The sequence below is a fragment of the Schistocerca nitens genome, chromosome 1 (assembly GCF_023898315.1).
Source record: "Schistocerca nitens isolate TAMUIC-IGC-003100 chromosome 1, iqSchNite1.1, whole genome shotgun sequence".
Taxonomy (NCBI): Eukaryota; Metazoa; Arthropoda; class Insecta; order Orthoptera; family Acrididae; genus Schistocerca; species Schistocerca nitens.
In genome coordinates, this window is record NC_064614.1 from 771,083,324 (window position 1) to 771,371,681 (window position 288,358).

The following is a 288,358-nucleotide window of genomic DNA, read 5'->3' on the forward strand; positions in this document are numbered from 1 at the left end:
CTGTCAAACTCTTCACACAGTATCATATCTTCCATTTCATCTTCATCTACATCCTCTTCCATTTCTATCATATGTTATCTATACACTATGGTATAACAATTGTTCCATTAGTATCATATTATATTTTCCACAAATATAATACTCTATTCAGTTTATTTTTTCTAGATATCACTTTTTTCTGTGATTCTCTTAAGTTGTTCCCTGTTTTGTAGTCATATCTGGTTTTCTAAACAATAAGATTACAGGATGTTCTAGATTTTAAATATTGAGAATTTTTCCTCTTGGGGAGACTTTCAAAAGAAATTTAACAAGAAGTACTGGTCTGCTAGTGTTCAAGAAAAGTTAATATCAGATCTATGGGACCCAAAATATTATAATAATACTTGGGGTACTATAAGGAAATATTTTGATTGGCATTTAACACCAGAAAAGTATTTAGATAAGCCAATGGAAGAAGAAGGATTAGTACGTTTTAATTAGACAGTTACCAATCTATGTGAGAAAAGACATCTTGTGTAGTGGTTGGAAAACAATAGAAGAGTTGTAGTCTTTTTTTGATACACTTGATGCAATAAATAAGGACTGCAATGAAACTTTACACCAAAGTGAAAGTTCAAACTATAAAAGAAATAGTGGAAATAATTTTAAAAAGCATGAGGCAAACTTAGTAAAAGTACACCAGTACAGTAAGAAAAGTTGTAATGACAATTATCAAAAGAAGCATCCACCTTCAAATTTAGATCCAGTAGCTTCTCCAGAATTTGTACCGAGTAACCATAAAACACAGAATGGGAATGTAATATCTTGTTTCGGTAACCAACCCATAATTAGTAGTAATGAGGAAAACATTGTTCGATCTGGATCCAGGACCGGGGCCCAGGTCGTGGAGGTACATCAGAAGGTCTTATTCCATCTCAGTATGTTAACTTTACACACAAAATACCCACAAATGAATGGTTGCTGCTTGAAGAACCAAGCTTAGCTACTAATAACCCATAACCTATAATAGCAGTGATAGTGGAAACTTCCGAGGTTAATATATTTATAGATTCTGGAAGTGAGGTATCACTCATCACAAACGCATTTTTTAACTCGATACAGGATAAACAGAAACTTGCCATTATTGCCAGTGGCTGGAGTATACATAACTGGGATAAAGGTAACAAAAAATAAACTTGTAAAATATGAAACTCAAGTGAACTGTAGTATTGGACATATGTTATTTCATCAAACGCTATCAATAGTAGAGAATATCAATGTGCTGTTTGGTCTAGATTGGTTGTTAGAGTTTAAAGTCATCTTAAACTTTGACAAAAATCTTCTTTGTTATGGTAGAGGGGACAGTAGATGCTGGACACCATTTGTAACAAATAGCCACATTGAGGAACAAACAACTGAATGTCAGTGTCTACGATTAACAGCTACAGCACAGTTATCGCCAAAAATCGATAATGTGGATCAAGTAACAAATCAAACTGATACACAAGACAAAGTTAATGAATCCCTAATATTAACCAGTCAACAAAGATGAGATTTGTATAAAATTTTAGTGGAGTATGAAGTGGTGTTTTCTGATTGTCCAGGTAACATCAGTGACTACATCTCTACATTCAAAATCAAAGATGACACTCCATTTCTTTTGCAAACCCTATCCAATACCAGTGAGTTTGAAGGAAGCAGTTCGGGATGAGATTAACAAAATGATTGATAATAATATTATAGAATGAAGATCCATTGTAATGAATAATCCTCTGGTTGTGGTGAAGAAAGCTACAGGCGGGGCAGAGTACGATTAATCTTAGATGCTTGTACATTAAATCGACATATAGAAATGAAAAGAGATCGAGCAATTAATATCAATGAATTGTTATCCAAGTTTGAAAAGGCGAGATCCTTTAGTACAACAGACTTGACCATGGGATATTGGCAGATAAAATTACCTCCAGAATCCAAAAAATATACAGCCTTTCTGTTTGATGGGAAATCTTATCATTTCAATGTATTGCCATTCGGACTTAATATCTCTGTGTCTGTATTTATATGTGCGTTAGATGAAGCAATAGGGAGAGACTTATTGAAGGATTTGATAATATGTGTAGATGATATCTTAATAATATCAGCTACTTGGGAGGACCATTGTCTAACTTTGTGCAGTACTCTGAAAATATTTAAAGAAAAAGGTATTATGGTGAAGCTGTCTGAATCCTTTTTTGTGTGCCAAGAACTTAAGTTCTTAGGTCATATTATAGGATTTATAGATATGGCCAGATACTATCGATGGTACGTACAAGGGCAAGAGTAAAATGACCCAAGAATTTTAAGTTTTTTAAGAAAGGAAGTACCATGGACTTGGGATCAAGGTGCAAATGATGCATTTGAAAATGTTAAAAGAGCGCTTGTTGAGTCACCCATATTACATCATCCAGTTATGGGCAAACCGTTTAAATCTTCAACAGATTCATCTGATTACAGTGTTGCTGCCGAACTTTTCCAAGGAGAATGGGATCCCAAGTAACGTAGAACACAGAACCATACCTTTTGTTAGCTGTAGCCTAAATAAGCATGAACTAAATTACACAGCTACTGAAAAGGAACTATTGGCAATTGTGTGGAGTATTCTGAAGTTTCAAACACTAGTATGGGGATCAGAAATCAACATTTATACAGATCATCAAGCTTTATTCTTTCTGATGAGTAGTCAATTACTACACAGTAGGTTGATGTGATGGATGCTGTTCCTACAGGAATACAATATTAAGATACGATATGTAAAAGGTTCCAAAAATATTGTACCTGATGCTTTATCGAGGCTACCCATAGGAATAGAAGAATTGAAATGTACGGAATGGCCCAGCAGTATTTTTGCCAGTAATTTTATGTCAGCAGAATATCCAAACATCACTGTAAAGGAAATGGCTCAAAGAATAACAGGGATAATCCATCATGATCCTTATTTCACAGAAATTTTTTCTATGTGTATCTAGAACTCGTTACCTTATAATCAATTAAGAAAATGGAAAATTATAGATCATGTTTTGGAGAGACAGCATAACATCACAGCATTGGCATGTATGTATTCCGAAGGTAATGGAAGATGAACTTGTGTCGTATGTTCACACAGGATATGGACACTTCAGAATCAAAAAATGTATATCCCATATGAATAAGTTCTATTGTTTCAAGGAACTAGGTCATAAAATAACATCTGTGATTAGAACCTGTGAAACTTGCCAGAAAGTAAAAGAAAATAATACTCACATGAAATACAAAATGTATCCTATTACTCCTAAGTCATTACACAAGCTCACAGCGGCGGATTTTTTTGGACCAATTCCACAAGGAACAAGAGGATGATACATTTTTGTTATCATAGAATGCTAGCCAAATATGTTAAACTATGTCCCATTAAAAGAGCAAATACACAGACGGTTATACACTGTTTACAACAATACTTTCCAGAAGTAGGTAAACCAAAATGATTTCTTACAAATAACGGACCACAATTTGTGAGTAATGAATTTAAAGAATTCCTAAAATGGGAAAGTATTCGACAAGTGTTAATATGTTTTAATTGGCCTGAACAACTTAGTGTCAATTACGAAGTAAATCAGGAAATAGTTTCTAAGAATTTTATTGACAAGGCACTACAAAGAGTAAGTAAGCATAACAAAAATGCTGTGGAACTTCAGTACCAAGTTGATGACCTGGTTCTTATAAAACATCTTCACAGCTTGACTCTGAAGAAAGAGACTCATAAGTTTTTCCAAAAATATGAGGGACCGTACCGGGTACAAACAGTGATGCATCCTAAGATGCTATTTTTAGTAGATCCCACAACTGGATTAGAGAAGGCGAAATACAATATAAAGGATGTAAAATTGTATATCCCCCAGGGATGTTAACATTCTGAGTTGATTGATGGAGTAACGATCATCAGATCCCGAGTTTTCTTTGGTGTTTCTTCCAAAATAGTTTTCAGGCACCAAATTCCTTTCTGAGGCTTCCCCTAGAAGGTACCCCAAAGCAAATTCGATCTTCTTGGAATCTTCCCAATTTTTTGGTAAAACTAACTAACTAACTCCGTCTGCAGGCCGCAAGCGACCCATCGGGACCATCCGACCGCCGTATCATCCTCAGGTGAGGATGCGGATAGGAGGGGCATGGGGTCAGCACACCGCTCTCCCGGTCGTTATGACGGTTTTCTTTGACCGGAGCCGCTACTATTCGGTCGAGTAGCTCCTCAATTGGCATCACGAGGCTGAGTGCACCCCGAAAAATGGCAACAGCACGTGGCGGCGGGATGGTGACCCATCCAAGCGCCGGCCACGCCCGACAGCGCTTAACTTCGGTGATCTCACGGGAACCGGTGTATCCACTGTGGCAAGGCCGTTGCCTAATTTTTTGGTAAAGCGTGGTTAAATCTTTTTAAGAAATGGGTCAGATGTACACTCCGTCCAGCTTAAATTTAGGGAATTGTCTAGATAACCCTGAATTAGCTCCCCATCACAAATCAGTCACTGCTCCACCACTCTGCTCCAGCATTAGTTGAAGTTACCCTTTTTTCTACTTTATCTTGGATAAGCTTAAATTCTCTCCACAGGTCATGCATAACCTTCCTGATATCACTAAGTTCGAAAGAAGGAATAGGTGATATGTTTCTGGATGTTATTCTCTCGGTAACCTTTCGATCTATAATTTCTCCAAATTGTTCCTCCAAACTAATTAAATGTATAATATGAGAGTAAGCTATTTTCTCTTTGAAATTTCTTTCTACATTATCTACCCGTGTATTCACATCTGTAATTTGCAATTGAATGACTGGCATTAATTCATTGAGCTTATCTACAATCTCTTTCAAATGATTCAACCCCTGCCTTACATCATTATACTTAATATTGTACACATTTTCAAGAGATCCTAACTTTTCAGTAAGTTCAGATTCTACATTATTACATTTGATCTCAATGTGAACCTTTTTGATAAATCTTGAAAAGTGTTACTCTGTTTCTGACTAAGGTCAGTAAACATATGATTTATATGAGTGGTCAAAGAATTTGTCAACTCGTTCTTTAAATCTACTTTTAAATTCTCTATTTTATTACTTATTGCCATGAATATAATAAAGGGAAACATTCCACGTGGGAAAATATATATAAAAAACAAATATGCTGTCAACTTACCAAACGAGAAAGTGATGGTATGTTGATAGAAACAATAAAAAACACACAAACACACACAAATTTCAAGCTTTCACAACCCAAGGTTGCTTCATCAGGAAAGAGGGAAAGATGAAAAGATGTGGGTTTTAAGAGAGAGGGTAAGGAATCATTCCAATCCCAGGAGTGGAAAGAGTTACCTTAGGGGGAAAAAAGAACAGGTATACACTCACACACACACACACACACACACACACACACACACACACACACACACACACATATCCATCCGCACATATACAAACACAGGCAGACAAATCTAAATGCAAATTGCGTCGAACTCAGTCTTCAAAGCACCCATGCCTTCGCATAGATTATAAATTCTTTGCTTTGAGAGTCAACTTTGGCATTTAACAAACCTGAATTTGTCATTTGGGTATTTGGAGTTTCACTCTGAGCATTTGAAGTTTCACTCCGTGTATTTAATTGAGAATTTAGTAAGCCTAGTTCTTTACTTAGAGTCGTACTCTGAGCATTTAATTGAGAATTTAATGAGTTAAACTTAAGACTCTGAGCTTTGATTAAATTTATCAACTTAGCCCAGTCAGGTACTTCTTTGCTAATTTTCATTGCCAATGCTGGGTCTTGAATTTCCCCAACCTGTTGTATATTTTCCATAATTTTATATGCCTTAGCTCTTGTAAGCATTTAAAAATAACTTTAATTGTGATAATTACACAATAAAAGTTCACTCAACAGCATCTTCTACAACTTTGTAGTAAAGTAATCAAGTTTTGTATCACGCTCACCTGGCGTAGAATTCGTGTTGCCTAGGTGAGCAGATGTGGAGGCAGGTTGGCACCGGCGAACAGCTGGTGCCAGTGGCATCAGATGTATGTTGGTTTCCGCATCTGCGTGCTCTTGATGAGTGTGAGAGCTGAATAATTCCCACACTGGATCTTCTTGGTCGGAGCATTCTGTGTGTACTTCTTCTTAGGCAAATATGTTGAAATCTTCTTTGCTGTTTTTATCATTGTGAATTTTTAATTTATTCACCGTTTTTCCATTTACATTTTGCTCCATTGGATACTTGAATATATTCCAATTTCTCAGAGTATTTCCATTGTCTTATTATGTTTCGTTGCTATGGCAACACATAGCAGCTTCTTTTCTCATTTTTGACTTAAAATTTCTGTTTTCTTGGTCCTTTCACACCAGTCGCCATGTTCTAACATTTATGACTTAAAGTGTGAGTGTGAATTTGGGTTATTTCGGTTTATTCCCCCAAACTACCTTCCACTTCTTTACGAGGTGACTTACTTGAAATTTGCAGCTACTCTTCTTTAATGGATAGCTGGCTGCTGGAAACCCTTGTGACTTCTTCTCCATGAATAATGCTAGGTACAGGAATTTATAGACCCTTTTATTTATGGAATAAGTAGACATACAAACTTTGCTTTTCGTCAACTAACGATATATTTGACTTTCATATACAATAAAACCTCACTTTCTACATAAATATATAACTTCCAGTAAGTCCTTCATACAGTCGAATGTCAGAAACGAATTGAATTGCAGTTAAAAGAAAATTGGCTTTGATACCATAACTTTTCTTAACGTGAATCAGAAAATAAGTCTTGCCTATCGCAAGGTTATGTCAAGAGTTTTCAAGAGTTCTTTTTCAACTGTCTTTATTTTAATAACAATAGTCAATGACCCAATAAGCACAGAGCTGCATGTAAACTCCATGGTTCTTCCTTACACACTCACTAAAACATCTGTGGATTGCCCGACAGGTAGTTGTCAGTGCTGTTCATCCACCACATCTACTTTTTTCCCATGATTGATTTTAAACCTGCAAACACAAACATGTGATGTGCAGTAGGTAGGATTCTACCGTCCCACACTCATATCCAGAATAATGTGTGTTCAAGATGGTAGAAGGCTGAGTAGTTCCAGAATTTACACAGCTTCTTTACACAGCTTCATGTTCTTAGGGTGGAGTATCTGTTACACAGAGCCCTTTAAATTACAGCGAGTGCCGCAAGATCAGACCTCTTTTTGTGAACTAAATGCAAACCACTGTGGTGCCATGCATGTGACCATTAAAGACTGAAATAAGCAACATGTTATATTAGCCTCACGTAGAGTTCCTCAGGTTCATTTTTGTATTTGTATTTGCATTAGTCACTGCGCAAGATTAGTTTTACCCTTGGTACCTCATGTTTGTTTATTTGTATGTTGTATTTGCTTTGATCACTGGTTAGGTTGGATACACTTACGGTACCTCCAAGTTCCTTGATTCATAGTTGCATATTTCCTTGATCACTGTGTTAGATTAGCCTCATTTACAATACTTCAATAATGTTAATGACATTTGTCATGTTGTCTTAAAAAACTGTGTAAACTGATTCCCCACAAACTAACGATGGGCACACCTCATGTGTTCTCATAATGCCTTCATGAGTGATGATGATTATCGGAGCTTTTGTTCATAGACATTTTTGTGGCAACTTTCCTTTATAAATGCATTCCGCAGTTAATTGTGCCTCTAAACATTCTAATTAAATGAGTTGGTTAGTCTTTTGATGTCTTTTCTTAGATTGTGCCATGCTTTACCCATCTGTTTTATCCTGCTTGCCTAGCAAACCTGAGGATTACCACATAATACACTGTGTACAGCTTTGGGGCAGCTCCGTTGGGGCCAAAATAATTTTTATGTGGCAGAAAAAGGCAATCAGATGTGTAATAGTTGCTTTCAAAACAATGTTTCCCGTAGGCCACTTTCCAAGAAGTTGGGTCTCTTTGACAGATTCTTATTGTTTGTACATAGTTCCCTAGTCTGCACACTAGTCTACACAAAAGAAAACCAGGAGAGCTGCAAATTAAGACAATCATTTGATTATCATAATACATGCCACAATGAAATTACTGACCAGCTTTTTACTAGAGTAAACAAGATGCATAATAGTTATATATACCTCGGAGTCAGACCGTTTGATATGCAATGCCACACTATCTCATCAGAAACCTTGAAAAATTTTAAAGAAGGCTTTTAAGCCATAGAGGAATACTTTGATTGTGTAACAGAAGATCTTAATTTTTAACTTATACTCATTGTACATTTGTATGTAAATCTGCATGATGTAACTGTTGTCATTGTTACTGTCTTATATTATTATATGTAATATTTAATTTGTATAAACTATTAACATCAACAGTATGCAAAATGCTTCAAGAAGAAATAAATAAGCAGAAAAATAGAAAAAGTGCAGTAGTATCACTCAATGAAAATTGTAAACCGTTCACTTAGCACATTCTTACACCCACAGATGCTGTAAATTCAAGCCATTTAATATGTAATTTATGGCCTTGCAAATAAACAATAACTATTCCATAAAAAATAAATCATTATGATCTTCATGAAGTTGCCAGTTGTTGTGTCCCTCCAAAATTAAATCAGAAAAAATCGACCTTGACAACATAATCTGTTGTAGACAGCGTCTTGCAGCTGAATTAAACATCAAAAAGGAAACATTTCCTCTCATCAAACATGGAAGCACTGTTCCCACTGCAGTATTACATCCAATAATATCCCTGTCTAATGACCACTGGCAGGGTCATACTGCCCTTCACTGACCCATATATGAATTGCTTCTCAAGTCAATAGATTATTCATCATGTCATGTATTGAGATAGCAAATGCAACATTTTGCAAATTCAGTTTGCTATTTGATCCCAAAGAGAATTTTTGCCTCTTGAGATTAGTAGTAATGTGGGAGACCCCCTACTTACCATTTTACAGGTAGTCACAGAACTGAAATTATGTTTGCGAGTGAGAGAACTTGTCCTTTACACTATTTATGAAACTGCTTCACCAATGCAGTGAGTGCTACCATTGTCTGTAGTCCACTCAGGAGTTCCCTTTACTATGTTATTACCACTATATACAGTCCCATGGTACCACAATTTTAGACCATACTTTTACCTATTATTTAATTCATTTTCTCTGAACTGCTATTTTCTCATGACAGAAGTGTATACTCTCTGTGCATGTGTGTAATGTCAGTAGCTGTTTATGTTTATACAAATTTTTGTATTGTTCAGCACATTGGTAAAATGTGTATGGTATTATTTAGAAAGCATAAAGTGAAATTATACATTATTCTTAGAAAGATTTCTTAATTTAAATCAAAATTAGTTTTTTTAGTTACTGTTAACTGCAAGTCTACATTTAAAAAGATAATTTCTGTATGTACTTACTCTGCAGGTTAAATATCCTGGAGGAATCCCAACAACCTTAGAGCAAACGGGACAGCAATGGGATTTTCCTAATGCATGGCCCCCACATCAAGACCTTGTCATCTCTGCCCTTGAAGCTACAAATGACCCAAGAGCACTGAGAATGGCTCGGGAATGGGCTCTCCGCTGGGTTTATAATAACTACCGTGCCTGGGTTGACACAAAAGTAAGTATCTAGATAATAATTTTCCAGAAGTGGGTTACTTTATTGGTGTTTGCACAGGGAAAATGCTGTCTAAAGACTGATTTGTTATAGCTGTCCTTGCTAGTCTATTATGTGCAAGCCTATTATTCATTTCTGCATAACTTGTTTCAACCAAGACACATTTTAATCTGCTTACTTCCGCCAAGCCTTGGCACCCCTTTACAACTTTTACCACATGCACTTCTCTCCATTATCAAACTGACTGTTCCTTGATGCTCCAGTATGTGCCTTATTGATTAGTTGCATCTTTTAGTCAACTTGTGCTATAAATTTTCTTTTTGTCTTGGTTTATTTCACACTTCCTCATTAGTTATCTGATCTACTCTTACGATGTTCAGCATTCTCTTGCAACACCACATTTCAAAATTTTCTATTTTCTTCTTATCTGAACTGTTTATCATCCACATTTCACTTCCATATAAGGATACATTCCAAACAAATACTTTTTGAAAAGACTTGTGAACATTTAACTTTATAATCAGTGTTAGCAAAATTTCTCTTTCTCAGAAATATTTTTCTTGCTACTGTCAGTCTACATTTTATATCTTCAGTACATTGGCTATTGTCATTTATTTTGCTGCCTAAATAACAAAACTCATCTACTATATTTAGCATGTCTTTTCCTAATCTAATTCTCTCAGCATCACACGATTTAATTCAACTACATTCCATTACTGTTGCTCTACTTTTGTTGATGTACATCTAATAATCTCTTTTGAAGACACTATCCATTCTGTACAGACCATTCTTCCATGTCCTTTGCCATCTCTGAGAGAAATACAACCTCAAAGTTTTTGTTTGTTCTTCCTGAACTTTAATTTACTTTGCTCCATGTTCAATGTATAGGTTAAACTTTGGCTCTTGTAACTGATTCTGGTCTCTGTACAAGTTGTAGATAACCATTTGCTTGTTATATTTTATCCCTGCCAGCTATAGAATTTCAAAGAGTATATTCCAATCAAAACTGTCAAAAGCCTTCTCTGAATCTACAAATACTATAAGCATAGGTTTGTCTTTCTTTACTCGGTCTTAGTTGTATGAAGATGAGACATTTGGTCAATATTGTCTTGTGGGTACCTACATTTGTGCAGAACCCAAACTGGTCTTCTCAAGACCAGCCTCTATGTTTTTTCCATTCTTCTGTAAATAATTCATGTCAGTGTCTTGCTACCATGACTTATTAAACAGATTGTTTAGTAATGTTCGCAACAGTCAGTACCTGACTTCTTTGGAACTGGAATTATCACATTCTTCTTGAAGTTGGAGAGTATATCATCTGCTTCATGTATTTTGTATACCAGATGGAATAGTTTTGTCATGGTATGTCCTCCCAGTGATCTCAATAATTATCAGGGAATGTCATCTACTCCAGTAGCCTTGTTTCAACTTGGATCTTTTAGCGCTCTGTCAGATTCTTCTTGCTATATTGTATCTTCTTCTACTTCCTATTCCCTATATGTAATACTGTCTTCTAGTTCATTTCCCTCGTACAGCCATTCTAATAATTCCTTCCACCTTTCAGCATTGTCTTCTTTGCTTAATATTGGCTTGCCATCTGAGCTCTTAATAATGATACAGGTGTTTCTCTTTTTTCTAAAGATCTATCTAATTTTCCTACAGGTGGCATCTATCTTTCTAGTAGTCAAATGATTCAAATGGCTCTGAGCACTATGGGACTTAACTTCTGAGGTCATCAGTCCCCTAGAACTTAGAACTACTTAAACCTAACTAACCTAAGGACATCACACACATCCAAGCCCGAGGCAGGATTCGAACCTGCGACCGTAGCGGTCACGCGGTTCCAGACTGTAGTGCCTAGAACTGCTCGGCCACCCAGGCCAGCTCTTTCCAGTAGTCATGCATGCTTCTACGCCTTTGTATTTACTCTCTATATGTTCCTGTTTTTGCCAATTTACACTTTCTGTCAGCCTCAGTTATTAGGTGTCTGTGTTTCCTTTTTGTGGAATCCTGCCCACTTGTCTCTTATAGGGTGCCTAGGAAGCTGTTTTCTCGGATAGTTGGACAACATACAAGCAAATCATATTAATGGAGTTTATTTCAGCTATTGAACTGACAATACCTAACTTTATATTTACAATGAGTTGTCGCAAGCAAGTGGCAACATTCAAATAATCAATGTCCTTCAAGATACGCAATGTCCATTCAAGTAACTGATATGAATCACATGTCACAGCACTTCTAGGCTGTCACTGACATCAGTGCACAATTATCCAAAAATCAATTTCTTTGTGGTGACTTTAATGAACATTAAATGTTATGGAGACCAGTACCTCAGTACAGCTGTTGAATTGTCCTCCACTGCCTATCTCTTGATTTGCTCTTCTGTCATCACATAGACTACTTAGTGGGATGTAGTCAGTGATTTGCACAGCAGTGACTACTTACTGGACAGGATACATCTAACAGATAATGCCATGTCTGACAGGAAGCTGCTGAAGTGGATGCTTAGTAAGGCTAACTAGATGCTCTACAGCCACCTGGATGTTCGGACATCACTATAGTGTTCAAGAATGAGTAGGTCCTATTATGAACATGGTCTATCATGCTGTTGATTCATGCATTTTGAAGTATTTAGGACATCTATGAAGACCACCTTCTCCCTGTTAGACTGAGGAATGTTTCTCTAAAATCTGAGGCATGCAACTCCATACAAATTCAAATGTTGATCGTCTACACAGAACCTCTTTTAGAACCTCACAGTTTCACTTGGGAAGGCTGAAATGCCTCTCATGTACAGTGGTAGTCTCCTGATCAATAAGAGAGAAATTTCTCTTCAGGGCTAAATACATCACAGATGTAAATACCATTGCTAACAGGATTTAATCTTTTACCATTTCAGAGACATCACCCAAAAGCTACACTGCTAACAACAATGAACTTTACAACTGCCCCTTCTACATGTCATGACAACTGGACGCATTAAAATGAGATGCACCCACTGAATAAGTTCAAGGCTATAGAAAGGATAAATTGCCTCACCATACAGAAGAGATGTTTAGTCACAGACAGACAAAACAAAAAAAGACTGCTGAAATATTTACTCATAAGCATTTAGTTGAGAGAAGATCCTGTGTTGCCTGAGGAAGCATGCAGGGAAGTGATAGGGACAGCATACTACATACATTATCGGAAGGCTGTGCTAGGGGAGAGGAGGGAGGGGGAGAAGAAATAGAGAAAGGGATAGAGTAGTAGATGTGTTGGTGGGATACTGGATAGAAGGTATGTACAATGCTGGAGTGGGAGGAGAGAAAGGGGTAGATAGGTGAAGAACAGGGACTACTGGAGATTGAGGCCAGTGGGGTTATAGGAATATAGGATATATTGCAGGGAGAGATCCCACCTGCACAATTCAGAACTCATAGGAAGGATCCAGTTGGTACATGTTGAGAAGTACTCATTGAAGTGAAGCATGTTGTGATAGGCAGTATGTTCATTAACTGGGTGGCCCAGCTGTCTCTTGTCCACAATTTTGTAGTGGACAGGCAGCTTTTAGTTCAGTTAGTAAAAACAGTCAGTATTGCAGAATATCTCATTTCTTAAAACGATCATTTTTGCATATTTAATCAGCGATCTTCAGATTATGAGCACCATTTGACTGAAGCTGGCAACATGGTAAACAGCTGTGTGTGATCACAATGGTAACTGCAGCAGTCACTGTTGCATCCACAAACAGGTTTCACTATTCACTAGCTCCAGCAAAATAATGCTCATATTATGAAGATGGCCGATTAAACATACAAAAGCTGGTCATTTTACTAAATGAGATTTTCTGTGATCTTGACTGTTTTTACTAATTGATCATCAAGAACAGATGCTTGTTAGTTTGTCATGCCCATGTACAAAGCAGCACAGTGGTTGCAGCTTAGCTGGTAATCACAGGGCTGTTTTCACAGGTAGTTCTGCCTTTGATGGGATAGGCAATGTCTGTGACTGGAAGGTGGTAGTAGGAGGATGTGCATCTAGGCCTATTGCAGGGATATAAGTTTTGAGGCAAGAGGTGGGGAGCAGGGGTGAAGTATGGATGGACGAGAATATTGCATAGTTTGGTTGGATCGCAGAATATCACACAGTTGGAGGGGTGAGGTGAATAGTAGGGAGGATATTCCTCATTTCAGGACATAGCAAGAGGTAGTTGAAAACCTTGTGAAGAATATGATTTAGTTTCATGGGTGTTATTGAGTCAAGAGAGGTGTGCTCCTTTGTGGGCATGTGGTGGGTATGTGTGAGGTGGTAGGTGATTTGAGAGACAAGGCATGAGAGACCTGTTTCCAAACAAGGTCTCAGCATTATCCCCCAGGCAGCACAGAATCTTCCCCCAACCCCTACATTTCTATCCTTCCCCCTTCCTACTCCTTGCCTCCTCCTTGCCCACATCACCCACCCCAGCAGATTACTGGTCACCTCAGAATCAGGCAAAATCAGGCCCCCATGCCTGGAGACAGTGGCCATATGAGTATGAGTTGTGCTTACATGAATGTGCTTGTATTCTGCTTCAGAAGAAAAATTTTGTTTGAAAGCTTATGAGTAAGTATTTCAGCAGTCTTCTTCATTCTACCTGTCGGCAACTGGGTACCTCCTTTTTGTGTAGAGTAACAATCTATACTTTCCATAATATTGTTGTCATTCCATCTTGGACTTTCATTACTGAGTAAGTTCAGTGTTTATGATGTGGGAGTACATGCTATCTTGAGGGTTATGGGACAGATGAGGTTACTAAATTCCTCATCTCAAGCACTCAGGAAAGAGGGGTATTCAGTTGGTTACCAGTGCATATATAAATTTGGAACAATGAAATTATGAATGTGGCAGCCAAGGGGGGCTTGCATACTGCTTCTTGTTGTACAATGCAAAGTCCTACTACATGTAGTAACCTTGCTGCTGAGAGACAAGACTAAGTGTCACTGGAAGGATCACTGGCAGAATGTGAATGTCAACAACCTGTGGTTCGTAAAATCTACTACTCAGCCAAAGTGTACTTTTTTCCAGCAAGTAAGGTGAAATGAAGATGTTGTCTCTTACCTCTGAATAAAATGCTGCTCTTTAACATACGGATTTATGCTTCAGTGAGAGCATCCCCTAGTGTGTGATACTTGGGGGTTTTTGAATGTCGTAGCATCACTTTCTTGGAGCAGTGATCCCAATGATCAAATGAGAGCAGAACACAGTTTGGATGTGACTTGCTCTCTATTTTAGGTGATGATGACCTTCAGAGTGTATGTAATATGGATAGTAAACTTTTGCTTGTCAACTGAGTTACAACAAAGAGTTGTAAAGATACATAGCTCTACCATGAAGGTGCTTTCAACCAGCCACCCACACATATTTGAGAGATCTTTAGAATTTACTACAATGTTTTGTGTATGTATCTATTTAGAATGTTATCTAAAATTGTTTACTTTATTAGATTATTTTGCAATGATGTACTCTGTGTTGCATATATATTTCTGTAACAGTTCATTGACAATTAAGCATTAACAACTATGACATCATGCACCCAACTCGAATAACAGCAACAATCTTATAAGAAATACAACACATATATTTAGGCCAAATTATAGAACACAAAATTAATATTTTATGAACAACACATCTAGATCATGATTTATTTACTGTTATTACCAGTTTCAGCTGAGTTAGATCAAATTCAGATATAACTTAACCAGGCATCAGCTTGCATGTAACTTTATGAAACACATTAGCTGATGCTGGAAATAGTAACATCCTGATTTTAGTGTTCTATCTGAAGAAGGCCAATTCAGCTGAAGCTTGGATCAACAGTTAATAAATTATGATATAAATTGTGTTTTTCTTGAAATAATTAAACAAAATCACTGACTGCTCCTGTGACAAATATTGGCCTTTCTGCGAAATTGATAACTTCTGTCTTTAGAGAGAAAAGTTAGATGTTGCTTGGACTGAACAGCCAGCAGGAAGGTCTATAGTACTCATGGATGAGGACATAAAAACTTCAATAGTAATTCCTCAATATTTAATAATAGATCTATTTCAGTCCCAATAATTATTTTTTATGTTTGAATACTTATGTGAAATAATTTATGCTGTTTGATGCAGTTTTCTCATTATTTACAAGTGATTGTCATAAAAACTTTAGGGTCACTCAATCACTTTTTAGTCAACATGCTTTTTATTTTCATCCTGATTAGATTTCAGATAAAGACATTACAGTTGCAAATAAATGTTTCACTGAAATTTAGAGTCACTTCACAAATGCTCCTATTATGGGCATTGCATGTATTGGCCACAGGGTTCAGGTAAACAGATTAAAAGACATAGCTAAAAGTATAGCCTACATTATAACAAAAAAAGATGCATCAGTAAGCGACTCACTAGCTGAAAACCAGTTATTAAGTGTGAGAAAAATAAATTAACACCATCCAAAAATAGTAGAAGAGTAACAGATGGCTCCTTCAGATTATGGGCTCACTGTAGACAGTTGATGATTGTGGAAAGATAAAAAAATAAACAGGAAATTAGGTACTTGTTGTTCTCTCAAATGGATTAGCCACAGATGTGATACAAATAGTGTGTGTTTCACACTTTAATGTCATAATGAGCAAAGATATAGAAATTTGAAGACAGATGATGCAAATAAAATCTTCGATCTGCAAATATCAGCCATCAGAATAATAATTTATTGATAATGTAAGAAGGACTGACGGTTGTAAGTCACTGATAGAAAATTAAAATATCAGCTTTCTATAGTTTGTACACATATGAAATACCACTTTTTGCTTGGTAATAAAAAAACAAGTTCAGCACATGCATATGAAGAAAAATATCTCCATGCTACTCAAAAATGTATAAAGTTATGAGTAACTGATAATAACACAGTACAACTTGAAAGAAGTGTGTGCATATGGAAATAAAATTGTACAACAGTTTCCCAACTCCCATTGCTGATTACATTGTGAAAGATATTTAAATAAAAACTGTTTCTTGTGAAGCTTTGTGTCCCATCAATGAAAATGTTTCACTTGCAAACAACTAGAAGTAAACAACAACATGTAATAGATTTTAAATATGTACATGCAGTCTATGTATCAGATTGTACTTGTGTATGATGTATCAGATGTGTACTTGTGTACAGTAACGTGTCACAGAAATGTTGGTTTTTGCAAATATGTGTATGACATTGTGCTTACAAAACTGAAATAGTAAATATGTAGTGATCCATAAATGTATGTCTCCAGCTGCTAAATAAATAAAATATGTAAATTTCTAAAAGCCAGTACCATGGGTAAGGGACCTTGACAAAGATGTAAACATTTCTTTGTCTTCACTGAACATTCACAACCCTGTGCTGTTTCTGGTTTTAATTACGATGCTGTAGCATATTCCTTTAACTCTTTGATTGCTGCTTATGTTTTAAGGCACAGTACCAAGGTACTGTGGGCATCATACTGCACAATGACATGCCTTCCTCACAGTGTTGTGGACATTATATTGTGCACTAGCCTGCCTGCCTTTCCCATAGTGCTGTAGATGTGTCTGTTAGTGCTACCTAACTGGTCTGAATGTTGTGGACATACAGTAGCTGTTCAAGTTTCAGGTTGATTTGTTGGAATATTCGTTGAATGTTTTCTTTTGGATTCTCCTATAGATGTTACTGACCTCTCCTTATTTTTCTACCTATTCTTCAGTATTCACAATAATGTATTGCTTTCTGTGTCATCCTGTTATACACAGCCAAGTACATTTCAGTTTTGCTGAAAAAACAGCGTTTCACCTGGCTTACATAGAGAAAAAAAAATCTTAGAGATAGTAAAGTAAAGGGGAGAAAGAAGTTTGCTGATGTGTGGGTGCAATTCTTTGCCAAAGATAGGATGGAAAAGCACAGCACCAGGAGAAAGTCCTGGTGAAGATACAATAACTTCTTTATTACTCCACTATGTAACTGGTCCAAATGACTTGTGAACAGGCACGAGGATGAACACAACAAGTATTTAATTAATTTCATTAAAGTGAACTCTAATCTGCACATAACATTCTGGTGTTGTAGAGGCACCTGAGATAGAACAGTGTACACTGGATATGCACTGTCCGGGAGACAATGTCCTGAGCTGTCATCTCCATTATGCTGGCATTGTGCTATTAATGATGGACAATCACTGTTCATGGCTTTCTGAGGTGGACAAGGGTGATGAGGCCAACCAGCATAGCAGAAGGATGTGGTGTCCCAGCTACATGGCGATGGCGTTCCCCGGAGTTGAAACTTGGACTGACACTGTAGAGCAGGGGCAGGCAGCAGGCACTGGCTGTTTGTGGCCCAGCAGTGGCAAAGTTATGGCAAGTGCTCTGACTACTACAGACTGGACATCATATAATTGCCCAGCTGACCAATGATGATGGAATGATCCTGGGGGTTTAAATCCTGCTGGACAGCACTGACTACTGCAGAGGAGCCATGTTTTGCAGTTGTGTCAAAGCATCTGGAGTGGGGCAATGACCAAGGCACGACGTAATTGGCAGTAGAATTTTTGAAAAGGATAGTTATTATTCACTATATAACGGAGGTGCTAAGTCTCAGATAGGCAGAACAAAAAGACTGTCACACAATAAGCTTTCTGCCAACTGCAGTGCATGATGGGAGAGGCAACTGGGTGGGAGCAAGGAAGAGGTTGAGGTGGGGAGGTGGAGGATAGTGGTGTACGGGTGGGGCATGGTAAAGTGCTGCTGTGGGAGCAAGCAGGAACGAGGTGGAGAGAGGGTAGGGCAGCTAGGTACAATTGGGAGAGCAGAACAGGGAGAGAGAAAGGGGGGAGGGTGGGCGGATAGCGGATGCGTTGGTGAAATAGAGGGCTGTGTAGTGCTCGAATGGGAACAGGGAAGCAGCTAGCTGGGTGAGGACAATGACTAATAAAGGTTGAGGCCAAGAGGTTTATTGAAACGTAGGGGGTACATCTGGAGGTATGGTCTGTGGTGCAATTTCATATGACAGCAAGCGCACTGTCATGGTTATCCCATGCAGCCTGACTGCAAATTTGTATGTCAATCTGGTGATTCGACCTGTTGTGCCTGCCATTCATGAACAACATTCCAGGGGGTGTTTTCCAACACAATAATGCTCACCCATATACTGCTGTTGTAACCAAACATTCTCTGCAGAGTGTCAAAATGTTTATGTATGTCTGCAGGTGGGTTTATTCAGCCACCAAATAATTGTTAAAAATCGAAATGTTGCCTTGGCCTTGTTGATCATTAGACCTGTCTCCAATCAAGCACATATGGGACATCATCCAATGACAACTCCAGTGTCATCCACAAACAGCATTTACCATACTTTTATTGACCAACAAAGTGCAACAGGCATGGAACTCAGTCCAAAAATAGACATCCAGCATCTGTACAACACAATAGATGCACATAGGCATGCTTGCATTCAACAGTCTGGTGGTTACACTGGTTATTAATGCATCAGCATTTCCCATTTCCTATGGCTTATCTCATGCTTGCATTAACCTGTGACCTTGCAGTGTTAATCATTAAATATGTTACCTACACAAATGTATTCCCAAAATTTTGTTACTCTACATTAATTATTTTTTGGTGTTGTGACTTTTTCTGTCAGTGTATATCCTAACACACAACTATTTCCCCTTTGAAGAGAGGATATACAAACAAATCTACAGCACAGCCACGGGTGCCCTTCTCTCCCATCCACTTCACTTGATCCTCCTCAAACCAGCATGACACCTTTCTGGACATCGAGCTCCTCCCATCTAATAAGTCCATCCCAACATCTCTCTATATTATACCCACCAACCACCAGTAGTGCCTGAATTTTGACACCAGTCATCCCTTTCCACACCAAAAAATCCTTTCCGTACAGCCTGGCCACTCATTGACTGTGTATCTACAGTGATGGGAGCTCTTTTGCTCAGTATGTTGAAGGTACTATTTCTCAGACCTAGTGCACAAACACATACTGCATCTGTCAGTCCAGTCTCCTGACACCTTGTCCCAACATGCTCCACCAGGTAGCACAGATTCCTCTTCCCCCACCATACACTGCTATTCTCGTCCTTCCCTGACCCACTGTTGATACTGTTCAAAGTGTTTCTTTAACTTCTCATGGTTGGGATTCACAGTCATATAATATTTCTTAAAAGACATCATAGTCGCCGTTGAGTATATAAAATATTTATTGTTACTATTGCAATTTCGGTCTTATGGCCATTTTCAAGTAACATTGCAAAGTTACATTCTGTCACAATATAAAACTATCTGACATGAGTACATGTCGTCGTCAAAATGCAGCCTTTGCAATAGTAACAATAAATATTTTATACAGTCAATGGCAGCTATGATGTCTTTTAAGAAACACTTTGTTTCTGTTCTGTTCTGATTGGAGTGGCCAGGGATAGCAATTTGTTTGCACACTCGCATGTGTGTGTGTGTGTGTGTGTGTGTGTGTGTGTGTGTGTGTGTGTGTGTGTGTGCGTGTGGACGTGCACACGTACTTGCTTGTGTGAACATGCATGTTTTTCTTTTCTGAAGAAGGCTTTGGGCAAAAGGTTACATTAACTGTCTTTTTTTCATGCTGTAACTCGACCTGTCTTCCTTGGTCATCACATTTTCCAGATCACATCTCATAATTTTCATCACTTAGCCATGAGTTTTAACTCCTACACTATGCCTGTGTTTAATTACTGATACATGTTTTATTCCTATTGTCCTTTCTCACCCTAAAAAATTTAATCTGTACATTTCCTATTTCCTATTTACAATAAAAACCTTATGCCTATTCTGGTTCATCCAAAGCGGTTGTGCACAAACATGAGAACAAACACAAGCCATTAATTAGTCGAGCCAAATCATACAGTCATTCAAGAGTGTTTCCATTTTCACATAACATTCTGGCATTGCAGCAGCAGGCAACGTAGCACAGCTTACATTGGAAAAGTGCTCTCTGTAGACAGTGTGCTGAACTCTAATCTCTGGTCTGCCAGAGTTGTGCTGGCGGTGGTGGGCAAGCACCGCTCATGGCCTCCTGCAGGGGATGAGACTGACTAGTTCCACTGTTGTTGTAGTGGCTAGCACAGTTTTGGCTGCTAGGGCTGGGCAGACAGGTAGAGGTACCTCATTTGCAGTGTGGCAGCTAAGTTACAGTGTCAACTGTGGCTGACACAGATTGTGTGTCAAATATGTAACTGCCCTGCTGGTTGAATGATGAACTGGTATGGGCTGGGGGGGGAGTCAGGGGGGTTTAATCGTGCTGATTGGTGCTGACTACTGTAAAAGAGTCATGTTTCCGAGTCGAAGCTACTGTGGCTACTTGTCCTTGCCTGTCAACTCATGGAAGTGTCAGTTGCAGAAGTGGTGCCTCTGCTGACTTTGCTGTGTTAGGCAGGGGTGTTGGCCAGACACCTGTGCCTTGATTTTGTTAGGATGGTGCACTGTTCGTTCTAAGTCATGTTTATAACTTTACCCTTTACCAAGTCTGCCGAATTTTTAATTTTTCCTCATGGAATTTCTTACATCCTTTGCTGTGACCTTTACAAACTTTTCTCATAATGTTGGGATTAGGTACCACTGTAGCATCATTAAGAGACCAAGGGCTGAACCATTTACTCCAGTAATCTACAATCGGTGCAATTTACCTGGGCATTTCTGCCCAATACGCTGAGTCACATCCCATAGGATGTTGGGTTTGCCATAAAAGAGGGCATTACAGTAGCCACCACAGGGAGTGTGTCTGGCTGAGGTGTAGAAAATCTTGGGTACTCTGAAAACTTTAATAATTTTGTGAGGATAAGCCAGAAGAGACATGAGATTTTTTGGTGTAAACAGGAATTATGTAATGTAAACGTTTTATGATAACTAAGAAGGATATGAGTAACATAATATTAGTAATTTCAGGTAGGTGTAATTTAGAATTTAAGGTCATAGCTAAGCCAGGAATACTAGTGATATTGTTTGGTAAGGTTTTACTGGCTTCACATAATGTGACATTGTCTCATAGTGGTATTGTTTGGTTAGGTTTTACTGTCTTCACATCATGTGGCATTGTCTCAAAACAGCCAAAGTGCTGAGATCCCACAAGGATGAGAGATGTGTCATTGGCCGTGATGTTTTCACTTAAACTTACCCAGTTTGCTTGAGAAGCAGTGTTCATGATAGCAGTAAATCCACCAGCAATAGTTGACCATACAGAAGAATTGACATTGTGGGAAAGTCTATCAGGTATGTGGAGGTAAAGGAATTAGAGGGATGTTTTTTAATTATATGACATTGGTGGGGCTGATATTGTGCCTGCAGTCAGGGGAAAATTAAGGGGAAGAAACAGATACTTTACATGACAGCTGGGACTGATATAGCATCTGTAGTTAGGAAATTATAGGATTAATGTACAGCACAGGTGAGGCCTGTAGCTGGGAGAATGTTAGGATTATTGTATAGCATAGGCGGGGCTGATACAGCACCTGTAGCTAAGGAATTATAGGATTATTGTACAGCACAGATAGGGCTGATATAGAACCTATCTCAATGGTATTGGAGAGCTCTTGAAGCAGGGCCACTGAATAAATCTTTCAGAGCGAGAGGAATTATTCAGGAATGAATAAAGAGTGAGGAGAGTAATAGTTAATGTGAGTTAGATTCACCAGGCACTATATCTTGAAGCCGCAATCAAACAAAGTTAACATGGATCTTCTACTGTTGTAAATAAACTTTTCTGTATTGCTAAGGCATGAGAACATGGAGCAATAAGGCATGAGAATATGGAGAAAAAAGACAGTGTGCAAACCACAGAGTTCATGGAGACCAGTATTGTCAAATGATAGGGTAACAAACGTTAGGGTAATGCACAAACAGCTCTGTTTGCAGATGTCCATTCTGTTCCACCTAGGTTAAGGTAGTATGTAATAACAGTGTGTGTTCCCTCACTGACAGTTAATAACAGTAAGCTGTAAGATATTAATGTAAACTTGCAGATAGTTATCACTGCTTGGTAGGTCATGCAAATACATATATGGTGCAATTAAGCAAAGTTACTGAGGTACCCATGTCTAACTGAAAGTTCATACAACAGCCAACAATTTGTATTGAGACAAATAGTTTGTTAGAACACTGTTGCACAGCACTAGGGTGAGAAAGAGGCAAAACTTTAATCTTATTTTTGTCAGAACCTGTTGTAAATTTAGAAAACACAGCATTCACTGAATATGCACAAATCTGTATTTATCTGGGAGGGGACAAAATTGGCATTTTTGTGCCATTGCAAACAAACTGCTTGTATATGACCTTTTCTTAAATGTGTAACATGTTTTGTTACATGTGGCCAATCCTGTCTTTTATGGCAAGGAACACATCAAGAGCAAGACTTCACTAAGTTCACAACTTATGTTCCTGCAATTTAATGACACCAAAGAGGAATGGCTCGAATACTTGACACAGTTCCAAGTAAGTAAGTTGTTTACATGTCTATGTCGCTGTCCACATGGCTGTGTACACGCTTGTTGTTGTGGCTGCTTGGGAACTTGGCTGCAAGGGGACTTGCCCCAACAAATTGGTGTCTGATCAAACTTAACGGTCGCTGTGGCATCAAAATCATATTGCTCTAAGATCTGCAATACTTGAGGAAGTGATGGATCTTAGTATTTCAAGATCTGTTCCCATATTCTACTACCTGGGATATTGAATATTATAGCATCCTTAATCATTAAATCACTGTGAAAGTTGCCATAACTACACTTAAATTTACACTTCCTAGTCATACCTGTTAATTCTGTGTACCACTGACGTTACATCTGTTCCAGCTTTTTCTGCAAGCAAATGAACTGATATCTGGCTACAGCTACTTGGACTTGCAGTTCATAATATTGAGTTAATGCAGCGATTATGTCATCATAGTTGTTCATTGGGAGCAACTGTTCGAAATAGTTTTTATATTAACCTGAACACTGGGGACCGGACAGTTGAAAGAAAATATTGCAGCTGCACAGTACCTTGTACTCGAAGAACTTCACAAAGTGCTTGGAACTGTGTCAGGTATTCGAGCCATTCCTCTTTGGTGTCATTAAATTGCAGGAACATAAGTATGCTGGTCAGCGGCACTTGTTGGGCTAGTCGGTCAGTTAGTTGTTGTTGTGTGGCCGATGAGGCTTGTGCAACCAGAAGTTGTTGTACTGTCATCAGCAAAGCAGAAATTTGTTGGTTCTGAAACTATAAAGGTTGTGTTAGATCTGTCATGTTGGCCATCTACAGCTGTGGCATATGGACAGGGGGTGGAGTGTGTGGGGTAGCCATGGTTTACACAAATATGTTATAGCAAAAAGCAAGCAAAGCCTCTGAAAAGAGAAATTTGATTAGTTCTGCGGCACCCCTCCTGGAATACATGCAAGAACACAACAAAAAATTAGCAAACACTCAAATATGATCATCCCTTCAATCTGAAACACAAGAGATGCAAGCAAAATCTGCACCAAATTATTTTTACTCATTGCCAGTTTTTTTGTCATCTCATTGTCACTGTAGGCTAGTACCATTGGAAGCAAGGAGAGGATGTTGCTTGGTGGCCAGTATCCTCTTTCTATAACAACTGCACACATGTATTAATAGGGTTCTTTAGTAACATAAACAGAGATCTACTTAACTTAAGCACCCATGTGTTGTGGTACAAGCTCTTCCATAATACTCCACGTTAGCCTCATTGCTGGTGAAGTGCAAGTGCACTATGTACACTACTCTGGCCACTATGAGATACCTGAGACTAAGATTCTTTTGTGACTGCAAGTGACTGGGCTGTGACCTGGTGACTCACTGGATGATGGACTGGGCAGTGATAGACTGGGGCCTCTGATCCGTGATGGTGATCTAAATACTGGCAGTAGGGAGTACGGTGGTGGCGCATTGCCTCCAAGTCTGTTTTTTGCCTCTATCCTGATAGGCGTGTTGCTTGTGCCTACTATCAATCTTCTCACAGTCTCTTTGCCTCCTGATGTGCTGATGACAGCTTATGTCAGCACAGAAATCTCTTTCTTCAAGTAGCAGTAGGTATGACAAAGTATGTAGGTATGTCTACAAGATGATCATGGATGAGCACCACGTGTTTGTTTTGTAGACACCTGTTTATTACGAGTTGAGTATTCTGGCTATTGCTTCACATATATTTATTTCCTCATGAAGTTTGCTGTAAATAATCCACTTAAAGAAATATTGATTTATATAATTATAATACCTGAAGAAAAAATAACATTCATTATTTCAAATTACTGTTATCAGTAGCACAAAAAGGGGTGTACAAATGCCGCAACAAAAACTTTTGATCCCTTACCCAGTGATGTAATATGTCTGATGGACAGCAAAGTAAAATTTAAAAGGGAACACAGAAAATTTCTCCTTCTCTTCTACAGAAGAACTTTTATTAGGGTAATGTGTAAAAAATGGTGGTTAGGAATTAACAACACAGATCTGTATGTCTTTTTTCTTGGTGTAACAAGCCACTCTGTTCATTCTGCAACAGGTGTAGTTGATAGTTCTTGAGAATCAGAAAACTTGAAAGAGATGTGGAACTCTTGGGAAAGAGGATGTTTTATTGAGAAAAAGTTGTTTTCATCAATTTATGAATGCATTATATGATTGATTTCTACATACAAGTACTGCACAGGAATGGTTATTTTTTGTGGTCCATCTAATACAAATTCTGATGATATTTATAGTCAACAAAATCAGTTAATTTTATTCATGCACTATGATTAATATAGAAGAATCAATGAATTCTCATTTTCCAGAGCAGTAAGACATGGGATTGCACAAACTTTATTGTCTTGTCGATATTTGCTTTCATCTAACACAGGTGAAGACAATTATTGGTCCAGGTATATATCTGTTTTCTAAAGGTATTTCTGCAGATGTCCTAGGCATAAGAGAAAACCAGTTTTGAATTCACAGGAATTCAACAAATGCACCTAGATGCACACAAATTAGTATCACACTACTGCATGCCCCTGTATTTATGCTCTAGAAACAGTGTTTTGTAAAGAGAAAAGAGTAACTTTGATCTGTTTGAAACATATAGAGAACTCCACAACTATCCCACATGAACATAGGCAAACATTTATCTAGTGAGCCAAAGACTGAGCAGAAGTCAAGCAGGGATGAGAAATATGGGCAGTCTTCACTTTAACAAACTGCCGCTATTGTTTACAAGCAAAAGCAATACCTTCAGGACAGAAGTAAAGGAAATACTAATGCAGCATACTTTTCAGTATGTTGACAAGTATCTGAAGGTAAACTTGTATTAATAATATGATCTCTTTCTGTCACATACTTAGTTTCAGTCTTAAGGAAACTTTGTCCCAAATATTCTATGTATACAGTGATCTTCAGTACATTACACTGAATGCCCAGAACATTGTGACCACCAGCCTACTATCAATATAAACCCTTCCAAGTGATAGCAACATCACATGGCAAGGAATGACTGCTAGTCAGACACGTGCATGTAGTATCAATGAGTGTGCTGTCCATGTGTAAAATGAGGAAGGCGTGCGATCTTAGTTTGACCGAGGGCAGATTGTGATGCTCTGGAGGCTCGGCATGAGCATTTTAAAAACAGTGCCACTTGTCGGGTGTTCAGGGGAGTTGGAATGCCCTATCTCGCCAATGTTAAATTTGCTAACTTTGTGTACCTTTTTCTTTGGAACTATTATCTTCAGAACTTTGAAATTCTGGCAGAGGTTTTCAGCATATATTGTGAGCCCACTGAACTAGAACCAATGTTTTCTTTTTGTTGGTATAGTATTTATGAATTTTTTACCATTAAGCCATTTTTTATTGGAAAAAGTATAACATAAACTTCCCTAGTTCAGAGAATAAGCCAGTTCTTGTCATGATTCTAGTTCAGTGGCCTCTTTGAACTGTTTTGCAGCATTTCTGAAAATTTGAATGTTGTTGGTTGAGTGGTTTATGAGATAAAGGTACATGTAACACTAAAAATGTCAAATGCCAGAAAATGCGATTAAAGTAATTTATTATGAAAATTCACAAATACCTTTTATTCTATTATCAAAAGTGTCCAGCAGAGTAATCAGGGTCATCTTCTAGTTCTTCTTCTTCACCTAGAAGCTTTCTTCTCCTTGCTGCCCTTGCTTTTTTTGTATTAAATTCAGCTGCATACTGAGCCTTCCTTACTCGCACGCTGTCCAGAAGCTGAAGACCTCTGATGGTGTTGATACCAGGAGCAATGCCGAGCCTTGCCATGACCTTTAGCCTACCCATATGACCATCATTGAATGAAATAACAGCATCACTGACTCCCCATTTCAATGTTTTTATCCCAACAAATACATTCTTAGGTACACGAGTCCAAATGAGGTTGTTGAACGACTCGTTTTGATTCTGGGTACAACCATGAAGACATTTTCGCAGAAGATCAGGATGCCCCAAGTCTCTATATATTGGTTTAATTACTTCCATAACAGCCAATGGAATATAATTTTTATGGTGATAAGGATCCCCAGTAGCTTGAGATTTTCTATAATTGCACCATGACTGAGGACCATCTGGACAAGCAAAATGTTGAGGATTATCATCAGTTGATGATCGATGTAAATATGTGGCCCATACAGCTTGTCTCATTTCCTGCAAATTATTTGCATTATTTCTTATTGCCATACCATAGTATTGTTGTAATTCATTTATAATTTTATCTGACAGGCGACCTCTAATGGTTTTACCATCTGACAAAATTTTGTCCTTCAGATTCTGTTTCAGTTTCCTTAGACGAGTGCCCATTCGTTTCTGAACATGACCGACACATTCTAGTTTAGTTATTGTCTTATTGACATATGGCATGGATTCTGTAACACTTTTGTATGCCTTGGAGTCCCCATCTCCAAGGAATTTTGTGTAAAATACTCCCCGTTCTTTTTCTGATCTGCTAAACATTTTCACAGCAGCGGCAGCCTCCATGCCTCCACTCGTACCTTCATAATTCTTGCTACATATGTGAGCTGCTTCTTTCTTACCAGATGCACAATGGTAACAATGTTTAGTGAGCACTTCATAGTCCAAAACTTTACCGCTGTCCACACTAGTAACAGTAGCAACAGCATTTTTGGATGTGTGACCCCTTTTCTGCCAGGTTCCATCAAAAGCAACAGGGATATCTGGGTTTCCTTCATTTATATATTTTGCTTCACTGGCAGCAGCTTTCATTGATAAATCTGCTACAGACTGAACAGCATCTCCTATCACTTCAGTGTAATTGTCAATTTTAGCAGGTGGAGGTGGAAGATTCATTATGGCACAAAATGTTTGAGCAGCAGTATGTCCTTTACCAATTGCTCTCATTGCATACATTAGCCTGATATTACTCTCAAACAAATTGCTACTGCATGTTTTAGAGCTCCAAAAACAGGTCTCATTTTCACAACTGGCACAAACTATAGCAATTTTGCAGGAAAGTCCTATAGAGTTTGTTATGTTCATATCAAAAGAACCTCCACAAAGATTACAACACAAACATTTCTTCATAAACTCAGTAAAAACAGGAAAGTCGACTAAAACATATTGTTCATTAGAAGCTTCATCTGTAATTTCACTTGCACAGTTTGATAACTTCTTTTTTGATGCACTGGTGGGCGTGTCTCCTTCACACATCTCAGCTGTACAAACGTCAGAACTTTCACCAGCATCAACAGGTGCTGAAGCAGAATCACTTGAACAAACGTTATTTGTAAATCTATTACCGCGAAACTTTCGCTTTTTAAATAATGATGCACTCCTAGGCATCGTAGAAACTACGCACTCACCACTGAAAGTCAAAACAAGACAGATAACAAACTCCAAATGAGCGACAAACTAAACTCGAGGCTCAAAACAAACACTCACAGATCAAAAACTGAACAATAAACACAGCTAGTCGTAAAAACAATGGTACCTATGGAAGGATCAAAGATTCTACAACTGAAGAGTGAAATCCACAGCCTTCTATATGTAATGTTTTCGGAAATGCGAAGATTTAAATGTGTACAAATCACAAGATGGGTAACTTTGCTGGGCGCACATGTAATTTTGAAAAATTAAATAAAAATACTTCCAATTGGAATTTCTTAACAAATTTTGCACCATTTTAAGCAGAAAATTTCAAATTAAGTTATAAGGTTAAAAACTGAAAATGTGAATTTTTTCCATTTTCCGGCATTCCAACTCCCCTTCAAGGAATGCTACAATGAGTGTCACATGGCAAAACCAATGTGAAACCATGTCCAGACATTGTGGGGTGCGTGGCCACTCCTCATTACAGAGTTTAGACAATGTAGGCTGGGCAGACTGGTAAAATAGGGCAGGTGGTGAACTGTGATGAACTAACATCAGACTTTAGTGTTGGGCAGAATACAAGTTTGTTGAACACACAGTGCACTGAACACTCCTAACAATGGGCAACCACAGTTGACAACATATGCATGTGCTATTGTTAACACCATGATATCGGGAACTGCGACTGAAATGAGGACATAACCATTGGCACTGGACATTGACACAGTGGAAGAATGTTGGATTGTCTGAAGGATCCCGATACCTTCTTCATCATGCCAGTGGGAGGGCGCAAATCCGTCATCTTCCAGGGGAACAGTTCCTTGACACCTGCACTGCGGGACAGAGACAAGCTGGCGGCAGCTTCATTATGCTTTGAGGAACATCCAGGTGGGCATCCATGGGTCCAGCAGAGCTCATGCAAGGCACCATGGTGGCTAAGGAGTATCATACACAGGTTGCAGACAACTTACAACCTTCATGACGATCATGTATCCTGATGACAGTGGCATTTTTCAACAAGATAATGCACCACTTTGCAAGGCCAGAAGTGTGATGGAGTGGTTCACAGAACATAGTGTTGAGTTGCAGTTGGTGTGCTGGCCCCCCATCTTGCGAGATCTGAACACATGTGGGATGTGATTGAACTTAGCATCAGAACTCATCCCCCCCCCCCCCCCCATCCCTGGAATTTACGTGAATTAGGTGATGTGTGCTTGCAGACATGGTGCTAACTCTCTCCAGTCACCTACCATGGCCTCATTGCTTTCATGACATGACACATCACCACTGTTATCCATGCCAGAGATGGACATATCAGCTGTTGGGTAGGTGGTCATTATGTTCTGGCTGATCAGTGTAATTGCTTTTTATATTTTAAGCTTGTTCCAAGCATAATATTGTAATTGTCCTCTACTTTACACTGCTCTTTCACTATGAGTGGCATTTCACTATAAGTGGTATAGAGCAAATAAGGAAATTTTATGTATGTATTCACGTGTATGATAACATGTGAATATTAGCATGTATTGTTTATATTTTTGTATATTAACAGAGCCATCATGTTTTTTGTCATTTCTGTACCTCATAGCTGCTATCATTTTTGGCACAACGTATGTGCAGAATTTTGATGTTTATTTTTTTATTAGCTTTTCAAGGTAAATGGTACTTTATTGTTGCAAATATTACACATTTTTATTGTACTGCTTTATCTTCATGAAAAAAATTACTATGTATTTAACATTTTACCATCACCAGTGCCATATCTTTGCACAGACACTATATAAGATTTATGACATTCAGTAAATAATAATAATGTAAGGAAAGTGGGAGTGAGTGCACAGCAAACTGACTGTTGAGATGTAGAGTATGTGACAGATGTCAATTTTAATTTAATATATTTGTAGATTAATTTCTGTAAATATTTAGCACCTGTTTCCTCAAAAAAAAAAAAAAAAAAAAAAAAAAAAAAAAAAAAAAAAAAAACAATATGACATAAGAAGCTTTGGGTTATAAAAGATTTCAGAATATCGTGCAAAGAAAAGGAAATCATACTTCATGGTTAGAACGAACAGAGAAGTGGAGAAGATTTTATATTACAAAAAATGCTGTGGTTTATTGAGGAGGGAGATTAAAATTTTAAAAAATCTCTATGTTGTCTGAACTTGATAATTAAGATAGTACAATGAAATTTATATGTACAATGTTTAGGAGATAAACTGGGAAACCAGTTAAGTAATGTGATGACTTTGTTGCTATAGAAAACTGCCAGATAACCGACATATTTAATAATCACTTTGTGGAAGCAGCTTAGAAGATAGCTTGAATGTTCAAGGAGTAAAGCAGTTGAATACACACAAGAAGCAGTATCAATTCCACATACATTTACTCCTTATGTGCTGCCTGAGAAACTGAGAACGTGATTAACTAGGTAAGAACTAAAACTCTCACATAGTTGATAGAAATTCAGATACATTACCAAAGTCCTGTACATCACATATAAGCAAAGTACTGAAATACACATTCAGTACATCACTGTCATAAGCCATATTTCCAGAAAACCTGGAATAAAAGGTCTGTTTAAAAAATCCTGGAAATTTGTCCTCAAAATTTTACTTGGCTTACCTTTTACTTACTGTACATTGTCTCCTTTGAAATATTCTCCTCCACAATTTATACAATGCTCCCAATGCCATTTCCAGTTCTGGACGCAGTCTTGAATTGCATCTTGTTTGATCACATGAATTTTCTTTTATCTCGTCTATTGTTGCAAATCGTCATCCTTCCAGTGGGGGTTTCAACTTCAGAAATAATAAAAAAAATCTTCAGGGGCCAGGTATGGAGAGTATGGAATATGACGCAGAACAGTGATATTGTTTTCTGTGCAATAGTCGCACACTCACAATGATAAATGGGTGGGTGTGAAATTGTCATGCAAGAGTCATGAATTGCCTCACCACATTTCAAGCCGTTTTCTTCTCACATTCTCTGGCAGGTATCGTAACACATCCTGATAGTACCATTGATTAATAGTTTTTCTCTGTGACATGACTTCATTATGAACTAATCCTTCAAAGTCAAAGGAAACCTGTCGGCATGGCTTTGACATTTGACCTGACCTGACGAGCTTTTTCTGGTCTCGGAGAACCTTCCCCCACCCCTGTGAAGGCTGAACCTTGGTCTCAACATCATAGCCATAGACCCATGTATCGTCATGATTCTCTTAAGGGATATCTCATTCTCATTTGCACCATCCAAAAGCTCTTCATTGACTGAGTGGTGAAAGTATTTCTGGTCTTGACTCATCAGCTGTGGGATGAACTTGATGGCAGCTCAATGCATTCCAAGATGCTGTGTCAGGATTTCATGACAAGATCCAAATGAAATGTTACATTCTTCTGCAATCTTTTGGACAGTCTTATTGGCATGCACAATTTCACTGATGTTCCTGTCATGAGCGTAGTTAGTAAATGTTGAAGGACGTCCTGGTCGAGGGTTTTCTTTGACTTCCATCCAGCCATTTTTAAACCATAAGAACCATTCATAACACCGAGTATGGCTTAAGCACCCATCACTGTAGGCTTCCTGCATCATTTGCTGTGTCTCTGTAAATATTTTCTTGAGTTTCATGCAAAATTTAATGCAGACACATTGCTCTTCTAACTCTGCCATCTCAGAATTTGCAAACTATGGACACAACATTCTCCTCATTACAGCACTGAACATGAACAATAACTAACAGGTGTAGAACAATTAATCTTCCAGCAGATAGACATTACACACAGACATGTGCAGGGATGCGAACCACATTTTGCTCCAACATACCATTGGTGCAAAATTACGAATGTTCTCGAATTTTTTGAGCAGACCTCGTATGCTATTGGCAGAGGCCTTCACAAGATAGGTACTGAGACAGATTACTAAGTACTGACCAATCCTACTGTCCACTTCCTTCTGAAATGTAATGAAAAGATTATGTGCACTACAATAGTACAGTAGCTATCCCAAAAATACTTAGTCTCCATTTGGATCCTCAGAATGCTCCATGTTTCAAATCATGACAAATTTCATATAAAATTTATATGATACAATTAAGCCAATTGGTATTTTCTGTGATTCATCAAAAACATTTGCTTGTATACTTCTCAGTATTCTCCTAGGAAAGACAATATACTTTGGTATTAGGGATCTTGCTGGTAATTGGTTTTCATCCTTCCTAACCAAAAAGATGTAGCGTATCACATTAAGAAGCTAAGGGAATGGACACAACAAAACAGAGTCTTCAGAACAAGAAATAATCATAGCAGGGGTACCATTGGGATCAATATTTTGTCAACCTTGTTTTTGTTGTAAATAAATGATATGCACAATATATCCAAGAAGAAGAAATAATATTCTTTGCTGACAATGTAAGTATTATAATAAAACTAAATGGGTAAACTGTAACACTTGAAAATGTAAATAAAATTTTCTTGAAAATTAATAAGTGGTGCTCTTGAAATGGACTAACACCCAACTTAGATAGAACACAGTACTTACAATTCTGTAGTGTAAAAGACCTGACCCTTCCAACAATAGAAATAAGGCATGAGAATAAATCAGTAAATGAAACAAGATATTCCAAATTCTTAAGTGTTAATACTGGTAAGAACTTGAAAGTCACAAGTTACAGATCTTCTTCAACATATGAGCTCTGCAACTTTTGTGTTATGGATAATATTAGAGTTTGGAGATGAAATTATCAAAACGTTGGCTAAGTTTTTGTATTTTCATTCACTAATGTCTTCATCGGTGAGGAAGAAAGTGCCTGTTGCATAGTAGTACCTAATAAAGATGATACATGGTGTGTCGTCTATAACCTGTAGAAGAAAATTCTATAAAACTGGGCATACTGACAACAGCCTTGCAGTACAATTACTTCCTTATTAAGACTGTTGTCAGCAATTAATCACAAGTCAAAAACAACAGGAACATTCATAGAAGGAGAAATACCTTACATTATCCCTCACTCCATCCTTCATGTGGCACAGAAAGGGAGGTATTCTTCCATTAAAACCTTTGACCACATACTCATTGCTGCAAAGAATTTAACAGACAGTAAAGTTCAAACACAAGCTGAAACAATATCTGCTTGACAACACCTTGTACTCCACAGAAAATTGAATGTGTAATAATATTTTGTGTGAGGTAATGTAAGAAAGAGATTGAAAATACCTAAGGTATAAATCACTATGTGTGAGATGGAAAGCAAAAATAGATCTCTTGTCAGAAATTTTGGATTTGTGCTAGTGTAATCTTTATGTTCAGCATTAATTTATGAATACTTTGTAAAATAAACTATAGATATCTATGTCTACATTTTAATGACAAATTTGAATATTGGTGATGGAAAGTAGGTGTTTAGAGATAATGTGTTTTAGAGTTTCACTTTATTACCTGTGTTTAATTTGACATGTTTAATAAACACACTCTGCATATATATTACCTTTAAACTGTCCTTTGTCAAATGGTACAGGCTTTTTTTAACTCGACTTTACACAATAAGTGGCTAACACCTTCAGACCAATAGGACATTAAAATGTACAAAAATTTAAAACCAAATAAATTGGCCCAAAATTGAGAAAAATTAGCTTACCATCTGTAAAATCTTTTTTTTTTTTTTTGGCAAAGACTGGTATTTTTACTCTTTGTTGTCACATCTTTTAGACCAAACTTTGATTCTGAAGCCATTAATAGGCCAAAACCATCTAAAATTTTGAATTCGTAAACTTCACAAAAATATATTACTGAGATCCCATATTTTATAGTGACCAAAGAATTTGGTGTTCTGCTTCAGAAATACTTTTGTCTGGAGTAGTTTGAGATTGTTCACAAACAGCATTTTTGCCTATTCTTCTTTGGTTCTAGAATATCTCGCTTCTCAGGTTCCATCTCAGGATCCTCATTGTCACTGATTTGAGGATCTGGTTCACATTCTGGTTCTACTTCACGATGCAGAATGCCTTTTTATTGCTCTTGGCAGCATGTCCTGATGTTTTTAAAAAGATAATCTTTTTGTTGAACAATGGAAGCCTCAGGTTGGAATATCAACAATGTAGGCAAAGACAGATTGCCATCTGCTGACGAGAAGACAAATCAAGTTGCAGACAGGTACAACTGAAAGACACATAAAGCTTTTGGCCACAGCCTTCATCAGTAAAAAAGAGAGACACACACACCATTCATACAAACAAGCTCTAACATTTTTCAGACGACACGAGACAGTGTGGTACTGAGGTGCAAGACTCACATGTCTCTTGCAGTTGACTTACGTATTGTGTGCAGCTGATTCTCTTCTCTGGGTAGTCAGCTATGTTGATCTCCCAAAAGCTTCTTCTCCAAAGACTACAGCAGATTACAGAAATTCATTAAGCTAATTCTCTATTTTTGAAATAATTTGTGTACTCGTGGAACACTTGCAGTTCATTCTTGGTATCTTTTCATCTCTCAACACAAAGCAACATTTACTCTTTTTCAGATAAGTAATTAAACTCTGGCAAGCCAACTGGTGTCTTTAAACATCAGACTCGATAAAACACAAGTTCAATATCATAGTAACACTCCAATAATTTATGGACATCACATGCGTCCTGCCTAATGCAGAGTTAAGACGTGAAGTAAGATAAAAGTCTCTAGCCTCAAGCGAGTCCAATACATGAATGTGCATAGAAATCTATATTCAATTGCTCATTAGTCTTTTTTACATTCAACACAGACACTGACACACCAAAGAATACTACATAATTATTCCTTGGATTTTCATCACGTCATCTGTGGCATTGGCGGAAAAGCATTTGTCGTTGTCAGTGACTCAGCCCTCTTACAGTCTTCTAATAACAAACTTCTGACCTGCACATAGAAACAGGTGGATCGGTAGATACATTCTCACTCTCCTGCACTCGTACCTAAAATATTGGGTGTTCAAGATGGTAGAAGGCCAAGTGTTTCTGGAATTTACTCCAAAATTCTTGAGGCACTACATATCCCTCCCCTTAGCTTGAACACATGATATTTTATACATATTCATTATGTACAATAACCTCACACAAGATAATTCTTTAGCTTTTAACAGTACATCTTTTTCTACTAATAACCATGCATATTTTACCGCAATTATAAAGCGTGAACCTTTCAGTCCATGTTGGAGTTAACTCTTTTCAATCTCCAAAAATTCTTGAGTACCAAATTTTTGTTTTCTATTCCTCTTCCAATCATACATTCCAGGTGTACATAACTCATGGATATTCTATTGCTCTATTCTTACTTCCTGTACTACTTTTCCTAAGTATGTACTTATTCATTATGTATTGAAATCTGGAGGAACTCTGGGTAGAATAAAAGTGTTCCCTTCTTCTGACACTTGTAAATCTAAAATGTAATAAGGCTATTGATGCATAGAATTCAAACTTACCAGACTATTTCCTTTAAACATGTGACTTCTGTCATGATACTGCCCTTTTTCCGACTAGGAACAGTACCTATATCTTACATGGGTTGCTCCTAGGAGTACCCTTTCTTCTTCTGTTTTGGTAGGTATGCCCCTTTCTTCTTCCTATCCTCCTATGGTACAGGTCAATCCCCTTCTTGGTGCCCCTGTCCGTGCAGTATAGGCCAGCCTGTCATAGGTCTGCCTATCCACCCTTTTTCTCATCCAATAAATATCGAGTGTGCCCTCCGTATCCTTCTTGAGTAGGTCTCCTGGTTCAGTGCCCTAGCATACATTCTTATGTATACTATTCTTAAATATTCTCTGGTAAAATTACAAATCTCCGTTACACCTTAATTCCACTTTCCAATACTCCCTCTAATACCCTGGAGTCCTCTTTCACTCCTCTCTCCTACTATATAGACAGATATCATACCCGCACATAGTAGATGCTATGTCTACCTGTATTTACCAACTTCCAGTAGATACTATGCCTTTTCTCAAATGACTAGCATGGCACATGCGTTGATTGTTACTCTCTTGTCTTTATATACATGTAAATATATGTGTGAGAGTGACAAAAAAAAAAAATAATAATAATGCAAAACTGTCACATATCAACAATGTAATATGTGCATCTACTCAGATGTACATATATCTTTATTCCCCTACATCCCTTGATGGTTCTGACATCACTTCAGGTGTCTAATTCGTAATTCTCCTGTTTGTGTTTCAGTGTATCTTCGTGTGTATGTAGGTGTGTGTTTGTGTATCCTGATTCTTCAGCCTACTTATATGAAATAAGTTGAAGGTTATTGGAAACCATGGAAAATAAGAAGGACTTCAGTGATAGAAGTATGTGCATATGAAAAGAGGGAAAGATAGACTGGTACTCAAATGAGAAGTAAGAAAGGAAAAAGTAGAAATGGATGCTAAGATCGAAGAAGAGAAAGAAGATAGCCCCAAAGACAGGAAAACCCTTCCCACCCCCATTCCCCAGGATCCATACTTGACCGGTACTTGAGTGAGAAGCCGGAGGAGGTATGATGTTAAACGTCCCTTCCTGAACGGACATTCTCACCTTCACCTTTGAAGCCCCCGAAGAAAAATCCTAGCAACACCTTTGGAATGGCAAATGGTGAAGAATCAGTTACACTTGTCTGCGAGGGTTGTCTGAAAGGTGGGGTGTGTGAATAATTTATTTATTTATTCTCCACAGACAAATACAAGGCTTTGATTTGGATAGTTTACATATTGATCATTTCCCCTTATAACATTGTGGGAAACAATTATATACAATATGTCTAACAGATAAAAAATTATGTTGCTTTTTTTTGTACATGTAAATACTATTTATACAAGTGAAAGTATTCTACTCTTCTGAGAGGAATTCCTTAGTACTACAAAAACACTTATTGCTGAGGAACTCCAAGGCAATTTCAAGGCAGCTTCCACTTAAGCTTTTTAATTTTTTTGGAAGTTTGTTATAAAATTTGATCCCCATGTAATAGGGGCTCTTGTCCACACTTTTGGTATTATTTCCATCCAGGTGATAATCATCATCCCCCCTAGTATTGTACATGTGCACTTCTCTGTTTAGATGATTGTACAGCTTGTATTTTAGCATCAGCTGAACAGTTTTATAAATATATAGTGATGGAAGTGTTAGTAGTTTCTTAATTTTAAAATTTGCTTTGCAAGACTCATTATATCTAAGCTTACACATGATCCTAACTGCCTTTGGTTTTCTGCTGATTCTCTCATTTACACAGTTCCATACTGATTTGCTTATGTTAGTTGAGGTAGCAATTTTTTGCTGTGTAGTTTCCTTTGTGTATACATTCAGTGCTTGTTTATAGGCTTTTCGACATGTTTGGTAGTCATCTCTAGTTGATGTGTCCTGGAACTCTTTATATATTTTCCAAGTAATGAACATTTTCTTCTTCAGCTGTTTTACTTCTGAAGGAAGTCTTATACGATTTTGAGTATATTTCTTTTTGAAAGAAATACTGAAATACTGAAATGGGCAAAGAAAGTGTTATAAAAGTTATTCCATTTGTCTGAAACATTTTCTGCACAATGTATGTCATTCCATGTCTCAGACTGCAGTGCAGACCTCAACTTCTCTAAACATTTTTCATTTGTACATCTTATTTCAATCGTCTCATATGTACTCTGTGAATTGTACATATTCAGTGTTTCCATTGTCTGGCAAAGATGATCAGAGAGGTGAAGGTTTATTATGTCAACTCTGCAGTTATCTAAGTTGGTGTAAAAGTGATCTATACAGCTAGAGGAGTCTTTATTTAGTGTGGTTGGCCCATTAACCCTGTCTGACAAATTATAGCTACACAGAACATCATTTACTTTTTCATAATCTTTAGTATACTTTAAGGAATCTGTATTAAAATCACCAGCTATAACAATACCTATGTACTTATACTTATTACATATGATTTCTAACATTTTTTCCATGTTTTGTAAGAAATTGTCCACAATACTACTAGGAGATCTGAACAGACCTATAACAATGAGGGGCATTTTGTTTATCAACAGCTTTATTGCTGAAATTTCAAATGTCATTTCCACACTAATTTCTGTGATAAAATCCAGTTTTGTGACATGTAGATGGTCTTTATGACATATGGCAACTCCCCAACTTTTATGTTCTGTTCAACAGAAATTACTTGTCGGAGTAGCGGTATAGTTGTCGAATTTAGTCATTGTAATTAAAGTATTAGACAATCCATGTTCTGTAAGAAAAACTACAACTGCATTTTCATCACTTTGTGCTTGCTGTAACTGTGTGCACTTTTTGCTTAGCTACTGAATGTTTTGATGTAACACTTTGACACCTATTTTGTTTTTTGTTTCTTCAGGACGTTCCTCCCAAAAAACTGCCTTTTCGCAACTTTGTGATGTCTTAGGTGCAGAAATGTGGACATTTTTCTGTTTAAATAGTTTACTACCCCCATCAGGATATATTAGTTTCCCTTGTTTATGATTTTGCAAACATCCATATACATTTTACTTAAAGCTGCAGAGCCTAGTGTGTTCAAATGAAAACCATCCCTCCCTAGACATTTATCATTTAAAAATTTATTAGGATCGATGAATATTGCTCCAAGTCTGTTGCACTGCTCTCTCACACCACTGTTTATTTTGACCTCCTATTTACAATACCACTAATTATTATTTTTGAGGATAGATAAGCACTTTTCACCAAACGAATCAGGTTTCTGGCTTCGTTGATAATTTCTTCTTCACTGCTATTTCGAATAGAATTCGTCCCAACATGGATGAAAACACTTTGTGATGCCTGGCTTCTGCTGCATTGGTTCCCACATTCTGTTTCGCTGTTGAAATGTTTGTAATATGTTTACTGAGTTGGTAAGTTCTAATTCCAGGGCGAACATCAATTTTGCACTCTGGTACTACTATATTTTTTAACAGCAAGTCGCCTATTATCAGATATTTTTTTAGGTTGTATGTTTTCATCACATGTTTTCATCGCTTCGTATCAACCTTGTTTTACTATAATTTACTGTCTTCTATTTGTATTTTGAGACTGATTTCCCAACTAGTGCTTCATTTCTCGTCTTCTCGTCGGATACACAGCCTACTATTTGTTTATTGTCACAGTCACAAGGGTTTGGTTCTTGTTTTTTGCAGACACACGACTTTGATTCAGTTACTAGATTGGCATTTAATTTCCTTTAGAGCTGACACTTCTTTATTATATGTTTCTATGTCACTCTCCAATAGTTTTATAATTTCATCTTTTGAATTCACAGCACTTCGTAATTCTGCCATTTCTCTGTGTAAACAGTCATGGCATGCCCAAGGACAGTCGTCCTTTATGAATTTTAGAGTCACTTCCGCACATTTTTCATGTAACCAGAAATTGCAGTTTACTCACAAGACACGTTTTTTGCACTTCTTACACAATGAACTGTTAAACTTTTGACTTTCTGAAACAAGCACTGTGTCACTACACTGTTTCCTTGATGCCATCTTGTGTATGTCATGCTTGTACTTACACTACCCACCCCTTCCAAAAGTGATACAAACCCTCACATTTACATTATATTTCATAAAAGGTATAAAGTAGCCTGTATTAAGTATAAAATTCTTCTATACTATAGCATAATAGCTGTTTAATTAACCACATTACTGTCTTTTGCACACATACATTACTCCACTCAGTTTATGTCATCTCATTATCACTCTGCTTAATTAGTACCCTCATATTATACTTTCCACTAATATAATATTCTATTTGTTTCATTTCATTTCTAGAGATCACTGTTTATCTGTGATCTTCTTTAATCAGTCTTTATCTTGTAGTCATATTCCAGTTCCATATACACCAAACTTATAGGATAGGTTAAGAGCCGGCCGGAGTGGCCGTGCGGTTCTAGGCGCTACAGTCTGGAACCGAGCGACCGCCATGGTCGCAGGTTCGAATCCTGCCTCGGGCATGGATGTGTGTGATGTCCTTAGGTTAGTTAGGTTTAATTAGTTCCAAGTTCTAGGCGACTGATGACCTCAGAAGTTAAGTCCCATAGTGCTCAGAGCTATTTGAACCATAGTTTAAGAATTTAAGAATAGATTACAGAATAGTTTAAGATGTGAAGGGAATTCAGTGCAGGAAAAATAGTACAGAAGAAACACTGAAAACAACTAGGGATCCAACAGTCATCACTCTGTGTGTTAACACAGAATGTTAACGTCCCTGAGAGACAGATGTGACTCCACCCAGAGCCCATGGATCTGACATTAACCTCACTCGATCACTTACAGACCAATACTTCTCGTTAAATTTTGTGTGAAAACCTCCCCACAACAAAACAATAACCACTTTACTAGGTAACACAACATTAGATAAAATTATTTTATGTTCTAATCTGTCCTGGACAAGTTTGAATTCTTTCCACGAGTCATCTATAACCCTGTTAGTATCATTAGGTTTGATCCTAATAAATTTTTAAATGATAAATGTCTAGGGAGGGATGGTTTTCATTTGAACACACTAGGCTCTGCAGCTTTAAGTAAAATGTATATGGATGTTTGCAAAATCATAAACAAGGGAATAGTTTAAGATGTGAAGGGAATTCAGTGCAGGAAAAATAGTACAGAAGAAACACTGAAAACAACTAGGGATCTGACAGTCATCACTCTGTGTGTTAACACAGAATGTTAACGTCCCTGAGAGACAGATGTGACTCCACCCAGAGCCCATGGATCTGACATTAACCTCACTCGATCACTTACAGGGGCAGGGGTAAAATACAGGGAGCGAAAGGCTATTTACAATTTGTACAGAAACCAGATGGCAGTTATAAGAGTCGAGGGACATGAAAGGGAAGCAGCAATTGGGAAGGGAATAAGACAGGGTTGTAGCCTCTCCCCGATGTTATTCAATCTGTATATCGAGCAAGCAGTAAAAGAAACAAAAGAAAAATTCGGAGTAGGTATTAAAATCCATGGAGAAGAAATAAAAACTTTGAGGTTCGCCGATGACATTGTAATTCTGTCAGAGACAGCAAAGGACTTGGAAGAGCAGTTGAACGGAATGGATGGTGTCTTGAAGGGAGGATATAAGATGAACATCAACAAAAGCAAAACGAGGATAATGGAATGTAGTCGAATTAAGTCGGGTGATGTTGAGGGTATTAGATTAGGAAATGAGACACTTAAAGTAGTAAAGGAGTTTTGCTATTTGGGGAGCAAAATAACCGATGATGGTCGAAGTAGAGAGGATATAAAATGTAGACTGGCAATGGCAAGGAAAGCGTTTCTGAAGAAGAGAAATTTGTTAACATCGAGTATAGATTTAAGTGTCAGGAAGTCATTTTTGAAAGTATTTGTATGGAGTGTAGCCATGTATGGAAGTGAAACATGGATGGTAAATAGTTTGGACAAGAAGAGAATAGAAGCTTTCGAAATGTGGTGCTACAGAAGAATGCTGAAGATTAGATGGGTAGATCACATAACTAATGAGGAGGTACTGAATAGGATTGGGGAGAAGAGGAGTTTGTGGCACAACTTGACCAGAAGAAGGGATCGGTTGGTAGGACATGTTCTGAGGTATCAAGGGATCACCAATTTAGTATTGGAAGGCATCATGGAGGGTAAAAATCGTAGGGGGAGACCAAGAGATGAATACACTAAGCAGATTCAGAAGGATGTAGGTTGCAGTAGGTACTGGGAGATGAAGAAGCTTGCACAGGATAGAGTAGCATGGAGAGCTGCATCAAACCAGTCTCAGGACTGAAGACCACAACAACAACAACATACTCTCGGTCATTTCTCGATCTATAATTAGTACAAATGGTTCTGCCAGACTACTTACATTTATAATGTCAAAGTTGACTATTTTTTCTTTGAAATTTTGTTCTGTATTATTTACTCACGAACTGACAACTTGTGTAGTAACAGCTTGTTTATTAACACCTGTAATTTTAATTGAATAATCGATATTAATTCCTTAGGCTGGCCTGTGCTCTCTTCCAAAGTATTCATTTCCTGAAACTTCCTGGCAGATTAAAACTGTGTGCCCGACCGAGACTCGAACTCGGGACCTTTGCCTTTCGCAGGCAAGGCAAAGGTCCCGAGTTCGAGTCTCGGTCAGGCACACAGTTTTAATCTGCCAGGATGTTTCATATCAGCGCACACTCCGCTGCAGAGTGAATATCTCATTCTATTCATTTCCTGTCTTACAGAATTAAATTTAATATTACATACACTTTCACAAGATCCTAATTTTCCATTAAATTCAGATTCTGCATTATTATAGTCATAATCTTCAATATCGAATTCTAGTTTTTTAGCTAAATTCTGAAATTGCTCATCCTGCTTTTGGTTAAGGTCAGTAAATAGTTGATTAACATGAGTATTCAAAGGACTAGTGAGTTCACTTTTTAAATGTTATTTCAAATTTTCTACCTGATTATTTAAAGAGTCAAATTCAGTCTTTAATAAATCTATATTTGCTGCTTGACTGATCAAGGTTTCACTTTGAGCATCTAATTTTTCACTTATTGTGGCTGAATCAGCCTTCTGGTCATCCAGCTTAGCACTTTGGTCATCTAATCTAGCATTTAACTGAGTATTTACTGAGTCTAACTTTAGACTTAGTCCTTTGATTAAATTTGCCACGTCAAGTCAAGTCTGGTGTGTCCCTATTCACTGTAATGGCCATGGCTGGTCCTGAAGTTTGTTGCTGTTCTTGATCCATAATTTGATTGGTCTTAGACCTAGTAACCATCTAAAATAAAATTCACCACTGAGTAAAATAGCTATAATAACAGTTTATCATTCAACCGTCTCCTCAACTTTTACCAAATAATTATTGGTTTTCACTAAACCAGCATAGAGTTCTACCTGCATTGGTGAGCGAATGTGTAATCAATGCTGGTGGACAGCACTGGCGCAGCATCAAATGTTGGTTTCAGCATCGTCGGCAGCGAGCAGACGTGGGTCAGCACCAGTGAGCAGCAGCTGGTGCAGTCGGCACCGGTCACTGGTTACTCCATCGGCGTCTGCGCGATGTACGTGTGTGAAGACTGCTTCCTCTCCACACCCAATCTTCTTAGTCAAAAAGTTGATGTCTCTGATATTACTTTCTCATGTCTTTTACTGCGTTGCACTCGCAACTTTCTTCCATTGGTTCACTGGACTCAAAACGATTACTGGAAACAGTTCTTGTATCTTGTTAGGCCTGGTTGATATCATAACACATAATATCTTCTTTCTGCTTCTGTCTTTAAATTCCCATTTTCTTCGGGTCCTGTCATTTAGGTTGTCATGTTCTAACATTTTTTGCAACAGAAAATAATATCTTCTTATTTCTGTAATCTATTGATCACATATATATGAACTTTAGTGTCAATGTACTTGTTGATTAATGATGTACTAGAACTGATATGCAGAAAAAAACTATCTTCTTAGACATATAAATATCTTTGCCGTCTCGCTCATATCTCGAGCTTTAGAAATAATTAAGTACATTGAGACATAATTGTTGGTTTAAAAACCATATGAAAATACACTCCTGGAAATTGAAATAAGAACACCGTGAATTCATTGTCCCAGGAAGGGGAAACTTTATTGACACATTCCTGGGGTCAGATACATCACATGATCACACCGACAGAACCACAGTCACATAGACACAGGCAACAGAGCATGCACAATGTCGGCACTAGTACAGTGTATATCCACCTTTCGCAGCAATGCAGGCTGCTATTCTCCCATGGAGACGATCATAGAGATGCTGAATGTAGTCCTGTGGAACGGCTTGCCATGCCATTTCCACCTGGTGCCTCAGTTGGACCAGCGTTCGTGCTGGACGTGCAGACCGCGTGAGACGACGCTTCATCCAGTCCCAAACATGCTCAATGGGGGACAGATCCGGAGATCTTGCTGGCCAGGGTAGTTGACTTACACCTTCTAGAGCACGTTGGGTGGCACGGGATACATGCGGACGTGCATTGTCCTGTTGGAACAGCAAGTTCCCTTGCCGGTCTAGGAATGGTAGAACGATGGGTTCGATGACGGTTTGGATGTCCCGTGCACTATTCAGTGTCCCCTCGACGATCACCAGTGGTGTACGGCCAGTGTAGGAGATCGCTCCCCACACCATGATGCCGGGTGTTGGCCCTGTGTGCCTCGGTCGTATGCAGTCCTGATTGTGGCGCTCACCTGCACGGCGCCAAACACGCATACGACCATCATTGGCACCAAGGCAGAAGCGACTCTCATCGCTGAAGACGACACGTCTCCATTCGTCCCTCCATTCACGCCTGTCGCGACACCACTGGAGGCGGGCTGCACGATGTTGGGGCGTGAGCGGAAGACGGCCTAACGGTGTGCGGGACCGTAGCCCAGCTTCATGGAGACGGTTGCGAATGGTCCTCGCCGATACCCCAGGAGCAACAGTGTCCCTAATTTGCTGGGAAGTGGCGGTGCGGTCCCCTACGGCACTGCGTAGGATCCTACGGTCTTGGCGTGCATCCCGTGCGTCGCTGTGGTCCGGTCCCAGGTCGACGGGCACGTGCACCTTCCGCCGACCACTGGCGACAACATCGATGTACTGTGGAGATCTCACGCCCCACGTGTTGAGCAATTCGGCGGTACGTCCACCCGGCCTCCCGCATGCCCACTATACGCCCTCGCTCAAAGTCCATCAACTGCACATACGGTTCACGTCCAAGCTGTCGCGGCATGCTACCAGTGTTAAAGACTGCGATGGAGCTCCGTATGCCACGGCAAACTGGCTGACACTGACGGCGGCGGTGCACAAATGCTGCGCAGCTAGCGCCATTCGACGGCCAACACCACGGTTCCTGGTGTGTCCGCTGTGCCGTGCGTGTGATCATTGCTTGTACAGCCCTCTCGCAGTGTCCGGAGCAAGTATGGTGGGTCTGACACACCAGTGTCAATGTGTTCTTTTTTCCATTTCCAGGAGTGTATGAACATGCATCTTGACTTCTCTAAGTCCAAGACATGAAGTGCATAGAAATCTATATTCAATTGTTCATTAGTATTTTTTGCAATCAACACAGACACTAACACACCAAAGAATAGTACATAATTATTCCTTTGATTTTCATCATGTCTTCTGTGGTGCTGGCGGCAAACACTTGTCGTCGTCAGTGACTCGCCCCTCTTACAGTCATCTAATAACAACCTTCCGACCTGCACATAGAACCAGGTGGATCGGTAGAAACATTCTCACTCTCCCGCACTCATACCTAAAGTATAGGGTGTTCGAGACGGTGGAAGGCCGAGTGTTTCTAGAATTTACACCAAAATTGTTGAGGCACTACAAAGCAAGCACACCTCACCCACACATGACTGCCATCTCCACCATCTTCACTGTAGTGTCTTGACTGTTGTGCCAGTTTGCTATCACAATATCTGAATTTCAGAGAAATGCAGGCTTTTTACAGCTTCTTACATGTGTGTTTTTTTACATGCTATGTACAAAAAGACCTAAGGAAGGGGTAAATCCACAGTCTTTTGTGGGAATCAAGAAAATATTGACCAAAGTCTCATATAATTCTCAATCTGAACACCAGCCTTATGTATTATAGAATATGAACATGAAGCAGAGCAGCTAGATTTTCATGAATATTGAAGTTCATTTATGATGTGAGCCCCATTTTTTCTATGAGAGCACAAATCAATTATGGCTCTGATTTCATTTACAACATCTGTGACAGTTAAATGGACTTAAAAGTCAAGCTTCAGTTTGTGATAATTAAGTGCAGATATACATCAATAATTTGACCACAATTGTCATTGTAAAACGGTAATTTATAATTTAAACTCTTAAAAGAATAAAGCGCTGTAAACTGGCAGCAGTGTCAGAGTCTACTGTTTCTGTATGCAGGCTCTGTAAGTATGAATAAACGCTTTTATATTACATTGTTTTCTCAGTAAAAGAGAAACCCTACACAATTCTCAAAGGAGAGTGAAAAGAGAGAAGATGGGAATGTGAAAGTCATTTTGGTTTATATTTTATTGATTATTTCTAACCATATAATGTCAAGGTAAATTATGCCACATAATGAAAAATGTCATTTACAAATTGTTTTATTTATTCACTGTTTTCTTGTTTGAAGCTATTTTTTTAAATTTCTGGATGTACCAGAAAGATTACTAAAGTAAAAACTGTACTTTTACATAGTCCACAAAAAGATATCTATCAATATTTAACTTACTTGCCAAAAACCAGGAATAAAAAGTGTGATAAGAGTTTTGTGTTTTGCTTGTGTGTGTGTGTGTGTGTTTGGGGGGGGGGGGGGTTATTTTGAGGGACTTTTGCCATATTTATAACTTGCTCAAAAGTAGTACAGTTTTATTTATTTCCATTTTTCATACATCTTTCCTGTTGTATTTCTATGTAAAGCTCTATAAATGTGAGCAGAGTTCAACCACATACACACATGTAAACAAATCTGTTAATTACACAAAAGTATACAAATTAGATCTTTGCATATGGAACATCAGAAATGACTAACATTATGATATGAAGCATGAGTTTTATTTATTCAGGTAGAGAAACACTGCCCTTATTTCTGTTCCCAATGGGTACACTAACTGGTATTCTGATGCACAGGTAATGCACGAGAAATATGATGTGACTGTATTTGGAGCTCCTGGTTCAGGTGGAGAATATGAAAGCCAAATGGGATTTGGGTGGACTAATGGCCTTGTAATTGATCTTATGGACCGTTATTCGGATCAGCTCGTTGGTGATGAAGAACCTGATGACAAAATGGCAACCCGCGTAGAACTGTGTAACACATGCAAGGTTTTGGTTGCTATATTTTCTTTATGGTGTTTCTACAAAACTCTCTAATTTTAAATAAAGCTGAATATGAAAAGAAACTGAAAAGTAATAAAAATGACACTTAGTTGCCGTTTATTAAAAAAGAATAGTATCATTCATCTAACAATTGGGAAGGGTTCGTGTTTCATTTTTGTACTTTCATAGATCTTATAGTGTAGTAGAACCTTCAATGATGTTGAATGAGTCAAGGCATGAAGTAATAGAAAGGAAGGACTATTAAATGATACTTCTGTAGGTGATATTAACATTAAGTTACACGCGCTTAACTTTATTTGTGCATAGAAAAGTTATACAGAAAAAAAACAGAATTTTGAAAAAAGTATCTGCTCTCCAAAATGAAACTGAGTATCTGTTGCATATTTACTGTTACTTTCTTAATATTATATGACATCAATGATAATCATTAATACATGGTGTATGAATGAGGCCTAAACAAATTTTTAAAAAATGAGGACATACAGCCTAATTTGCCTTTGGCTGATTGATGGGTCTGTGGCCACACTGAGACCTGTCTGACAGCTATGGGGAGGGGAGGGGGAATGGAAGAGTATTGTGGCAACTGGGAGAGAGGGGGAGCCATGGCAAAAGATGTATTTGGAGGAAGAGTCAGATGACTCTCAATAGCAGTTTGAAAATGAGGAATGACTATGACAAAAATCTGTTTCTACATTCATACTCCGCAAACATCTGTGAACTGCGTGACAGAGGGTGCATCCCACTGCACCTGCTATTAAGGTTTCTTCCCATTCCATTGACACATGGAGTGTGGGAAGAATGACTGCTTAAAATGCCTCTGTGTGCACTGTAATTAACCTAATTTGTCCTCACGATCACTATGGGTGTAGTACGTAAGACATTCCTAGATTCATCATTCAGAGCCAGTTCTTGAAACTTTGATATTGACTGATAGTTTACATCTACCTCCAAGAGTCTGTCAGTTGAGTTCTTCCAACATCTGTGACAAAATTGTGACTATTCTTGCTGCCTTTCTCTGTATATGTTCAAAATCTACTGTTAGTCCTATTTGGTATAGGTACCGCACACTCGAGCAATTTAGCAACGGTTGTCCATAGAACAGTAGCGACTGACAATATATTAAAAAAATTGCTGTATTTGTCCACATAATGAGAGAGTTTTAATTGCACAATTTGCATGAGATAGCATCTGTCAGCTTTTCATCCATTTGCTAATAGCATTAATACCTTCTTATGGTTTTTCTGAGGTATATTTATTTATCTGAAATACCAGTTTGATCTGATTTGATTTTGGCAGGGAAGCTAAAACAGCTTTGATCTAAACCACCACTGTCTGCACCGAAACCGATTTCATTGTGCGGTATCACTCCCTGAATGTCTAGTAAAGCCAACCAATGCCCTTAAATAGTGCAAGGAGACCCTGTACCAGTTCTTTGTTAGACACAATTTCTTCAGGTCTAGTTGTCCCGAAAATTCTGTGTCTCTTGCTCTCCAATGCTGTGCATTCAAAGATTAGGTATGATGCAGTTTCTTCACTCTCATCACAGATCCCACATTTAGGGTCTTCTTCCATTATACCCATTGTATGTGGGTGTTTTTTGAAATTCCCATGGCCAGTCATTAGTCCAGCCAAGAGTTTAATAACTTTCCTGTTCAAGCCCAGGATTACAGAGCTTCTTTTAAAACATGGCTTTGGCATCATTACCTTTCCATTTTTGCGTTTATAGACCTTGGTCCAGTGTTCTAGGTGCTGTCTTCTAAGCCAGTTCTGTAGTTCTAGTTTGATCACAGCCTTGGTGATTGTCAGGACAGGTTCCAGTCCAATGAATGGAGTCTTTGCACTCATCCTGGCCAATTTGTCGGCTTGTTCATTGCCACTGATCCCTGAGTGGCCAGGGACCCACACTAGGTTTACCCTATTGCTTCCCCCTAGCTTCACCAGAGCCCTGTGACATGAGGAGCTGTTGCAGAAGCTGCCAATTAATCCAGGGCTGCCTGGCTGTCTGAACAGATGTAGATGCTATGGTCCTTGTAGCACCTACACATATTTTCCTCCACACACACACCCTGATTGCAGTAATTTCAGCTTGGAATATCGAGGCCAGTTTTCCTAGAGAGATGATACCCTCCAGTATTGGCTGAATCCCGTACACCCAGGCCCCAGTGCCTTGGTCTGATTTCGACCCATCAGTGAACCAGACAATGTGTCCCCCGTATGGTGTTGAACTGTTTTTCCCACTGCTCCCTGCTTCCAATTATTATATTGTAAGGCTTGTTGAAGCAGTTGGGAGTTGTTATATAGTCAGCCAGCATTTTCCCAGCCATTCCTATATTTACCTCACTCGCTATTTTAGTGTGTGATTCTGGATATCCCAATGAGATCCAGTTTTTACCAGTTTTGAGTCTGTATGCACCAGCTGCTGCCTTCATCTTGACCCAAAAGTGTAGCGGAGGCATGTCCAGCATGGCTTCCATCTGAGAGGTTGGTATGCTGCTAATTCCACTTGTTATGGCTAAGCAGGCCAGTCTCCACACCTCAGCAAGCTTCTTAGCTGCAACCTGCTGTTCTACCTTCTTCCACCACACTGCGGCCCTGTAGGAGATCCTAGGTCTAACCATGGTGTTTTATATCCAGTGCATACCTCTGGGGCTTAGGTCCCAGTTTTTGCCACAAGTGCTTCAGGTACTCACTAGAGTACCTTTCGTCTTGGAGCAGATGCTCATAATGTGAGGGGTCCATGTTAGTTTCTCATCTAAGGTTACCCCTAGATATGATACTATCCCCTCACAGGTAGAGTTTCATCAAAAAGCTTTAGATTCCAACTTGAGTGTTGGATATGCTTCTTTGTGAATGGTACCACAACAGTCTTCTTAGGATTAACTCTTAGATCCTGTTTAATGCACCAGTTTTGTACAATGTCCAGTGCACCTTGTGCTATATTCCTATCTGTCAGTAAATTTGCCAAGTATTACTATGACAAGGTCATCTGCGTATCCTTGGCAAAAACATTGTCTGGAATTTAGTTCTTCTTAGGATTAACTCTTAGATCCTGTTTAATGCACCAGTTTTGCACAATGTCCAGTGCACCTTGTGCTATATTCCTATCTGTCAGTAAATTTGCCAAGTATTACTATGACAAGGTCATCTGCGTATCCTTGGCAAAAACATTGTCTGGAATTTAGTTCCTCAATGAGTTTGTTCACCACTACATTCCACATTAAAGGGGACTAAACTCCTCCTTGTGGACAACCTCTAGTGGTGTTAATTACCATCTTTTCATTCATCATGGTAGCCTCTACCTTCCTTCCACTAAGCATGGCCCTAGTCCACCTACATATAGTGGTCCCTAGGTCATGCACCTCTGCTGCCCTAACCATGAAATCAAAGGTTGTGTTACAAAAAGCCCCCTTGATGTCCAGGAAGATGCAGAGGGCTATTTCGTGAAAGTGAAGTGCTTTCTCCATCCTCCCAGTGAGTTGATAGAGAGCTGTCTCACATGATTTACCTGGTTGATATGCATGTTGGTTTGAATGTAGAGGAGCCCTAGTTAGCCTTCTCTTCCCAACATGTACATTAACCAGTTTTTCCAATGTTTTTAGAATGAAGGAAGACAGACTGGTTGGTTCATCCTTGGCCTTGGTATGATCAATTCTCCCTGGCTTTGAACTAAAGACAACCTTCACTGTCCTCTAGGCATTGAGAATGAGTCCTACTGCTAGGTTAACCCAGAATAATCTGCATAGGACTCTTTTAAGATTCTCTCCTGCTTTTTGCAAGAGATCTGGAAAGATTCCATCTGGGCCAGGTGACTTGAATGGTTGGAATGTTCCCATTGCTCATTGGATTTTACTGAAGTTGATACACACCTTGGCTGATTCCCAGTCCTCTCATCAATTGTCTGAGACCCATTGTCTCTCAGGGATCACATTCTGGTCTCTGTTATCTGCCAGAGCATATTGAGGAAAGTGAGTTTTGAGGAGCAGTTCCAGTGTCTCATGTGCTGTTTTTGTATATTCCCCATCCTCCTTCCTTGATGTACATTCTGTATTAGTTGGTAGGAGTTTGTGAAGTCTCACTTGAGCAACCATGCCCTTCACTTCCTCACAGAATGCCTCCTTTGCTTATCTAATTGCAAGGTTGTAGTTGACAAGGGCCTCACGATATTTTGCCCATTGTCCTTTACATCTCGCAAGGTTAAACAGTCTTTGTACGTGTTTTCTTTGCCTTTCCAAGTTATTGTACCACCAAGGCACACTCCTATTTGTGGACTTCTTGGTGATTGAGTAGTTGTCCTCGTATGTGGTCAATATGGCAGATGTTACAGCCTCTGCTACTTCCTCAAACTCTACTGGATTCCTTATCTAGGTTTTAATTTCCGATAAGCTTAAGTCGAGGTCCCTCCTATATGTCTCCCAGTCTGTTTTCCTGGGATTCCTTTAGGCCGCGGTCTGTCTGATTCCCACCTGAACCTTGAATTTAATACACCTGTGGTACAATGAGGATGGCTTTAATGTCACATGCCATTGTTCAACATAGCTGCCCATCATCGTGGAACCAAAGGTTATGTCTATTACTTCTTCCCTTCTGCTATTGCTGATTGTAGCCTTGTCACCCTTATTCAGGGCCTCCAAGTTGTTAGACAAGAGAAATTCGAGAAGGTACTCACCTCTACTGTTGGTGTCCTTGCTGCCCCACACTAGGTTGTAGGCATTGGCATCACATCCAACCAACAGTTGGCCGCATTGCCGATGGCAAGTTTCTGTCAGTCTCCTCACCTCCAGAGGAGGAGGAGAGCTGTCTTCGGAGGGTAGGTATGCTGAGGCCAAACCAATTTCCCTCATGATACCTTCCTCACACAGCTGCTTCCTGATGGTCACCGGGTCCCTGGAACAGAAATCCATCATTGACATGAAAGAAAGACCGGTAATATAGTTTTAATTTATGTAAAAATCAGTAATTCCACTTTTTATTGTGAACTAATTTTGATCAGTTTAGCTAGCATCTGGGTTGGGTCTGATATGCTTGATTTTTTGTCCATGATTAATGTTATTGTGTTACTGGAAAATATAACTGCTATGAAAGTTATTTAAAGTCACTGAGGAATCACTTAGAGAATTATTTAGAGTCGTGCAGTGGCATAACTAGAGTATGGCAGTTGGGGCATGTGCCCTGTACACTGTTATTGTGGGAGCAGATTTTTGTAACAAGTGAAAAAATATGTGGAAGGGCAAATGAAAAGGGGAAGTGGGGGGGGGGGGAGCACATTAGGTTGGGGAGACAGAAAAAAAGAAGGGCAGGGTTTGGGGGGCACTAAAATGGGAAATAATGATCTCATGAGGAGATTTGTATTTTACTGCGTAGTTCTACTGTGTTGAGCAATGGTTCCATAAAACATACCTCTCCCTGGTACAGAGACACTTGTGTCTTATTTTCAGCTACTTGATAGAGCCACTTTCATGATACCAAGTGAGCCAGTGCAATGGAAGTATAAAATTTATATTTCGTGTTTTTTTTTTGTTTGTTGCAGCTTAGCATTAAGCAGCAATGAAACACTGAAGAGGGAATTATGGTACTGTTGCAAGCAATGCAACTTGGACTGTAGATTTTTTACATTTTGAATTTGTATCACCATCACCACTGAACAGTTTCCCTTGTACAGTTGATCCAGTGTCTCTTGTATGGTCGATGAGTCTCTGACCTGTCATGGAGACCGTCACCCATAGTCCTTCCTCTGACAGTGAGGATATCCTTGATCCTATCCATTCAATGAGATCTGGGATTCTTTCAGGACACTTAATTTCCACTTCTCTTTCCATATTTATTCAACCTGTTCTTGTAGGCTCCAACCTCATTACATGTCTATACCACTATATTCTGGAAGTGCTGATTCAGTCTGAACGAGCTGTCTTGATCCTGCCTTTCACCTTCAACTCCTCATTCCTTAACTTATCCATCTTGGTTTTCTGGATAATGGATCTAATAAATTTTATTTACAATGTCTGGAGTCCTGATGACTCACTCTTTGTGAGGGTGCATGATTCGATACCCTTGGCCAATGTTGGCATAAAGTAATGGTTGAACATCACTGATTTTGTTTTTTTTTGTGAATCACACTGTTCCCATAGAAGAGTCCTCACTTGTTGGTGAGATTCAGAACCATTTTGTCCACTGTTGGTAATCTCCTGTGTAATTAAATCAGCTTCAAAGGTTCTACACAAAGTATGGAAAACTGTTCACGTGTTCTAGCTGGTTGTCTCCTATTTCCACTCTTGCATGATGTCCATCTCTGTTGACGCCAACATCTGACTTATATTAACAACATTGCACAACCCATTAACTCCCATATCGTAAGCTATGCAGATAACACGTCAATCTTATTCTATGGGAGTGAATGGCACTTTGATAAAAGTATTTCATGCACAGCAAATTTTGAAGTATTTCTAAGGGATTTTCTAAGTGTTTTCAATGAAATGTTTCCACAAAAAATTTATTTTAATAAAATGACAAAATTAAAATGGATCACTAAAGGTATAAAAATCTCCAGAGCTGAGAAAAGGCAGCTACATAAGGAACTAAGACATAATAAAAAATTGAATTTATTGAATATGTTAATGATACAAAAGTACATTTAAGAAAGTTGTCAAAGCAGCATAGCTAATGACAAATAATAAATTAATCTTAAAACATGAGAATAAATCAAAGGCAGTGTGGTTAGTTGTAAAACACGAATTAGGTATCAAAGCCTGTAGACATGGAATTAGTACAATTAAGCTTGAAGATGAGATCATTGTAAATCCGGCTCAAATATCAGAATGCTTCAATGAGTTCTTCATTAATGTAGTGAAATCAGAGGTTAATTTTGCAGATTGTGAGAACAATATATGTCCCTTTGGACTAAATCATAATTCTGAATGCCTCACAAAATTCAAAACAATTTCAACAATAGATGTAGAAAATATTATATTAAACCTAAAAAACAAAAATTCTGCAGGTTGAGATGGAATACCAGCAAAAGTCCTTAAATTTGTGTGCAAAATAATAGGCTACCCACTATGTAAAATAATAAACCAATCCTTTGAACAAGGAAGCTTCCCAGAGGTGCTGAAGTATGCAGAAGTAAAATCGTTGCTCGAAAAAGGGTCAAGAGAGGATATGGGGAATTATCGTCCCATCTCCCTCCTTCCAGTCCTATCAAAAATTTTTGAAAATGCTGCTGCTATTCAGATTCGAAATTTTATGGAGAAATATGATATTATTATGGAAAACCAATTTGATTTCCAGTGTGGCAAAAGCACTACTGATGCCATTAACAAGTTTATCGACAAGATCAGCACATCATTAGACAACCATAATAAAGTTGCAGGAATCTTTTGTGATCTCACAAAAGCCTTTGACTCTGTAAATCATGCACTGCTCATCTATAAGCTTGACAAGTATGGGATCAAGGGTAATGTTCTAAATTGGCTTACTTCACACTTATCAAATAGAAAACAAAGAGTGATTGTCTCATCAAATGCAGCAAATTACTATTCAAAATGGAAAACAGTAGCCCAAGGTGTCCCTCAAGGCTCGATTAAAGGACCTATTTTGTTTTTGTTCTATGTTAATGATTTACCGAACAATATAAATGCTCCATTGATTTTATTTGCAGATGACACATCTGTATTAATTGAAAACCAGGAGCCAGAAAACATCCCTCTCTACATAATAGACACAATGAACAAACTAGAAACATGGTTCCAACTGAATGGATTAAGATTGGACATCCCCAAAACCCACATGGTCCAGTTCAGAACAAAACAGTCAAAGCCCCAAGAAATTAAAATAACTCATAAAAATCAGGATATAGAAGAAGTGGATTCTGTGAAGTTTTTATGGTTAAACCTAGATAAAAATTTAAATTGGAATAAACATGTTGACTATCTGTTAAACAAATTATGTAGCTTTGCATTTGCTATGCAAATATTAGCTGGTGCAACAGACATAAATACAAGGAAAATTGCATACCACAACTACTTTCAATCAGTTGTAAGGTATGGTATTATTTTTTGGGGAAATTCAAGCAATATATTGCACATATTTAAGTTACAGAAAAGAATAATAAGGAACATGTGTACTGCCCATCCAAGGACATCATGTCACCCACTATTTGCAAAACAACAGTTATTAACAGTTCCCTCCTTATACATCTATGATATAATCATCTTTCTACATAGCAATTTAGAGTTATTTGAAAAAAACTGTTTCAATCACGCATATAACATGAGAAATAAAGACAATTTTATGCTTCCCACTCATTGCTTAAACCTATATGTGCAGTCTCCTCAGTATATGGCAATGAAAATTCATAACAAGCTAAAAGGAAAGAATGTTCTGAGTATGAACCTAGAGTCACTGAAAACAAAGCTATATGATATACTTGTAAAATGCTGCTACTACACTGTTGAGGAGTTCATGAAGGATGAACTGAACATTTGAGCAGGATAAATTTACATATAGTCTTGAGTGTAAATGTAGCTGTCCTTCACAAAAGGGAGGAAAGAAAAATAAAAGTTTTTATTAATGTTAAAATTCTTTGTACCAATTAGGCCTAAGTTGTGTTATCCATTTTTTTGACATGTCTCCTGTACACTAATCATATGATTAGAAATTGTGTTATGAGACGAATAATACACTATTCACTACTATTCACTATTCACCAATGACATGTTCAAGAATGAGTTACTGAATGCTATACAAAAGTTAAAGAAATTTCTGGACGGTACTATGAAGCAGAACGTGATTGTTAATAGCATTCCATATAGACATGATTCATCTCCACTTCATGTGTAAACACAGAAATTAGGAAAGCCAGCTCAAAATTTCAGAAAATATGCAAAATGTATCCAAATACAAACTTTCTTTGTATAGATTTTCTTAAGACTGCTTCACCAAACATGGGATGCACCTGAACAAAAAGGGCAAGAAACTTTTGCCTGAGGAAATCAGTGAAATGTTGGAGAGACTCATCAAAGATAATGACCACATGTCATTACCAACAACCCCAACAGCCCATTCTTCCAGGCATAAACACTCAGCAAATACACCTTACATTAAAGAAATAAAAGAAGCAGAGCCAGAAATCCTACGTGAAGAAGAGCAAACTGTGATGAGCATCCTACCTCCACTAGTTTTAAAGTAAACACCTGTAGAAATATTCCCACAAAAAATAGTATAAGCACCAGAAACAATTGCAGCAACAACAATAACAAGAACAGCAGCAGTTCCATCAACAGCAGAGTCAGCACTGATACCAGCAGTGGCAGCAGAATCAACAGTAGCAGAACCAATTCCTGCCTTAGTATCTCCGCCAAAAGTAGTAAAAACATCACAGTTACAGTAACAACAAATGCAGTAACAGCCCATCAACTGCAAAGCCAGCTCTAATACCAGCAGCAAAATCAACATAAAGAGGAACAGAACCATCATTAACAATAGCAGAAGTATCCATAACAGTAGCAGAACCAACTCCAACATTAGCAGACCCATCACTGTCAACTAAAAAAACTGCAGACAGCAAATGGAAGCCAGTGTATCCATCCCATCTAAATGATTTTTTGGTGGCAACCAGAAAGAAGGACAAACCCAAAAGATAAACAGAGATATGACCGAGCCTGATCAATAAATTTAAACAATTAGATGTGTTTGAAAATGAAACTATGCCTGATGTGCTTGCTTTTAGTGAACACTGGTTATCTGATGCCAAATTAGAACTTTATAGACCCCTTAACATGGTACTAGCAAATAAGTTTTGCAGATCGTCAGAGGTGTCGGAGTATCAATGTATGTAAAAAGTAAATTTGATTTGAATTCTGTAAATGTAAGTAAATATTCATTAGAATTGACAACAAACAATGTTTAGTACATATAAAGATACCAAGTGATTAAATTTATGTTAAATGTTTATATAGACCTCCAAGTGAAAACTTTGAAGTTTTTTTAAGATAGTTTTGTGATATCACAGAGAATGTTTTTATGTCACACCTGAATAAGTTAGCAATGATATGAGATTTCGACATAAATGTATTAGCAGATAAGTTGCACACTGGAATGTTCAAGTATACTCTGCTTGAATATAGTGTGAGATACCCGATAAACACTGCAATCTGGGGGACTGAAACATGCCAGTCTGTGATAGATAACATAATCACTGGTATTCACCTTTATGATCTCTCATATTTTGTTGTTATAAGTGCTTTGTCAGACCATCATGCAGTAGAACTAAGTGTGAGCATAAATAAGGTTCCTACACACAATTGCTATAGATACCTTAGGGCGAATACAGACCAAAATATAACTCATTTGAATAACATGCTAAGCAATATAGACTGGAACAATATTCTAACAACACATTACAGTTATGGAAAATTCTCAAGTGAAATATCCTACATTCTCAACCAAGCCTGCCCATTAATAAAAAACATAATTCAGTCACATGTTGTGATCCAAAACTGGGTATCAGGTTCACTCACTGAGGCTAGATAAAAACTAAGATGGTATGAGTACGCTATGTTAAATGACTTGAGCAATAAAATATTAAAAGATTTCAAAAAGTATCAGAAATACTATATGGGCCTCCTACATTTTGAAAAACAGAAATATTTTGGAAGTGTCATTCAAAACTCAAATAATATTTGCAGAACATCATGGTCACAAGTAAACTGAGAAACAGGTAAACCTGGGAAACATAAAACAGAAAATAATTTGCTGATAAATGGTACATTAGCAACTGATAGGATGCAGTAGCAGATCTATTTAACAATTATTTTTGCCTCTGCTGACTCCAGCATAAACAATCAGCTTAAAAATCAGAAATACAAATTCAGAGGAACACTAGTGTCAGGAAGCATATTTTTGACACCAACAGGTGAGGAAGACATAATTAAAATAGTGAACAGCTTGAAGAATTCTCATGCAGCAGGATATGTTGGTCTTAGTCTGGACACTCTAAAGCAAATATTCATCAAATTGCATCACATTTATCAGTAATTATCAACTTTCATGTGGAAATGGTCTAGTTCCAGATGAGTTGAAAACTGCTCGAGTTATGCCCATTTTTAAAAAAGGAAACAAATCTAGTAGAAAACTTTCGATCCATATCTGTTCTTCCAATAATATCCAAAAACCTCGGGAAATTAATATTCATAAGAATCTGGAACTTCCTGGTAAGCAAAAGAGTGATTTCTTGGAGGCTGTAAAGGTTTGTCAAGGGATGATCCACCATTACAGAAGCATCCAACTTAATCGAAAACATTACATGTACATGGTATCTTTCTAGATTTACAAAAAACACTTGACTGTGTTGATGTGACCATATGCTGGACAAACAGTGGAACTATGGCGTTCAAGGCACAGCCCATAATCTGATGTTTCTATTAGCACTACAGAGGAAGCATCAAATGAAACAGCACTGACGTTAATTATGGTATTCCACAGGGGTCAATATTACAACCACTTCTTTTTATTATTTATGTTAATAATATTCAGTGTATAACAAACCCTACTACAGCTATCTTATATGCAGATGATACCACATAATATGCTGTAATCCTAGCTATTCGCAACGTGAAACGGAATCCAGCATTGCAGCAGGATTAATTCTGCAATATTTTAATGAAAACAAACTAAAATTAAATACATCAGTCTGTATTGAATTTGATATTGGGAGGCAAAAAACCTATGAAAACCAAATTTTGATGGGTGATGAATAAGTTAAAAAAAGATACTCGACAAAGTTTCTTGGCATGGCACTTGATGCAGAGTTAAATTGGTCTGACCATGTAAAAGATATTTGCAAAAAGCTATCTACTACCACATATGCCCTAAGAAAACTGACATTTTTGTAACATTACCACTGTGAGGCAAATCTATTTTGCTCTGTTTGAAACCCATCTAAGCTATGGGATCCATCAATAAAGATAATATGAAAAGGCTACTTATCTTACAAAAGAAGGCACTTAGAATTATTGAAAAGAAATGTGGCAGGGAATCCTGCAGAAATTTGTTTAAAGAATTTAGAATACTAACTGAAGGTAGCCTGTATGTATTTCAGATAATCGTTATGGCAGTAAACAGTAACGAAATACTTAATAAAGAAATACATGAGCACATCGCTAGAGGTAGAGAGAGAGACCCCTTACTGTCTCTCATGGAACCACACTTTGTGAGAAAAGCTCTCACTATGCGGGGTCTCGACTAAATTTAGAAAAAAATTGTGTAGATAATACCAGGCAATAATATGTAACTCTAGGAAGTAAGGCTCTGACTTCTCCAGAAGACTAGAACAATCCTTTTTTTTTTTTTGTAATCAGCTGGTGCTGGATCGAAACAAAAAAGAAATTGATATAAACTTTTCAGACAGAAGATATGATCTGTTTCCGCTCCGTTTTGTTCCATAAAGTTATATGTTTAGCTCGAAAAGGATCGAATCTTGCTACTAGCTTTAGTGCCATCTCGAAATTTCAGCAAGGTGAAAGACAGGTCTTTTATGAAAAAGTTCTTGACCATAGCAACAAGTCATTTTAAAACGCCCCTCCATTATTTTACTTCTGTGTCAATCTGAGATGTTACTTTCTTATCTGTTCACCCCACGATTTGTCCTCTAGCTTTTAAAGTTCATCTACATCTGCAGCTGTAAGGATACTCTGAAAGTCACATTTAAGTGCCTAGCAGAGGGTTGAGCGATCCACCTTCACAACAATTCTCTATTTTTCCAATCTCGAACAGCGTACGGGAAAAACGAACAACTATATCTTTCTGTGTGACATCTCTGATTTCCCTTATTTTATTATGATGATCGTTTCTCCCTACGTAGGTCGGCATCGCAGTTTGGAGGAGACAATTGGTGATTGAAATTTCGTGAGAAGATTCGAACGCATCGAAAAACTCCTTTGTTTTAATTATGTCCACCCCAAATCCTGTACCATTTCACAAACACTCTCTCCGCTAATCTGTGATAGTACAAAACGTGCTGCCCTTCTTTGAACCTTCTCGATGTACTCCGCCAATCCTATCTAGTAAGGATCTCAAAAGGGGATGGACGATGTAGTGTAGGCAGTCTCTTTAGCAGATTTGTTACAGTTTCTACGTGACCAGTCAGCAAAACGCAGCCTTTGGTTTGCCTTCCCCCCAACATTTTCTGTGTGGTCTTTCCAATTTAAGTTGTTCGTAACTGAAATTCCTAGGTGTTTGGTTGAATGTACGATCTTTACATTTGACTGATTTATTGTGTATGGAAGTTTAACGGATTCCTTTTAAGACTCATGTGGATTACTTCACAGTTTTCGTTATTTAGGGTCAACTGCCAATTTTTGCACCATACAGATATCTTTTCTGTCTTCCCGCAATTTGTTTTGATCTCTGATGACTACTAGACGACAAACGACAGCATCATCTGCAAACAATCTAAGATGGCTGCTCAGATTGTCCCCTAAATTGTTTATATAGATAAAGAACAGCGAAGGGCCTATAACACTACCTTTGGGAACGCCAGAAGTCACTTGTTTTACTCGTTGACTTTCCGTCAGTTACTATCAACGACCTGGTTACTATGAACTGTAACCTCTCTGACATGAAATCACGAATCTAGCCACATAACTGGCACAATGTCAAAAACCTTCTGGAAATACAGAATCAATTTGCAATCCTTTGTCAATAGCACCCAACACTTCATGCGTTTAAAGAGCTAATTGTGTTCCAGAAAAGCGATGTTTTCTTAATCTGTGTTTACTTTGTGTCAATATGCCATTCCATCTGAAGTAATTCATAATGTTCGAACACGATATGTGTTTCAGAACCCCGCTGCATATCGACGTCAGTGATATGGATCCGCAGTTAACACACATTTCCTATGTTGAGCTCAATTTTACATGGGCAGTTACATCCTTATTAAGTTTTGAAAGCTATGGAGTTCCATTTAACAATAAACATGGGACACAAAATAATCTAGCTTTGCTTTGCGAGTACCCTAAATATCGTCTTTGTTGTTTCTTGCCATTCCTCATGGTTCTGAAAAACAAAGCTTTATTTAAGTCCTTCGTAAAGTCAGTATATTACCTGCATACCGTGTCCCATGACCATCGCGAAGGAATGCATTTGTTATGTAGTTCACAGGATCGTTGGCAACTGAATCGCTTCTTCATTTGCTTTATATGTGTCATCTGGATCCACTGACATGATGGTTTCCACACCATTATTATTGTTTTCAGATAAACCACACGCTGCACTGCTTTCCATACTTTTCACCACATTATTACATTCTGATCTTTCTACACTGGAGCTCGAGCTGGAACTAGCTGGCTGTGTTTGATTTTTAAATAGCACATCAATTTTTACACTTTTTCTCACAGTTTCCTCTTTCTTTATTGCCTTATCTTTCACGAGTTTCCGGTCTTTAGAACCGTTTCTCTTTTTAATTAATAATGAATTATAAATCACACTCTACACATTAAACAACTGTACTCTTTCCAGTTTCCAATTAAACTTGACTGCCAGCCAAGTGGCTGCCTGCTATAATGACTGCCAATACTTCTTTTGAATTTGAAGTGGCATTGTTGAATGTCAACACTGGCTACTCGTACGGCAGTGTTGGCAGCTTCCCTTACCACAAAACTCAACTGTGAGCAGAGACATTTGTCTTCCTAATGTACGCCACAGGAGAAGGCACGATACTGAATAAAATGGACAATGGTCACACTGTCATGACATAACGTCATTGCTAAAACAAAACATGTCCTTTTCTTGTTACCTGACTTACCTGACCATACTGTTCATGAGGTGATTTTTGTCAGTGTTATTCATATACATTTCATCGTGATTTCGCATTCTCTTCTCAAGCGTTGTGAATAAAATGTTTTAAAAACCAAACAGATTAAGACACATCCACACTGGATGTGCCACTCTGTGCTGCACACAGCAGCGCAAAGTGGTGCAGAGGATTGCAGAACTGCACAGAATGGAGAATAGTGCAGATACTAACCAAAGAATAGATGACAGATCCTTTTGAATGGTCAACAGCAAGTGTGGGTGTCAAGGTGTCCCACTTCATATTTACAAAAAATGTGAATGTAGGCTTCAGTTTAGAACGGCACTTCCCCTCCAGCGCTCAGTATTTCCCCTACAGCCCCCACCGCTATCGCTCTCCCCACACGTGCCCTGCCATCTGCTCATCTACTGGCCACGGTATTCTGCGTGCACTATATGCATCAACGTTGCAGTATGCACGCGCGCCCGTTAATGAAAAATGGAAGCGAGAAATGCCCTCCAAACAGCTCTGCCATTCTGCCACGAACGAACGGTTTCCTTTGATGTATCGACACTGCATGGAACTTGTTCATTGCTGCGCAGAGCAGGACAGTTCGAAGACCTCACTGGCCACGCCGCACTGCGCCAAACCTAATTTTTTGGTTCTGCAAGGCTGGGTGAGGCCAGTGTGGGCTTGGCTTTATAAGTCGACCCTTAAAATCCGCCGCCCTAGGCAGCTGCCTATTCTGCCTGGGCCAAATAAGCTCCTGCATCGCCCCAAGCAACACGAAGCAGCTAAAACGATCAGACCATGCCTGACCACCAACAAACGTGACGTCGACCCCACCCCCTGAGGTAGTGACCTGCAGGCAATCAAAACAAACACTCACGCAGTCGGCAACAGAGTCCTGTGCACAGACACACTGTCGACTGACTGACTCACTGACCCATCATCGCCCAGCCCAATACACTAAGGATAGGATTGAAATTTGGAGAGGGTGTTGATATTATACTGTAGGCATCGTTTAAAAGGGGATTTTCCGAAATCCCACCCCTAAGAGGGTGATATAGGGGATGAAAGGTATTTCAAGAATATGTCGCTATTGGAGGCTGGAACTATAAGAAGAAATGTGGTATTTGGTTTCTGTGTCAGAAATAAAAAAAAATATGGATTTCAGCAATTTTGTAAATTTAACTGCTAAGGGGGTGAAATAAAGGGTGAAAGATTTTTGAAAACAAATCGTTATTAAGGGGCTACTACGGCTACTGCATATATGAAAATCAGTATTTGACTTCTCGGTTAGAAATAAAAAAAATTTTGATTCATTGTTTTTGGAAATTCAATCCCTATGGGGGGTGAAATAGGCGATGAAAAGTTTTACAGAAACGTTTAATTATTCGTCAGAAGCACTTTCTGAAAAAACCATGCTTTTATGGGCTTAATCAGTGTGAAAATTTTATAAGGTGCTACAATTTGTGAACGAAATAAAAGAAAGCAATTTAATAGTCTCACGACAAATCGGCTTTGTCAGAATTGCATAGAGGAAAACAGATCTTTAATATATTAATTTTTCAATGGGCTTACAAAATAGATACCACGTTTAAAGGCGATTCCATGTAAAGGAATATCCGTTTGAGGCGAGAGAATTCAGTACCAGGTGTAGTACTGGCGGTAATAACTAGAACCACTTATCCGATTTCTCCCATTCCTTTTTAACTCTCTGCAAAGATTGGCATCCATGTGAAGGGTCACTAACTTTCTTAGAGTATGTAGATTTACACGTGAGAAATAGGGGTAATAACATATTGGGTTGGTGCATAAATTCGTAGAGTTTGTCCATAAATTTAATGAAGATAACAGATACGCATAATAGAGACATTAGTCATCAATAATATATTCTACTTAACGATTTACAACAGTCTGCCAGCGCTGGGGTAACTTTCCGATTCCTCGATTGTAGATATCACGCGGTTTTGGAGCGAAGGACTCGTCGAACCCTGTGCGGAGCACATTTGCATCCGGAAAGGAAATTCCGTGAAGGTTTTCCGATAGAGATCGGAAAAGGTGGAAATCTGAGGGCTCAAGATTAGGTGAATATGGAGGTTCCGGAATTACTTCCCAACCCAAGTCCTGTATAATATGTTTTGTTAGTCTAGCAGATTGCGGGCGGGCGTTATCGTGGAGTGGCACCACTTCACGCTGTTTTCCTGGTCGTTGTTCTTGGATTTAGTCTGCAAGCCGTCTCAGTTGTTGACAATAAATGTTAACAGTGATGGTTACACCTCGGGGAAGCAGTTCATAGTACAACACACTGCCGCTGTTCCACCAGATGCACATTATCTTTTGTGGATGCGCGTAGGTTTTTGTATGGGAGTTACTGATTTGTTTGGGTTCAGCCATTCATTTCTTTTCTTTACGTTACTACAAAGACACCGTTTCTCGTCACCAGGAACGATACGGGATAGGAATGGTCTGTGTTATTCACGAGCTAAATGATGACGAGCAAGCAGAGACCCACTGATTTTGTAATTTTTGCTTATAACATGCGGTAGCCATACCACCGATTTTTGAACGTTCCACATTGCAGGTAAATGTCGCACGGTGGTGATATGATCACAATTCATCACATCTGCCAGTACTCGAGTACGCTGACGTGGATCATTGTGGATTATTGCGCTTAAAAGATTTTAATCAAACCCCGACGGTCTTTTTATTTATTTATTTATTCTTTGCCCATGGACTCCAGCTGAAAATCCAGAGAGAGTATTGGGTGTGTCATACAATAGGCTATTAACATCAAACTTGATTTCATTATACAGGGTGATTCAAAAAGAATACCACAACTTTAGGAATTTAAAACTCTGAAACGACAAAAGGCAGAGCTAAGCACTATCTGTCGGCGAATTAAGGGAGCTATAAAGTTTCATTTAGTTGTACATTTGTTCGCTTGAGGCGCTGTTGACTAGGCGTCAGCGTCAGTTGATGCTAAGATGGCGACCGCTCAACAGAAAGCTTTTTGTGTTATTGAGTACGGCAGAAGTGAATCGACGACAGTTGTTCAGCGTGCATTTCGAACGAAGTATGGTGTTAAACCTCCTGATAGGTGGTGTATTAAACGTTGGTATAAACCAGTTTACAGAGAATGGGTGTTTGTGCAAAGGGAAAAGTTCTGGACGACCGAGAACGGTGCTACTGTAACTGGACTACAGTATCTGGAGATGTTAGAGAATTGGCTGTTCCCTCAGCTCGAACAAGAAGCACAACAATTCATATTTCAGCAGGATGGAGCGCCACCACATTGGCACTTATCTGTCCGTAACTACCTGAACGTCAACTACCCGAGGAGATGGATCGGCCGCCAGGCAGCCCGTGACAGAGCACTTCATCACTGGCCTCCAAGAAGCCCTGATCTTACCCCCTGCGATTTTTTCTTATGGGGGTATGTTAAGGATATGGTGTTTCGGCCACCTGTCCCAGCCACCATTGATGATTTGAAACGAGAAATAATAGCAGCTATCCAAACTGTTACGCCTGATATGCTACAGAGAGTGTGGAACGAGTTGGAGTATCGGGTTGATATTGCTCGTGTGTCTGGAGGGGGCCATATTGAACATCTCTGAACTTGTTTTTGAGTGAAAAAAAACCTTTTTAAATACTCTTTGTAATGATGTATAACAGAAGGTTATATTATGTTTCTTTCATTAAATACACATTTTTAAAGTTGTGGTATTATTTTTGAATCACCCTGTATATAAATGAAACAAATAATTAAACAGAAATACTCTATAAGCATACAAAGGTATTACATGTTTCACATTATATATACGCACAAATCCAAACAACATACAGAAATGATAATTGTTAAAGGTACATTCCAGTAATGATATAACATATTTAAACACCATCTTAGTATTCACTCAAACTGCATATACATTTCTCTGTGAGATATGGTTTCAAATGATTTTTAAAACATTTAGGTCTGTTTCTTTTTTAACGATTTTGGGGAGTTTATTAAAAAACCTTTTGCCTGCTTCTTTAGGGGCAGTCATAGACAGTTTTAGATTTCTGTTTATCATGTAGTAATATTCATTTCCTCTTGTACCGTGTTTGTGTACATCTTTATTTAGGAGGTGTTTATCGCTTGACCTAACCGCCATTATGCTTTGGTATATGTACAGTGAATATACTGTCATAATATTATAGTGTACAAAAGCTTGCCTACAGGTCTGTCTTGGTGGTATTTTTGCAATGCATCTCACTGCCGTTTTCTGAATTGTGAATATTCTTTTTAAGTAGCCAGCTTTTTCTTCCCCATATATGAACTGAATAAGACAAATGTGGGAAGACAAGTCGATAATACATTGATCTGAGGACTTTATCATCCACAGATTTGCATTTTCGATATTCAGGAGTGCTTCCTTCTCAAGCTCCTCCTTTGTGTCAGCTGTGCAAATGAGTGTTATGTCATCAGCATACATTATAAGTTTCTGATTTATATAGCGAGGAAAGTCATTTACATAGAGTATAAATAGTATTGGCCCAAGCACCGACTCTTGCGGCACACCTTGTTTAACTGTTTGCAATTCTGATCTGTAGTTTGTTCAGAACATGGAGAGTCCACTAAAGTCAAAACTATCCTCCTTAAAACGAGACTACCATTTCCTTACCGTGCTCTGTACAAGGGTATTATCCCAATACAGAGCGTTAACGTTACTGGCTGCCTCAACTGTGTTGACCCCGCTACTGAACTCAAATAGAAGAATATGTCGGAAATGTTACGATTTCTTCACTTGGCACTCCATTTTGTAGCGTCTACAACTCAACTCACTATCTCCAAATGACAAAATGACAATATGTAAATTGGGACAGCAACAGTGACCTACAAATAAAAGGTGACTGTCAATAAATAAACTCATAGCAATGGAATAGCAACATACGTAACCGGAACGCAACGAACTTATGCAGCAAACTAATACAAATTCGATGAAAGAAAATCCAAAATTGAAGAAAATATGTGCAGACTATGCAGTCTACCAGAGACAAGCAGCGGACACTCAGATAGTAGAGTGTATGTACAATATTTAAAATTACGTAGTTTGCTATCCTTTCTGGTGTTGCAACTGTAATGGTCAGCAGTGAACTCATGATCGTGTCTGTCCAATCCTAATCAATGTTTACCCTGTCATTGTCAGTGGCAGAAGCAAGGAGATATGAGAAATGTAAAGAAATAAAAATCTAGTGACTTATATCATCGTGCCACTTGGGCTGCGTGCATTTCAACTGCAATCCTTATTCATAGAAACGGTTCATCACTTGGGGTTGCCTTGCATTCTGATATAGAAGAAACAAAGGTTAGCGTTTCACATTCTATCGACAACGGAGTCATTACAGACAAAGTACATGCTCAGATCAGAGCAGAAAATACGACACGTCCTGAAACTTCATGGTAGATTAAAACTATGTGCCAGACCGAGACTCGAACTCGGGACTTTTGCCTTTCGCGGGCAAGTGCTCTACCAACTTTTTTTTTTTTTTTTTTTTTTTTTTTTTAATTTCATTTTGTTCGTTTTTCTTTCGTTGTATATGATCGGGGCGGACGTCGTAAGACACCCTTTTAAGTTCGTTGTTGATCTATTAACTCAGTTTTTTTATTACAGAGGGCGGCTAACCCTGTGACCGAGCACGCTGAGCTACCGTGCCGGCACCAACTGAGCTACCCAAGCACGACTCACGTCCCGTCCTCACAGCTTTACTTCCGTCGGTACCTCGCCTCCTACCTTCCAAACGTCACGTCCTGTTTAAGCTACATGCGTTCAAAAATGGTTCAAATGGCTCTGAGCACTATGGGACTTAACATCTGAGGTCATCAGTCCCCTAGAACTTAGAACTACTTAAACCTAAATAACCTACAGACATCACACACATCCATGCCCGAGGCAGGATTCGAACCTGCGACCGTAGCAGTCGCGCGGTTCCGGTTTCAAACGCCTAGAACCACTCGGACACCACGGCCGGCGCTACATCCGTGAAATCTATCTTAAATGATTTACAGAAATCGCGTAACACCTAGTTTGGGATGGCTGTACAACAGTTTGAACTGCCGTCAACTGAATGCGAACCTGTTTCTCAACAAAGCGCGAAGTTACTCAGGTCTGCTACGGAAAGATTAGGGGTTGCCGGCAGGAGTCAAGTCTTGTAACTCTAGTGCCTCAAACTTATTTGCCGGCAATACTCAATTGTGGGCTCTGGCCAGTATGACGTAGTGTACAGAAGGTCAAATGCTGGATTGAATAGGCTTACCGGAAAATTGTGCGCAGTGCACCTGTGAGTTTCACAAGCGACAACCCTACTGCGTGTCTCCGCCGAATTTGTTCCCCGTAACTCGGTGCTGCGACTGCATTCCATTCCCATTAGCGCAGCCATCATCAGCCGCCGGCGCATTCACAACCGCTCAGACTGAGGAAGCGGAACTGGGTGCTTGTCACAGTGCGATGCTCGTGTGAAGCTGCGGCTTCCGCCGGCTGGCTCAAAACAGGCCTCCTCCCCCATAGAGGGAGTTCGTGCGCGTCATGCTGGGGACCGTGGCGGCGTTGGCTGTGTTCCCGGCACTGCTCGGGCTGCTGCCACTGCAGGCGGCAGCGACCATCGTCCATCTGCTGGAGTGGAAGTTCACCGACATCGCCAGGGAGTGCGAGCAGTTCCTTCCGCACTGGGGCTACACTGCTGTGCAGGTGCGTCGCGAGGACAGCCGTTCGTGCGCGCGTTTTCCGATGCCCCAACAACTCCAAAATAGTGTCCGAGTTCAAGCTGGCACTCGCTGCTGTGGCTGACGCGAGCGACTATAAATGATTCTGTCTATTCCACTACTCCCAGCATTGCCCTCGCGGGGTCTCAGCTTTAGCCGTTTTTATACTACAAATTATTACATCGAACCAATTGAAATAAGTTCACTGCAATGAAATATACATTAAAATTGCTACACCAAGAAGAAATGCACATGATAAACGGGTATTCATTGGACAAATATACTAAAACTGACATGTGATCACATTTTCACGCAATTTGGGTGCATAGATCCTGAGAAATCAGTACCCAGAACAACCAACTCTGGCCGTAATAACGGCCTTGATACGTCTGGGCATTCAGTCAAACAGAGCTTGGATGGCGTGTACAGGTACAGCTGCGCATGCAGCTTCAACACGATACCACAGTTCATCAAGAGTAGTGACTAGCGTATTGTGACGAGCCAGTTGCTCGGCCACCATTGACCGGACGTTTTCAATTGGTGAGAGATCTGGAGAATGTGCTGGCCAGGGCAGCAGTCGAACATCTTCTGTATCCAGAAAGGCCCGTACAGGACCTGCAACACGCGGTCATGCATTATTCTGCTGAAATGCAGGGTCTCGCAGGGATCGAATGAAGGGTAGAGCCACGGGTCGTAACACATCTGAAATGTAACGTCCACTGTTCAAAGTGCCGTCAATGCCAACAAGAGGTGACCGAGACGTGTAACCAATGGCACCCCATACCATCACTCCGGGTGATACGCCAGTATGGCGATGACGAATACACGCTTCCAATGTGCGTTCACTGCGATGTCGCCAAACACGGATGCGACCATCATGATGCTGTAAACGGAACCTGGATTCATCCGAAAAAATGACGTTTTGCCAACGTGCACCCAGGTTCTCCGTTGAGTACACCATCGCAGGCGCTCCTGTCTGTGATGCAGCGTCACGGGTAACCGTAGACATGGTCTCCGAGCTGATAGTCCGTGCTGCTGCAAGCGTCGTCGAACTGTTCGTGCAGACGGTTGTTGTCTTACAAACGTCCCCATCTGTTGACTCAGGGCTCTAAACGTGGCTGCACGATCCGTTACAGCCATGCGGATAAGATGCCTGTCATCTCGACTGCTAGTGATACGAGGCCGTTGGGATCCTAGACGGCGTGCCGTATTACCCTCCTGAACCCACCGATTCCATATTCTGCTAACAGTCATTGGATCTCGACCAACGCGAGCAGCAATGTCGCGATACGATAAACCGCGATCGCGATAGGCTACAATCCGACCTTTATCAAAGTCGGAAACGGGATGGTACGCATTTCTCCTCCTTACAGGGGCATCACAACAACGTTTCACCAGGCAACGCCGGTCAACTGTTGTTTGTGTATGAGAAACCGGTTGGAAACTTTCCTCATATCAGCACGTTGTAGGTGTCGCCACCGGCGTCAAGCTTGTGTGAATGCTCTGAAAAGCTAATCATTTGCATATCACAGCATCTTCTTCCTGTCGGTTAAATTTCGCGTCTGTAGCACGCCATCTTCGTGGTGTATCAATTTTAATGGCCAGTAGTGTATGTACTCAATTGGGATGAGATCAATGAAGAGGCAAAGGCTTGAACGGAAGTGAAAACCGTTCAGAAATGCAGAAGCTGGCATACATTGGATGAATGAAATTCTGTAATCGAGCCCTGATGTTCTGCTTATCGCGAACATTCACCTCAACCATGAGGCAACACGAGTTCTGAGGATGCCTTCGAACCTGACTCTACATCTAGATTCCGCAAGAATGCTCAAAGCGGACGGCATTTTGAATATGCCCTCAGTCCACCTCCTCCCCCCCCCCCATCCCTCCTTTCCTTTTTATGTCTCAGTAGCAAATGTTACAGGGCAAGATTAAAAAGAAATGGTTAAAATGGCTCTAAGCACTATAGGACTTAACATCTGAGGTCATTAGTCCCCTATACTTAGAACTACTTAAACCTAACTAACCTAAGGACATCACCACACACATCCAGTCACTAGGCAGGATTCGAACCTGCGACCGTAGCACCCGCGGGGTTCTGGACTGAAGCGCCTAGAACCGCTCGGTCACCGCGGCCGACCACCGGGCAAGATTGATTGTTGGTAAGATTCTTCGTGTGCTCGGAACACTCTAATTTACCTTCATTCTCATTACTCGGGATATACATTGGAAGTAATACAGGATGACTCAAAAGTCCGTTAACATTTTAAAATTCAATACTTTGTGCAGTAATGTAGGTAGTGTGTTAAAAATTGACGCACATGCTTGAAATGATATGGGTGTTTATGGAACAACAGATGGCGCTTCATATGATACAAAATCAATAATTAGCATAATAACTGATTTTTAGCAAAATGAAAATTTGTGGTAAGGTCTTATGGGACCAAACTGCTGAGATCATCGGTCCCTAAGCGTACCCACTACTTAATTTAACTTAAATTGACTTATGCTAAGGACAACACGCACAGCCATGCCCTAGGGAGGACTCGAACCTCAGACGGAGGGAGCCGCGCGGACCGTGACAAGGCACGCTAGCCCACGCGGCTACCCCGCGCTTTAGCAAAGACGATGTTCTTCATAACAAATGGTCAACATTTCGGCTGTCATCAACAGTACCTGTAGTCAAGAGACAATGTTATGTACAGTGCTGTACAACATATCAATAGGTATGGTGAGAAACTGCTATCGAATGTGGATTTTTAGCATCCATGGTGAGGTCGGACGAGAGCGGTAGACTTGTGACTTCAGGTAACACCAAAACCGATAACTCCACAGATTGAGGTATGGGGATCGGGGAGACCAATCATGACGGACGTAGCGGCTCAGCACACGACCATCACCAAACGATTTGCGCAAGAGATCTTTCACATACGTAGCAGTATGGGTTGAAGCGCAATCTTGCATGAAAGTCGTACCTTCGAGCAGGTGTTCATCAGGCAGACTAGAGATGAGCTGTCTCCCTCTCTCACTACAGCGCATTTTATACACGATTCTCATGCGGCACTACTCACGTGTTGCTGTACAGCGTCATACGTTGGTCACTTTTTGCACTCGTTTTTGGTTTCAATAAAACCCCATGTCATTTCAGGTATGCATGTCACTTTGTACCTTTCTACCTCCATTATTCCGCGAATTGGTCCATTCTCAAATGTTAATTGACTTTTGGGGCACCCTGTATATTAGTTGAATGTCCTAAGAAATAGCGCTCACCGAATTTTAACAGTAAAATATTCTGCATCCACCAAGTATCTCTTATAATGTCTGCCACTGGAATTGGTTGACCATTTCCGTGACGCTTTCGCGTTTGCGAAACGAGTATGTAACGAAACGAGTTGCTCTTCTTTGAATATTCTCTGGTTCTTCTTTCAATCATATCATCATCACAGACGATACGCAAGTAACGGTCCAACGCAGATGTTGTATGCCACCTCCTTCTTCAGTAGACTACACTGTCTGAGGATATTCTAATGACACTTAGTCTGGCGTCAGCCTTTCCTGTGATGAGTTTTATGTGGTCGTTCCATTTCAAATAGCTGTGTATGCATGCTCGCAGATATTTCACCGTGCGGGGTAGCCGCCTGGTGTAGGGCGCCTTGCCACGGTTCACGCGGCTCCCTCCGTCGGAGGGTCAAGTCCTCCCTCTGATATGTGTGTGTGTGTGTCGTCCTTAGCGTAAGTTAGTTTAAGTTAGATTAAGTTGTGTGTAAGCTTAGGGGCTGATGATCTCAGCAGTTTGGTCCCATAGGAATTTACCACTACTTTCCAAATTTCGCAGATATTTCGTGGCTGCAACTGCTTTCAGTGATTGTTCGGTAATCGAGTGATCACGCAATAACTGATCTTGTCGCTCATTTATGCATTTCGTTACAATGGTTTTTCTTGAGAGCCAAATAACAATATCTGCAGCACGGGTTGATTGTCTACAATTCTTCCCGGATTTCGTTATAATATTTTAGCTTTGCGACTTCTCTCTATACAACAGCATCATCTGCAAACAGCCTTGTCGATCTTTCGAAACAGCCTGAGAAAAAAATGAAGCATCCAGAACGGGAATGGAAACAAAACCAAACTTCGCGGCACTGGAAGGTATGTGATGTCATTTCACTGATTACAAAATCGAATCAGATTTACATAGAACTTGGCATTGTGAGCCCACTTATCGGTTTGACGTTGCACCTCCTCTGGCCTCAATGCAAGTACTGAATCGATTGATAAGGTGGCATAAAAGCGTTCTATCCTCTCCTGAGGGAACTTGGCCCACAGCTGTTGATTCTTGGGTACTGACACTGGGATGGAGTTGACGTCCGAGCTGGTCCTAACATGTTCCGCTGGGGACAGATCTCCGGATGTTGTTTATCACAGGGGTAATTCAGTATCACGCCGACAGTTCATTGAGGCACATGCCATGTGTGGATCAGCGTTGTCCAGTTGAATATGGCACTTCAGTATTGTCGCATGGGCGGTAACACGGGAGGAAGTAGGTGGACTGTGACATACTGTTGTGCCATCAGAGTTCCTTTGGTCTCTGCCAGCTGTGACTTGAAGTCTTATCCCATGGCTTCCTACAACATGACGCCAGCAGTAACACCGTTGAGACTATCCAAAACATTGGAACAATAGGACCTCTTCCCAGGTCGCCGCAACACTTGCCAACGCTGGTCACCCGGGGTGATGCAGAATCACAATTCATCACTGAACGCAGCACGATGCCATTGATCAACAGTCCATACTTCCGAGTCACGGCACGACTCCAAATGAAACCGTTAGTGTTGCCGTTGGTAACAGCAGTCTTCGCGCTGGACAGTAATTCCTTAGTCCGGCTGCTGCTAGTCTCCAACCACTGGTGCAAGATGGCAGAGAATGTTGCGGGGAGTCCATTGCTTGTTCTCGGATGGCAGGCGCATATGTGAAGGGGTTACAGTGAGCTAGGTGCACAGCATGGCGACTATACCTGCCTACACGCACCATGTAGTCCAACACTGGGCCACTATCACATCCGGTTTTCGCACAAATCTGGATTTGCACAATTCCACCAACTGGACAAATGGAGTACCACAATGAAGCGCCTTTCAAACTCTGGTAACGCTGTCTGACATGAGTACGTAGCATCTTCATGTCATTCACAGTGATCATTCAGCATCTGACGCTGTTCATGGCCCTTATATTCCCCCAACAGGGCTACTACCAGCACTAAACACGAACAGTACTAATGCACTTCAGTGGTCGTTTTACCAGCCACAAAGGATTTTAACCCTAACCGTTTACGTTCCCGCCGACGATATGTACGTGTATGAAGCTACATTGATATTGTAGTGTTTCCTTTCCTCGGAGTTCTGCCGTGAAAATACAAAATAGAAAATCTGATTGGGTTTTGAATTTTGATGGAATAATTACGGATAAGGCGGACTTCGTATTATTGATTGAGATAGTGCTGTAATTTGACCGTGCATGGCAGACCGGGTCGGCAACACTACAAAAAGCGACTGTACGGAAATAGCATCAGAAACTAGTTGAAATTTACCTTATAATCTTGTTAGAAACGCAGTACTAATTACAATATAGTATTCATGGCTGTCCTCCTAATTCTCTTGTAGGACGAACCGTCTTTCACTTTTCTCCGTCTGTTGAAAACTTCTTCAAGTTGTCACTGTCAGGATCAATTTACAAATTCGGCGATAACCATTTCGAATCACTATTGAAACAACTTCGTTTCGTAATATAATTTTAATTTCCACTCAAAAGCATATTTAACACAGCGCCGAAAAATACACGTCTTTCGTATGAAGACAAGAGAGAGAGAGAGAGAGTCACCAATTAGTTGTTAAAAACAAACACCTACGCAGAAGTAAAAAAAAAAAGATCAAAATTATTTATAAAAATCGGTCGCTGGCGCAGCGCTCTTCCGCATGCGCGATCGTACATCATAACTTTGTATTGACGGAGGCGCGGTAGTCAAAGTACCATTACAATATCCGACCATGTGTTCTGGGTGCTTCGCTTTCTTTGTTAAGCAATATAGAATGCTCTGCAAAACGCAAGGACGAGGCAGATAAAGTAATATAAGTTATTAATAACTCGGTAGAAATGAATGAAACTGAGACAGCAAGTTGCCAGATGTCTCCCAGTTGTGCACAGAACGTTGGACGTTACTTGGCGTGAGGTCAACGCGACTATAGCCCCAAAATCTCGAGTCTGTTGAAGGAACGGGAAAAGACAGTAGGTGCCAATCATCAAACAGTTGTGGCGGCGTTCTTCATTACAACATCGACGGAGACAACATTTGGATGACTTCACAGGGGGAAGAATCATCGGGAAACTGTACGAAAGACGATGTGCAACGATTGTAGCCCTGGACTTTGGGATTGCTCACAGCATTGTTCCATTTGCATGGAGGGTGGAGGGGGGGGGGGGGGGGAGCGTTCCACAGGCACTGGTGCCTGAAGGACAGGATGTAGCCGACCACAATCAACAACGGCAGCAGATGAGTGCTACACTGTACAACAGGCAAGAGATGACCCACGTCAAACAGCGGGTGCAATTGCAACCGTGATTAACGGGACCGCAAGGCAAGCAACCTCACGCTCCACACTGGCACAGCGACTAAATGGAGGTGTCTCTTTGCCCAAAGACCAGTACACTGTGTTCCCTTGACATACGCACATTTGCGGGAACGTTCGCGATTGTGTCAAGAGCACAGGTAATGGACCAACGAGAAGTGAGTTCACGTGCTGTTGTCCGATGAGTGCACTTTAGTCTGAGTAGCGATTCTGGACGTAGCTGCATATGGCGAGAGGTGGGAACAAGTTATGCACGCAGTAACATTGTGGAACTTGACCGGTTTGGTGGTCCTGGTGTTACATAGTACGGAGGCATGATGCTGCATGGGAGTACTGATCTCCAAATATTTGAACATGGTACACTCACCGATCAAATTAACTGACACTGCACTCCCTCCCCATGTGTGTGTTTCAGTAGTGCATTGGGACGTTTAGTTTTCATGGATAACAATACGTGACAACATCGAACTGTGCAGGTGTAGGACGCCTTGCAACGACAGGATACTCGGCGAATGGACTGGCCTGCCCGTTCCCCGAACTTGAATTCCATCGAGCACGTGAGGAATGCTTTGGGGAGGTGTAGAATTTTGGAACACGTATTATGTTCGAGTATAATGACTTTTCTGGAGACTAGAAATCTACTCTGCAGGAATCAGCATGGGTTTCGAAAAAGACGATCGTGTGAAACCCAGCTCGCCCTATTCGTCCACGACACTCAGAGGGCCATAGACACGGGTTCCCAGATAGATGCCGTGTTTCTTGACTTCCGCAAGGCGTTCAATACAGTTCCCCACAGTCGTTTAATGAACAAAGTAAGAGCATATGGACTATCAGACCAATTGTGTGATTGGATTGAAGAGTACCTAGATAGCAGAAAACAGCATGTCATTCTCAATGGAGAGAAGACTTCCGTAGTAAGAGTGATTTCAGGTGTGCCGCAGGTGAGTGTCGTAAGACTGTTGCTATTCACAATATACATAAATGACCTTGTGGATGACATCAGAAGTTCACTGAGGCTTTTTGCGGATGATGCTGTGGTGTATCGAGAGGTTGTAACAATGGAAAATTGTACTGAAATGCAGGAGGATCTGCAGCGAATTGACGCATGGTGCAGGGAATGGCAATTGAATCTCAATGTAGACAAATGTAATGTGCTGCGAATATATAGAAAGATAGTTCCCTTATCATTTAGCTACAAAATAGCAGGTCAGCAACTGGAAGCAGTTAATTCCATAAATTATCTGGGAGTACGCATTAGGAGTGATTTAAAATGGAATGATCATATAAAGTTGATCGTCGGTAAAGCAGATGCCAGACTGAGATTCATTGGAAGAATCCTAAGGAAATGCAGTCTGAAAACAAAGGAAGTAGGTTAGAGTACACTTGTTCGCCCACTGCTTGAATACTGCTCAGCATTGTGGGATCCGTACCAGATAGGGTTGATAGAAGAGATAGAGAAGATCCAACGGAGAGCAGCGCGCTTCGTTACAGGATCATTTAGTAATCGCGGAAGCGTTACGCAGATGATAGATTAACTCCAGTGGGAGACTCTGCAAGAGAGACGGTCAGTAGCTCTGTACGGGCTTTTGTTGAAGTTTCGAGAACATACCTTCACCGAGGAGTCATGCAGTATATTGCTCCCTACTACGTATATCTCGCGAAGAGACCATGAGGATAAAATCAGAGAGATTAGAGTCCACACAGAGGCATACCAACAAACTTTCTTTCCACGAACAATACGAGACTGGAATAGAAGGGAGAACTGATAGAGGTACTCAATGTACCCTCCGCAACACACCGTCAGGTGGCTTGCGGAGTATGGATGGAGATGTATTGCAGTACCTCCATCCAGCAATCGCCAACCGCGCTGGTGGAGGATTGGGGCTCCCTACCATAAGAAATCCGTACCAACCTTGTGGCCTGTAGGGGAGCACGTTGCAGAGCATGCATTGCCCTTCATGGTGATCTCACAGTGTTACGAACTATGTCCCGCCTGCTGTAATGTGCGGAGGACAATAATACAGGGTGATTATAATTAAAGTTAAACTTTCAAACCCCTGTAGAAATAACACCACTGGTCAGCTGAAGTCAAATTGCAACGGAATATTGTCAGAGGAGGGGGAAAACGTACGGCACAAGAAAAATAAATAGATACAAAATGTAGCAATAGACGACGCTGTAAGCATCATAATTTAATAGTGGTCGACTACAAATGGCAAATGAATCATACAACAGTGCCTAAGGTGTACGTTTGACGTTAAACAAACTGTGCTGCTCAGTGTGCATAGGTGTAGAGGTGCGATACTGTTAGTTACGTAAGCCCATCTACCACGGCAAGGTCATATCACATTGGATGAGAAAAATCGGTTTTTAATTGTCCTGAGGCCAAAAACCGCATAAAAAGCATCAATCAAAATCAAATCGGATTATTAATTTCAGTGTGACTGGTGCAAAACATGGTCAATATGCTGTCCACCGTTTTCTGCAACAAGTTGATATCGAGAAACAGCATGTTCCACAAGTGATCGAAATGTTTCCAGGGTCACGTTCAGAATGCGTTGCGCAATGTGTGCCTTCAGTGCAGCCAAGTTTGCTATCGGAACACTGATCACAACATCCTTCAGATAGCCCCACAGCCAGAAGCCACACGGATTAACCGAGCGAGGTGGTGCAGTGGTTAGCACACTGGACTTGCATTCGGGAGGACGACGGTTCAATCCCGCGTTCGGCCATCCTGATCTACTTTTTCAGTGAGTTCCCTAAATCGCTTCAGACAAATGTTGGGATGGCACCTTTGAAAGGGCACGGCCGACTTCTTTCCCCACCCTCCCGTAATCCAGTGAGACAGATGACCGCGCTGTTGGGTCTCTGCCCCAAACAACCCAACCCACACGGATTAAGATCAGGTGATCGGGACGGCCAGGCTGTAGAGAAATGGCGGCTGATAATTCTAGCATTACCGAAATGGCGCTTCAGTAGCTGCTTAACGGGATTTGCAATGAGCGGAGGTGCGCCATTTTGCATAAAATTGATCCCATCCACACATCCACGCTGTTGGAGAGCTGAAATGACGTGGTTGCGCAAAAGACACTCATAGCGCTTACCACTGACGGTACAGGTAACAGGAACGGAAGCACCTGTCTCTTGAAAAAATGGCAATATGATAAATGATGCCATAAACCTGCACCACGTAGTGACCTTTTCAGGATGAAGGGGCACTGGTTGATTTGTGTGGATTTTCCGTTGCCCATATACGACAATTATGTGTAATGACATATCCTGTCAGATGCAAGCAGGCTTCATCTTCCACGGCCAATCATTGTCCACTTCCACGCGAGCGGGAAATTATAAAGCAAATGTGTCTGTTGCTGGCAGGTCAACAGGAAACAACTCGTGCACGTAACTTTGAAGGGATAGCAAAGAGGGATGTTTCGTAGGATTTTACGGAACTTGCTCATGGGTGTGTCCAATGTTCGGGCAGTTCTCCATGCACTACACGTTTGCACACCACCACTCGTCTCCTCCTGCATCGCTGTGACCACTGCTTCCGCTGACATCGAATCAATTAGTTTCCTCTCTCTACCAGGTTGCACACCAAAAGAACCTATCTTTTCGAATTTCCGAATAATTTTCTCCAGACCCACAGCAGTCGTCGAACTAATGTTTTTTTTTTTCAAACCCTTCAGTGCCCGAAACTTCTGTAGAGCAACGTCTGCACAGTAATCATTCTTGTAATACAGCTTTACAAGCAGAGCGCGATCCTGCATTGAGACAGTCATGGCGAACGTCGCAGACGTGAAAGGAAGAAAAGCCGTGTACACGGCGTGTTTATACCAACTTCAATGGGTCGAGCGTCCTCCCCCGGTTGCTGAGTGGGGAGTTGGCCTTTGGGTGTGCTGCGGTGCGGACGCGCTGTTTGTGTTCCTGCCGCAGAGCGAGCGCACGTGTTGTTTACATCGTACCCGGCAGTTTCACGCGTGCCGTACTCAGCATATAGATCACTATGGCGCACCAATACAGAAAATCGACGCTCAAATTTACGTTCCGCAACGAATTTGCACGGCCCAAAGCACTCGAAGTCGAACAATTTCTACGAGAAGAAGTTAAAATCCCGGCGACCGACATTCTCGGCATTCACTTGTCCATTGTGAGTAGTATCGTATATGTCAAGAACATCAATGACGCAGCATGTGAACGGATCCTTCGGGAAACGAAACAGGGCCTCCGTTTCTGCCATGCTGATGGCAATGTGGGGACTGTGCACGTCGATTATTCTGGCATGGGACTTCGTACGATCAGACTTTTCGAACTTCCTTTCGAACTACCCGCGGAGGACGTCGTGACAGCGCTGCGCCCATACGGCACGGTGCAATTCCAGGCATATCCGGTGCTGAACGGAGTCCGCCAGGTCCGAACAGAACTTAAAAGACATGTACCTTCATATCTGAATATCGGTGGCTGCCGTGCTATCGTTATCTACGATGGGCAACCGAAGACCTGCTCTGGTTGTGGGAAGGAGGGACACCTCAGATCCGAAAGTATCCAACGTCGCATCACTCGACTGCCGCCGGCTGACGCGGACCCGCCATCGCAGCCGACGCTGCTTCCCGTGACTTATGCAGCAGCCCTCACGACAGCTACCACTTCACCACGACAGCCGACATCCACTGTTGGGTCGCGGCTCCATCCTACAATACAGGGCGATGACGACACACCCGTTCCACCAGCTACGGATTCAACTCCGATGCCGCCGCCTCCGTCGACGGATAACAACATACATGACGATAGCATGGCCGTAGACTCGCTTATTGTGTCTACGGCTGCCTTTGTGCCGGAACGTCGTGAATCTTTGCCGTCGTCTGACACAGAAGGACACACCAGGAAGCAACGCTCTCCGAAGCGACGAAAGCGGAGGCGTAGAGCAACTTCCGAACGGGATGCGACACAGCCTCCAGAGGACGACGACTCCACCTTCAATGACGACGCTACCACAGAGGCAGGCGCCATTTGCTGCAGTGTGGCACCACCGAACGGAACTGAGGAAAAACCACACATATCTACAGTGGCAAAATCGGAGGCCGATATGCAGGACAGATACCGCCCACCACCTTCTGGAGTACAAGCACCTATGCCGTGTCCTGAGGAAGCTAGGGAAGCCGATCTTGCTTTGAGTTCCCCGACGTTGGTGGATGACCACGACGACGACGGCACCATGCACGTTACGCCAACAGGGCCCACGCCATTGGCGTCGGGTCTCTAGACAGGACTGCAGGTTAGATTTGGGGGGGATGTGGAGGTGTCAATACAGTCAGAAGCGTCACAGGTAATTCCAGTCTTAATGGATAACTTGACACCTGCGGTTCGGCAACAAGCTTATCGTATCGCCACGCTTAGCCTCAACACGATACAAACGGCAGTGAAGCTCCAGTTGCTGTGTGAGATGCTTCGTTCTTCGGATGTTGACATTGCCCTGTTGCAAGAAGTGTATATAGCGGCCCTCCCCGCTTTCTACGGTTATGCGACATATATGTCACCGGCGGACCGAAATGGCAGCGGTACGGCAATACTAGTGCGCGACGGAATTGCCATCGAAGGCGTGACTTACCTTCCGTCAGGAAGGGGGCTGGCGATCACAGCACTGGACACGCGCATCATTAACATTTACGCTCCATCAGGAACTGACCAACGCCGCGAACGATCGCTGTTCTACTCGGAGGATATTGCCCCCCTCTTTATCAGCCGCGTTGATCAATATACACTCCTGGAAATGGAAAAAAGAACACATTGACACCGGTGTGTCAGACCCACCATACTTGCTCCGGACACTGCGAGAGGGCTGTACAAGCAATGATCACACGCACGGCACAGCGGACACACCAGGAACCGCGGTGTTGGCCGTCGAATGGCGCTAGCTGCGCAGCATTTGTGCACCGCCGCCGTCAGTGTCAGCCAGTTTGCCGTGGCATACGGAGCTCCATCGCAGTCTTTAACACTGGTAGCATGCCGCGACAGCGTGGACGTGAACCGTATGTGCAGTTGACGGACTTTGAGCGAGGGCGTATAGTGGGCATGCGGGAGGCCGGGTGGACGTACCGCCGAATTGCTCAACACGTGGGGCGTGAGGTCTCCACAGTACATCGATGTTGTCGCCAGTGGTCGGCGGAAGGTGCACGTGCCCGTCGACCTGGGACCGGACCGTAGCGACGCACGGATGCACGCCAAGACCGTAGGATCCTACGCAGTGCCGTAGGGGACCGCACCGCCACTTCCCAGCAAATTAGGGACACTGTTGCTCCTGGGGTATCGGCGAGGACCATTCGCAACCGTCTCCATGAAGCTGGGCTACGGTCTCGCACACCGTTAGGCCGTCTTCCGCTCACGCCCCAACATCGTGCAGCCCGCCTCCAGTGGTGTCGCGACAGGCGTGAATGGAGGGACGAATGGAGACGTGTCGTCTTCAGCGATGAGAGTCGCTTCTGCCTTGGTGCCAATGATGGTCGTATGCGTGTTTGGCGCCGTGCAGGTGAGCGCCACAATCAGGACTGCATACGACCGAGGCACACAGGGCCAACACCCGGCATCATGGTGTGGGGAGCGATCTCCTACACTGGCCGTACACCACTGGTGATCGTCGAGGGGACACTGAATAGTGCACGGTACATCCAAACCGTCATCGAACCCATCTTTCTACCATTCCTAGACCGGCAAGGGAACTTGCTGTTCCAACAGGACAATGCACGTCCGCATGTATCCCGTGCCACCAACGTGCTCTAGAAGGTGTAAGTCAACTACCCTGGCCAGCAAGATCTCCGGATCTGTCCCCTATTGAGCATGTTTGGGACTGGATGAAGCGTCGTCTCACGCGGTCTGCACGTCCAGCACGAACGCTGGTCCAACTGAGGCGCCAGGTGGAAATGGCATGGCAAGCCGTTCCACAGGACTACATCCAGCATCTCTACGATCGTCTCCATGGGAGAATAGCAGCCTGCATTGCTGCGAAAGGTGGATATACACTGTACTAGTGCCGACATTGTGCATGCTCTGTTGCCTGTGTCTATGTGCCTGTGGTTCTGTCAGTGTGATCATGTGATGTATCTGACCCCAGGAATGTGTCAATAAAGTTTCCCCTTCCTGGGACAATGAATTCACGGTGTTCTTATTTCAATTTCCAGGAGTGTATCTTCAGCGGCGACTTTAACTGTGTGCTCCACCCCAAAGACCAAGTCCCACATTTCTCGACTTGTCAAGAACTTCGGCTCCTGGTTCGAGATCTGCTTCTCACCGACACGTGGGAGACAGTGCACGGTGACGGTCCCGGGCCGACATACCGTACTAGTCACTCAGCAAGTCGCCTAGACCGCATTTATGTCTCACGAGCTCTAGCGACGGGAGTACTGGACGCCGAACGTTGGCAGCTTGCCTTCTCCGATCATAGCGCTTTCATATGCACACTCACTCTACAGCAGCAGCGGATATGGCACAGCCGAGGACCCTGGAAGCTGAATGTGGCACATCTTCAAGCCCCGGAATGCCGTCAGATTATCGCCAACACATGGATGGATTGCGAACGTCGTCTTCCCCGATACTCTTCGATTCTAGCATGGTGGGTGGAATGTGCAAAACCAGCGTTTCGGCGTGTGCTAACACAATTCGGAAAAGATATCGCAGCTTGGCATCGTCACACATTGGACTTTTATTACACGATGCTCCGCGAACTCGCCAGCCAACCACCATCTCCAAACCGACAAATGGAAAGCCGCCGAATTAAAGGTAAAATACTGTCTCTTACGAGGAAACGTTTGGAGGGGGTCGTTGTGCGATCGCGACGTCAAGACCGAGCGGAAGGAGAAAACCCGTCTATGCATCACATCGTGCTCGACAGCCGCCGACGCCGACAGCAGCTGATCACGGACCTCGTATTGCCAGGTGGTAGGGTCTTCATGACTCAGGCGGCGGTTACAGAAGCCTTTGCGGATCACAATCGCCAGTTTTACGACGAGGTGAATACAGAGGAAGCGGACGATCACGACATACCGCCGCATGTGTCGCACACCCTAGACAATGCAGCAGCGGCGACGCTGTTAGCTGGACTTACACGGGACGACATCGAGGACGCGCTTAACAAGGGAGCCCTCTACAAATCTCCCGGGCCAGACGGACTGCCTCTCGAGTTTTATCGGACTTTCCGCGATCTAATGATGCCCCGATGGATCATCCTGTACCAAGAACTGATGTCCCCCGGTTCCCACGTGCCACCAGCATTCGTGAAAGGGCTCCTTATACCGATACACAAGCCTTCCAGAGGTCGGACGGTCGAGGACTACAGGCCAATTACAATGCTAAACTCGGACTATAAAATCTTCGCCCGACTACTCGGCAGCCGCATAAAGAAGGTTCTGCCCCTACTCCTCTCCATGGAGCAAACGACACAGGGCGGAGTGACCAACATGCAAACCGCAACCAGCGAATGCAGGGATTTAATAGCCCTCGCCACATCCTGTCGCCTTCCAGCTGCTCTGATCCCCATTGATTTCGACCACGCCTTCTACAGAGTTCACCACAAGTTCCTTCTGTCCGTTATGGCCCGCATGGGCTTCCCGCCTGACTTTCTCGACATCTTTCAGCGCCTTTTCCGTGGAGCTGCATCCCGTGTGCTGGTGAATGGACGGATTGCTGGTCCCTTTCCGATCCGACGGTCAGTTCGCCAAGGATGCCCACTCTCCATGATCCTTTACGCGATCGCACTCGAACCACTTGTCGGAGGGTTGAAAAACAGGCTCTCGGGCATGTCATTGAGGGATCACACCTTTCACTGCAGGATATATGCCGATGACCTTCTATTACTTGTACGCTCTGGTGACGAGGTACGCTCGGTGATACAATGGATCAATCGCTATGGATTGGCAGCGGGCAGCCTCATGAATGTTGAAACGTCCCCTTTTGAAGAATTTATGCACGTGACTGTGCTTAAACTGATACACGATATTTTTTGCGCAACGCAATCTGACTTTCAAAAATCCCTACAAAAGAATGGCCCTGACTAACATTAAACTATACCTTTCACAAATCACTTACCTCACAAAAATCTTCGCTACTCAAGCTACTGCAATGCAGCGAGCGCCACTACTGCCAGCTAAATAAAAGATTCAAAGTACTGAAGGCACTAACTACTGATAGGCATAGTTAGCAAATGAAAGATTTTGATAGAGAACAACCAATGTGTTTACCTCATAATATATATAGCAGTTCATGACAAATTTCAAAACTCCGCCATCTCTCTCCCCACATCCACCACTGCTGGCGGCTCACCTCCAACTGCGCAACGCTACGCGCTGTTCACAGCCAGCTGCCTAACACTACAATGCAAAGCAGCCACAGACTGCACACAGCACAACCAGTGATTTTCATACAGAGGTGGCGTTACCAATAAAAAAAAAACCTAAACAGCCTACTTACATAGCACCCATGCTACCCACAAAAAATTTTACAAATTGTTTTGGACAGTGCCCAATAATGATTTGATAAAATTTTTCATAATTACAATAACAAAGATATCAAATGCACACACCTATTGATACAATGTTGGTCAAAAGCTAAAATTTTCTCACAGTCCATAAAGACAGTCCTGATCATTCATCACAATAACAATGCAGTGTTTTTCTCAAAGTCTGAGCAGTAAAAGAAAATGCACACGGAAGTAGTGGATTTCCATGCAATCTTGAAGAAGTAGTGTTGTCCTTCCAACGGAAAGACAGTGCTGACTCGACATGCAGACAGGTAATGGGCCACAACAGAGTAAACCCACAGCAGAGTCAGTCGACGTTTTGAAGAACATTGGTAGGTAGGTCATCACAGAGTAGACCCACTGTAGTCCTGGTAGAGATTGTGGTATTGGTGGGTCATCAAAGATGCAGACCCACTGTAGTCCTCGTAGAGATGACCAGCAGCCATCTGTTGTGACTGTGCAGGTGCACAATCACCATTGAAGAGTATTGCGGATAATATAGCAAGTCCATAACCACCACTTGTGCACTCACAAAGTTTTTGGAATTGTCCTTAGAACCAGCAATGCTGTTATCCAGTCCCTTGCTGAATTATTAACACACGTGCAAACACTAACAGTCCCTACTTGTCACATATTGTCCATATACTATGACCAACAGAAACGTGTGCAGTGAAATGATACTTAATTTGAAGAACTGGTAACAATTACAATTTGCTAACATAAAAATACAATAACAAAGGTACAAAGTACATCATTAAAGAACATAACAATACAGATAACATTTGTAGTACAGGCTTTACAAAAGAATCGAAATAACATATACCTCAGTGTTACAGGAATTATGACATGAGTACATACATAAAAAATCAGAATAACTTTCGAAACATCAACTTCACACATGAGCATTAAAACAAAACAGAATAAATAATGTCTAAGCATCTTTAGAAAGTAAATAACATATTATCAATGCAAATTATGTTTGAGGATAACAGTATTCCTCATCATAGTTTATGTAGCTGAGTATTAGAAACATTCTACAACATAAGTCTTATCAGATAAACATATAAATACAGGAAAAACATAAATACACAAGGGTACACAAACATATAGCGGAATAATACAAGGAAAGGACAGGGTTTGTTTTACTGCAGTATTTTGCAAACAAAACTTTCTTTACTTCTCGGAGATCTCCCTTCGTTCCTCATTATTTCCAAAAGTCCTATCTATACCTGCTTTCTGTACTTTTTTCGTATGACTTCTCAATGCATTTCTTCCAATTCATCGCAACTCATTCTCTTATATAGTCTACCCCCTCTTAAGCTAACTTAAATCTACTGAGCTCAGATGCTAAACTAAGGAACGAGGCAATGCAGCAGCACAAAACAATTAACACAAACAGCAATGATAAAAAATACAAAAGGCAAAGCAAGCAGCATAAATTACAACTAACATAAGGCAATGAGCAGCAAACAAGAAATATAAATGCGTAGTAAAACTGGCTTAACAGCGTAATACAAAGTCAAATTCAGTAACATTATGCCTGGCAACCAGCAGCAGCAAAAAAATAAAAAAAACTTATATCTAAACATGACATAGCTCAAGCAGAAAAATATTACAGTAAAGACAACAATGCAGACAAGGGAAATGTATATTCACATCTTAATGTCTATGTAATTGAAGTGGTGCACCACAAAAACTAATTCTACAAAAATTACCAAGTACTCGAAAAGAAAATTATATATGCAGTTACTGTTATTAGTCCCTTCTTATTGTTCTTTCCATTCCAAGAGCTCCTTTTTTTTTTTAAGAATGTGGATTACAAAATTATTATTTAATAGATCTGTTGACAGAAAGTGTTCACATTAGCAAATGCATTTTATTTTATAAAAGCAATGCTGCAACACAGCTGGAAACTAGATATCAAATGAAATAAGCAACTATGAAAAGCAAAGCATAAGAATATCATTCAATAGTCATGTGACATTTCATAAGTTAGTAGAAATTCTCTCAACTCTCGTAGAAAGACACTTGTCTTAATCAGGTGTGCAGTTTTACGAATATTTCCCATCAATTCATAAGCATTTCAGTAAGTAGCACAAAATACGAGTAATCATATGTTTCCAAGTAATGAGCGTGTCGTATTTGCGATGCTTTCTACAAAGGAATGTCAATAGCGAGGTTAATGGCCTCTTTTTTTTTCACCTAATGGCTGTTTCTCCAGGTGGCTGGCACAGGTGGCCGCTCAAGACGCATTACGTCAAGGTCACTTACCTTTCTTACCGAAATATTTACGACAACAGTTTCCACTACAGTGGCAGTCTCGTATAAAAATATTTCACAGGTCAAGAATTTGCATTACAAATCTGTAGAAACAAAATCCTATTGATATAACAGTGTCCAAAAAGTTTTCGTCGGCATTGTAATACATTCACGCATTTACATACATTTCATAACTCTTAAAGTACGATTCTTGGTTTCCAACAACCTGTCCCTAACCACTACTCATTATTCCTTACCTTATTCGTCGACACTTCTTCAATATTTTATGATAACAGATACTTAGCATACTCAAATAACTCATATAGCATCAGCATATTGATCATAAACATACCGCAACAGCATAATACACATAGTCATCGTAATAATATCATAACACCTCAGTCAACTCTCAAAATCGTCGTAGCTTCCTCCAATAATTTCAAAACCTAAAAAAAATTCTCCACTCATGTCAGAAGTGTCATCTGCCTCAAACGTACTTTAAAAATCGTGATCCCATACCAAATATATCATTCAAAGCTCTCATAGTACCACAATGGTTCCAAAAAAATATGAATAGTTCACAAAGTACAAACAACATACAATTTCGTAAGTGTGAAGTTATCCAACTGTGTAATTACGTAAACATCTGTCACTGCCGTAGTAAAAACGTTTGTCTCTCTCAGTTAAATGATCAGATAGCTGTGTAATTTGTGTGTTAGAGAAATATGGTACCGATGTGTAAAGTTGTATAAGCAAATACCATATTAGCTAGGGCTCCTTGTGCTTGCCAAACACATGGTACACAAAGTAAACGTGTACCCCCCTGAGGATAAATGAATAATACCCCCAGGTGTTACAGATTACAGAAATGGAATGAAATGTATCACAGAATACCTTTGTATCATTGTACTTCAAATATCTTTAAAAAATAATGTTTTAAGTACAAAATTAATCACTCAAATGCGTGTACTGTAGCGCTAAACTGTGCGTCTTGTAAGATAATCTCTGTGGAAGTGTCGTAGTTATCGTCCTCCGAAAGCTAAGTTCTGCAGAAGTCAATGTACTTACCTCACGATACACAAAATGAAATGCTTTGCGAATAGATATCTTAGTTATTACGCTTATTGCCGTGATGAAGAAAATACTGTGCTGTAACGTATTGTTGTGCTACGGAGAAGGCTGTCTCATTGTAGCTATACCACAAAAGTTAATACTAAAACATGTTTTTCTTTCCAGAAGAATTCAGAAAACTGTGCAGATATAAAACAGATACACCGCAAAAGCAACATTGTAAATTGTCACTCATTAGTAGCGTCGTGATAAAAATCGTGTAGCTGTCACATAAACTAACCTCTGTGTCATCTGGTATCTCTCAGAAAGCACTTTAAATTCAGAATGTATTTTCAAATAAACCAAAATGTTGCATTAAAATCTCATTAGCAGTACTGGTAAATGTTCTAAGTATGTGAGCCTTATAGTCGTTACGTAATCGTGCAACAAACAAGCAAGAATGCACACACACAATAACACTGTGTCGTCTGTTCACAATAACAATGCATTCGTAATTTCTGTTTAAATAAGTTCTCTTGGTTCTTGACTGGATATTTAACTTCAAACATTGTTACATGTTAACAGTTTCTTAAGTCTTACAAAGCATACTAGTAATGTAAAGTGAAAAGTTATATGGCAAAGACAAAGTTAAAAAGCAGATTATTTTTCAATAAACGGTTTTACATGTGAAATGTGGTGTAAACCTTTACTCTTCCTAGTACGCAGAGTTTCAACTTCAACGCAATTATCGTGTGGTATACGTCGGATTCTGTAAGGTCCATTGTAAACTAGAAAGAATTTGTGACTCAAGTGTTTCTTCTTATGTGACAATGAATGAGCTTTAATGAGAACTTTCTGACCAATACGTAATTTCTTTGCATTTGCTTTACCGTGTAGTTTTCTCCTTTTGTCTGCTGCAGATTTTATATTTTTAATAGCCAAATCAATTATGTCTTTGTGTCGAAGTTGACGTGTATTCGGGAAAGGTACAAGCTCTCTGATTCTGTTCGGTGGTTTTTCATTCTTCAGTACAAGAGTAGGTGGTAAAGCAGTGGAATCATGAGGCATTTCATTCAGCACGTTTTGAAATAAGTGTAAATATCTGTCCCAATGCTGATGCTTTCTGTGACAATAAAGTCTGCAAAGCTTATTGATTTCTTTCATAATCCGTTCAGAGGGGTTACAATGTGGTGAGTACAATGAAATAAAAACAGGTTTGATTTTATGGTTGCGAAGCATGCGTGACCAAACAGCAGATCTGAATTGCGGTCCGTTATCTGAAATGACTTTAGCAACGTGGCCAACTTCACGTAAGAAATTTTTAACAAAGGCGTTGGATACAGATCGTCCAGTGGCTTTACGTAACGGTGTGAAAGAAACAAATTTGGAAGTAAGTTCAACAGCGACTAGAACGTACGAAAATCCATTCGATGTTCTGACAAGGGGTCCCAATAGATCAACTGCAGCAAATTCTTTTAATTTAGAAGGAATGATAGGAAACAACGGAGCACGATGTGAGATAGTAGATGGTTTCGCCTTTTGACAAAGTTTACAAATAGATAGGACTCTTCGAATTCTCTTTTCCATATTGTTAAAATAACAAGTCGTTCGAAGAATATGATAACATTTTCGTGGGCCAAAATGTGCGTAGCTGAAATGAATGTACCAAATGAGCTTATTAACAAAATCGTCAGGAATGCAAAGTACCCATAGTTTGTCATCAACAGTGCAGCGTTTGAACAGTATGTTGTTTCTAACCAGATAATAATGCCGAATCTGTGTGTGTGTCTTTTCATGCCATTTGCTTTTGATGTCTTTCCAAATCGGATATTTATCTTGTTCATGAGCAATGTCCTTTAAAGATGTGGTGATGAAGTTTTCAAAGGCGACTTTCTGAATGTAAAGAATACTGAAATTTTTCTCGAGGTTACCTTCTGTGTTACTTTTCTCAAGCCCAGCTGGTGCGCGTGACAGTGCGTCCGCAACAATGTTCTCCTTGCCGGAAATGTAGACTATTGTGAAGCGGAATTCTTGCAGAAACAATGCCCAACGTTTTAACCTATCATGATTTAATTTTGAAGACATAAGAAATTGTAATGCACGATGATCACTGTATACTTTTACGTGCTTACCAGAAAGAAAGAAACGGAATTTGTTAAATGCCCAAACGATAGCTAAAGCTTCTAATTCAGTAACGGAATAATTTTTTTCAGATTTTGTTAGCACTCGGCTAGCAAAAGCAATGGTTTTCTGAACAGTAGTGTCATTTTCTATGGCTTCTTGAAATAAATGGGCACCAAGTCCGACTTTAGAAGAATCCGTGCTAAGGCAGAAATCTTGTGACAGATCTGGATGAGCTAGTATTGGCGCGTTAAGTAGCGATTCTTTCAAAGAACTGAATTCCAACTGTGCTTGTTCGTCCCAGTTCCAAATAGTGTTTTTTCCAGTGAGAGAACAAAGTTTTGGTGTAACAAGAATTTGCATATTCAGAAAACGACGGTAAAAATTTACGAGACCCAGAAAACTGCGGACTTGTCTTTTTGTGGATGGAACTGGAATGTCTCTGATTGCTTCTAACTTTTCGGGATCCAGCTGAATGCCTTCAGAAGAAATAATATGTCCCAAAAACCTCACCTTTGACCTACCGAATTCAGACTTTTCCAAGTTAACTGTAATTCCAGATTCTGCAAAAATACGTAACAAACTGTTGAGGATGCGATTATGTTGTTCCCATGAAGCTTCTGCTATTAGAATATCGTCCACATATAAGGTGATGTGACGTTTTAAGAACTCAGGTAATATGGAATTTAGCCCACGAATGAATGCTGCTGAAGAAATGTTCAAACCAAAGGGAAGTTTCCGAAACTGATAACAAACGCCGAAACAAAGGAAAGCTATGTATTTTCTACATTCTGGATGAAGTTCGATCTGATAAAAGCTGGATCTGAGATCAATGGAAGACAACACTTTTACACCATTAAAATTTTGAAGAAGTTCTTCCAACGTTTGCGGCCTGTCTGTTTCAGGAATAATGATAGTATTGATTTGTCTCGAATCTAAGACAAGTCTGATCGATCCATTTTTCTTCTCAACAACATGTAATGGATTGTTGTATGAGCTTACTGCAGGCTCAATAATGCCCTCGTCAAGCATAGATTGTATTTCTGTTCTAACACGGTCCCTATAATGTGCTGGAATTACATATGGTCTAACGCAAAATTTAGTATGCTCACAAACACGAAATTGGTATTGAAATCCCTTGATTGCTCCTGTTTTTTGAGTAAAAACTGTGGAATGTGCTTGTAAAATCTCAAAAAGGTCTTGCCTATCATTGTCATTACAATTCTCAATTGTTTGAATTTTATTCTGAATTAACTCATTAGTATCAAATGCGCCGTCGATATCACCCCTGTCAGTACTTGCAGAGTGATTGTTAGTGTCAAGTTCCGTCGAAAATTCAGAACTGTTGTCTAACAGGAGGTAAAGCCGATTAATTTCTTCGTCATGGTTTGAGAACCAATCTTCAAATTTCAAAGCTACTGACTTACCTTCTTTTTCTAAACTTATTTCAGCATCGTGAAAGCTTAAGATTGCTTTGTATTCATTCAAAAAGTCTACTCCCAGTATAATTTCCGTCGACAATAATGGAACATTAAGAAAGTTCATAGAGAAGCTGTGGCTTTGGCAAAAGAATTCTAAGTTGGTTTGTTGGCGTACATCTACACTTTTTCCAAAGATTGCACCTTGTAATTTAATCTTACGTAACGGAAGTGTGGGGCAATCGTTCGATTTGTTGCATTTGCTAAAGGCTGTTTCACTAATTACTGAAATGGGACTGCCAGAGTCAAGTACTGCCGTAAATTTTACGTCATTTACTGTAATGTGAATCACAGGATATGCAATGATGTTATGTTTTACGTCGTGTTCCTGGAGTAAGATGTCCCTAATGTCTTCCATTCTTACATAATTACTAGCTACGGCAGCTGCGTCGTCAGTTTCATACGTACGTTTTGTGGCTGCCAGCAGTATGAGTCATTGCCTATTGTCTCTTTGTTGGCGCGCGTCGTTATTGGGATTTGGAGACCTAACTTCTACAAATTCGTCTTGTCGAGAGGGCCCTGCTCTGTTTGAATCCCGCCAGTTCTGATGCAATTCAGCTCTGTCGTTACGATCATATCGTCTGTCGTCATGTCGGTAGTTCCTGTAGTTTCTTTCTTGTCGGTTAAGTGGTGGAGAATTTCTCCCTGAATTATCACTGCACGGTGGACCGTTGCGTCTGAAGTTATTCTGTCTCCCGTGATAGTAATTATTTTGGCTCCCATATTGTCTGTTTCTCTGATTGTCTCTGTGATAGTCATTACCGCGGAGAGGTGATCTTTCCGTGTAATTATTACTACTCTGCCAACGGTTGTCGTACGGGTGGTGTCTGTTTCGGTCACGATTGGTGTTGTGAGAATAGCCTTGTCGCGTCCAGTTATTATTTCTGTCATCGCGGAATTGCGACGGATGTGATCTGTAATTGTTGTGCTCCTGCGTTCCGCGATTGTCAGTGTCAATTTCCAGTTCTTGTAACAGTCCCTGAAAAGCTTCAATGTCGTCTTTGCAACGTCCTGCTAAAATAATATGTCGTAAATGTTCAGGTAATTTGATTAAGCAAATGCGGATGAGTTCTGAAGGGCTGTATGGGTTTGAAAGATATTGATTCTTGTGCAACATGTCTTCAAAATATTTCACAAGACTGGAGAATTCAGATTCTTCGAAATGTTTCATCATTATGATGCTATGTTTTACTCGATCTTGTGTGGCTTGAGACCAATATGCTGAGAGGAAGGCATGATAAAAATCTCCTTCACTGTGACAGTCGTGAATGACCGATCGCATTCTTACAGCTGGTTCATTCTCCAAGTAGCCACACATAAATTCTAACCTGTGCTCCAATGACCAGTCGGGAGGAAAACAATGAGAGAATTGATGGAGCCACGCTTGTGGATGAATGTCGTTGGTAGAATTCTTAAACGTTTTGAATTTACGTGTAGTAATGAACAGCTTATAGTCAAAATCATCGTGTCGGCGAATAGCATATCGGTCATTGTTACGTCGTTTCGGCGGTTCCATTTCAAAATTCGGTGCACCTTGCCAATTTCTTTCATAGTTTCCGAAATGCCCTGTGTTATTATTTTGTGGCTTTTCCGTATTTCTATGTCCCTCTTCCCGTATTGGGGCGCGAGTGTCCTCTGAAATACGTAATTCTTGTACTACTTGTGTCAACTGATCTTGCACTTCGCGGATTTCTCTTTTGTACTGTGTATTGATTTGATTTTGATTTTGTTTGAATTTTCTAATTTCTTCATACTCTTCAGTGTCAGTGAAGGCTACAGGTGTTGTGTCATTCAGATCATCATCTACCTTTGTAGATAAGTTAGTGAACTGATCTGAAAGTTCGGCTACTTTATCCGATAGTGTACTTATTTCCTCAGTGTGTTTTTCTGAACCAAGTTTCAGAGTATCTACTGTGTCCTTTAAGTTTTCCTGAGTTTTTGCAAGTTGCGTAACCGAATCGGTGGATGCAACTGAGTCAATTTTAGCCGACAAGGTCTCATGATTTTCATGAACAATGGTTTGCAGTTCTTTTATGGCTGCTTCGTGATTCTGTAATGCATTTTCATGCGGCGAAAAAATAGGTTGAAAATGCTCACAAATTTGCGTTTTTACGTCATTGCAGACTTTTTGACATTTCGATTCAATGTTATGTAACTCAGTAGTTAAATCTTCACGTGTTTTTTCAAGTGTGGTGTCTAACTTTTGAAGCTTTTGCTGTGTTTGTCTCTGATTTTGTTCCATTGTGTCTAACTTTTGAAGATTTTGTTCCATTGTGTCTAACTTTTGAAGATTTTGTACCCTTTGTTTCTGATTTTGTTCAAGCGTTGTGTCTAACTTTTGAAGATTTTGTTCCATTGTGTCTAACTGTTGCTGTGTTTGTCTCTGATTTTGTTTCATTTGCTGCATTAATTGCAACAATAATGTGTTAGTGTCTGGAATCGGTTCCTCTATGCTTTTCGGCACTGCATTTGCACCGGCAACATTTACATTTTGACGAGCAGAAAATGTGTCTTGACTTATTTGAGAGAACGGTGAGGACCCAAAACCTGAATCTGCAGTATTTGCAAGATTGTGTCCTGTCATTTCGTATTCCTGAGGCGAGCTGTTGCCGACCGATCGATCGATAATGCTTCCCTGTTTACTACTTGTTTCATTGTCTACGCCATTATTTGACGCCCGCTCCATTTCCCTATGCACAGTTACCAAATTACTACTTTGAATGTCTGTTAATTCATTACACAGTGGTGCTGATAAGCTACGCTCGTCGTCACTATTATTTCTCAGTTTACTTTGCAGCCTAGTGTTACGTTTTTCACACGCCATTATTGTCACAATATTTCACACGATAACACAGAAAAGCACAATTTGAAGAGCAAAAACAAGAGAACACATTAACATAGCACTGAAAATAATATCTAGTTAATTGCCGCTGCGAAATACTTGGTACAAATCTACATGCATGCCACAACTGTTTTACTGTACAACAATGAAAAACTACAACTACAAAGGAGATTTTCTCTACAATTACACACTAGCAATAAACAATAGCTACACTAATTACACAAACTACAAGAAGAAATCAGAAGATTCCAGTGAGGTATCCTCGTCTAAGGGTCGACGTATGAAACGTCCCCTTTTGAAGAATTTATGCACGTGACTGTGCTTAAACTGATACACAATATTTTTAGCGCAACGCAATCTGACTTTCAAAAATCCCTACAAAAGAATGGCCCTGACTAACATTAAACTATACCTTTCACAAATCACTTACCTCACAAAAATCTTCGCTACTCAAGCTACTGCAATGCAGCGAGCGCCACTACTGCCAGCTAAATAAAAGATTCGAAGTACTGAAGGCACTAACTACTGATAGGCACAGTTAACAAATGAAAGATTTTGATAGAGAACAACCAATGTATTTACCTCAATAGTCATAATATATATAGCAGTTCATGACAAATTTCAAAACTCCGCCATCTCTCTCCCCACATCCACCACTGCTGGCGGCTCACCTCCAACTGCGCAACGCTGCGCGCTGTTCACAGCCAGCTGCCTAACACTACAATGGCGAGTATTACAACAATGCAAAGCAGCCACAGACTGCACACAGCACAGCCAGTGATTTTCATACAGAGGTGGCGTTACCAATAAAAAAAACCTAAACAGCCTACTTACTATGTGGCCAAGTCGGCAGCGATGCCCATTGGAAGAGGTCTACAGGAGGACGCTTTAGCCCCACTCCCACTAGTCAACAAGATCCGGTTCTTGGGCATAACATTTACACAGGTTGTGCGCCGCACGGCTGCCATGAACTATGCACGATTACTACAGGCAATACGCACAGAAGTTCGCCGGAACCTACTTCGACGGATGGACCTCCTACAGCGTGTGGAATACCTCAACCTTCACGTGGCGACTAAGATGATCCATATGGCCCAGGTCCTACCGATATCGACAGCGATGGCCCACAGACTGCAAGCAGCGTTTGGATATTACCTTACCGCCGGACACCTATTCAAAGTCCGCTACGAAACACTCACCCTCCCTCCGCGTGATGGCGGACTGGGACTTATAAATGTACGAGAGAGAGCTACAGCTTTATACTTGTGCACAATGATGAAATTGTGAACCCACAAAGATGCTTCCCTTACGGGACGTCCGTTAGAGGAATTGCTGCCGGCGTCTCTTCTGCCACCTGTCACAGTTGCTCACATTACACCCTCACTCTCGCACCTCTCGGCTTTTATTCTTGAGTATAGTTACGTGCACCCAGACCTTCCCAACACTCGCACTCCCAAGGCGAGAGACGTTTACAGGCTGCTGCTAAGGTCCATCCCTCGCAATGTGATTGAGAGGAAGAGCCCTACGACCCTATGGCCTGCAGTGTGGAGAGCGGTCCAGAAGCCGTTCCTCCCCACGCGGGTACGAGCCGCATGGTACCAGGTGGTGAACGGGAAGGTTGTAACTCGACAAAGGTTGCACGCTATTGGGATGACGGATTCCCCCCTTTGCCCACGTTGCCACCTCGTGGATACTGACGAACACCGTTTAGCATGTGGATCGGCGTTAGAGGTATGGCTGCTAGTGCAGAAGATCCTCGCCTGCTACCTACGTATCGCGCCTCGCACAATTGAGCCACGGCTCCTCCTTTGTCCAGAGGATACTTATTTCCCGCCTGCGAAGACTCACGCTCTCACATGGTTTAAAGGCATGTCCATATACTACCTCTTTCGAGATGATGAGAAGATGGTACTTGATTACTGGCAATTTCTCCAGGACAGTCATAGCACACTTGAGGGTACACCCCGATACCGACAACTATTTGCGAACTATTTGCGCAGTGTCTTCGATAACCCCCCTCACAGTTGGGGGGTACCGGGCAGAGGATGACCGCCGTCTGGAGCTCCAAACGCTGCGAAAGGTTTTACCAATTTGGAACGTGGAATCTGTACGCAGATGGGCCATGCACATGGAATGGCGTGCGGGATTTGGTTACATTTTTCTTTCTTTATTCTCTATCATCACACTATTGGTTTCAAATTCTATTTCATAGTTTAGGAGGAACTCTTTTTCTGTTGTTGCTACGGATGTACATTCTAATTTTGTTTTGTCGTAAATGAAAGACGCCTTTTTCCATATTAAAAAAAAAGTTGGCAGAAAAATAATTTACAATTAAAAAAAAAAGATGGATACGGCGTCTGCCATGTAAGCAGGAGATCCCGGGTTCGAGTCCCGGTCGTAAAAAAAAAAAGAAAAAAAACCCGGTCAGCGCGACAGAATGTCAATCTTAAGGGCCCAGGTTCGATTCCTAGCTGTGTTGGATATTTTCTCCGCTCAGGGACTGGGTGTTGTGTTGTCCTAATCATCATCGTTTCATCCCCATAGACGCGCAAGTCGCCGAAGTGGCGTCAAATCGAAAGACTTGCACCCAGCGAACGGTCTACGCGGCAGGAGGTCCTAGTTACACGACATTTCTATTTCCAATGGGTCGTGCGCATGACAGGTGTTTTCAGTTACGTATTCTGACACATGCATTGATCAATTTTCACACTATTTTTTTATTCTGCCATACGTTTTCCCCCTTCTCCGGTAATATTCCGTTGCAATTTGACGTCATTCTGACCAGTGGTGTTATTTCTACGGCGTTTTGAAAGTTTAATTATAATCACCCTGTAAATCGCGGTAACTGCAGCAGTGTAATTACTGTCTTTGAATAAAATTGTCATTTCTTTTCATCTTATTGCGTATTTCTTTCTGTTACGTTCTGTACTGTAGCGTACTGTACTGTAGCGTAGTGTACTGCAGCAGTTCTTTCTATGTGTGGTCCAAATTTCATGTGTCTATCTTACATGGCAGTGACACGTCTTGTGAAAATTACTTAAGGTTTGGACGTCAGTGTATATGATTGTGTCCTTAGCAAAATCTTGCGGTGTGCCTGCTGTTATGGTTGTCTGTTCCGTCGCACTGTGTCCATGAGACTGCAATGTGGAATTGTATCGAATGCCTTTTGGGTACCAATGAGAACGGCTTCAACCCGGGCTCCAGTGCCTACCGCCTTTGAGCCTCCCGGTCTAACACAGCAAGCTGGGTTCTTACGGCCGTTGTTTGTGGGATCCATGTTCATTCCTGCAGAGAATTTTTTGATTTCCAGAAAGGTCATAATACCCGAACATAAATCGTGTTTTAAAATCCTACAACAGACTGGCGACAGCAATATACACGGGTGAGCAAAGCATGATAGCCACCTGATTAGCAAAGTGTTGGTCCAATTTTGGAACGCATGGATTCATAAGTCATTGTTAGGTTTTCAGAGGTACGTGGTACCATTTAATACACGCAGGTCGATCAGCTATCGTAAAATACGGACCACTGGTTTGAGGACGCGAGCTAGAGCTCGATAGTATTCCAGATTTGTTCAATCGGGTTTAGATTCGCGGAATTTGGTGGCCAAGACATCAAGGTGAGTTCACCATCATGCTCTTCGAGCCATCCTCGCCTTGTGAAGTGAACAGCTATATTGCTGAAATGTATGCAGTCTGGGAAGAGAAGACGTCGAGCATAAAATGTATGCAGGTGGTTCGCAATAATGTAGGCGTAGTCCACATATTATGTCATGATGCCTACGATTACTATTAGAGATTCTATGGAGACACAAGAGAATGTCCCCTGTAGCATAACATTCGCTTCGTGTGCCTGGTGCTTGTTTCGAGGAGCCGTTTGCCTGAATGACAGTGTTTCCTGACACAAACAACTTCCTTGTGTAGCAAGAAATGCGATTCAGCCGACCAAGCGATGCGTTTACATTAATCCAATGTCCAGTCTCGATGATCCCGCACCCACTACAATCGTAATTGACGATGTCGCTGGAACAATAGGGAAACACATTGGCGTCGGGTTCCGTAGCACTGCATGTTTAAAAGTTGGTGCTGAACAGTGTCCTCCGAAACGCTAGTGACTGTATCAGCACTGTGTTCTGTAGTCAGATCTGCCACACATCGCTTTACAGAGCGGACAAGCTTTCGACCTCCACGTTCTTTGACGAGGTATGGCCATCCAACACATTTTGGCCTGCTCGTGATTTCGCAGTTGTTTATTTTCCATTGATGCCGACGACGTTAGCACGCGGACAGCGGACCCGCTTCACCGTTTCTGAGGTGCTCGTTCCCGGGCGACAGGCTGTAACAGTCTTACTTTTGCCGATTTCTCCTACGTCATTAGATTTTTCCATTTTCGGCCCGTATCGTCTCTAAAATAATTCCCTATGCGTCTCTGCTCCGCTTGAATACTTCCCTTACCGCGTCAACAGGAAGCATCCAGTTTCGCCGTGGACCTTGGTCATAGAGTGTTGGCTCATCAGTGTAGAGCTATAGTTGTGTGCGTCTATTCGACGACGCTTGTTTTATTGTCCCTGGCGTTTTTTCCTCTACTTCCGTACTCTACAACCAGAAGCCGTCCCACGGGGGAAACTTATTTGGTGAAATACGAAGCATTGAGTTTGGGTGGAAGTTATTTTTTTAGCACTGGAAGCGAGCCATGCTCATGTTACTTACATGTTTAAGGCCACCGCTCGCGGTAAGCGGGGTAGACGGTTTCGAATCCTTCTGTAGTTCAGGTTTTCATTTATTACTGTGTATTCATTTTTAATTATCTAACATAATCGCCATGGAGAGAGCGATCTGTAACTTGAATACTCTAAATATTTTTAATTAAAATCCTTATTTGCCCATATCACAATGTAGAAAACAGTGATTATTAGTTTCAAACGCTTAAACTATCCTCTTCAAATCAGCACACAAGCATGTATAAAGCGAATAGTCAAGACACTTCAGTGTTAATACCCTCAAGGAAATGTCAAGTTACAATGCTATTTACAATATACGCATGTGAAACATACGTGCAGATACAGTTATAGCAAAGCGAATATAACATAAGGTAAGGCATCATGCCTGTCACAGTGCCAGTCAAAGTTAACACGATCAAAGCAGCAAACAGATTTAGACGACAGAGCTTGTAATTACATAAATTATTAAAGCTGTCGCTGTACATTTTGCCTAGGTGCTATTAACTAACATTTTATGGGTTCCCGAGCATAGAGGCGTTCCACATAACACACTGCTCGACAAAAAATGTGTAAAGTGTCCAGAAGGGGAGGAAAAAAAATGAAACTTTGTGGGTTGAGAGGGTATGTGACATTTTTTCGATGATTACAAAATCGAGTCCGGTTTACAAAGGACTTGGAAGTATGAGCCCACTTATCAACATTCCCTTTGACTATAATCTAGGCGGTGATTCGGGTGGTGAGGATGCCACACAGCCAGTGTATCCTCTCTTGAAGCAAGCTCGCCCACAACAGTTGTAACCGGTCCTTGGTATGCTGGCTACTGTTACTGAGCTGGAGTTGACGTCCGAGCTGGTCCCCATCGAACAGATGTGAGGATTTTACTGGCTTCAGGAATATTTAATCATCAAGCAGGCAGTCCACAGAGATATGTGCCATGTGTGGACGAGCATTGTCCTGTTAAAAAATGACACCACGATACTATTGCATGGGTGCTAACACGTGATGATGCAGGATGTCACCGACGTACCGTTGCGCCGTCAGAGTTTCCGGCCGCGGTGGTCTAGCGGTTCTGGCGCTGCAGTCCGGAACCGCGGGACTGCTACGGTCGCAGGTTCGAATCCTGCCTCGGGCATGGGTGTGTGTGATGTCCTTAGGTTAGTTAGGTTTAAGTAGTTCTAAGTTCTAGGGGACTTATGACCTAAGATGTTGAGTCCCATAGTGCTCAGAGCCGTCAGAGTTTCCTCACTCACTACCAGCGGTGAGCTGATGTCGAACCCGGTCGCTGCCCACACGATGACGCCACAAGTAACACCACTGTGCCGATCCAAAACATCGGAAGAATGAGACCCACTGTAATTTGGAGACTTTTCTGAGACGAATAAAGCACTTGGAGGAGTCTCATTAGCTTCCAGTGTAGTCTACTCACAAAGAAAGAGAATTGAATTAAATTAAAATCACATCTCCAATCACAGGCTCGTATAACCACGAGTAATAGTTACGGGTCTATAAATCAATTAATTAAACACCCAATAAAATTAATCAGTCAATTTACTCATTAAAATCAGTTTTCCATGGCCAACTGAAACTTCCGTTGGTTCGCCTGAGCAGAGGACTATCGAATGGCGGGGCAAAGTAATTTTCATGATCGCCAGTCATTAATTCAGAAAATATACAAGACAGGGGAAAATATACAGGGTGTTACAAAAAGGTACGGCCAAACTTTCAGGAAGCATTCCTCACACACAAAGAAAGGAAATATGTTATGTGGACATGTGTCCGGAAACGCTTACTTTCCATGTTAGAGCTCATTTTATTACTTCTGTTCAAATCACATTAATCATGGAATGGAAACACACAGCATCAGAACGTACCAGCGTGACTTCAAACACTTTGTTACAGGAAATGTTCAAAATGTCCTCTGTTAGCGAGAATACATGCATCCACCCTCCGTCGCATGGAATCCCTGATGCGCTGATGCAGCCCTGGAGAATGGCGTATTGTATCACAGCCGTCCACAATACGAGCACGAAGAGTCTCTATATTTGGCACCGGGGTTGCGAAGATAAGAGCTTTCAAATGCCCCCATAAATGAAAGTCAAGAGGGTTGAGGTCAGGAGAGCGTGGAGGCCATGGAATTGGTCCGCCTCTACCATCGGCCACCGAATCTGTTGTTGAGAAGCGTACGAAAACTTCGACTGAAACGTGCAGGAGCTCCATCGTGCATGAACCACATGTTGTGTCGTACTTGTAAAGGCACATGTTCTAGCAGCACAGGTAGAGTACCCCGTATGAAATCATGGCGGTGAATCGAGGAAGTACAGTACATACTGACGAAACTAAAATGAGCTCTTACATGGAAATTAAGCGTTTCCGGACACATCTCCACATAACATCTTTTCTTTATTTGTGTGTGAGGAATGTTTCCTGAAAGTTTGGCCGTACCTTTTTGTAACACCCTGTATAGAAAGTTCCAGAACCGTTACACCCATATCTACATCTGCATAGATACTCCGTAAGCCTCCGTACGGTGCGTGGCGGAGGGTACCCTGTGCCACTACTAGTCATTTCTTTTCCTGTTCGACTCGCAAATAGAGCGAGGGAAAAACGACTGTCTAAATTCCTCCGTATGAGCCCTAATTTCTTGTATCTTGGCTGTGAGGTACTTACGCACAACGTGCGTTGGCGTCAGTAGAATATTTCGGCAATCAGCTTCAAATGACGGTTCTCTAAATTTCTTCAATAGTGTTTCTCGAAAAGAACGTCGCCTTCCCTTCAGGGATTTCCTTTCGAGTTGCCGAAGCATCTCCGTAACAGTTACTTGTTGTTCGAACCTACCGGTAACAAACCTAGCAGCCCGCCTCTGAATTGCTTCGACGTCGTCCTTTAATCCGACCTGGTACGGATCTCAAACACTCGAGCAGTACTAAAGAACAGGTCGCACCAACGTCCACTATACGTCCTCCTTTACAAGTGAACCACCCTTTCTAAAATTCTCCCAATAAACCGAAGTCGACCATTCACGTTCCCTACTACAGTTCTCACATGCTCGTTCCATCTCGTATCGCTTTGCAACGTTACGTCCAGATATTTAACCGACTTGACAGTGTCAAGCAGGGCACCAGTAATACTGTATCAGAACATTACATATTTTTTCTTCCTACTCATACCCATTAACTTACATTTTTCCACCATCCATCACACCAACTATAAATTTTGCCGAAGTGGTGTTGTATCTTCGTACTGTCATTCAATTTCGACGCCTTACCGTACACCACAGTATCACCAGCAAACAACCGCAGATGGCTGCCCACCCCCTTCCGCCAAATCATTTATGTACGTACAAGACAACTGCGGTCCTATCACACTTCTCTTGGGCACTCCTGACGATATCTTTGTCTCTGCTCAACACTCGCCGTCGAGGACAACGTACTGGATTCTATTAGTTAAGAATATTTCGTGCCACATATCTGTGAAATTTTTCCATACGCTCGTAACTTCGTTAACAGCCTGCAGTAGGGCACCGTGTCAAATGCTTTAAGGAAATCTAGAAATATGTCTGTTGGCTTTCATCTACAGATCGCAGTATGTCACGTGAGACAACGGCAAGATGAATTTCGCAGGAGCGATGCTTTCTACAACCATGCTGATTCGTGCACATGAGATTCTCAGTCTCAAGGAAGTTTATTATATTCGAACTGAGAATACGTTCAAGGATTCTGCAGCAAACAGAAGTTAAGGATATTGGTCTGTAATTTTCGGGTTAATTCTTTTACCCTTCTTATAGACTAGAGTCACCTGCGTTTTTTTTTGCAGTCGCTTGGGGCTTTGTGCTGGGCGAAAGATTCAAGATGAATGCAAGACAGGTAAAGTACCCACGCCGTAGCCACGTCGACTCGTAAGGAGACTAGGCTGAAATGGGCGTAATTAATGATAGACCTACACAGGCTGTCTCATACCTTTAGGATGCAAATAAGATAGTAAGGAATCCTAAACTGCGTACTGATAAGGAAGTAATTGTTTAATATTTAGCTTTTTTAGTTTTTTAATTGACATGCTGAATTCAGTATTGACGGGAAACTGCTGATCGTAATTAAAACTACCCTTACGGGCAAGAAATCCAACGTGAAGTTCCTAGGCTGTCTCTCGTATTCCTTTGAGGTCAAAACTCGCGTGCAACATCATGATGATCTTTCTCCGTTGTTTTTTTTTTTAGCTGCGTTCTCGAAAATACTCTCCGAACTTGACGAACAAAACTTAAAAATACGCCAATATCCCACCGAGAATGGGAAGCAATAGTCTGTTTAACCTAGCTATTACCACTAACACCACCATCGTGTCAAATGTCATGAAACCCGCTAAGATCCAAATTAGCCTGGTGCAGGAAATCGCCAAACAAACGGGCTTACGCATTTATCTGTAAAAATAAAAATAAAAATAAATAAAAAAAACTCGTATCAGAGATGCGATACCACGGCTCCAGAAAAAATATGGAGATATTAGCAAAACAGAAAAATTTAAGTACGTTTGCACAAAGAAGTACATCAAGAACGAATAGGCCTTCACGTCTACCAAATACCAAAAACTATCTCAACAGACAATATCTTTCTCAGAACATCAGGATAAACCATTATTTTACCAAATATCAATAGTTATCTCAACAGACAGTATCTTTCTCAGAACGTCAGGATAAACCATTATACAATATTTCTGCAGCCAATGTTTTTGTACGCTGCCGGAACCTATTTATGAATGGCGATAAATGACCTTGGACAGCTGGAGAAGAAAGAGCACAAAATTGTTAGAGGAATATTACCATACAATTAGAAGAATAGCGTTCATAAAGAAAAAACGAAAGTAGGAAAGATGCACAGAAATATCCGCAAAAGGGGGACACGATCTTATGATAACCTGAAACGGACGGGCCGAAACATTCTGACTGAAAAGGTTTTCAAGCACCAAAGAGAACCTCCAATCATAAGAAATTAGGTTCGAAGAGCTTTTGACAGAGATCTCTTCAGCAAAAAGTTAGCGACAAAAGATAAAGACGAGGCGAACAATCTAAAACAAGATCCAGTGCATCCAGAACAGAGGTGTACGAACAAACCTACTCCAAAAAGAAATGAATTCGGGCAGAGGAGACAGCGTATGTCACTGCCAAATGCAGCGCGGCTTAATGTGGACCCATTCGGCACCAAGGAATAAATAAGTAGATGATAACGTATTGTACCTGAAACTGCCTGACAGATTAAAACTGTGTGCTAGACCGGGACTCGAACCCGGCACCTTTGCGTTTCATGGGTAAGTGCTCTACCAATTATATTTTTCGCTCTATCTACATCTACATCTACATCCATACTCCGCAAGTACCTCCCTGAGTACCTCTATCGGTTCTCCCTTCTATTGTTCGTGGAAAGAAGGATTGTCGGTATGCTTCTGTGTGGGCTCTAATCTCTCTGGTTTTATCCTCATGGTCTCTTCGCGAGCTATACGTAGGAGGGAGCAATATACTGCTTGACTCTTCGGTGAAGGTATGTTCTCGAAACTTTAACAAAAGCCCGTACCGAGCTACTGAGTGTCTCTCCTGCAGAGTCTTCCACTGGAGTATATCTATCATCTCCGTAACGCTTTCGCGATTACTAAATGATCCTGTAAGGCCGGTTGTACACACGGCGGATTTTTTCCGTCGCGGTCAGTTGACCGTCGTCGCTCGCAGAACTCTAGCGTTTACACACACGGCGGTAAAATCTCCGTCGTCAGCAGCTTACTGTATTGCAGGCTATTCGCTTTGCGGTGCGCTTGGGCATTTAAACGAATCAGGCAGTTTTTTACTGGAAGTGCTCGTTCATGATCAAACCAGTTCGCACAAGTTTACTACTTTACTTGAAGTATTTGTTGCTTTTAAGCACACGATGTCGTCTGAAATGAACAGAGTGCGAATTATAAGTTTATTGTTATTACGTCGACGAATGAAAAGGAGAAGAAATAATCGATTAATTTGGGTTCATCCAATTAATGAAAGAATAAGGGAGGCTGGAGCTTTCTACATGTTGTTTGAAGAGTTAAGGCAGGATGACACGAAATTCTTCAATTATTTCAGAATGTCGGTGTCTGCCTTTGACAGGCTCCATGGGCGGTTGAAAGATACTATTCAGCGGAAAAATACCAAAATGAGGAATTGTATTCAGCCTGTAGAAATGCCGGCAATAACACTGAGGGTAAGTCTGGGATAATCATTTTCAAACTAGTTTTAAAGTAACGGTATTTATTGACAAAATTCCGAAGAAAGAAACAAAATACCTACATTACCAAAACTTTAAATAAACTAAGACACATTAGTAGACAATATAGTATTATAAATTGATGTCCATTGTAGTGGACGAATTCTAATTTACTGAAGACCTTTCAATATCTCCTTCAACGCTCACAGGAAAATTTTCATAATGTTCAGCTGCACATTTTTTTTTCCTTTGTGGGTTGGGAAGGTGGAGTAGGTAGTTCATCTACGGTAGACACCGAGGGAATCGATGGTGGGTCGTAATTTGGGAGATGTAGAACCTGTGAGGCATACAAAGGCAGAGTTCTGAATGCAGGATGCGTTCGCCCTGGCTGGGATACTGGAGTACATAGTGCATTTTGAGTTGAAACTCAGGGAATCGTTGGTGGGACATAATGTGGGACATGTGGTGGTTGTGAGTACTGTGAAGTGATAGAAGTGAAATGTTGTTGAGGTGGCAGTGGATTGGTCTGTTGTTGGAGATGGTATGGCGTTGATGCTGGATGTGGGAAACGGATTGTGTGGTGTCACTTTGATAGTGATGAGGCGCAACCTTCTGATTCTTAATATTGGAAATCAGTCTAAGAACTTCCATTTGAAACTGTAGCCATTCATTATTATCAAACTTCTCAGTATGCGGTAGCAGACTGTGGTAGAAGGACATTTGGGAGTTTGGTTTCTCAGGTTCTATTTTTTCCAATGCCTTTAAAAGCCTCAGATCTATTTCGTCCATATTCTTGTACTTCTTTCGAGGTTGAGTAGCGGACAGAGGTTTTTCGTTTGTTCCAATTGTTACGTTTACTTCATGCTCTGTGTTCTGACGAGGTTGCGAAGGGGCATCAGTTTCATCCTTGTTCTTTTCTTCTACGCTGAAACTTTCTGTAGTCTCCGTTGTTTCGTATACTTTTTTAAAAAAACTGGAGTTCTTCATGAAATATGTGCTTTCTTTTTTTTGTAGCTTGTGAGCAACTAGTTTTGCTTTCTTTTGCCCTTTTTTTCAGCCTTGGCGAAGGCGTCACGTAAATGTTTCCATCGTTTTATCACTTTCTTACCTAAAAAATTAAAATAATTAACCCCTACATTAGCTATGATAAAATACACAATAGTTATTTTTCATTACAAAAAAATTGTGAATAATAATTCGTTAACTCTTCACATTTTAAATAATTTTTTTTTCAGATGTACTTTCACCGACCTTCGTTACTCCTTCAGAGTAGGAATCTCAACCGCAAGAATAATAGTTAGAGATGTTTGTCGAGCACTGTGGAATGTTATGCAAAGCGAGTGCATACCTTCCCTTACAAATGAAATGTGGCAGTTAGTAGCAAATGGATTTGAGCATGCAGCAAATTGTCCTCATTCTATTAGGGCAGTAGATGGAAAACATGTTCGCATTGTGAGTCCACTAGAAAGTGGATCTATGTATTTTAATTATAAAGACTACTACTCAGTTGTGTTAATGGGAATTGCAGATACGAAGTACCGATTTGTTTATGTGCATATTGGTAGCTGTTGAAAAGATTGTGACTCGTCGATTTTTAAACAGACTCAGCTGTGGAAATCTGTTGAAAGCAGTTCAAAAAATCTACCTGATGAGAAGTGCCTACCAGGCACAGAAAGTCCGAAAGTGCCACATTTTTTTGTTGGTGATGGAGCATTTGGGCTACATAAACATCTGCTAAGGCCTTATTCTGGAACACATTCAACAATCGACAAACGAATCTTCAACTATCGATTGCGCCGAGCAAGCAGGTACATAGAATGTGCTTTCGGCATTCTTACTAACAAATGGAGAATACTCCATCGACCATTAAATGTCCAACCACATTTTTCCAATGACATTGTTAAAGCCTGCATTATTCTTCATAATTATGCTAGGGATGGATATGGATACATTGTTGAGGATACAACGTCAATTATAGGGCTGGAAGATATTCAGGCAGAAAATACTGCAAGAGGAGGCCTCAAAGCAAACAGTGTAAGAGACATTCTGTGTAAATGTTTTGTTTCAAGTGTAGGAAGCGTTTCCTGGCAGAAGCCCATGATATAAGGGCATTCCGAACGGCATAATGTTGAGAACAGATAACTGTGGAGTAGACCGACTCCACACTGAACACAAGTATTCCAGTACACAACTTGTTTTTCGTTATTGTATTACTAGAAGTAAGTTGCAAAAATAATAATACTTTTTAAAAATGTGACATTGTTACTGTTTTTCAATACTGTTCGTTTTTATAAAATAAAACATTTGTTAATAATAGCCCACCAGGTTGTCACGATAATAAAAAAATATATAAATAATTAACTCGAGAAACTCCTGCAATGTGAAGTGAAGATCTTGTTCCACTGCAAAGAGTAAGCGCCACCACTTCTAGAATCTATAAATCGAGATTTTTCTAGTACATATAAGTGAAAAAGCATGTACTTACCAAAATCATTCCTCTCCCTTTCGTGCAACACATCCAAGTCGCTACTAATTCCCTTGCAAACTTCGTGCCAAGCGTTTCTGGTAGCATCTCGGTCTTTGTATATGTCGAGGGTTTTTTCCCACAGAACAGGCCTTTCTTAATGAAATTAAAATTTCATTATCTATGTCTAGATTACTCATGTCTGAAAGAAGAAACCAGTTAACAATGTGAACACCACGACTCGACTCTATTCACACCGAACAAAACTTTATGTGCAAGCTCTGACTTACTCCTGTGCACCACTGCGGGAACGGCGGCGACGGTCAATTGACCGCTGCGGAAAAATCCGCCGTGTGTGCAACCGGCCTAACGAAGCGCGCTGCTCTCCGTTGGATCTTCTCTATCTCTTCTATCAACCCTATCTGTTACGGATCCCACACTGGTGAGCAGTATTCAAACAGTGGGCGAACAAGCGTACTGTAACCTACTTCCTTTGTTTTCGGATTGCATTTCCTTAGGATTCTTCCAATGAATCTCAGTCTGGCATCTGCTTTACCGACGATCAACTTTATATGATCATTCCATTTTAAATCACTCCTAATGCGTACTCCCAGATAATTTATGGAATTAACTGCTTCCAGTTGCTGACCTGCTATTTTGTAGCTAAATGATAAGGGAACTATCTTTCTATATATTCGCAGCACATTACATTTGTCTACATTGAGATTCAATTGCCATTCCCTGCACCATGCGTCAATTCGCTGCAGATCCTCCTGCATTTCAGTACAATTTTCCATTGTTACAACCTCTCGATACACCATAGCATCATCTGCAAAAAGCCTCAGTGAACTTCCGATGTCATCCACAAGGTCATTTATGTATATTGTGAATAGCAACGGTCCTATGACACTCCCCTGCGGCACACCTGAAATCACTCTTACTTCGGAAGACTTCTCTCCATTGAGAATGACATACTGCGTTCTGTTATCTAGGAACTCTTCAATCCAATCACACAATTGGTCTGATAGTCCATATGCTCTTACTTTGTTCATTAAACGACTGTGGAGAACTTTATCGAACGCCTTGCGGAAGTCAATAAACACGGCATCCATCTGGGAACCCGTGTCTATGGCCCTCTGAGTCTCGTGGACGAATAGCGCGAGCTAGGTTTCACACGACCGTCTTTTTCGAAACCCATGCTGATTCCTACAGAGTAGATTTCTAGTCTCCAGAAAAGTCATTATACTCGAACATAATACGTGTTCCAAAATTCTACAACTGATCGACGCTAGAGATATAGGTCTATAGTTTTGCACATCTGTTCGACGTCCCTTCTTGAAAACGGGGATGACCTGTGCCCTTTTCCAAACCTTTGGAACGCTACGCTCTTCTAGAGACCTACGGTACACGGCTGCAAGAAGGGGGGCAAGTTCCTTCGCGTACTCTGTGCAAAATCGATCTGGTATCCCATCAGGTCCAGCGGCCTTTCCTCTTTTGAGCGATTTTAATTGTTTCTCTATCCCTCTGTCGTCTATTGCGATATCTACCATTTTGTCATATGTGCGACAATCTAGAGAAGGAACTACAGTGCAGTCTTCCTCTGTGAAACAGCTTTGGAAAAAGACATTTAGTATTTCGGCCTTTAGTCTGTCATCCTCTGTTTCAGTACCATTTTGGTCACAGAGTGTCTGGACATTTTGTTTTGATCCACCTACCGCTTTGACATAAGACCAAAATTTCTTAGTATTTTCTGCCAAGTCAGTACATGGAACTTTACTTTCGAATTCATTGAACGCCTCTCGCATATCCCTCCTCACACTACATTTCGCTTCGCGTAATTTTTGTTTGTCTGCAAGGCTTTGGCTATGTTTATGTTTGCTGTGAAGTTCCCTTTGCTTCCGCAGCAGTTTCCTAACTCGGTTGTTGTACCACGGTGGCTCTTTTCTATCTCTTACGATCTTGCTTGGCACATACTCATATAACGCATATTGTACGATGGTTTTGAACTTCGTCCACTGATCCTCAACACTATCTGTACTTGAGACAAAACTTTTGTGATGAGCCGTCAGGTACTCTGTAATCTGCTTTTTGTCACTTTTGCTAAACAGAAAAATCTTCCTACCTTTTTTAACATTTCTATTTACGGCTGAAATAATCGATGCAGTAACCGATTTATGATCGCTGAGTCCCTGTTCTGCGTTAACTGTTTCAAATAGTTCGGGTCTGTTTGTCACCAGAAGGTCTAATATGTTATCGCCACGAGTCGGTTCTCTGTTTAACTGCTCAAGGTAGTTTTCAGATAAAGCACTTAAAAAAATTTCACTGCATTCTTTGTCCCTGCCACCCGTTATGAACGTTTGAGTCTCCCAGTCTATAACCGGCAAATTAAAATCTCCACCCAGAACTATAACATGGTGGGGAAATCTACTCGAAATATTTTCCAAATTATCCTTCAGGTGCTCAGCCACAACAGCTGCTGAGCCAGGGGGCCTATAGAGACATCCAATTACCATGTCTGAGCCTGCTTTAACCGTGATCTTCACCCAAATTATTTCACATTTCGGATCTCCGTCAATTTCCTTCGATACTATTGCACTTCTTATCGCTATAAACACGCCTCCCCCTTCACTGTCCAGCCTGTCTCTGTGGTATACATTCCAATCTGAGTTTAGGATTTCATTACTGTTTACGTCTGGCTTCAGCCAACTTTCTGTCCCTAGTACTGTATGGGCGTTGTGACCGTTTATTAATGAGAGCAGTTCTGGGACCTGTTTCTTCGTAATTTGGTCTATGCGGATACCACATGATATCCCTTCAATGTCAACGCTGAAAACTTCAGTTTTTTATTGCCCGCGAAAGGCAAAGGTCTTGGATACGCGTCCCAGTTCAGCACACAGTTTTAACCTGCCAGGAACTTACATATTAGAGCCAAGCCGCTGCGTAGTGAAAATTCATTCTGGAAACGTAATGCACTTAATGAGTGCTATAGATGCATATAGAGTACCTCAAACATTTAGTGCCAATAAGTGGTGGTAGAAAATCGTATACCTTTGACTTTGAGTTGAAGAACTAATTGACGTAAACAGATATTTATTTTTTAACTGACATATACAGCTTATATCATATAGCAACAACTGCAGCTCATAATAACTTCTCGAAGTAATGTCCGCTTGTCTAAATGTTATCAGTCCAGCAGCGCACAAGATGTTGCTGCGCTCTATCCAATACCCAGTGCTCTAATGCACAATGTGACACACGCACAGGAATCTACCAGTCAGTTCCTCCTCTGCTTATACTGGGTCTCAATAACTAACGACTCCATGAAACCCCACAGGTGAAATCCACCGTAGGCACATCACGCAGGACTGTGTACTGTCTTTCAAGGTAGCGCCTCCGACAGTGATACAGAAACATCAGCAGCTCATGTGCACGTGCCTCAATCACGTCCTAGTATTGTCTAAAATACACACATCAAAAAAAGTTTTGCATCACTCCGGTTCCCAGAACTCCTGAAGGTAGACGTTGACTGTGGATATTGTACCACAGACACAGTCCCTTTGACTTTTCAGAGATGTCACTAAACCCTCCCAAAGATGTAAACAACCATGCATGAGCAGCGCCTATTAGACAGATGGTGTCCGACAGCCGATCAGTTCCAGTCATTCCACCAGGACGGAGGTACGCGGCTCGTGTTGTCTGTAGTTCAAACATGCCTAAACGGTCAATACCTCGGTTCGATCGCGTCCGCATTGTTACTTTCTGTCAAGAAGGGCTCTCAACGAGGAAAGTGTTCAGGCGTCTCGGAGTGAACCAAAGCGATGTTGTTTGGACATGGAGGAGATGCAGAGAGACAGGAACTGTCAATGACATGCCTCGCTCAGGCCGCCCAAGGGCTACTACTGCAGTGGATGACCGCTACCTATGGATAATGGCTCGGGGTAACCCTGACAAAAATGCCACCATATTGAATAATGCATTTCGTGCAGCCACAGGACGTCGTGTTACGGCTTAAACTGTGCGCAATAGGCTGTAGGATGCGCAACTTCACTCCCGACGTCCATGGCGAGGTCCATCTTTTCAACCACGGTACAGATGGGCCCAACAACATGCCGAATAGACTGCTCAGGATTGGCATCACGTTCTCTTCACCGATGAGTCTCGCATATGCCTTCAACCAGACAATTGTTAGGGACGTGTTTGGATGCAACCCAGTCAGGACTAATGCCTTAGACGCACTGTCCAGCGAGCGCAGCAAGGCAGAGGTTCCCTGCTGTTTTGGGGTGGCATTATGTGGGGCCGAAGTACGCCGCTGGTGGTCATCGAATGCACCGTAACGGCTGTACGATACGTGAATGCCATCCTCCGACCGATAGTGTAACCGTATCCGCAGCATATTGGCGAGCCATTCGCTTTCACGGACGACAATTCGCGCTCCATCGTGTACCTCTTGTGAATTACTTCCTTCAGGACTGCCCTACTAGAGAGGCCAGCATGTTCTCCAGACATGAGCCGTATCGAACATGCCTGGGATAGATTGAAAAGGGCTGTTCATGGACGACGTGACCCACCAACCGCTCTGAGGGATCTACGTCGAATCGCCGTTGAGGACAATCGAATCGCCGTTGGGACAATCTGGACCAACAGTGTCTTGATGAACTTGTGGATAGTATGCGACGACGAATACAGGCATGCATCACTGCAAGAGGACATGCTACTGGGTATTAGAGGTACCGGTGTGTAGAGCAATCTGGACCATCACCTCTGAAGATCTCGCTGTATGATGGTACAACATGCAATGTATGGTTTTTATGAGCAATAAAAAGGGCGGAAATGATGTTTATGTTGATCTCTATTCCAATTTTCTGTACAGGTTCCGGAACTCTCGGAACTGAGCGATCCAAAACTTTTTTTGATGTGTGTATTTATTTCAAGTCCTGGTCCTTGCCTCAAAATACTCAATTTAGAGCCGTTTACAGTCTGTATAATTTTGAGACTTTAGATCTGGAACGCTCTGTAGGCAACAAAATACACTACTGGCCATTAAAATTGCTACACCACGAAGATGACGTGCTACAGACGCGAAATTTAACCGACAGGAAGAAGGTGTTGTGATATGCAAATGATTAGCTTTTCAGAGCATTCACACAAGGTTGGCGCCGGTGGCGGCACCTACAACGTGCTGACACGAGGAAAGTTTCCAACCGATTTCTCATAAACAAACAGCAGTTGACCGGCGTTGCCTGGTGAAACGTTGTTGTGATGCCCCTGTAAGGAGGAGAAATGCGTACCATCCCGTTTCCGACTTTGATAAAGGTCGGATTGTAGTCTATCGCGATCGCGGTTTATCGTATCGCGACATTGCTGCTCGCATTGGTCGACATCCAATGACTGTTAGCAGAATATGGAATCGGTGGGTTCAGGAAGTAATACGGAACGCCGTGTTGGATCCCAACGGCCTCGTATCACTACCAGTCGAGATGACAGGCATCTTATCCGCATGGCTGTAACGGATCGTGCAGCCACGTTTAGAGCCCTGAGTCAACAGATGGGGACGTTTGTAAGACAACAACCGTCTGCACGAACAGTTCGACGACGCTTGCAGCAGCACGGACTATCGGCTCGGAGACCATGTCTACGGTTACCCTTGACGCTGCATCACAGACAGGAGCGCCTGCGATGGTGTACTCAACGGAGAACCTGGGTGCACGTTGGCAAAACGTCATTTTTTCGGATGAACCCAGGTTCTGTTTACAGCATCATGATGGTCGCATCCGTGTTTGGCGACATCGCAGTGAGCGCACATTGGAAGCGTGTATTCGTCATCGCCATACTGGCGTATCACCCGGAGTGATGGTATGGGGTGCCATTGGTTACATGTCTCGGTCACCTCTTATTGGCATTGACGGCACTTTGAACAGTGGACGTTACATTTCAGATGTGTTAAGACCCGTGGCTCTACCCTTCATTCGATCCCTGCGAAACCCTACATTTCAGCGGGATAATGCACGACCGCATGTTGCAGGTCCTGTACGGGCCTTTCTGGATACAGAAAATGTTCGACTGCTGCCCTGGCCAGCACATTCTCCAGATCTCTCACCAACTGAAAACAACTGGTCAATGGTGGCCGAGCAACTGGCTCGTCACAATGCGCCAGTCACTACTCTTGATGAACTGTGGTATCGTGATGAAGCTGCATGGGCAGCTGTACCTGTACACGCCATCCAAGCTCTGTTTGACTCAATGCCCAGGCGTATCAAGGCCGTTATTACGGCCAGAGGTGGTTGTTCTGGGTACTGATTTCTCAGGATCTATGCACCCAAACTGCGTGAAAATGTAATCACATGTCAGTTCTAGTAAAATATATTTGTCCAATGAATACCCGTTTATCATGTGCATTTCTTCTTGGTGTAGCAATTTTATTGGCCAGTAGTGTATAAGGTGGTACACGAGTGGCGTTCAATAAGTAACTCAACACATTTTTTTTCTGAGAGAAGGTTGATTTTATTCAGGATTCCCATACACGGTATTATTACCCCATCTTTTGCCTATAAAACCCTGTTTTTCAACACAATGTCCGTGCAACGTCACGGCATTATGCCATCTTACTAGGCGAGCCTGTATGTCCGAATGGTTCAACTCTACTGGTCGACGTCTGAGCCAACGTCATGCTGCATCAATAACCTTCCCGTCATCCACGTACAGCTTCCCGCGGGATGCAATTCCTCACAGATGGTCCTTCGTTGCTCTTGGCGTCTTCTGTTAGGCAGCAAGGAACCCAGCGGGCACACACTTTCGATCACACCAACTGGTGGACGAGCGTGGTAGCACCACCAACAGAGACGTCCAGTTGTGCAGCGAGGTGTTCATTGATCACATGTAATGAGAGTGTCCGCACGTTCCAACACTGCAGGCGTCACAACTGTGTGCGGCCGGCCGACAGGCGGCACATCAGACAGGTTTACGCGACCTTGCTGCTATGATCACGGACACCTCGCCCAACGAGTCGTCGTGCTTTTGTTCACTGTCAAGTCTCCGCAGACATTCTACAAGCGCCTCCAAATATCTGCGATGGCCTGGATTTTTCCGCGAAAAGAAACTCAGTGACAGCTCTCTGCTTGGAACCTGCCTCCATTACCGACGCCGTTTTGAAGGGTACGTGTAGCGGCTCCTCCTGTCGGAGCTTCATCAAACTATAGGGGCTGGAACTAGAATATTCCATAGTGGCCCACAACAAATTACAAATTTTATCAGCTGAAACAGGCCGAGAAAAAAATGTTGTCTTACTTACCGAACGCACCCCATATTGAATATCATCCCCTAAATAACTCGCACGCACTGAATGCACATAATTACGTCAATTTAGTAATTAATAATACGTACAGTACATGATACGCATATACTGATGAGCCAGAACATTATGACCATCTGCTTAATAGTTTGTTTGTCCGTTTTTGGAACGAAATACATCACTGAACCTGTGTATCACGGATCCGTCAGTTTGTTGGTAGATTTGTGGAGGTATGTGTCATTAGATGTCTACTCACAGACTGTGTAATTCGGGTAAATAACAGGCCGCTGATCTGCGTACGCGGTGATGGCGCCAGTTAATGACAAAGGTGGGTTCCATAGGATTTACATGAGGTGAATCTGGTGTTCGAGACATCGACATGAGTTCACTATAATACTTCTCAAACCGCCGTAGTACGGTTCTGGGTCCGTGATTTTGGACCATTATACTGCTGACAAATGATTTCGCCGTCGAGGAAGACATCAAGCATGAAGGGATGCTGGTGGTTCACAGCTGTCAGTATCTTCGATTACTACCACAGGCCCCATGCAAGCGCAGCAGAATGTATCCCATAGCCTAATACTGCTCTCACCAGTCTGCGTCCTAGGCGCACTGTACGTTTTGGGCCGCCGTTCACCTCGATGACGGAGACTACCATCGAACTAGTGTAGCAAAAATATTATCCACCCGAAGAGCCGACACGTTTGTATTGATCGGCGGCCGAATCCCAATGGCCCATGCCCACAGCAATCGCAATTGACGATGTCGGTGTGTCAACATGTGAACACGTAGGGGTGGCCTGCTGCGGAGCTCCATGTTCAACAATGTACAATGAACGGTGTGCTCTGAAACACTTGTGCGTGCACCATCATTGTGCTCTTTCGGCAGAGATGCCGGAGATACCCACCTGTTCTACTTTACAAAGCAGATAAGCTTCCGAATCCTAAGTTCTCTGAAGACGACGTTCAACCACTTAGCGCCTAGTGGTAGTTTCACTGCCCTGCTACCTCTTTCCATGAAAGTGCACGACTTTAGCACGTGAACATTCTTCCAGCTTCGCCTTTTTCGAGATGCTCGTTTAGAGGCACTGCGTAATGATAACGTGCCCTTTGTCAAACTCGCTTATCTCAGTGGATTTCGCCGGCCTTGGTGGTCTCGCGGTTCTAGGCGCACAGTCCGGAACCGCGCGACTGCTACGGTCGCAGGTTCGAATCCTGCCTCGGGCATGGATGTGTGTGATGTCCTTAGGTTAGTTAGGTTTAAGTAGTTCTAAGTTCTAGGGGACTGATGACCACAGATGTTAAGTCCCATAGTGCTCAGAGCCATTTGAACCATTTTTTTTCAGTGGATTTCCCACTTGCATCCCCTATCTTCGTTAGGGTGAAACCTCTTCCGTGTTTGCTCCGCTTACATCCAGTGCTTTTCTTACCGCCTCACGTGCCCGCTAGGTCACCCGGTGGCATCCAAAGTCGCGGTGGGCGGTGGTCATAATCTTCTGGCTCATCAGTATATGTCTCAATGCAGTAAATGACAACAAAATTGGTCGTCAACCCCTCCAGCTGCAGTAAAGTAGTACTACAAGGCCATCCCAGTCGCAAGTAGCAGGCTTTAACGTCCTACGCTATGATCAATAGCTTGAAACGTTCTCCTGTCGCTGCTGATTACTGGAAATCACTCCCGATACAAATACCGAGCCGTGGGTCCATTATCGTATGCTAATCCACGCAACTACCGACTCTGCAATTGAGTATGCTTCCATTGCATTGTACCAGAAAGCAAGGTTGTCATTGGCATTATTAAAGAGCTACATATTACACAGTTACGTTTTAGCCGAGTCCGTAATTATTATTTAAACAGTAGGCGCTGCACGTAAGTATGGCAATGAATACAGTAACATGTCAAGAGAAGCAATGACGTGAGTCTCATGTCAACATTACTCTTGCGAAAAGGAATATAAAAAACTGGCGGCGAACGTAAGAACTACAACTTTACCATTCGCAACGAAGACTGTAGTCAGATCACTTCATATCACATACAGTTTCTTGTAGTATACTGCTGCGTTCTTTTCCGAATCGTTCCTCATTATTAACGTACCATGAAGAGCTGTAGAAATTCTACATGAGAGGAAGCGTCCCCAGAACCTTGTCCACATAACATGTTTTCTTCTACACTTTGGAATGTGTCCTGGAACTTTGTTAAACCCCTTAAGGTACACTGATATATGTTTATCCCATTTCTTCAGGGCACGATCCCACCATCCCAACCAGTTAACGTCAGTTAGTGTTGGAATAAACATGTACGGCACTACCCTACTGGTCACCTCTTTGTTCGTCTTTCGTACGGTTATTCTTTTACGTGACAACTCTTAAAGACTCCTACATAAAACAAACGTTATTTAACAGTCTACATCTTCGTTCTTTATGTCTGTTTATTAACATAGTGACCCTGCCAAGAAACACATTACTCCCAACAAGAGACAGTTTTTTTTGATACGGTCACTGTAGAACGTTTGACTTTGTTGACGGACCCACCTCACCTCTGCTTGCATCACTTCCTATCAAAGGGAAGTCCTCAAAGGCGTTCTTCAAGTTTTTCAAACAGATGAAAATCGGATCGAGCCAAGTCGGGCGTGTATAGAGGATAATGGATGGCAGTGAACCCAAGGTGTCGGATTGTAGCAGATATCGCAGCTCTCATATGTGGTCTGGTCTCACACATCGACAAAGTTATGCTGTGCACTGCCATATTAGATGCTACGACTAAGGAGGCCTACACCGTCAGAGGGTTGCAACTTGCGCCAGGCCGCGCGGAGGGGCCGCGCGGTTTAGGGCGCCATGTCACGGATTGCGCGGTCCCTCCCGCCGGAGGTTCGAGTCCTCTTTCGGTCATGGATGTGTGTGTTGTTCTTAGCATAAGTTAGTTTAAGTAGTGTGTAAGTCTAGGGACAGATGACCTCAGCAGTTTGGTCCCTTAGGAATTCACACACATTTAAACATTTTGAACTTGCATCAGAGTAGTGGGAAAGACGACCGAGTAATGTGTAGGACATGTAATACTTAAACTGATATTAAGAACAGAATTAAAAAATCGGATGCGTTACTTTTCAGCAGGCGCACCTATGTTTCTCTAGTACAGTGTGCTTGTGAAGCGTTTTCAAGAAACTGAAGCTCAAGTGGCTACGAAGTCTTTCTCGATGTATTTCTTGAATAAAATCTCTCGGTGTACATTGACGCGGTGTGAATTGACGCGACATGTACACCGAGAGACTTCTACTGAAGCTCAAGTGTTACAACTAAGCATTTTTGACTTATCTACTGTAGCTGAGTCCAACAGTTTAGATTATGTACATTATGAGACTAATAAATCACAATTCACTAACAACTGGATCACGTCTGTTATCAACATGAAGTGGTCTGCAATAGAGCAGCTAGGAAAACAGACAACCTCAACCCGTTCCACGAACGGGGTAGACAGTTGCCTTCTATTGATGCTCCAGAAACAGTTATTGGCTCTGGCTCTGAGCACTATGGGACTTAACATCTGTGGTCATCAGTCCCCTAGAACTTAGAACTACTTAAACCTAACTAACCTAAGGACATCACACACATCCATGCCCGAGGCAGGATTCGAACCTGCGACCGTAGCAGTCGCGCGGTTCCGGACTGAGCGCCTAGAACCGCTAGACCACCGCGGCCGGCGGAAACAGTTATTCCAAGCAGGTATAACCGGGCATGACTTCACTGTGTGTAAATCATACCACCGATACTCTCCAGCAACGCTGCAGATCACATTCACGTGGCGCTATGTTGTTGCTGTACAAGTTACCGCGCTACGTCAGCTGGAACGACAACAAGCACATGCATTGTGGAAGACTGATGGAGTGTGGGATTCGAACAGTAGTGTGATGTAATGCACGTGGACGTACGTAAATGGAAGACCAGAAATTTCCGTCCAAATCATTTCACTTCATGGCTACTATATGACACAAGGGCTTTTTGTCCAACTAGCTTTATTTAGTGATTTTTTTCCACAAATTTTAGACTTGTTATCTTGAAACACTAAACATATCGTGCATATTCAATAACCGTGATATGAATGGCTGAGGTGACAAAAATCATGGGGCAGCGAGATGCAACTAATAAGATGATGATAGTATCGCATACACAAGGTATAAAAGGGCACTGCATTGGTGGAGCTGACGCATAGGACATTCCATTTCGGAAATTGTTAGAAATTCAATATTCCGAGTTCCACAGAGTCAAGAGTGTGCCGAGAATATCAAATGTCAGGCATTACCTCGCACCGCAAAGAACGCCTCCACTGAACGAACGAGAGTGGCGGCGTTTGCGTACATTTGTCAGTGCTAAGAGACAAGCAACATCGCGTGAAATAACGGCAGAAATCAATGTGGGACGTACGACGAACGTATCCGTTAGGACAGTGGGCGAAATTTGGCGTTAATGGGCTGTGGCAGCAGACGAGTGGCGTGAGTGCCTTTGCTAACAGCACGACATGGCATGCAGCGCCTCTGCTGGGTTCGTAACCGTATCGGTTGGACCTAGACGAATGGAAAACCGTGCCCTGGTCAGATGAGTCCAGATTTCAGATGGTAAGAGCTATGGTATGGGCTGAGTGCGGTGTAGACCTCACGAAGCCATGGACCGAAGTTGTCAACAAGATACTGTGCAAGTTCGTGGGGGCTCCATAATGGTCTGGGCTGTGTTTACACGGAATGGACTGGGTTCTCTGATACAACTGAGCTACTTGGAGACCATTTGCGGCCATTCATGAACTCCATGTTCCAAAATAACGAGGGAATTTTTATGGATGACAATGTGCAATGTCACCAGGCAATAACTGTTCGCCATTGGTTTGAAGAACATTCTGGACAATTTGAGCAAATGATCTTGCCACATAGATCACCCGACATGAATATCGTCGAACATTTATGGGGCATAATCCAGAGGTCAATTCCTGCACAAAATCCTGCACCGCCAACAACTACAGACGGCTACAGAGACAGCATGGCTCAATATTTCTGCAGGGAACTTCCAACGACTTGTTGATTACATGCCACGTCGAGCTGCTGCACTACGTCAGGCAAAAGGAGATCTGACATGATATTAGGAGGTGTCCCATGACTTTTGTCATCTCAGTGTACAATGTTTTCTACTATACATGTAGCTATAAAGTATGTTAAAGCAATGTTAATACGTAATGTAGAAATAAAACATAAATTTTAAAATGTAATAAAACAATGATAAAAAAGAAATTTAATTAAAATTCAAAGTGAATAAATTTCAGCTTATATTGCTACGTCTGTTACTGATTGCATCGGAAGAACTTGAGCTTTGCCATCGAACTGCAACAATTATCCCTGCATCTAGACCTGTTGTCACAATATTATACTACATTGCCACTCCCTCATATGTTCGTGCTTCCTCAATATAGCCTACACATAACCATATGGGTGGTTGTTAAATTTCTTTTTTTCTTCATTTTTAATTTTTTTATTCATAGTTTCCCTTAATTGCATTTTAGTCGTACCTGACATTCTGCATTATTGAGGTAACAGTTTTGTTCGTCTTCACGTTGCTCTTCGGATATGTGACGTTATTTTAAAGTTAGGAGCGTTTAATTGATCTTGAGAACTGTAAGTTGAGGAGTTTCCTTTTTAGATATTCAGTATCCAATCGAATTAACTGTAGTCAATGAACTGTGATCATTAACGGCTCTTTGCAGATTGCAGTCTAATTGCTTACATTCCCTCTCCACCTGGAAAAGGGTGCAACTAGAAACATAATGACCAGCAGAACATATCTCTCCATATTCACAAACTGGTGGGTTACTACATCCCACCCGATGTAGATGTTTGAAGTATGCAACATGGTCTGTTAAGTGGTACTCCATACCTCGAGGGCAGTCAGTGTCTCACACACTGAGCCTCTTCTTAATGCGGACAATATGCTGTATGTCCGCCGTGGAGTGCTTCTAGTGTGCCAATCAGACCACCATTCTACCTAACCTCCACACTCATAAGTATCTTTTACTATAAATATGAGCTCCAGCGATCTTGTACCCTTGGTCATATTGTTCGTGTCCAACCAATACGAAGCTGCCTCGCAATGTACCACGATATCCAACAGACGTATCCCAAAAATCACCAGTAAAAGCCTCGACAGGTATAGTGTGAAAGACACCGGAGAGCCTCAAGAGCACGTTCCGCCGAATTCGTTGCAGTTTTGTTCTGTAGCTGTCTAGTCGAAGGCGATGCACCCAGATGCTATCAGCTGTCGTAGCGGCCCCTTACCAGTTAGAGGGCCTGCACAACAGACAAGCAAGGTGGGCTGCCAACCTCCCTTCAAGAGCTCAGATCGAAAGATCGCAGGTGGATGTAAACAACAAAAGACTTTCCACATAAACACAGAACTACTTCATGAAAAGCCATTGACAGAAATCCACCAATTGGAACTAATGTGAATACGTGTAGAACTCTGCCAAGTCGGCGTTATAAGCACGCCAGCAGAGTCAGACCGGCCGTGTGTACCTATAGCTAGGACAGCTCCGGCCAATACCTACGATGGCTCTAGCATAGTAGGAACTCGCCGTAACCTTCAGTAGAAATTTGTATCTTTGTATTTGTGTAGAGTAGTATTTTGGTTATTATTTTGTTTTCACTGTGCTCTTATCTGATTTTGCCACCACAAGAATTGTTGTACTTCTTGTTGTTCTTGTGTTTGGAAAGTAGTGCACGCCAAGAAGGCGTTTTAGTTATAATAAAGTGTGTAAGTGTGTTCAGACTTGATCGTTAGTTCTTTCTTGCTGACGGCAGGACACTACATCAGCAAAGCCCACAACAGCGTAGAAGATAGCTTCGTGATATGAATGCACGACATGCATTTATAGTCAGCAGTGCGAGCAAGGAAAATGCAGACAATGCTACATATTAGGTTGGTGCATAAGTTCGTAGCGTTTGTTTGTTGGTATTCCGGTTGCTATGGAGTTATTTATCGATTGTCATTTTTTATTTGTAGTTAACTGTTGCTGTCTGAATTTACATATTGACATTTTGTCGTTTGGATATAGTGAGTGAAGCCGTGGACGCTAGAAAATGGTGTGCCAAGTGGAGAGATCGAAACATTTCCGACATATTCTTCTGTTTGACTTACGTAGTGGGGTGACAGCAGCGCAGGCAGCCAAAAACATTTGCACCGCACGTGGGAATAACGTCATTGGATACAGCATGGCATGAAAATGCTTTTCTCGTTTTAAGGAAGATCGTTTGACGTAAGCGACTAGACGTTCAGGAAGATCTTCGTGGTTTGATGAAGATCGTTTAAATGCATTAACCCACAATGATCCACGCTAGTGTATTCGAGAACTGGCAAATGTGATGAACTGTGAGCATTCTACCGTCGTGTGACATTTACATGCAGGGTGGAAGGTTCAAAAATCGGGTGCATGGGTGTCGCATGCTGTAAGCCAAATTCACAAAAATCAGTAGGTGGCCAAATATGTATCGCTTCTTGCTCGTCATCAAATGGCTCATGAACAGCATCGACTATTCCTGTCCTGTATCGTTACTGGTGAAGAGAAATGGTGTCTTTGTGCTAACCTAAGGAAAAGAAAGGGATGGTTGAACCCAAACAACGCAATAACTCCCCGTACACAGACCTGCGCGCATCCGCAAAAGATAATGTTACGCATCTGGTGGAACAGAGACGCTGTGGTGTACATTTAATTGCGAGGTGCTGACATTTATTGTCAACAACTGAGACGAAGACTGCATGAAGTGATGACACTTCACGATAACGCACGCCCGCATTCAGCTAGCCTATTCACCTAATCTTGTGTCCTCAGATATTCACCCTTTCCGCTCTTTAATAATCTTCAAGGAACTACCTTTCCGGATGAAAATGCACTGTGGCCGAACGGTTCTTGGCGCTACAGTCTGGAACCGCGCGACCGCTACGTCGCAGTTTCGAATCCTGCCTCGGGCATGGATGTGTGTGCTGTCCTTAGGTTAGTTAGGTTTAAGTAGTTCTAGGTGAATGATGACCTCAGAAGTTAAGTCCCATAGTGCTCAGAGCCATTTGAACCATTTTGAAAATGCACTCCGAAAACGGTTTGACGAGTCCTTCGCCTCAATACCACGTGATTTCTACAGTCGCAGAATCGAAAAGCTACCCCCATCGTTGGCAGACTGTTGTAAATTGTGAAGGAGAATATATTATTGACGACTAAAGTCTGTGTTACGAGTATCTGTGGTGTTTATTACACTCACGGAAAATTGATTCGAACTTATGCACCAACCTGAGAATACAGGGATTCTGTCAAGCTTCAGGGAAGGATTTCTGGTAAGAGAAAGTCTTCTCTGTAGGAGTATGTAGGTCGTTTTGTAGAAGGCTGTAAGCAGACTGTTATTTGTTTACCACCGCTGCATCTGAAAGAACGTATCATTCGTCTTTTCCTCAAGTCTCGCGCTGGAATCCGCAGACACAAATGTTAGGACGTCAGTCGCGTACACGAAAACGCCTCAATTGTATCTGTTCCGTCTAAAGACATGATGGTGGCTCAATACTAAGATCCCAGGACAATGGTGCACTTATTGAACCTTGAAGACAGATGTTGGTACCTTTTTTGATTACTTTACTCTGCTCTGCAAACCACTGGAGACTACATCCACTACAATAATCGAATAAACTCCTTACAGGCATTTGTGGAGCCGGAGATCTCGGAGCCATTAATGATTGCCGAATGCGCCTGCGCTGTCAGTCGTCACTACAGTTGCATATGTCGAAGTCGAATTTTTTACAATGTCATGAGCTCTATTAGCATTATGTATAAAACTCTCTTTTCTGAGTCCATGTTGGCACTGGCTCAGACTCAAGAGATCACCGTGCGTTTGCGATCCGTCATTAAGTAGACGCTCTTGGATGGTTCAAATGGCTCTGAGCACTATGCGACTTAACTTCTGAGGTCATCAGTCGCCTAGAACTTAGAACTAATTAAACCTAACTAATCTAAGGACATCACACATATCCATGCCCGAGGCAGGATTCTAACCTGCGACCGTAGCGGTCACGCGGTTCCAGACTGAAGCGCCTTTAACCGCACGGCCACACCGGCCGGCAGACGCTCTTGGACTTTGGCCCAGATGTTTAATAATCACATGTTTCTGTAGCTTTTCGGTGATGCTAAGTCTTTATCCTTTTCTTTTTTAATCACTACTACCCGAGGTGTTTTACAAATCGCCAAGATCCTGCCTGTTCACAACGCCTCGTTTCGTGTTGCTGTCAAATAAGGCAAAAATCAGGGGACGTATCATCTGCACTGCTGCAGGTTGGACGCCACCCGGACTTGGTGCCTTTCCAGTCTTGAGCTTGGAAATTTCGATAGCAATTTAGTGAGCGCTGTTTCGCTAGAGTACATCACTTTAATGATTTTTGTAACTGGACAGACATAATTACGACGAGAGTGAGACTCTCAAGACGTGTCGCTGTGATCTTATTGTTTAGATGTGATTGAATGCTCAATAAGTCTAACGATCAAGAGAAACGGAATAATTCGGATTCCACAGATGGCCAGTGTTCTCGGGTGCGAATATTACCTAACCATCAGTTTAGTAAGTCATGGTTGCAAAATGGGGACACGAATTGAGAAACTGGTAGAAGCCGACCTTGGGAAAGATCAGATTGTGTTCTGGAGAAATGTAGGAACACGCGAGACTGCAGGGATCCTAAGAAGCATCTTAGAACCTATGTTGAAGAAAAACAAACCTACGTATAAAGCATTTGTAGATCCAGAGAAAACGTTTGGTCAAATTTATGATGGAAATTGTGATGGTAACTAGGATAAGTTACAGGGACCGAAAGGTTATTTACTACTTGAATAGATATTAAACCGCAGTTGTAGGAGTAGAGAGGCATCAAAGTGAAGCAGTAGTTGAGAAGGGAGTGAGTCAGGGTTGTAGCATATCTCCAATGTTACTCAATCTGTACATTAAGCAAACAGAAAAAGAAACCCAGGACAAAGCTGGAGAAGGAATTAAGCTTCAGGGAAAAGTAACAACTTTGAGGTTTGCCAGTGGCATCGGAGTTCTATGACAGACGGGAAAATACCTGGAAGATGAGTTTAATGGAATGGACAGTGGCTTCAAAAAAGGTTGCAAGATAAATACCATCAAGAGCAAAACAAGGGTAATGAAATGTAATCGAATTAAATCGGTTAAAGCTGATGAAATTAGTTTAGGAAATGAGCCCCAAAAAGTAGTCAATCAGTATCGCTGTTAGGGCAGAAAAATAATTGACTTTCGACGATAAGAAAGGATATAAAACGCAGACCGACAATACCAAGGAAATGTTATCTGTTAAAGAGAAAATTCTTGACATGTAATACAAATAAAAGTGTTAGAAAGGCTTTTCTGAAAATGTTTATCTGAAGTGTAGTCTTAAATGGGAGTGAAACGTCGACGATAAGCACATCTTGAGGCATCTAAGAATCGTAAGTTTGGTAAAGGAGGGCAGTGTAGTGGTAAAAATTGTACAGGAAGAACAAGACTCGAATACACTAAGCACTTCAGATGGACGCAGATAGCAGTAGTTACGCAGAGATGAAGAGACTTCTGTAGGTTAGATTAGTTTGGAGAAGTGCATCAAACCAGTGTTCGGACTGTAGATTATAGCGGCGCAACAATACCAGATTTCCCTGAGGTGGATGCCGTTGTCGATTTTCACGTCGATTGGGCGAATGTAGCATAATGGATTGTGGGGTGAGGTGGGTGGGGATGGGATGGACAGAGAATGGGGAGGGGGAGGAGGAGGATTGTGATCAAAACTGAGTCGCAGTTCTTGCCTTGAAAACGTAGGGAGGCACCTGCATGAATTCTTTCTGTTTTTGATGATTTTATCCCGTTAATTGCTCAAACTATAAAAACTACAGAGCAACTGCTTGACCACTGATCCAGAGACTGAATATGCATCGATGTCAAACGTTTTGATTCTTTGCTTAATGATAACAGTTTGACATTAAAATGTGTATTGGGATCACACATCTGAGTCTGTGTTACCTGAGGAACCCATGCTATTATTCTAACGATGAATGTAGGATTAGGCAGCTAAGATAGGTCGACCTGAATACACTGATGTGCAAAACCTTGGGACTAAAATAATTTTCATATGATGTTTCACTGCCAAGTAACTAAGCTTGATGAAACTTGAACCGTATACAGAAAGAACTGCTACAGTATAGTTCAGAACGTAATTGAAATACACCCAACGAGAAATGCAGGAATGATACTTTTACTGTTACATTGAAGTCAGTGTGGTTTATGATAGTCCCCTGCCCATTACAATAGACAGGTCATGAATCTTAACAGGATGCTTGGTCACCATGGACGGCTCGAGCTGCAACGCGCTCGCATGCTTACCTCATGATTGGTAAAGCGTTCTTGTGGTGGAGTGTTCCATTCTTCTGCCAGCGCTGTTGACGATTGCTGGTTGGTCAATGGTACTTGTGGCTCATAGACGTGCTGCAGAACTTCTCCCCGTAGCACCCCAGAAATTCTCGAAGGGATTTAAGTGGCGGGAACGATCAGGCTAGTCCATTCGCAAATAGCTCTTTATCTTGTTCCAAGAGCGACATTGCTGGTCGTACCCTCATATGGCGGGAGGTAGGAATACATAATTTACCCAGGAACATTGTTGAAAATGACTGTTTCCTACATCTACATACATACATACATACATACACCATAGGTACATGGTGGGTGCTACCATGTACCACTACAAGTCAACGCCATCCACGCCTGCATCAACACCTTCCTCACGAAGGCGCGGCACAGTCACTGACACCAGCTGCCACTCGGGATGCAGGACCATTGAAACTGCCAACCTTGTCCTACACGCATGCTACCAGATGCATGAGTCCCGAGTGAAGTGACATGATGCCATTGTCAAGCATCCAGCCCGTAGACTCGTGCAGAGGGGCTCCAATGTCACCGTGAACCCCCACCTCCGCACACCTTGGTTGACTACGTCATACAACTCTTAACGATGCCAGTTTGCATCCCTCCGAGGTAAGTCGTTAGATATTTCAAGACATGGTAATGGGTGGATTAATATGATATTATCTTAATAGGTTGCATTTTTAAACAGATTATGCATCGTATTTTGAGTACAACATCGGTTTCATCTAAACCATTCTTGATTAAGACTAATCACAGTAAAAGGGGATGGCTAACATCTGGATGCTTCGATCACTTTCTTGAAACAACCGACTGTTGTGACGTTGGGAAAAGATTCCACTCTCAGGCAAGCAATTTTGGCGCGAAACATGTGGGAGGGACGAATACACGTGGTGAATGGACAACATACCATTGTGACATCAGAATTGGAATTTGAACTTGTGAGAGATTTTTGTTATGGATGTAACGCAAATGGCTTTCTTCCCACCGAAATCAGACATCTTGAATAAATAATAAATGACAATAAATGATAATAATAATAAATAGAAGTACAGTTTTCGTGACATTATCCTGTTGGAATTTGAATTTGGCGCAATTTTCTAGTGGAGGTAGGCCAATAATAATAATAATAATAATAATAATAAATGATAATAAATGATAATGAATGATAATGAATAATAATGAATAATAATATAGACAAGTACAGTTTTGCAGCCAATATCCTTTTGAATTTGAATTTGGTGCCAATGTTTTCTGGATGGTTAGGTTAGTGGACATAGCACAGTTGACCTATTTTCCCGCCAAAATTCAAATTTCGAGCCAATTTTCTAGGGGTTAGGTTAGTGGAGGTAGCCCAATTGGCCTATTTTCCCCGTCAAAATCCGCCATCACAGCGGCGCTCTCTGGTGGCATGGGTATGAACTAATACAGTTGGACTCCAGACCTCGTAGCGAACACATGTGCATGGTATAAATAATAATCATAAATGATAATAAATAACAATAAATGATAGTAAATCATAACAATAAAGGCAAGTACAGTTTTCGAGACATTATCCTGTTGGAATTTGAATTTTGTGCCAATTTTTTCTGTAGGGTCAGGTTAGTGGATATAGCCCAACTGGCCTATTTTCAAATTTCCCACCATTTTTCTGGGGGTTAGGTTAATGCACATAGCCCAATTGACCTATTTTCCCTCCAAAATCCGTCATCTCGAATGACGTCGTGTGCTGTTGCCAAGTCTACGTGCCGCCATCTTGGATGACGCCGCCATCTTGAATAAATTTGGTAACAATGCAGAGTGTTCCCATACATGCCTTGTCCCACTACTTACGCCGTTTCGGCTACTGCCATCAAGTATCAAAAAGCTTAACCTGTAAGTAGGCTATTTAGGTTTTTATATTGGTAACGCCACGTAGCGCTCTGTATGAAAATCACTGGCTGTGCTGTGTGCAGTCTGTGGCTGGTTGGCATTGTTGTAATATTCGCTATTGTAGTGTTGGGCAGTTGGCTGTTAACAGCGCATAGCGTTGCGCAGTTGGAGGTGAGCCGCCAGCAGTGGTGGATGTGGGGAGAGAGATGGCGGAGTTTTGGACAGAGACAGAAATTTGTAATATTGGATATCATGGACTGATATATATATTATGACTTTTGAACACTTTTAAGGTAAATACATTGTCTGTTCTCTATCAAAATCTTTCATTTGCTAACTATGCCTATCAGTAGTTCGTGCCTTCAGTAGTTTGAATCTTTTATTTAGCTGGCAGTAGTGGCGCTCACTGTATTGCAGTAGCTTGAGTAACGAAGATTTTTGTGAGGTAAGTAATTTGTGAAAGGTATAGTTTAATGTTAGTCAGGGCCATTCTCTTGTAGTGATTATTGAAAGTCAGATTGCGTTGCGCTAAAAATATTGTGTGTCAGTTTAAGCACAGTCATGTATAATTTTTCTAAGGGGACGTTTCAAACCAATCAGGCATAGATTCGAGTAGCGCCCCTGAGACTTGTTCTGCAAGTTCTAAGCTGTTTGATATCTGCTAATGGCAGTAACCGAAAAAGCGTAATAAATAAAGAACATTTTAATGTCGATCTAGACGGTTTTATTCACAAAATAACCACACCTATACGAACACCAGGCAGCACTCATGTGCTGACGCACAGGGACCTTGGAGCACGGCAAAGGAATCAAACGTGAGTTCCAAAGTGCTACCAATAGTCCAGCCAGCTCAATGAATGTGTGCAGGGAGTTAATGACTTGTGGCAATCCGATGGAAGGGTTTGGGTTCGGCGAATATCTGGAATATGTTAGCTGTCATCAAGAGTGGTACCACCAGCGAATTCTGGACGAGGTGGTGTTACGGTATGGAAGTGGTTTTTGTGGTTAGGGTGTGGTATCCTTTTTACACTTAAGAGAACGTTAAATACGGAAGGATATGGACACATTTTACAGCATCGTGAACTGTGTACACTAGGGAAACTGTTCGGAGACGACGATTGTATCAAATGCCACTGCACCTTGTCTTAACTAGCATATGCGAGACAATGCTTAATGGACAATAACATACCTGAAATGGATGGGCCTGCCGAGGCTCCCGTCATGAACCCAATGGAGCGCCTTTTGGCTGAGTTAGAATGTCAACTTCGCTTCAGACCCCAGCGTCCAACGTCCATTAGTTTCAGCTCTTGAGGAATCATGGGCTTCCATTCCTCCACAGACGTTCAGACACGTCATTAATACTGTCCCCAGCAAAGTTCAAGCTGTTATAAAAGCGAAAGATGGACACACCCCATATTAATGTCCAATGATTGATGTTAGGATACTTTTGATGAGATAGTGTAGATCTAGAAGACAGGAGGAGCGCGATCAAAACTTCCCAGCACTTTTCTGTCGCCCTAATGCTTTAGGTTTCCACCTAACTTTCTATGTAATCTTCTGACCATTCCTTGGATATGCTACCACACAGCCTCCATTAGTTGAGGAATGCGATACCTCAGACATCTAATAACATTTAAGCAGCACATTGAGTCATTATCATCGAGTATACATACTACTCGTACACGAGTTGCTTCAGTTGACGCAGTTAAAGTTAAATGTTGGTCGTAACGATCTGCTTAAATCATTTTGTCCCCTGGGATAGTTATAACTATTTACAACAATGAATTCTTTTGCTAAAACCAGTCAGTAAAAATAGGGAAATGGATGTAATTTCTAGAGTTGTGCCCATATACAAAAAATGGGAAAAGAACTGTCCCGCTAGTTACAGACCTATATCCATAACCCCAGTTTTTTCAAAAATTTTAGAAACGATTATGTATGAGCAAGTTAGTGCCTACTTGGGTAAACTAAATATAATTAGTGATAAACAGTTTGGATTTAGGAAAGGTAAATCCACAAAGGATGCAATGGACTCCCTCATAAAGTTAGTCCTAGATGTGTTGGAGGCTAGGGACTATGCCCAGGCTACATTTTGTGACCTGAGCAGAGCCTTTGACTGTGTAGAGCATGACACTGTGCTGAATAAGCTAGTTTACTATGGTTTTGATGACAACAGTATAAATATGTTCAGGTCTTTTCTAGAGAACCTTCAACAAGTTGTGTGCATTGGTAGGGAGAAATCAAATTTGGTTAATGTTAGGTACGGAGTGCCTCAAGCGTCGGTGCTTGGACCTTTACTGTTTATACTAATGATTAATGACCTGCCCTTATTCATAAATTCTCATGCAGTATTGTATGCTGATGACACAACTTTTCTACATAAAAGCTCTGATCTAGGTACACTGAAAACAATGACCTAAAATACCCTTGCTCAGTCCTCATTATGGTTCAAAGCTAATGGCTTCTTGCTAAATGAAAACAAAACCCAGACACTTTACTTTAGCCTCAAAGAGATTCCTAACTACCAGGAATTAGAAACTGTTAAATTTTTAGGTGTTACTATAGACAATAAATTGACGTGGGAACCACACATTAAAAATACACTCCTGGAAATTGAAATAAGAACACCGTGAATTCATTGTCCCAGGAAGGGGAAACTTTATTGACACATTCCTGGGGTCAGATACATCACATGATCACACTGACAGAACCACAGGCACATAGACACAGGCAACAGAGCATGCACAATGTCGGCACTAGTACAGTGTATATCCACCTTTCGCAGCAATGCAGGCTGCTATTCTCCCATGGAGACGATCGTAGAGATGCTGGATGTAGTCCTGTGGAACGGCTTGCCATGCCATTTCCACCTGGCGCCTCAGTTGGGCCAGCGTTCGTGCTGGACGTGCAGACCGCGTGAGACGACGCTTCATCCAGTCCCAAACATGCTCAATGGGGGACAGATCCGGAGATCTTGCTGGCCAGGGTAGTTGACTTACACCTTCTAGAGCACGTTGGGTGGCACGGGATACATGCGGACGTGCATTGTCCTGTTGGAACAGCAAGTTCCCTTGCCGGTCTAGGAATGGTAGAACGATGGGTTCGATGACGGTTTGGATGTACCGTGCACTATTCAGTGTTCCCTCGACGATCACCAGTGGTGTACGGCCAGTGTAGGAGATCGCTCCCCACACCATGATGCCGGGTGTTGGCCCTGTGTGCCTCGGTCGTATGCAGTCCTGATTGTGGCGCTCACCTGCACGGCGCCAAACACGCATACGACCATCATTGGCACCAAGGCAGAAGCGACTCTCATCGCTGAAGACGACACGTCTCCATTCGTCCCTCCATTCACGCCTGTCGCGACACCACTGGAGGCGGGCTGCACGATGTTGGGGCGTGAGCGGAAGACGGCCTAACGGTGTGCGGGACCGTAGCCCAGCTTCATGGAGACGGTTGCGAATGGTCCTCGCTGATACCCCAGGAGCAACAGTGTCCCTAATTTGCTGGGAAATGGCGGTGCGGTCCCCTACGGCACTGCGTAGGATCCTACGGTCTTGGCGTGCATCCGTGCGTCGCTGCGGTCCGGTCCCAGGTCGACGGGCACGTGCACCTTCCGCCGACCACTGGCGACAACATCGATGTACTGTGGAGACCTCACGCCCCACGTGTTGAGCAATTCGGCGGTACGTCCACCCGGCCTCCCGCATGCCCACTATACGCCCTCGCTCAAAGTCCGTCAACTGCACATACGGTTCACGTCCACGCTGTCGCGGCATGCTACCAGTGTTAAAGACTGCGATGGAGCTCCGTATGCCACGGCAAACTGGCTGACACTGACGGCGGCGGTGCACAAATGCTGCGCAGCTAGCGCCATTCGACGGCCAACACCGCGGGTCCTGGTGTGTCCGCTGTGCCGTGCGTGTGATCATTGCTTGTACAGCCCTCTAGCAGTGTCCGGAGCAAGTATGGTGGGTCTGACACACCGGGTTCAATGTGTTCTTTTTTCCATTTCCAGGAGTGTATATTGGCTAGGCTTTCAAGAGTTATTTATCTAATTAGAAATTTAAAAAGACATGTTCCCAATGACTATGTGAGATCAGCATATTTTGCCTTCTTCCAAAGCATCATCTCTTATGGAATTTTACTGTGGGGTAGTAGCTGTCATGTAAATGACATTTTACTTTTACAGAAGAAAGTAATAAGAATAATAACGGATTCAGATAAAACAGAACATTGTAAACCTCTGTTTATTAAATTGCAGTGTCTTACAGTAGTAAACTTATTCATCTACAATGTTTTAATGTACATTAGAAACAATGTGTCTAATTTTGTGTTGAGAAGTGATATTCATAGTCATAACACTAGAAACAGAACATCTGTAGACGTACCGTATCATAGATTATCAAAATTGCATAACTCTTACCTAGTTCTTGGACTAAGTGCTGACTTTAAAGAACTGCCTGCAAATATCTTTATAGCTAAATTATACAAGCTACTAGTGAACAATCCGTTTTACACCATTGATGAATTCTTTGAAGATGAAAATACTGCATTCTAACATGTACCTATTTTATGTAAACCAATTTACATCGATATAGTAGTTTATGTAGAAATATATGCTCTTGACTTTGTCTCTTGCTGTAATCAGCTGAACGACAGTAAAATTATTATTATTATTTCTTTACTTTCTCAGACGTTAAGTCTGGTTAAGAATGGAGTGACGCGGACCTTTATCAAGCGTCACTTCCTTTTTGCTGTACGGTACATGTTATATTGCATTTAGGAACTTTCGGGTAATTGAACATGTATCAATAATTACGGATTTCTGTAATTGTATATATATGTTTGGATGTAGCTGTATTGCATTGATGTATTGGTGGATATTGTGTGGTATGACTCCTGTAGTTGATAGTATAATTGGTATGATGTCAACTTTATCCTGATGCCACATGTCTTTGACTTCCTCAGCCAGTTGGATGTATTTTTCAATTTTTTCTCCTGTTTTCTTTTGTATATTTGTTGTATTGGGTATAGATATTTCGATTAGTTGTGTTAATTTCTTCTTTTTATTGGTGAGTATGATGTCAGGTTTGTTATGTGGCGTTGTTTTATCTGTTATAATGGTTCTGTTCCAGTATAATTTGTATTCATCATTCTCCAGTACATTTTGTGGTGCATACTTGTATGTAGGAACGTGTTGTTTTATAAGTTTATGTTGTAAGGCAAGCTGTTGATGTATTATTTTTGCGACATTGTCATGTCTTCTGGGGTATTCTGTATTTGCTAGTATTGTACATCCGCTTGTGATGTGATCTACTGTTTCTATTTGTTGTTTACAAAGTCTGCATTTATCTGTTGTGGTATTGGGATCTTTAATAATATGCTTGCTGTAATACCTGGTGTTTATTGTTTGATCCTGTATTGCAATCATGAATCCTTCTGTCTCACTGTATATATTGCCTTTTCTTAGCCATGTGTTGGATGCGTCTTGATCGATGTATGGCTGTGTTAGATGATACGGGTGCTTGCCATGAAGTGTTTTCTTTTTCCAATTTACTTTCTTCGTATTTGTTGATGTTATGTGATCTAAAGGGTTGTAGAAGTGGTTATGAAGTTGCAGTGGTGTAGCCGATGTATTTATATGAGTGATTGCCTTGTGTATTTTGCTAGTTTCTGCTCGTTCTAGAAAGAATTTTCTTAAATTGTCTACCTGTCCATAGTGTAGGTTTTTTATGTCGATAAATCCCCTTCCTCCTTCCTTTCTGCTTAATGTGAATCTTTCTGTTGCTGAATGTATGTGATGTATTCTATATTTGTGGCATTGTGATCGTGTAAGTGTATTGAGTGCTTCTAGGTCTGTGTTACTCCATTTCAGTACTCCAAATGAGTAGGTCAATATTGGTATGGCATAAGTATTTATAGCTTTTGTCTTGTTTCTTGCTGTCAATTCTGTTTTCAGTATTTTTGTTAGTCTTTGTCTATATTTTTCTTTTAGTTCTTCTTTAATATTTGTATTATCTATTCCTATTTTTTGTCTGTATCCTAGATATTTATAGACATCTGTTTTTTCCATCGCTTCTATGCAGTCGCTGTGGTTAACCAATATGTAATCTTCTTGTTTAGTGTGTTTTCCCTTGACTATGCTATTTTTCTTACATTTGTCGGTTCCAAAAGCCATATTTATATCATTGCTGAATACTTCTGTTATCTTTAGTAATTGGTTGAGTTGTTGATTTGTTGCTGCCAGTAGTTTTAGATCATCCATGTACAGCAAATGTGTGATTTTGTGTGGGTATGTTCCAGTAATATTGTATCCATAATTTGTATTATTTAGCATGTTGGATAGTGGGTTCAGAGCAAGGCAGAACCAGAAAGGACTTAATGAGTCTCCTTGGTATATTCCACGCTTAATCTATATTGGCTGTGATGTGATATTATTAGAGTTTGTTTGGATATTAAGTGTGGTTTTCCAGTTTTTCATTACTATGTTTAGGAACTGTATCAATTTAGGATCTACTTTGTATATTTCCAATATCTGTAGTAACCATGAGTGGGGTACACTATCAAAAGCTTTTTGGTAATCAATGTATGCGTAGTGTAGTGACCTTTGTTTAGTTTTAGCTTGATATGTCACCTCTGTATCTATTATCAGTTGCTCTTTACATCCTCGTGCTCCTTTGCAACAGCCTTTTTGTTCTTCATTTATAATTTTGTTCTGTGTTGTATGTGTCATTAATTTCTGTGTAATGACTGAAGTTAATATTTTATAGATTGTTGGTAGGCATGTTATGGGACGATATTTAGCTGGGTTTGCTATGTCTGCTTGATCTTTAGGTTTCAGATAAGTTATTCCATGTGTAAGTGTATCAGGGAATGTGTATGGGTCTGCAATGTAACTGTTAAATAATTTAGTTAGATGTGAATGTGTTGAGGTGAACTTCTTTAACCAGAAATTTGCTATTTTATCATTTCCAGCAGCTTTCCAATTGTGAGTAGAATTAATTGCTTGGGTGACTTCATGTTGCAAAATTATCACTTCAGGCATTTGTGGTATCATCTTGTATGTGTCTGTTTCTGCTTGTATCCACCGTGCATGCCTGTTATGTTGTACCGGGTTAGACCATATGTTGCTCCAGAAGTGTTCCATGTCTGTTATGTTTGGTGGATTGTTTATTTTAATGTGTGTGTTATCTATTGTCTGGTAAAATTTCTTTTGGTTTGTGTTGAATGTTTGGTTTTGTTTCCTTCTATTTTCACTTTTTTTGTATCTTCTGAGTCGTTTGGCTAATGCTTGTAATTTCTGCTTCTTTTCGTCTAATTGCTCTGTCGCTTCTTGTTGTGAGATTTTACCTAACCTTTTTCGTTTTTTGTCTGATATTTCATTTCTTATAAATTGTGTTAACTGTCCGATGTCTTTTCTCAGTTTTTCTATTCTGATCTGTAGCCTGTGTTGCCATGCTGGTTTTGTGGGTTTCTTCTGTGTGTTGGTTGGTTCTGATATCTGCCTAGTGTGTATATTTAGTGTAGTGAGTGCTCCTACATAAACCAGTAGTTGTAACTCTTCCATAGTTGTGTATTCATTTATTTTGTTGTGTATGATTGTGTTGATAGTTTTTATTGTTGTTTCGACTTGTGGGCTATTTGGTGGTCTATGCAAGAATGGTCTAATGTCTGTATTTGTGTCTTTGTATTCTATATATGTCAACTGAAATTTTTCTTCTATATCTAACATGTGTGTCACTTCGTGTTCTATTTGTGCTTGTGCTGGTGGCTGTCTTAAAATTTCATTTTCCTCTGATTGTTTAATTGATGCGTGTTGTTCTTTGTTTGTTTGCTCTGGGATGTTTGAGTCCATTACTGTATTTTCTTCTTCTTCTAATTGCACATTATTTTGTTCCAGTATTTGTTGTACTTGTTGTTTGATGTTTTCTAATTCTGACTGGGGTATCCTGTTATTTTTTATTATTACACGAATCTGATCAGCTAGACGTTGTTCTGTTAAAAATTTTAATTCTGGGTATCTGGTAATAAATGTTGTGTATACTTGTGATCTGTATCCAGTTGTGTTGGTTCCTAGGTTTGTTGCTTGTTAATAACAGAACATGAGGTGTCGATTAACTTCATCTGACCATCTCATCCTCTGTCTTTGTTTTCCTTCTAGGGTGGTTGCAGGAAGCATATCCTGCAAAACACCTCTATTTGGATTTAAATCATTTTCCAGTTGGCTAGCAGTGTCATTACCATTGTGGGCGGGCATAGGGTTCAAGCGCCGTCCCCGACCACGACGGCGCTTGTCCGAGGCTTCTTTAGTTCTGTCCTGAACCAAGTAATCACACTAAAAGGGGGGTTAGCCCTATTAGTGGTTTGTTCTTTTCGTCGCCTTTTACGACTGGCAGAACATACCGGAGGCCTATTCTTTTCCCGGGCCTCCACGGGGTTTATTATTATTATTATTATTATTATTATTATTATTATTATGTTGCAGACATCGCCGGTGAGCGAACACTTGTGGCTACCAGAACGAGGCCACCCCTGGTGGGAGCGCTACCAACCAGTGTCGTATCACATTGCATCACGCTCTGGAGATCGTGCGGAATTCCAGGAGATGGTGCGGCGCTGCAATGCTGCTGGAATCAGGTGTAAAATACATTATCTTTTTGATTTGAAGATTTTCAAATGGCTCTGAGCACTATGGGACTTAACTGCTGAGGTCATCAGTCCCCTAGAACTTAGAACTAGTTAAACCTAACTAACCTAATGACATCACACACATCCATACCCGAGGCAGGATTCGAACCTGAGACAGCAGCGGTCGCGCGGTTCCAGAATGTAGCGCCTAGAACCGCTCGGCCACTCCAGCCGGCGAAGGTTTACTTAAGTGTGATTGAGAAGAAACAGCTGCATTACATCGTATACAGCCGAAACACCGAAGCAAGGCAAACAGCAACAACAGCCGACTCAATATTCAGACGGAATCAGCTAAGCCTGGTGGGCAGAAAAGCAAACAAACGAATCGCAGGATAATTATTACACAGTGGCTAGTTCAGAAAAACAGAATTACTTGAATCAGCTGGCCAGCTGTCTTACCAGAATAGATACCTTTTTTTTGCACAGATGTATGAGAAATTTACGAAATGATTTGGTGAATGCCACAGGCCCAACCAAGGCCCTTTTTGGGTTTGCCCCTGGATTCAATAAACTAGGCAGTCAATAAATTAGGCATTACGTAACACACAAATATAAGCCGTGTTAAACACTATTCTTATAATATACAAACACTAGAATAAAACAAATCTGGTAAGCACTGAAAGTGTTAAACACTATTCCAATAAAATACAAAACACTGGTGAATAAAACGAGTTTTTCAAGCACTGAAAGCGTTAAACACTACTCCAGTAAAATAAAAACACCAGTGAACAGAATAAGGCTGGTAAACACTGAGAACAAGCTGCAACATTAAGTGTATTAAATACTAGTCTAATAAAATACAAAAGATAGCCAGTGAATTAAAGAAGGCTAACAACCACTGAAGAATTAATATGCCAGACTGATAGCTTGCAGTTAGACTTGACAGAACGTGCGGTCTTCTATACGCAAAAACACATCCGATCTGTCCACGTGGCGAGTAGACAATGTGGCGAGTAGACAGCAAAATTAAATTATAATTAATGTTTACTACAAATCACGAATACGTGTGCAGAAAAATATAAGCTTAGCCTGGTAGAAAAATACTAATGAGTGCCTTTGCTCACAACAGGAAATCGAAAGAACAACCACAAATACCAGCTAAACCCGAAAGGAACTAGGATGCAGTGGGTCACACGTCAGCAAAGCACAAAATTTCTGTCCCTTGCAAAAGGCCTTACCAATAGTCCACAATGTATATGCGCAATGGTTCACCAAGCAGGATCGTTCCTCCAACAGTAGACCAGCTGACAGATAAGCTGCACCAAGTGTGATGGTACCAATCTACAGGACTCGTCACCACGTTCCAGCTATGTTTGGCTCAACAAAGCATTCACATGACCTCTATAAAACCAGGTCCTCCAACTGTCTACGCCCTTCTGCCCTGTTTATACGCGCTCTCATAGGCCAACGACCTACCACTATGCAGTGGGCAGAAACTGGTTGATTGGTTGTTTTAGGAGGAGGGAACCAAACAGCGAGGTCATCAGTCCCATCGGGTTAGGAAGGACGGGGAAGGAAGTCGGCCGTGCCCTTCCAAAGGAACCATTTCGGCATCTGCCTGAAGCGATTTAGGGAAATTACGGAAAACCTAAATCAGGATGGTCGGCGCGGGCTTGAACCGTCGTCCTCCCGAATGCGAGCCCAGTGTGCTAACCACCGTGCCACCTCTCTCGGTATGGGCAGAGACATACACAGGTTACGTTGCATCAGTTACTGAGTTCGAAGGATGTCGTGCGTCCACGGCACAATGTTATTATTGACAAACACTTGAATTAACACTGTAAGTGAACTTTTAATTTTTTATGCTATATATGCTGCTCAAACATATTTTGTCCTCTATGCTATGGCTTTACACCTGTTAGTGCTAGGTCTACTACTTTGCTTCCGCCGTTTTTCCTCTAAGTTCGGGGCTTTATTGTGTAAAACATACAAAAAATTGTGAGTCTTAGTGTTGCCCATCGCTGGCCACTACATTTTCCCATCCTTCGGATAGCATACGAAACCAATGGCGGAAGAACTGGGCGTCTTTTGTGGGGATCCATGAATCGATTCAGTTTTGCACTTGTTCATATGATCGGAAGTGCTGGTCAGCCAGACTGTATACCAGTGATCGAAAAAGGAAGTCAGAAAGAGCAACGTATGGAGAATACGGCGGGAGGCATAGGACTTCTCATTTCAACGTTTCCATGTATATTTTAACGGGTTTTGCGACATGGGGTCGAACACTGACCTGCTGCAAAATTACCTGTACGTGTCTATCGCTGTATTGTGGCCGTTTGTGTTTCAGTGCTGCACTCGAACGCGTCAGTTGCTTTCGATAATGATGTGCTGTGACTGTCTTCGTTTGTTTCAGTAGCTAAGAAAACGTTCCGTCTTCCCCCGCCATGCCGGTCTTCGACATCAAAATCACCGTTCTTAAGGCGTTGAAAACATTCTCTGCTCATTCGTTCACAAGATTTTTGTATCTGCATATTGAAGAACTGTCAGAACTGCTGACATCTTTGGGAGTAAGAAGATAATTTTTTCTTCCAGTTTAGTAGCTTTTTTCTTAATATTCTCTTACCATTGGTCTTACCCAGCATTTTAAGACCCACAGCCGCAGATTTTTTCCTGTTAAAGCAGAAAATTGAAACTTCCCGCAAATGACGAGAAATGGGTACGTAAGTTGACGTACTTAATCGAGAATAACCTTATCAGCCAATCACAAATCGACTAATATTTTTATGGCATTATGTTTTCAGATGCCTAAGCTTATTGTATTACACCTGAACCCCACTTGCCGCTACTGCCGTCTATTGCAAAATGGCGGAAGCAAAGTTCTAGACCTAATAGTTTTTTAATTCAAATAAGCCTATGAAGTAGAATGAGTTGTTCAGAAGAACCAGTTTCAGCTTAGATTCAAAATTTCCTTCACTTCCCAACGAGACAGTTCTTGCTGTTGATAAGTAATTAAAATGGTTCAAATTGCTCTGAGCACTATGGGACTTAACTTCTGAGGTCATCGGTCCCCTAGAACTTGGAACTACTTAAACGTAACTAACCTAAGGCCATCACACACATCATTCGAACCTGCGACGGTAGCGGTCGCGCGGTTCCAGACTGTAGCGCCTAGAACCGCTCGGCCATACCGGCCGACGATAAATAATTAAAGATTTTTGTATCTGCATATTGAAGAACTGTCAGAACTGCTGACATCTTTGAGAATAAGAAGATAATTTTTTCTTTCAGTTTGGTAGCTTTTTTCTTAATATTCTCTTTAAATTATAAAAGATAATTTATCTTGCAATGGCGCCTGAGTGCCTTGGCTTCTTCCTTTGTTTCATTGTAGCCAATAAAAAGATTTGTCCTGAAACATTAAAATTACCGTTTTACAATGAAGTTTATTATGTTTGTTTGAAACATCACTTTTGTTAACATTTATATAAACACTTCTGAAAACACACACAGTATAAAGCTTCCTCACACCATGGAAAGATCATAGTCTGTAGACAGCAACAAGTACCAAATTTTAAAATGGTAATCTCGCTCTTACTCACATCGCACCAAAAAACTCTGTGTGTATATCACAGACTAAGATTCCAGAAGCTTAGAGAACAGGAAGTAGTCCAAATTAGTATTAACGTAACTTTTGTACTGAAGTTATCGATTTTAGTTTATATATTGCTTTCTGAAAAAAATTACCTAAGTGGAGATTTATCAGTTAAAAAAAAAAACCGGTTCAAATGGCTCTGAGCACTATGAGACAACTTCTGAGGTCATCAGTCCCCTAGAACTTAGAACTACTTAAACCTAACTAATTTAAGAACATCACACACATCCATGCGCGAGGCAGGATTCGAACCTGCGACCGTAGCGGTCGCGCGGTTCCAGACTGAAGCGCCTAGAACCGCTAGGCCACACCGGCCGTCTATCAGTTTCATTATCGATAATAAAATTAGAAACACTATAAATGAAGGCAGAAATTTTTCTTGTGTAAGAATTGGAGACAAAAAAATATTACCTCTAATGTACCCTTCTTTCCAGATCATTTACGTTAACAATTGCGACTAATAATTTTCATAGTATAACATCGATACTGAGAAATATGTCGATATAAATAATAGAAATATATCGATGGTAAAATAGGTTTTTGACCGTCAGAAACATCCAGAAGTATCTACAGATGAGAAACATATAATTTAACTAACAAAATTAATGTCTCGCCAAAAGTTATACAGAATCAAACATTTCACTTGACATGCGAACGTACCGAGGAGCCTAGATTCTTATAGCGTACAGCGTCTGTCCGCAACATCACATGTGAGTACAATCACAACGTATTTATGTACAAACACTTTCTGAACCCCGTGATGTGATGCTGGGAATGGGCATAGCCCGGCTATCTGGATCTTCACCTGCTGCAGTTTATATGACAATTCCGATTCCATAGACGCCTGCTGTGTTGAAAAAAAGAATGTCCAGTGGCAGACAGAATTTTTCCCCGTAAACCATCTCAACAGTTGAAGCTGCGATGTCCGTCTTAAGGCTAATGGCAGAGCAGATGTCCACCAACTATGATAGCACATAAGCACACTCTTTTGTGTTCTATGCCATCTCTCCATCATCCCATTGCTTCAGGGATGAAAGCTTGTGGTATGATGGTGCTGGAACACACTTAATTTAGACAGCTCAGGAAACAAGACTGACTCAAATAGTCGCACTGTGTCGGTCGTGACGTGAGTGGGGCATCCGAAGCGTGAAATCTATGTATTCATGAAGGCCCTTTCCTTCGTTTCCATTGATATATTACCTGTAAGAGTTGCTTCTGACTACCGTGTGTATCTACCCGCTGCCATAAACAAATAGCAGTATACTTCTGATGTGGAAATTGTCCCACGAGCTCTATGTGGACGTAAAAGAACCAAATTGTTGTTTCAGGAAAGTCTCCCACTGGCTGGTGCACATGTCTGCCAACTTCGCATCTCTGACAGGCCAAACATGCCCTCGCCCAGATGTGACAATCTTTTTGATACCCGGCCATTCAAATTTCTCCATCATCAGCTTGACAGTGGTTTTCAGGGTAGGATGTGCGGGGTAGTGAAAGTTGTCAAAAACTGACTTTCACAGTATCTGAGTCACAAATAGCCTAGCCTGGATCTTGGGCACATCATACCAAATTAGGTCTATCCTGCCTAGCAATCGCATTTGCTTGAGCTTAGAGAATGTTGAGCTGCTTTGCAAGAATTGTTGTAGATGTTCGTCTGTGGCTTGTTCTGCTCTCAACTGGTCGTAATTTATCGTGTCAGAAATTGCGCCGATCCTTCAGCAAAAAACCAGCCACTATGTTCTGTGCCCCCTTAATGTGCCATATATCCGTGGTAAATTGCCTGATAAACTCCAGATGTTGGAACTGCTGAGGAGAACAGCCCTCTTTTGTTCAATACAGACTGTAAATGGCTGGGCTTCCATATGTGGCTGGAAGTGTTGTATGGCTTCATAAATGGTCAGTAATACGAGGCATGTTTTTAAAGTAAGGTCCGTTTGACCGTAAGTACATAACGAAAGGTTACTTCAAAAAAGTAAATTTATTTTGACTCTGTTTTCCACATAGTTGCCAAGTTTGTTGAAACACGTATCATACCTCTCAACCAATTTTAAAATACCCTCTTCATAAAAACTTGCCGCCTGCTCCGATAACCAAGAGTTCACTGCCGTTTTCACGTCGTCGTCATCATTGTAATGGTTGCCACTGAGGTGTTGTTTGAGGTGGAGGAACAGATGGTAATCGCTAGGCGCAAGTTGAGGGCTGTAGGGTGGGTGGTCTAAAACTTCCCAGCCAAACCTGTCCAATAAATCGCGGGTCTGACCTACAGTGTGAGGGCTTGTATTGTCATGGAGAAGGACAATTCCCTTTGTCAGCATGCCACGTCTTTTGTTTTGAATCTCTCTGTGTAGCTTTCTCGGGGTTTGGCAGTATGCCTCTGCATTGTTGGTGGTTCCTCATTGCATGAAGTTGACCAAAAATACACCATGCCTATCCCAAAATACCGACACCATTATTTTGCGCTGGAACAGTCTGTTTGGCCTTCACCTTTACAGGCAAGTGTGTGTGTCTCCATTCCATGCTCTGTTGCTTCGATTCGGGCGTGATATGCGAAACCAATGTTTCGTCTCCAATTACGATCTGACTCAGGAAGCCATCATCTTCTTCGTAATAACGAATCAAGAACTTCATCGCACATTCAAATCTTTGATTTTTGTGGTCCTCTTTTAGGAGTTTCAGGACCCAACAGGAGCACAGTTTCCTAAACTTTAGGTTTTCAGAAAACAATGTTGTAAAGTACTGATTTCGACACATCAGGAAATACGTTTGAGAGACCTGGTGTTCTGAAGCGCCTGTTCTCACGAATCCTCGCTTCAACTGAAGCCACCAAATCGTCTGTAATCAAAAAAAGGGCGACCGGAGCGGTCCTCATCATGGGCGTTGTCACCGCCATCTTTGAATTCTTGTACCCACTTAAGCACGTTTCTTTCACTCATAACAGTATCACCGTACTCTTCGCAAAGCTGTCCATGAATTTCTGCAGCAGACAGGTTCCTTGCTGACAAAAACCGTATCACTGAGCGAACCTCACATGCAGCGGGCTAGTTGATAGTCTTAAACATTTTGAAAGCACAGAACAGAACCGTACAGGTGAGCTACAGAGATGAAACTGAGCACAGTTGTTCCTGAGGCAACCGGTACACAAAGCACGAGCTCGTTGCGGTATGCGCGCGAACTACTAGTGTCTACAACAAAACGGACCGCCGGCCGCGGTAGTCTAGCGGTTTTAGGCGCTCAGTCCGGAACCGCGGGACTGCTACGGTCGCAGGTTCGAATCCTGCCTCGGGCTTGGATGTGTGTGATGTCCTTAGGTTAGTTAGGTTTGAGTAGTTCTAAGTTCTAGGGGACTGATGACCACAGATGTTAAGTCCCATAGTGCTCAGAGCCATTTGAACCATTTGAACAAAACGGACCTTACTTAAAAAACACGCCTCTTAGCTCGGCCATATGCACTCCACTTAGTCTGTGTTTGTGATAGCTTTTGGGAAAGAAACTCTGAAGGTTTTCATCCGCCCAGCATGTTTAGATGGAGAGTTGTACCAATAGTCAATTGGCTAACCTCTGCAACAGTCGCAAACGGCGCGTTATGAACTGGATGAGACAAGGATACTAGTTCTTATCTTTTCGAAAGTCTGCTGCATGATCGGTGTCCATGGTATTAATAAAGGATGACAGTTCTGAGAAATCATAAATCCTGATAAATGGGTGGACTAGGAATGTTCCATAAAGCCTCCATATTTTCCTTGAGTGGACGGCTACCAGCTGCTGATACCACATAACCAAGACTCGTCATTTGTCTCTGGCATTGAACACACTTTGCTTCCTTCACCATGAGCCCAAATTTGTTTATCCTGTAAAATACTGCTTTAAGGTACTTATCATGTAACTCAACTGTCTTTTAAAATATTAAAATATCATCCACATATATGAAGCAGAAATCCAGGACTCTTAACACTTAATCTACGAATCTTTGCCGAATCTGGGCTGCATTTTTCAGTCCAGATGGCATGTGGAGGTTCAAATAGTCTGAAAGACATTATCACAAGCGTCTTGGGAACATACTCTTTGGCTACGGGAATCTGGTTGAATGACTTCTTACAGTCTATCACACTGAAGATCATAGCCCCAGCCAAAACGATCATAAAATCTTGCAAGTTAGGTGTGGGATAGCGGTCAGGTACTGTTTGTGCATTCAGAGTCTAACAATCCCCAGAAGGTCTCCAAATGCCATCTGTCTCTCTATATCCTCTTGTGAACGAGAAGTTGTTCTTCCATCCAGTCTTGACCACTTTTGTAGCATAAAGTCACTGTCTTGCTCAGTGCCGTGCTTGAATTTTCAGTTTCTTTTTGTGTTTTTTGGGTCACCATTTTACAGCTACTGCTCATAGTGTAGTCTACAAAACAGATATCCACAGAGCACTGTTCAATAATTATAATTATTTACTTTACTGATTATCTCAATAAGAAACTCATAAAGAATAAATGAGTAAACACTATTCTACCATTGGCCAAAAAACAATCAAGTCTCTTCCCTCGCTGTCTGCTTATGCACACCAGTGTTCAACAATGTGATTCAGTGACACTGAGACTTATTCAGTGTTTTATCCTTTTGCAAATAGTCAATTATTATGATGCTCTACATGCTCCAAAAAGCAGTCAACTTCAAAACTAACAAACTGGATTTCATGTTTTTTTGAAAATCTTCATTTTTTATCTACATGTTTGTCACCATTATTTAATGGTGGAATGACATTTCACCTCTAGCCATATTAAGGCACTAGAATTCCTTTAGAGTATACGTAAACTGTTCCAAACATGAATTGGAAATGTCCATACTTCAATGTTTTTGCCTAGAATCAACAAACCATTGTGGACCAACTTTTTCAGCTTCAGAACTTGCATATGGTGTAATCATTCAAAAGAGACGCCTGCTGTTTCAATGGTAATGTAGAAGTTTTCAGTCGTGATACAATAAATTTTATTTATCATTTCTTCACAACAATTATCAGTTGGGCATTTAGAATGGGACAAAGCTGAAACACCATTCAAACACATGTAGATTAATTTATCCAGTAATAAATTGTCTTGGGAATTGGTGCAGTGTGGCCATGGGCTTATTTCAATTTTCATTTGGGGAACAGTGCACATTTTTAAAAGATGAGGTGTTTTACCATTACATACCACTAGCTGCCATCAATTTCTGAGAAAGATATGTTGTCAGTCACCAAGGCAGGTGCCAACAATCAACTGCACTTTGTATTTTGTTTGATGTTTTGAATAAAATTACTAAGAAAATCTTTCTGACAAACACCTACATACATCTGTACACGTCCCTGTGAAGTCCATGGCAGAGGTTGTTTTCCATGTACCACATGTTAGGGTTTCTTTCCATTTCATTCACGTGTGGACTGCAAGAAAAATGATTCATAAAATGCTTCTGCTTGCACTACTTTTAGTGATCTGTATAGGAACGATCTGTAGGAGACTGTAGGATATTCCCAGAGTCCTCAGGACCTTGCAATGCCAATCAAGCTACAGACCAATGTCCAATAAAAAGAGTGCACTCAGCCCAGACCTGCATCAGACAGACAGCTACTTTCATGAATCCAACTATACATCAACTGTTGATAAAATTACTTAATTGGAGAGATAAAAATCTACTCACCAAGTGGTGGCAGAACACACACATTTTGTGACTGGCAAGCTTTTGGAGCCAATGGCTCCTTCTTCAGGTAGAAGGGTTGAAGTGGAAGGAAGAGGGGTTAAGGAGAAGGACTGGAGAGGTCTAGGAAAAGGGGTAGATTTTTGGAAAGTCACCCAGAACCTCTGGTCAGTAGAGACTTACTGTACGGCATGAGAAGGAAAGACTGATTGTTGGGGACTGCATCAGATGGTATTTGAAAACCTGAAAGCTTGGTGGAAGACAGGGTAATATGGAAGCCAGAGATTACTACCAAAACATCGTGCACAAGTTAATAAGAGTGAGATGCTAAGCGCATTGTACGTAACAGAGGTGGGAGGTGGCAGTGAAAAATAGACAGGAAATACAATGAAAGATGTAGAAAACTAAAACAGAGAGAAGCAAAGAGTAGTTACAGTGAAGAAAAGCTGAGATGGAAGAAATGAGTAGAGCATGTCCTGCAACAGGATATCATGGGTTGCCAGTCCAGTAAATACCCTTTGCGTATGCCCGTTCATCCTAACTGATAATTTGGTGGTATTCATGTCAATGTAGAAGGCCAAGTCATGTGGTTCTCCCTTTGATAGTAAATGTTTTGCCAGTTACAGGGTTATTATAGATAGTGCTAGGAGGGTGCATAGGGCAAGTCTTGAAGCATGGATTGTGAAGGGGGTAGGAGCCATAGGGTAAGGAGATGAGTTTAGAAGGAGCATAGGGTCTGACAAGAATATTGTGGAGATTGTGAGGGAGACAGAAAGTTATTATGGGTGTGATATGGCAAACTTCAGACAGAATGGACCTCATTTCAGAGCATGATTTTAGGAAGTCATAATCCTGTCAAAGTAGCTGATTAACACATTCCAAACCAGTGTAATACTGATAATTTGATGGTAGTCATGCCAATGTAGAAGGCTGAACAGGGTTTACATAATAGCTCATATATGACATGTGTTGTTTTGCAGGTGGCTCTCCCTTTGATATAATATGTATAGTACATAACTGACCTGAAGTCCCTCCTTAAAATGACAGGCTCCTCACAAGGACTAACATCTCATTCCATAGAACTTCTCATCCCACCCAAACCACGCACCCTCATCTTTTACCTTCTTCGTAAGATTCACAATCCCAATCATTTTGGCTGTCCTATAGGTGCTGGCTTCAAAACACCCACCAAATGAATATCTGCCTTAGTTGATCAACACCTACAACCCATAATACAAAAGCTCCCCTCCTACATCAAAGACACCAACACTTCCTAGATCGTCTGAAATCCATGTCTGTCCCACTCCCACCGCGCGCCTTGCTTGTCACCATTGGTGCCACCTCCCTCAATACCAACATCCTCCACATGCATGGTCTGTCTGCTGCTGAACATTTCTTCAGTCAGTGCCCACCTAATTCCAAACATATGACATCCCTCCCACTCTCATTAATCAATTATACACTTACCAACAACTACTTCATCTTTGAGCAGCAGTCATACAAACAGATCAGGAGTACAGCCATGGGAACCAGGATGGCTCCTTCCTATGCAAACCTTTTCATGTGTTGCTTGGAAGGGGCTTTCCTGGGATTCATAAGCCTTTAGCCTCTGGTTTGGTTTAGATACAGTGATGACATCTTTACCATGTGGAATCATAGTGAGGCTGACATGCTAAACTTCCTGGAATCTCTGAATACTTTCTTCCAATTAAACTTCACATGGTCCTATTTAAATTCCATGCCAGTTTCCTTGATGTTGTTCTTGTCCTCACCGAATGCCAGCTACACACTTCCATCCACATTAAACCTACCAACAAAGAATAGTACTTACATTCTGACAGTTGCCATCCCTTCAATGTGAAACGTTTCCTCCTATACATCCTTGGCATCCAAGGCAAACATCTTTTTTTCAGATGCAGACTCTTTACAGCAATACACCAGCATTCTCACCTCAGCCTTCACTGCATGTAATTACCCCACCAGCATAGTTAAAAAGCACGTTTCTTGGCCCATCACGTCCAATCCTGGTACTGCCGATCCCTCCACAAAACAGCTTCATAGCACACCATTGGTGACTCAGTGTTATCCTGGTCCTACTTTGACAGGACCATGGCTAGAGAGAACCACCTGGCTCAGCCTTCTACGACATGAATACCACCAAATTATCAGTTAGGATGAATGGGCATATGCAGAGGGTATATACTGGCAACTTGTAATATCCTGTGGTGGGACATGCTCTACAACAAGACATTCTTGACATCAGCACCTGTAACACCGCATGTTCAATCTGGATTCTTCCCCCAGACATCATTTTTTTGGATTTTTCCCCTAGAGATCAGTTTCTCAGAACTCTGCAGGTGGAAACTAGCACTACAACATTTCCTTGGTTCTCACCATCCACCTGGCCTTAATTTACATTAATTTCTGTCCCAGCTTTCTGTTTTAGTTTTCTACATTTTTCATTGTCTTTCCTGTCTATTTTTCACTGCCCCCTTCCACCTCCATTACGTACAATCCCCTTAGTATCTCGCTCTTATTTATTTGTGCATGATGTTTTAGTAGTAATCTCTGGCTTGCATATTACCCTGTTTTCCACCTTTAAGCTCTCAGGTTTTTAAATCTTGTCTGATGCAGTCCCCAACAATCAGTCTTTCTTTCTCATGCTGTACAATAACTCTCCTCTGACTCCGATTCTGAGTCACTTTCCCAAAATCTACCCCTTTTCCTAGACCTCTCCCATCCTTCTCTTTAACCCTTCTTCCTTCCACTTCAACCCTTCAGTCTGAAGAAGGAGCCACTGGCTCCGAAAGCTTGCCAGTTACAACAGTCTTTTACATGTGTGTTCCACCACCGCTTGGTGAGTAGATATTTTTATCTATAGAATTAAATAATTTTATCAATAATTGATTGTTTTCATTGTTATATCCATCAAATGTGTGAGACAATTGAAATAATAATTATTTTAATGGAGATTAATTGTTTAAATGGTACCAAGCTAGGCCCAAGTAACTAGATTGTGATGTTTGTCCCTGCATATACAAAACCTAACATGAACTGGGGGAAAATTTCTAAGTACTAAAATTGAATTCAAGCTCCAGTTTAAACATTGTTTCATTATTTAAATTCACAAGAGGTCAACAGGGTACAATAATTTGATGTCATGAAATAAAGTTTGATAAAGACATATTTCTACAACACACAAACATTGATACAATTACTTGATATATGATAAGGGTGAACAGACAGATGAAAGCATACTGTATGTGAATGAAAATCACAGAATTTACCATCTGAGGCTAGCAGTGTGAGTGCTTACACTATTCTGTTCAAGATGGTATACCAAATCCCTGACACCACATAGCTCTCTGGTGAGCGAGGTAAGTATTTACAAATGTGGAATGACAATTACTGACTGAATATAACCCATTGTTCTGGTAATGCCTGAGCTTCAACAAGTTATCAAAACATTGTGCCACTGATACAATGTACAAATTGTGCAACTGCACGATGGGCATTGGTGCTGCTGGTGGTGCAGTGACTGTCAATTGCAAGACAGCCAGATATACCTCCTCTATGATGTCCTTCTGCCTCTGACATACATCGGTGCAAAATTTTCAGTCTTCAGAGCATGCATAAAAGGTTCTTAATAAAAGCAGATACTCAAAATGACTTCACTTCAAGAGTGCCTGCCATATAATCCTCAAAACTTTCCTCATTTGGCCATGCAGAGTGACTGCGCAGTTTGAGGCACTATGTCACAGATTGCGTGGCCATTCCTGCCAGAGGTTTGAGTCCTCCCTCAGGCATGTGTGTGTGCGTTGCTCTTAGCATAAGTTAGTTTAAGTAGTGTGCAAGTCTACGGACCGATGACCTCAGCAGTTTGCTCCCTTAGGAACTCACACACAGTTGAACTGTCTCCTCACTTCTTCACTTCAGAGCTCAGTGTTACAGTTCTGTGTACCTCTTCCAGCAATCAGAGGGTTTGCTTTACAGCTTCTGTCCAATGAGTCAATGAAAGTTTAATAACAATGTTACTTTACTTCTCCGTCCCATGATAAATTTGTATAATGAACTAATCTGCGATGCTCCCATACCCGAGAAATGCATGCAAAAACTTTTCCCTGGCATGAAGCCAAAGTGTTGCCTTCCACACCCACAAAGCAAAAACTGGTATTGCCCAAAGTGGCTACTTATGCAACATAGAAGGATGTAATCTCAATAAATTACTTTTCATCCAGTCCTCCAGGAATGCACCCTCTTAGCAAGTAACTGCCTTCAAGTATCGGAAACCAGAATGCGGCCTCTGAAAAATATTAAATGGGTGACTGAAATGCAATCATTGTTCTCCTCTGTGTTTCTGGCAAGTCTCTCATTACTGCAGTTGCAACTCTTGCATTGGCCAGGCTGTTCAGCTGATAGCTTTCACTCTGGTCCCAGTTAACATGCCAGCCAGCTAGTATCTGTCATCCTCAGGCTTCTGACATTTAAGGAAATTTTAATTGCAGGTAAATGGAGACTGACTTCACCCTTCCACTTATTTCCAAAGCTCACACAGAGTCCGCAAACGTAGCATGTAGGTGAGGTTACTAAAGACATTCGCTATATGCACTTTATCTAAATGCAATTAGAAAGAAGAGATGAAGTGAAATGGCAGATGGATCACATAATCAATCATCAATCACCACGAATCTGTGTAGTTATAAGCATGAGTTAATTAGTTCCAAAATTAGTGTATCAGCATTAAAAGATGAATTAATAGAAGAGGAAGTGACCTGGCTTCAGACTGACACTCTCAACCTGATCTTGAAACTTTGTAAGCAGGCTTTTGTGAAACAATTGATGTATATCTTGAAGTATCTACCAGTTCAGGTGTTTCAGGATTTCTGTGATGTCTCCCATGAACCAGACAAGCCTGTGACCATTTGTACAATCCTTTGCGTATGTTCAGTTTGATCTCAGTTCTACACACATGAGCAGCATTCTGAAATGAGTTGCACAAGTGTTTTTTAAGAGACATACTTTGTAGGCTGGCTTTTTTTGTCAGTATTATGTCATTGAGAAAAAGTTTGCCACCTGTTTTACCTGCAATTACACCTATGTGATCATTCATATCTCCACAAATTGTTACAGCTACGTATTTGTATGAGTTGACTGATTCCAGTTGTGGCTTACTGGTGGTTTAGACTAAGATACTACATTTTTCAAGATTTGGTTTTGTTCAACGAACATATAAATCTTTCTACTTGTATTAGTTTCCTTTGTAATTTGTATAATCATTGTTGCTACAGCTGCTTCATGATCACTGATGCCATATTCAATGTAGATGTCTTCAGAGCGGTCATGTCTACTTTGTTTCCATTACATGTAGTATTTTTATAACATGAACAGACTTCCAGACTATCTTTTTTTATGTAATCATTCATATCTTCACGAATCGTTACACCTATGTTTTTGTATGAGTTGACTGATTCCAATTGTGACTCATTGATATTGTAGTTTAAGATACCACATTTCTTGCAATTTGGTTTTGTTCACAGAACCTATAAAATTTCCCTCTTGTATTCGCAACCTTTGTAATTTGTGTAATCATTGCTGCTAGAACTGCTTCATGATCACTGATGCCAATTACAATGTAGACATTTCCAAAGAGATCAGGTCTACATTGTTTCCATTATATTTACTATTTTTATATCATGACTGGTCTTCTAAACTATGTGTTCTAAGTAATTTTCAGAGAAATCACTTGGAATTGTTCTGCAGGGTGTCTTGTCATGGCAGCACTTACAAATCTGTAATTTTGTGCATTGACTGTGGGATGATTAAAGTCTTCTGCATTGATGAGAGTATGACGAGGAAACATACTCACTAGTGACTTAAGCCTTTCATTATATCTTTGTTGACTCTGAAGGCCAATAGCAGGATTCAAGTACAAGTTTATGCTCACCCTTGATATTGATTCATGAAAAAGCAGTCTTGCAGTGTCAGTTCCTATGTTGATGGACTTGTGTTTCTTGTCTACTGGAAAAATACACTACCCCCACTTCCCATTAGCACATCCTTTCGATATGTGCTCATATTTATCCCAAAAAATCTCATTGCTGCAATTTTGGTTTTTAGTTAGTTTTATATTTCTAGAACTATGTGAGCTCCACTGTTGTTTAGGAGTCCTTCAAACAATGGCACTTTGATCTGAATCCATTGGTAACTGATAACTATGACTTTAATAGCTTCTCTTTCCCTTCTTAATAACATTACTTGAAGTTCTGCATTATTCCTCCAGCTGCTTATTGAAGTCCCAACTCTCAATAATAGTGTATCAGAATTCTTGGAATTTTTGAAAAGAACTGGTACAAATGTGAGTCATTAATGAAGAAAAATGTGTGGCTATAAATTGTGCAAGAAGTTGTTCTCAGTATTTGATAACAGCATAAGTGACAGCTGGAAGTCTCAGGCCAAGTACACCACAATACTAACGTAAAACAGTCAGTTGAGGGCTCATAACTTGTGGTAAGAAACTATGATGGATTTGTGTTTAGGGACACAGGTACCAAGTTCTTGCAGTTTCAAAAATGGTTCAAATGGCTCTGAGCACTATGGGACTCAACTGCTGAGGTCATTAGTCCCCTAGAACTTAGAACTAGTTAAACCTAACTAACCTAAGGACATCACAAACATCCATGCCCGAGGCAGGATTCGAACCTGCGACCGTAGCGGTCTTGCGGTTCCAGACTGCAGCGCCCTTAACCGCACGGCCACTTCGGCCGGCTCTTGCAGTTTACTGCCACAGTTTCATATTACATATTGTTGGCAGACACTGTTGATTACCATGCCAGCAAATAATATCATTTTCATATTTAACACATAACATTTCTCAATAATGAAAAGATTACTTAAGATCTGAAACACTGTGCCATGAAGAATCTTGAAAATTGTCTGCAAGAGTAGAATGTGCACTGTGAATCTGTCAAAGTACTTTAGCTTACTTTCTCAGAGTAGACATTTTTGTCATGAGTTACATGTTAAATTACATGTTACTCATAGCACCAATGCTTACAAGGGCATCACAGCAGTGAAGCGTAAAGCATGAATTCCAAAAAATGGTGCATGTTCACATGTGCATTAATAATCATGTAGATTCTGTGCAGAGGACAGTTACACACATAATCCACTGAATCATGTTAATGTACAATTACATTCTAGTAACAGTATTCCATGATGCTGATTCCTTGTGAGAAGCGCAGTTTTCTATTAAATCAGTTTGCTGAAACATCGTGGATCTCAGATAAATAGTCATGGTATGTTTTGTACCTGTAAGAGTACTGTTCTTGTGACCAGTGTGGCACTTGCTTACAACTAATCAAGACATGTACATTAGTAAATGCAGTTAGAGCTTCCACAGAATAACTCAGATGAACTGAAGGGGTTGGAAAAAGAAAGCGCTAACCATCAGTTTAGCATTTACATTCATCTCATTATGCATTTCATTCAGTTACCTTCTGTACTATACTGTAACACTTCTTTCTATGTATGGTCCAAGTTTCATCTAAATATGTTACTTGGCTGTGAGACATCATGTGAGAGCTACTTTTGACCTTAAGTTTTTCGCACCAGTGTATTATGATAGTTGTTGGACTATATGCTTAGCACTAAGGATGTATTCACAGAAAAACAACTAAGCCACTTTGAATTATAGTAGTGGATTAAATTTTCTTTGCCAGCATTTGGCCAGCAAGGAAAAGAGAGTTGGCAGTGTAAGTTTTTGAGCACCAGTCCTTGCGCTGGGGTCCTGGGTTAAATTGCAAATCTGTTTGTAATGTCTTAGGAAGTGAGGGTTGTGACACTGTTGATGCTGATCTATCCATTGGATTGGGCATTAAGCTTGGCAGGCCCCTTGGGGCTTTATGAGAAGAGAAGGCTATATGCCAATACTGGGTTTCAACTTTTTCCTTCCCTTCATCCATAACAACACGAACCCTGCACCACAATAAACAAGCACTCATCACTGTCATCCACACAACACTTTGCTCCCCCTACTCTCATTCCCTGAGTGTGGGACTATCTACCCATCTGTCTTATTGTGCATATAATTAATATTCTGTTTCTTCCAATTATGAAGAGATAACTGATTTTGAAAAAATAATATGGATTAATCTTACACAATGTTCTTTTCTCAAGTGCAGTATTTACGTTGATGCAGTTCTGAATCACATGACTGCAGTGTGGGGAAACATAACAGGATCTGGAGGTTCATTTGCTGACACAGAAGCTCGAAAGTACCCTGCTGTGCCATATGACACAAGTAATTTTCATGAACCATGTAACATGACCTTGGCAGACTATGGAGAAAATGCCAAGCCTGTAAGTATATTTGATATTATAAGAAAATATGGATCCAATATTCCAGTTTATTTATTTAGTGAATGACTTACAGAATTATAGTTTACATGTACATACATTACATTGATGCCAGATAAGGTAATATGAAACAGTAAAAAGACACAAACATTCACAGAAGCACAACTAACACACACGCGTGGAGGGCTACTTTCTCTGGGCCACTGGGCCCCAATTCAGGCCATCAACATTCATTAATTTTTATTGGAGATAAACCATCCAAACTAAAGAATTTTGTCATTACAAGGTACTCCAGTTTCCCACCTGATTAAAAGATACACAACTTCTTTAAAAAATTTTGTAAAATAGCATTCCACAGGTGAAGTTATCACACATTGTTCCTCAAAAAACACCTAGATAAAAAAATCTATAATATAGTGCCATTTCTGTGACCAATGGAGAATGATTCTTCTTGATTTCATACAGAGAGAAATGCTTACAATCTCTTTACCATTTCTGTGCCCAATGGAGAATGATTGTTATTGATTTCATACAGAGAGAAATGCTTACAATCTCTTTACCTGTAATAGAAGTGTAATTGTAACAGTAATATCCAAAGAATAAATGGACAAAACCAAAAGCATCCAGCTCCTTAACAATTCATGAAAAATTGAATAATTTACTTTGCACTCCACTAAAATCTAGAGAACCAATGTGGATAAACAATGGCCAACTCGCCCATGAAAGCTATGATCTAAGAGAAGAGAGGGTGCATGTATGATAGTTTGCAGGGGGAGGGGGGAGTGTAGACCTGAGGATATGGAGTATTTTTAATACTCTGGAAGGCAAATGGTAACTTGTAAATAGCCATAAAAAAAAAAAGATCCAGTTCTGACCCTGTCAAAAACTTGCATAATACTGAATTTTAAATCATTTTTTAAAAAGAAAAACACCTGATTACACTATATTTTTTCCCTTTCCCTGACACCTGGAGGTGGCAGGGGGGAGGGGGGGGGGAGGTGCACAGCCCTCTCTTGCCTTAGGTGTGTGGCTCTTGAAGAGAAAAATGGAGAAATTGGTGGATGTCCTTCCATGGTCATTAGAAGATAGGTAAAATGGATCTGACTGTCCAATATCTGGGAGGAAACCAACCAAAAAAATACAGAATTCCTTTAACTGTGTCAGAAATGGCAACACCATACTCAAAGCAACAGTACATACATGGAGAATGACCAATGCGACTGTGGAACTTTGGAACAAACAATGGGTCATGCGTTGCATGATTGCCCATAAAGAAGATTCATGGGTACCTGGAAAGACTTTGCAGATTCAACACCTGCAGCAGTCAACTGGTTGGAGTCTTTGGATACCCAACTGTGATGGGAAATGGCTATCTCATCCTCTTTTAGCTATTGCCAACTGTCCAGCTTCCATTTTTAAAATAATGGAAATTCTAGGTTTTAACAACAGCAACATGGAAAGAACAGATTGCTGCTCACACATAGAGGAGGTTTGAGCTGCAGAGAGGCACCACAAAAAAGAGTGCTAAAATGTTTAAGTTTTCACACTAAGTCCTTCTTCTGAAATAGAATACACAAACACATTCACACAAGATCAACTCATGCACATATATCTACTGTTTCCAGGTACTGGTCCCAGACTGTGGGTAAACTGGAGTACCTGTAATCAAAAAATTCTTTATTTAGATGGTTTATCCCCAAAGAAAATTAGCCAATATTGATGATAGTTTGTAATGAGTCTGCTCCCTTATTTTTAACAAGATGATGATAGATTTCAAGTGTTGTCAAACTTCCCTCAAACATGATCCACTTGAAAGGCATTACAAATAGCAACTACAGATGAAAATATCAAAGCAGTGAATATTTTGGTATTGGATAAATAGCAATTAATGATGTATAAAGCAGCTGAAGATGCTGCTTCTACCTCCCAGCTGTTAGCTAACCTTCCTCCTGCTTCCTGCTCCCCACCTCATTTATATTTATGTTATGATTTCGTGGACAGATGAAGCCCTCTTCCGTCTGACAGGATATGTCAGTACACAGAACTGTCGAATATGGGCAATGGAAAATCCAAACACAAATCAACCAGTATCACTTCGTGATCAAAAGTTCACTGTGTGGTACAGGTTTATGGCATCATTTATCACATTGCCACATTTTTTCGAAGAGAGAGGTGCTTCCGGTCCTGTTAGCTGTACCATCACTGGTAAGCACTATGAGTGTCTTTTGTTCAACCACGTCATTCCAGCTCTCCAACAGTGTGGATGTGTGGAAGGGACCATTTTTATGCAAGATGGCGCTCCTCCCCACATTGCAAATCCAGTTGAGCAGCTGCTGAAGCGCCATTTCGGAAATGCTAGAATTATCAGCTGCCATTTCTCTACAACCAGGCTGTCCTGATCACCTGATCTTAATCAGTGTGACTTCTGGCTGTCGGGCTATCTGAAAGATGTTGTGTTCAATATTCCAATTGCAAACTTAGCTGCATTGAAGGCATGCATTGCACAACACATTCTGGACATGAGCCCAGAAACACTTTGATCAGTTGTGGAACATGCTGTTTCTCGATTTCAATTTGTTACAGGAAATGGTGGACAGCATATTGAACATGCTTTGTGCCAGTCACACAGAAATTAATAATCCCATCTGATTTTGATTGATGTTTTTTATGTGGTTTTTGGCCTCAGGACAATTAAAAAATGATGTTTTCCAGTCGATGTGATATGACCTTGCCATGGTGGTTGGGTTTACATAACCAACAGTGTCACACCTGTACACCCATGCACACTGAGTAGTGCAGTTTGTTTAATGTCAGACATACACCTTAGGTATTGTTGTATGATTCATTTGTCATTTGTAGTCGACCACTATTATATTATGCGTACAGCGCCCTCTATTGAAACATTTTGTAACTATTTATTTTTCTTCTGCCATACATTTTCACCTTTCTCTGATAATATTCCTTTGAAATTTGACATCATTCTGACCTGCGGTGTTATTTCTACAATGGTTTAAAAGTTTAACTTTGATTATAATCACCCCGTATGTAGTGAGCTGTGCATTTGAATATTATGTTTGAGATACTTTTAATGACTATTATCATTCACATGATTTGAATGGAAGTGAATAAGTTATACATTTCATTGATAAATTGTAAGGCATCAGGTACATTTTGAAATATGTCAGGACAGTACCTGAAAACCACCAAAAGTAATAAAAATAATGCAATTAGAAACCAATGATATACAGAAACATTACAAATGGGAATAGAACATTGTATAGTGTGGTGTATGAGGATGGTTTGATAAGTCTGGTGAAAAGCTTCTGAAAAAGTGTTTGTTTCATAAATAACACACCTTACTTCTTGATGTAACCTCCTTTGAAGGATATATACTTGGTACAGTGATCCTCTGGCTTTGTCATCTCTGTCAAACTCTGCAAAATACTATTTGAGTGATACTATGCCTTCCTCATTTGATGAATATTTCTTCCCAGCAAACTGAAGTTTCCAGTTAGGGAAGAGAAAGAACTCATGTGTGGCTAGCCTTGGTGATAGGGTGGATGTTGAACCACTTCAAAGCCCATTTCATGCACTTTCACCATTGTTATCACTGATGTGTGGGATGGTGTATTAACCTGGTAAAAGAGCACTGTTTTGCATGCTAACCTTGGTCTTTTCCCAGTCAACAAAAGTTTCTAATGATCCAAGAATGATGCATAATAGGGTCCAGTTATGGTGTTTGCAAGTCATTTGTGAGGATTATTCCTTGGGAATCCATGAAAACAGTGGCCATCTCCTTATCAGCTGACAAAATGGTCTTTACTTTCTTCATTGCACTTTCATCAACCCTCGTCCATTGTTTTGGGTGCAGTTTTGACTCTAGTGAACCTTGATAGATCCAGGTTTTATCAAAAGTCACAAATCAGCACAAAAGTCCTGCTGATTGTGATTAAACATCACCAAACATCGTGTTAAAATGTTGAGTGAGATGTGGTCTTGGTTGACAGCTTCTTCATGGCCAATTCTCCATGCAGGGTAGCACTCATTCAGTTGACATGCTTAAGTTCAGCACTCATGAATTTTTATTTGGTGGTCTCAAATTACCATATAAAGGATTTTGTCAATAGGTTCCTCTGAGGTGACCTCAGTTGGATGCTTGTCCATCCAAGTTTAGATTCATTAATCCAGGAGGTAAATGGTCTCCAATGACGGTGCAGAGCCTGAGTCAACTTCATCCAGTTCTGGTTTGATATATGTGGCAGTCCAATCCTTCAAATAAAAATGTTTAATAATAGCATAAAGCTCAATTTTCTCTATTTTCAGTCACAATTGACACACTGATCAATTCAGATGGCTCTAATCAATGAACCGTACACTGTACATTGTTGAAATTCTTTATATGATCCTTAGAAAATTCAAGCGTTGCAACCACGCAGGTGCAATACAAATATTCCATTCTTTATAATGGAAATTTACGAGGTTTACCACACCACCATAATATATATGAGAATGATACCAGAAATTTTTAGAAACTCAGACAAGGATTAGTTAAAAATTAACATTATTTTATTGTTTTTTCAAAATATTCTCCTTTAATATCAGTACATGTTTGCTTTTGATGAAACCAGTCCTTAAAGTAATGATGCCATCCTTCTTGATGCACTTCAGAAACCAGGTATTTTACAATGTTCCTCTGCTTCATTAGATGAAATAGTGCTTCCATGTGTCTAATCTTTAATTTTTAGAAACAAAAAGAAATAATGAGTTGCTAAGTCCGGGCAATATAATGGAGGGTCCATAGTGCTGATATTTAGGGTATTTAGATACTCAGTTGTTAGTTTTGTTGTAAGTGAAAATGCATAACTGTGATGGAAAGGTATTTTTTCATGAACTTTTTCAATCATTTGTGGTAAACAGGTCTTTATGTACCAGTCAACTGAATGGTACATCTGTTGTGTAATGCCACAGTAACAATGCTGCCCATTTTACATAAAAAGTAGCAACCATCTTCTTACCAGCACTGTAAATTCATTGTAGTTCTGTTCAAAAGAGTCGCTCAGCTGACTGACTTTTCTTCTCAGGATCGTAACAATGAATCCAAAATCATAATTCATAATGATATTCCAAACCAAACGTCAAGTGTCCCCTTGCAATTTTTTCAGAGTTTTTCTGCGCCCATCAGTGGAATCCATGAACAATAAAGTTTCCTCATGAATAACTGTAGATTTAAAATATTTTGGATTTGGCTTATACCAATGCCCAATGTTTCCCACATAAATTCATTAGATGTACATTGGTGTTCTTTTAGCATTGCTCAAAAATCAACAATATTTTCATCAGTAACAGCAGTTCTAGGGTGTCCTTCAAGAAATTCATTATTAATCAAAAACCAATCTCTTTTGAATTCACTGTACCAGTTATAAATGGCTGCTTTAGATGAGGATTCTCCACCAAATGCATTTATAGGCTGATCTTCACATTGTTTAGGGGTCAATGAGCATTTAAAATCGTAAGAAAATCATGGCCTAGAAATGTCCTCTACTGAAATTCATTTTTTGCTGCACACAAAAGCTTTAATTGTTGATAATTGAGAAACTATTAGAGCAAATCAAACACTCTACATGGCAATCAGCAAGTAAAACACTAGAAAGTAGTTGTCAAACGTAAATAAATTTCATTTGTTTTTAGAACCATGGCACTCCTAAAATTTTTGGTGCTTTCCTCATACGTTAACAACATTAAGCTGATACGTAAAATGTAAATGCCATGTGGTGAGGGCCTCCCGTCGGGTTGACCGTCCACCTGGTGGAAGTCTTTTGAGTTGACTCCACTTCGGCAACTTGCGTGTCGAAGGGGATGAAATGGTGATGAATAGGACAACACAACACCCAGTCCCTGAGTGGAGAAAATCTCCGACCCAGCCGGGAATCAAACCCGGGCTGTTAGGTATGCCATTCCGTCGCAGTGACCACTCAGCTACGAGGGGCGGACATTAAACTGATATTACTTAGATGAATTCAGTATTGTGAAAAATACAGCTACTGCCTAAGAGTATTGAGTAATTTTTCCCATATGTGTTAACAGAATTTTTTAAATATCTCTCAGATCATTCATGAGGGTATTTGTTTTTTTGAACAGACTTTCTTCTGTTATTGTCCTTCAGGATATTTATTTTATTTTTCTGTCAGCTATCACTTCATGTGGAACTGAAATTGCAACAAGACACATACAAAATAATACTAAGTCCTAAATTTCCATCCAACAGATTCGAATGTGTCGTCTCAGTGGAATGCATGATTTGGACCATCGACAACCATATGTTAGACAGATGATTGTGGCTTTTCTTAATAAACTTATTGATGATGGAGTAGCCGGTTTCAGGTAAAATTTCAGATGATTGTAAGTTACAGATTCCTTCCAGTGAAAGTTTTCTTAAATTAATGGCGATTTTTCCTATCTTTGCAAGTGATATTTTTAGTTTGTTGCAGAACAAGTGAATTTATTTGTATTTGTATTTGTGTTTTTATTTCTTTATTGATCCTCTAAATCATGGTTAAGTACATAGTCTATACAAATGATATGGGATAAGTCAGGTTTGATATACTTGGTGCTCCAAAATACTCAAAAACAAAATAGAAGCTGTGGCCAAGCAGGTACTCTTTTAATTTCACTTTAAATTTAGGTAAAATTGGTATTTATTTCAGAATGGATTTCATGTAGCTGTATATCATAATGCTAGTATGATACTCTCCTCCCCTACAAATGTTTGTACCTACTGAACTGACCTGCAGGTAATGCTTCTGTTTAGTATCAAAAGAGTGCAAATCATAATTATGCTTGAAGGTATTTTATTCTGTAAATATGCTTACTTTTATGAAGATTAGTACTTTGTAGGTATATGAACAAGGAAGGGGAAGTATACTGAAACTCTTAAACATTGGTCTACATGAGTCTCTGTATTTTGCATGTGATGTTATTGCAAGAATCTTTCTTTTTTAATCTAAATGTTTTTATGCTACATATGGAGTCCCCCCCCCCACCCCCGCCCCCCCCCCAAAAAAAAAAGATAATTCCATAGATCAGTAATGAATAGATACTGCTGTAATACATTGTGACCACTGATATATGACTTGTATTCTGTGAGGGGATTCTTATGTCATATTTAAGTGCATTTATCTTTTTAATTATATTATTCATGTGTGTCTCCAAGTTAAGGTTATACTGGATACGCAAACCTAAAATTTTTTTTACATTTGCAGATGATACAGTTTTTTGTCAATGTTAAAAATTGCTGTTGCCAGTCAGTTTCTGTAAAGTGTGAAAATTGATTTTTTTTCAGAATTTATGATTAGCTTGTTTGTGTTGAAACACTGTGTTAACCTTTGGATTACATCTGCAGCTGTTTTTTGTAGGCTGTCTTCACCACATGACTTAATTAGAGTATTTGTTGTCTGCAAAATTTACTGCTGTTCCTTCAGTTAATTTTTCTCATAGGCGATGGGCCCAAAGACTGATGCTTGAGAAACTACATACCTGATATTTTTGTGCATCACTATAAAAATTAGAATTTTGTGCATTTTTATATCTTTGTATTTTATTTGAGTGATCTGTTGACAATCATGCAGGTAAGACTGGATTCGCCTGTCTGGTAGGCCTCATATTACATAAATTCTTAGCTTCTGCAACATGACGTCATGATCAGTTACATCGAAAGCTCTACTAAGATCAAGGAATATGCCAGAAATATATTGCTTATTGTATACTGCAATTAGAATTTTATCTAGGAAGGTAAAAATAGCTGACTGATTGATCTGCCAGTTCTGAATCCTTGTTGTGAATTCTTATTATCATTTCTTTATTTAGGGAGGCTGTTAGTCTCCTAAGAAACAGTTTTTCAAGAATCTTGCCAAAGCCTGACAGTACTGATACAGGCATAAAGTTTGCAGCATCATATTTGTCTCCTTTCTTGTACAGTGGTGTTACTTTTGCCATTTTCAGATTTTCCAAGAATATGCCAGTCATGAGTGATGAATTGAAAATAACTATTAATGGTTCTGTCATAAATACTGCACTTGCAAAGATGATAATATCTCGCATTTCAACAATAACTGCTAAATATTTATTGGGTAATCTTTTCGTTATCATAAATAATTCCTCAGGTGTTATGGGAGACAAGAATAGAGTTCTTGAATAAATATTTGAGTTAGCATGTAGTGTATTACTGTTTGCCTGTCTGTCTGTGAGCTGTAATATTTAGTAATCAGGTGTATGCTGTATGTGAAAAGTAACTGTTAAATTTATTAGTCAAATGAATCTAAGCCAAAAATAGCTTCACTGTCTCCCCAATGCAGTAAACTTCAGTGCCCTAGTGTGAGATTTGTAAGTGACATGCAAACTACACTGTCCAAGAACTGGGATTTCCTGTTTGTTGCTTGCAGTGAGGTGTGTGCCAGATTTTGCCAGATGCCTCGAGCCTAAATGTTCATACATGGCACAATTAGGCAGAGTTACAGAAACACCTGCATCCAATTGAAATTCAACATAGAGGTCAGCAATTTGTTGTGTTACAAATAGTTTGTTGGAATGGGGTCCCACTGCACTGGGGCGAGATGGGGGCACAACCTTACTTGAATTCCTGCCAGAACCTGTAGTCGGTTTTAAAAATGCTGTATTCACAAAATGTGCATGAGACCTGTTGTTGCACGAGTGGACAGGATTGTGTGCTTTTGCCATTGCAAGCAAACTGACTGAACATGACCTTACTTTCGAAGGGAGTAACATATCGCGTTTCGCGATGGGCAATGTTCCCACTTATGGCGAGCAAAACAGAGAGGGCAAGACTTCACTATATAGACTTACACTTGTTTACTTGGCTGTCTGCATGTCTGTGTGCATGCTTGTTTTGGCGGCTGATTGGGATGGTTGAGAGCAAGATGTGACTTGACCCGACAAATTGAGACCTGGTCAAATTTATCGGCGGCTATGGCACCAGAATTGAATTGTTCTAATATTTGCAACACTTGACGGAGTGAAGGATCTGAGTACTTGAGAATCTGTTCTCTAATTCTGCTATCAGAAACATTGTATGTGATCACATCATGGATCATCATGTCACTATAAAAGATGCCACAACTGCACTTAAATTTACACTCCCTGTAAACACAGGCTACTTTGGCACACTTTTGAACAACTTCATACGATTTACCCTTCGAACAAATCATTTTTTACTTATTTTAAGTTCTGACAACCTTTTTATACAACTATAACATCTTATATTTTAGATGCAGCACACATTTTGCACTAATATTTTTTCTATTTTTTCTTAATTTTTTAATTTCGGGCCAAGGTAGTTTTTCAATAGAAAAAGTGTGGTATAAATGCAAGTGACAAAGAAAGACCTGGGTATTTAAAAACAATTATTTAATGATTATAGTAATATTTTACACCAAGTTAAAAATACATAGGTAAGTCAATCTGTAAAAAAAAGGTTTTAAACATTCTTCAAAAAAGGAATTTTTGTGTTTAAATGAAATCAATCTTAAAGCCTCTTTTTATGAGCTATGGTGGCTGAATAACTTTTACAATGAAACTTCCTGGCAGATTAAAACTGTGTGCCCGACCGAGACTTGAACTCGGGACCTTTGCCTTTCGCGGGCAAGTGCTCTACCATCTGAACTACCGAAGCACGACTCACGCCCAGTACTCACAGCTTTACTTCTGCCAGTATCTCATCTCCTACCTTCCAAACTTTACAGAAGCTCTCCTGCGAACCTTGCAGAACTAGCACTCCTGAAAGAAAGGATATAGCGGAGACATGGCTTAGCCACAGCCTGGGGGATGTTTCCAGAATGAGATTTTCACTCTGCAGCAGAGTGTGCGCTGATATGAAACTTCCTGGCAGATTAAAACTGTGTGCCCGACCGAGACTCGAACTCGGGACCTTTGCCTTTTGCGGGCAAGTGCTCTACCATCTGAGCTACCGAAGCATGACTCACGCCCAGTACTCACAGCTTTACTTCTGCCAGTATCTCATCTCCTACCTTTCAAACTTTACAGAAGCTCTCCTGCGAACCTTGCAGAACTAGCACTCCTGAAAGAAAGGATATAGCGGAGACATGGCTTAGCCACAGCCTGGGGGATGTTTCCAGAATGAGATTTTCACTCTGCAGCGGAGTGTGCGCTGATATGAAACTTCCTGGCAGATTAAAACTGTGTGCCCGACCGAGACTCGAACTCGGGACCTTTGCCTTTCGCGGGCAAGTGCTCTACCGTCTGAGCTACCGAAGCATGACTCACGCCCAGCACTCACAGCTTTACTTCTGCCAGTATCTTGTCTCCTACCTTTCAAACTTTACAGAAGCTCTCCTGCGAACCTTGCAGAACTAGCACTCCTGAAAGAAAGGATATAGCGGAGACATGGCTTAGCCACAGCCAGGAAGTTTCATACCAGCGCACACTCTGCTGCAGAGTGATAATCTCATTCTGGGAACTTTTACAATGTCACACCACTGGTAAAATAACGTATTCTTTCCTTGGGGCCAGTTTCAAAATTTCTTCGTCGGTGCCATACAGTCCACTGTCATTTCTGCCTCTGCCACTGAGAGCACCAACCCTGTGAATCGGAGTCCATTCCAATAAACAACAACAAATTTGTGCTTTTCTTCATGTTCCTTCATGTCTTCATTGCTTCCTTTTGAGTCTTCAACATTTGCAACTGGGAATCTTGTACTGGGTCTTGAATCGTCTAAATTAATTGGTTTATCTGGTTCATTGACAGTAAAAGAGTCTTCATCACTGCTGGAAGAAACCAGGTCACTGTGACATGAGGACACTATGCTGAAATTGCCATCATCATCATCTGTTGATGAAAGGCTTGCCACTATTTTACCCCTCCTCTTCTTTTTGTTTCCATCTAATTTTTTTTTTCTAGATTCTTCTTTTCCTTTTCAATTTTTTCTTGTTGTTCAAAGCTTCCTTTCCTTTCTTTTTCTTGTCTATTTCATTCTGCTGTTTTTGTTGGTACTGAAAGATTTCAATTGAAGATATACTTTTTCCTGCAGGGACTTCCAATTTTCGACATTTTGTTGCTCACGGCTGAACAACTTCTTGTCTGTTTTTCTTAAGGTGTTTGATAAATGTTTGTCCTATTGAATCAATTTAACAGAAGCAATGTATGATGGCAATCACTTGACAATCTCTTCTTTCCTGATCAGCTAGATTCCAGCCTTTTTGAATCCAGCCAAAAGATTATCCTGTACATTCGACTCTATTCTGTTTAAGGCTTTTTTAACAATGTTGGGAAAATGTCCTTTGATAGTGTGGATGCAGCTTTGCCACTGTCTGATTGCTTCCACTCTATAAGAACTCGTCTCCATTTCATTTTGAGAGGCCTAAGGCAAGCTAAATCAAGTGGCTGTGTTAAATGTGATGAGTTTGGAGGCAGACAGACAAATTGGATGTTGTTCTCTTCACAAAGTTTAAGAACATTCACACTTATATGTGAACTGAGATTGTCACTGATGGCTGCATTTTTGCCTTCTTTTTGTTTTTAGAACAGGAAGTAGATGAGTTGAAAACCAATCCTCAAAAGTTGCACCATCAATCCATCCTTCTTTTGTGGTATTACATTGTGCCCCTTCAGGGCTGTTTTCAGTCCACTTACTCCATAAATGCTCTCCTTTATATATAACATAAGGAGGCAACGAGTCACCACTGGCATCGCCACAGAACATGATACTTATGTTAGATTTGATGGAATTCATTATCTGTTCTGGGTACTTGCAGCCTCTCCTACAAATTACTTTTTTCTTTCCAGGGTCATCTGACTTACAAGTTTCATCATAGTTATAAATTTTATCTGGCAATACATCACTGACTGCCTCTTTCAGATTCTCAGTGTACTCTGTTATTATTTTTCGTCAATGTAACCTCAGTTTCATTTGACGTTAGACGAAAACTTGACTGTCAACTGAGGATGTCTCTTTAAGAATGACTTAACCCAGTCACGACGTGGAACATTGTTACAAAAACATTGTACAGTCTTTCCTTGTCTGTTAGGTAGGATTTTACAATGTACCTCAGCTCAAGTTCATCTTGTGGAAACCATATTCACACATTTTGTTGATATGACTAGCAAAAGCTAGTTCTTCTTCTTGCAGAAATACTTTAGGGTGGCCTGGGGAACATGAAAATGCATTCTTCAACTTGTTTTTAATAGTGCTTTTGGGTATTCGGAAATGTTCAGCAGCCTGCCTTTGTATCATTTCACCAGATCTGATGGTTTCTAAACAAGTTTAAAGATGTTTGTTGCTGTAGTCAGCATATTTTCAGCTCCCAGGAAGATGTGTGTAGTTGTAGGGCATCTTGAATAAGCTGAAACCAAACACATGCAATAGAAATATATTCACTACTGGTGCCCATTTTGCAAGCTATTTGTAGAACTTTACCACTAAAAATAATGGATTTATAAAAGTACAACCTACTTTCGCCCAAAAAAAAGCTGTGCCAAAGTAGGCCGTACTTTACATGTTACCAGAACTGATTTAAAGATATATGAAAATGGGAAAACACATTGTGTTTCAAAAAAATGGTTCAAACGGCTCTGAGCACTATGGGACTTAACATCTATGGTTATCAGTCCCCTAGAACTTAGAACTACTTAAACCTAACTAACCTAAGGACATCACACAACACCCAGTCATCACGAGGCAGAGAAAATCCCTGACCCCGCCGGGAATCAAACCCGGGCGCAGGAAGCGAGAACGCTACTGCATGACCACAAGCTGTGGACTCATTGTGTTTCACAGAGTTCTAACTACAGCATGACATAAACAACTAAAAATAGTTCTGAAAAACATACTTACATTAGAAGATCCTGAAGAAATGCGTCTTCTGCAGGAAGAAGTTTTTAAGATTAAAATTCGACATATTTACACGACACACAACTTGTGGTGTTGCATCCTAGTGGCAAACTGCGGAATCACTTGAACTATCAGGCAGCTTGATTGATGCTACCACCTAGCGGAAACAACCAAAACTATTTCAATACTGACACAAATCGCTCAATAGAACATGTTTCATTTTACTTTCCTTTTGGGCCAAGAATGACTAGGACCAAAGTAGCCCATGTTTACCATTCTTGAGAATCTGTTCTCTAATTCTGCTATCAGAAACATTGTATGTGATCACATCACACATCATCATGCCACTACAAGAGATGCCACAACTACACTTGAATTTACACTTCCTAGTGAGGCCCTGTAAGTCAGTGTATCATTGATGGTACGTCTGTTCTGGCCTTTTCTTAAGGCAAAAGAACTGAAATCTGGCTGCCATGACCTGAATCTGCTGTTCATAATACTGTCTTAATGCACCTACTACTTCATCATAGGAGAGTGCATCGGGAGACAACATATGGAAGAGTTTTTGAATTAAGTGAAACACAGGCATTCCCACGACAGACAGAAAATAACGAGATTTCACAGTACCTTCAATTTGATGGAATTGACAGTGGGCCTGGAACTGGCTAGATGTTTGACCCGTTCTCTTCTTTTTCATTGAAGTGCTGAAATGGTGCATTGCTCTTTGGTGGCACTTGTTGGTTGGGTTGGCTGATCGGTTGGGCAGACGATGCAACTTGTGCGGCAAGTAATTGCTGTACAGTAGACAGCAATGTGGCATTTGCTGATTGTAAAACTGAAAAATCTGATTTAGTTCCAGAGCAGGAGCAGTCTGCAGCTGAGGCACAGGGGAAGGGTGAGGAGGGGGCAGGGTAGCCATTCCAACACTAACAAATATAGCAAAATATGAAAAGACAAATAAAAAAGCAATGTGCAAACCCTCTGAAAAGAGAAATGGATTAGGTCTGCGGCTCTCCTCCTATAACATGCTCTCCTCCTATAACAAGCAACAACAAGAACAAATGAGCGAATAGAATCAATGTAACGACAACCCCTTGCAGCAACCTAGAACACATGAAAAGTAAACAAAACTTGTTCATCAGACTTGTTATCACTTGTGGCTGTGCCCTCTTGTAATGTTTTGTGGTTTCTGGCTGGATGAGGAGAGAGTGGCATGATAGGTGGGTAGCCAGTTTCCTCTTAGTACTACACAAAATGCATGCATAGTTAAAATACACTTTGTTACAGGAACCAATTGAGTATTTAATTCAGTTATGTCCAGTCTGAAGTACTGTACTAATTCTTGAATCTTGTCCATGTCCATATCACAACTATATGCAATGACTAATGTTCCCTTAGAGCTAGCTAAGGTGTGAGGCGACAACTATCACTGTGGAAGACTAGAGCACAGTGGTGCAATGTGAACTGAGTCCTGGTGCAACATACTGAGGTACTGAAGGTGTACAACAGCACATTTAGGACATGGGGAGAGTTCAGAAAAGTCACCCGAAATCTCAGGCCAGGGGAGACTTACTGGACAGGATAAGAAGGAAAGAGCCATCTGGTAAGTCTCCCCTGACCTGGGGTTCTGGATGACCTTTCTGACCTCTCCCCATGGCCTAAACCTCACTTGTCCTTTTCCTTTACATCTATTCCTTCCTGTTTAACCCTTCTGCCAAAAGAAAGAGCCACTGGCTCTAAAAGCTTGCAAATTTGAACCCCTCAATTTTTCTGAGTGATACCCATCAATCAGTTGTCTTCCTAATTTGAGACAAAAGGTCAACTGATCTGTCATTTTCCATCCTGATACAATACATGTGAGTTAATAACAGCCAAATCAACAACAAAACGAAGTAGTGTGTTCAACGATTTTACATATTGTCTGCCTCTCATGTATCTTTCCCATAGCTGATCAAACACGTCTTTATAATGGCATACTATTTCTGGACAGGACACAGTTGTCTTAGAGTCATCTGTCATTTTTCTGGCAATACATTTGACATATTTTGGATTGTAAGTAGAAAGCAGACAAAGTGTTTTGTTGTCCTGCCATTTCATAGCAACTACAACATACCATAAAGAGATATGAAACTCTCCATATCTGATAACAATTTTTTGTGTGGTAATATTCCGATGATCCTCTCCTGTTTCCTTTTAAAGTTCCAAAGCTATAAAGGCCATTGTTTCTCAGCCCTTTCATCATCTTGCAAGTTGTAAAAAAAAGAAACAATGAATCTCACTGTGTCAAAAAGAGGTTGCCACAGCTTCAGCACTAATAACTCACACACCTGGTAATTCTTGAAATCTTATATTAAGGTGCTGAATATAGTGGTGTACATTTTAACATTTGAAATAAAACATTATTGGAATTGTGAGATGCCAGATTTTATAGCCCTTTTTTATAGGCTTCATGAGCATATATTGTTTGAGAGATGTGCATTGCTTGAATGCCACCATTGATTTGTCAACTGCAAGATGGCCCATATGCTATCAAACAGATTTTGTTCAGTGCTACAATAAAGTTTGTCACACATTTTATTAGTTTTTGTATCAAGAATAATACTATTGTCATTGCAATGCTGGTTCTGTATGATTTTCTTGTATTTTGACAGTGTCATGATATCTGATATTAAACACATCTTCAGCATTCAGTCTGAGGTCCAGTAACTGTCAGCTGCTGATAGACAAAGGATACCAGTTACCATGAGCAGGCTTGTGAACACCTTCAGTTCAGGAATGGTTCTTCTTTCCATCTGACACAAATCTTATGAGCAGCATATAAATTTGTTTGCAAACATTTATGCTCCACAATGTTTCTGAAAAAGATTTTCAAAATAAACACATTCATTGTCTGATTAGTGAAATCTACCTTAGGCTTTTTAGGTACTTACAGAGCATCAAAGTGTCTTCAAAGCATGTTGTATCATCGCCCCAATCAAATTCATAATCACTTTCATTTCAGCCTCCTACCTCTTTAGTGTTTATAACAGATGAGTTATGTTCAGCCCTTTCATCAGAGTTCTCTTCATCAACAATTTAAGTCTGCTATCAGTGTTATTTGTGAACATCTGAACTGCCATCTAGTGTTGGATTTTCTGATCAGACATGTGGTATATAACTTCCAGATGATTTCGTTGTGAAAGTATTGTCTGTTCTAGATTATCAGCTTCAACTTCTCTGTCTTCAAGAGCATCTATGAGAAAAGATGATCCAGTATCTGATTGTCTTTTAATATCTGGAGAATAATGACAGCTCATTAACAGTAAGCTATAACTGTATTATTTTCAGTCCAAATTAATAAAGAGGAATAGAAGAGGATCCACTTACATTTCAAATCTACAAATAATTTTATAAATAAAGTGTGCTTGGACACATGTGTCCTACTAATTTCATTTCACATACAAAGTAACACAGTTTTGAGTACGCTTGCCTGTGTATTTGTACTAAAATGATTAATAACTTAAGAAGAAGAAGAGTTACCTACTTCAAACATCTTTGGAAAGTGAGAAATGTTGAAAATTGATACAGATCTTGATACAGTGAGGTTGCAGCAGCCTTATGTGCCTGCTAGTCAACTTGAGTAGTCACAGAATTCTCTGATATTAGACATCTCTGTCCCAAATTTTTCTCACATTTGCCACAGTCATCTCTAGACAGGATAACCATCCAGAGGTGGGTAATATATATCTTGACACTCAAGTCAATAGTCAAAGTTAATGAGACATATATGACCTTTCAACCACAAAAGGGTTAGAGCATCTGATATTGTCATTTCTCCAATAAACAGCTGCTGCATGTCGTTGTGTAGTGACCAACAGCAGTTTCTCAACATAAGTTATTTCAGCAGCCCTTATACTGTCTTTCCAGCACTTTGATGTCTCGGTGAAAAATGTTCACTGTGTTCTTTGCCAATATCATCCACACTTTAGGGAAAAAGTTGAAGGTATTTGTTCAAAATGCGAATCTTGAGGCCCATTGAGGAGTCTAACTTCTTTAACTTTTCCAACATATAGGCCATAACAGAAACACACTGTAGGTAATTCTTGTTGTTTGATAACTTAGTGGCAACCTCCTTTATTATATCAAAGTCTTCCTCTCAATCACTGTAATTTTTGATTCAAAGTTGAAATCAACCATCATTTTCAAACATCAGATCCAACAAATTCATGTTCTTTTGATTTCACATCCAGTACTAAGGAAATGCACACAGAGTAACCTGAAACGTTCTCCAACTTTGTGTTAGGCTTTCACAGGCTGCTTTATTAATCCCAGCTTAATACTTAGAAGTATTACAAAAATAGAAATTTTTCCAGATTTATGAGGCTCTTGCGCAAAGAGACAAAGAGGCACAGAGCTTGCCACTATATGTACTAAACAATGCAACAAATTTCAACTAAATTTCAACTTCACAGCTTGATAGAGAAAATGGCAATTTCACTGCTGCTGTTTTATCTCCAAAGATGTTGGAGATAAAACATTAACGAACAGCTTTCTGTATCAAACACAAACTCTCTGTCTGGAACTTTTAATTGAAGTATAAATAATTAAAATTGATAAAAATATTTTTATATTGGGTAGGAAATGTAAGAAATGGATGATATGCCTTTTTGTTATCATATTCATTCAACACAATAAACACTAAAAAAAAATTAGCTATTTCATGAAAATGGCTTTTCATCATTGCCCTGTGTATCGTATGTTACTGTTAAAACTGTGTATGGAAATGTGAGATCTACTGTTTATAGCATTTCCCCTTAGTCCTGCTGTGCTGGTGAGGGGATCTCTGAACACGATACCTCTCATGCATTCTAGCTGAATGATACATGATGATCCCAGCAGTGGCTAGATAACATTCACCATCAGTGGCAGCTTCATCTTCAAGGTTTCACCAATAAACAATATCAACCCACCCTCTCCCAGTAATGAGTATACATATAACATACATCACAACGAGGAACACAGAATTTTTTGAGTTCCTCAAGAAGAGGGAAGAAGTATGGCAGTAGTGAAAGTGTTCCAGTGCACTGCTATAGTTGGAGTCACGAATGAGAACATACGAGTTTAGGCTTGTTCTACAAATCTGTGTCACACATTCTCCAATAGCTAATGAGCATTCAGAAGTCTTCAGAGCACTTTGCTGTAAATGTCATAGCTAATGTGAGCATTGAACAGTATCATAGAAAGTTGTTTAGTGAATTTCTATTCCATTTGTTGTGAGTTGTCATCGCTGATGGTGGTGGTAAGTGATAAATTCTACATAACAAAGAGAGAGACATAATTTGCATGATACATGCTTTCTTCAAACGGAAAGCATGCGCATGTGCATACCTCAACTGTAACTTGGAATCGCCAAAAATGCAATCGCCATCCATGCCTCAAAATTTGTGAACCATCTTCATTCATGGATATGACTATAGCTGTCCTTCAGATCTGGCTGGGTCATGGTCTTCAGGGTTGATTTTAGTGATTTTTGGGGCATCCAAGAGAGGATGATCAAGTGTAATAACCTATGATCGAGAAATGGTCCTGCAAAGTCAGGGTGCAGTCCCTTTCAATATCACCAGGATCTGGCCATAATCGGAGCTGGTTTTAACCACAAGCAACACAAGCTGCTGCTTGTGGCACTGAGCTGAGTGAAGTATATGACAGTTAGTAGCAGAAATTAAAATGAGTGAATGTCTGTGAAGGAAAGAGGTGGAAGGGAGGAGGGGGGCAGAGAGGAGTGCCACATGATAAGTCACTTGTATAGAAAAATGTTCTCAAACTGGCCCTGACTAGAGTGTAAAAGCTGTGGGAATGCCACACGATGTGTTGCACACTTTAGGCACACCCTGGCAAAGTTTTCAATATTGATGTCAATTTATGGCCAGTATACTATATTTCTGCCTGGAAACTGAATCCTGGTCTTACATTAGTGGGTGTGGAAAGAAATGCCAAGATCTTTTCATGCAGGGTCAGAGGTATGACCATGCAGTTCTTTTGTGTATTTGGTACCATGAAGTGGAATACCATTGACTGGTGTTGACCAGTTCTGGAGGGCTTATTTAGAAACAAATTCTTGACTCATCCAGTTGCGGGGTGACTTACAGTTTGAGAAGGAATCCATGAAACAACTTCACATTTTCCAATCAAACAAAGCATGGACAGAAGAGAATGAAGCAATTAGAGGAAAACTCCTAGTCAAGTAAGGACTGAGCTTCTACTTTTTGGATTTTTAATCTCACACATACTCATTCAATATACATATATAGCAATAAACAAGCTCAGAAATTCAGTACTGGTTGCTTTTCTACTAGTAATGTAAGATACTTATTTACAGGTTTTAAAGTGTCCAGCATACTACTGGGAGCATGTTTGGAAATACAATTACACCTGTATAAAGCCATCATTCTTTGCAGTGTAAGCTGTGGAAATAGTTCAGCATAGCAGCATTTCTGTGATAATGTATGTTTTTGACTCATTCCACATTCCAGGTGGATCTCACTGATGATGACACTGAACATGATGTTTCATTTCCTGATGTATTTATCACTATTTTTGCCACTCTAGAATTGATGCTGCAAAACATATTTGGCCAACAGACTTGGCATTGATACTTGACAAACTGAAGAACCTGAATACAGAACATGGATTTCCTGAAGGACAGAAGCCATTCATATATCAGGAGGTTATTGATCTCAGTGCACCATTGTACCATGGTATGTAATGCTCTGACTAAACCAGTGGTACTGATAAAGAAGAGAAAGATGGAATAAATGTAGATCATTTAAAGCACAGAAGAATATTCAGAAGGTAAAGGCTACCTGGTTTTAAGAAAAGTAGCAATATTATGAAAAGGATAGTTGCTACCCACAATATAGTGGGGAGAGGAAACTGGGTGGGGATAAGGTGGAGGCTGGGGTGGGGAGGGGGAGGGATGGCAGGGTAGGAGTGGGGGACAGTAAAGTGCTGCTGAGAGAGTGTGTAGGGTTGAGGTGGAGAGAGGGTAGGGCAGTTAGGTACAGTCGGCAGGCTAGACAGAGGGAGGGGCAGAGAGGTGGAGTAGCAGAAAAGGAGAGAAGTAAAAGGCGGTGTGCATTGGTGGAACAGAGAGCTGTGTGGTGCTGGATGGGAACAGAGAAGGGGCTAGGTGGGTTAAGGCTACGACAAATGAAGGCTGAGGCCAGGAAGGTTACGTGAAAGTAGGATATGTTGCGGGGATAGTTCCCACCTGTGCAACTCAGAAAAGCTGTTGTTGGTGGGAAGGATACAGATAGCACAGGCTATGAAGCAGTCATTGAAATGAAGAATGTCATTTTGGGTGGTGTGCTCAGCAGTAGGGGGTCCAGTTGTTTCTTGGCCACAGTTTTTCTGTGGCCATACATGCAGACAGACAGCTTGTTGGTTGTCATTCCCATGTAGAGTGCATCACAGTCATTGCAGATTAGCTTGTAGATCACATGACTGATTTCACAGATAGTCCTGTCTTTTGTGGGATGGAGGATGCTTGTGACTGGACTTTAGTAGGTGATGGTGGGAGGATGTATGGGACAGGTCTAGCATCTAGGTCTATTACAGGGATATGAGCCATGAGGCAAGGGGATGGGAGCAGGGGTTATGTAGGGATGAACGAGGATATTGTGTAGGGTTGATGGGCAGTGGAATACTACTGTGGAAGGGGTGGGAAGGATAGTGGATAGGACATTTCTCATTTCGTGGTATGACAAAAGGTAGTCAAAACTCTGGCAGGGAATGTAACTCAGTTGCTACAGTGTTACATTCCATCCTGGATTTTCCATTGTTTAGTTTTAAGAAAAGATTTAATAAAATTTTGTATTTAAATTCAGTGTAGAACTTATGCTATACTAATATTGTAAATATAACAGAGGGAAACATTCCACGTGGAAAAATATATCTAAAAAGAAAGATGATGAGACTTACCAAACAAAAGCGCTGGCAGGACGATAGACACACAAACAAACACAAATATACACACAAAATTCAAGCTTTCGCAACAAACTGTTGCCTCATCAGGAAAGAGGGGAAGGAGAGGGAAAGACGAAAGGATGTGGGTTTTAAGGGAGAGGATAAGGAGTCATTCCAATCCCGGGAGCGGAAAGACTTACCTTAGGGGGAAAAAAGGACAGGTATACACTCGCACACACACACATATCCATCCACACATACAGACACAAGCAGACATATTTAAAGACAAAGAGTTTGGGCAGAGATGTCAGTCGAGGTGGAAGAGTAGAGGCAAAGAAGTTGTTGAAAGACAGGTGAGGTATGAGTGGTGGCAACTTGAAATTAGCGGAGATTGAGGCCTGGCGGATAACGAGAAGAGAGGATATACTGAAGGGCAAGTTCCCATCTCCGGAGTTCGGATAGGTTGGTGTTGGTGGGAAGTATCCAGATAACCCGGACGGTGTAACACTGTGCCAAGATGTGCTGGCTGTGCACCAAGGCATGTTTAGCCACAGGGTGATCCTCATTACCAACAAACACTGTCTGCCTGTGTCCATTCATGCGAATGGACAGTTTGTTGCTGGTCATTCCCACATAGAATGCATCACAGTGTAGGCAGGTCAGTTGGTAAATCACGTGGGTGCTTTCACACGTGGCTCTGCCTTTGATCGTGTACACCTTCCGGGTTACAGGACTGGAGTAGGTGGTGGTGGGAGGGTGCATGGGACAGGTTTTGCACCGGGGGCGGTTACAAGGATAGGAGCCAGAGGGTAGGGAAGGTGGTTTGGGGATTTCATAGGGATGAACTAACAGGTTACGAAGGTTAGGTGGACGGCGGAAAGACACTCTTGGCGGAGTGGGGAGGATTTCATGAAGGATGGATCTCATTTCAGGGCAGGATTTGAGGAAGTCGTATCCCTGCTGGAGAGCCACATTCAGAGTCTGGTCCAGTCCCGGAAAGTATCCTGTCACAAGTGGGGCACTTTTGTGGTTCTTCTGTGGGGGATGCTGGGTTTGAGGGGATGAGGAAGTGGCTCTGGTTATTTGCTTCTGTACCAGGCCGGGAGGGTAGTTGCGGGATGCGAAAGCTGTCGTCAGGTTGTTGGTGTAATGTTTCAGGGATTCCGGACTGGAGCAGATTCGTTTGCCACGAAGACCTAGGCTGTAGGGAAGGGACCGTTTGATGTGGAATGGGTGGCAGCTGTCATAATGGAGGTACTGTTGCTTGTTGGTGGGTTTGATGTGGACGGACGTGTGAAGTTGGCCACTGGACAGGTGGAGGTCAACGTTGACCTCCACCTGTCCAGTGGCCAACTTCACACGTCCGTCCACATCAAACCCACCAACAAGCAACAGTACCTCCATTATGACAGCTGCCACCCATTCCACATCAAACGGTCCCTTCCCTACAGCCTAGGTCTTCGTGGCAAACGAATCTGCTCCAGTCCGGAATCCCTGAAACATTACACCAACAACCTGACGACAGCTTTCGCATCCCGCAACTACCCTCCCGGCCTGGTACAGAAGCAAATAACCAGAGCCACTTCCTCATCCCCTCAAACCCAGCATCCCCCACAGAAGAACCACAAAAGTGCCCCACTTGTGACAGGATACTTTCCGGGACTGGACCAGACTCTGAATGTGGCTCTCCAGCAGGGATACGACTTCCTCAAATCCTGCCCTGAAATGAGATCCATCCTTCATGAAATCCTCCCCACTCCGCCAAGAGTGTCTTTCCGCCGTCCACCTAACCTTCGTAACCTGTTAGTTCATCCCTATGAAATCCCCAAACCACCTTCCCTACCCTCTGGCTCCTATCCTTGTAACCGCCCCCGGTGCAAAACCTGTCCCATGCACCCTCCCACCACCACCTACTCCAGTCCTGTAACCCGGAAGGTGTACACGATCAAAGGCAGAGCCACGTGTGAAAGCACCCACGTGATTTACCAACTGACCTGCCTACACTGTGATGCATTCTATGTGGGAATGACCAGCAACAAACTGTCCATTCGCATGAATGGACACAGGCAGACAGTGTTTGTTGGTAATGAGGATCACCCTGTGGCTAAACATGCCTTGGTGCACAGCCAGCACATCTTGGCACAGTGTTACACCGTCCGGGTTATCTGGATACTTCCCACCAACACCAACCTATCCGAACTCCGGAGATGGGAACTTGCCCTTCAGTATATCCTCTCTTCTCGTTATCCGCCAGGCCTCAATCTCCGCTAATTTCAAGTTGCCACCACTCATACCTCACCTGTCTTTCAACAACTTCTTTGCCTCTACTCTTCCACCTCGACTGACATCTCTGCCCAAACTCTTTGTCTTTAAATATGTCTGCTTGTGTCTGTATGTGTGGATGGATATGTGTGTGTGTGCGAGTGTATACCTGTCCTTTTTTCCCCCTAAGGTAAGTCTTTCCGCTCCCGGGATTGGAATGACTCCTTATCCTCTCCCTTAAAACCCACATCCTTTCGTCTTTCCCTCTCCTTCCCCTCTTTCCTGATGAGGCAACAGTTTGTTGCGAAAGCTTGAATTTTGTGTGTATATTTGTGTTTGTTTGTGTGTCTATCGTCCTGCCAGCGCTTTTGTTTGGTAAGTCTCATCATCTTTCTTTTTAGATATAATATTGTAAATAATTAGAGTTATTATTCAGACAGCTGTCATAATGCATCAAGAGGTTTTGCATATGCTCACAAAGGTAGGTACACCATTATGAAACTACTCATAAATTTTAAATGTATTGTTTATAGCTCACTGTAAATACAAACTACTTTTCAGGTACATAAAACATGCTAAAGAGGATAACTAACATAGTGTTTCTCTCATGAAGTTAGCTTTACCAATATGCCACAGATTTTGGTTTTGGTTGAAATTTATTTATGCTCTAGTCAATGCAGCATGATTTGACATGATTCTATGATAGCAAGTATGAGAACATACTAGCATCTGTTTACCAGCAGACTCTTAACTTTAGTCAGGCCATTCTGCATGCCTCGTAGGTGTTTTGTGAAATACATTTGCTCACTACTGGAGTCTCCTTGTACATAAAATGTTTATTCAGTTGTCACAGTGTCTTTTAGCTACATCCCATTCATATGTGCACTCAGTGCCTATCTATGGCAGTCTTTTTTGGGGAACAAATGCACAAAATATGAACACAATTTTCAAATTCCAGAGAAAAGCCATAAGAATAATAACCGAAAATAGTAGTCAAGCTCATTGTAAAGATCTGTTGAAAACACTGGGGATTTTAACTGCTGTATGTGAATACATTTACCAGTCCAGCTCTGTCCATGACTGTGGAAAAAGAGCTAGACTCAGCTTACATTTACCAAGAAAAAATAGACATAAAACTCAAAACAGCATTTTCTACCAACAAATAAAACTGTACAATAAATTAGCAAAAGAGATTAAAGAAACTGCAAAAATATACTTATTTAAAAATGGAGCTAAAATGTACCTGTTATGCAATACATTTTTTAAATTGAAGGAGTACTTAGACAAAACAGAGTAGGAGTTTGGCAAAAAAGATGTTATACAAATGAATAATAATAATGATTATGAAACATCCAACATTCCATATAACACTTTCACACTATGTTTTTTCCATCTTTTTTTTCCTTTTCTAGAAAAACTTACCCCCAAGCTATGCATAGCACAATACAAACACCTCTTCCTCTTTCTGAGCTCAATATCTCACTCATTATAGAGGGATGCTGACTCAGTTTTTCAGGATAGCAAATAGGAAGTTCCAGTCCAGAGATCACCAGTGTGTGTGTGTGTGTGTGTGTGTGTGTGTGTGTGTGTAGTGAGTGAAGTGCTATGAAATAATGTGTGTATAGTGTGTGCAGTGAGTGATAGTGAGATATAAGTGAACAGTGTGGCATTACATTATTTAATAAGTTATTTGTAAAAAAAGTATTGTATACCAGGAATAAATCTAATGATTGTCTCTAACAAGAAGTCTGTAAATGTATGTGTATACGAATTAGCTTATTTTAAATTAGTCTAAACTTGTAAATACTTTAACATGTCCTATATCCTTGTAAAGAGAGATCTACAGATGAGTAAAGCTACTACTACTACTGCTACCACTGCAGCTATTCCTCACTACACTGCATGAGGTGCCTTTATCAGTGACATTTTCTTCCTTCGATATCACTCAACATTTTTTTCTGTCCTTACTCAGTTTGCTTCTCAGATTAAGATACAATTATATATATTTTCAAAATGAAGTCTGTATCTTAGTTATATTGTTGTTATGTTTAGTCTTATCACAAAAGGTCTAAGAAATGATACAAGTCTTACTACTACTCTCAGTTCTGTTTATGAGCACAGATTGTGCACTGCTCTCGATTCTGATAACTATATTCTCTATGGATGAAATTTTTATGTTTATTTCTCACTTTCCCCCAAGAAATGGGAATGTTAAAATTTCTTGAACTTTTGTTGTTCCTCTCTACTACAATTTTATCACTTTTTTCATTAATACAAGTTTTTCAACTGCCCTCATGGGGAGTGGATGAGAAATTTTAACTCTCATTGTTTATTGACAGAAAAAGCTAATAAACAGTTCTTTAGCAGGAAGGTCATGAAATGTATTTCCAATGATAGTTAGGTGAAATGAAAAACAGCATATGTCATAGACCAATAAAAAACGGAAAACAGTTTAAAAAATGTGATTGACTTAGCACACCATAGTTCTTTAAAGCTGTTGAGACTGAAACCAAAGACTGTTCCATTTTTATTAGACAAAAGTCATATGAACATTCTGACAAAAGATCTAGGCTCCAATGCCTTATTTACAGTATCATTACAGAAACTTTTATCCTTTCCTTGTTCTATAAGATCTCTGTGAGTATTCCAGATGCCTGTATGCTTTGATTGTTGTGTGCACTTGTGATTTAGTGGTACGTCAATTTTATAAAGCTTCCAACAAGTGCATTGTGTCAGTTTATACATGTTTCATACATTCACAATAACAATCAAAAAACCTACTTACTCCTCACCTTTCTCCCAAATATAATTTACTGTCACTCCTACTTTTCATTTACCATATTAACTTGGATTTAATAACAATAACAGATATAAAATGTTCTAACATAATTACAGTAGCTTGCTTATGATCACTGTGTCCAATTCCATGTATTTGCATGACACCTGCCATCAATAAAAGTAACTACGTACTAATAGAATCTCTTTCTATACTATGACCACATCTAAAAGATAAGTTGCTGTGAAATTTTTAATTTGGTTAAATGATTTGTAGGCAGGGAATCTGTAAAGAAAACAGAGTACATCAGCCTTGGAAGAGTGACAGAGTTCAAGTACGGAGAAGAAATAAGCAAAACATTTAGAAGACAGAATGCACTGAAGTGGTACAAGACATTTGGTAAGAAACAAATAAGAATTAACAAAAAACATGATTGCGTCGGATAACTGTTAAGTAAATATAATTCCCTTAACTCCAACAAAGAGTGGACATATGGAAGTTTTCATTAATACACACCTGGTTGTAATTACTTTCAGCCTTCAGACAGGAACAGTTCTGTAAATCCTGTACAGGCTCTAATAATTGTATTCTTTGGCACTTCAAAGCTTTCTCACAAAAACACTTGTGTAAATACTATTCCAATAATGATATCATGGTAGCATAATGCAATGTGAAAATTCTAGCTGCTAAGATACACTGCAAGTATTTTCTAAAAAATGTAGAAATTTGCCAAATTCTTAGCTCTTGATGCAGCTGAAGAATTGTACATCCCTGCCGTAGCAGCAGCGGACAGCACTTGTGCAACATGGCATGCATATATCCTTAATTGACGGCATATCAGTAAGCGAATAACATGGTGCAACATGATCGTAATTAGTAAAATGAATTTCAGTTTCTGTTGATTGTGTCTCTGATACAACTGTTCACACTTGCTATTCAGCTCAATTTGCAACTCACTTAATATCTATAATGATTAGCAGTTGCCATTGTGATATCACTAAGTTTTAACAATATACCATAGATAAAACTGAATTATCATTCTCTGTGATTTCTTCACATATGCTTGTTAATAGCATCTGTCCTGTGCAGGTTCCAAAGTTTCACAGCAATGTGGAACCTAACTGAGGTTGTAAAGGTAAAATATGAAGCATGTGATATACATTCGAGATCACCTACTTCTCCTGTAGACCTACATATGCACTATTTATCAGTTTTCTTGGATATTCATTCCAATGAGGTCAACATTTCATTAGAAATTGTGGAAACGCTGGAAGGAACAGGAAATAACATGGACAACTCCATGAATTATGGTTCAAATGATGATTGTTGAGCTACTTAAAAGTCCAAATAAAAATGGAGAACTTTCAAAGTCCAAGAAAACATGTGCAGTAGTAGCTTTCAGTGACTAAGGCAAGGCTCTAAATTTTTTGCTAAACAAATGAGGGAGAAAAGGCATAAACTTGAGGAGTGTCAAAAGTCAGTTTCATTTTGTAAGATCTGAACATGAATTGTACAATTGGAAGAAAGATTTACATGAAATATGAACAAATGAAACTCACAAAAGTATGAAAGAAAAAGTATTTAAAACATTTAGAACTGTTTGTGAAAATCAACGCACAATTGTTGAGGGAGATCTACAAGACTGGGTGTTCTGAACTGCAAGTGGGATGAACATTATGGGATTTCCTGGCTTCTTTGACCTCATTAAATAGATTCAGAAAATTTTACGGAAAAGGAAGTTGCAAAATTAAAAAATTAATCTCAAGTAAATGTGAAGAGATGTCAGTAATAGGTAATACTATAGGAACGTTCATATCTGACATGAAGATGAGGTTTGTTTTTATCTCCCCCAAGCTGTGTATAAAGCCAGTCAGGTATCATGCAATCCATATTTATCATTTTGAGTAAAAAAAAGACAGAGTTGCTTGTGCAGCCGATGAATTCTATGACACATTACTATACAACAATCCCAGTGATAAGTACATTTCTGCAACTTTATTGCTCTCTTCAGGAACATCAGGGCAAATTAGGACCAAAAGTTTAAAAAAGGGACTGTTTACTAGCAGAAATCTTGTACATGATATAGCAAAATCTGGAAAAATGCGAGAGAATAATTTTCAGTGTTATGTCTGAAACATCTGCTTACCTTTTGCTGAGAATATTTCATTGCTTTTGTTGGACTCTTGGACTGGATATAACAACAACTTTAGGATGATGATGAGAAGCCTGTTAATATAATTCAGATTCATTGTGGAACTAACAGTGTGATTCAGCCTCTCGATAACAAGATTTTCAATAGTGTAAAGTGTTTTTCAGATAACTGTCAGACAATATAATTTCCTATAGCTCTATGTCATTTCAGGCTTATCAGCAGAACAGTATTATTAAACTCCAGTCATTTCTGCATTGTCAATCTGCATCATCACATTTTACAAGTTTGAACAAGTATACCCAGTGCACAGCCCAATATGCAGAACAATGGCCAAAACCAGTTCTTACTTCATTCAAGCTCTTTTCATTTATTGGCTTGCAACATGCTCCATTACAATATTTGTAACACTACATGTATGTATTGTGTATGTGGAATGTAGTGTAATGTTTGTGTTGTATGATGGTGAGAGAAGGGGAAGAGTGAAACCCAGTGTCATCACATAGCCTATTCCTCACAAATAGAACCATCAATAGTCTCACATGTCCTCACTTCATGAGACACTGTGGAGAGGTTTGGTATTTAAACAAGGATGTTGGCACAGACTTTACATCAACATGCTCTCCCCCTTGCCTATCAAACACTGGCAGTGAAAATTTTATTCACTACCAGGATTTGTACTGGCTTAACCTCAGGTCAAGTGCCACTGCACAAGCATATATTAGCAACCTCAACCACAGAGATGGGTACTCCATTCCAGCTCTGTCTAGATAAAGTTAGTAATTACTGTTACGTGTCCAAACGCATTAATTTTTCTTTTACCAGGTGTAAGGAAAATGTTTGTTTTTGTCATTCAGTAACACTTCATATTTTTATAACGTCTACAGGGAATAAACGGGTAACTATTTCATTGTTAGCAAAATATACATTATTTAAAAATTATCATACGAACTGTGCTACAGGAATTGTTATAAAATATTTAATGTGAACAAATTAAAGACCCAGTTGATGGATGTCACCTGTAATGTAACATCATACACTGTCTTGATTTTCTTTCCTCTGTTAGTCACTTGTGTAACAATTACATCTGAAACGGTTTAGCTGTTGTTATGAGCTGTAAGTTATACAAAAAATTAATAATGCAAAACATTTTTGGGATGATCAGAGTGCTAAAAATGCACGTTTTTGAACTTTTGAACTCTGCCCTGTGTGCTGCTACATCCTCTTGTCTTGTCTGCGTCTGCTTATTTGCCAATTCTTCACTAGGCAGAATGGGCTCTACAAACTGCTGCTACAGGCAATTCTTCATGTGGCAAAAATGAGTAACTTTAACTTTTTTATAATACTTGCAGTAGGCCTTAGCAGTTAAAAATTTAGACAGTGCATTTCTTTCAGTGTAGTCTATCCGTGTGAAAAATATCAGGGTAGTTTTCAACCTGTCGTAATGGACCATTTCCTTGTGAGTCCTGTAAGTGCTATACATGAAACCTATAATGCTGCGAAGTATGTGAATATTATTACCCAATATGATTTTTTTTACCACTGGTCTTTGCACCTTCAAGCAGGACCTGCTTTTAAGGGCCTTAATGATGAATTTTGGTCGATAACATGGATGCAACATTTAATGAACTTGTATAGAGTGAGAGCTGTTGCTTATTTGGGTTTCACAGACATCATATTTGGAATATGTAAGAACTGAATGACCAGACATGGACATCAGTTGCTGTTTGTTTCTAGCCACATACCCACAGCTATTAGAATTCTTGTCACAATGAAATCCTGAAGATTGTTTTAAAAAATATATTAGCACACAATTAAAGAGATGGTCATGATAACTTAACAGCTTTTAACTAGAGTTCATATGCAACAAGTTAGGAAACAGAGAATGTTATACAACATACAATGAAGTGGTGCAAACCTTACTGACATTTGTCATTCAAATAGTAACTAAAAAGGAAGACCTGAATGACAGTCACTTCAAAAAACGTCATTCAAGAAAGCACAGATAATATTCTGCCTACAGTAATATAAAGTTAGTCTAATTAAGATGTATTTTTTCATCCTGTTCGAATCTGACAAACAATTACCATTTACATGTGATCATTGTGATTAATAATGTAACTTCTAAAATAGGCTACCACAAATAAAAAAGTATTGCTTTTGCAGTTTTAAAATATTTCCAGTGCAATTGCTACTAAAAGTGTCACCATCTTTCTTCAGGTCCAAAATGGTCATTACTGGACAGTGAGGATGCTATTGTGTTTATTGACAACCATGACAACCAGCGTGGCCATGGCGGAGGGGGCACTACCATCCTCACTCACAAGACACGACAACTATACACAGTCAGAACTTTTCTTTATTAGAATAGATACAGTATGTTATTGAGTTTTATGTTCCTCTTCCTTCATCTCATAAGCTGTGTAAATGATGAAAAATTGCCATTTTTATTAAGCATAATGTTTCAACACCGTAAATATATGTCCCACATATCTGTACAAGTTCTGTAATAAGCTGTCCCTGAGTTTATATATTTAGAACTGCGATGCATATGTGCACCACATGGTCATTATAGCCATTTGTTAAGTGTCTGCCGTGGGTTGCCGGTACAAACTATTATCTTAGGGGGGGGGGGGACGGGGGGGACAAGCAAACATATCCACTGATTTCACAGATTTGTGTGTGTGTGTGTGGCGGGGGGGGGGGGGGGGGGGTTACCAAGCAAATCTATGTACTGAATTTTTCAAGGAGAGAGGACAGGAGAGTGGCGAAGAGACCTATTCACTGATTTCAACTAATATGAATTAGAGATAAATCTGCCAGCAAAATGGGAAAGCAAATATGTAAAATATGTTCAAAATTTAGGGAAGATGGTTTAGACAGTCAGTGCTACGTTGTTCTACAAAGACAAACAGTTCATAATATTAAAACTTGTAAATATGAACCCAACATTGTAGGTCCTGCTCCTTGGAAATAATTTCATTACTTTAGTTTCGAAAAAGACAGCACATAGCTGTAAAGACATTAGTTCTACTTTTCCCTGAGATCAGTTGTTTATTTAGTTCAGATTTACTGCAAACCACAATATCAGCTGCTCATTGATAAAAATTCTATTATTATTATTATTACCACTATTTTAGAAATACTGTGCATCATTTCTTAATGGGACAAATAAACCTGAAATTTCTTTGAAAAAGAAGAAGAAATTCATTTTGTTTCTTTTTAGACTCAAAAAATTTTACATACAACTTCCAAACGTATTTTTCCTTTCAACTGTTTGGCAAACAGATTCTTTCAAGGCTACATGTGAAACAAGTCATGTAATCTACAAGCTTCACTGCAACAAGTGCGCTGCATTCTATGTGAGCGCGACAACCAACATGCTGTCTGTCCACATGAATGGCCATCAGCAAACAATGGCCAAGAAACAAGTGGATCATCCTGTTGCTGAGCACACTGCCCAACATGACACCCATCATTTCAGTGACTGCTTAACACCCTGTGCCATGTGGATCCTTCCCACAAACACCAGCTTTTCTGAATTGCACAGGTGGGAACTCTCCCTACAATATACGAGGGCTATCCACAAAGTACATTACGTTTTGGAATTAAAAATAAATAAAGTATTGGAATTTTTTTTAATTATATACAGATGAAAGCCACACTTAAATATTACTTTTCTACATAGTTGCCATTTAAATTAAGGCACTTATCATAGTGATGGACGAGCTCGGAAATTCCTTCGTTGTAAAATTCGGCCGCCTACGCCTTCAACCACGTAATGACTGTCTTTTGGGACTTGTGGATTTCCTGGAAAGAGGCACTACAATAAACTCTCAAAGGTATTGTCAAACTCTGCACAACCTCAGAAGAGCAATACAAAACAAGTGCAGGGGAATGTTGGGCTCAAAGATCTTGCTGATTCACGACAACGCCTGGGCCCACACGGCAAATGCCACTCGTGAAGTTCTCGAATCTTTTAAGTGGGAGTTGTTTCCTCATCCGCCGTACAGTCCCGACCTGGCACCGAGTGACTTCCACTTATTCCCAGCAATGAAGAAGTGGTTGGCTATGCAGCGTTTTGATGATGACGCACAGCTTCAAGAAGAGGTAACTACGTGGTTGAAGGCGCAGGCGGCCGAATTTTACAACGAAGGAATTTCCAAGCTCATCCATCGCTACGATAAGTGCCTTAATTTAAATGGCAACTATGTAGAAAAGTAGTATTTAAGTGTGGCTTTCATGTGTATATAATAAAAAAAATTCCAATACTTTATTTATTTTTAATTCCAAAACGTAATGTACTTTGTGGATAGCCCTCGTATCCCACATTGTATCCAAGGTTCTCGGGTGTCCAGCCAGATCTGATCGTCGAAGTTCAATGATACCCGAGAACCTTGGATACAGCACATTCGCCGGGAAAGCCTCAGATCACATATATCCCACATTCCTGTAACCCTCCTGGCCTCAACCTTTGTTAGTCATTTTTCTCACACACCCATCCCCTTCCCAGTTTCCATTCCAGCACTACACAGACCTCCTTCCACCAATGCACTCAGTCTTTTTACTTCTTTCCTTCCGCCTCTCCCCTGCCCACCATATAACCTCCCAATAGCACCTAGCTGCCCTGCCCTCTCTCCACCGCTCCCTTGCACACTCCCCATCAGCCCTTCACTGTCCCCCATCCCTACCCTGCTATCGCTCCCCTTCCCCACCTCAGCCTACTCCTTACCACCACCCAGTGGCCACTCACATCGTGCAATACTGCTGTTGCTTGCAGTGTGGCTTTAGCTGCCAGAGGCTGCAGTCATATGTGTGTGAGTTGCATTTTCCTGTGTGTGTGTGTGTGTGTGTGTGTGTGTGTGTGTGTTGTCTATTTTCAGCAAAGGCCTTGTTGGTCAAAAGCTTATATTGTGACAGTCTTTTTGTTATGCCTATCTGCAACTCAGCATCTCCACTATATGGTGAGTGGCAACTTTCCTTTTCATAATATTGTTACACTCCATCCAGGATTTTTCATTGTTTGAGAGTCTTTGATGACATTCATCAGATTAATTTTCGCTGTTCATCTTGATGAAGATGTAGGACTAGGTAAATAAGTGTGTGTCTAATATCTCAATGTTGATCTAAGGCAAGTTTTAATTCATTGCAAGGTGCTGAATGACCTCTCAGAGGAACTATCATAATATGAGTAACCGGTTAATAACTCTATGAAACAGCTGTACAACCTTACCATGTTCAACAACAAGATGCCTTTGAATAGAGGGTACAGTACGTGGTTGTACACCTGTCATAATGGTTTGTAGATTTTAAACTGTGCAGAAGCCTATTCACTTTCAAGTGTGCTGTGTGTACTCCAAGCAACACTTCTAAATGTTGTGTAGAAGGAAGAAAGGAAGATCTGTTTGGAAGGAGGGGAGGGGGGGGGGTATTAGCAAGTATTTCTTCAAGATGCAACAGTTGCTTTAGATCTCCACAATTGAAGCTTCAATCAGTCTCATTCGGAAAGAGCTCAAGAATTCCAAGCACGCTTTTTTTTTTTACGTCTACATTTATGAAACAAATCTTCAGGAGCAGATGATGCTTCTATGCACCTCAGTCTCATTGGTATTTTTCTTGGCTGTGAGATATTTGGTTCATTCATATTTAGGTTCTTGGTATAATCTTTAGAATTCTCTAATAGCATATCAAATGATTCTGCAGTCCTAAGCTTCACAAAAGCTGCTTGTAGAATGTCTACAAAACATTTCATTCCAGCTGCATTAGAGATCTGGCCAATTCTGTGTACAAAGCAAATACTACAATAGAGAATGTCATATAAAAATAGTTTCAACATTTTTGAGATGCTACACATAGACCCAGAGGACAAATCATCATTCGTATCTAATTTAACTTTGTGTGTTTAATATTCTGGTCACTGTTTCCTGGACGTGACCATAGTTTTCCCCGAAATGTTTCAAAGATTTTCTGCTTACAGTTCATCAGGTCAGACATATTGGTACAGCTGTTGAATTTTTGGGTTCAGGTTCATCTTGAACATTTACATGTTTTGTGATAACTTATTTAATACATTTTAAATCAAAATATATTAGAAGTGTTTCTGGTTTTTATACATCCTTGCAAACCATTTGACTTGGTATCTATGAATGATACATTATCACATTTGTGATTCTCTGTAAATTTTCAGTGTGTATTCTTGTTTTTCTGACATGTTCTACATCCTGGATGATCTCCTCACTGTCAATCTATTGGAGTTAAAATTACATCTAATTTTATCTAATTTAATCTTGTCAACACCAGAGGATAGGAGATCTGCGTACACATTTTTCCTTTTTGTGGATTTGAGAATTATATTTGAAATGTTTTCCCTAAGACATTACACAGCGAATCATAATTTCTTGAAACTTCCAGTGGTACAAGTTCCAAACAATGATTAGTGCAGTGGATGTAAAAGCTCTTTGACTGATCTTTAAGTACCTATGCCAACAAAACAATGGGTCCACAGAAACTCAGTTCCTAATGTGAGTCTTTGAAGGAGCTGTTTGATGGTAATTTCCAGCATTTGTGACCTGGAGTTTGGTGAGCTCTATAAACCAGAAAAAGCTCTACTTCAAGGCTCTCAGGTTGACACAATGTACACAAAGAGTTACCTGCTCATGGACAGCCATGCTCATCATTGATTCTTACGTAATTCCATAAAACAGAGAAATTTTTGTTTGCTACACAATGCCTCACTGGAAAGTATGAGTGATAATTTCCAACTATTTCATTTTGTATTGCTGGTCAATGTAGTGTCACGGCGATTCAGCCATAACTTTTCTGTAGCTTTTTTCCAGTTATACAAACTTCCTTTAAGAAAAGCCATTTCTTTATGTGGTATTCTATTACTCACTATGTGGATAGACATGATGCAGTCATAGCAGTGAACACTGTCACTCATATCTTCATAATATAGCCATGGATTAGACACAAGTCATTCTGCAGCTTAAAGGATTCAAAGGTTTGATTCAGCTGGAAGAAATAATTGCTGTCAATCAAAATATGAAATGCGCATATGCTGATGTAGCAAAATTTGTATTGCTGCCTTTGCCTGTAGAGTATGTATATCTCTAAGTGAATTTGAGGGGCAGAAACTGTACATTTCCTCCCCCCACCGCAATTCAAAATTATTGAAATAAGCGGTTTGTGTATAGATCAGAACCTAAAAGCATGTGCTTATGTGTTGTTACTACAGAATACTTGTACTGTAATTCTTAAAGTCTACATGTGCCCTCTAGGAAACCTTCAGTTATATATCACAAATAAATAGCATACTGCTCTTCTGCAGCTAGTCAGTCAAAGTTGTACTTTATCAACAGTATAAATAGAGTGGAAAGGATGGAGTGAGCAGCAAGGGTAAGTAATGATGAGATAAGCTCATCTCAAGGACTCATCTCGTGGATTCATCTCACATGTTAGTGTGGTGGCACCAATGAAGACACACCATGAACGACTACATGATATGCTTAATAAGACACTGGCTTCAGCTGTTCTGGCAGTTTAAAGTTATTTCAATTTGCTGATTAAATTTTAGCACTCCAAGGATAAGCCATTTTTTAACAAATGGAATGCCATCCATTCATTCCTCCTATTGGCCATACCCTACTAATTTGTGTATTTATGCTCTTTATTTTAAACAGAGGGAGGCAGCTGCAGTCTCTCGCAAGCAGTTTGGAAATGAAATAGTCCTGTCTGGATCAATTCCTGGAACAAATTTTCGTGTTCAGCTCCTGGTTGCTAAGACGATGAGAGGTGGTGCCCAAAAAGTTTTGAGTTCCAGATCTTGCACGATTGTCTTTGCATTGTCTCATAGATGAGGGTTCTAACACTCCATTGGCCATGGATGTTAGGGTGTCCAACAACCTTTGGCGCTACATGTCGACATTATGTTCTCTCTCTCTCTCTCTCTCTCTCTCACACACACACACACACACACACACACACACACATACACAAAGCATTAAGCACAAACATGACATTCCACACCATGCACTCAACTCAGTCACCTACAACTGAATGAACACTGCCTGGATCAATATTTCTTTAATTCACAATTATTGGTCTTGATCTGCCAAGCAGATCATCTTCAGATACACCTGATGCTGCAAGGTACAGTTTGTCAACAGTAGCCTGAATGACATTTAGCTAAAGTAAAAATACAGAGGAAGGCGTGGGGAAAAATTGTATAGCCAGTCATGTGATGTGTGTAGAAGTCATTGGCCAGTACATTGATACATTGATATAATGTAAAGGAGATTCTTCAAAAATGCTTCAATCAAAAGCTCATGGAGGTGAAGCAAAACAAATGGTCGTTTGACACTGAATTCATAGATGGAAATGTTTGAGGTTAATGTATTTTTGGGGTTCTGTACACCAGTTACTGAAACAGAAACCTTATAGGATTACTTTTTGTCCATCTGTCTGTCTGTCTGTCAAGAGCCCTTGGTCTCAGAACTGGGTAGAGATATCAAATCGAAATTTATATCAAATGTCACATGTTTTAATACTCACAAACTCACACATTAAATCCTATGGACAGACTATCTATATTGTGTTACAGAATGATATCAAGAAACTTCAGGGCTGTGGAGGGTGACTTGAGCTCTGTTGCCTCCATGTATGACAGTTTCGGACACAGGTTTCCATCTGCAGTTTATTCTTCTCCAGGAAGCCTCTAAAATCTCTAGTGTTTTTCTTTATACAAGAGAAAAATAAACTGCAGATGAAAATCATGTCCGAAACCGTCATCCACCAAGGTAACAGAGCATCACATTCATAGGAGGCGAGACCTGCATACGCAGCAGCTACACTGTGTGGTCAAAAGTATCCGGACACCTCCAAAAACATACGTTTTTCATATTAAGTGCATTTTGCTGCCACTTACTGCCAGGTACTCCATATCAGCGACCTCAATAGTCATTAGACATCGTGAGAGAGCAGAATGGGGCGCTCCGCAGAACTCACGGACTTGGAACGTGGTTGATGACTGTCACTTGTGTCATACGTCAGCACACGAGATTTCCACACCACTAAAAGTCCCTTGGTCCACTGTTTTCGATGTGATAGTGAAATGGAAACGTGAAGGGTCACGTACAGCACAAAAGTGTACAGGTCGACCTCATACGTTAACTGACAGAGACTGCCGACACTTGAAAGGGTCGTAATGTGTACTAGGCAGACATCTATCCAGACCATCACACAGGAATTTCAAACTGCATCAGGATCCACTGCAAGTACTATGACAGGCGAGAAGTGAGAAAACTGGGATTTCATGGTCAAGCAGCTGCTCATAAGCCACACATCACGCCAGTAAATGCAAAACGATACCTCGCTTGGTGTAAGGAGCATAAATAGTGGACGACTGAACAGTGGAAAAGCCTTGTGTAGAGTGACAAATCATGGTACACAATGAGGCGATCCGATGGCAGCATGTGGGTATGGCGAATGCGCGGTGAATATCATCTGCTAGCGTGTGTAGTGCCAACAGTAAAATTTGGAGGTGGCGGTGTTATGATGTTGACGTGTTTTTCATGGAGGGGGCTTGCAGCCCTTGTTGTTTTGCGTGGCACTATGACAGCACAGGCCTACATTGATATTTTAAGGACCTTCTTGTTGCTAGCTGTTGGAGAGCAATTCGGGGATAGCGATTGCATCTTTCAACATGATCGAGCACCTGTTCATAATGCACGGCCTGTGGCGGAGTGTTACACGACAATAATATCCCTATGATGGACTGGCCTGTACAGAGTACTGACCTGAATCCTATAGTACACCTTTCGGATGCTTTGGAACACCGACTTCATGCCAGGCCTCACCGACTGATATCGATACCTCTCCTCAGTGCAGCACTTCATGAAGAATGGGCTGCCATTCTCCAAAAAACCTTCCAGCATCTGACTGAACGTATGCCTGCGAGAGTGGCAAGGCTAAGGGTGGGCCAACACCATATTGAATTCCAGCATTACTGATGGAGGGCGCCATGAACTCGTAAGTCATTTTCAGCCAGGTGTCCGGATACTTTGAATCACATAGTGCAGCTCCATCTTCTCCACTGACAATTGTGGCAATCACTCGTGATCACTGAATAACAAATGACATTGTGTCTATGGTCTGTCAACGTAGGAAGACACGTTTGCTGCCAAAGGGCCTAGTGGTAGGCGCCGTTGCCTATAACCTCGAGGCTGTGTGATGTTGTTGGATGATGTTTCCTTGACACGGGTTTCTATCCTCAATTTGTTCCTCAAGACACCCCGTACAACCTCTCATTTTGTAACACTCTGTATACACCGGTACATAAATTTGTACAGAATCCTCAGAGAGCGAGTCGTACTCTTACTTGGCCGGGTTTTTTCAGTTTGATTTGCTATTTTAATTTTATGAAGAAGCACTTTTTGTGTATCACTAACAGTGTCAGTGATATTCCAGTGGTTTGTTAAATGTATGTCTCAACCTATATTCGGAAAAATAGCCATTAACGTAGCTGTTACTCAAGTCAACAAATGCGTTATCATCCTGTAATAATTACAGTCGCTCATATGTCATATTTAGCTGTGACATTACGTCTCAGTCTCTTGTTGCCCTCATAGGAAAACACTTTCCAGAGGAAGCGGCGAAAGCAGTTTGGATTATGAATAAGTGCTACATTTCGCACTGTTTCATTGCAGATGGCAGTTGGGTTTATGCTGGCGTGGCCCTATGGCATTCCCCGTGTGATGTCCAGCTACAACTTCACAGATTCAGACGATGGCCCGCCTTCGGACCCGTCAGGTGAGATACGGACCGTGGCGTGGGACACACTGGGCCAGTGCACCGGCGGCTGGGTGTGCGAGCATCGCTGGCCCGCCATCCGGGGCATGGCACAGTTCCGCCGCGCCGTCCTGGGTAAGTTCTTAGTGCGTCTGCCCTGTGGCTTTGTTGTTCACTCACTCACTCAGTCATTGCCATGTTCCATCACTACGTCAAGAGCGAGAACCCTCGCGTTCTTGTGGAAACTGTCCTTGGTGTACGAGGTGTGGCTATAAAATAACGGGACCGTTGATGTCACAGAGTAAGTAAGCATACGCCAAACAAGAACAATAGAGGTGAAGCGTGAAGCCCTCTCAGTCGAATGCGGCAGCTTTGTTGTCTATAGACAAATCAGTGTGGCCACGGCCTTCATTTGTATAAGATCTGTTACTTTGCTTCTCCAGAAATACGTCAGGTGTAGTAATAGATCAACGAATTGTCATGAAGTTTCACATGAAACTTGGAAAAACTGCTACTCAAACTTATCTTTTACCAAAAGAAGTGTTTGCTGAAAACTGTTTATCCCCTACGCGAATTTCTGATTAACTGAAGCGTTTCCAAGACGGCCGAGGAGACGTTGACGATGACGACTCACGCCCTTCAACATCCAAAACGGATGAAAATATCGAAAAAGTGGGTAATCTGATTCGATATAACCATTGGTTGAGTATTCGATCGATTGTTGAAAATGTAGGAACTGACAAACACGCATAAGGCAAATTTTACACAGCCTATTTAATATGAGAGAAGTATATGTGAAACTGGTGCTGAAAATTCCCACGACCGAACAAAAGAAGCTCGTGAAAATGTTTGTACTGACACTTTGAATACCACTGAAAATGATCCTAATTTCTTGGAAAGTATGGTAATATGTTACGAAGCTTGATTTTTCGTTCATGATCCGAAACTAAGCGCCAATCCATGCACTGGAAGGGACCGACTTCACCGACAGCGACAAAAGCTCAAACGAGAAAATCAAGAATCAAAACGATGATGATTTTCGATATTCATGGAATTGTGTATCCTCGTTGGGTTCCTGTAGGCCAAACTAAACCCGCGGTCGCTCGCATATAGTGTTTCACGCGATAACTCCCGTGTTAGATTTTTTCTAACAATGAGATCGTGCATCTTTCTTATCTCTTTATGCCAGACAAAGACACGTTTATACAATAAATCATTTTTTATTATTACCAAAGCATTATAAATTAGTATAAACATGGTATGGAACATGTAATTTGCTAAACTTAAAAATATTACAGCATGCAAAGATTTCACAAACTTTTTTGATTACAATTTCAAGACCTGTGTGAACAGCAGTTCGTAATATTTGTAGCAAGTGATGAATTAAGGTTAACCACACTCCTTTTTACCCGTCAGATTCAGATATGGCTTCTTGTGACATACACTTCTGGCAAATAAGAACACTCGATGCTGTATGTTATTTACAGATAGGGCTGAAACAATGATGGCAGAGGTGCTGTGGGAATCTGTTTTTCTTTTAAGGCAGTAGTGACATCTTGTTTTTTTCTCTCGATTCATTTTCTTCTTTAGCTGTCGGTAGTTTGCAAATGTGTACAACACCTTTTATTTTTTCCTTCAAGCGAACTGATATCCTCAGAATCGACAGGCATTTGATTATGTGGGCTTTTGTAAGCATCATACTCAATTCTGCGATGAATCTTCTCTGTTGAATAAAGTCGTTTGTGTTTACCTTATATAATATTTAAGGATTTATTGCTCCGATGTTCAACAAGCTGAAAAACAGTGTAAGAGGCTAGCGGTTGCTTATTCTTGAAACAGAATATTCTGATTTCAAACGGTCAACATCTACAACTCCTTTTGTGAGATTGTAAAATGTAATGACTTCAGGTTTGTATGTTTCGCCACTGTCAGCGTCTATAGCATCGTCGCTGTGCACGGTGGATAACATTAGAACGTTCTTTTTCTGAGTCTTTTTTGGGACGTATGCGCATATCAAGCAGTTGTTGCTTGGTTTTTCTCCAAATGCGAATATGCTGCTGTTTAGTTGCCTTCACTTCACGTCCAGAAGTTCTTGTGGAATTTCTGTTTTATTCTTCCGTGGAGTACCTACTACTGTGAGTCGATGATTGACGTACATTTTGTTAGCCAATGGTATAGATGTAAAATAATTGTCCATCGTCACGTTTCTGCTTGTTTCGTCATTCGCTCGAATCAAAAGGTAACACCACATTCTCTGCATCATTGGGACTTGATATGACCCAGTAGGCTGTTTGCCTGCATATACTTTCATATTTACCATATAAAACGTTCTGACATCACAGAACGCATATACTTTAATGCCATATTTTACAGGCGTGTTTGCTGTATACTGCCTGAATTTGCAATGTCCACGGAATGGTTGTAACATCTCGTCTATCGTTGTCTACGCACCGGAACTACAGCTCTTCTTGCAAACATCCACAAATTCGTCAAATATTTCTCTAATAGGTGCCAGATTATCTCTGTTTCCTTTCTCTGAGCTCTCGTAGATTTGTCGTCAAAACGTATAGCTTGGAGTAGTGTGTGGAATCTTCGTTTGCTCATCGATGTAATAAAGAAATCCGGTGCAGTCCCATCAGTGGCCCTTGTCTCATCAGTATTGAGATGCTGTGCCTCTCCACTCCTGCGAGATACAATACACCAAAGAAAGCAGATAACTCTTCAAAATCTGTCCGTAGGCAGTCTCGAGCACACTGAATAAGGTGCTGCCATTCTGTCAAGTTCTTGGTTTGCGTATTCCACAATGCGACCAATTATACTATCTGGAAAAAATAATTCCCAGCATTACAAAATTGTTTTCGAAGTTTTTGCAACGCCCTTCACACCTGGAAGTTGCGTTGCAATATTCTGACGGCAGTTTTTGCTGGAGGAGCGTATTGCTTCAACCATTGTTATTCCGTCCTTACCAAGAAATGTTTCACGATCTATATATTGAGAAAGAGCTGTAACAGAAGTATCAGATTCGCTGTCTGACTGATCTGTTTTAGTATTGATCTCTTCATGCTCGGAGGATGTGTCAGTATCTGATGACAGACCCTCTATGTAAATATCCTCGTCTAGTGGTTCATCTAGCCACATCAATATCTGTTCCGCTGACATGACTTCTTCCGTGAAAAGTTTTATACATTTTCATATCCGACAGAGAATGTCATGTACTCTGTATAAACAATTGTTTCATTCAATTCGTAAAACCCAATAAGAATACTTACTTTTCTTACAGAAAACGTAACATACGCTGAACACTTTCAGGAGAAAACAAACGGACACAGCCACATGTTACAAGTACAAGAAACAGACTATAAGTGAAGCAAGGCGGTATTCCCCGAAAGGAGAAGTAATTGTTACGCAAAAACTCCCCTATTAGAAAAAATCTAACACTGCACACCACTTCAAATAATGGCACAACTAGCAAGCTATTGTAGAAATTTGACTGTCGAGTCACAGATTAATTGAAGCACGGGATGTGAAAGAAAGCATTTCTAGAACGTCAGTTCATTAGCTTTGAAATGTGCTGGAATATTTAACTAAAATCATAAATGTTAGATTTTTTCTAACAACTCGAGTGATCGCGTGTTTCATTAGGACGTTCAAGCATGTAGTAACATCATGCCAGTTTGACGTTTGTTGCGCGCTGTATTCATGGAGAGTACTTACATTCAGTTATGTACTAAATGTTACAGTTGTTACACTGTATAAATAAAGCTTTAGCAATCACGTTCACCCATATCATTAGGCGATCTACATAAATTTATCCGCAGCTGCGCCAACAATACAATATTTGACTTTTACCACTAATTTTTTCGTACAGCTTCCCGCCAACTCTCTCTCTCTCTCTCTACAGTATCTCTGTCCGACTACCGCTCAACTCTCCTCGATTGTCCATAGACTCTCACTGCGACGAGTTTACTCATCGGAACAGCTATTCTCTTTCTAGAATGAAATTTTCACTCTGCAGTGGAGTGTGCGCTCGTATGAAACTTCCTGGCAGATTAAAACTGTGTGCCGGACCGCGACTCGAACTCGGGACCTACGCCTTTCGCGGGCAAGCGCTCTACCGACTGAGCTACCCAAGCACGACTCACACCCCGTCATCACAGCTTTAATTCCGCCAGTACCTCGTCTCCTACCTTCCAAACTTTACAGAAGCTCTCCTGCGAACCTTGCAGAACTAGCACTCCTGGAAGAAAGGATATTGCGGAGACATGGCTTAGCCACAGCCTAGGGGATGTTTCTAGAATGAAATTTTCACTCTACAGCGGAGTGTGCGCTGATATGAAACTTCCTGGCAGATTAAAACTGTGTGCTTTATCGTATTAGACAATATTCTTACAGACGTGTTTCATACAGAGGCTGCTTATCAATGCGCCACGTGCTACTGGCCCCGTGCTGTCAGAGGCGCGGTAGCTGCACTTTTCAGCGTTCGGGAAAAAATCAACCGTTAGATATTTTCAATTGAAAACAGTAGTTATACTTAGGATTAAGTGCACATGATTATGCAGCACTGGAAATAATAGGCCACTGACATAAAATTGTGTATATTTTCGAAAGTTTGAAGAAATGTTTGACAAAATTGAACTTCAATAATCCATACTCTATGTATCACAGGTCGGCATAAAACTCACTTAGATCTATTTTTAGATCCTTTCATCGATTTTACGTTTAGCCATTGTGCGGTTACAGAAGATTCCCTACCAAGTTTCAGCACATTTCATTAAAATTTTCATGCACATTTTAACTTTTAATCCTTTCTACAGAAACATGTTTGTTTTCTGGGTTTCCAGTTTCCATTCCTAAGCGTTACATAGGTCACGCTTTCCCAGCGGTGTGTCGCGAAGATTTACTGTGTCCCTTGCCCTATGAATTGTGCTGTGAAATTTTCTCCTGTACAGAAGTGTAACTTTATAACACGATATAAGCTGTAAACTTTGGAGTCTCTGCACTTCCTATGTTTTTTATTCCAAAGTGTTCATCATAATATTCATCCGTCTACATTTTCAATGTTAAATAGTCTATTTGTATTTGCGCCTATTAGATGGCACACTTGGTGTAATGTTTACCTGCCCGCAATTGCTATCGCTGTCGCCTCAGTCTGTTACTACCTGTGGCTTGACATATGTGACCAGCCCATAGTGGCTTGCCTTCCATGTATTCTTTTTTTAAATTTTGTGACTAAAGCTTTATTGCTTGATATTTGTTTTATATGTGACCTGTAAGTACTATTTCTTTCTTGTCCTGTCAATCAGTACTTACACTTATGTATATAAAAAAATTTCTCATAATTTTTGTTCTTATGTTATAGGGAAGTTTGAATGTGTTACCTCTAATGAAGGCAGTCATAGTGTCTACATCTATATCTACATCCATAATCCGCAAGCCACCTGACAGTGTGTGGCGGACGGTACCTTGAGTACCTCTATCCGTTCTCCCTTCTATTCCAGTCTCGTAATGTTCGCGGAAAGAAAGACTGTCGGTATGCCTCTGTGTGGGCTCATCTCTCTGATTTTATCCTCATGGTTTTTTCTACACGTAGGAGGGAACAATATACTGCTTGACTCCTCGGTGAAGGTGTGTTCTCGAAACTTCAACAAAAGCCCGTACCGAGCTACTGAGCGTCTCTCTTGCAGAGTCTTCCACTGGAATTTATCTATCATCTCCGCAACGCTTTCGCGATTACTAAATGATCCTGTAACGAAGCGCGCTGCTCTCCATTGGATCTTCTCTATCTCTTCTATCAACCCTATCTGGTACGGATCCCACACCGGTGAGCAGCATTCAAGCAGTGGGCGAGCAAGTGTACTGTAACCTACTTCCATTGTTTTCGAACTGCATTTCCTTAGGATTCTTCCAATGAATCTCAGTCTGGCATCTGCTTTACCGACGACTAATTTTATATGGTCATTCCATTTTAAGTCACTCCTAATGCCTACTCTCAGATAATTTATGGAATCAACTGCTTCCAGTTGCTGACCTGCTATATTGTAGCTAAATGATAAAGGGTCTTTCTTTCTATGTATTCGCAGCACATTACACTTGTCTACATTGAGATTCAATTGCCATTCCCTGCACCATGCGCCAATTCGTTGCAGATCCTCCTGCACTTCAGAACAATTTTCCATTGTTACAACCTCTCGATATACCACAGCATCATCCGCAAAAAGCCTCAGTGAACTTCCGATGTTATCCACAAGGTAATTTATATATATTGTGAATAGCAACGGTCTTACGACGCTCCCCTGTGGCGCACCTGAAATAACTCTTCCTTCGGAAGACTTCTCTCCATTGAGAATGACATGCTGCGTTCTGTTATCTAGGAAATCTTCAATCCAGTCACACAATTTGTCTGATAGTCCATATGCTCTTACTATGTTCATTAAACGACTGTGGGGAACTGTATCAAACGCCTTGCGGAAGTCAAGAAACACGGCATCTACCTGGGAACCCGTGTCTATGGCCCTTTGAGTCTCGTGGACGAATAGCGCGAGCTGAGTTCCACACGATCGTCTTTTTCGAAACCCATGCTGATTGCTACAGAGTAGATTTCTAGTCTCCAGAAAAGTCATTATACTCGAACATAATACGTGTTCCAAAATTCTATAACTGATCGACGTTAGAGGTATAGGTCTATAGTTCTGCACATCTGTTCGACGTCCCTTCTTGAAAACGGGTATGTCCTGTACCCTTTTCCAATCCTTTGGAACGCTACGCTCTTCTAGAGACCTACGGTACACCGCTGCAAGAAGGGGGGCAAGTTCCTTCGCGTACTCTGTGTAAAATCGAACTGGTATCCCATCAGGTCCAGCGGCCTTTCCTCTTTTGAGCGATTTTAATTGTTTCTCTATCCCTCTGTCACCTATTTCGATATCTACCATTTTGTAATCTGTGCGACAATCTAGAGAAGGAACTACAGTGCAGTCTTCCTCTGTGAAACAGCTTTGGAAAAAGACATTAGTATTTCGGCCTTTAGTCTGTCACCCTGTGTTTCAGTAACATTTTGGTCACAGAGTGTCTGGACATTTTGTTTTGATCCACCTAGTAGTGCTGAAACAAGGTCAAAAGACTTAATTTTTGCGACCAAGGGCTGTTATTGCTTTAATTTCACTTTGTAAACGGTCGCTGACCACGCAGCCATGTTTTATTCTTTCATAGATGAGTTAAAGTATTTCTTCTGTTGTGCATGTTTTCTTCGCAGTTGTTGTTGTTGTTGTTGTTGTGGTCTTCAGTCCTGAGACTGGTTTGATGCAGCTCTCCATGCTACCCTATCCTGTGCAAGCTTCTTCATCTCCCAGTACCTACTGCAACCTACATCCTTCTGAATCTGCTTAGTGTATTCATCTCTTGGTCTCCCTCTACGATTTTTACCCTCCACGCTGCCCTCCAATGCTAAATTTGTGATCCCTTGATGCCGCAGAACATGTCCTACTAACCGGCCCCTTCTTTTTGACAAGCTGTGCCACAAACTCCTCTTCTCCCCAATTCTATTCAATACTTCATCATTAGTTATGTGATCTACCCATCTAATCTTCAGCATTCTTCTGTAGCACCACATTTCGAAAGCTTCTATTCTCTTCTTGTCCAAACTATTTATCGTCCATGTTTCACTTCCATACATGGCTACACTCCATACAAATACTTTCAGAAACGACTTCCTGACATTTAAATCTATACTCGATGTTAACAAATTTCTCTTCTTCAGAAACGCTTTACTTGCCATTACCAGTCTACATTTTATATCTTCTCTACTTCGACCATCATCAGTTATTTTGCTCCCCAAACAGCAAAACTTCTTTACTACTTTAAGTGTCTCATTTCCTAATCTAATTCCCTCAGCATCACCCGATTTAATTCGACTACATTCCATTATCCTCGTTTTGCTTTTGTTGATGTTCATCTTATATCCTCCTTTCAAGACACTGTCCATTCCGTTCAACTGCTGTTCCAAGTCCTTTGCTGTCTCTGATAGAATTACAATATCATCGGCGAACCTCAAAGTTTTTATTTCTTCTCCATGGATTTTAATACCAACTCCGAATTTGTCTTTTGTTTCTTTTACTGCTTGCTCAATATACAGATTGAATAACATCGGGGAGAGGCTACAACCCTGTCTCACTCCCTTCCCAACCACTGCTTCCCTTTCATGCCCCTCGATTCTTATAACTGCCATCTGGTTCCTGTAAATAGCTTTTCGCTCCCTGTATTTGATAGAGAGTATTCCAGCCAACATTGTCAAAAGCTTTCTCTAAGTCTACAATTCGCAGTTGCCTTCCTTGTATTTGTAGTTGGCTGCCCAACTTCGGTAACTGTCATTTCTGGAAAAGTTCATGCGCCTTCAAATGAACTGCCTGTTGTGGTATTCGTTGATGTAGAATGTAGAGCCTCAGAGAACTTCACATGCAAATAATCATTCCTCAGTAGTTCAGTAATCCACCTTTTTCCATATTGGCTCTTCCTGGCGGACGTTACTAAATTGTGAGCCGAATATACCTGCTCCTGGGACTAATCCAGCTTGGATCTCGCCGTGTCTCCAGGCATTTTCCAAGTATACCTCATCCTCTTGTGATTCTTGAACGGTGTATTCGCTGTTAGTAGTTGAAATTTATTACAGAACTGAATTAGTGTTTCTCCTCATTCATTCCTGCTACCGAGTCCATATTCTCCCGTAACTTTATCTTCTGTTTCTTCCGTACATCCGTGTTCTAATCCCCCATGAGTATTAGACTGTCACCTCATTTTACATATTGAATTACCCGTTCAATATCCTCATTTTCTTTCTCTATTTCCCCGTCAACTACTTCTGAAGTCTGCGTGTATACTTGAACTATTGTTGTTGGCATTGGTATGCTGTCGATTTCGATTAAACAGCTCTATCACAGATGTGTTCAGAATTCTCAGGTCTGCCTTTCAATTTGTTACAAATGCTAATCTACCATTTTCTGTCCCAGCTGATATGACTCTATACTTCTCAGATAAGAAATCATCATCTTCTTTCCATTTGACTTCATTGAACCGAACTACACTCCTGGAAATTGAAATAAGAACACCGTGAATTCATTGTCCCAGGAAGGGGAAACTTTATTGACACATTCCTGGGGTCAGATACATCACATGATCACACTGACAGAACCACAGGCACATAGACACAGGCAACAGAGCATGCACAATGTCGGCACTAGTACAGTGTATATCCACCTTTCGCAGCAATGCAGGTTGCTATTCTCCCATGGAGACGATCGTAGAGATGCTGGATGTAGTACTGTGGAACGGCTTGCCATGCCATTTCCACCTGGCGCCTCAGTTGGACCAGCGTTCGTGCTGGACGTGCAGACCGCGTGAGACGACGCTTCATCCAGTCCCAAACATGCTCAATGGGGGACAGATCCGGAGATCTTGCTGGCCAGGGTAGTTGACTTACACCTTCTAGAGCACGTTGGGTGGCACGGGATACATGCGGACGTGCATTGTCCTGTTGGAACAGCAAGTTCCCTTGCCGGTCTAGGAATGGTAGAACGATGGGTTCGATGACGGTTTGGATGTACCGTGCACTATTCAGTGTCCCCTCGACGATCACCAGTGGTGTACGGCCAGTGTAGGAGATCGCTCCCCACACCATGATGCCGGGTGTTGGCCCTGTGTGCCTCGGTCGTATGCAGTCCTGATTGTGGCGCTCACCTGCACGGCGCCAAACACGCATACGACCATCATTGGCACCAAGGCAGAAGCGACTCTCATCGCTGAAGACGACACGTCTCCATTCGTCCCTCCATTCACGCCTGTCGCGACACCACTGGAGGCGGGCTGCACGATGTTGGGGCGTGAGCGGAAGACGGCCTAACGGTGTGCGGGACCGTAGCCCAGCTTCATGGAGACGGTTGCGAATGGTCCTCGCCGATACCCCAGGAGCAACAGTGTCCCTAATTTGCTGGGAAGTGGCGGTGCGGTCCCCTACGGCACTGCGTAGGATCCTACGGTCTTGGCGTGCATCCGTGCGTCGCTGCGGTCCGGTCCCAGGTCGACGGGCACGTGCACCTTCCGCCGACCACTGGCGACAACATCGATGTACTGTGGAGACCTCACGCCCCACGTGTTGAGCAATTCGGCGGTACGTCCACCCGGCCTCCCGCATGCCCACTATACGCCCTCGCTCAAAGTCCGTCAACTGCACATACGGTTCACGTCCACGCTGTCGCGGCATGCTACCAGTGTTAAAGACTGCGATGGAGCTCCGTATGCCACGGCAAACTGGCTGACACTGACGGCGGCGGTGCACAAATGCTGCGCAGCTAGCGCCATTCGACGGCCAACACCGCGGTTCCTGGTGTGTCCGCTGTGCCGTGCGTGTGATCATTGCTTGTACAGCCCTCTCGCAGTGTCCGGAGCAAGTATGGTGGGTCTGACACACCGGTGTCAATGTGTTCTTTTTTCCATTTCCAGGAGTGTATATATAGACTGATCCGTTGCATTTTCCTTTTCAGATTTCCGAACGCCCCTACCATGTTCAAACTTCTGACATTCCACGCTACGAGTCATGAATGCCATCCTTCCTTGGCAGTCCCCATTGAGATCCGGATGGAGGAATAATCCGGAATCTTTTGTTATTGAAAAGAATATCAAGAAACTTTTCAATTACAAGCCACAAATGCTGTGAAAACGAAGTATGTATGTTTATGCAGTAGTTTCCATTACCGTCTGCGTCCTCATGCAGTAGATCATTGCTAATTCTTCAGTGTTTTAGTAGAAGTTTCCCACCCTAAGAGCAAGAGGTTGCCCTGAACCTCCGTCCGTTCCTCCATGCTATGACATGGTCGTTTTCAGAGAGAGGGTGACTCCCATATAAAAATTAACCCATGCGACTTTTAACCACGCTTCGCCGTGCTTCATTGGCGGTGTTGGTGCACTCATGCTGATCTCTGCGCCTTGTGATGTGCGGTGGGCGGAAATGCAGGCGTGTGGAACTGGTTTCTAACAAGAGAAGCTCCCCATCGCATCCCTCTCAGATTTAGTGGTAAGATGGCCCAGTGGACAGCCCGTCAAAAACTGAACATAGATCAAGCATGAGAACAGGAGGAAGGTGTGCTGAATTGCGAAAAAAGAAGAAAAATAGGAATAGTGAGCTGACCGAGCTCAAGATGGACAACATGGAGCGAAGTTAAACAGCTGCGCTGTCGTGGTTGCGTGGTTATGATGTTGGACTGTGAAGGGGAAGACCCGTGTTCGAATCTCTCTCGTGCTCCTTTCTTTTTTCACAAAATTACACTACTGGCCATTAAAATTGCTACACCACGAAGATGACGTGCTACAAACGCGAAATTTAACGGACAGGAAGAAGATGCTGTGATATGCAAATGGTTAGCTTTTCAGAGCTTTCACACAAGGTTAGCGCCGGTGGCGACACCTACAACGTGCTGACATGAGGAAAGTTTCCAACCGATTTCTCATACACAAACAGCAGTTGACCGGCGTTGTCTGGTGAAACGTTGTTGTGATGCCTCGTGTAAGGAGAAGAAATGCGTACCTTTGATAAAGGTCGGATTGTAGCCTATCGCGATTGCGGTTTATCGTATCGCGACATTGCTGCTCGCGTTGGTCGAGATCCAACGACTGTTAGCAATATATGGAATCGGTGGGTTCAGGAGGGTAATATGGAAAGCCGTGCTGGATCCCAACGGCTTGGTATCACTAGCAGTCCAGATGACAGGCATCTTATCCGCATGGCTGTAACGGATCGTGCAGCCACGTCTCGATCTCTGGGTCAACATGTAATGTCTCTTGCAGCGGTCTCTCCGCGATATTTTCAGAAATTTTATAAATTATGTAACTCAGTACATATATCGAAATATCTCTTCTTATCTTACCGATTCCTTAACTTTAATATACGATGATTATCAATGCAAAGTAGTTTCAAGCCCTATGATTCCTTGGAGCGTCCATTTACTCCATGGAATAGCTTCTCTGCTATCTATGTTTTCTCTTATGAAAAGAATGAAGGATCTTGCGGATTAGCCGTGAAAGAACGAAGATGTATATGTATGTATTGTTGAGCGAGTCGCCATCTTGACGAGATTCTGTATGAGAAGGAATTTAATACATGAACTAAACTAAAGTAAGTGTGTTCGCGTATTATTTAACTGATTATTATTGACAGTGTCTGCTTACTACGCTGTGTTGCACGGGATCAGTGGGGAAAGTCTGATTTACACTGGACGAACCTGCCGTTTTGTATGCTCAAGATATCCAGTTACTTCAAATAAATAGGCTAACACGGTCTTACCAGCAGATCTCGGTCTTCCCCATGTGATCACCGAAAATTAATAATTATTACAAATGTTTTCAGGAGATCGACTGACAATTTTCGTCGCACCGAGACTTCGAAATTGCTTCACTGCCTTATGGAATTTAAGTTAAGCTCACTTTAATCAGGATAGAACAGTATTGAACTGTGTGAATGTGATAAGCCTGCTTTGTGAATGAAAATTCCCTTAACATACGCATGTTTTTACTATCCTGATCAGTGAAGCTAAATCAGGCCGGTGTGAGAGAGGTATTTAAATTTTTTGAATACCACAAAAAAAAATATTAAAAACAGATGGGGACGTTTGCAAGACAACAACCATCTGCACGAACAGTTCGACGACGTTTGCAGCAGCATGGACTACCAGCTCGGAGTCCATGGCTGCAGTTACCGTTGACGCTGCATCACAGACAGTAGCGCCTGCGATGGTGTACTCAACGATGAACCTGGATGCACGAATGGCAGAACGTCATTTTTCATATGAATCCAGGTTCTGTTTAAAGCATCATGATGCTGTGTTTGGCGCCATCGCGGTGAACGCATATTGGAAGCTTGTATTCGGCATCGCCGTACTGGCGTATCACCCGCGTGATGGTATGGGGTGCTATTGGTTACACGTCTCGGTCACCTCTAGTTCGCATTGACGGCACGTTGAACAGTGGACGTTACATTTCACATTTGTTAAGACCAGTGGCTCTACCCTTCATTCGATCCCTGCGAAACCCTACATTTCAGCAGGATAATGCACGACCGCATGTTGCAGGTCCTGTAGGGGCCTTTCTGGATACAGAAAATGTTCGACTGCTGCCGTGGCCAGCACATTCTCCAGATCTCTCACCAATTGAAAATGTCTAGTCAATGGTGGCCGAACAACTGGCTCGTCACAATACGCCAGTCACTACTCTTGATGAACTGTGGTATCGTGTTGAAGCTGCATGGGCAGCTGTACCTGTACACGCGATCCAAGCTCTGTTTGACTCAATGCCCAGGCGTATCAAGGCCGTTATTACGGCCAGAGGTGGTTGTTCTGGGTACTGATTTCTCAGGATCTATGCACCCAAATTGCGTGAAAATGTAATCACATGTCAGTTCTGGTATAATATATTTTTCCAATGAATTGCCATTTATTATCTGCATTTCTTCTTGGTGTAGCAATTTTAATGGCCAGTAGTGTATGAACTGCCAGTCCGGTCATTGACGACTGTTCGCTGTATTCAGATTTGTGTTTGTGTCATGGTGTAACGTCCGTTTGCAACAGCGAGGTGTAAGGAAGGGACCTCCAGACGTATGTACATCCAATTTTTTTCTACACAAGTACCACAAGTTATGACTCCTGCGTTCCGTTTTGGAAGTTTTTACTCCTGAATTCCTTTGTTGTAACGCAGCTCACACCCGTTTATTTGTTGTTTTCATTTCTATGAGAAGTGTATGCGGCATCTCGCCTGCTCTCACTATTCATCACATCTACTTGCGACGGTAATACATTCTTACCACATGACTCATTTTCTATAACCAATGCATAGTATGACAACTGCCAAACACGTCAATGACCGGACGAACAGTTCATAATTTTGTGGGAAAAAAAAGAGCCCTTGGGAGATTTGGACACGGACCTGCCGCTTCGCAGTCAAAACACCAACCACACAACCACAACAATTGTTCTGCCACTTTGCCCGAGGTTTCGACTCTTGAGGTTGGTCCGTTCACTGCTTCTGTTTCCTTTCTTTTTCACAGTTCAGTACACCTTCTACCTGTTTTCATGCATGATCTGTGTTCAGTTTTTGACGGGCTGTCCAATGGGCTATCTTACCACTAAATCTGAGAGTGGTGCGATGGTGAGTTTCCCTTGTTAGCCGCTTAGCGAGGAAATTGTTCTGGAGGGTGTGACTGCAGTCGCCTTCCTCCAGTACGGAACTGCTGTGTGCGCGTCTAGTCCCTGTTATAATCCGGATTATCAACAGTGACAGCGCCGATTGCCTCGGAATAGAGGGATTCACGGTACGCCGTTGGCACATTGATTAGTTAAAAACGTAGAGTCCGCAATGCAGCGTCCCATGAATCTGACACCCACTGTCTGGCCGCAATCAACTACGCGAACTATCTATAAGGAGTTCAAAGAAAAATAGATTTCATTGCTTAACGGACATATCGTTTAGTCTTTTTCTGTTCATCGACCGTGAAAATGTTAATTTTTGATGAATGTAACCTGATAAACAAGATGTAATGAAATCTGATTTCGGTTTTTATCCACAGGAACAAATGCGACCAACTGGTGGGATAATGGACGATATCAAATAGCATTCTGTCGTGGAGATAGAGGCTTCGTTGTGTTCAACAACGAGCTAACGAACATGAGTGCATCATTACAGGTAAATTTACTTTTTGTCGTGTTAATGAGACAAGAGTAGCGGTGAGAGAAATTTTCATTAGACGAAATGTTGTTAGAACCACAGGAAAATAGCTCTTGCGAATACTTTAGGCCAGAGATCGGTGACTAATTTTTAATGGCGGGCGGAGGTTTATAGCTGTGAACCGTCGATCACCTCGACTAAGTGTCCGATCGTTACAAGACTGCAGGAGTCACAGCTCTGAGCGGCCGGCCGGCACGAGGCAGGTTGGACAGGTTTGCGCGATTTTGTTGCGACGATGACAGACGCCTCGTCCAACGATTACCCGTGCTTTTGTTGAGTGCCAGGTCTTCGTAGACATTCTGCAAATGCCTGTGAATATCTGCGATGCTCTGACCTACCGCCAAAAGCAACTCAATGACGGCTCTCTTCCTGGAACGCATCTCCGTTATAGACACCATTTTGAAGGCTGTGTATAGTGCAGCCACCGATCGGAACTTCATGAAACTATAGGGACTGAAGCGGGAATATGTCAATATGTCCCACAACAAACTCCGCATTTTTTTTTATAGAAAGTGACCGGGGAAAAATGCGTTGCGCTACTTATTGAACCCCCTCGCATATACAGTTGTCATGTTGTAGCAGTTGATGTACATACAGTTGTTAGCGCCTCTGTACAGACGCCACTGACGATCGGTTATACACTCAAGTATCGATTTGGCAAATAAACATATCTAGTGCAGCTCATCGTGTATATATGATATCGTTTAATAAATATCTTAATACTGTGGAGTACCAAGCATTCAAGATTTTTAAAGAAGAGTGTTTTTTCCCATCACGATAACGTCGGGTAGTACGCTCGTTCTCATTTTGAAAATGTTAAGAACAATATTCTTGCTTGTTTGCGAGGGTCTGTGGATAACACGAACTTATGCGCTGTTTCCCCTCAGACGTGTCTTCCAGAGGGAACCTACTGCGACGTGGTCTCCGGTGGCGGGACATGCGCTGCTGAGACACTAAAAATCACAGCAAATGGCAACGTACGAGTACAGCTAGAACCGCACAGCTTCCTAGCTATACACGTCGATGTGAGTATTATGTATCATATTGCTTTATTGAGTTTGATGTTTTAATGTTAATTCCCAGCTTTCAATGTTACTGGTTTATGATTACTTCTTCTGAATGTCATTCTCACAGCTCGCCATCTTGAGCACTGGACATTTGTCAAGACTCCTGGCACAGTTATAGTGCTATACTCACAAATTGTACACCTACATCTGTACCGCACGTTGTGTGATGGAGGGTACTTCGGGCACCAATTTCATTTCCCCCTTCCCTGTTCCATTCGTGAAAGGTGCAGTACTCAAGACCCAGGTTTTGTAAGCATCCTCTTTTGTGAACGAATTACATTTCCTGATGATTCTTCCCAAAACTCTATCTGGCTACTTTTTTTTCTAATAATAATTTTATGAAGCCATTCCGCTGTAGGTTCACTGTGGCCGCATGCTCCCAGACATTTTATGATTCTTGCTGTTTGCAGTAATGTGTCTTCCACCAGGCACGGGTCCAAAGGTAAAGGGGATGGGCAAGATTTATATTTTTAAGTATATGAATTCTCACATTTCATCATCAACTTTCTGAGAATAAAGTAGCTTGAAAACTATGCCTCGAGAATGGCAACGAATTCTAGAAAATTACTACATATGTGTAATATAGGATACTTTGACGTGCTGGAGCCCGTGAGTAGCAGGGAGATTGCGGCATGAAGACACTTCTTATATCCGATTGATATGCAAATTAATTAAATTGATCAGTTAATTACCACCACCCCAGCTACATCCATCCTCACCCCCAGATGACATCATGTGTTATTCTCAGCCTGCATATGAGCCCCAGCACCCTACCCCCTCTCCAACTTTCCGGGACTCGAACCCAGGTCCTCCTGATCTTAAAGCCCAAGTGCACCCCCCTATCACAATTATACCACCCGAGGTGCTTGGAATTGAGGGAAATTAAAAATGGTGGTGCCCTTTCCGGGACTTCAACCCTAGTTCTACGCCATGCAAAGACCAAGTGCACACCCCAACACTTAGAAACTGTCCAGATGCAGCAGAGGAAGGTAAGGTTAGTGTACCTTATTTATTTAAGTCGGGAAAATGAGGTAAACGTAGGTCCTAATTATGTAATTAATCTTAAAAGGACAGCCTAAAATCGCAATACAGCGCAAAAACTGACGATTCCATACTACTGGTGTCATGCTGCTGGGAAAAAAAATTCGCAGTATCACTCGAAACTAGCCACAGACACACTCACACTTTACCCTTTACCTACAAGCTGGCGAGAAAAAGGCAGGGGTGGAAGGTACTATCTCTATTCTTTTTGGCTAGAAATATGTTCAACTGACAAGATGCTAGTGAAGGACAGAGAGGAGTTAAAAAAGTGTATTACCTATAAACATACAGTTGAGGACAGTAACTATCAATGTTGACATCAGAGTTCACTAGAGACTCCTGCTCAAAAACTGCCCTGCAGCCCAGGTAGCCGAAGTCAATACATGCTACCACAACTGACGGAAAAATGCATCACAGTTCTAATCTAACTTCAAAATTGTCGAGAAAGAACCAGCACTCGAAATGAACGGGTCATAATGCAACACATGTACTGGAGAAAATCGTCGATCCGCAAAACTGCAGAGGTGGCGGTAGCTGAGCGTGTGCTCTCCTCGAGAGGCCCTCTAACCTCCCCTCATCCCTCTTCTACCTCCTTCCCTCCATCCATCTACCTACGGAGAGGACACAGGCTTCTTCAAATGGCCAGCTGCTCCGCCGTGCTTTGCACTCTAATGCCATGGCTGCTAACTGCCTTGAGGCGATGCTCCTTCGCCAAAACAATACCATGTATTGCCAACTAAAAAATAGGAGATAAAAGGATGTCCGCCTCAAGTGCAACTCGTTTGTCTAAATTAAAGCGACACAGACCCCACATGCCGTCTCCCTGGTCAGGGGGCGACAACCGTCAGACTAGGCACACTCCCAACTCCTCGAATAGGTCTATCATCCTGCGATAGAGAAAACACTTTTCTTAAACATCAACGTAGCTGTTTCTTATAATCTGTTAAACCTATATCTCAGAAAGACTGGACCCCTCTGGAACAACAACGATTCTGGAGAATGCTCCAGATCGCTTTTTCAAACGGCTAGCTGCTCCACAAAGTGCTTTGCTGCTTTTCTGTGACCCCACTCCCACCCCTCTGCCGTCACTGGTCTCACCAGGCCTTCTGCTATCCTCCGTGCTCGCTTGTAGTGTGCGGCCTGCCTTGTGGTGACAGCTCTCTGCCAACCCAAAAGGGAAATTTGGTAGCACCACTGCGCCCCTAGTCAGAGTGCAGTTGTGTCCGGCGACCACCTACTGTAGTGGCTCAAATGGTTCAAATGGCTCTGAGCACTATGGGACTCAACATCTTAGGTCATAAGTCCCCTAGAACTTAGAACTACTTAAACCTAACTAACCTAAGGACATCACACACACCCATGCCCGAGGCAGGATTCGAACCTGCGCCCGTAGCAGTCCCGCGGTTCCGGACTGCAGCGCCAGAACCGCTAGACCACCACGGCCGGCCCTACTGTAGTCTCGTCCCCTGCGCCCACCTTTCTGTTATGGACAACAATAGTATTTGACATCAATGCGTCTCCTATAATGAAGGATCTATTAAAAAAGGAAAACAGAATTGCGACGATAATAAATCTACTCTATCCACGAAAATAGGAGGAGTCCGTTTTCTTTTAGTTTTATGAGATATATTGGTAGAGCTCTTACGATAAACTGTATCTCATTATTTTGCGACATCCAGCATAGTGTACCGTCGCCGATTACAGATGATCAGCAGAGACATGTCCACCCTGCATAAAAAAACTTTGACTATTTTGCTGGGAAAACTACTGATCACCACAGAATGTCCTCGTTATTTCGAAACCATCACCGGAGTAAAGAAAAAGCGAGAACTTTGAAGAAAAAGCATTTATATTAAGCAATTCCAGCTTGATAGACAAATTACACACTATGGGAGCAGCTCTTACGTTCTGTGTCTGTAAATAAGATGTGTATTACAAACAATCCAGACACGTGAAGTAACGTTAGAGAATACAATCTTTCATGACATTGGCTCACAAGTCGGAAAAAGCACAATCATTTTACGCTCGACAACAACATACTAAAATTCAAGAGGACAAATATGTTTTGTACACTGTGGCAGGTCCCCTTTTACCAATGTGTTACTGTGTAACATAAGCTTTTACGAAACAGATCGTGAGAGCCTGTCTCGCCCTGTGTGTGTGGGAGATTGAAATTTTGTTAAAAGATGTCGCCGCAATGAAAAAAAAAAAAAAAAAAGAAACTCCTATTAAGGAGAATTCCGTGGTACCCTAGCCATCTCATCCAACCTCCAGGCGGCATGTAATTTTTTACCAAATTGATAGGCTAATTAATTAAATTGATCGTGAGAGTCACTTTGCATGGCGAGTGATTTTTTTTTCAACAGTCGGATTACACATACAAGATAGGTCCAATTGGAATCCTTGGAGGGAAGATGATGTTCATTTCAAAGAACACTATTCAAAAGCGACATTTGAAGCTTACCACAGAGCTAGTCTATGGCCCACAACATTCATTTCTCGTAAGGACAGCTCTATTAAAAACACGTTCATCGTGACTGTGTTACTGTCAGCCTGCATAAAAAGCGGTCTTGAGTCTACAGGCACAGACAGGTCGCTGATAGCGTTATGATTTCTGGTAGAAATGCTGTCCACGATTTGGAATCAAGTCTATCCATTCAACCACATACTTTCATTGAATTCTGTAGAGACATATTTTAATTACTACAGCACGGGTGAATCATATTCAAGCCACTCTAATATGTCGAAACAAGTCACCTTTTTCAAACCCATCTCCTAAGGATCCCATATCGCGGAAACACCAACGCTGTGTTTTAGAGAGTCCCTCTGAGTCTTGTAACTGCTTCTCAGTCTCTGCCCCACCCTCGCCACAGCTTCATCCATGTCATCGTCCCAATATAAGTCGGACCTGAATTGAAGTCGGAGAGCGCTATATCTAAGACCTTGTTCATAGCAAGGAGAAGCACTACGAGTTAATGCGACAAGCCAGCTTTTGATCCCTCGGTGGAAATCATAACATGTCGTTGTAGTTCCGTCAACCGTGTACAGTGTGCAAGGCCAGCTGCAAACGAAGTTTTCCCATGCAACACAAGGTAGTAGAAAAGATAGTACGAGCAGGTACAGTGGTGCTTCTTGTTGGGAAAATTAGGAAGACTCCACATCATACATAGCATGGAGGAAGGACAAGGATTTTGCTACTGCATTGCGATACATCTCCAAACTACATACAGGGACTGCAGTATGAAGATCTGCATCTCTCTGGGTGCATTCATGTCTAACACCCAAACATTCTCTCCCACCTCGGTATTTTGTACCATGCAACAGAGAATACCTATGAACTACAAAAACTACGCTAACGCCATCTGTTAGAGAACTCGATAAGACATCACCATGTCCCTGTCTTCCGACATATATGAAACAAATACAATCTGCTTTCTGGCATTGAAAATATGTGAAGATCCCATTAAATATACAGGTATTAGTTCATTGTGGCAGGTGACTCATGAAGTCATGATCGAAGTTGCTTCCACAGACCGGTGTAAAGTTTTATCGCCTGCACTGTAGCAGAACCATATTCAACTGATCATGAATCACACGAGGGGATCCCTGTGTTGTTCCTTCACAATCAGTTTAATACATTGTTTTTTGATTGTAACGCATCCAATTAGTGTGCAGCACCATACACTTTGTTTTTTCGACCATGACTTAGAGGTCCGTGTCAGCTGCTGCTAAACCGACATTAACAGGTTTCGATCCTTTGGCTCTCACAGAAAGCTGAACATCGCATGGCGTAAACTGTACAGCCAGCAGAACACAGGCTGGTAGAAATAAAAGACAGAGGCGATATTTCTCATTGACAGAAATGTGGAAGACGTCGCAACATTTGGAAACTGGAAGAGTTTGCGGTATTGCTGAGCACTTCCAACACCTATTCGAAGGTGATAACCTGTACAGTTAATCTGATCTTCCCCATAGACAGGATAGCGGATGTCTTGGTGTTCCACTTCAAAAAGCATTGTTCCTTCATTTTGCAGTCATGTACATGATTACTGTTCCTGTATTGATCATCGGCAGAAGATACTGTTCACAACGTGCGTGAGGTAGTACAAACAAAACGATGCACTGTTATCTTACTGGTGAAAAAAAAAAAAAAAAAAAACATGTGGAGGGCATCGCAGCATATGGAAACAAGATGAATCTGCAGCATTCAGAAACGCTTCCAAACAAATGTATGAAGGTGATGACCTCTACATTTAATCCCATGCTCCACAGTGACAAGCAGCAGATATGCAGTGTTTTGCCAAGACTCCCTCCACCTCAACCGAGTGGTATCAGTCATTCATTATGTGGTAATCAACATACCTAGTGGACGGTCGGGATAGGAAAGACACTGTTGATATGGGACGGTGTACTGTAACACACACCGCACTCGACAGCGAGATCAATTTTAGCAGTCTTACCTGTTGTTCTATAATTTCAACGCCAGCCAGTGACTCCATAGAACACTTCCCAATCTCTGCATAATCAAATGGTTCAAATGGCTCTGAGCACTATGGGACTTGACGTCTGAGGTCATCAGTCCCCTAGAACTTAGAACTACTTAAACCTAACTAACCTAAGGACATCACACACATCCATGCCCGAGGCAGGATTCGAACCTGCGACCGTAGCGGTCGCGCGGTTCCAGACTGAAGCGCCTAGACCCGCTCGGCCATTTCGGCCGGCATCTACACCATCGCTAAATCACCCCACCACTACTTTGCAAGTACCGTATAATAGATTGTGAGTGCAGCTAGATAACGGTGATGTACATCCATCGACCATATACACCAAAGTATATACTGGTGCAAAGAGGTTATCTACATATTTGCAGCACATCGGTAATAGTGCAGAATTTACGATTACGACTGGACATCTTTCCCTGTGTGAATAGATGCCAATGACCATGCTCCTTGTGTGGCTCCGTTTCCGCATTACAAGCACGTTTGCACTGTTTCGCGCTTCTCCACCCCCAACCCCCCACCCCTCCCCCTTCTGACATGCTTAATTTACCCTCCACTGCTAGCTAGTGCTGCCACCCACCGTCTGTGAGTGCTTTTTGCACGTTGACGTCGAACATAGGCGTTGGTCACATTAATGTGACTGGACCGTGTAGCCAGCTGCTGTCATCGAGCGGTTCTAGGCGCTTCAGTCCGGAACCACGGCCGGCCGGAGTGGCCGAGCGGTTCCAGGGGCTACAGTCCGGAACCGCGCGACCGCTACGGTCGCAGGTTCGAATTCTGCCTCGGGCATGGATGTGTGTGATGTCCTTAGGTTAGTTAGGTTTAAGTAGTTTTGTAAGTTCTAGGGGACTGATGACCTCGGTAGTTAAGTCCCATAGTGGTCAGAGCCATTTGAACCATTTTTGAACCGGAACCACGCGGCTGCTACTGTCGCAGGTTCGAATCCTGCCTCGGGCCTGGATGAGTGTGATGTCCTTCGATTAGTTTGGTTTAAGTAGTTCTAAGTCTAGGGGACTGATGACCTCAGATGTTAAATCCCATAATGCTTGGACCGCGTAAACAGGAAAAATGTATGGCGCATAAATAAACTGCCTGAGAGAAAAAAGTGAAGCAGCCAGAAGACATGGTTAGATGCCAGTGCAACTCCGTATATGTATACACCGTCGGCGAGTATGTTAATATTAGAGTTCTAGTTTTCTGTGACAAGCAGAACGCCACGAGAGTGAATTAGTGTTATTTGTGTTTGGTGTTGTCACCAGAGCATTTAAGGGAAGCGAACAGTGTCAGATGTTGACTGTTGGCTGTGGATATTGAGATGCGAAAAGAGCATTATCAGCAGATGACAGAGACTGAAATGAGTCTCATTGTGTATTTGGCCATCTGGTCGAACCATGCAGTCTCCAGATTTGTGGGGCTTGCGCATGTCGCAGCGGCCCAACATTGGGCTGTATGGGAACGTCAGGGCAGGCTTACTCGTCGTCAAGCTTCCAGTCGGCCACCACTGACCACCACGCCGACCAACACATAGCTCCAGACACCCTTCTGTTTGATGCCCACTCGTTAGATACTGGAACAATACCGGTGCTACTTGATAAATCCCCATGCCGAATAAGGGCGCGCAACGTACCGAATGTACAAGAATCTCAGATTCGCCGGCTAGCGCATGCTAACCAAAGAGCACGAAGGTAGTAGACCCAGTATCCTTATACGATGTCCTGGTGTTTACTCCAAAGAACATACGTTTGACAGAAACGTAACACAAATTCTTATATTTTTGTCCGAGTTTCATTCATTTTACAACTGTATCCAGTAATCAGCATTTCAGTCGTTTTGTTCTATCTTAACGAAGCACAGGAAGGTACCGTACAAAAAGATGCAGCAACTGCTGTTACTTTGTTCATATCCATACAGTGACTTGTAATTTTATTGGCGTACATATACGCTCCTTGTTCTTAAAAAGCCCCTTTATCTGATTTTTTCTACTTTTTTCTTTCAGTTAACGCTGTGACTTGGAATTAATGAAGTGCAGCAGTGATGACATTCTTTTGGATCAACGTCACTACGAGAAGATCTGAAGAAGTATTACATATTAAATATATTATTGTATCTACATAACTCAGTGTTCTGAAACGTACGCTGCGTGGAACCTAAAATAAATGTTTATCCAAACATTTAGAAAGAGTTGCGCAGATGAAATCACTAAGTTAATCATGCTAACCAAAGAGCACGAAGGTAGTAGACCCAGTATCTTTATACGATGTCCTGGTGTTTACTCCAAAGAACATACGTTTGACAGAAACGTAACACAAATTCTTATATTTTTGTCCGAGTTTCATTCATTTTACAACTGTATCCAGTAATCAGCATTTCAGAATAAGTCGTCGTTTCAACGACAGCTACCCGCCGTAGTGGGAAAACGATGTGTCTCTGACAAACTGACGAAAAGAAGAAAGTGCACAGAAATGACAATGGAACTGTTAAAGATTTCTCTGAAGTGACTACTTTCCTTTTTTCCCTATATATAATTTTCTTTAGTCTTTACCCAGCACGACCTACGCTTAAAGCATGCAGCTATATACACTGTCTACTCACATTAATGTGACCACCTGTCAATTTGCAGTGCGGGTGCTGCAAGACGCGCAAGTAGATTGTCAATGAGGTTCTGGGAGGTACCGATAGGGGTGTTTGAGCCGTGCCGATTCCAGTTCCGTGGCCAGGTACGCTAGGTTTATCGGTTCAGAATCCATGGCGCAAACAGCCCGATCGACGAGCTGCTACAGATTCTCGACTGGGTTTAAATCTGGGTAGTTTGGTGACCAGGGAAGAACGGTAAATTCATCTTGGCCCTCTGCCGTACATGGACGTGCACTGCGAGCTGTGTGACACGTTCCACTGTCCTGCTGGAAGATGCCACCGTGCCGAGGGAAAACAAACTGCTGCAGGGGTGGATACGTTCCCCAGAATGACGAGCTCACCCAGATCACCCACGAAAACGTTTCCCAGACCATAACGCTCTGTTCTCCAGCCTGGACCCTTCCGACGATTATTGCACTCTGTTTGCTTTGAGGCTGTTCACCCGGTACCTACCAAATGCCAACTCTCCGATGGAGCATACAATGTGATTGGTCTGGAAAGGCCACCTGTCCCCAATCAGAGGATGTCCTGTTGAGGTATTGGCGTGCAAATTCCAGCCTGCGCACGAACAGCAGTCAACATGGGTGCATGAATCAGGCGCCTGCTGCGGATGCCCATACGCAGCTACTTTCGCTGAACGATCTTTGAGGAGATACTATTCGTTGCCTCTTGGTTCATCCGGACGGCCAGTTGCTCATCAGTTGCACGTCTCCTCGCCCAAACAAGCGTCCCGAGCCATCGGTCACCTCTGTCATCTATGACCCATGGCACACCACAGTTGTCTAGGCGCCATTCCTGGATAACGCCATTTTGCCAAACACGTTGTTCTTTAACCAAGGCGGCACGCCTACAATTTACAATCCTAGCTGTTTAGGAAAAGTTTCCACCCTATGTACGAAAACCGATGATAATGTGCTTTTGGACGTAAGATAAATCGACCAGTTTCCGCTTTACGACAACGACTGCACAATTTTTCGCGACCCCTGACACGCTTCATATACCTTCCATTGCCGCCTGCCGTCTGTGGATGATTTTTGGACGTTGGCGTCCAACGTAGGCGATGATCATATTACTGTGACTGCACCGAGTATTATGGTTCTATTTTGATTACCTGTTTCACCGTAATCATCATACTAAAGCAGAATTTAGCTTCACTTCGGCTAGTGTGCCTCACATAAGAGGACAAGAAAATTCTCGGCATGGCCGGAAGGGCTGTATTATTTAGAATAAAAATGGACTTAGTATTCGACGGAGCCCGCTTTTATGCTAATCAAGTGCATTTCATGTTATTACAGTTTTATTGTTGAAACAACTTCTACAGTTAAAACACTGCGCACGACAAGCAAAAACTGCGTGCGCCAGTGAAACAAGCAGACAGGAATAGGATGACTAAATGTGCCGCACTCATTTTTGATAATATTATTGAACCGATATCTATAGTATGATAATTTGGCGTAGTTTTAGATGTTATTTCACTCGTAAAAGTATCAGCAACGTTCCATTTTGGAAGGTAGGAAACGAGGTTCTGGCAGAAGTAAAGCTGTGAGGAGGTGGCGTGAGTCGTGCTTGGGTAGCTCAATTGGTAAAGCACTTGCCCGCGAAAGGCAAAAGTCCCGAGTTCGGGTCTCGGTCCGGCACACAGTTTTAATCTGCCAGGAAGTTTTATATCAGCGCACACTCCGCTGCAGAGCGAAAATCTCATTCTGGACGTTCCATTTTGATCAGCATATATCCAAAACCTTAGAATGTGCATTTGTAGATGTATTAATACAAGAGGATACTAAGCAATGTTTGACCGTTGCACACTCTCCCATGTCCCTACATTAATTTGGTTACGTAATGGCTTATGCACTGAAATGGAGTGAAATGTTTTCATTAGCACGATGAAGTGGCGGCGGAACATTTGATGTTGCCTATGAGGTCGGCAATGTCGAGTACAGAGTGGTTTACCAGACAGTTAGCTTTGAGTTGACACTGATCAGCCAAAACATTATAACCACCTACTTAATAGCTTGTTTTCCGTTTTTGGAACGTTGTACATCACTGATTCTGCTCATCAGGAATTCGACAGTTTGTTGGTATTAGCATTAGATGTATTTAGCATTAGATGTCTATGTACAAGTCGTGTAATTCGTGTAAATAACGGGGCGCTGATTTCCGTACGTGGAAGTGGTGGCCGATAGCGACGCAGATGGTTCCAATAGGATTTACATCAGGTGAATTTGCTCGCCGAGACATAAACGTGAGTTCACTATAACGTTCCTCAAACTACTGTAGCACGGTTCGGCTCCGAGATACGGTCAGTTATACCGCTGAAGGATGATATCGCCGTCGTGGAAGACATCAAGAGATGCAGGTGGTTCGCAGCTGTCAGCGTGTCTTCCGTTACTACAACAGATCCCATGCGAGCGCAGGAGAATATCCCCCATAACATAACACTGCTCCCACCAGTCTACGTTCGTGGCGCACTGCACGTTTCGAGCCACAGTTCACCTCGATGACGGCGTTTGTGGAGACGACCATCGACCTAGTGTAGCAAAAAAAAGTGATTCACCCGAAGAGCTGCCACGTTTCCATTGACCGACGGGCGAATCCCAGTGGTCCCGAGCTCACTGCAGTCGTAATTGACGATATCATTGGTTCAACACGTAAGCACCATGTTCAACACTGTACGATGAACGGTGTGCTCCGAAACACTTGTGCGTGCATCTACACTGTACTCTTTCGGCAGAAATGCCACAGACCACTATCTATCCCATTTTACAGAGTAGACAAGCCTACGTACACCACGTTCTGTGAAGAGTCGTGGACGTCAAACAACTTAGCTTCCAGTGGTAGTTTCGCTGTCCCTCTACCTCTGTCCGTAGATGCTCACGACAGTAGCACGTCAACATTCGCCAGCTTCGTCGTTTTCGAGGTACTTGTTCACAGGTTCTGCGTAATAATAGTATGCCCTTTAAGTCGCTTATCCCAATGCATTTCCTTATTTGCAGCCAATATCTTCGCTAGGGTGGTCCCCCGCCCATGTGTGCTCCGCTTACGTACTTTAGTTATCTCGTCATGTACCACCAGTCGGTGGCGGGCAGTGATCATAATGTTGACTTATGAGTGTATATAGATAAGGTGAACATTGATTCGTGGTTGTGTATGGGTAATTTATAAACGTTTCAATGAGAGAGCGGATGGAGATGTATTTGACTGAGACTTTATGTAGACACTGAGTAGGACTGATTCAGGTCACTGTATTTAAAACTACATGGAATCGAACAAAAGGGGAAAATTGTCAGAAAAATGTGTTACAGGATTTCACAAAAAGAAAACTTTATTTACTTCAGGCACTGCAAATTATAAATGTAACTTCTCGAAGTTGAGGGACAAAATATTACGCGTGTATGTTGTCGAATCTAAAACAGTGCTGGATGAAGTTTTAGTAGACTACTACACACTGTCCCGATGCCCACTTTACTAAAGCTGAACTGTGGTAAAGGGAGCGGTAGCGATGTAAGACGAACAAGGCAGCGGAATTCTCTCACAGTTCTCCTCTAACACTGGTTCTCAAAATTCAGCCAATAGTGCTTTACTAGAACACTGCCGCATTTCTTCCAGCGTTTTCCATTTAATTTCCCTGAGAATTTCTCTTACACTTTCTTGAGCTACTGCGATGCAACTGTAAACAGTCGAAGACTGTGATGAAAACTTGCGGAGTGTACTGTCATACGAGGGTTGTTTTTTAAGTAAGGGCCGTTTTTATTTTTGAAAAAAGATACAAATACTTTTGTAAAAAAACTTTTACTTTCTGATTCTACACACTTTTACCTATTTTTCTACATAGATGCCTTGTTTATTTAAGCACTTGTCATACCGTACAACTAAGTTTTTAATTCCCTCTTCAAAGAATTCGGCCGCCTGCTCCGACAGCCAAGAGTTCACGGCCGCTTTCACTTCATCGTCGTCATTGAAGCGCTGCCCGCCAAGATGGTGTTTCAGGTACCGGAAAAGGTGAAAATCGCTAGGAGCAAGGTCGGGGCTGTATGGTGCATGGTCCAAAACTTCCCAGCCAAAAGAATCAATCAAATCCCGAGTCTTTTGAGAGGGGTGAGGCCTAGCGTTATCGTGCAGGAGCAAAACTCCTTTTGTCAGGATGCCGCGCCTTTTGTTTTGAATTGCTCTGCGGAGCTTCTTTAGAGTTGCACAGTAGGCATCTGAGTTGATTGTCGTTCCTCGTGCATAAAGTCCACTAGCAAAACACCGCGCCGGTCCCAGAACACAGTTGCCATAATCTTCCGCTTTGACAGCGTCTGTTTGGCTTTGACCTTGACGGGTGAGGTTGTGTGTCGCCATTCAATCGATTGTCGCTTGCTTTCGGGAGTGATTGGGATACCCATGTTTCATCTCTAGTGACAATTTGACTCAACATGTCATCCCCATCTTCCTCGTAACGAATCAAAAAGTCCAATGAAGTGGTAAATCTCTTCCCTTTGTGGTCCTCTGTGAGGAGTCTGGGTACCCACCGAGAACACAGTTTCTTAAAGTTTAGGTTTTCAGACACAATTTTGTTCAAAACCGAACTTGAAACTTGTGGAAATTCCAAAGAAAGAGTGGAAATTGTGAATCTTCTGTCCTCACGAATCTTTGTTTCGACTGCAGCCACCAAATTATCAGTGATCACAGACGGCCGGCCTGAGCGTTCTTCGTCATGGACGTTTTGACGGCCATTTTTAAACTCTCTAACCCATTGACGCACTTTACCTTCATTCATTGCATTCAAGCCATAAACTTCTGTTAACTGACGATGAATTACTGCAGCTGATAGGCTTCTCGCGGTCAAAAAACGTATTACTGACCGTATCTCAGACGCGGCGGGCGATTCAATAATCGTAAACATTATAAAGTAGCACAGCGATGCGTACACGTCAGCTACAGAGCTGCAACTTGCATCAGTGTGAACGGGAAGGATGCCGGCAAGTGGCGCGGTGGCTTGTTGCGGCGTCCGCGCGAACTACGGGACTATACGCGCGAACGGCCCTTACTTAAAAAACAACCCCCGTATTTGTGTTGTCGATGATAAGAGAGACGGTAAAAAGTGGAACCCAGAGAATAACAGCAAGAGGACAGCTGAGCACTGTCAGTGTCGTATTCATTCTGTCCACAGAAGAGTGCCGGGGGAATATTGACTCGAAGGTCATTGGTTAGGGGTTACCCTAGAGCTGGGAAATTGTAATCAAAATTGTTACATAGAATTCAACATTCGAGTAGTGTCACATATTCCATTCCATCTGTAGTTCATCAGTCCTAAAACTGAAGACAATAAATAGAAATACGAAATCTTAAATTTTGCATTTAAAAATGTATTGATACATAAGGATACTGAGAAATGTTTGACCGACGCACACACAAACGAGTGACACTGAAACGAGGACTCCCACAATAGTAATGAAAGACTACTTAAAACGGATCCCGATTGATTGCAGCCTAATCGTTCACATTCATTTTTTTTTTTTTTTTTTTTGTGGGGTTGACCCTGCCTATGTGTTTCAAGTAATTCTTCTGCGGCATGTTAATGCCAGGTAATATCGTTCTCATTTTTTTTCTAAGCGTGGTGGGATTATTGCCTCATATTTTGCCTTTACTTTTAGTGGCGGTGGTCCTGCATAATGTGTTTCACTAATTTTTCTGCGGTATGATAATGCAGGTACTTTAATTTTCATTATTTTTTGCAACCCAAAAAAAAAAAAATACACCGGTTCTCGTCCGATCACCGAAGTTAAGAGACATCGGGCCCGAAAAAAAAAGAAAGAAAATACACCGGTTCTCGTCCGATCACCGAAGTTAAGCAACATCGGGCCCGGTTAGTACTTGGATGGGTGACCGCCTGGGAACACCGGGTGCTGTTGGCTCTATCTCATTTTTTCCTTTAAAAAAAAATACGTTTCGGCCTTAGCCCATTTCCTAAATCATATTTATCGTGAACGTCCGGCGCAGCATTTTGTGTCGTGTTACTGGACGAAAGTGCAGATCAATCCTGATTACAAAAAGGTTAAAACAGATGATGTGCGGAGTTACAGATCTATATTGTTGCGAGATACTAGAGCATGTTTTAAGCTCAAACCATACGACGTCCCTTTATCAAAAGAAGCTTCTCACAGAATCAGCACTGATTCAGGAGAAACCTCCGGTGTGGTACAGAGCTTACTTTATTCACGCTTAGTATCTTTGTAGTAGTAGACACAGGTGGACAAGTAGACTCAGTCTTCTCAGATTTCCGTAAACCGTTCCACACGGTACCACACTGTCTCCTACTAACCAAGATTCAGTTGAAGGGAGTATGCTCAAGGGCATACGATCCGGTTAATGAACTTTTTCTACCAGAAGCCAGTACCTTATACTTGACAACGAACGTTACACAGAAACGAAAGTAACATTATTTGTACCGCAAGGAAACGTAACAGGAGCTCTGCTGTTCTCAGTATGCATCAATGACTTATCAGATATCATCAACAGACATATAGGGTTGTTCCCTAACGATGTTACAGTCTACAGCAGGGGTATACAATGCGGGCGCTCATGATAGTATGCTCTCCAGGCGTCCTTCATAAGCAGGTTTCCATTCCAGCGATTTCTAATATTAAATCAAATTTAAGAACTAAGCAGTTTTTTGTACTCTCGCATCTGTACTCATTATTTCCCTGAACAAACTTTAGACTTCAGTTACTGGAACTGGCGATCCCAACAAAGCTTTGCCGCAAAGTTCGGTCTTTTTGAGCATTGTTGTTTGTACGGACAGCTTCTCCCTGCGCAATCTTTCTGATGTCCAGTACAACTTAAAAGGTTCAGTAACTGGTACTTGTCTTGTGTGTGATAAATTATTCTTAACAAAATATGGCTGAAAGACAAAAAACTTACAATTTTCACAGTCACTATTTTAGGAACATTGTTTTGTCGAATTAAGAGGAAATCTGCCCAGTTTATTGTGTAACAGTAGTGTGCCTGTCTCCAAGAAAATTCATGAAGAACGTGATTCATGAAGTCTTGCCAGGCTTGCATCCGGGTGACTCAGTTCAAATTTCACGACGTTTCGATGAGCGCAAATCTCATCATCTTCACTGGAAGAACAGTCATCGAAACGTCGCGGAAGGATGAAAATGGCACTTACAGAAACGTCGCAATGTGGTGATTCGATGGCAGGGTGTGGGTATGGCGAATGCCCGGTGTACATCTGCCAGCATGTGTAATGCGAACAGTAGCATTCGGAGACGGTGGTGTTTTGGAGTGGTCATGTTTTTCATAGAGGGCGCTTGCACCCCTTGTTTTGCGAGGCACTATCACAGCACAGGCCTACATTGATGTTTTAAGCACCTTCTTGCTTGCTACCGCTGAGGCGCAATTAGGGGATACAGATTGCATCTTTTAACACGGTCGAACACCTGTTCATAATGAACGGCCTGTGGCGGAGTGGTTACACGACAATAACATCCCTGTAATGGACTGGCCTGCACCGAGTTCTGACTTGAATCCTATAGGACACATTTGAGATGTTTTGGAACGTCGACTTCGTGCCAGGCCTCACCGACCGACGTCGATACCTCTCTTGAGTGCAGCATAACGCGAAGAATGGGCTGCTATTCACCATGAATCCCTCCAGCACCTGATGGAACGTATACCTGCGAGAGTGGAAGCTATCATAAAGGCTTAGGGTGGGCCAACACATTATTGAATTCCAGCATTACCGATGAAGGGCGCGACGAACTACACTACTGGCCATTAAAATTGCTACACCAAGAAGAAATGCAGATGATAAACGGGTATTCATTGGACAAATATATTATACTAGAACTGACATGTCAGTACGTTTTCACGCATTTGGGTGCACAGATCCTGAGAAATCAGTACCCAGAACAACCACCTCTGGTCGTAATAACGGCCTTGATACGCCTGGGCATTGAGTCAAACAGAGCTTGGATGGCGTGTACAGGTACAGCTGCCCATGTAGCTTCAACACGATACAAGAGTTCATCAAGAGTAGTGACTGGCGTATTGTGACGAGCCAGTTGCTCGGCCACCATTGACCAGACGTTTTCAATTGGTGAGAGATCTGCAGAATGTGCTGGCCAGGGCAGCAGTTGAACATTTTCTGTATCCAGAAAGGCCCGTACAGGACCTGCAACATACGGTCGTGCATTATCCTGCTGAAATGTAGGGTTTTGCAGGGATCGAATGAAGGGTAGAGCCACGGGTCGTAACACATCTGAAATGTAACGCCCACTGTTCAAAGTGCCGTCAATGCCAACAAGAGGTGACCGAGACGTGTAACCAATGGCACCCCATACTATCACGCCGGGTGATACGCCAGTATGGCGATGACGAATACACGCTTCCAATGTGCGTTCACCGCGATGTCGCCAAACACGGTTGCGACCATCATGATACTGTAAACAGAAACTCGATTCATCCGAAAAAATGACGTTTTGCCAGTCGTGCACCCAGGTTCGTCGTTGAGTACACCATCGCAGGCGCTCCTGTCTGTGATGCAGCGTCGAGGGGAACCGCAGTCATGGTCTCCGAGCTGATAGTCCAGGCTGCTGCAAACGCCGTCGAACTGTTCGTGCAGATGGTTGTTGTCTTGCAAACGTCCCCATCTGTTGACTCAGGGATCGAGACGTGGCTGCACGATCCGTTACAGCCATGCGGATAAGATGCCTGTCATCCCGACTGCTGGTTACACGAGGCCGTTGGGATCCAGCACGGCGTTCCGTATTACCCTCCCGAACCCACCAATTCCATATTCTGCTAATAGTCATTGGATGTCGACCAACGCGAGAAGCAATGTCGCGATACAATAAACTGCAATCGCGATAGGCTGCAATCCGACCTTTATCAAAGTCGGAAACGTGATGGTACACATGTCTCCTCCTTACACGAGGCATCACAACAACGTTTCCCCAGGCAACGCCGGTCAACTGCTGTTTGTGTATGAGAAATCAGTTGGAAACTTTCCTCATGTCAGCAAGTTGTAGGCGTCGCCACCGGCGCCAACCTTGTGTCAATGCTCTGAAAAGCTAATCATTTGCATATCACAGCATCTTCTTCCTGTCGGTTTAATTTCGCGTCTGTAGCACGTCATCGTCGTGATGTAGCAATTTTAATGGCCAGTAGTGTAGTAAGTCATTTTCAGCTAGGTGTCCGGTTACTTTTGATGACATCATGTAACGTCACCTTTTCTGACTGATCCTCGTACGTCTTCGCCAGCTCTTACGGTTGCCTGTGTTGCATAACACGAGGACTTCGCAGAGGCTACAGTAAGTCTCTCTTTATTTTACGAACGGGCTTCGTAAGTGCAATACTCCATCTGTTTCACCTGGCACTGCCAGTAAGTATTAATGAAAATCTCTATGTTCAGGAATACTACGACAGTAGCTATCGGACGAAAATAAGAAAAAAAATAAGTCCATGCTATAACTATGTCACTAATTTTTACAAGCACTAGAGTTCTTTACTGGAATTCAAACAAGACTAAGTCCTAAACAGTAGCCGATACCTACTTTAATATTTATCAATCACAAAGGGAGATAGTTTAAGTCTTCGACACATATAATAATGACATTGCTATTTGCCATAATTAATTCATTAATTGTCATCCGAACCGAGGAAGGTGGTCTACTCGAATGAAAGCAGAGATTACATAATCATCAATTTACTGCAGCTATCAGATTACATCACACCTTTCATAACGAGCTTCAGGACAGGAGTAAGTAACTGTTTTATCGTGCAAATGATTATGTTATTTCTTACGAGAGTCTAAAATACACCAGGAGTGGATGTTCCCCGCAGGTTCTAGCTTCACACACCATGACAGCCAATTCGATGCTGCATAGCACTGACAAGGTCTGGTAAGTCACCGTTCTCCTGTTGGGCGCTGCACTCACACACGACCGTCGTTGACACCTCTCTTCTCATCGCTTAACACAACACTGCGCCATTCATCCCTCAATACGACCTCACTGTTTTTTATTAACTGCATAACTCGTACCATTCACTTTAGCCTGGCGCTTGTAGCAATCAAGATCATCCAATAAAGACCATCTCATCTGGTGTCGCCTAGAGTAGTGTATGTATGGCAAAATAATAAGCTAGTTACGTAACCAAAGAATATTTAAAACACGTTTGACTGACAGATAAAGAGACTGAATGTAAACGACAGATGAAGTACATCCTTAAGGTTTATGGTTCTCCACTGAACGCAGATACCACATGTAGTGGTCAGGTTACTCGGTGACAGGCCTACAGAACAGATCGAAGTAACCTTCCTGATAAGACTCTAGATACAAAAGAAATCAGAGTTCTATTAATACAAATAATGTTTGACGTACCACTGACCTCCTTTTTGGTCTCAAACCATTGTATTATATCAGTACTAGACATTTGCTGTTTAGTCTGATGCTTTCTCAATAATTTCTCAATAATTTCTAATTTCTTCACGATATTGCAGTCGTCGCTTCCTATGCGTGTATGCGTGGCTGTGTGTGTGTGTGTGTGTGTGTGTGTGTGTGTGTGTGTGTGTGTGGTTGCGTGTTTGGATCTGTGCGAATGCGTGGATATGTGTACACGTATGAGCACAAGTACATGCAGTTGTGGAATACCTATTAGTATCCATGGTACCGAGACAGGTGGCGCAATGTTACGACAATGCACTCCGAACTTGTCCTCTGTAATGATCCCGTTGTCAACGAAACACTTCCTTTTTTGGTTTCCATGGTAATCTTCGTTTGCACTCCGGAAACGAGCTGAAAGTGGCTTAGTTGTACTGTAAATTCACGGAAATTTGGTAACATGCTGTCAGCAGTGCTACCGACTGCTGCTGAAGGGTGCGTTGATAGGAATTCAAACAGAGAACTTGATGATCAGTGTAGTTTCATGTCCAAATTGTTTAAGAACTGGCAAATCAGCAGGCCAAGCTAATACTTGTCTCTGTACTGGTTTCAGCGGAGACAGAGCAGTGATAAAGGCAGTGGACACGTCCTCGGAATAGTGATTCAAAATTCCATTCCATTATTATTTTATTTAGGTTTTCCGCAAATCTTATAATTCAATGCCGGCTTTCAAATGGACCGCGGGCTATATTCTTCCCTATGCTTGCCCGGCTCAGCTTTTTCTCCGCATCTTATGAGAGACCTGACCACAAGATGTTCAACACTAAACTTTCTTCCTTGATTATGACCTACAGTCACTTGCGCACATTTGTACCTGTGTAGAAAAATCGTCATTCTGAAAAATCCGACACTGCGATACAAATTCCCAAGTACGAACAAGTATAATCTTCGAGCACATAATCGTAATGAAACAACGAAAAATGCTTTCGACATCCTTCGAAAACGCTCCTGCGACTATTGCGCTGTCCCAACAAATTTGTATCCTCGCATCAGTGTTAGGTAGCTGGGGTCTGTTGTCAGACCTTCAGACCTTCCTCTGAGGGCAGTGAAATGGAATGTTGCTCATCCGAGGAGCTCGCCGGTCGTCTGGTCAGCAGCGGTCTGTCTGATTTCCCTTTCATCCGTCAGCCTTATGCCGAGCGAGGTGCTACAGTGGTTAAGACACTGGAGTCGAATCAGAAGTATTTCCGTAAATCGCTCAAGGCGAATGTAAAGGAATTGGTCTGTTTCCCTTCCCGGTGTTCCCCAATCCGATTCCGTTTTTAGTGACCTCGTGGTCGATGGGTTTTTAAACGCTTATAACAGTTGCGGGTATATAAGCCTTATGTACTTTTAGAAGAATCGTATGAATGAATTACATTTAGACTTTTCATACTCAAAATTTACGACATTAATACCACAAAATAACAGGTATAAATTAAAAATTTGTCATTTACATAATTAATTTCTTTTTAAGGAAGTGTATAAAATTATCTGCTTCAGCAAACTGTTTGCAATTTTGAATACCCTGAATGAGGAACAAAACGTTGCAAATGCAGGCACAAGAATAAACTTAAACAGTACCTTAGCATCAGTGCCGTTATAGGCCTTCAAAATAATAATTCATAGCTCTCTGTGAAACTGTGCGCTGGCAGACTGGGCAAATAGTGAGGAAATTCGGAATGCCGCTTCACGAAACCCCGAAAAATGTATGCCACCTGTTTTCTTGTTATTGTTCAAATGATGTGCCAGCTTGATGTGTTCTGGTAAATAATAAACTAATCTTAAAAATTCTGTTTCTTAGGGGCAAAAAACAATTGTCTGAACGTCTGAGGTGTTTGATTATCTCATCTTACAATTGATCAATGAAAGCATTTTTAAATCTACACCAGAATGAACCATTGTTGTACATTTCCGTCTTTTAAGAACAGCAACATGTTGTCCTAAGGAGACCTTAGGGACTCAAAAACGCCCTACTACTCCCCCGATGCCACCGACAGGTTTGTTTTCATTCTCTCCTCATCCAATTTTGATTTCTTTGGAGCTGGCATTCTGACAGTAATCCGTGAATAAGAAAAGAAGCTTCATTATGTTTGTCTGTGTAACTGATTCTTTGCCAGGGGCTGAGCAGAATCTTAGTGTGCGAAACTGGGACTAACATGACAGTTTTAAACAGACTTAGCGCTACTGAAACGTAGCTAAGTTCTGTTGACAAAAGAACTCTTTCTTTTTCTTAATTCATTCACGTTTTAACCAATATTATAATAGATACCAAGAAATGGTGAAAAATTTCTATTAATGTTATCTGCACAGTACTAGTAACAATCGACGTTCACTTAAAAATTTCTCACCGCTGAAATGAGGGAAAGAAAAGTGACTGAGAAACAACACGCAAGCGTGGTCCTCTACATCTGCAGAATATTCACCTCTTCTACCGTATAGTGTACAAATAGATAATGCAAACGTGTCCAGTTCTGGTGCAAATTCTTCTACTGTCACAGCAGAAGCATCCAAAGAGTTAACAAAACGGCACAGTACAGTAGTACGGCCTCCTTTTGCCCGAAAGTGAGCGACCGTCATTATTTTGTGACCCAGATACATCGATAGGTTCATCGTTGATGGTAGTCAATCAAATCCGTGACGTTTCAGCAGAATACATGTACGGCTTGTACTGCGTGCTGTACGCATCAGTTTTGGGGGGCGATGATAATCTTGTCAGAGTAAGTCTGTGGTACAAGCCCGTGACCATAAGAGCATATGTATGTTTGATGTATATCGCTGTTTATAATTGTGCTCCTATGTCGTTGTCATCACTGCCGTCGGCTGTCCGATGTTTGTCTAACTGCGCTTTTATTTTACTTTAAGAGTCTGTTTGTACGCTAACTTCGTAATTTTGCGCTACTCTGCTTTTATGCGACTATTTGGCACTTTGCAACCGTATGGTCCTTGTAACCCAAAGCCAAAATAAAGAAATAAGAAAAAGGTCGTGTGGCCGGCCGAAGTGGCCGTGCGGTTAAAGGCGCTGCAGTCTGGAACCGCGAGACCGCTACGGTCGCAGGTTCGAATCCTGCCTCGGGCATGGATGTTTGTGATGTCCTTAGGTTAGTTAGGTTTAACTAGTTCTACGTTCTAGGGGACTAATGACCTCAGCAGTTGAGTCCCATAGTGCTCAGAGCCATTTGAACCATTTGAACCAAAAAGGTCGTGACCCGGCTATTGGTAAGGGGCAGGGTGACGGGCGCATCACGTCAGCCGCCTTTCGCCCCCAGGAGAGATCTCCAGTACTCATTTGATAGCAGGCTGAGTGGGCCTGGGGCTGTTCTGGAGGCAACGCAAAGAGGAAAATTCCCGTTCTCATCTGGGATTGAACCTGGTACTTCCAGGGCCGGAGTCCGAGGGCGTTGATGCCCGAGGCGACGAGACCCCCCTCCCCTCCCCCCAGCCTTAGCTCTCAGCGAAACGTAAAAATATGGTGTATTTAAGTGTTTTCCTTTGAAGAGACGATTTAAAAGTCGGTATTTCGTAGTTTTTTAACGTAGCTACTTACAAGTCGAAATTTGTCTTCTTAAACACTAAAAGTATTGCACACTCTCAGATGTAGCCCCCACGCCCCTCCCCACTAGGACTGTTGATATTTTTAAAAAAATCGGGAATCCTATAGATCGATATTTAAAACAATACCATTACCTGCCCTCAATGAAAGCTCAAAAAGAAGTAACACTCCTTCACATAGTGAAACTAAAATTATGTTCTGCTACAATTTTAAAAGAACAACTTCAAATATTTATCGAAAATTGTGAAAAAAGGTAATATAAAATAAAAATATCGGCACTCGATATTGCAATTTCGATATCGATATATCGGTGAAAATAATATCAGATATATATAGACGCTTTTTGGAAAGAATATCGATATTTTACCAGCAGCCCTACCCCTCACCCACACAGACTGTAATATGCGCACGCTTGCCGGAGTCTGGTTCTCTGTTCGCCAGCCTATCACGGACGGGTCTTCACAGAATAAGCAGGGACTTGCGAGCCACAGTACAGAAAACAGTGAATTACACCCGGCCGTCGCTGATCGTTGTTTACCGATTTTAGTCTGCATACAGGAGGAGGCCGCATCATCCAGTACCGGACGCTTCCTTTTCTCGTCGTCCTCGCATACTTCTGACCCCAGTAATAATTACTTGGCAAAACAAAACTCTCCAAAGCTCCCAACTACGCACAACTCTGCCAGCTATGTTTTTTTCTCTTCGGCTTTCACCTTTGTTACGTCACAGAATTTCTCCTCATTTAAACTTAAATTTGAAAAGTTTTCCGCCCCGAGCCGACGAATAAGTAGGTACAAGTTTTAACAAAAAGCTGCAAATAATAAAGTGTAATCCGGATTTATTGAATCGCGGCTCGCCCTCCTGGAGACGGCGAGTTGCACGTGAGGGCAAGTGTGAGAAGTGGTCGTAAATGGGAGCGCGGTCGTTAAAAGTTCCGTTCCAGGCGCGAGCGCGCCAGCTAAACTCTCCTATAATGGCGGGATTTGGGCCGAGGGGAGGGGGCGTGAAGGCCGTAATCGTAAAAGCCCGGCAATTACACTCGAGAACCACTTGCCGCACCACCGATTCCTTCCTGCCGCTACGCTCTGCTGCGCCACTCGAAACGATTGTCGATGCAGGCGCAGAATTCAGCCTCAAACCTTCAGAACTTCCAGTGGAGTGCAAGGGCGTCATAAATGCAGACAAGATGCCAACAATTGCGAACTTTCACGGCCGGAAAAGTCACGATTATCAAAATATTGCTGGCTATTATGCCGAGGTCGGGTGGATTTCTCGTCGAAACCCAGCTTCCGTCCCTGCTGTTTTTTCGAAGATTCGACGACACCCAGACTCGGTGGCGAAGAAAGGTATGCACCCAACCTTCGGAAACGCTGTTAATCCTTTTGTACGTTCGTAAATTTTCGCAGGCGGGGACGAAACGTTAGGTTTCGACAACAAATTCGTCTGTTCAAGGAACAATAATCCGAAATATTTTAATAAGCGTGAAGTTGCCAACGATCACGGGATACGACTTTCAATTTTTATTTCAATCCTTCCCTAAACATATTCACGGTGAACCCGAATTCCACCGACAAAATTTCTGAGGTTATCCAGAGATATTTTCCCTTCCCTCCTAGTGGAGACGGGAAGATCACAGTGAATCGTAACTACTGCATGTCCATGTCTAAACAGCGACCTGCCTGGAGCATTCATTCGTCTATTCATGTATTCACACTTCGCTTTCCCTGAATGCCATCTTCAAGACAAGGGTTCACGGATGTTCAACAAGTCAGGTAAGACGTTAGAAATCACAAGTAGCCACAGCAGCCACTTCTGTAAAATATTTTAACAATAAAATTTTGACTGGTAATAATCTATTCACACACTGATAAAATTACGTTATACGGGGTGAAACTAAATTCCAGCGACAAAATTTCGGAGGTCCTCCAGTGATATTCGCTGAGCATCCTAGCATAAGTGACCGTGTCCTCCAGTACTCTTTGCAGAGCGATTTCTGTAATTATCATTTATTCGTTTTCTCCTTCCTGGAAGACCAATTACATTGAACTTTTTGAAAAAGGTTTCCGCTATTTGACTGCAGATTTGTAACCATTTATTTCACACAAACCTGATTTCGGGTTTATAGCCATTCTCAAGTGAAATCTGAAATCGCACTAAAGTCCGACCTGCCTAAATGATATGTCGTCGTCGAAATAACATTTATCTTGTCTTGTAAACCAATCGTCGTATTAAAGGATATGAGTATGTAGATGATGAAAGCAGGTTAGAGCAATGTAATGGCTGTCAGATACCCTCACATGTCCTCAGTGTTTGTTTGATGTGCAGAATTTCAGCCATATTATGTGTACTCATGTCCTTTAATACAGCTTCTGGTTTGTAAGGCTAAATAAATGTTATTTCGACAATAACATATCATTTAGGCTGGTCGGACAGTTTTTTTTTTAGATTTTAAATTGTACTTGAGAATGGTTAGAAAGCCGAAATCATGATCATCTCAAATAAATGAATATAAATCTTCACGCAAATGGCGGAAAATTTTTTCAAAAAATTATTTATTCGGATTGTTGCCCCCAGCTACCTTTATTTCTGTGGAATGCTTGTACAACAGTGGAAAAGCCTGCAAAATGCAATCACGAAAACGTACAACGCAAAATAGTCATGCAGCAATCTTGAAACGATGCAAAAGTCGGATGCTATTCAAATATATTTTCAGAATATTTTCTTATAGGAAACCTATGGCCTCGGCCTTCACAAGTAACCTGCCATACAGCTGCGCACCAGTGTTAATGGGGTAGACTTCTTTGAACGCGTGAAAATATGTGATTATTGAGATTCTTTTGTTCAAGTAAAATAAAAATTAATGCTAAATCTGATGATAAAGTTATAATCCTTACACTTCTGTCTTTAAAAAATCATTTTTCTTTCCAAATCGGACAGGCTCTATAATTGCTGAACGAGGTGGCAGAACCCTTGCAGCCAGAACATTGATCACCGGTGGGAATTCCTGAACCTTCCTGTAGGACCTATAACAAAATAATTTTGTGCACGTCATTTTCAGTATATTTTGCCAGCATACATAGGATAATTGAAAAAATATTAATTTCTAACGAAATGATGACATGTTGAAACAAAAGACATTTTCTTAGACCACAAAGTCGAGACAAAGCAAACACCGAAAACAGGCTTTTGAAGGGTATCCAGAAACGGCTACAAACGCTGACAGAGAATTCAGTGCATAATGTCGGCATCAGTTCCGATCAAAACCGTTTGTAACGTTCTCAAGTTATGTTACCTGCCAATATGAAAAATACGTTTTCGACAAAAACTCGTTCATAGTCTTCGGTTACTTTTTTGTAGTTGAGTTAAACACACCTGCAGCCAGTGATCCCTGGAGCATACAGTAATGCTTCCAGATCCAAGAGGAGATCCTCCCCCATCATCTTCGTCACCTTGGTGGTCCTGAGGACCTACTCGGCAGCTCCTGTCATCCGCTGCTCTGCTCGCTCCTTACGCCTTCCCTCAGCTTTTGTGCAGAAGTTAACAGACAGGTCCGATCTCAAGTTAGGGCACGTTCATAACTTCCAATACCTGTTAGACCGTCCTTGAAATTACATGTTGGTTATTTTTTTTTCCTGCTGTGAAACCGATATCTCGATAACGGAGTTTCTGGCGAACTCTGAGTGAACACTACAGTAAAGTAGACACCCCAGGAACACATTAACGCTAAAATATTGTTTTCTTGAAATTTTCAAAGAGGATTACTTCCTTAAAGTACAGATAACACTGCCAGGAAAACAAGCCAGGGGCCAAAGGGAGCAGTTCTGAGTGCAAGAAGACACACAGCGCATACTATCGACGTTTGCACTGCCTTGGAGATATTTTCTTTGTAGAACAGATACAAGGATAAATGGGGGAAAGAAGTCAAGCTAAATGCGATTACTCTGCATCGAGCCACCGGTGACCACTGGTCCCTTATACAAAAATATTTGGAAAATGTCTCTGGACAATTTCCGAAATATTGTCGGTGGGTTTCGAGTTACCCATGTTTATGTTTAATTATGCTGCGAAAAAAGCCTAATTCGAAAAAATTCACCACTCGTCCTCTTGTGTTACTCAGCTGGTGTTTACCTCTAACACTTCAAAGCGTTTGTGTAACTTTACATAGAGCACAGTCATCTAGAAAGTTGATCCATTTCTGTACAAGCTGCAGCGACGTGATACGATGCTAGCAACCCGTCTCAGAATTTTATGGACGTCTTTTGTCGTACTCACGTGACACAGACTCAAAACACTGTGGTTGCACTCTAAAAGTGACCGAATTGTCATCTTGTGTTCGATTTGCTTTACAGATGCAATGCACTTCTCACAAACTTTACAAAAACCCTAAGTTTCCCCTTTGCCTTCCCTAGCACAGATTTTTCGTGTTCTCCTGATTTATGCTATCATCTTACAAGGGAACCTCCCCATCGCACCCCACTCAGATTTAGTTATAAGTTGGCACAGTGGATAGGCCTTGAAAAACTGAACACAGATCAATCGAGAAAACAGGAAGAAGTTGTGTGGAAGTATGAAAAAAAAAAGCAAAATATACAAACTGAGTAGTCCATGCGTAACAAGGCAAATGTAAGACGAGGAGCGCCGTGGTCCCGTGGTTAGGGTGAGCAGCTGCCGAACGAGGGGTCCTTGGTTCAAGTCTTCCCTCCAGAGAAAATTTTAATTTTTTTATTTTCAGACATTTATTATCTGTCCGTTCGTCCGTCCGATGCGATCACTTTTTTGGGAGTGATTATCACATCCAAAAGAAAACATAAATCGGGCAAGGTAGAAGATCCTTTTTACCCATTCGCCAAGTGTATAAGTTAGGTGGGTCGACAACATATTCCTGTGACGCACATGTTGTCACCAGTGTCGTATCGATTATATCAGACGTGTTTTCCTGTGGAGGAATCGGTTGACCTATGACCTTGCGATCAAATGTTTTCGGTTGCCATTGGAGAGGCACGTCCTTTCGTCTACTAATCGCACGGTTTTGGGGTGCGGTTGCAAAATACAGACACTAAACTTATTACAGTGAACAGAGACGTCAATGAATGAACGGACAGATAATAACTTTGCGAAAATAAAGAAAGTAAACTTTTCACTAGAGGGGAGACTTGAACCAAGGACTCCTCGTTCCGCAGCTGCTCACGCTAACCACGGGACCACGGCGCTCCTCAGCTCACCTTCTCCTTGATGTTGCTTATGTTGCGCATGGACTACTCAGTTTGTATATTTTGCTTATTTTTTCATAGTTCCACAAAACTTCTTCCTGTTTTCTCGATTGATCTGTGTTCAGTTTGTCAAGGCCTATCCACTGTGCCAACTTATAACTAAATCTGAGGGGGGTGCGATGGGGAGGTTCCCTTGTTAGTACTACCTCTACGTATATGGCGATGTGCCTCCTCCAGATGATCACTAAGTATGTTGTGGTTGGAAGCTGCCTCTTTCTGTGTTATGGGAGATGGGTTTGCATTAGTTCTCATTTAAATACAGGTGCCAGTCAATACACCAAGTGGAAATTTCGTTCTTCTTTCTGCAATACGTTACTACGTCCAACGACGCGACTTTCATGTAGACCACTGCACTAACGTGCTCGGCCACAATTAACACATGTCAAAAGTGGTGCGGGTGCCGCCACATCACAATCACTATTTTAATATCACTATTACTACTACTACTATTACTACTACAAAAAGTAATGCTGTAAAAATATTTCAAAGAACTGTAATTAAGATTGCTTAGATCTACAAGTTACATAATTAATGTGACATTTAGCACTGCATGTTCGCCGTAAGTTCAGAAAAATCTGGTGTGTGCGTTATCTAGAGGAGGAGGAGGAGATTAGTGTTTAACGTCCCGTCGACAACGAGGTCATTAGAGACGGAGCGCAAGCTCGGGTAAGGGAACGATGGGGAAGGAAATCGGCCGTGCCCTTTCAAAGGAACCATCCCGGTATTTGCCTGAAGCGATTTAGGGAAATCACGGAAAACCTAAATCAGGATGGCCGGAGACGGAATTGAACCGTCGTCCTCCCGAATGCGAGTCCAGTGTGCTAACCACTGCGCCACCTCGCTCGGTTGCGTTATCTAGATGTGAGTCTATTAGGCTGGGTCGCTGTTTACTCTTGATGATACTTATAGATGAAAGTTTGACCTCACGAAGATATTTCGAGCCAAAACAAGAATAAATTTTCAAAGCAATACCAACAATCGTACTATATTCATTCCTATCCACATGGGTCCACATGATGCTTGAAGTTGCAAAACATTGTTTCATATATGTATCGTTCTGAAGATTTAAAATTTCTATTTCTGATTCTTCAAGATTACAGTTTACGAAGGTTTCACATATCCTACCTCCAACTTCAGTAATGTCGATTGAAACGAACGAATTATTGATAAACACAATCACTGACTCTTTCGTGTTGAAATCTAGCTAAAAATTCTATGACTAGGAGTTTCATGAGACAACTGAAGTCCTTTTATAGAAGACATTAGTGAAAATTTATCTTTGTGATCATCGAACAGAGACTTCGCGGCGTTGATCACTGCTTCTGTATCTACTTCCCCGCCACCGAATAGTTTTTTGCTATTCGATAAAACATAATAGATTTTGTAATAGGTCAGTGTCACGTTACGATTTTTCTGAGAGGGGTTTGTAAACACACTCTTCTGTCTTGTTAATTTAGATTTCAAACTAATATGCTGCAGGTTAATCACGAGTAGCCAATGTGTTCCCGCTGAAGAAATAATATGGTGGGTGGAAATTTTTTGTCATGGTAGATGCACTATGATTTGCATTTATGAAAATGTCAATCCTCGTCCTGCTATGACTTTTTGACCTTGCTAGCGTGTGTGGGCGTACTATTATATAAATATTCTTGTTTTCAGTTACCTCTGCAGGGAAAACGTATCAGGGGTCCTCCACCTGCATTAGATGAGCACGGTCATTTTCTAGTTAGATCAGTATTCGAGGGGGTTCTGTTTCTTCACAGTACTATCACAATAGTATGAATTTACTATTTCACATGACAATGTAATACTGCAATGTACGTAAGACAAAAGTAAATGTGTCTGGCTTCCGTCCCGGCAGACAGTTTTTCAGGCGGTTTCCAGTTAAGTCGCAATTGGTCAGGGAATGTTGTCGGTAAAGCGTAGCAAAGCAGGTGATATGCCACGGGAGAGACCCTGTGTTTGTGTCGATCAGGAAAGTTGATGCATATGGAGAGATTATTGGTTCGAGGGAAGATCATGGCTTGATGTCCCGTCCTAGAGAAATCACTATAATAGGAGCAGAAGCTCCATTGAAGAAAGACGGGCATGGAACATGGCCGTGCCCCATAATGGTGGATAATGCACAATGCGTATTTGCTCAAAATACGGCAATAATTAATACGAATATTGGAACGAAAGCAAGCCAAACGCAAATACAAAAAAGTAACACTTGCCAACAACAGCAATAAATATTAATGAACGATTAAAACCAAATGAAAAATAAAGAATGAATATCTTTAGTCTCACTGGTTATAGTACCAGTTATTTGCAATAAAGAGAACAGTATCGGAAGTTAATGGGTTGGCAAAACTATGAAGTTTATGGTAAAAAGTGGTTTAATGAAGGGAACAGATTTTAATTATAAGTCTGAATGTTACTGAAAAATGCAGTTCACATAAGTGAAAATCACTGCCAATTTTTATAAAAATTCTATTCAACATTATTTGCAGCAATAGTTCCAAGGTTTTTAGTTTTTCAGCTTTTTATCATTTTTCCGAAGTCAGTCTCCATTTAAATGGTACTGTCGGGGTGTCGTCGTCGTCATTGTTGGTGTATAATCCAAGAAAGTGCTGTCTAGTAATTATCGCCGTCTTGCTGATCCTTTCGATCGTAGCAGGAACACGCGATGTTTGTAGTATCCTCTCAATTAGCGCATCTGCATAAGGCGACGTAGGTAAGACATGCTTCATTCTATTTACACATGACACATCCCGACGTCATATCGTTTGTTAGCCGACTGTAGCGGCGTGGTGTAAGGCGTCTTGTCACGGTCCGGGCGGCTCCCCCCGTCGAAGGTTCGAGTCCTCCCTCGGGCATGGGTGTGTATGTTGTCCATAGCGTAAGTTAGTTTAAGTTAGATTAAGTAGTGCGTAAGCTTAGGGACCGATGACCTCAGCAGTTTGGTCCCATAAAACCTTACCACAAATTTCCGACCGTAGTAACGTTTTTAAATTTCGTAACATTTCACAGTACCTCAGTCCGCAATAACACAGTACATTAAACTGAATGTGCTTTGATTTAACAATGCATGGTAGAGCCAAACAGTCCGTATTGTGCACCGTAACAACGTCAAACTCACGTCAATTAAACGGCAATCGGCACACCGTACAGTCAAGATTAATGTATTGAATATCAGTTCAGAACGAGAGAATGCATTAACGTATTTCCAATTTATTACGACAGCCCGCGATTTACCGGTAACAGTCAAAGTTGTACATGTATAGCAGTCATGCAGCTTGGTGATCTGTATATCAGAATTTTGAGATTAATGTGCCAAATGGCACATCCGAATGAAAAGCAACGTGACACGCATGGTTATTAGTTCCTTGTCCACTCTATACAACGGATCACAAAACCGTGTCACCGATTAAACAGATATTTTACACTCACGCGTCACGACTGTCACCTGTTCCCAACTCCACACTGTTTGCTGGTCTTTTTCTCTGTCGGCCTATCGATATATTTCTACAACTCAACACATGTTGCTTAGCATTACACTTATAAAATTCCAAGAATATCGATTGACAATTTCATACAAAATTATCTCTTCACATTTCCTGTTCATTAAAAATAATTTTGGATAATATGTTAATAAACTTGCGAACACACAGCGCCAGAAAAATAACAGTAGCAATTCAATTAGTATCAGTTCCATGACGTGCACAGAAACAAAGTTGCACAAAGAAACAAAGTTGCAAAATTCATTCAGAAGTACAGTAAATCTTCCAACGTACCAATACAGCTATGCAGAAAACAAGGAAAAAGAAAGCACAGGAAAAAAGGAAAAAGGTCGATATCATACTGTAGTGTTATTTTCACAGCTTGTAGTGTATTTTGTGTGCTATTTGCACTGAACTTTATTAATGTCGAACTATTAATTCAGAGTGGTCGTTTTTAAATTGCGCCGGCCGAGGTGGCCGAGCGTTTCTAGGCGCTACAGTCTGGATGTGTGTGATGTCCTTAGGTTGGTTAGGTTTAAGTAGTTCTAAGTTCTAGGGAACTGATGACCTTAGAAGTTAAGTCCCATAGTGCTCAGAGCCATTTGAACCATTTTTAATTTGCCAATAGTATTTTCCGCTACGAACTGCAGCTGCCGACGTGTTTGGGATGCAAGTAAGCCAAGAGCGAGAGTTTCTTACAGTACTGTAAGGAAGAGATGGACATTTTGTGCTTGATTTGGTCCGTATTTCTCTTGTTGGAATTGGGTGCTGGAAATTTGTCGAACTGTCTTATTAGGTTGTGGCTATTACAACAACATGGAACCCCGCGCCTTAGTCTGGCATATTGAATAACACAGTTGGTCGTGTTACAATGATGTTACAATGGCAATGAGAAAATGATTTAATATTCCTTCAGGAATCACGGTATCGGTTATGAAGGTTGAGAAGCGAGTAGGTGTTATGTGCATATTGCAAACATTTAAGATTCTTAATGAGAGAAAAAATAAAAATAATTGGTTACTTCCGAAGTACAAACGAAGTCACAGTAACCAACACAACGAAACCTACGAAATACAGCGATGGTAATGATGTGTTGTATCAGGTTTATGCCCCATCCGATTTTCAAATCGAATTAATCGCGCTAATAAACTCGCCGAGACTACGCAAACTGTAGGAAACATTAAATACTGCAGAACTGAAATGTCGACCATGACATTGTTATTATTATCTATTACCTTGGTCTTCCGTAAATCATGTTTTACCAGAAATGTATATGTACAAAGTTCAGCACTTCTACACAATGAGCGTCACATTAGAAGTGAAGGCATCAGTATTTTCCAGGCGACAACATTCTATCAAACAAGGATCTTCTCGTGGACTAACGCCTTGAGCAGCAGGTTCAAGACATACTCGTAATGTGACCAGCTTCACAGTGATGGGTTGGGGATCATTTGGTAAACTTATTGTTGCTCATTGTGTTCCCTCCCATAATCTGGCACCGCTGAGAATACGGCACTCAAATCCTATGCAGGTCATAGACACCGCTATTAACACCATATATGCGGTAATACTTGTCAGAATAATTATGTTTTCCACGGACGTAACTTTTTCATTATCAAATCGACGTGGTCCAAGTATTGATTTTAGTTGTGTCCTGGGCTTGTACACAAATTATTTGTATAGAATTGCCTATGTATTTCTTTGTGCTACGTCATATGCTGTAAGCTTTCGACTAAGTTTGATCACATCTCAGACGTAATATAGTGAGTATAGTTATTTTTTCGAATCTATGTCGAGTTTTGGAAAATTGAGAGCACTGCTGTTGTGTGGTGATACTTACACAATCACAAGTAGAATCATGTAAGGGCAGTAATCACACAACTGGAGTACAGTGTTGATGCGACAATGGTAACTGAATTTTGGGGCGACATCGGAAGCTCCCAACTTTTTTGGGTCCGCGACGTATTGTTAGTGGTTTACAGTTCGCCCAGAGGTAATTAGGTTGTTTGTTGATCTGTTAGTGATGAATTAGGTTGTCTGAAATGCACCGAGCGAGGTAACGACCCGTGTGCGTTTCGGAGGAATTTTCGGCCCTAACATATACCGCGTATAAAGTTAGCTAGAAAGAGATCTAATATTTTAGGATGTACCTAAATCGGATACAGTAATCAGAATTATTAACTGAATTTGCTAAAGGATTAAGATTCCTATAAAAAATATAGTAATCTGCGAGTGCTAAGCAAAGCAAAGGTAAGAGATTTACTTTGAACGTAAAATATCAATTGCTCGTTCGTTGTAAATTCGGGTTTTAATGAAATTAAATACGTAATTGGGGATCTATTTGATATTTTCGGCTAGTTAACGTAAAAATTAGAGAAAAGGGTAACATAAAGTAGACCACATTAGTATTTTGAGAGTTTCTTTTGAGTAAATAACTATTGGTAACGAAGTTTAATAGTGATTACGCACTAACTTTGACATTCAAAGATTCCGCTATACATTACGATCAACTGACAAGTTATCTAAAGTTCTGATTATGATGTAGTGTTTAAATGGGAAACCAATTAGAAAATAAAAGAGATTCATGTATATCCACTACGTTTAACTACTTCTCAGAAAACAAAGAAAGAAGGAGGTTTATTGATAATTTGTAACTATTGCTGTACTTAACTAAAGACAAGTAGGCCTAGGAAACTTCCTGGCAGATTAAAACTGTGTGCCGGACCGAGACTCGAACTCGGGACCTATGCCTTTCGCGGGCAAGTGCTCTAACTGAGCTACCCAAGCACGACTCACGTCCCGCCCTCACAGCTTTACTTCTGCCAGTACCTCGTCTCCTACCTTCCAAACTTCACAGAAGCTTTCCTGCGAAACTTGCTGAACTAGCACCCCTGACAAAAAGGATATTGCGGAGACATGGCTTAGCCACAGCCTGGGGGATATTTACAGAATGAGATTTTCACTCTGCAGCGGAGTGTGCGCTGATATGAAACTTCCTGGCAGATTAAAACTGTGTGCCGGACCGAGAGTCGAACTCGAGTCTCGGTCCGCACACAGTTTTAATCTGCCAGGAAGTTTCATATCAGCGCACACTCCGCTGCTGAGTGAAAATCTCATTCAAGTAGGCCTAATATCTCAGTAGCAGCATTCGAAGATATTGCCGTTGGACGAGAGGAAATTTATCGCATTGAAAAAATGATGGTGATTTATTAGGATCATAAGAAGCTCTGCAGATGACGAAGAAATTGAAGAAATGTATGATGAAATAAAAGAAATTATTCAGATAGTGAAGGGAGACGAAAATTTAATAGTCATGGATGACTGGAATTCGACAGTAGGAAAAGGAAGAGAAGGAAACGTAGTAGGTGAATGTGGATTGGGGAGAAGAAATAAAAGAGGAAGCCGTCTGGTAGAATTTTGCACAGAACACAACTTGATGATAGCTAACACTTGGTTCAAGAATCATAAAAGAAGGTTGTATACATGGAAGAAGCCTGGAGATACTGACAGGTTTCAGATAGATTATACAATGGTAAGACAGAGATTTAGGAACCAGGTTTTAAATTGTAAGACGTTTACAGGGGCAGATGTGGACTCTGACCACAATCTATTGGTTATGAACTGTAGATTAAAACTGAAGAAACCGCAAAAAGGTGGGAATTTAAGGAGATGGGACCTGGATAAACTGAAAGAACCAGAGGTTGTACTGAGTTTCAAGGAGAGCATAAGGGAACAATTGACAGGAATGGGAGAAAGAAATACAGTAGAAGAAGAATGGGTAGCTTTGAGGGATGAAGTAGTGAAGGCAGCAGAGGATAAAGTAGGTAAAAAGACGAGGGCTAGTAGAAATCCTTGGGTAACAGAAGAAATATTGAACTTAGTTGATCAAAGAAGAAAATATAAAAATGCAGTAAATGAAGCAGGCAAAAAGGAATACAAACGTCTCAAAAATGAGATCGACAGGAAGTGCAAAATGGCTAAGCAGGGATGGCTAGAGGACAAATGTAAGGATGTAGAGGCTTGTCTCACCAGGGGTAAGATAGATACTGCCTACAGGAAAATTAAAGAGACCTTTGGAGAAAAAAAAACCACTTGTATGAATATCAAGAGCTCAGATGGAAACCCAGTTCCAAGCAAAGAAGGGAAAGCAGAGAGGTGGAAGGAGTACATAGAGGGTCTATAAAAGGGCGATGTACTTGAGGACAATATTATGGAAATGGAAGAGGATGTAGATGAAGATGAAATGGGAGATATGATGCTGTGTGAAGAGTTTGACAGAGCACTGAGCGACCTGAGTCGAAACAAGGCCCCGGGAGTAGACAACATTCCATTAGAACTACTGACAGCCTTGGGAGATGCAGTCCTGACAAAACTCTACCATTTGGTGAGAAACATATATGAGACAGGCGAAATACCCTCAGACTTCAAGAAGAATATAATAATTCCAATCCCAAAGAAAGCAGGTGTTGACAGATGTGAAAATTACCGAACTATCAGTTTAATAAGTCACGGCTGCAAAATACTAAAACGAATTCTTTACAGACGAATGAAAAAACTAGTAGAAGCCGACCTCGGGGAAGATCAGTTTGGATTCCGTAAAAATATAGGAACACGTGAGGCAATATTGACCCTACGACTTATCTTAGAAGCTAGATTAAGGAAAGGCAAACCTACGTTTCTAGCATTTGTAGACTTAGAGAAAGCTTTTGACAATGTTGACTGGAATACTCTCTTTCAAATTCTGAAGGTGGCAGGGGTAAAATAAAGGGAGCGAAAGGCTATTTACAACTTGTACAGAAACCAGATGGCAGTTGTAAGAGTCGAGGGGCATGAAAGGGAAGCAGTGATTGGGAAGGGAGTGAGACAGGGTTGTAGCCTCTCCCCGATGTTATTCAATCTGTGTATTGAGCAAGCAGTGAAGCAAACATAAGAAAAATTCGGAGTAGGTATTAAAATCCATGGAGAAGAAATAAAAACTTTGAGGTTTGCCGATGACATTGTAATTCTGTCAGAGACAGCAAAGGACTTGGAAGAGCAGTTGAACGGAATGGATAGTGTCTTGAAAGGAGGATATAAGATGAACATCAACAAAAGCAAAACGAGGATAATGGAATGTAGTCGAATTAAGTCGGGTGGTGCTGAGGGAATTAGATTAGGAAATGAGGCACTTAAAGTAGTAAACGAGTTTTGCTATTTGGGGAGCAAAGTAACTGATGACGGTCGAAGTAGAGAGGATATAAAACGTAGACTGGCAATGGGAAGCAAAGCGTTTCTGAAGAAGAGAAATTTATTAACATCGAGTATAGATTTAAATGTCAGGAAGTCGTTTCTGAAAGTATTTGTATGGAGTGTAGCCATGCATGAAAGTGAAACATGGACGATAAATAGTTTGGGCAAGAAGAGAATAGAAGCTTTTGAAATGTGGTGCTACAGAAGAATGCTGAAGATTAGATGGGTAGATCACATAACTAATGAGGAGGTATTGAATAGGATTGGGGAGAAGAGAAATTTGTGGCACAACTTGACTAGAAGAAGGGATCGGTTGGTAGGACATGTTCTGAGGCATCAAGGGATCACCAATTTAGTATTGGAGGGCAGCGTGGAGGGTAAAAATCGTAGAGGGAGACCAAGAGATGAATACACTAAGCAGATTCAGAAGGATTTAGGTTGCAGTTGTTACTGGGAGATGAAGCAGCTTGCACAGTATAGAGTAGCATGGAGAGCTGCATCAAACCAGTCTCAGGACTGAAGACCACAACAACAACAACAAGAAGACGTCTTAAAGGTATCATTTTAGAGCTAATTTTCGCCTAAGGTAATGCGAGGTTAAGATTTTTACGAGTTAATTAGAATTTTTCATGACTCATCTTTGTTGCGAGCAGGATTTTTTCGTCAGTTGAGATTCCAATACGAGGCATTAAGCTGTAATATGTCTCACTGAATGATGTAAAATTTTGAGTTTCCGAGAGTCTGTTTCTTATTATGCACTGCAAAGAAAGGGTACTTAACGTTACTGTTAGTGAGATAAAGTAGAAAATCCAGAATGAGATTTTCACTCTGCAGCGGAGTGTGCGCTGATATGAAACTTCCTGGCAGATTAAAACTGTGTGCCCGACCGAGACTCGAACTCGGGACCTTTGCCTTTTGCGGGCAAGTGCTCTACCAGCACTTGCCCGCGAAAGGCAAAGGTCCCGAGTTCGAGTCTCGGTCGGGCACACAGTTTTAATCTGCCAGGAAGTTTCAAAGTAGAAAATGTTTTTCGTTGTATAGGTTGGTGTCGTAGCGTGTTACACTCTTTCGAATTTGAACAATAATTACGTTCAAAACACTCCTGGGCTTCCTGAGACATGTTTTCGTTACGAGTAAGCAGTTATCTACTCCAATACAAACACTGTACATTGAATCATTTCTGGTGTGCTAGACGGCAAGTTTGGCTCAAATGGCTCTGAGCACTATGGGTCTTAACATCTGAGGTCATGAGTACCCTAGAACTTAGAACTGCTGAACCCTAACTAACCTAAGGACATCGCACACATCCATGCCTGAGGCAGGATTCGAACCTGCGACCGTGGCGGTTGCGCGGATCCAGACTGAAGCCGGCAGACGACAAGTTTACTCGGGTGTTAGCGCAGCAGAAAGTCCTATAGAAGGCTCTGTGATGTTAATACAGTGACTCAGTCTGTCTTTGCTACCCAAAAGTAAAGAATGATTTAAAAACAGTCTTCCTCGGTTGCGATCAAGACTGTTTTTAAATAATTTTATGACAAAGATCGCTGTTCTCCAACCATGTTACATAAAATTTCAAAAGGAAAGAGTACTCGGGTTACCACGCCGCCATAATACAAGGGGACACATATACTCGTATAGTTTCGACTTGGGCAGTAGAGCGCGCACGTGTCGCCCTCCTCACCCTTTGTTTACGTGGTTCTCAGGACACTCCTGAATACAATGTAGGCTCTCTCAGCATCCGGATCTTTGAGCCACATGGTCGCCCATTCCCGCCTTTCCGACACCTACTGGGTCTGCTAGACCAGTTTTTGCTACAAGGTAATAACAATGACATACCGCAGATAATATCATTTTGTAATTGCACGAAAGTTGGGGTCGAAACATTGGATATTAATTGCTACGTGTGTGTACTTGGCCAAGCGAAAAACCAGGAGATGACCTCCGGCATTTTTTTAGCATTTGATAGCCATTACATGCAGAAACGGCAATGCGTCTACAAAACATATGACGAAACCAGAAACCTATATCGATTTGCCTGAGAGTAAACCAGTTTCTGAGAGTAAACCAACTTCGTAGACGGCTAATCGTTCAGGACTTGCCAGCGGGTGCAGTGGAGTACTATTTCTTTAGAGAGGGGGCAAGCAAACCCATTTACTGATTTCATCTTTCAGCAAAATCGTTAAGAATACATGCACACCAATAGTGTGGCAAGGCCTGTTAGGTAATCAGCGCTATGTTGTCCTACAGAGAGGAACAACTCATTAATACAAATATAGTCCCATTTTTATAGGTCGGGTTCTTGAAGACAATTTCGTTGCTTTAATTGGTCGTACTTCGTTTCGAGACCATTTACGAAAAGGAATTCATGTTATTGTAGACTGCAATATCGATCGGCCATAGAGAAACCTTTTGATATTATTACTATTTTACAAACACTGTGCGTTACATCTTAGTGAAAAAAGAAAAACATAATTTATTTGAAAATGAAGAAGGCATTTACTTTGTTTTTATTTATACTAAAAATTTTGCGTACAGTTTCCAAATTAGTTTTCCTTTCGACAGTTCGGGAAACAAATTCTTTCATGACTTCCATAAGATTAATTTTCCTAGCCCTGCCTTGATTAATATGGAGGAGTACTAGATGGGTGAGTCTCGACTGAGTCATTGTTGATCTGAGGCTATATTTAAGTCACCTCAAGACGATGAGTGACCTCTCAGGATATGCTGACAATACTGGAACTGCCAGAATCAGAATGATAAGGCGAATAGCTTCCTGAAAGAGTTCTTTAACCCTACCAGGTTAAGCAATAAATTTTCTTCCAATAGGGGATACATTACATGGTTGTACACCAGTCCTAATGGTTTGCAGCATTGCGAGCTGCACATGAAGTCTGTCCAAGTTAAAGTCTTTTGTATGTACTCCAAGGAATTCTTCCAAACGTCGTGGAGATGGAGGATGTGTTTGGGAGGATGTAATAAGTATCTCTTCAGCATGGGATAGTCACTTTAGATGCTCTTGGTTGAACTTTCGATCAGTATAATTCAGAAGGAGGTCAAGAATTTCAAACAAATCTTTCCTAAATTTTCGTTCTTGAGACAATTCTTTGGGAACAGACAGTGTTTCTGTGTGTCGCTGGTGTTTTTCTTGGTCGTGAGATATTTGTGTGTTTCACATTTAGGTTGATAGAATAATCTTTGGATTTCTCTAACAGTATATCAAATGCTTCCGTAGTCTTAAGATTTGTAAGAACTACTTTCAGAACCTCTACAGAATGTCCCACTCCGGCTGCATTAAAACTTGGAGTCTGTAGGGATCTGGCCAGTTCCTCACTCAGTCCAAACACTTCAGTTGCTACATAAAAAAAAAGACAGTTTCAAACTTTTCGAGTCTCTTCGCGTAGCACCACAGGACTGACATTCTTTCGTCTCTGAGTTTGGTACATTCAATATTTCGGTCACCCTTTTCTGGATCCGCTCATAGCTTTCCCTGAAACGTGTCTTACAGCCCGTCGGGTGGGGCACATTGGAATCAGTCGTTGACCTTTGGGGTTTGGATTCGTCTCATCGACACCACATGATAGCACAACATCTGTATACACCTTTCTTCATTTTGGCGATTCTAGAATTATATTTGAGATGTCTTTCACAGTTACCAGTACATCGCGCAATGGATCACAGCTTCCTGAAACTTCCTGTAGTGCCACATCCAAACAATGATAGCTGCAGTGGATGTAACAACTGTTTGGCTGGGCTTGAAGAAAGATTTCCTGCACACCTTTGTTTCGTCCAGACACATTAGCTGCACCATCGAAATAGTGGAGGCGTAGAAACTCAATTTATAGTAACAGCCTTAGAAGGATGTCTTTAATGGCAGCTGACAGCGATTGCATCTTGGAGTCCGGCGGATTATATAAACCCAGAAAAATTTCTTTTATTTCGAGCGTCTCAGGAACAATATAACGTACACAAGGAGTGAACTGCTCCTGGCCAGCCACGTCCGTCGTCGAATCTTCCACAATTCCGTAAAATTGTGAATTTTGTATTTGCTACACAATTTCTCGCTGGGTAATGTGAGCCACAATGTTCAAAACTTCGTTTTGTATCGCTGACGCCAACCAAGTGTCACGGCGTTTCAGCCATATCTTGTTCTGGCGCATCATTCTTCCTCTCATCAAGAAGTGTCATGAGGTTGCCAGAGCCCGTTTCATGATCTCTCAGTGCGTTAGCTGTTCGACCCAGTAACCTGAGTGAACTGACAATTACTAGTGAAGCGGTTCTAGCTTTCTCCTGATCTGTCAGCAGATGTCGCGCGACTTGGGAAATCACGGGTGTGCTATTTTCATGCTGCTGAATAATTGCGAGAGGATATCGATGAAAAAGACTCTTCTCCTGTTCTTGAACTTTTCCGTAGTTTTTTTCCAGCTGGGAAGTAGAATATCCCTCCATCTAACTGACAAAATTACTATTTTGTTATTTTAGGTGTGGTACTGCACAATGTCACAAAAATCCTTCAAAGAATTTTTTGGAGGTGGTAGTAGCACTAGAAAAACTCTGATAATTTGTATTAGCGTTACCCATGACAGTGACCAGTCTCCGTCTAATAGTAGCAATACAAGTCGAAGATACTTACAAGAAAGCACAAGCACTCAGGGGGAAAGGGACCAAACTGCTTGGTCGCCGGTCCCTTATGAGTGTTTCTTCGTATGCTTGTGCTATTATAGTATGTGCTCACCATAAACATAGTTTGCTGGTTGGAAGCTATTTTTGTGTTACTGTGCTGTGTGCGAGACACATCATGTTGCACGTTTTTATTCTTTACGATTTCAGGTAGAGGCGAAGGAGATAAACGTTGTGGCATAGGACTGTCAAAGCATGCAGACACCCCATTCTCACACAAAAACACAAAGGGCTCTACTTCAAATATACTTGTTTTTGGAACAAAATTCCACCCACCAGTGACAGCAAAACCAATTTTTTACAGTCAATACTTCTGCCTCAAGTATGGTGCTCGTCCCCCAAATTCGGCGCACTGGCCACTCTGTAGTTCGCCTACACGACATCGCCGGCCCTGAGGGTCCGATCAGACTCAGCTACTGTTCGAACGTGCTATGCACAATTTGTTACATATGCGCACAGAGGCTGTCCCCCATTAGGAATCACACACTGAAAAATGGAAAGAAGGGAGAGGACAGAATGTAGTAGGTGTTGTAAGACGCCCCAGTTAAAAGCAAAAATCGCTGCCAACAAAAATACTGATCCCATATTTCTTGACGGCAGCATAGCTTATTCACTGGCTGTGCCTATAGATCAAATAAAACTCCAAGTGAATTTGGGGGGGAGGGGGGGCGGGTGCGGCAGAAACTGAATGTCACCCCCGAGAGTTTCAAGTGTGGGGACGATTACCCCTCCTGTCTCACCCCCCGGTTGATACACCGCTGAGTGGGTCCAACAGCAACAGTAAAAAATTGCCTGACAATCACCAATCCAGGAGAGGGCGATGCATCTTCATCGAATCAGTCAAGGACGGATCCTACTGATAAAAGAAAAACGTGGCGTTACTGCCCTTGCCAGGTGGAGGGGAAGAGTAATCACAAGTGCGTGCAGTATAACACTTCAAATTTCTTGCAGTGCTCAATGAAAATATGTAAGGAATGTGTGTTAAAATAATAACATAATTCAAGCATTCATTCATTTGACGTGTTCTTGTGAAATGAATTTTTCGTCTAAATTGTTTTTATATTTTATATGTTTTTTCCTTAGTTATGTTTTTATTTCTTTTTGTTTTACGCCTTTTGCATAGATGGGTCAAAGTGTTGTAATAATTACCCACATAAAAGTGTTCCTAACTTCGTAAAATAACGTCAGTTCCCAATCTGCGTGCCTTGAAATATATGTAGGTTTTCCGCGCAGAAGGTTAACATCTCAAGAAAAAACTTTTAGAGTTTTGTATGTGTGTGCAAAGCCTTATGGCTATATATCGAATAATATAGCTACAGCAAATGTGTGAAATCGCTTCTATCGTTTGTTATAACCTTGTACTGAAAATAACCGTTTTAGAGAATATAAAAATTTTAGAGGAGTCAATGTTAAACAGGAAAAAGTGAATTTTCTTCCGTTTAAAAACTAACAAAAACTTTTCTATACTTCTAAAAATCTCACTTAATTTTTTTCCTCGCATACAAACTGACAAGATGGCGTCATTTTTAGTACACTCACTTATTTTAGAAAGGAGAGTGTTTAAAATAACCGCTGGTCGTTGTGATAAAGTTTTCGTATGGCTTCCATAAATTACTTTAAGCTATGCTAGGCTGGTCGTTTCAGCGTGGTCTAAGTGGAATTCCTTCGCAACTTCCCCCAGTTGATAGAAATCGATCACTACTGTCCGTGACATGGATGGGATGCTGAATGCTGTTCTTTTTCACTTTCTTATTAGCTTATGAATTGTCCACAAAATAAGACATATTGCTCTGATAAATACACTATTTTAATGCAAGATCGAAAGGCAGCTGCGCAAATAATGAAAATATACCGTAAGTGGAGAATGAACAGAATTATGATATACACTCCTGGAAATTGAAATAAGAACACCGTGAATTCATTGTCCCAGGAAGGGGAAACTTTATTGACACATTCCTGGGGTCAGATACATCACATGATCACACTGACAGAACCACAGGCACATAGACACAGGCAACAGAGCATGCACAATGTCGGCACTAGTACAGTGTATATCCACCTTTCGCAGCAATTCAGGCTGCTATTCTCCCATGGAGACGATCGTAGAGATGCTGGATGTAGTCCTGTGGAACGGCTTGCCATGCCATTTCCACCTGGCGCCTCAGTTGGACCAGCGTTCGTGCTGGACGTGCAGACCGCGTGAGACGACGCTTCATCCAGTCCCAAACATGCTCAATGGGGGACAGATCCGGAGATCTTGCTGGCCAGGGTAGTTGACTTACACCTTCTAGAGCACGTTGGGTGGCACGGGATACATGCGGACGTGCATTGTCCTGTTGGAACAGCAAGTTCCCTTGCCGGTCTAGGAATGGTAGAACGATGGGTTCGATGACGGTTTGGATGTACCGTGCACTATTCAGTGTCCCCTCGACGATCACCAGTGGTGTACGGCCAGTGTAGGAGATCGCTCCCCACACCATGATGCCGGGTGTTGGCCCTGTGTGCCTCGGTCGTATGCAGTCCTGATTGTGGCGCTCACCTGCACGGCGCCAAACACGCATACGACCATCATTGGCACCAAGGCAGAAGCGACTCTCATCGCTGAAGACGACACGTCTCCATTCGTCCCTCCATTCACGCCTGTCGCGACACCACTGGAGGCGGGCTGCACGATGTTGGGGCGTGAGCGGAAGACGGCCTAACGGTGTGCGGGACCGTAGCCCAGCTTCATGGAGACGGTTGCGAATGGTCCTCGCCGATACCCCAGGAGCAACAGTGTCCCTAATTTGCTGGGAAGTGGCGGTGCGGTCCCCTACGGCACTGCGTAGGATCCTACGGTCTTGGCGTGCATCCGTGCGTCGCTGCGGTCCGGTCCCAGGTCGACGGGCACGTGCACCTTCCGCCGACCACTGGCGACAACATCGATGTACTGTGGAGACCTCACGCCCCACGTGTTGAGCAATTCGGCGGTACGTCCACCCGGCCTCCCGCATGCCCACTATACGCCCTCGCTCAAAGTCCGTCAACTGCACATACGGTTCACGTCCACGCTGTCGCGGCATGCTACCAGTGTTAAAGACTGCGATGGAGCTCCGTATGCCACGGCAAACTGGCTGACACTGACGGCGGCGGTGCACAAATGCTGCGCAGCTAGCGCCATTCGACGGCCAACACCGCGGTTCCTGGTGTGTCCGCTGTGCCGTGCGTGTGATCATTGCTTGTACAGCCCTCTCGCAGTGTCCGGAGCAAGTATGGTGGGTCTGACACACCGGTGTCAATGTGTTCTTTTTTCAATTTCCAGGAGTGTACAACGTTTCAATTTGAGGCCTGAGTTTCCCCAGCGTATACAATGTTCAGACAACTTACGGGAATGCAGCCGGGAGACGTCGTCGACAACCACCGATATTTCGACAGGAACACACCCCGCCATTTTCAAGGCATGATTGCAGCAAGTAAGGGTAGTACGAGAGAATTTAATACCTCGGTTTTCAGAGAAACTTCGGAAAGATAACACTCACACACACACTGTAACCACTACAGCCATCACAAACCGAAGATGACCGACGTCAGAAGTTATCGTTAGTGAAATTAATAATCAATGGGTGAGGTAACCTTAACTCTGTCCCTCTGGTTTTGACAAGGAAGAGAACTAGATTTCATGCAGAATTTAAACAAAACCACCGCCTCTGTTTAAAAGACTACTTGCTAATTTAAGTTGAACAGCTTCCTTAATAACTCTAGCCTAATAGCTAGAAGTGCATTCGACAATATCCGTGTTTTTATATTTCATAGGATGACCGGTGCGGGGACAATGGTCTGCAATGGTGGTTCCCTCGGCTGTTGTAATTGTGTGTGACGCTTATGCTCAGAACACTGGTCCTCCACAGTTCTGGTAGTCTGACCAACATATGACATGCCATAACAGGTAGGAATACAGTAGACACTTGGCTTGTGCAACGAAGACAATGCCTTACGGAACCTATAAGGAACCTGATCTTAGATAGTGGTCGAAAAACACATTTCACTTCATATTTCCAAAACTACGACCAATCCTGTTCGAAATGCTTCCTGCGTAAGGCAAAAAGACTTTGGTGCCAGCTCGGTATTATCATCATTCACCCAGTACACAGTGGTTCGATACCGCAACGCACGTCTGATATGTCTTTCACTACAACCATTCTGACGAAACGCGACTTCGAGATGGGTTAACTCAGCTGACAAACTCTCATGGTGCGAGGTTACATAGGCCTGTGAACCAAAGTATGAAGTATGCCTTCACATTGAGCTGTGCGGTGACAACCATCAGCCTGCAGACACAAGTCAGTGTGAGTGGGCTTCCTATAAACGGTCACAGTGTACTGTCAACCTTCCTGCTGACGAATAAATCAAGCAGGGGAAGAGAGCCATATTAATTAGATAATAACCTCAGAAACAGAGATGGTGGTTTTTGTTTAAATTCTGCATGGAATCCAGCTCTCTCTCATGTCAAAAACCAGAGGGACAGAGTTAACGCTACCTCACCTGTTGGTTATTAATTTCAGTATCGATTACCTCTGCCGTCGGTCATCTTTGGTTTATAATGGCGCTAGTGTTTACAGCGTGTGTGAGTATTATCTTTCCGGAATTTCTCTGTAAACCAAGGTATTAAATTCCCTAGCACAGCACTTCCTTGCTGCAGCTATGCCTTTACGTTATTTGAACGCTGTTTCAGTCTCCATTGTAATGACAACTCGTCTGGTGTGTGCAGAGGAATCTTTAGTACGCGAACGCTGGGGTATTTTTGGAAGACGCGAGGCGGTAGCTGGCGGGCAGAATGCGACGTCATACGCACTGCGTTTTATCACAGTCGCCGGCAGGAAGCTTTCAGCGCAGTAAACACCAGAATGGCGGCTATCGACTTGGCACGCGGTATCTGATATCGTGGGTGTCTTGCGTAATGTGGTCTCACGTCTGAGACGGCGGAAAGCTCGTGCAGAGCGCTGCGCTCGGAAGTTCAGGGGAGTCTTCAATAAAGAAGCGTGTCCGTTCTTAAAGCTACAACAGGAAACTGCAAAAAGAGGGTTTCAGTGCGTATACCTTTAAGATGAAGTTAGCGATAACGTTGCACTCAAAAGGAATGGTACGAATGAACTCAAATTCAGAGGATGCGGGGAACAGATAACAAGTGATCAACATTGCAGGAAGGAAGGTTGGTTAGGAGCACGCGATACGGCGAAGAAAATTACTCCAAGAGGGATGGAAAATTTGGCAGTGAAATCAAGTAGAAGCAGCCAAATAATGATTCCTGGTCATTTTTCTTGTCAGAATCTTTTAAGAAATCTGCACTGAAATCTCTTCACATTAGTAACTGTCTCTTCTTGTGTAACAGGTAGCTCAACAATGCATCTAGATTTCTCATAAATAGATGAAAGTTTCCAAGAGGGGACATGTAGAATGTTGTAATTACAAGAGAAATATTCTACAGTAACAACCTACAAGCATATGCTTCTAGTTTCTCACCTACACAAAAACTGCTTGTTTTAATATTTTTGACTTTGTGTCCAACTTTTGATATGCTGCAACGTCTACTTTATCAAAGTTCACTCTACAAGGAAATGATGCTAGTCATAATTTCTTATATTTAACTTCTCTATCCGTGTGGTTACATGGTGTTACATGTTGTTCAGAGAGGCAGAGAATCCTTCAGAAGTTTTCGCATCTTCTAGACATATGGTTCAAATGACTGAGCACTATGGGACTTAAACTCTGAGGTCATCAGTCCCCTAGAACTTAGAACTACGTAAACCTAACTAACCTAAGCACATCACACACAACCATGCCCGAGGCAGGATTCGAACCTGCGACCGCAGTGGTCGCGCGGTTCCGGACCGAAGCGCCTAGAACCACTCGTCCACAGCGGCCGGCCTTCTAGACGTATATCTGCTTTGTTTTTCACCCCCTAATGTTAGATGAAACAAACTACACTCCTGGAAATGGAAAAAAGAACACATTGATACCGGTGTGTCAGACCCAGCATACTTGCTCCGGACACTGCGAGAGGGCTGTACAAGCAATGATCACACGCACGGCACAGCGGACACACTAGGAACCGCGGTGTTGGCCGTCCAATGGCGCTAGCTGCGCAGCATTTGTGCACCGCCGCCGTCAGTGTCAGCCAGTTTGCCGTGGCATACGGAGCTCCATCGCAGTCTTTAACACTGGTAGCATGCCGCGACAGCGTGGACGTGAACCGTATGTGCAGTTGACGGACTTTGAGCGAGGGCGTATAGTGGGCATGCGGGAGGCCGGGTGGACGTACCGCCGAATTGCTCAACACGTGGGGCGTGAGGTCTCCACAGTACATCGATGTTGTCGCCAGTGGTCGGCGGAAGGTGCACGTGCCCGTCGACCTGGGACCGGACCGCAGCGACGCACGGATGCACGCCAAGACCGTAGGATCCTACGCAGTGCCGTAGGGGACCGCACCGCCACTTCCCAGCAAATTAGGGACACTGTTGCTCCTGGGGTATCGGCGAGGACCATTCGCAACCGTCTCCATGAAGCTGGGCTACGGTCCCGCACACCGTTAGGCCGTCTTCCGCTCACGCCCCAACATCGTGCAGCCCGCCTCCAGTGGTGTCGCGACAGGCGTGAATGGAGGGACGAATGGAGACGTGTCGTCTTCAGCGATGAGAGTCGCTTCTGCCTTGGTGCCAATGATGGTCGTATGCGTGTTTGGCGCCGTGCAGGTGAGCGCCACAATCAGGACTGCATACGACCGAGGCACACAGGGCCAACACCCGGCATCATGGTGTGGGGAGCGATCTCCTACACTGGCCGTACACCACTGGTGATCGTCGAGGGGACACTGAATAGTGCACGGTACATCCAAACCGTCATCGAACCCATCGTTCTACCATTCCTAGACCGGCAAGGGAACTTGCTGTTCCAACAGGACAATGCACGTCCGCATGTATCCCGTGCCACCCAACGTGCTCTAGAAGGTGTAAGTCAACTACCCTGGCCAGCAAGATCTCCGGATCTGTCCCCCATTGAGCATGTTTGGGACTGGATGAAGCGTCGTCTCACGCGGTCTGCACGTCCAGCACGAACACTGGTCCAACTGAGGCGCCAGGTGGAAATGGCATGGCAAGCCGTTCCACAGGACTACATCCAGCATCTCTACGATCGTCTCCATGGGAGAATAGCAGCCTGCATTGCTGCGAAAGGTGGATATACACTGTACTAGTGCCGACATTGTGCATGCTCTGTTGCCTGTGTCTATGTGCCTATGGTTCTGTCAGTGTGATCATGTGATGTATCTGACCCCAGGAATGTGTCAATAAAGTTTCCCCTTCCTGGGACAATGAATTCACGGTGTTCTTATTTCAATTTCCAGGAGTGTAATTTTCAAGAACTCAAGCAGGAACTGTGGTAAAATCAAAATCTTGCTTACAAAGAGATTTGCAAAAAGTGACTTTGGGACGGTGTAAAAAGAGTTGGTTCTGTGTCATGAGGCACTCTCCCAGTTCGCTCCTCGCCAGTTTTCCTCGAAAGGATGGTAGTGACCTGTGGCCGCCGGTAGGCGCAGTAAAAGAAGATTCAGAATCATTTATTTCCTTCAGCCCTCTCGCGGTAGCTGACACCGCACACTTCGTTCCAGCCGGCTGCTGCATTGGCGGTTCGCTGTTTGCGGTGGCCCCGGTTCTGGCTGTACGACGGCTCCGCGGCAGTGACGGCGGCGCGTGTATCGAACTTACACACGCCGATTTGGGAGTTCCTCTGTCCCCTCCCGCTAACGACCCTTCTCCCTCATCCATTGTACCGCGATGACGGTTGCCGTGTTGCCATGGAGTTAGACAATACTGCCATCCAGGTAGGCCCTATTCAGTGCGCCAGAATGTCAGAAACGCTGGGGTCCTGATCTTGGTAGCACAAGAAAAGCTCCAGGTCCTCCCATCTGTGACAGAGGCAGACAGTGGTGTTGAATTCTGCAACTGGTCATTATGGCGAGGTAGCCGTATCTCCCAGTGGTGGCTGTTGTTGTCCATAGTGTGCAGGAAATCTGAAACAGACTTGTGTCAGACGTAACTTCACTGCAATCAGGGAATCGAGTACGAACGTCATGTGCACCGTCGACCCGTCTGACCGACTGCCTTACCAGCTAAACTGTTGGTATTTATGGAGCGAAGTAAAGGCTAATAGCCGTGCGGTTAAAGGCGCTGCAGTCTGGAACCGCAAGACCGCTACGGTCGCAGGTTCGAATCCTGCCTCGGGCATGGATGTTTGTGATGTCCTTAGGTTAGTTAGGTTTAACTAGTTCTAAGTTCTAGGGGACTAATGACCTCAGCAGTTGAGTCCCATAGTGCTCAGAGCCATTTGAACCATTTTTTTGAAAGGCTAATATTCACATGACATCATTCGTCATGACCACATAGGGCTTTCTATTACAAAGGTATGAGCGGTTTTCCTTCTGCTGTGCTTGAGCCACCTTGTGTCAACATTGCCATAATGTAACGGGATAGCTTCGCTATGGGACTTCGAAAATTTTACCCGCTTCACTGTCCTATGCAATGTTGGCATGCAACAAATAGCGAATTTCATATATGAAGACTTCACAGGCTGTCAGCCGAGTAGCGCCGTCGTCTCGTAGTAACGTTTCGATGGAATGCGTCTCCATCATCTTCAGGCGAAGATGATGGAGACGCATTCCATCGAAACCTTGCTACGAGACGACGACGCTACTCGTGAAGACTTCATATATCATATATGCAACAAATTGCTAGAAATGGTTTCACCATGATAATGCAAATGAAATTCTTGAGCTGATGACAACTACAATCTTGTCAAGAGTAATGGAAGGGATAAAAATGATGAATTTTTAAATTTTATTGGATGACACTTGTGATGTGTCCCAAACCGCTCAAGACTACGCCTCGGAGTAGTTTCTGGAGATCTGACAGCGAATGAGTGTTTTGTCGAATTTTATTTCACGGATAGCACATCAGTAGAAAGCTCTTTTGACCTTGTCATAGATATTTTAGTCCTGCACAAGCTACTACTCTCAAAAGTCAGAGGACAATGTAATGACAGGACATCAAACATATCTGGCAAAGTCTCAGTTGAATATTGTTTGTGCATTGAAAAAAATGCTCATAATCCTAATCTCGTCGCTTAGAATGGAACTGGAAAAGTGTTACCAGCAATGAAAACGTCAGAGTCAAAACATCTCAAGAATTTTTCAGGAAATCGTATTTTGAAGTTTCTGAGCAACTACACAATGGAAATGGAAAATGTTTAAAGCGCCACGTTTTCAGTGCTTTTTTTTCTCTCAGAGCTCTCTTGCATATCCATAGACTAGTTCCAAGTGTCAAACAATGAAAAAGTGTTTCAAATATTCACCACTAGAAAGTGAATCGCCTCTGTGGCAAACAGTGCTTATCTCCGGAGTTCCTGGTGCCATGAATCAAAGTCTTTACACAAGATTGTTGAGTTACGTAAAACTATGAACCCATTCTATATAATTCCAATGCAGGCAACTGACTTCCTTGATTTTAAAGATGCTGCTGAACCAGTGTTGTCTTTAAAAATGCAGCTGAAACGTCAAAGCCGGTCGTGGTGGCCGAGCGGTTCTAGGCGCTTCAGTCCGGAACCACGCTGCTGCTACGGTCGCAGGTTCGAATCCTGCCTCGGGCATGGATGTGTGTGATGTCCTTAGGTTAGTTGGATTTAAGTAGTTCTAAGTCTAGGGGACTGATGACCTCAGATGTTAAGTCCCATAGTACTTAGAGCCATTTGAACCATTTGAAACATCGAAGTATCTCACATTGAACCATATCAAATAGCTATTTAAAATCCTTACAATGAAACAGAAGAATGGAAAAACGTCAGGGTACGCAAAAGAGGAAACACAAGCCGTACGTGTATATATCAGTTGAAAAACAGAAAGACCTGTTGATGATACTGCCATTTCTTCATCAACAGCACGGGGAATTTTACAGTAAACTGATTCCAAGAGGATTTATATAAGAAGCGGAAGTCAATACCGTACTGAGAGGCGAATAAAAAACATTGAAAAGAAATGAGAAATGGCTTTTGTTGATTACAGTTCTACTAGGTAAAATATTATGCTGTTTATTTGTACTTGTATTACCACAAATAAAACTCTTGCATTAGTGGCACTTGGGACCAAATCTTACTTATCGGCACTTAAAACTTGTCGTTTTCTTGGTATCGCACTTAGAACGTTCCCCATAAATTATTTATTTTGTAATTTCCGTCATTTTTTCAATAATGAGGTGATGAGCATAATTCTGTGATATCAGAACACCTTCTCAATCTTTTTATACAAGCAAGTTATTCGCGAGATACGTTGTGTTGTGTGTGAGATTTTGCGCTTCCACTCTTCAACTGATTGCGTAACACAATGATCCAACGGAATTTTTTAATTGATTTGAAAAATTCACTCTTGGACATCCTGTAGATTTCGATGAAATTGTAAAATTTTATAAAAATATTTTTTTCCAATGTGTCGTTGGTGTTTGTATTGAATAGCATTTAAATAAATAAATAATATTTTAAGAATAATTTTTAATTGTATTGTAGTTTGTATCTCTAGAAAGTCTTCTTTTTGTGAAGTTTTCTTCTTTACAATTTCTAGGGGAGGGACAGAGGGGACCCTTTTAGAGACAGCTACCCACACATACAAAATATGAACGGCTGGGTCTGTGTGTAGATACTGAGCGAAAGTGACGAACTGATTAGTTATACATGTTACGAATATCGTGGAGATGCGGGCCTTCGAGCTACTATCCGGCAATCTTCAATTAAATTTTCATCGATTTGCCTAAATCACTTCATTCTGTTTCAAATAACTAACTTCTGAAGCTCCATAAACACTATATGTGCTACATTTGTCCTGATATATCCCTTGAAAAGATGCTAAACGCTTACCTTTTGTCTTTTAAGTCCTGACGCTACATTCCAGGAAAACAACGGCCAAACATACGATACTCAGAATGTCTTCATTGTTTTCGTCGCAAGAGAATGGCAGCGTATTCAGAAGAACCCCTAGCAGGATGTAAACGTGAGTGCGGCAGCTTTGGACGGCACAAAAACCAGTGAGTCACGTGTGGAGCACGACCTCGCCGCAGGTCACGCCTGGTGAGCGCCCGACTTGAATGAAGCCGACCCACGTCTCCGAATGGCAATTATGGAAATGGAGCCTCGCCTGCGCAGGAACGTGGCCGCCGTCTGGGGCGCAATCAGCTAACGCCGCTGCTGCTGCCACTGCCGGGAATTAATTAGCCCGGAAAGGCCGGCTCGCCGCGTAATTAAATTGTGGGAGCGTGGCCGGTACGGCTCGCCCTAGCACGGCCATTACAGCCACGCCATTAGCCGCGGGCCGTCCCTCACCTCACCTCGCCTCACCTCACCTCGCAGGCCGAAAGCGTAAGCTGAGGGCTCCTACTCCCACCCGACGATTCTTCACGGGAAAGCACGTCAGTCTGGCAAGTCTCAGAAACGGCTGCCCCATGGTCTCTTTCAGCTTGGAAACCAGCCGTATGTTCGGTATCGTGGGACTCGTAACTCATATGCAAGTTAGGGGAAAGAATCACGAAGTTGTGCCAATCACGCCCTAGTTGAGTTTACATTGAATCTGCACAAGGTGTGTACCTCAGTCTTACAATGGCCCTGATAAAAATCCTACTTGGGGTGGCTAGCCTCTCATGTAATTTATTAATTAAATTAACTGATCAAAGTTACACTCCAGAAATGTGGATGGGAAAGGGTTCTAGTTAGTGTGATTATTTAACGGATAAATGCCGTCGTAAAAATTTATAGTTACATTTATTTTCTTTAAACGGAACAAAACATTGATAAGGAATTTGTACAAGAAACAATCACGTATCTTAACGTAAACCAAACATGTAAATAGTCCTTACCTGATAGACATGTTGGCAAGAATCTAGCACAAACGATACTACATGGTATCTGGTGTGCATCTCTAATATGAGAAGTTGAAACGAAGAGAAAAGGTGAAATGTGTAATATGGATAAACTAATGGATAATCGTATGCAGTACCACGATATCACCTACGGATGCAAAGTGATGCTACGGATGGCACCATTGAGAAACCTCGCTTCGAATTTTGGGCAGCTGAAAGATCAACTGAAACACTACAGATCGGAGCTACGTAAATTACCGACAATCCGGCGCAAGGCGGCGTGCTGATGACGGCTCTAATCGTGGTCGCCTCCTCTGCATGGGGATGGGCTCCACCTTGGAGACCTATCGAAGCGCGAGCGCGAAAAAAAAGTGTTTGTCTGATTGGCCGGACGAATGAAACTACGAATGAAATTACTGTGCAACAGCGCCAGCAAAGTACGCGATCGACTCCTGTGGCGGCCAGGAACCAACCTCTCAAATTCTCTTGTGCTCTGCGCACAGAGCGCGACCACTCCACATACCAGAACTCGGCCAGTCGTCGCCGATAAACAATGCTTTTGCCAATTACGGCCTTAAAACAAATTCGTATAGACTCCCACTAGCGTACTCTGCTTACCTAGGGGCCAGTACCATACCTTTCCGCCAATTTCCGACGGTGACTGAAAAGTATGCCGTCGTAACAGTCGAGCAGTCTATTATAGCCTTGCCGGCCGGTGTGGCCGAGCGGTTCTAGGCGCTTCAGTCTGGAACCGCACAACCGCTACGTCGCATGTCTGAACCCTGCCTCGGGCATGGATGTGAGTGATGTCCTTAGGTTAGTTAGGTTTAAGTAGTTCAAAGTTCTAGGGGACTGATGACCTCAGATGTTAAGTCTCATACTGCTCAAAGCCATTTTTTTTATTATAGCCTTCGTCAGGACTTCGCGCCGGAAACTTTCAAGAGACGGACGCCAATGGAATATGATAATTGGGTTGCTACGTGTGGTGTCATTCTGTCGTCTTTTCCGTCGACCAAGGCGGTCATTTCTATGTAACGTCTCAATAGCACAGGCGTGGCGCCAGGCTGGCGCATTCCAGCCTAAAATACACTGAAGCAGCAAAGAAGCTGGTATAGGTATGCGTATTCAAATACAGAAATATGTTAACAGGCAGAATACGGCGCTATATAAGACAGCAAGTGTCTAGCGTAGTTGCAAGATCGGTTACTACTGCTACGAGGGTAATCCCAAGAGTAAGATCTCCTACTTTTTTATAAGTACATAGACCTGTTTATTTCTACAATGGTTAACATCAGTTTACAGCTTGAGCATTTAGCTATTTTTCGACATAATCACCATTTCTGTCGATGCATTTTTGTAGACGCTCTATCAGTTTTTGTATACCCATCTCACACCAGCTTGCCGCCATACTGTTCAGAAAGTTATGAACCTCTTCTTTCACCTCCTCGTCGGAACTGAATCGCTTTCCGGCCAAATGTTCTTTTAACCTAGGGAACAGGTGATAGTCAGGGCTATAGGGTGGGTGGGTGATTATGCTCCACTGAAACTGTTGCAAGAGAGCAACGGTTTGCCGAGCGATCTGTGGGCGAGCGTTGTCATGGAGAATGTCTACGTCCTTGCTCAACATTCCTCTTCTCCAGTTCTGAATTGCCCGTTTGAGTTTTTTTCAGAGTCTCACAGTACCTGTCAGCTTTAATTGTGGTCCCAGTGATTTACCTCCGACGACGACGTGAAAGAAGAGGTTCATAAGTTTCTAAACAGCATGGCGACGAGCTGGTATGACATGGGCGTACAAAAACTGCCACAGAGTCTACAAAAATGCATCGACAGAAATGGCGATTATATCGAAAAATAGCTAAATGTTCAAGCTGTAAACTGATGAACACCATTGTAGATATAAACAGGTCTGTATACTTATAAAAAAATAGGAGACCTTACTTTTGGGATTGCCTTCGTACAATGGAAGGTTATCAAGATTTAAGTGAGTTTGAACGTGGTGTATTAGTCGGTGCACGAGCGATGGGACACACCATCTCCGAGGTAGCAATGAAGTGGGGATTTTCCCGTACAACCATTTCACGAGAGTACCGTGAATATCAGGAATCTGGTAAAACATAAAATTTCCGACATCGCTGCGGCCGGAAAAAGATCCTGCAAGAACGGGACCAACGACAACTGAAGAGAATCGTTCAACTTGACAGACATGCAACCCTTCCGCAAATTGCTGCAGATTGCAATGCTGGGCAACAACAAGTGTCAGCATGCGAACCATTCAACGAAACATCATCATCATCATCATATATTATTTTCCGTAAAGTTGATGGCACATTAGGACATGCCGTACATCATAAAACAACACACACAAATCTATATCTACATGCTAGTAGCTGCCATCACCCTTCACAGACCATAGGTGTCCTTAAGACCTTAGTGCATAGGGCGCGCTGTATGTCCGATAAAGATAATTTGCAAGAAGAGCTCACATAACTCAAGAGCATTTTTAAAGCGAATAGATTTTCTCCGCAACAAATTCGTAGAGCATTCAATGTAAAACCTAGAATGATGGGGAAGAAGATAGTTATTCCTTCAGATCAAGTGCGTTTTTGCTCTATACCGGTGCTCTTTCCTCGAAGATAGGCCGTATTCTTGAGAAACACTGTCTTAAGGTGATTCTCCAGCCTCCCACGAAGATTGCGGCTTTATTCGGCTCTGTAAAGGACGATTTACTCCTTCGTAAAGCGGGTGTGTAACAGATTCCTTTTGGAAATTGTGAGGAGTCATACATCGGTCAGACAACACGCACCGTTCTAGAGAGACGTGTGGAGCATCGAAGATACACGCTCTTATCACAGCCAGACAAGTCGGCTGTGGCCGAACATTGTATTGATACAGGGCATTCTGTGAGCTACAGTGATGTCAAGATTTTAACATCCACCTCCTCCTTTTGGGATTCTGTCTTCAAGGAAGCTATAGAGATTAGATTAGCTAATAATTTAATAAATAGAGGTAATGGTTTTAATTTGGACAAAGCATGAAATCCGGCTCTTGGGGTAATTAAACCGCAGAGAAGTCGTCATGGTGTCACTGCCGTCGAACAAACATCAATAAACGAATCGAATGTCTGTACGCCTTTGCCACAGGCGGTGGATGTGTAAGCGTATTTTTTTGCCGCCGACCAGCGTCTATGACCCGCATGCGCAGTACTACCGCGGTGGAGCATATAAGGCCGCGCTTGGCATCTTGTCGTCAGTCTTGTGACTCACTCTGAGGATGGCGGGACGATATGCGGCCGAAATATCAGTGGAGGAAATTTTATTTGCGCGGCTGCATGGCCGAAATGTAATGGACTATCATCATACGGGCTTTCGGAGCCCAAGGCTCATTCGTGTATCCTTGATGACTGCACAACACAAAGCTTTACGACTCGCCTGCGTCACTCAACACTGACATTGGACTGTTGATGTCTGGAAACATGTTGCCTGGTCGGACGAGTCTGGTTTCAAATTGTATCGAGCGGATGATCTTGTACAATATGGAGATAACCTCATGAGCAGTTCAAGCTGGTGGAGGCTCTGTAATGGTGTGGGGCGTGTGCAGTTGGAGTGATATGAGACACCTGATACATCTATGTACGACTCTGACAGGTGACATGCACGTAAGCATCCTGTCTGATCACCTGCATCCATTCATGTCCATTGATCGTTCCGACGGACTTGCTCAATTCCAGCAGGACAATGCGACACCCCACATGTCCAGAATTGCTACAGAGTGGCTCCATGAACACTCTTCTGAATTTAAACACTTCCGCTGGCCACCAAACTCCCCAGATATGAACATAATTGAGCAAATCTGAGATGCCTTGCGACGTGCTGTTCAGAAGAGATCTCTCCCCCCCCCCCCCCTCGTACTGTTCCCCTCGTACTGTTATGGATTTATAGACAGCCATGCAGGATTCATGGTGTCAGTTTCCTCCAGCACTACTTCAGACCTTAGTCGAGTCCATGCCAGGTCGTGCTGCAGCACTTCTGCGTGCTCGCGGGGGCTCTACATGATATTAGTCAGGTGTACCAGTTTCTTTGGCTCTTCAGTGTATGAGGCTTCCGTAAGAAAACTGCCATAAACCATTGTAAAAATAGCCAGCGCTCGTCGCTCTGGCCACTGAGACCCGACATAAAAAAGAGAAAGTCATCAGCCACAGGTCAGGACTCTGTCCGCAGTTCCCAGTGACTGGATGCTCCCCTCGCCTTGAGACCGTTCGCTGCTATTGTGAGGGGTTGGCCACCTTACAAACCAAATGTTCCGAACATGCCGGTACATAGAATCTGATTACCTACTTTGCATGACAGTGTAATACGCAGCGAAATGACATTAATTTGCCTGTATGTAAATTCAGAGTATAGAGATGCAAAGCTGTTTTGAGGCCCTTAATAAGTGTATTAAGAGGCTAGAGGCCATGCCTTCTTGCAAGCTAGCAGGAGAAAATACAAATGGGGTAAAACACTTGCATAAGTCTGAAACTGATGGGCGTGCAGTACATATGCATTTATGATACTAAAATGTAGAGAAGTAGTGCAGTGTAACCTCGTTTGCTTGTACTTATCGAAAATCTGGATAACATGGAACCCAGAAAAAAAGAATGGCATGAATAGTGCCATAAAAACACATATTGTACTTATTTTCACGCAATCACACTAATTATACATTGTTTTCAGAGAAATTCCGAGCAAATATTGAAAAATATTGCAAAAAATACCGTGAATTATGTACCCAGACAGTTTTTAAACTGGTGTTCTTTGAAAAGAAGGTTCAAAGTTTGAACATCAAAATTAAAAAACATCAAGATGTTAAGAGGAGCTACAGCGATGTTAGTCCTATACGCGGGCAGCCGACGAAACGTTAGATCCAGGTAAAACTATGCTGTTGGTTAGAAATCGCCGCAGGTATGTGCACTGCGGGTAGTGTTTAATGGAATTTCAGGTTCTTGGAGACGCGGCATGATACGATGCTTCTCAGTGAAGCCGTTGATGAAAAGGGTTAATACGAAGCGGAGGCAGGTTAAGATATAATGCTCCGTCTACAATACAGTCATTAGGGACAGAGCTCAACTTCGAACTAGCTAAGTGTGGGTAAGGAACTCGGTAGTGCCTATTCAAAGAAAACGTCTCAGCATTTGTATTAAGCGATTTAAGGTAATCACCGGAAAACCCAACCTAGATGGTCCAACGGGTATTAGAACCTCCATCCTCACGAACATGAGTAAAGTGTAAAATTAAAGCAATAACAGCCTTCGGCCACACAAAAGAAGTCGTTTGACCTAGGTTTCGGCACTACTATGAGTGCCTTCATAAGAAGTAAAATACTGAAACTGGCATGTCTACTTCTGATGAAGGCACTAATAGTAATGCCGAAACTTAGGTCAAAAGACTTCTTTTTTGCGACCGAGGGCTGTTATTGCTTTAATTTTACTTTGTAAACGGTCGCTGAGCACGCAGCCATGTTTAAAACTTTTTGAGTACATTGTGTTACCAATGAACCGCCTCCCTCGGTTTAAACACCACTAGAAGGGCGAGGCGCGCTCGGTGTGACGTCACCGTTGTGAACTAGATTTCGCGAGGCACTGCGCTGGCATAATCGAGGCGCACCCCCTACAATCTTTATCGAACGAATTTACAGAATCTATTCATGAAAGAAACTTGATTTCTACTTTACTTATAGCGTTATTTGTCAACTTCATGGTGAAATGCCCATTATTTCGTTAATGGTGATAATTACTGTGATACTTCCAATATAAATAACAAATAAGAAAATATTACAGTGAAAAATAGGGTTCGCAATAATTTTGCTTTTGTTGCATTTCCACCATATGTTGCTGCGAATTACATTTAGCTAAGATATAGAATTTTCCTTTAGACTTGGGGGGAGGTCTCTATCTGTCTCCATTCTCGAGGATATGGATTTTTAAGTAGTATGATCACATCCGCAAGCACGAGCGCGGGAATGAAGTATTTGTAACATCCCTCATATCTCGTAAACCGCTCGAGACAAAGAAACGAGATTTTGTCGAATGAAAGACCGCAAAGAGGAGTGTTTCTCATACTGTTAACATATGGAACGTTGTCTGTCGTAATATAGCTAAAGATACAGTTTTTACTTTATTTTTCTAAAACCAGTACTGTAATTTCTTAAATGTCGTCGACAACTAAGGAAAAGAGAATTTGCCAGTAGTAAAAACGTGAAATTTGTGCTCTTATGTTAAAGTAAATTGACACAATGAAACTTGGTCTGCTAATGTATTTGGGACGAACGAAAATCCTCAAGATTGGCCATCTTTTACAGAAGCTCGAAATTTGGAGCGGACTTCAATGTGAGATGTTTACAATAGTTTTCTCAACGAAACTCCACCGCTATACTTGTAAGAATATTCAAAGAGATTCTGGTCGTATGTACACTATGCCAGCGGTAAGACACAATTAGTGCCTTCTGTGCGCGATAGCAATGGAAATACTATCGACGGCAGGTCTGCCAAAGCAGAGTTACTAAAGGCAGCCTTCCGAAATTCCTTCACCAAAGAAGGCGAAGTAAATGTTCAAGAAGTCGAATCAAGAACAACTGCCACCTTGAGTAACTTAGAACCAGACATCTTCGGAGTAGTGAAGCACCATAAATAACTTCATAAAAGCAAGCCTACCGGTTCAGATCGCACAGCAATTAGCTTCCTTTAAAAGTATGATGATGCACTAGCACCTCACTTAACAATCATATAATATCGCTCGCTCGACGAAAGATCCGTACCCAAAGACTGGAAAGTTGCACAGATCACACCAATGTTCAAGAATGGTAGTAGGAGTGATCCACTGAATTACAGGTCCATATCATTAACGTCGATATGCATCAGGATTCTGGTACATATACTGTCTTTGAACAGTATACATTATCTCGTAGAGAACGGTCTATTAACATACAGTCAACACGCATTTAGAAAACCTCGTTCTTGTGAGACACAAGTACTGTAGCTCTTTACTCACACAAAGTGTTGAGTGCAATCGACAAGGGATTTCAGATTGATTTCGTATTTCTAGATTTCTAGAAAGTTTTTGACAGCATACCTCACAAGTGACTTTTAATAAACTTGTGTGCTTATGGAATGTCGTCCCAGTTATGTGACTGGATTCGTGAATTCGTTTCACAGAGGTCACAGTCCATAGTAATTGACAGAAAGTCATCGAGTAAAACAGAAGTGAATTTTGGTGTTCCGCATGGTAGTTCTATAGGTCCTCTGCTGTTCATTTTCTATATAAACGATTAAGGAGACAATCTAAGCATACGTCTTTGGTTGTTTGCAGATGATGCTGCCGTTTATCGTCCAGTAAAGTCATCAGAAGATCAAAACAAATTGCTAAACGGTTTAGAAAAGATATCTGTATGGTGCGAAAATTGGCAATTGGCTCTAAATAATGAAAAGTGTGAGGTCATCCATATCAGTGCTAAAAGGAATGGGTCAAATCTCGGATACATGATAAATATGACAAATCTGAAGGTCGTAAATTCAATTGAATACCTATGAATAAGATTTACGAACAACTTAACTTGGAAAGAACACATAGAAAATGTTGCGGGGAAAGCGAACCAAAGACTACGTTTTATTAGCAGAACACTTGGAAGATGCAACAGTTCTACTAAAGAGGCTGCCTACAATAAGCTTGTCCGTCCTCTTTTAGAGTACTGCTGGGCGGCCTCGGTTCCATACCAGATAGGATTAACGGAGTACATCGAGAAAGATCAAAGAAGAGTAGCACGTTTTGTATTATAGCGAAATAGAGGTGAGACTGGCACTGACATGATACTGGGTAGGGGTGGACATCAATAAAACAAAGGCGTTTCTCGTTGCAGTGGGATCTTCTCACAAAATTTCAATCACCAACTTTCTCCTCCGAATGCGAAAATATTTTGCTGACGCCGATCTTTATAGGAAGAAACGATCGGGGAATGAGAACTCGCACGGAAGTACACTCCTGGAAATTGAAATAAGAACACCGTGAATTCATTGTCCCAGGAAGGGGAAACTTTATTGACACATTCCTGGGGTCAGATACATCACATGATCACACTGACAGAACCACAGGCACATAGACACGGGCAACAGAGCATGCACAATGTCGGCACTAGTACAGTGTATATCCACCTTTCGCAGCAATGCAGGCTGCGATTCTCCCATGGAGACGATCGTAGAGATGCTGGATGTAGTCCTGTGGAACGGCTTGCCATGCCATTTCCACCTGGCGCCTCAGTTGGACCAGCGTTCGTGCTGGATGTGCTGACCGCGTGAGACGACGCTTCATCCAGTCCCAAACATGCTCAATGGGGGACAGATCCGGAGATCTTGCTGGCCAGGGTAGTTGACTTACACCTTCAAGAGCACGTTGGGTGGCACGGGATACACGCGGACGTGCACTGTCCTGTTGGAACAGCAAGTTCCCTTGCCGGTCTAGGAATGGTAGAACGATGGGTTCGATGACGGTTTGGATGTACCGTGCACTATTCAGTGTCCCCTCGACGATCACCAGTGGTGTACGGCTAGTGTAGGAGATCGCTCCCCACACCATGATGCCGGGTGTTGGCCCTGTGTGCCTCGGTCGTATGCAGTCCTGATTGTGACGCTCACCTGCACGGCGCCAAACACGCATACGACCATCATTGTCACCAAGGCAGAAGCGACTCTCATCGCTGAAGACGACACGTCTCCATTCGTCCCTCCATTCACGCCTGTCGCGACACCACTGGAGGCGGGCTGCACGATGTTGGGGCGTGAGCGGAAGACGGCCTAACGGTGTGCGGGACCGTAGCCCAGCTTCATGGAGACGGTTGCGAATGGTCCTCGCCGATACCCCAGGAGCAACAGTGTCCCTAATTTGCTGGGAAGTGGCGGTGCGGTCCCCTACGGCACTGCGTAGGATCCTACGGTCTTGGCGTGCATCCGTGCGTCGCTGCGGTCCGGTCCCAGGTCGACGGGCACGTGCACCTTCCGCCGACCACTGGCGACAACATCGATGTACTGTGGAGACCTCACGCCCCACGTGTTGAGCAATTCGGCGGTACGTCCACCCGGCCTCCCGCATGCCCACTATACGCCCTTGCTCAAAGTCCGTCAACTGCACATACGGTTCACGTCCACGCTGTCGCGGCATGCTACCAGTGTTAAAGACTGCGATGGAGCTCCGTATGCCACGGCAAACTGGCTGACACTGACGGCGGCGGTGCACAAATGATGCGCAGCTAGCGCCATTCGACGGCCAACACCGCGGTTCCTGGTGTGTCCGCTGTGCCGTGCGTGTGATCATTGCTTGTACAGCCCTCTCGCAGTGTCCGGAGCAAGTATGGTGGGTCTGACACACCGGTGTCAATGTGTTCTTTTTTCCATTTCCAGGAGTGTATATAGGTATTCGTTTTTTCCGCACGCTGTTCGAGAGTGGAATGGTAGAGAATTGTGGTGTTTCAGTGAATGCTCTGCCAGGCATTTAAGTGAGATTTGCAGGGTATCTATGTAGATGTAGATGTCGCAATAGGAAAGGACGACGTGGAAGCCTGAGTTCTGGTACATTTATACTAACTTAAACCAATCTAGGCACATATTTGACCCACCATCTGAGAAAAAGAAAAGGTCGAGACTATGGCCCCTAGTAGAGGTGCAGCGGCTAAGAGAAGGGGTTGTGAGAGGGAATATGTTACCATGTAAGTATATCTAGCGAATGAACAGAGAATGTTCAAGCCATCTTGGTACACATATGCCATAAAATCTAGAAAAAATACTCTATTGGTAAGACGCTCATGGCATCCCTATGTATAGACGTGGTAAGGACATATAAGCAAAGACCTTAAATGGCTCCAAGCACTATGAGACTTAACATCTGAGGTCATCAGTCCCCTAATTAAACCGAACTAACCTAAGCACATCACAACACACATCCATGCCCGAGGCAGGATTCGAAACTGCGACCGTAGCAGCAGTGCGGTTCCAGACTGAAGCACCTAGAACCGCCAGGCCACAGCGGTCGGCAGCAAAGACGTTGAACGCTTTGAGTGATATGAATCGACCTTGACACATATATGACTTTCAATCTAGAAAATAAGATATACATATGTGGATATGGTGTCTGTTCTTTCGGACATAAGAACAGACACCATTGATGACCTGCTGCCGACTAGAACGAAATTAGATTTATGTATTAATACCTTCAGCTTCTGATGGGCGTTGATATATGTCAACGAGGACAGGTGAAAATGTGTGCCCCCGACCAGGACTCGAACCCAGGGTCTCCTGCTTACATGGCAGAGGCTCTATCCATCTGAGCCACCGAGGGCACAGAGGAAGAGTCTGCATAGCGACCATAGCGAAGAAGTGCGGGTGTAGAGGATGGGTAAAACTAATTGAAAACGAACTGAAGATAATTTTACTTCTTGTTCGGATAAATAATAACCACGCGAAGACGGGTAAACAGCTAGTATGTCAGTAAAACTTCACTCATTTAGGATATTTTTGATTTTTCGCCACAGTATGGTTTTACAGACCAAGGAGACACCGTTTGTTATGTGGCGAGTATCGACTGTCAGCCTTAAACTCTGGCTCAGCACATTCTGCTGTTCCTCAAGCCTAGGGGACCACAATGCCCTAGTATCGCAAATTAGGGGCTACAGTGGAGGCGCAGCGCTGCGAAATTGCCAACTCTAGATTAACGGTGGGAGGTTAATGGTGCGGTGGGGAAACTCCAACGACGGGCCTTTTCCTACTGCCGCCCTGGCAGAGCTCATGTGTACGTCATACGCGGGAGGCACGCACGTCTGGATACTACATGACGTCCGTCGTCTGCGGTGGGAGGTTAGAGTTCTGTGCTTTGTGGGAGTATGTTGACAATTTTCCTTGTAACAAGAATTTATCACAACATTCACAGCTCTCTGTGGCACTTTATAAGCTGCCACCCACTAACACATTTAGTGAGAAACGAATAGCTTTCCGAAAAAAATAAATTAACTTTGTTTAATTACATTCAGAAGCAGGTAGGGGTGATATACTTTTTTCACTATCAGAAGTTGTTAAATGAATGGTGAGGAACAGGAAAGCAAAAGGAACTATCCAAGTCCTAGAATCTGGTGTCAATTACTTAACCAAAGAATTTAGAAGACCTAATCACCTTACCGTTAATCGCTCGTTGTCGATTATAACTATGCAATCGAAAACACATTTTCGCTGACAAGGCCCCCTTTAGAGGAAGTGAACAGAAGCGAACGTGCGACAGCGAATTACGGTTTTCTCTGATTTAATGCTAGGCACACGTGAACAAACGGCATTGGGTCATGTACGATCGCATTCACTTGTGTACACTCTAGTTCTGTTGGTCCTCGATCCCTTAGCGAACCGTCAAACGAAAGTTCTTGTCGTCTCCGCTTCGGGCAGTACACAGATGTTTCCTGTACTATCTTGTCTACTTCCGTTCTTGTTGAAATGAGTTGCATTCGCGATCGTGTGGTATGAAGAGCGTGTAATGTAGCTGACAGAAGAATACATAGATTATAGGTGCTTGTGGGATCCAAGAGATCCATATCACAAATACCGAAGGAAAATAAGTATGATTGGTTGAAAATTGCCGAAGCACTCAAAGATCCTAATGAGAGCATGAGTAAGAGGATAAATTATTTAAGTCCTGGCATCAGGCAGGGAGTGGAGTGAATAAGTACAAGCTTCGTAATTCTTTTTTTCTAAAAGTGAAAGGCACAACAAATTTCCTTGAAGGAAAGAAAGTGAGAAAATATACCTATTATGACGATTAAAACTAAAAATATACTAAATACATGATCATTCTCATTGACTTCGTTCATAGTATCTGTAATTATATGGCTGATGTATCACTGTTGTGTCAGAGACGTTTGATGATAATTAAAAATGGTTTACGCAGGATCACAATATCTGACCCGAACCAACTATTCGTATATAGCCGATTTTATCAAGTGGCCAATGTGACAGGTCGTACCTAATTTGACAGTTCATTAATCATATTTTATCCACATTATTTTCCCTCTACGTGCTTAAATAAAACCCTTGAAGTGCTTCTCATACGTCACTGCAGACATAATAAAGTATCTGATGCGTAGCAGACACTGAAATGCGAAACAATCACTAACGTAATTGTCTCCAGTTGCAAATAACCGGAGTAAATGCCAGTATTTCTTCAGGTTACGTTGGTTGTGCGTAATTGGTCTTAAACTTTTAAATCTTCTCCTCAGTTATAATGAGAAGCTACCGTTATGCGTCAACCGACGTGTGTGCAAAGAATTGGAATACTTCTCAGGATGATTGGAGCTGAAATTCAGTGTTACGTGAATTACCTCCATTTATTCCACGTTTACGTATGACCTGAGACACCTAAATTCTTCCTTTCCTACCCCACTTTCTGACTTCGTCAAAACCTGTGCACTCCCCATGCAAAATAATCGTGTCTGAATGTCAAAGTTTTGCACTGTGGCTATAACTTCAAGGAGAGTCAAATGAGAACGAGGCAGATAAGAAAATTTAAGTGAACTCTTTATTATTTCAAAAGTAATCGCCGTAGCTGTTCATACGCTTATCCCATTGTGAGACAAGACGGTCAGTGCCTTCACGGGAAAATGTTTGCAGTTGCCTACCATGATTGCACGCAGTCGTGCATTTCTTCGTCCGTCGCAATTCGATGACCACGAATGTCTTTCTTCAGGGCTCCAAAAATATAAAAATCGCAGACTGTATGGAGGATGAGTAAGGGCTTCCCAGGAAAACCTCTGTAGCGTACTAAACAACCTAGGCAACCTGTGGTTACGCCACGCCCCCAAGTCTTGTCTCACAGTGGACAAAATGTGTTAACGGCTATGGCGATTACTTTTGAAACAATAAACAATTTACTTACTATTTTTCATATGTCTCGTTTTCATTTGACTGCCTCTTATATGCAGTGTCGTATCCTGTGTACTAATTACCAGCACCAAAAAACAATAAAGCAACGCTTATAGGTTATGTTCATTATGTAGTTTTCTCTTCCGTACCGTCTACCTTAACCGCTTGTTCACAGATACAGACGAATGGTAGCGAATACCGGCGAATTGTCTGCGAATGCGTTTGTGTTTGCTTCTATTATCTCCGGTGGAAAGGGGACTACAGATGAACAGACTACCATAACATTTTCGGTTACTGCGAAGTATTAAACGTAGAAGTGTTGGAGTTGTTTGATCTGGTGTTTCAAGTCATGTAGTAACTGGGAACAATAGAAAATTCCAAGTACTGTGGAAGCTCAGTTCGGGGCCGGAAAGTAAGGGCAAAGAGATTAAAAGAGGCCTCTGGGAATCACCAGTAGATCACATTTTTTTCTCTAGATGACTACCGCAAACGGATTGCAAGATTCGATACTTGTACTTTCCCTTTCCTGAAAAATGAGATTAAAAATTGCAAAAATATTTCGTGAGGAGACCAAATTCCAAGGCCAGTGGCACCTAGTTGCGAAGAATCACGCAGAATAACGCCGTAGTGAGATCTAGAGTGATAAGAGAAGGTCATTATGAGAAATTTATCTTTTGTAACGGAAACTTATAATGCAGGAGAAGAGGACGAATACAAGTTACCTGCGCACTGAAACTCAGCTGCAAATTAATGCAGTAAATCATATATGTTACTAATAATAACAGTGAAATGTCATAGTCCTTTTCTAAGTTTCTACTACACAAACAGTGTGAAACACCTTAAACACTACAGTTCTAGAAATTATAAATGTTTGTGTAATGAAAATACACCTTATTACGAAATGAAAGAACGTTTTATATTCAAATGGCTCTGAGCACTATGGGACTTAACATCTGAGGTCATCAGTCCCCTAGAACTTAGAACTAGTTAAACCTAACTAATCTAAGGACATCACACACATCCATGCCCGAGGCAGGATTCGAACCTGCGACCGTAGCAGTCGCGCGGTTCCGGACTGCGCGCCTAGAACCGCGAGACCACCGCGGCCGGCGAACGTTTTATATTATTATTTATTTCTGTAAATGTCAGTAGCAGAAGTGGCGGTCAGCCGTTGCACTTCAGATAGTACAGGGTTATTACAAATGATTGAAGCGATTTCACAGCTCTACAATAACTTTATTATTTCAGAAATTTTCACAATGCTTTGCACACACATACAAAAACTCAAAAAGTTTTTTTTTTAGGCATTCAAAAATGTTCGATATGTGCCCCTTTAGTGATTCGGCAGACATCAAGCCGATAATCAACTTCCTCCCACACTCGGCGCAGCATGTCCCCATCAATGAGTTCGAGAGAATCGTTGATGCGAGCTCGCAGTTCTGGCACGTTTCTTGGTAGAGGAGGTTTAAACACTGAATCTTTCACATAACCCCACAGAAAGAAATCGCATGGGGTTAAGTCGGGAGAGCGTGGAGGCCATGATATGAATTGCTGATCATGATCTCCACCACGACCGATCCATCGGTTTTCCAATCTCCTGTTTAAGAAATGCCGAACATCATGATGGAAGTGCGGTGGAGCACCATCCTGTTTAAAGATGAAGTCGGCGCTGTCGGTCTCCAGTTGTGGCATGAGCCAATTTTCCAGCATGTCCAGATACACGTGTCCTGTAACGTTTTTTTCGCAGAAGAAAAAGGGGCCGTATACTTTAAACCGTGAGATTGCACAAAACACGTTAACTTTTGGTGAATTGCGAATTTGCTGCACGAATGCGTGAGGATTCTCTACCGCCCAGATTCGCACATTGTGTCTGTTCACTTCACCATTAAGAAAAAATGTTGCTTCATCACTGAAAACAAGTTTCGCACTGAACGCATCCTCTTCCATGAGCTGTTGCAACCGCGCCGAAAATTCAAAGCGTTTGACTTTGTCATCGGGTGTCAGGGCTTGTAGCAATTGTAAACGGTAAGGCTTCTGCTTTAGCCTTTTCCGTAAGATTTTCCAAACCGTCGGCTGTGGTACGTTTAGCTCCCTGCTTGCTTTATTCGTCGACTTCCACGGACTACGCGTGAAACTTGCCCGCACGCGTTCAACCGTTTCTTCGCTCACTGCAGGCCGACGCGTTGATTTCCCCTTACAGAGGCATCCAGAAGCTTTAAACTGCGCATACCATCGCCGAATGGAGTTAGCAGTTGGTGGATCTTTGTTGAACTTCGTCCTGAAGTGTCGTTGCACTGTTATGACTGACTGATGTGAGTGCATTTCAAGCACGACATACACTTTCTCGGCTCCTGTCGCCATTTTGTCTCACTGCGCTCTCGAGCGCTCTGGCGGCAGAAACCTGAAGTGCGGCTTCAGCCGAACAAAACTTTATGAGTTTTTCTACGTATCTGTAGTGTGTCGTGATCATACGTCAATGAATGGAGCTACAGTGAATTTATGAAATCGCGTCAATCATTTGTAATAGCCCTGTATAATCTTCTTTAGGTTAGTGATATGACGATTGAATACTGAAATACCCATGGAACTATGAAGATGCTGCACCCAGGATCGCATATTCCTTGATATTACTATAAATGTTCTGTAGTATGACTGTTACATGGATTGTTCTATAACTTAAGCATACGTTTGATTACTCCATTATAAGGAGACCCCATAACGTGATCTTATATATCGATCCTGTAATCAGATAAAATTAACAGGTAGAAATATTCCAATTTTTTCTTTTCTCTTCGTCTTGTCGACATCTAAATAATCACAAACAATCTTGGCTTCAGCTTGCGACCTCGCACTCTGGTGAAGACACCGGCCTTCTGTGTTCAGATCGCTGTCCAAACACACAATTTCTGTTTTTCATCTGACAGCTTCAGTTTTTATGAAGTAATTTTACCATTTTATAGCCACATTGTTTTTACGGAATGATAATATTTTCAACAGCGATAGTAAGAGATATGAGGTCCAGTTTATTCCAATATTACACGTCATATAAATGGTAGGCAATGAAAACCTCGTAACTCCGTTTCGTAAATTTTACGGGAGAAGCATAAACGGTTTCTTAAAAAATAATATAAAGTGATACAGATAAAGTTGCTACAATTATAACCATTGTAATAGAAGCCTAGTTACTGACAAATTAGAGAAATCCATACACTTTGAAATCTTTCTTTGGTACTGGAGTTACTGGTTATTACAATTTCTAGGTTTCTCTAGAGGGATGGAGTTACGAAGTTTTCATTGCCTACCATCGATATGCCTTACAATCGTCTAGGGAAAATGTTGTCCTGTCATAATACACTACTTAATCATGGCTGAACAGTGGCTCCGTCAGACATTCTTGTCCTACTGACTTTTTTCTCCAAAGGCGTCCATGCCAACGGAGCGATAAACTAAGTAATTTATAATCCCATCCCCCCTCTCACTAGTTCAGTTTGAGAAAGTTGAGGAGAGGACGTTCCATAGTCTTCTTGACAGCACCTTTCTGACACTGATTTAGAGTTAACTGGTTAAACGATGGCGATGTGCATTTATACAACACACGAAATAATTAGCTACATGGGCTACTGAGCTAATAACAAGCATCAAAACGGATGTACGCATTAATTAACACAGGGCTTTCGAAGTGAGACTGAAAACCGTAACTCCCAAATCCATCCAAAATAAATACATATATTCAAAAAAGCAGATAAAAATTCGCTTTACGCCTTCCTGAGAGACAATCTCCACGCCTTTCAAATTAACAATGTAAGTGTAGACCAAATGGGGCTTGAATTCAAAGAAATAATATGGACAGCAACTGAGAGACTCATATCAAATAAACTAACAGAAGACGGAGCTGATCCCCCATGGTACACAGAAAAGGTCGAAACGCGTTGCAGAAACAACGAAACAAGCATGCCGAAGTTGAACGAATGGAGTATTCACAAGACTGGCGATCTTTTACAGGAGTTCGAAATTTTGCTCGGACTTCAAAGCGAAATGCTTATAATATTTTACACAACGAAGATTTGTTTCAATGCCTGCGAGAAAATCCAGAGAGATTCTGGTCGGAGTACGCTAGCGGCAAGACACAATCAATCCCTTCTAAGCGCGATAGCAATGGAAATAGTATCGATGACAGGGCCACCAAAGAAGATTTACTAAACACACCTTTCCGAAATGCCTTCTCCAAAGAAGGCTACGTAAATGTTCCAGAATTTGAATCAAGAACAGCTCCCAACATGAGTAACTTAGAAGTAGATAGCGTCGAAGTAGTGAAGCAGCTTAAATCACTTAACAAATGTAAGTCTTCCGGTCCATTCTGAATACCAACTAGGATTCTGTCAGAGTATGCTGATGCAATAGCTCCATACTTAACAATCATGTACAGCCGGTAGCTCGACGAAAGACCCGTACCCAAAGATTGGAAAGCTGCTCAGGCCACACCAATGTTCAAGACAGGCAATAGGAGTAACCCACTAAATCAGACGCCCATATCATTAACGTCGATATGCGGTAGGATTTTGAAACCTATATTGTGTTCGATCTTTATGAATTACCTCGAAGAGAACGGTCTATTGACACACAGTCAACACGGATTTAGAAAACATCGTTCTTGTAAAACACAAACAGCTCTTTACTCGCACGAAGTGCTGAGGGCTGTCGAAAGGGATTTCAAACTGATTCTGTGTTTCCACATTTCCAGATGGCTTTTGACACCGTACCTGACAAGCGGCTAGTAATCAAATTGGTGCTTATGGAATATCGTCTCAGTTATGCGAACGGATTCGTGATTTCCTGTCAGAGAAGTCACAGTTCGTAGTAACTGACGGAAAGTCATCGAGAAAACAGAAGTGATTTCTCGCGTTCCCCAAGGTAGTGTTATAGGCCTTCTGCGGTTCAGTAGCTATATAGACGATTTAGGAGACAATATGAGCAGCTGTCTTTGGTTATTTGCAGATGATGCTGTAGTCCATCATCTAGTAAAGTCAGCAGAATTCAGGAACAAACTGCAAAACGATTTACATATGATATCTGTGTAGTACGAAAATTGGCAGTTGACCCTAAATGATGAGACGTGTGAGGTCATGAGTGTTAAAAGAAATCCGTTAACTTCGATTACACGATAAATCCGTCAAATCTAAAGGTTGTAAATTCAACCAAATACCTAGGAAATACAATTACGGAGAATTCGAAATAACACATAGAAAACGTTGTGCGGAAGAACCAAACCCGCGTTTTATTGATAGGTCGATTAGAATATGCATCAGAAATAAGGGAGATAGTGTGATGCACATGATACAGGATTTGGCGTGGAAGTCATCAACGCAATGGTGTTTTTCGTTGCGGCGGGATCTTTTCACGAAGTTTCAATCACCAATTTTCTCCTCCGAATGTGAAAATATTTATTTGACGTCGACCTACATGGGGAGAAATGTTCGTCATAATAAAATAAGGGAAATGAGAACTCGCACGGAAAGATATAGGTGTTCGTTCTTTCCGCTCGCTGTTCGAGACTAGAATAATGGAGAATTAGTGTGAAGGTGGTTCGATGAGCCCTCTGCCAAGCACTCAAGTGTGATTTGGAGAGTAGTCTTGTAGGCGTAGTTTCATAAAAACAAGACTAATAAGTGACAAGCCAGACTTTAAGGGAAGTGGCAAGTTTGAATTATTATAGAATTGACATGACTTCTTCTTGGAAGTGATGAAGCGACAATAAAAATACAAGCAATTTAAAGATCGGCGTGTGACAGTCTGAGAAAAGGAAACAACAACGAGCTGTGGAATAATAAACTGGCCAAGTCAAGCGTGTGGCTCTTGACGTTGTGCAGCGGCTTGCCACATACGCAACAACGGAGTAAAAAACCAAAGATCTGGTACGTGCGAAACTTCATTCAGTCTAGCGAGAAGCGCGAATTTCATGAACATAAATATCGCAATGTGTGATTGACAGGTAAATTGAGTATCTCAGTGACCTACAGCAACAAAAAAATGGTTCATTTGGCTCTGAGGACTATGGGACTTAACTGCTGAGGTCATCAGTCCCCTAGAACTTAGAACTACTTAAACCTAACTAACCTAAGGACACCACACACATCCATGCCCGAGGCAGGATTCGAACCTGCGACCGTAGCTGTCGCGCGGCTCCAGACTGTAGCGCCTAGAACCGCTCGGCCACTCCGGTGTCCCACGACTGTTTCAGGGTGCGGAGTGTCTTTACTAGAATGAAAGGGAGAGAAACCACACAACAGACTCAGTTTCGGTGGGGACAACAGCGGGTTAGACCACTGTTGTTTTGTCTCTCTGTGTAAATCGGTTGAAAATTTTGAGTGTCATATAGAGTTTAAGACCACTTGGGAATAGTATATACGTGTGGAGTGGCAAATCAATTCCAGAAAACAGGGGTAGTCATTCGCGTAACAAAGGAATGTAAATTTTTAACCTATTATCAATCTAAATTGTTACGGTGTAGATACAAATTTCTACTCAACTCTCTTGGAATTACTGCTACGTTTGCCCGAAGTCGTCGTTGGCGGCTAACTCGGCAGTTCTTCTGAGGGAATCAATGTCTTTCGGTTTATCCACATGTGGTAACACATGCCACCAGACTGTTAGTAACAAGCAATATAAAGACAAGATATTCCCTTGGCTTGTAGAGTAAACTGAGTCAAATGATTTACGGATCAACCAATGAACTGTTACTACTGTACACATCGTTACCAAGGTGATTTATGACCGCCGTGTAGAGCTGCTGAAACTGACTGGTTGCTCTGCAACTACTATTGATTGAAAGTAACTAAAAGAAACCGGTAATCATTGCGAAATAGCCGCTATAGTTGACTTTATAAAATGCATTATCGTTGTTTCAAATTATCTAGATTTATGGGCAACATAAAATTTTTTTAATTATTTGAAAAATGATTTCTATAGAACGATGAATTCATTAATTGAAATGTTCCCGTTAAATCACTCAGTCGGCTAGACGTTTACCTCTGCATCTATACTCCATTAGCTACTTTACGTTGTGCTGGAGGGTACTTCTGGTACGACGACCTTATTACCCGTTCGCTTTTCCATTCGCGAGTGATACGTGGAAAGAACGACTGACACTCCGTACCAACTCTTAATTTGAGTTACTCGTCGTGATTATTTCGCGAGACATATGTGCGAGGGGTGGTACCTTGCCTGAGTGTGGGTAGACGCTGATTGCTCATGTTGATAACTCACCAAGCTTAACGCAAATATAAGGTTTTCGTGTCAGGAGTGTGCATCTAGTGCATCTAATTTTGCACGGCACTGCAGAGTCAGGGTCGGATTTACTGACGGCAGCGCCCCTTCTCCTCTTCCCCATCCTCCTCCTCCTCCCCCCCCCTTCTGTTCCATGCTGTCATCATAAGTCCCCTTCTTTAGTCCCTCTTCAGCGGCCGGTCGGGGTGGCCAAGAGGTTCTAGACGCTACAGAGAGGAACCGCGCGACCACTACGGTCGCGGGTTCGAATCCTGCCTCGGGCATGGATGTGTGTGATGTCCTTAGTTTAGTTAGGTTTAAGTAGTTCTAAGTTCTAGGGGACTGATGACCTCAGAAGTTAAGTCCCATAGTGCTCAGAGCCATTTGAACCATTTGACTCCTCTTCAGCGTCAACACTAAGGACTATGTAACTTCCGTTCCTGACCCTTACCATGTCTGTTGCACACATTTCATCGTCACCAGTGCTTTCGTTAAATGGTGATGAAATTTCAACTCATTCCTAAATCCGGTCGAGTAGTCCAAAAACGCGCCTACAAAAATCTTCGCTGAACATTTTAGCTTGAACGGCATTAACCTTTAGTTCCTTCAATACTTTCTTTCCTATTTTTTGCACCACTTTGTTCCTTCACGGCCGTCACCGTGACTTTAAAATAGAAAAAAGACTAGTCGGAGACATGCGCATTGATGACTGAAAACCAAAGCAATGTCAAGTTGTACACGAGTCGATGCGCAACATAACTATAAAGCACTTATGACCAGCGGCATTAACAGTATAACCAAAATGAACAGCAGTCCAAACGCTACGCTAGCGACACTGCTCCTGATTTTGATATTACATACAATTGTTATTCTTATCATTATGATTATTCTCATTATTATTATTATATATGACCAAGTATACCGAAAATGCTTGCTCCGATCGAGGTCTCTCGGCCACCCTTTTCCTCTCTGCACCCTAAGCCCGGACTGCCTAGTTTATGCGTATATCCAGCCTTGATGACTAAATTTGAGCTCTGTGGACGGTGGAGTTTGTTTGTGATGGATGATATGTCTCGAGCACACGAAGAAAACTGGCTCGGTAGAACCAATGTGCATAAAATTGAATCAACAACACGCTATACAGAGCACATCATTAGTCAGTCACGCCCAGGATACTTGAGAAATCATCTCCGTCAAATGTCCACATTGTGCAGTGTCAGCGGCCACAAACGCCAGCGGCGGTGGCGTCGAAGTTCGCAGAGCAGAGAAGAGGCAGCCGTGCGCATGCGCAGTGGCGGCAGCGCGTGGCGGGCAACGGGCACCGGCCGGCAGGCGCCTCCAGTAGCAGCGGGCGCCGCGCACGCGTCTTTGCTAACCGCCCGCTCCTCCGGCGACCAGTCCCAGTAGCTCGTTCAGCTGTTCTCGTTTAGTCCGCTACGAACTACTCTTTACATTTCGTGCTCCTGCCTCAATTCTGGACGTGCAGAATGTGCAGAGAAACGTGAGCAGCGTCAGTGATGCCGACGCACTGGGCGTCGTCGCAGCGGCCGCTGGTGGTTCGCACGGTGTGGGTGCGCGGCGCGCGGCACGCCATCCTGTCCGCGGACGACCCCGCTGCGGCCGCCCCCCACAGCCGCCGCTACCGCCGACCTCCGCCCCCGCCCCCGCAGCCGCAGAAGGCCGCCGTGCGCTGCTCGCCCACCGTAGGCGCCGTCGAGCCCTCCCCCTGCGTCCGCAGGCTGAGCTTGCCCTCGGGAAGAGTCGTCGACGCCGTTCCCGTCGCCGGCAGAACTGCGGGCGTTTCGCCCCCGGAGCGCCGGCGTCTGCGACAGCGCAGGAAGCCGCACAGCCGGTGGGAGGCGGCGCCGCAGCGGTTGGGGTGCTGCGGCTGTCCCTGCCTGCCGCCTCCGTCGACCAGCAGCGGCAGCGACTGCTGTGAGGACGGGCCGGCGGCGGACGAGCTGCTGGGCCCGCTGTCGGAGCGCGTGCTAGGCTGGCTGGAGCTGTCGCGCGGCCCGACGCCGCCCCCGACACCTCCGCCCCAGGCGTCGGCGCACCCCACCGGCCGCCTCCGGCCTCCGCGGCGTATCCTGCGCGCGGCGAGCCTGGAACTGGAGCCGCCGCCGCTGCCGCCCTCTGCGGTGTCGGGGCGCGCGCTGGCACACTGGGGCTCACGCTGCCGCCAGCCACCGCCTCCGCCACCAGTTTCTCCGACGCCGCCCGCGTCGCCCACGCCGCCGCCGTCGCTGGAGGCGGACCTGGAGGAGGAGTCGGAAGAGCGCTGCTGCAACCCACGCCGCCGCCAGCTGCACATCTACCTGCCGCCCCTGGCACCCGACTGCGACTCTGCTAGCTGCCTCAGTGATCCGTGACTCTTCTCTCTCGACACTTCTGTTCATGAAAATACTTTATTGTCCGGCACAAATGGATTGACCGTGTGGTTTAGCCTCACCACTGCGGAAATCATATTGTCACTGATGAAATCTTCCTGGAACGCCATCCAGGTGGCAACATTTCGATGCGTGTCATTCTCATCACCTTAACTTCTGGCGCCAGAGAATGACGAGAGTGACACTCGTCGAAACGCCTCGGAATTTTAACGCAGTACTATGGAGTGGACCCTCTTACAGTCGTGAAAGGCGTAGACGTAATAACTTCATATGAGATCGTTGGGATGAGTTTTCCGCGGACAGCTGATACGAATTAAACCAGCAATCACCTCCCAAACCCGACGCTCCCTTGCGTCCATTGGCAACCGGTCAAATGTGTGGCACTTCAGGCGCAAAAACTGCCAAGGCTTTCAAAGGAATGGGTAACGGAATTTTGGCAGTTTTAAGTGAGTTTGATTTTACGGGAAGCCGAACTCCTACGTACATTCCATTCAAGCCAGGATTCACTTAACTTTTTGCTTCCTATTGCCAAACGCTTTTTCTTGTCCTCTGACGGCAGTTTCAAACATTTCCACATGGATTTAGTCGTTAACGATGAGTTAAACATACTACGATTTTACATTTTCGTTGCATTACTTTTGCTGTCTGGCGTATATCTAGCAAACACATTTTTTTGTAGTTACAATTTTTTATTGAGACACTACGTTTTGCATGGAAATGATTTTAAACTTTTTAAATCTTTTTTAACATAGTTTTCCACAGTAAACCGTGTCGAATATCTTAATGACTTCAAATCTTTTCCTCTTCAGTCACATCAGTTCCTTGCCTCAAAAATTGCATGGTAACGTTTTATACAAATATAATACAGAAAAAACCTTATTGCTGCGCAACACGCTTTTAATTCGAAAACAGCTTTAAAATTCCGTTTTATGGGTTACGTATCGCAAAATGTCCCTTGTACCACCAAAACTAGATGCTCAGACTAGTAGGTCTGTAGATCCCAAACGTGGTCACCTTCTAAACATCAGAATCCCAACGAAATGAATTTTTATTGATACAAAACTTAGATAGGCTTCTTTTTTGTTTTCCACACAATACTCATTCACAATAAGCATGTATTCGCTGTCACTATTCACTTTTTCTTGAGTCATCAGCCTTCTTCTCTCCAGTGCCAACCTCTTCATCTGAGAGTAGCACTTTCAACTTACGTCCTCAATTATTCGTTGGATGTATGCCAATCTCTGTCTTCATCTGCACTTTGTACCCTCTACAGCTCCCTATAGTACCATGGTGATTATTCCCTGATGACTTAACAGACCACCTCTCATCCTCACACCTCAAATGCTTCTATTCTCTTTTGTCCCGGTTTTCCCACAGTCTCACTGCCATAGAACGCTGTGCTCCAAACGTACATTCTCAGAAATTTATTCCTTAAATGAAAGACATGTTCGATACTAGTAGACCTCTCTTGACCAGCAATGCTCTTTTGGCCAGTGCTATTCTGCTTTTGATGTCCTACACGCTCCGTCCATCATGCGTTATATTGCTGCCTAGGTAGCAGAGTTCCTCAACTTCATCTACTTCGTGATCCCCAATTATAATGTTAAGTCTGTAGTTCTTCTCACTTCGGCTACTTCTCATTACTTTTGTCGTTCTTCGATTTACTCTCCATCCATATTCTGTACTCGTTAGACTGTTCATTCCAGTCAACCGAACCTGTAATTCTTCTTCACTTTGACTGATAGTAATGTCATCAACGACTCTTAACATTGATATCCTTTCACCTCGAATTTTAATCCCGCTCTTGAACCTTTCTTTCATTTCCATTATTGCTTCTTCGACGTGTAGATTGAACAGCAGGTGGGAGAGCCTACATCCCTGCCTTACAGCCTTTTTAGTCCGTGCACTTCGTTCTTGATCTTCCACTCTCATTGTTCCATCTTGGTTCTCTTCCTATAGCTTACCTCTATATTTCTCAGAATTTCTGACACTATCTAATGCTTTTTCCATGTCGACATATCCTATGGACGTGTCTTGATTTTTCTTTAGTCTTGCTTCCATTATCAACGGCAACGTCATAATTGCCTCTCTGCTGCCTTTACCTTTTCTAAAGCCAAACTGATCGTCATTTAAGAGATCCTCAGTTTTCTTTTCCATTCTTCTGAGTATCATTCTTATCAGCAATTTGGATGCATGAGCTGTTAAGCTGATTGTGAGGTAATTTTCGCACTTGTCGGTTCTTGACATCTTGGGAATTTTGTGGATGATGTTTTTCCGAAATCTGATGGTAAATCGCCAGTCTCATTCATTCTACACACCAAAGTGAACAGTCGCTTCCTTGACACTTGCTCGAATGATTTTACAAATTCTGAGGGAACGTTGTTCGTCCCACCTGCTATATTTATTTCATTTTAAGCCTTCCAAAGCTCCCATAAATTCTGATTGTAATACTGGATCCCCTATCTCTTCTAAATCGACCCCTGTTTCTTCTTTTATCTAATCATGAGACAAGCCCTCCGCCTCATAGGCACCCTCATTGTACTCTTTTTGCACCCACCTGCTCTGTCCTCTGCACTTAACAGTGGAATTCACATTGCACTCTTAACGTTACCGCCGTTGCTTTTAATTACAACGAAGGTTGTTTTGACTTTTCTACACGGTGAGTGGGTCCTTCCGATAATCATTTCTTTTCGATATCCTCACATTTTGCATGCAACCATTCCGCCTTAGTTTCCCTGCACCACCTGTTTATTTCATTGCTAAGTGACTTCTCCTTCTACATTCTTGAATATCTCTGAACGTTTTTGTACTTCCTTCTTTCATCGATCAACTGAAGTATTTCTTTTGTTGCCCATGGTTTCTTCGCAGTTACCTTTCTTCTACCTACACCTTTCTCTCCAACTTCTGTAATCGCCCTTTTTAGAGATGTCCATTCCTTTTCATCTGAACTGCCTACTGAGCTATTAATTATCACAGTATCTACAGCCTTAGGGAACTTCAAGCGTATCTCGTTATTTCTTAGTACTTCCGTATCCCACTTCATTGCGTATTGTTTCTTCCTGACAAATCTCGTAAACTTCAGCCGACTCTTCATCGCTACTGCATTGTAGTCTGAGTTTAATCTGCTCCTTGGTACGCCTTACAATCCAACATCTGATTTCAGACTCTCTGGCTGATCATGTTGTAATCTAACTGGAATCTTCCTGTGTCTCCCGGCCTTTTCCAAGTATACCTCCTTCTCTTGTGATTTTTGAACAGCGTATTCACTATTACTAGCTGAAATTTATTGGAGAACTCAATTAGTATTTTTTCTCTCTTATTCCTAGTTCCAAGCCCATATTCTCCCGTAACCCTTTCTTCTACTTCTTCACTACAATCTCATTCCCATCATCCATGACTATTAGATCTTCATTTCCCTTTACGTACTGAATTACCCGTTCAATATCCTCATAAACTGACTCTCTGTCCTATCTTCCTATTCA

At 41.7% G+C, this 288,358-nt stretch overlaps 2 protein-coding genes across 2 annotated transcripts; both read left to right on the top strand.

Annotated features, from left to right (window-relative positions):
- The first annotated feature begins 47,060 nt into the window (after nt 1–47,060).
- LOC126202710 (alpha-amylase 2-like) lies at nt 47,061–217,267 on the top strand. The gene is made up of 12 exons (XM_049936891.1): nt 47,061–47,252; nt 68,601–68,780; nt 137,181–137,332; nt 154,809–154,986; nt 161,249–161,364; nt 174,432–174,580; nt 181,102–181,224; nt 185,195–185,319; nt 193,678–193,894; nt 208,359–208,474; nt 209,404–209,541; nt 217,123–217,267. Exons 1-12 carry the CDS (start codon nt 47,061–47,063, stop codon nt 217,132–217,134), a joined length of 1,698 nt encoding a protein of 565 aa, XP_049792848.1. The 3' UTR covers nt 217,135–217,267.
- A 66,416-nt stretch (nt 217,268–283,683) lies between these two features.
- On the top strand, nt 283,684–284,858 carry LOC126202868 (uncharacterized). The gene is made up of 2 exons (XM_049936946.1): nt 283,684–283,889; nt 284,225–284,858. The coding sequence occupies exons 1-2, from the start codon at nt 283,684–283,686 to the stop codon at nt 284,856–284,858; spliced, it is 840 nt and encodes a 279-aa protein (XP_049792903.1).
- The last annotated feature ends 3,500 nt before the right edge of the window (nt 284,859–288,358 follow it).

Coding starts and splice junctions, on each gene's coding strand:
- LOC126202710 (XM_049936891.1), top strand. CDS start 47,061: ATGCACGAGAAATATGATGTGACTGTATTTGGAGCTCCTGGTTCAGGT. Junction 68,781..137,180: donor GGGGCTACACTGCTGTGCAG/GTGCGTCGCGAG, acceptor ATTATGTTGCAG/ACATCGCCGGTGAGCGAACA. Junction 181,225..185,194: donor GAAGTGGTACAAGACATTTG/GTAAGAAACAAA, acceptor ATCTTTCTTCAG/GTCCAAAATGGTCATTACTG.
- LOC126202868 (XM_049936946.1), top strand. CDS start 283,684: ATGTCCACATTGTGCAGTGTCAGCGGCCACAAACGCCAGCGGCGGTGG. Junction 283,890..284,224: donor TCCTCCGGCGACCAGTCCCA/GTAGCTCGTTCA, acceptor CTGCGTCCGCAG/GCTGAGCTTGCCCTCGGGAA.